Source organism: Pleurodeles waltl, chromosome 12 (assembly GCF_031143425.1).
Source record: "Pleurodeles waltl isolate 20211129_DDA chromosome 12, aPleWal1.hap1.20221129, whole genome shotgun sequence".
NCBI lineage: Eukaryota > Metazoa > Chordata > Amphibia > Caudata > Salamandridae > Pleurodeles > Pleurodeles waltl.
The window spans coordinates 622,070,877-622,359,234 of NC_090451.1; the positions used below are offsets into that span (position 1 = coordinate 622,070,877).

Sequence of the window (288,358 nt, forward strand, 5' to 3'; positions counted from 1 at the left end):
GCTTTAATTAATTAATTTATTTATAAAAGTATACCAGCAGTTTCCATAACAATGCAGCATGGCAGGAAAGTATGAGGTCCCACTGCATTTTCCAACCAACACCATTAATACTTCATTGACCTTTATTCCACCCCTTCACTGTGCTTCAGAATCATCATAGCTTTGCCCCTTCAGTACAAAAAGTTTTTGGTTGGCTTGTCTACCAGGTTTCTCTAACATTATCAACCAACAAAATGCCTAAAGTGATATTTTTGATAGAAGATACTGCTGTCCGAACTGCAGAGATATATTGCAGTTGTATTTTGTTAAAAAATAATAAGGAGAGATGTATCTCGCATTTAAGAATGTGTAATTTTTTCTCTAGCCACACAGACCTCCAGTGCCGGGACCAGTGGCAATTCTGCAGGCACGGAGGCGGCAGCGATGAGCAATGGTAAGTCACATTGCTTGCTTAATGACAATTACTGTTATACTCACTGTAAGGGTGCCCTGATTCGTGACCCCCCACTTCAGCATCTACAGCAGTGATTGTGTTCTTATGGCCTCTTCTATCTGCATCTCAGCAGACAAAAGCTCATAATGAATGCTAAAAATAATGGGTTGATGAAAAAGCAAAAGAAGGATGGAAGGTTAACAAAGGATGGGTGAAATGGTATATGACAAAAAGGGGTGTGTGGGAGGGTAAATTTAGATGGATGGTTGAAAGGGTGGATACTGAATGGACAGATATGGATTGGAAATTTTGATGAAAGACTGCATGAGAGAAAGCAAAGCTTAAATGGTGGGTATCAAAGGGTGAGTAACAGAACAATGAAAGAATGAATGGATAATTGCTCGGATGAAGACACAAGGTTAGCTCATCATGAGAGGGGCATGCTCACCTACTTTGCTTGCTTGGTCTTAAAGGCTATGATTCCAAGTTGGGGGGTATTTTAATCTTTTGTCTATTCTCCCGACTCACTGTATTTGTTAAGCGAGGAAGATATGTATCCCACTCATCATCATTCATCACCTCCCTCCTTGTCTATGGCATTTTGCCACCCGGACCTAGGTGTAGCATCTTTCAATTTGTCACTGAAGTGTTGGCTGTGCTCCAGTTAATGTGGCATTTACAAAGTTTTAAATGCATTTAACCAAAAACAAGGTGTTTACCTTCCCATTTCCACCCAGTACCCACTCAGTCACCTCCTAGTACTTCACTCCTTTATTCTTTCATAAGATCTTTCCCAGCCTACCAACAAATTGAAAAGTTCATTCCTTTCTGTGTACTGCACTGTATATTTTTTCCCCACTGTCTACTTACAGCATACAGAGTATCTGCATTTGATACGTGACGTGTGTGATATAGTATCTTATTTATTATTCATCTGCTGCCTTGGAGACAGGGTAGAATTGAAAGGCATTTGGAGAAGACCGTGGTCATTGGAATTAAAGTAAGATAATTGTCTATTACAGCTGTCGCAGCTGCAGACTGCAGAGAGGAGCAAAGTACATGATGCGCTGGCTAGCATATCTCCATTATTTTAGCACAACTTGCACTCCAAAGTGCATAATGCCTTACTCATTAATGGAAGGTAATTTATTTTTCTTTTTCTACACAAAGTGTCTGTTTATTTTCTTTACAATGAAAGCAGTTAATAGAAAAAAAAATCACTCTTTTTCAATTCAGTCAGGTGTTTATCCGACTTAATTCTTTTCATTGAGTCTTTTTTATGTGAAGCTTGTGTGGCTAAAAATGGCCCTGTGACTCTCCTAATCAAAAAAATTCCAATGGCACGAGGGCTACTTTTTTATTTTAAACAAGTGTTTGCACACAGCATGGTTCTTATGTTTTTTTTTGGTCCACCTCCTTTACCAACACAGCAGGAGTTAGCAGCCCGGCTGCAGTGACAGAGGCTGTAGCCAATTTAACAGGAGTACTATTGGCTGGTGGAGCTGGAGGAGGTTGAAGAAGGTGCCGCTTTCCCCGACCCCAATTCCACCAGCCTACGGCAGCTTCTGGTAAAAAAAAATCACCACTAGCGCCACTGGAAGCTATCAGACACCCGGTTTGCCACCATTGCTGCCCTCCCTTTAGCTCAGACTGCCAGATCCGGCGCAGCGTCCTGTAGCATCTGGCATGGCTTGAAGAATGGGTGTCCCAGATGGAGCAAAAACTGGACCGCCACATGACCTGCATAGGGGCCGCCCTCCTCTAAAGCCCTTTTTTATTTTTTGTTTTGGTGGGAGGGACTTTTGTTGTGGTTGAAGAGGGTGGGAAAGGAAGTTGGGATCAGGGATTGGACTTTGGACAGTTAATTTTTCTTTGGACATTGGTTGGGGACGGCGTGATTTGTTTGGGGGGGCTGTTGTGGGTGGAAAAGGTATGTTTTATAATTGTTATAAAATAAAATAGGAATAATGTACTTCACTTTATTTATGCCTCAAATCTTTATTTTGGTGTTTTACTTTGCAATGCTGCATTTTAGCATAGCCTGTTTTCTAAAATCTGCTTAAAAGAGTACATCAGTTAGTTATACCCTTGTCCTACTACTCTCTGTAACTATATTGACCACTTTGGGGGGGGGGGGGGTTTCCATTTTCTATATTGCCTACCACAACCTAGATAAACAACATCTTCAGTATTAGTTAGTTACTAACTAAACTAGTTCACTTCACTCAATAGTTCTCTTACCTGAATAGATGAAGTGAGGGCTGCTACCTCTTTGTTTTCTTACTGCAGGGTTTCCCAAAGTGCCACTTTATGGTTGTGGTAGTGGTAGCAGGCTCGCACGCCAACAGAGAAGGAAAGGCTTCACAGAGGAGGTCCCACCTAGGTGAACTCCAACAATAGGATTAATCACAGGATTATCTATCACAGGCAACATGATTAAAAAAAAACACAGATTTAGTGGGATATATCATTTATATCATAACTTTAGAAAGACTGAGACCAGACTACCACCATGACACAATAGAGAAGACCTGATATTATAACAAAAATTAGCAATAGTAACTTCTTCTGAGCAATGGAGAGGTAGTATTTAATTAAAACTAAACTTACAAAAACCTTGAGTCAGGAGAAGTGGACTCAGAGTCAAGAGTGGATAAGATTGAGCATTTATGCAACACAGCAACACAAGGCCTGAATAATAATGTTGACGGGTGATGCCTGGGAGTGTAAATAGGGCCAGTGTGGGCTATTGCTCAGGTAATAGAAGATGATGCAGTGCTTTGGTGTTGCTTTCACCACATCCACCCCACCAAGTGTGTGATCCATTTATGGTGTAAAATTCAGTTAAATGCATTACAATTGCAAACAGTACTTCTGCCCCAGAGACTCAAGTTATTGGATATCTAAATCTCCTGTCATCTAGGTTTGAAAAAGTAAATGTATCGAGAAGTGAATTGAACCCAAATATGATTGTTAAAAGAAAAATGACCCGGTATTGCCAAATTTCGTGGTGCACCTGCATTCTTCTCAGAATACCGGTCACTCTTGAGTGCCTGGCTAAACCTGTCCTGAAAATAAGCAGGAGTGTTGAACCTAGCTTTCACCTTTAATTTGTGCAGGAGAAGAGAATGCCTACAGACTGTAAAATAGGAACTGTATTGTAGAATAACAGAAAAGGACAAAAGGAAGGTAAGCTCCTTGAGGAGTGTACCAAGACAATTCAGAGGCAGAGCAAAAACAAGAGGACTTTCACATTTGCCAGTAGTGTAGCCCACACACTCAGCAGCATTTCCCAAATCAACCCACCTTTCTCCATTCCACATAGCTGAGTACTAGGCCTCAGAATCCTCATCATGGTTTCCCTTTGAAGTCAGTAACTTCCTTCTCCTGGCCGTTGAAGTAGTCCCGGACTGAGTCCTTCCATCCTCCTCCTGACACCCAGTAACTCTGTCCCAGTCCTGACCCAAGTGAGATAGACCTGTAGTGCACTGCTGTTAAAAAACAAGTAGAGAAACAGAATTGGAGTATTTTCTATAGATTTGTTTTTATTAACTAAAGTGACTGGTCTGGTCTCTGAAGAACCAGAAAAAAGGAGTAGATCCTGCAGGTAAATTTTCTCAAATTTTGAAAGGGCCAATCACTTTCAGGAAAAATCATAAATGATCACCCATCAGGCCCCAAACATTGCAATAATAGAAATCAAGCTTGCTAATTAGTTGAACTATCTCCCTCACCGTCTGCCACCACATAAATCATGAATCAGCACTCACAATCACTCAATACTATATCATCACTCATTGGTGAAATAGTTATTAGTTACCTCTTCCAATCTAACATACAGTGGTAGGTACACAATTGTATTTCCTCTTTGATGCAAGAAACGCATTGGAATTTGGCACTGCAGTCTTGTAAATCAATGATCTTCTGGGGCAGCCCTGCTAAGTGATGCAAAAAATGATAGGCATGCGAGGGAGGCAGGCATTATCTCCAGTGTCCTAAAGAAATGCGGAGGCTTCTTCACTGCACACTGGCTGACCTCCAATTGGGCCATACTTGTGACTAAAAATGGGGGTGGGGGCATTAATCAGGCACAAACATATTGTTCAACTAGCTATATCTTTTACTTTTTTTTGGCAAAGAAAGAAGTCGATGATAAATAATAAAAAAGTACTATGAAGGCAAAGTTGATCAGCCAACACACTTAATTCTGACCAACCATCCTCCTTCTCCTGTGCTATTTCAGAAACTGTGTAATCATGTGGTATGAAATTTTGGTTCATTTTGATGATGGTCAATCTCTTCAAGTTTTGAGGTGAGAAACTGACCCTTCTCACTGTGGCAACTGTGCTAGGTACTTTACCGCCAGCCTGCTAAGCACTGGCCATTGGCACATCTTCGCATACCAATACATCAATGGGTTTAGAACCACATAGACCTCTTTTGGGTCATCCAGATACTCCTGGAACATCCTCTCAATGGTGATTGGTGCGGACACTTGCTTGACCTCTTTTGCCATCACCTCTGCACTGGACTTAAGACCTTCCAACTGAAACCAAGCCAATATAGAGGTTGGGGACAATTTGTCTGTTCTTATAGTTATGAAAGTTGCAGGTGTTCTTGTTGCTGGTGTTGGTTGCTGTGAGACAAGACTGCCCTCTCTGGAAGTTGAAGGTGGCACCCCAGAACTTCTTCCCAGGAGTGGTACCGTAGTAATTTCCACCCATTCTTCCTCCAGGTCTCAACTTGTTCAACAATCCACCTCTTGTATTTTGAAACATTTCCTTTGGTAAAAATAAAGTAAAGTGGCCAGAAGTTTTTTGTAACATGGATCAAGTAGTACGGCACAGATGTTCCCTTTGGACAATGTGATGTAATTTTGCAGCCTTGCATTAACAGCCAAGCAAAGGATTAAGTTCTCAACTAAAGCATGTGCTTCTTTGTTTTCGTTTGCACCTGCGAATGCAAACATTTTGGACACCTTCTTTAGCTGGTCCTGTAGCAGATGCGACAATGGGATAGCTTGGCCGATCACTCTGTCCTCCTTGCTAACTTTCTGTGTGGAAACCTCAAAGGCAGTAGCATCTGTGTTAGGCATTTGACTAGGCACTATTTGCCTGCAAGGGTGGTCATGTATTTCCTAATTACATCCTCTCTTTGAATGACAGTCATTGATTTGTCTGTACTGCTCAAACAGACGTTGCAATATGTAATAGGTTGAGTCCCAGCATGTTGCCACTTCCTGTATGAGGGCTTTAACTGGTGTTCTATTAGCAAGCTGAATAAACTGCAACTGCTTAGGGGCTTTAAAAGACTGGTTGAAATGAGTGAAGATTCTTCTAAAGGTGTCGGTATGTTGCTGACTATGTCTTCTTTTTTAGGAAATTCCTACACAACTAGATTGATGCAATGTGCCAAACACAGGACCCTGAATTATCCACCATCTTACATGGCCTTCACTAATTCACTGCCATTGTTTGTGGCAAGATATCAAATTCTGAGACTTCTGGGTTGCAGCCATACAAACACCTTGTTGTTAAATTCATCCAAGATGTTTGCAGCTGTATGGAATTTTTCCATGGCGAACATGGTTACTGTTGATGCCATTGAATGCCCTTAAAAATATCCTCAGTGTTGAGACCTGTAGATAGTGGTGGCCTAACCCCAACAAATGAGATCCAGTGTGCAAGTGATACACATGTAATCAGTTGCTGGGCAACTGGTCTACCCACCTGTCTGTCGTCAGGTGGATAGTGTGAACAGCCCTTTGCTGCAAAGCTTGTCCAACCAACTGCAGTACGTTGTAATGCATCGCTGGAACAGCAACTCCGGTGAAATAGATCCGACTTGGATCCTTCTATTTCAAGCAGATGGCCTTTGCAAATTCTAAAAATCCCACTCCTTCCACAAAAGAAAAAGGGAGGAGGTCCAGCGCTAAAATTGTAGCCACTTTCCCATTGTTCAAATGTGCCGTTGAGGGGTTGCAGCCATAGGGTCCCTCCTGCCTAAATAATTCTGTAATAGTAGCCTAGATTTTCTTCTTTCCTAGGGTCACTGACGAAGGCGACCTCCGAGAAGTAGGAAATGATAGACTCAATGTGTGTCTTAGGGCAATCACTGTATGCCGTGGTGTCTCCATCTGACTGAGTCTTGTGCCATTTTGAGGTCACTGAGCTGGGTGATGCTAGCAACCAAACTAGCAACCAAGGGAATGGGGGGCGGACCCTTGCTAGCCAGGTCTGATGCAGCAGATGGATTTTATGTTACTTCCTCTAATAGATTCCTCTCCCCTGTCAAGCCTGGATGGCACAAACTAACGCCCAACTGCAACTATTGATGGCAGCAACTCCTGAGAAGGTGAGGGATGCACCTATTCCTTACTTATTCCACTATTGCTGGGTTGCTTTCCACATCCCTCGTAGTTCAAGACACTGCCCATTCCAGTGATTTTATATCCCTTTCAACTCCCCACACTAAGATTGTCTTTTGGAATCTTGCTGGAATAGTGGCTAAACTTTCCTGCCCCGAATGAGGCCAGTTGTTTTGGCATGTTTGACATCTGTCTGTTCCAGGAGACATGGTCTCTTTCATCACAGTTTCGTTCAAGCTTTGCTAATTTCTCCCCAGCTACAATCTCCTTAGGGAAGGGCAGACCATCTGGGGGTTATCAATTTGGATAAAAAACACTCTGCTTTGTGTGGTCAAATAGACAGACCTGGGCTGTCCAGATGTTCAAGGTGTTAGTCTGATGTTTCCATCTAGAGGTACTTATTTTATATATAACATCTGTTGTAGGCCTGGGGTTAAGGGAGCCGAGCTGTAAGTCATAGAACTGATTGGTTTACAAATAGCAGGCCTACCAGTTGATTACTTTAAAATACTGGCAGGGGACTTTAATTGTAAATTTGTGCTGTTGAGCATGCCCTTTGAGGTCCTTAATGGTGAGGAGGTCCAAGTTTGGTCAATTCCTGGTCTCAAACTTCCCCTGCCAAGAAATGGACTACTGGTGTGTTACAACTGAATGCTTTTACACTCAATAATGGTCTTTGATCTTGTAATGGGAGATCCAATTCCGATGAAGAGGGGAAACACAAGTTTAACTGTTTACACTGCTCCAGTCTTATTGATTATATTCTGCTGGACTTTAGATTGTGGCCTATTATGATCGATATGTCTGTGACTCCCCATCAAGATAGTGACCACAACACACTGGTCTTAACACTGGGGGCACTTGCACCATTCTCTCAAACTGAAACTGAACTATTAGGCAGAAGGCTCCTTCCTATCAACAACCATTGCAGACTTAAATGGAACTCCATGGTATAATCCTCATTAGCTCTGAGAAAGTTATATGAGGCAGTGTCCACTGGTCTTGATGCTGTGCTGGCTGTGAGGGTGTCTCTGGTGCAAATGGATTCCTTGATGATACTTAGCACCATTCATAACTCTATGTTCACCTCCTTAAGAAATCTTTTCTTAGTAGATTCTAAGACCAATCCGAAAAGGAAGAAAGAGGCCCTTAGGTACTCTAAACCCTGTGGAACAGCCAGACACGCTCTCTCAAAAGCCATTAAAGCTGGGAATGGAAATGCAATTCAGGAAGCCAGGTTGTCTTATAAAGCCACAATCCTTAGCGCAAAAAGAGCCTGGGAGTGCACAAAATGGAACTCCATGCTGTGTACCATCAAAGGCAAGGACCATCGCTACTTTTGGTGCATCCTTGCTAGTGGCTGGGCTGGAATGTCCCCAGGATGTTTCTGGTAGTGTTGCCACAGTAGCCTATATTTCTGAATCAGAGGGCACAAGGGCTTGTTTTCTTTCCAGCCCTGAGATTAGCAAAGCTTTGGATTGTGTTATTCCTAATAAAGCTCTGGGGTTGGACAAGGCCTTTGGAGACCTATTTAAGGTACACTGGGATGTATGGTGCCCCTACTTCTTCCTGTTTTTAATGCTATAATGAAAGGCACCCCTATGCTCCCTGCATGGACTGGGGCTGAGATTATTCCAATTTTGAAGAAGGGTTCTAGGTCCTTACCCTCTAATTACAGCCCATCAGTCTCATTGATAGTTCACAAAAATTGTTCAGCCAGATTATTTTGGACAGGTTGTGTGAGTAATGCTGGTGTGCTGACCACCTACAAGCCAGCTTCAAGGATGGTACTGGAACCATCAATCAGGTGTTCTGTCTCCAGCTGCTTTAATGGAAGCATGTTACCCTGGGGGGAGATAGACTTTATGTGATCTTCTTGGACCTTTGGCCTGCTTTTGACCTCGTGTCTAAGGAGTCCATATGGAATGTGCTGGCAGAAATGGGGGTTCCATCATACCTCTTCAGTGTTATAATCAGGTTACACACTAATAATTTTGCTCAGGTCGGTGCGGCTACCAGGGCGAATTGACAAACCCCATCCCAGTCAAACGTGCTGTGAAGCATGGGTGTCTGTTGGCTCCAACACATTTTCTTCTCTATATTAATCACCTGATGTCCCAGCTAGAGAAGTGCAAGAAAAATACCCTGAGTCTAGCTGGGGTCAAGATCCCAACCCTTCTTTTTGTGGAGGACACATTCTTGATTTCTAAATCTCCAATGTAGAGCCAGAAGTTCCTAGATCCCCTTGGGTCTTTTTTAAAACAGAGAGGCCTGGAGATCAACCTCGGCAAAACTAGGTACATGGTCTTTAATCCATGTCCAGTGACTCATCCTAACCCGACTCTCAATTGCGTACCGCTGGAGAAAGTCCATATGTTTGATTACCTTGGGGTTACACTCACAGAGCATTTTGATTGGTCACTCCATTTTCAGAAGTGAAGGCTCAAACTAGAGCAATATTCTGGGGGCATAATGTGATCACAACGTGGATCTTCTTTTTGTCCAGTATCACGAGCCCTTAAAATCTATAAATGGCAAGCCCTTAGGATGTGCTTGCACAGTGGAAACTGTGGGGCAATAATGACATTAGATCCTTGGAGATCATAGAAAATCATTTTATGCTTAACCTTAGTAATGTCCTTGTCAGCACCCAGCTTACTCCCTTATGACTGGACTACGGCCTTAGATCTGTTGTTGACACAGTGGGTCTTAAACCCATTTTATACTGGTGTAGACTTTCAATGGTTCCTGAGCTTCAGCAGTTTGAAGGGCCCTAGACAATGTCTTGGGGGCAGCCGGAGGGGTCCATAAGATCATCTGGCTTTGGTTCATCAGGTTACGACTGCCCCAGATTGGGTATGAGAACCTTTGGTCCACTTCTGAAGAAGCCACTGGGGTTCTGAACGTAATGCTAAGGGGTGGCCGCTAGAGCTACATAGATGGCTTGACTTTAAATTCTGCCAAAGCCAGTACCCTTACAGCCTCTATCTGGAGTACAAAGATGATTATAGTTTGGAAGGCCTCTTGGACGAGATACAATACTGTGTAATATTATCCTGTGACTTGTGAGAAAATAGCACATTTACCTAATGAGAGATGTTTAAGGTACTGGGGATTATGGTACACGCATAAGTCCTTCTAAGACGATTGGCGATGCATTAATATTTAGTGCACATATGCTCATAACAAACCAATTGAAAATGATGAGAGAAAGTGGCATATTTACAAGAAAGTGGCGAATCGATCCCAATGAACCATTTTTCTTGCTTCGCCACTGCCCCATCCGACAACCTCCATGGTTGCACCGTATTTACGGTCGTTAGGACAATAGCGCTTTGCTGCACTAGTATAAAAAATGTTGACGCTAGTGTAGCAAAGTAGAGGGAGGCCCATTGAATAAAATGGGTGCTTCATTTTAACATCTGCTCAGAGCAGGCGTTAAAAATTACGGAAAACATGGTGCAGTGAAATGTTGTAATTTTTAAATGCACCATTTCTTCGGGCCTCTCTGCGTCGGAAGGACCCCTTTGCATACCTCATGCCTGGTGCAGGCATAATGTGGCGCAAGGGTTTACAAAGTGGCGCAATGCTAGCATTGCAACACTTTGTAAAAAATGGGGCGGGAGAAAGTCTCCTTAACGCTGCCTTAGTATTAAAAAAATATGACACAAGGGCCGCACATGGTGGCGGTAAGGGCTTGTAAATATGCCTCAATATATTTAAGCAAGACTATGTAGCAGCAGCTGAAATGCAAAAGGATAACATCATGATTTTAATAATACGAAGGGTACGCAGGTTTGAGCAGAATATGTCAAAGCTAACACGGATATTAGATTTCTAGATCTGCAATACAGGGCAGGCACAACTAGATGGAGTATGCACAAGGTCTATTTAGATTCTGAAGAGGAAGACAATTTTGAAGATGAGTGATACCCTAGGCATGATCAGTCAGAATGTCAGTGCACTAGTAGCGCAAGGCTTAGGTCAGTTAAAATAGCCCCTAAAATGGCTATTAGAGTGAGGGAATTAAACAGAAGATAGAGTAGTTAACTTTTAGTTTTTAAAGTCATATATCATTCCCAAGAGTGTGACAATAGGGAAGTGTCTACCCCCTCAGAGCCAATGGGACTTGTAGAGACCTAAATTTGGGTTAGAAGAATGACTCACTCGCAATATCATTCATATATTCCACTCCCATGGGTATCTTCCACGTGAAAGTCTAAATTTAAGCAACATAAGAGAATCTCCTAGCATGCTGTGTGATGTTTTATAATGGAGATGGGATCACTGTATGGTACACCTGCGTATGCATGGTTTGTTCTTAACACGAGTGAAGTGGAGTGCCCACAACAGTTGTTATACCTCTAAAGGTATGGTTTATATGTAAGAACGTTTTTTCTTACGAGTGCCATACAGGTCTACAAAGGTTACAGGTAGGAGAGTCTTATGCTTCCTAATTCTCATTATTCCCCTACACATAGTTGAGGGCAGGCAGGGAGAGCTAGCTGCTCTGAAGAAGGCCGAGCGACCCACTAGGGAGCATAAAACTGGCCAGATTAAGGATGCCGGAATCAATGCATTTCTAGACGCCATCCAGACTCTTGTTTTTAATTGCGGTGTGGATTCCCACTAATAAACTATTTGGTTATACCTACGACCATTTTGTAACCTTGAACTGGACCTTCGCTTTTTGTCCAGGAGTTACCAACATATAAGAGTCACTAGGAAGTGGTTGTGCCCACCCTAGCAGCAGTTACCTAGTAGGGTGAGAAAAAACGTCAATGATGAAGCATGCCACCATTTGGTGGGTGAGGAGTTTTTTTCTCAAAATGTTTAATATTCCTGTGAGATATGGCATTCAGATATGTATAGAAAATTTTGAGGCCTTTGCACTCCTGGTGTATGTTTGGAGTTAGAGATAAATTAAATAGAATCAATAGACCATTAAAAATAAGCATCTAAAAAGGATTTTGGGGCAGATTTATGAAAAGTGACACTGCACCTAATGAAGCACCACTTTTCTTGCGCCCCTTACCGCCCCCTAATGTCACCATGTGTGCTTCGTATTTAAATTATGGCGCACCATGGCAGTAGTTAGGGGACTAGCGTCATAATTTTTTACGCTAGTCTAGCTGTCTGCATGATTAGCGTAAAACATTTATGCTAATCCTGCAAAGCACCCGGAGGCCCTTTGAAACCAATAGAACCCTCCTTTTAATGCATGCTCTGAGCAGGCGTTAAAAGTGCCGAAAAAAATGGTGCAAGGAAATCTCTTAGATTTCCTTGCCCAATTTTTTTGGCCCCTCTAACAAGGGAATGCCCGCTTTGGCGCAAAGGGTTACAAAGTGCATGAATTGCGCCACTTTGTAAATATGGCTTGGTGTTTTTATAGTGTTTTAGTTAGCAATAGTTAGGTTTTAAGGTATAGTGGAACAGCAGCCAAGTTATTCCCAATTTCGAACTTTATCGCTTGGATGCAGAACCGAACCACGGTTAAGAGTATTTCCCCAGCTGGTTTTCACATCCGTTAAAGTCACTGGACTCAGAATAAAACCCTAAGCAGGTGAATAGACCTAGAGAGTACTATTTCTTCAGCAAAGTCTATCACTCAGTTTGGAGCTACACGATTATGATCATTTGGAGCAGGTCTCAGTGTACTGTTGACACAAGTTTTATGAATTGCTAAGCAACAAAGCACCCCCCTCCTGTCCTTTATCAACTGTTACATGCTTTTTGCAAAATGGAGGTTGTTGGGGATGTTAGTGTTAACACTAAGAAAGAAAAGATAAGTCAATGGCTTTCTGACCCAAGGAGAAAGTGGGAACCAGAGAGAATCACATTTACGATGTGTGATGGAATCAGTCCTCATTTTAGAGGTCTCTTTGAGGCACTGATTTGTGAGGCTGTCCTCGGAGCTCATTCTGTAGACCTAGAAAACATGAACAGGTATGCTTGAACAGCAAGTGTTATCGTTTGAGAGACGCCCTTCTCTCAGGAAAACTCAGGATTACATCACACCTGATTTGATAGTCCTCACTGTATTAATCTCAGAGTGAAAGTCCCAATCAGTCATGCTGGCACGTGTGTGGCTCGTCCTCTGCACTATCAGCCTTTTTGAGGAATCGGCTTATAAGGACATGTCTGCGTTATATTAGCACTGGACGTATAGGCCTTTATGTTCCCATAAACATCAGCATGGGTAAAACCCTTTGACACACCTGGCCCTTAGTGGCATCCACAAAAATAGAACAGATTATTGGTCACCCACCTCAATTGTAAATCGATTGTAATATACAGCTTTACAAACATCTGACTGTCTTTGACCCTCATCACTAAATCACCCAATGTGAGGTGCAGCGCAGAGCAAACATGCAAAGAGAATACTGTATAGACAATGGTAAATAATCATCAGTGTTATCATGGCAGCACTGCTAATAATGATGCTGTGAAAAGACTCTTACTCTTACTATTACTACCACCACTGTTACTACTACTGCGACTACTAATACAAAATATAAAAGAAGGATTAGCCACTCAAACCCAATTTATTTACTCTTTTCAATAGTCTGTTTAGGCTACTGTGTTCTGTAATTTCATCATTTTTGCCAGTTTTTTTAAAAACTTGTGAATAAAGTGATTCTCTTTCTAGTAACTTTTTTAAAACGTGTTTTATTGTAAATAAAAACTTAGAGAGTCATCAGGGACATATTTGAAATGAAGTGATATTTGGCATACAGCGAGCACAAGGTGAACGCGAGTAACAGAATCTGTATAGACACACACTCCATCTCAGACATCGAGACAGTCATTTCTGTAGCCTTTAGATCCCTATTCAGGTGCCTCATACTTCACCTGCTCATGTCTACAACTAATAACTCCCTCCTCCCCCTCGAGCACCAAGATACTCAAGCTCCTAATATGTGCAGTTCATGACAGATGGAAAGTAAGGGGTGTCCACTCCAGGGTGAAGTCAAACTGCCAGTCTTCCTGTGGGGAACAAGTCATGACCCCTCTAGCTATACCACCCGATCTCCCGGAAACTCTGTACTCATCAATCATTGTTTGATCCTTGTTGTCGAATTGTTCCAGCATTGGGTCCCACACCATAGATATTGTTTTTTTTATGCAACCCCCTGTATTCCTCCTTCCGCAGTACTGGGCGTTCTGTCGCTCCCCATCGGCACACTTCCTCCCTCCATCTCAAACCCAAGGGTGGAACTGGTGAATTCCACCATGGCGTTATCTGCTGCTTGGCCAGTAACAATGCTAGGTCTATGAAACACGTCTCAGTGCGGGCACCCTTCAATCTACGGTAAACCCCAATATGCAGTGTTCCAATGTATCTCAAAGTGAGTGTTCTGTCAATGACCTGAGCAAATCTCAGACTCCTTCCCAGTAAGATGACAGGTGATGACATGCCCATATCATGTGCACTAAATCTGCTTCTTCCGTGTGGCACTGGGAACAAGTGGATGCCGCTGTTGGGAAAAGTGAACCTTTGAGGGTGTCAGGTATGCCCTAAGAAAGATCATAAATTGAATAAACTTGAACCGTGAACTAAGGGATATGAGTGTGGCATATACCAAGAGGAATCGCCATTCCTTATCGTGCAATGGGCGAGCAACCTCAGCTTCCCATTTGTCACTTAGGGGGGACAATGACAACTGGAGGTGTGAGTGTTTACCTTTGTAGAACCATCTAACTAAGTGCCTACCCATGCCCATCTCATGTATCGCTCTTACCAGTGCTTGTGTTTTTGATTCCTCTCCTGTCTGTGTCCATTTTTGCCTAATAAATCGTAAGATATTGGCATGGGTAAGGAAAACGGTCCCAGACAGGGTACGCGGCTGTATAAACTCCCGATGTGGGATCAGCAATCCCTCCTAAAAGAGATCCTCCACCTTTGACACACCTTACACTTTTCAATGCCAGATTCTCACTGTTGATAACACACCTGTGGGTGCTGGCATGCCACACAATTGGATATTGGGGGCAAACAGGGTTGTGGCTCGTGTGAGGTAGAGTGCTGTATGCCAGTATGTCATGGCATTATGCAATAACAGTGATAGAGTCTCTTGAGGATACAAACTGCCCCCGGAAACAACATTGTGTATAGATTGCGGTTATGTAGTTGAGCTGACATTTAACCTATTTGTCACAAGTTAATGCCTGCTAGCCAGTAGGAAAGCCACTATAGTTCGGCAGTTAAACAGTAAGATCAGAAATCAGGTGCACCCATTCCCCTTTCTCTGTGGGTAGCTGTAGTTTTTGGAAACCAATGCAGTGGCGGCCACCCGAGGTCCAAATGGGTGTTCGGAGAAAGTTTAATGTTTGAAAACCCGAGGAAGGGTTAATGATGGGGAGGTTAAAGTAGTACAACCGTTTTGGAAGAATCACTATTTTAGCTAAGGCCAGTCAGCCAGCCACCGACAGTGGTAGAGTAATCCAGAACTTCACTTAGAATGTCAGAGTGGCTACCACCTTCAGAAAGTTCCCATCTAGTAGGTCTTTGCGAGACCTGTAAATTTGAATGTTCAGGTAACAAAGGGTAGTTTGGGCCACTGGGATTTGGTGCATACCGAGCCACCAGGGGGCAGAACATTCCGAAAGGAGAATACTTTTATTTTGGCATGATTGACCTGCAGGCTGGATAGATCACCAAATAATTGGAGGGTTTTAGCTATGGTCGTTAGGTCCATTGTCATATCTCAGGTGTATATAAGCATGCTGTCCGAATATAAGGGGACCGTGTGAATTTGGCACTCACGTGTGATGTTCCATCCTGTCTCTTCCTGGTGCAGCCTTTGTGCTTGTAGTCCCAAAGCCAGCACAAATAGCAATGGTGACAGTGGACAACCCTGATGGGTGCTCAGGGATATTGGATTGTCGGAAGACATATATGACCTTGTTATAGCCCTAGCTGTTGGATGTGCATATGGGACTTTAACCCAATTTATACAGGCAGTTGGGATTTTGAACTTCTGTAATACTTGAAAGAGGTATTCCCATTCTAGGGAGTCCAAGGCCTGCTGTACAACAATCTGCCCTGGGGAAGTGTGATCCTGCAACCTCCATAGTTTGATAAATGTGCCTAATATTCAAGGAAGTACTCCTGCAGGGTATGAATCCACATTGGTCAATATTTATCAATTCTGGTAGCAAGGGAAACAGCCTTTGGGCCAATACCTTGCTGAGGATTTTGTAATCTAATTTTAGGAGAGACAATGGACTATAGGAGGACAAGTCCACAGGGTCCCTGCCAGGTTTCAAAATGGCAGTGACAAGGGCTTGACCCAATGTGGGGGTGAATTGACTGGCATCAACCACAGATCAATACAACTTTTCCAACCAAGGTACTAAGCATGTGGCAAACATAGTAGAATTCTAGGAGTAGTCCATCTACTACCTGTGCCTTGTTGCACGCCACATCCCTAATGGGCGCACATAATTCTTCCATCAAGATAGGCACTGCTAGAGTTGTACATGCGTCTCTCGAGATCTGTGGGAGTTGTAAGTTATCTAGGAATTTATCTCAGAATGCTGGTGAAGGTGCAGGGCCAGTTTTGTATAGATTGGCATATGTTTGGAAAGCAATATTAATATCCATCTGAGTAGTGCAGTGTGTCCCTGCGGGTGAGAGAACATGTAGTATCAGAGTGGGTGGTCGGAGGCTGGATCATGCATATTAGTAAGGTACCAGCCCTATCTCTGTCTGAGTGTATCCTATGTGTGTAATTTGTGTAATCAAGAACGCTAAGTTGTTCCAGTGCTTCTGGGTGTTCTATTCTAGTTCTTGTAGTTTTGTTGAGCACGTAGGGTCTGTAGCCTCTTCCTGTTTGAGGGCAGCTATGCGGTTTTCACTTTGAAGCAGGTGTGCTAGTACTTTGCATCGAGTCCCTGATACTGCTGGACTCCCTTCTCATCACTACATTGAATGCTTCCCATTCCCTTAGGGGTGTTGAAGGTGTGCCCCCATTAGTAGTGAAGTAATTGTCTATGGCTGTACCTAGTGTTTTCCTGAATGCTGTGTCCTCTAGTAGGGACAGCTGCATATGCTATGTTGGAACCTGCGATGGGACTCAGCCACACTCCATAGCCATCTCCAATCGGTTGTGGCCTGAGAATGTTTTCCACAGGTAGGACATATCAGTAAAAAGTCCTGTCACGTGCGTCGGGCATAGTATATGGTCCAATTGGGTATGTAGGCTGGGTGGCAGGGAGAAAAAGTAATATTCTCTCATACCCATGTTGTGGACTCTCCAAATATTCACCAGGGACCAATGTAATAGCCAATTCATGAGGACCTGCGTCTGTCTAGCAGGATTGGTATTAGGTAAATGGGGTAGGACCTGTTCATGGAGACCTCTAGCTCTACATTAAAGTCCCCACCTATAAACCAGGAAATATGTGACCAGTCTGCCAGGACAACAGACAACTGTTGTAAGAGCACATCCTGTTCAGTATTAGGGGCATACACACTCCAGTGAACTCCTCAGGCTTGCAAGCCAGCAGTAAGCCACTGCCTCACCTCACACTGAGCAGACAAAGTGAGTACTCACCAACTAGCAGATTCGTGACACAAGTGCCACACCATGGATGCTGGCTACACGTTGTACTTGGCCCCCCCATAATGTGTGAACATGTTTGGACTATTGGTTAGTTTCTCGATGGGTGTTATTATGGCTCACAGATATTTACCACCCGCCTTGCACTTTTTCGAACCACTGCCCTATAAAGTTAACATAGCAATGCCCAGTGTGAACACATCCAGTAGGCAGTGGCGTTTCCCCAAAAATGCCCTACATCATGCAGTCTTCCACTCAGAACTCACAGGTGCCATCATCGAGTACTTTACATTAAATGCTGACTCTGAAACTATGCATGCTGTACTCTGGGAAGCATTTAAGGCATGCATACATGGAGTGTGCATATCCAAACATGCAAGCATCTAGAGATCTCTCTATGGCAATCTCACCAGACTCGAAAACACACTGCTGGCTCTGAACCGCGATGCTACCACATGTGACTTATGCACATCTTACAGACAACTATCTCTTCTGAACCTAGACAAGAAAATACTGGCCAAAGTGCTGGCAATGTGCCTCTGCCTCTTGGTGAAACAGATTATTTCCCCAGTGCAATCCGGATTCGTGCCACACCGACCATCTACTACCTTAAACCTCTGAACCATATTTTCAGTGTTACATGACATCTCCCCAACAATACCAGTGGTTATAGGCCTAGTAGACACAGAAAAGCCATTCAGCTCTTTGGAATGGCCATTTCTACAAGCAACGTTGACTAAATTGGTTCTCACCTGCGGATTCCAGAACCTCATAAAACTCCTACATGCTAACCCTGTGACCAGGGTCCGGATAAATGGTGTTCTCACAGAACCATTTCCGATATGCAGAGGGACATGTCAGGGGTCCCCCTTCCCTAGTTTTCTTCATCATAGACTTAGACCTTATAATTCACCAGTTTCATGAACTACACATACATAGGGGCATAAAGCTACAAACTGGCCCTTTGCTTATTTCAATATATGCGGACAATAGCCTATTGTCTGTCTTGGACCCTGCAGAAAATGTAACCCCCACTCATCGATGAAATCACCAGGTTTGTTGACTTGTCGGTACTTTTAAGTAAACTGGAGCAATTCAGAACTCTTCCCCCTCACAGATGCTGCAACATATGATACCGTAGACTAACCTTTAAAATGGTGCAATGACTCCACTAGATACCTCAGCAACATCCTCCACAGGCAGAAGGAGTTGGTGATATGTCTTAACAATGGCCCAGCTATCAAAAAACAAACTCTCCAAGTAGAGCGCCGTATTAAATTACCATTGTCCATGGTTGGTCGAATTGCCACCATCAAGATGGTGGTCCTCCCGAGGTTCTGTACCTGTTCCTTAACATTCCCATGCCCCTGACCAATTCCTTCTCCGCTACATCATGCAGTCTATTGATCAGGCTGGTATGGGCAGGGGGCCACCCCGAAGTCCGCTGGGAGACACTTGCGCTACCGTATGACCGTGTTGGTGCCGGATTTCCATCTCTATTACCTAGTGGCACAATGCCATTTTGCTTACTATTAGTAACACCCAGAGGTGTGTGTTCCTTAACTCAAACCAGAGCACGACCGAGCAGAACAAACCCCCTACCCACCATCTTACCCCTGTGCATACCCTAGAGATCTCACTGATATAAATACAATAGCCATGACCAGTCGGGCATGGACATGGCTGCAACGATATTTGGGTGGAAACCGCCTGTACTCCCCCTACTTGCCCCTTTGAGGAAACCTATGGCTGCCCCTGAAGCAAGAGAGACTGGCACATTAAACCCTTGCACTATATAAACTGTAATCAGTGGGCAACCTTTTCCTGGGTGACCAGGTGATTCCCCATGACACCCTCGCACAATTAGGAACTCCTTCACCTATTGACCACTTTATTATCCTCAGGTGACTCCAGGGCACACTGCGTGACAGACTACCCACATACCCAAAAGCTCCAGGTGACTTTCCTCCTCTAACTTTGTTAACAGAGTTGACCGATGGCTCACGGGTAGTCTCCCATCTCTATCAATCCTGCTTAATACTACGACCGTCAGGCGGGGCATGTCATAGGAGGCCTGGGAGAGTGACCTTAACCAAACCATATCGGATAAGATCTGAGGTTTATGTTGCACTCAGACCAAACTTGTGTCCTCACATCACCGACTCAAATGACTACATTATAAGTTCCCACTCCACATGTGCACGATGCTGCAACACTTGGTGAAAATAGATCCAACACGATCTCATCACTGCCCCAAATGCAATGCCGCACATTTCACCCATTTCACATGGACCTGGTCTGTCATCCAGACATACTAGTTATGAATTCAGGACATTCTATCCACAATGGTGGAGTTCATGGTGGCCCCAGACCCTATGGGCTATGTTAAGTCTCCGCCTGCGGGCATCAGATGATTCCCTGCAATAGCGTTACTGATGGCCAAATGTCAGATTGGAATATGCTGTAGCAGCGGTAGAGCCCCCACTACAAATGATTGGTTGCACAGCCTGATCTATTGCAGAAACGTATGCAAAACCGCAATTCAGACATCCCGACATAAAGATATCTGGCAAAGAAAGACTACATGCTCAAACTGGAGGACCTACTGCCAACCACACTACAAGACAACACACACTGACTATACATTGACTATGTCTCTCTCTCCCCTATATTGCGGTTCCCCTGTCGATATAAGCTCCCAGTACTTGTCGGTTACATAACACCATTCCACCAACAAATACCCCCAACAGTTCCAACACACATTATCTCCTTCCCCTCTAACCCTTCAAATGCATTGGGTATGATGCATGAACCTTGCTATAATTGTTATTGACAACGACACCTATATTTAATGAAAACATAAATCATAAAAAAAAAAAAAAAAAGATCTGTCACTGGGGAGTCTATTTGGTGTTCAATAGCTGTTTGTAAGTCTCAAATTTTTCTAAGGATCAGATCAAGTTTATCGACAAGGGATTCAGTCCTCTGTTGCAGTCTGGGAGAAGCCCTATTCCCGGCTATGTTGCAGGGGCACCTCGCCCTGTTGTGACTCAGTGCAAGCTAACTTGGCGTGTACTATGTTGGTGTCTCAGTATGTGAATGTAAGTGCCTTAGGAGGAGGACTAAGGCCCACCTCACCCACTCAGCCTCTCCCCAGCATGCAATGGGGTTAACAGTGATGATATCCAATTGCCGGCAAGATCTCAGCTCGTGTCTTTTCGGCTCCGATCCCAGGTATGCCGAGATGATCAAAGGTCAATTGGAAATTAGGGCCCCCAGAAAGTTTCATTTTTTCGTGGTGTGGCGTCACAGTTGGATCTCTCATCCAGATGTGGGGGTGGGGGGGCGGTGTGGCTGAGTGCTGCGAATCCAACAGCACCTGGGTCACTCCCACCACACCAGCAGAGTGCAGTCCCCGGTTCATCCCTCCAGAGTGATTCAGTGCAGCAGCAGTGAGAGAAACTACTGGGGCAATAATTGTGTATATAGCTCATGGGAATTGTAGTCCCTCAGTAGTGCGCCGGACAGGCCCCGGGCAGCATCAACACAAAACGTGTCACTGATTCAGTATGAAGATCCTGTCGCACCATCACAGTTTCTTTGGTATTAGGCACTCAGTCCATAGGATCATTTCTGGGTTCAGACATAATTGTGGGCCCAGATGAGCATGGCCTCTAAAGTAGTTGCCCTATGATTTCTTATTGAAGATTCAATGTCCTAACTCATGTTCAGGCCTTGCCCATATTTTTTGCGCCGTCCCACAGGGGCCTGACTCATCACTTTCGCCGCTCTGGCTCAAGCACTTTATGGTGGTCGACCCCTGGGCACCACCAGCAGGCCCAGCAGTAGTTTCAAAAGATTCAGTCCCCTCCTAGGTGCCCCTGCCAGCATGTGGAAGCTCGTGGCCCCCTTCGGCCCTCCTCACCTCCTCCTCTGATCACCTGGCCTCAGGTGGATTATCAACACCTGCCCCCACTCCCCCTGCTGGTATACTTCTAAGTGACTCTGATTCAAGGGCTGCTGGCAGGGTTCTCTGGCCACGGTCAGAGGTCTCCCATAATTTGTCATCTCTGGGCTGATTGTGTCAGGAATGGCCAACAGGCAAAACACGCATCGGGGGCAGGCGTCAAGCCAGCCTCTGCTGTTCGCCACCCTTTGAACTCGGGGATGGGCCCCTTGGCTAGCTCTTTTTATCCGACCAGTCCGATCAGGTTCGCCCCGTTGACCCAATCCCCTTTCCTCTCCGTCAGCTGACGCTCGTGTCAGGGGCTCACAGGTTGGAGCAGTGCCAGCATCGGAGATCCTGGCTTGTAGTAACATGGTTTTTTTAAGCCCCCATCTAGTTTCTTGGGTGCTGAGCAGGTGTGGCTCCTTCGCAATGGCAAATGAGCATCACCCCTCTGGCTAAGCCAGGAGCTGAAGGATAAAATAATATTTAATTATCATTTTATCTTTCGCCTGCTGGCTCAGCCAGCAGCATGTTCATAGAGGGGCGGGCTGGGCCACAGGAGGGGGGGATGAGGAGAGAGTAAACCTAAGTGCACATGTGTGTTTGGCCAGCCATCCCAGGCTGGCCAAACACACATGCACACCTAGGTTTCTCCAGCCTGGCTGTGTTGAACAGCTGGGCTGGAGAAACTGCACAGACCCGAAGTTGTGTCTGAGCAGCAATCCAAGCTGCTCATACCAGTCCAGACTCTGCTTCCATAATAGGTTTAGCATGAAAGCAGCGCCAGTATTGCTGGGGAGCCTGTGCTGGTGTCTAGTGAATGCTCGGACACCAGAAGAAGAGGAGCGACAAGCGAGGTAGCAGGAGACACCAGCGACGGGCATAGGTAAATCTTTTTTTATTTTATTATTTTTGTATTTACCCCACCCTTGCCTTCCCCCACCCGCCTCTTCACTTGATACTATCGGCGGCCACTGCTGTTGCTGGGAGCAGGAGAAATAACAGATGTTGTCTCCTTTCCAGGCAGTTAGCTACAGCTCTAGCAGAACACGTCCAACATGTTTAGCAGTTGGCCACGCGCCCCTTTCTAGTACGTTTATATCACAAAAATTGAGTAATTAGAGCTGAACTACCTGACTTTCTGTTTGTGCTCATCCCCACATTCCTATTACTCCAAGTCACTTTATTTGTTATAATGTGTTTGCTTGTGGGTCAGGGTACCAACCGAGCAGAAATATTGATATACACCTTCAAAGAAAATCCTGATTATTCATGAGCTCGGAATTCTGCACAACTGTTCAGACTTTCCTTAAATTAAAAGCCCAGGGCTATCCATAATGTGGTAGAATATGCTTACAAACGTGTACTGGATTCTTTTTTTGGCCAAAACAACAGAGCATAGTTCTTATATGAAAAATCAAGACATGTTAAATGGCTTCCACACAAGTGCTTTCTCTTCATCATCATCAATATTTGGGTTTTCATACATTGTCCTTACGTCATTTGCCACTTTTGTAACATGACAAAAAACAAGCACACATAAGTTGAAATAATAAGTTTCATTGCAAATATTTGAAAAAGTTCAAACATTCTATCTCATATGTTGATTACGCATACAGTAGTTATAACATTGGCTGATGTTTTACAGAGTCAAATCATATGACTGATTTTCAGTATATAAATGTCTTGGATTAAAAGAACAATTCTGCCTGAAGTGTTGAATCCTCGCATTAGGTGGGAACAGTGGGTCCTTGAAAGAAAGTATGAATTGATTGATTTGAATGAGCTCGGAGAGAAGGCACGTATGAAGTCACTGTACCATATAAAAATAAACATGTTTTCTTTTCCGAAATAATGGAATTTCTGAATCATAATGCAAAGTGTCCAAATGTAAAACTGGCAACATTATTTCATCATAGACCATTCAACAACTGGAGCTTTTTAAGAGTTGCAGGCAAACAAAATCAAATATTCTTTGTTGGGAAAAATCACAGGGATATCAAGTTCAAATATTATACACAAGTACACCATTGTAAAGCAGGGCTTCATCTGCCTGGCCTTCATAGACCTGTATAGTGCTTTCAACAGAGTGGGTGGGTTTAAATTGTGGGACATGCTAAGTGATATGGGGATAAACCCTGGGTTAGTTCAATTTCTGCGTGTACTCCATTTCAACTTATCAGCATCTGTTAGGTATGGCCCTACTGGCGAGCACACCTCCAGCTTCTCATTGGGGAAGGTTGTCCACCAGGGATGTGTACTGGCTCCTATATTTTTCCTGCTTTACATCAATGGACTTGAGGAAACTCTGTCGGCCTGTGCACTGGATGTTCTAGTGGTGGATGGGAAAAAGCCCCTGTGTTACTCTATGCAGATGATGCTGTCCTAATGGGTAGAACTCACATGAGTCCAAACCCTCTTTCCCAGAGATTTGTGGGCTTCATGGGGTCCTTGGGCAATCGTCACAAAACCTACACTATGTTTTGGGAGCCCAAATCCATTAAACAAAGAAATGTCTATCTCCAAGGTCATCAGGTTGCTTACAACCAGGAATGTTCATATCTGAGGGTGGTTGTTGATGCCGAGGGCAATCGGGCTCCTGTAAGGACAAAACAGCTCAGAGGTTTTCCAGTGCCACTGGTTTTATTAATGGGTTAGCCTCGCACATTGGTAGAAAACCCATGGTGCACTTGCTGGAAGTGTTCAGGAGCAAATGTCTCCATATCCTCACTTATGGGGCTGGTATATAGGGCTATTCTAACTTCTACATCTCTGCCCTTCAGATAAAAGCGAATAGGGCACTGCACCACCTCCTGGGTGTATCTCCATCAAGTGCATCTTACACTGTCCATCAGGAACTTAATGTTTGGTTAGTTGAAGATCTTATCAAACTGGCCCCTCTGGCATTCTGGTGCGTCATCTGGGTGAACCAATGTGCAGGCCTGAAAAGGAAGGTGATCTTGGATTGCCTTGCTTGTGACAGAGGTTTAGATATCCCTTGGTTGTCCTATATAAAACAGGAACTGACTGATATGGGGAGACCCAAGCTTTTGTCTGCCCCTACTCGTATATTCACGGCTGATATATCTTCAGTTAAGAATGTGTTTACAACCAGGAATAGACGGCATAGAGAGGAACTTGAAGTAGCCAAAATTTCCATTAGAAAGTACGATAGTTTACAATCTACCACCCATGTGGGACCCTATTTGTCCTGGATGGACACCACTTGGGACAGAGTCATGTTAACAAGATTTAGGCTGTGCTCAGTAAGGTGTCATATGAATTTCCTGCTTTGTCAATTTAATGATACTACTGTGTTAGTTTGTCCCTGTGATGAGTTGTCTCCCCAGAGTTTGCTTCACGTTGCTTTTTTGTAAATATTATAAGACCCTTTCAAAACGTTTTTAGTCCCATTAATCAGAGCCTGTGGCATTAGAAAAAGTGCGGAGGCCTTGTTGTATTTGCAATCAATGAATTCCACTGCCATCTGCTGCTCATTCTGCTTCTTTTATGAATGATTGATTAGTAGGAGAAAACAAATGTTTTTTGATGGCTTATCTTCGTGTTTTACTGGTATTTTGCACATTTTTTACTCAAAATATTTTAATGGGTATTTATCTTTTTTTTAATTAATGTTTAACTGTGATTGTTATCCGTTTTAGGGATGGTTTGTCTAGCTGTAATGTGCATTTATGAATGTGTCTTACCGTTGAAATAAAGATTTTAAAAGAAAGAAAGATATACACGAGTTTCATTATTCTCACTTATGTTTATGTTAAACCTGAAATAATAAATTACCTAAGCTTAGTATTTAAGAAAGCTTACACTAGCAAATATTTTTCATTCTATATTTCATTGACATTGACATTTGTGGCCATAAAATAAATTCCTGGCAGTAAAAAGGTAGTTTTAAGTATGTAAATTTCAAATTGTTGGTAAATAATTAGGATTTGTTGATAATTGGGATCACTGAAGAAGGTCCACTAGACTGTCATATTTCGATTGTAGTACGTTTTAGGGCTAGAGGTAATTTAAGGAGTGGAGAGTGGCAGCCATTTTAAAAAATGTGAACAACCAGATGGTCATAATTGTGTTGGCATTCACACCCCCCAGTTAGCACATTCAACTTAACCAAAAACAACAGGAGTAAATGTATGAATTGGGTCTGTGAAAGACCCTGGGAACCACCATGTTTACTCCCGGGGTAAGTGAGATTTCTCCAGCACACAAAAATATATATTTGTATAATACTGTGTCTTACAGATTGTCCACACTGCAGACAATACTGAGGGCTAAGAATGAGGCAAAAGAGATACTTCTGTAAATATATGACTTACTTACATTTCCAAATAAACTATTTAGAAATCAGGGCTTTTAATTAAAGTGAAATCCAGTTTTCTTACTGATTTGTGTCCTCCTAGAGTCAAGCCAAGCTTTCACCTATCATCGTGCCCGTCATTCTCTCCCTCTTCAATCTTTCTTTAGATACGGCCAAAATGCCACTAGCCTGGAAAGAAGCATTGGTCTTCCCACAGTGTTCTCCAGATTGCACCAAATCTCCACTACTTAGGAGGTGACATAGAATTGTTATGCCAACTCAAGTGGTTGACTACCACGATACAAAGATTCAGCTATCGTTCTGCCAAAATATCAACTACCAGAACATTGTGAAGGTCAGTATATTTAGGTAAATATACTTTCAATGTACTTAGCTCTACACATACGTACCTTGACCATTTATATATTGTTTGCATATCAGACCCTCCACCACTCAGGCATTTATTTGGCATGCTGCTGCCTACTGTGCTGCTCCTTTCAGAGTAGGATGTGCTACCATGCACCAAACTGGCCCCTTTGGCCAAGATTGCAATAGATGCCTCCTACAGTGTGGGCCCTTTGAACATTTCTGTCAGGGCTGATTTTGGTTTCCAGTCCACCCCTGCTTGAAGGTACATAGGTGTTAAGTGTCGTTAAGAAGCATAGGGGCCGGATTATGACTTCGGCGGAGGGTATTACTCTGTCTCAAATGTGACGGATATCCCGCCCGCCGTATTACGAGTCCATTATATCCTATGGAACTCGTAATACGGCGGGCGGGATATCCGTCACATTTGGGAAGGAGTAATCCTCTCCGCCAAAGTCTTAATCAGGCCCTAAATCTGTACGTACCTATCTATACTTGCCTTCGTGATATTGTGCTTGCTATTCTGACATACAAACCCCTAGGGACACTCTTGGGGGGAGGACAAGTTAGATCCAAGAGACCTCTCTCTCGCCTTTTGTGGTCACAGACTGCACTCCTCCTGACCGTATTCTTGTCCCCTACAAAGGAAGCTTTAGAAGGCAACTGCTGAGGCACTGACAGTGCAGCAGGAGCCACAATATGAAGTTCTCTCCAAGGACACCATGCACCCGGCTCCCTGATGACACTCCTGGAGGCAACATTAAGCTGAATCTATCAGTCCCTGCAAGCAGACTCATGCGGGGGTTCAGTAGCAAGAGTACTGGAGGCAATCTTCACAGAAAGTGGTAAAGCAGCTCATTTGCTTCATGTTCTGCTGTCAGTTGTCATGTACTACAGAGAGGGCTTGTTCTTTGTTAAGCAGGCACATAATCCCAGTCTGCGCCAGATCACCCGCAAAGAGTGCGCACCATGATAAGTCAGCAGAAATCAGGGCCATTCGCGCATCGCGCATATGCAGTGGGTTATCTGAGCAGCTCAGATACACTCCCTGTCTCACACTTGACTGCAATTGTATTCAATTTTTTAATCATCGTCATGTTTCAACCCATTACTTAAAGTTTCAAGCTTGTGCCTTCAGAAGGCTTTTAACAACACCCCGACAGTAAGTCGGTTCATACAGGAAGAGACACAGGAAAATATCACCTTAAGGGTCTCACTGCAAGTGCTTAATGTCCAATTATGTGTTAAATGTCTTTCTTCATAGGATAAGGCATCTCTTACAGTTCAAACAACGTAATCGATAGCTCCATTTCATCAAAAAATGCAACATCTTAAACACATACATATTGTAAGGAAATTCATATAATGTGGGTACAAGTCTCGCCGACAACACAAACGAACGTACAAGGTTGCAAATGCATCTTTTTGCAAAACACTTCCAACTTTTTTGCCATCTATATTTTGTATGTTTGTGCTAATCTGAACCTACACAGTGTATTTGATGATACAAACAATTCGTTAACCACATGATTTCATTTACATATTATTAGGCAAACAGGCTTTGGCCATTATAAATGAAAAAGTCAAAAACATATTTTTCAGTTTCTACAGAGATATTTGCCAAAGTGCTATTAATTTCGCTGTGTCGTAAATGTGCAAACATTTCAGCAAAGTTCGTTTCTATTTGCATGAATAGTGTCTAGGGCAGAGATAGAGACAGTCAACCCTTACATAAAATTACACTGCAATATTACTTAAGGTGCAAAGTTAGTTCAAAAATAATAGTAACAATATATCAAACTTATACAACGGATTAATAGAGAAAAAAAATCAGCTGTGGCCAAATAAGCCATCTCCGGATAAAAATGAATTATTTCCATTATTGAACAACATAATAAAGGTAACATATTGATGTCGTTTTCAAAATCGCTGACTACAGCCATATGTTTTTAATCATCTCAACTCAATGGTGCTCACTTTGCTCGACTTTGAAAGGATTGAAGGCTGTGTGAGCCCTGCTGAGATTCAAACCTAACAACGTTTTACTGAGATGTTACCTACAGGTGCTGAATAAATGTAGTTTTATGTGTTCCAGTCTATGTACAGAAAAAATATATTCCCTGCTCAGGGACCTTAGATCCAGTGCTTAATTTGTGAAAAAAGTAAGTGCCAGGGCCCTCCTTAGGAGGGTGCTGCAGCTTGCATTGCTCATCGCCCCTGCCAGTGCTGCCTTGACAGTACCAACACAACTACTAACCATTGCACCCCTACAAGTGTGACAATTCAGACTGTGAGCCACAGGTATTATTCTTTTTTTAGTGTATATCGACTTTTTAAACCCTTGACCTCATCTCAAAATTAGGCAGACAACTCCACCATGTTGTCGACTGCCGCTGGGGCCAGTACAGACAATTAAGTGCCGGTGCTGAGCACCGGAAACCACAAGCACAACTTAAGCACTGCTTACATCAAGGAAGTGCTTGGAGTTTCTGTCCACATTTCAAAATGGCTTCTGCCAGCATAGTTGTGGCTGACCTGGGAATCTAGTCGTTTCTGTAGGGCCTTATCACATAAATCATGATCCAACAAGAATTCCTAATGCTCTTGTTAATGCTTCTAATGCAGGGCCATAAATTGTAATCTTCGTTACTCTGGCGTCCAGATTTTCCCTGTCCCCCTCTTTACTGCAGGAGGTGATTCCTTGCTTCCAAGACAAGCAGTGCAATTTTTCCTAAATGACACTTCGCACACTTGGCCTTGGTTGTTCTTAAAATAATGGACTTTGTCTTTTTTCCTATTTACGGCCTTGGCTCAGTGCTTAATTTGTGCTTGTTTCCGGTGCAGAGCACCAGCACTTATTTTTGAGGGCTGGCACTTATTTTTCGGCCTGAAGCCTTTATTGCGAGAAAAAGACACATATGGGAAAGATGGAGTAAGAGAAAAACGAAAAAGCGTCACAAAGGGAGAAAGCAGAAAGCTGCAAGAGTGAGCTGAAGGGGTAAATGGATTAAAGAGGGATGAGATGGCTTCAGGATTACGCTGCCTCGGTATTCTGTGCTCGCACATTTTAATGCAGCAGCCACATTTTCTAGAGGGGAGCTTTTGGTACCGGAACGTTTTTATTTACAAATTAAGTGCTGCCTTGGCGCCTCCCACTCAGTACCACAACCCCCTGCAGCACGCGGCGTGCCCCTTGGACCGCCTCAGCCAGCTTCTTGTGTGACTTACCAGGCTAGACCTGCCTCTTTACCACTGAATGCCCGAAGAAAACCAGGAGTAGTTTTGTGAATCAAGTTCCAAGTTATTTGTGGCGGCAGAAGACCTGGGAATGTTTTGCAGCTCATCTCCATCACAGTCCAAGGGGGCCCCGCAAGAACCGTGGCCTGCTTTAGAGCAGTGCAACTGCACCTGGCACTGACCTGGAGGAGGGGCGTGCTTTCAAAATAACTTATTCAAAAAGCTGTGCTTGTTAATTACAAGTCTACCTCTAGAAACGGGCCTAATCAATAGTTCAGTGCAAAGTTGTAACTATGTTTGTTCAAATATATCACTTGGACAATTTCAGAAGAAAATAATTTTGGGGGTTTAAATTCTCTAACAACAGTGTTTAAAGAAACAATTATTTGTCACTGTTTTTCTGTATGAAAACAACAAGATGCTACTTCTAGCACTGTTTTCCATCAACATAAATGGAGAGGTGCTTACTAAATTTATATGTATTTTGCAGGGAGGGACACAATATTAAATTACTCCAGCAGTTGAAAAAACACAATATCATCATAAAGGCCATATCATACATTTCAGCACAGTTTGGTTTGTTGTGCAGGAGGAAATGCTAGCAGTTTTGCACAACTTTAGTTATAATCCTTAACAAGGTATAAATATTTCCAGAAATGCAGGCAATTCACTTTTTATACACATTACAACAGAGACCATTCCCTCTGCGTGTTGTGTGTGTATACTTGCCCACCACCGACTAAAAATGCCTCTTGGACAAAACTTGACAAAAAACGCAGGAAAGACAATTAGCTAACACTGGGCTAGCCTTTCAACCTGTAGGCCAGGTGTATGAAGAGGTGGGAACATGCCAAATATTTCACTGACTCTTTCCAAGCCCTGCTGACCCTTCCGAGGCCTAGTGCATCAGGACTTCCCTTTCAGCTCCAGAGCGGTGTTACACTGCAAGAGGGGGCCATTGTTTTTTTCTGCCCATAGCTATTTCAATCAAACATTTTCTTTGCAATGCTGTCATGTCTCAATATAGACCCTCAAGCCTGTGGACCAGATATTATTTTTAACTGTTTCCACATGCACTGTGGGATATATGGTTCTGTTGTATGTGCATGAAAAGCGGAAAGTGAGAAGTGGAAAGGGACAAATCATTGCTCTTGCTTGAAATTCAGAACGGCAGAAGAATAAGTAACAAACGTAAGGAGCAAACTCTAGAGCAAAAAATACCCAAGACCTTATGGTATGCTTTTGTGTAGGAGACATGCTGTGTAGGTCAGGTGAAATTCAATTAACAGTGTGCTATCTAACAGAGCAGATAGAAAGGAAATATAAAGGGGGAACTGAGTAGCTCTTTTTTCATTGGTGACGTGCAAACTGTTTTCATGATTTTTATGAAAATTATTTGACATTAGGTACATTTTCATTTTGCTGTAACGTTAAAAATAATGGATGCTACGATATAACTCATGTTCAAAAGCCAAATGAGATTCCGGCAATGGGACTGCATCAAGGAGAAAATCTCCACTGAGAACAATTTTCTTTTTTATAGAACCTGCCATAAGACATTTACAGCTCAAACTAATCCACACAGAGAAAAAGTGTTAACATTTTACACCCACCAAAATAATGGAATCATACAAACGTCTCAAATGTCACAGGTAAAAATAAATTTCCCATTTGCTTCTTTCTATGTCCCCATGTGAATGATAACCTAGCTGTGGATCTTAAAAGGCCACATACGCTGAATTCTCAATTAATGTTCACACTTCATTACTTGTGCATTAATGTTCCAGAAGTTAAGAATTCTTCGTGGAATTTGCAGCATGTTAGCACTAGGAGATGATGATTCCTGTCCCATGTGAGGATGTGTATTTGAAAGTCTGGGGCGAATGGTCAACATTGTGAGCTCATTTTTTACACAGAGAAGACTCACAAACTTTAAATTGTAAAAACTTCATTAGGTTGGAATCAACATACACAGTGTGTGTTGGGAGTCATTCAGAGAATATATGTATTTTAATCTCAGTATATTTTGCCGAACCTCCACCTTACTGCAAGCACTCCATCCGCGCCAGGATATCGTTGTGGATGAAAATGCGCTGTATAAATACAGATAACAGCATTACAAAAGTTAGATTTGCTATAGTTTAAGGGTAGATTTTATCTAAAAAATAATTGTGGGAAATGTTTTCCTTTGAAAGGGTTATATACTATCAATTTAACTTTGCCCCTTCATTCGCAAGTTTCTAAACCTTGGCCTTAAACCGTTTCTAAAATCCTATTTTTTTTTAAAGAACCTTAAAACTGAATACTGTGAGTTACCTTTACGCCATCCATAACCTTGTTGCTTGCCAAAGTCCTGAATATGACAATAATCTTGACCATGGCTTCTTCTCTAACCCTAACCATAAATTTGAATTAAACCCTTATGTTAATCCTTAGGTAATGACAATTGTAACCCCAACACTAACTTTGACCCAGCATGTAAAATGACATTATGCCCCATCACAAACCAGATCTTGATACACATGCAAACACCCATCCCACTAAAAAAGAAAACAGTATATGTTTCTGCCTCAGATAACTGATATTCAGTTGGGTACTCTCCTAAACCATACTTTACCTTATTCTAATAATATCTTAATTATCTTGGTGACTTTGCTTTATAAATAATTGTTTCCACAATGGAAAGTTCCTTCATGTAAACACTGACATTGACTGTGGTTTCAGTGAATAATGAGATGATGTGGCAGTGCACCTCTCAATGCATCTTTACGGGGGCCGCAGGTGTGTTGTGGGCACAGCGGCAATAGAGAAGATGCTCAAACTTTCAAACAAAACAAGACTGTCTGGACCTACATGGGGGGGGAAATTTGAGGATAGAAAACGCTGTCCACTAAAATCTCTGTTGAGCCTTTGAAGCAAGGAAACTTGACTGTCAGGTTGTACCGTGGCATCCTGTAGTACGTAGATACTCCAGAGTGACTGAATATCCGTGCAGCGGAGGAAAATATTCAAACATATAATTATTGTTCTTAATCTCCTTATCCTCCCACCATTACCCAGAGTTGGGTCACCAATTAGGGACTTTAGGCACATGTCCCCAGTACTAGTTACCAGGACCCCAAGAGGGAACCATCCCTCTAGGGCTAGCACAGAGGTCAGCAGGCAAAGATATGGATAAGGGCTTCCCTAGATTCTCTTGTGAATAGAAACCTCTGAGCTGATGCCAAGGCCTTTGTTATAATATGGCACAGTCTTGTAAATGTGAATGTAATCAGTTTGAACGTGTGTACTCTTTCAACTGATGGCACAGTGCCACTGGGAGTCCCAAACTCTGAGGATGGAGATAGTTGCTACTCTTAACAGGAAGCCAATGGAGTGATGATAAAACATTTGCCACATGGTCTCTTCTGGACTGAAGCGACACCATCCTGGCAGCCAGGTTTTGAACCCACATTAAAGAACGAGGATCACTATCTTGAAGACCCAGGTTCAGAGACTTGCAGTAGGTCATCCTTGAAGAGATCAAGGTGCTTCTGGTTTGAACTTTATGAGAGAAGGAAAGGACATGCAAGATCCTTAGATCCTTTTCAAAACTTTATGGCAATAAAAGCAAGGGTGAACTACTGCTTTGACTTGGTTGACTAGTGTAAGCCGAGTACAGACTTTTTGGCATGTTGAACTAGCGTATACCTATACCATTTTCCAGGAGCTTTGTGGCCAGAATTGAAAATGCCAGAATGAAGAGAGGCCAAAAGCTTAGTAAGATCTCAGTTTTATTTTAGTTGAGTTTTAGTGGTTTAGGGGTATTCAAAGCTGCGACCTTAGACAGACATAGATGCCAATTATTTGCACTGGTGTTTAGGTCATTGTTTTTTTTTTTTTTAGAACCTGTTGAGGATCAACCGCTGACACCTTGGTGACCTATGTTCCTCTGCACGTGGCTGAGAGCGGCTTTCACAAGGGGGTGAGTTGCGGGGAGGGAAGCGGATTAAAAGAGTGGCTGCATATGTATTTAACTTTCCTGTTTTTTTACCAGCCACAACACTACCATAAATGGGCCCTTGTTAAATCAATAGTTTACAATCAGTAAATCAGTCATTGAAGTCTGTCAAACAACGTTTTGCTTACACAATGCATTATCAAAAAACTAACACCCGACAGACTGTATTGGCTAAACAAAAAAAAAAAGGGAAGAGAAAGAAACACAGGACAGGTGCTATTTCATTGTACAATGATATACTGTACATGGCATCCAGTGATGATGGCAGGTGCACACATATATCGGCAACATCAATGGAGCTTTAGCATGCCCACAATTATTTTTTTTTTTAAAGTCCATATGATACAAATTCATGAACTAAAAAGTCACCAGTTCAATCTGCACCGTCCATCCAGCTGGTATCTTCACATGTTAGTGCATGGGACCTGCTTCATGCCCTCAATTACTGTGGAAGCCGCCTTGAGGGTGGTTTCTTTAAGTAGTAAGTAAAACGTGATTATCAAAGAATCACCATGGGTCTATCACCTTCATTATTGCACTAATTGGCACACCTAAAAATCAATGGGTAGGCACTATTTATCTAGTTTATTTTACAGAAAAGATTAGACTCAGATTAGCAACTACTCCTTCAAATACAGATAAAACTGTCTTAAACGTATAACACAAATGACCATTAAAAACATTGAAAAAAGGAATGTAATCTTATTCCAGTTTCTGCTGTATATTAGCTGCGTGCTGTAAAGTGTGGATATCTTCAGTAAATCTAAATAAACTCCATAACATTCCTTGTCAAGAAGAACATTTTATGTGATAGTCTTTCTCTCCAGACAAGATTGCCCTGTTTAAAACAGCTTGAGAGACTTCCAGTCCAGGCCAGGTACAGTGATGTCATCACATTATGCCACAAGTCTCTTCAGAGATTCCTGCAGTCAGGAGTGTTTACCAACGCTTTCCTGTATGATTCCAAAGAAAATGGAAAATGGAGAGGTGGATCAAAGGAAAACTCAGAAAGAAGTGCGGCTAGCGATCTAAGTTAGAATCAAAAAGGTTTCTACAAGTTCCCTTTCCAGATTCACCATGATCAAACATTACTGATTCGGACATTATGGGGACTTCCATCTTTCTCAGGTTTGTCCCTGAAGGACTCTTCTAATTTAAGTTTCTCAGAATCTCCAAACCGTAGAGTCTCATGAATGCAGCATGGCGGATCCACCTTGACAATGCGGTCAAAGAAACTGAAGTCGGCCACGTACTTTCCACTGGATGAGAGAGAGATGAGCGGGGTGAACTCGTAACCCCAAAGTATTTCCTCTGGTAAGTAGGAGGTTCGCACTTGGCAGGTTGCACTGGTGGATTCCACTGTGCCACTCAGGATCACCACTAATTCAAAGTCCCCCTCTCCGGAGCGGAGGGCAACGTCCCGCAAGGGACTGTCCTCATCAACAACATGGTAAAATGTTAGTGGAAGAATCAGGAAAGGGCTATCGGAAGAGGTATCTACTTGAAAATTCACATTGGTCTGATTCAGCCTAACGTTCTCACCTTCCTTGGTGAGGTAGGTCTGTAGTAGCTTACCAGTCACTTGACAACCAATCAATAGGCTTTTTCTCATGTTAGCAACACGGATCATCAAACATAATTTGCTGTTGTGTTTGGCCACCACTGCATGCTGGCTGAATTTTATAGTCTCAGCCCTTTTCTTAGGCCGAGCTATTTTAGCCAAGAAGGTCCCAGTGATGAAAATTTCCATGATTGTTGTCAGGACTAGTTGGCCGATGAGTAATATTATGGCAAAAGGACATTCTTCGCTGATATATCGGAAACCATATCCAATAGTGGTCTGAGATTCTAGGGAGAAAAGGAAGGCGCCTGTTAAGGTGTGAACTTGCATGACACAGGGTGTGTGATTTGCTGGTGTGTCAAACTCCAAGAGGTCCCCATGCACCAGGGCCACCAAGTACCATATAATGCCAAAAACAAACCAGGTGCCGGCAAATGTTGCTATGAAGAGGAGCAGTTTGTACCTCCATTGCATGTCAATGAAAGTTGTCCACAGGTCCTTCAGGTACAGGAAGCCTTTATCAGTGATGTGGTCCATACGCACATTGCTGCGGCCATCTTTTGTCATCACCCGCCTCTTCCGTAGGCCTGAACCAATCAGAGGCCGACTGTCCGTCTGAGTGGTCTGGCTGTAGTACATCTTGCCTGAGGAAGTCATCTAGAAACCAGGAGAGCAGAAGACAAATTAAAGTGTGGATTACATGATTATATAGATTGCACTTATATTCAGAGCACTGCACTACAGCCAAATGAGAACACACTAAGGCAAAGTTGTGAGATAAGATGGACTACGAAACAAAAAAACAAAAAAACTGAATCTACAAATCAAAGCACAGGATGTATTGACAATAAGATAGGAGAGAAATGTCACTGGGCTTTTAAGTATGATTTTAAGCTCACATGAGCAGCAATACAGTGCATTTAAAATGTAGCGACAAGCAAAAGAAAAATAGTAAGCAGACGTACAGTGATAGATGCCCGACAAAAAAGGTAAAGTGATTAGACCCAACAAAACCAACTAAACTGGCAAAATTATACAAGTTCAAGATTACCGACCCTAAATAATAACACCCTGGGAATAAAAGCAATAATGACAATGATAGTATTAAATTGATTATCAGTGTATCACCCTATTTAAAGACTGTCCAGAAGAGATGAGAAGTAACCCGTCAGTCAAATGAAGGCAGCGGAGCGCGTGCAGGAAATACCCACACTTTACAAGAATGTCCATTAATGTGGTAATACCGTGGAGCTAAGCAATTGTTTGGTAACCTGGTTACAGGACGTTTGACCAGCAATCCAGAAAATTATAAATGAGGCTAATAGGTGGAGATCATAGATTTAAAATCCACAATGAACTTGAGGGTGGAATTATCAAGATTTTGTGAAGCCAGAAAGTCATATGAAGTGTCACAAAACTCTGAAAGGGATTGATATGGTATTTATATTCCAGTGCAACTTTTTTGTGGTGTAAAAGGTCTTCATTCGTAGGGACTGTGTGTTAAAAGCCTCATCCCATGGGTGGTACTTGGGCATTCCTGAGCAGCCACCTATGTATTTGCCCCAAAGCTCATCTACTTTTGTGAGACCGGACTTTGCATAAAAAAGATACTGCCTCCTAAAGGTAGGCACAAGATAAGAGAAATAGTTTAATTTCTCCTTGCGTTTCACACATTGCGTGTGTGCTACACTGTACAGCCCACATCCAGTGTGTGAATAATTGTTTTAATTGGCATAGAAATTTGTACTGAAAGGTTACCCTTCGATCACAGTGCAAAAATGTGTGAGAGGCACTTGGCATCCTTAGAGAGTGCAAACACAGGGGAAGAAATTAGCAGCAAGCAGGCCTCATTTAGTAAATGTGGCTCTTTTCTCCTGGTGCAATGCAGGGCAGAAACTTCCTACACTGTGTTGCACTGTTTTGCAAACCTTCAAGTCTGATATAAATTTCCATAAAGGTGATGAGAACAATCTATTCCACTTGAATGCCCAGGATGGTTATAAGTATGATGGGCTTGTCAATCAGACCGAGTTTGACGTGTTAAAGCCAGCAACTGATGGGCTGCCTTGGTCCACTGCTTCACCTGCAATATGTATAACACCGAAACTCCCATGTCATCATCCTCCGCCTCTGTGAGGGAGGGGCCATGATTGTCAAAAGTTTCAAAAGTCAGATTAAAATCTCCAGCTAGGATCAGGTAAGTGTGCAAATCAAATTCCCCCTGTGGGCCATAAAATGTTCTAAGGTTAAAGTTTCTCCACCACCTCTTACCCCCCTATTATAAATATTATGCATATAAAGCAGGCAGCCCTCACTGGTGGAGATAGCTATCCCCTGACTGTCAGGTGAAGCAATATTGAGGGTGATTAACCTACTATTTAATGATGTTACAACCCAAGTTATTAGACCACCAGAAGGCTGGCCTTTCCAATTGTGCTGGGCAGGGACAAGAACATTCACTTAACCATTCCTATGTATATTGTGAAGACACAAGTTTTCCTGGAGCATGCAAATGGCGAACTGATCTATAAACATACCCCAAGCAGGAACATTTAACTTAGTTTTCATGCCAGCCACGCTCCAGAATAGGATGTTAATATAAAATAAATTCGTAGGTGGTGCTTCTGAGACAGAACTGGGAGTATCCCGAGATGGTAATTTGCACGGGAGGCCCATCACACCAGAATTGGCTTTACGTAGCTTGATCACTGATGGAAGTGACTCCCTGGCTTTAACTAGACTTTCTTGACTGAGTCAGCCCACCATAGAGTGTCTTGACTGAGTCAGTCCACCACACAGGTCACTGACTCTGCCATTAGTCTGAGGAAACCAAATTGAGAAGTTGGAGGTTGGGAAGAAGAACATAGGGAGCATACTTAAAACAAATAGAACTACCAGGCAGGACATTTTCATGCAGATCTAAACCCACAAGGCCATCTACCATATGGGCATGCTTAACTCTTGACCCTATGTAATCCGAAGTCCCCTCTGAAATTTGTCTAGCAAAAACAATGTCTGAGCAAATCATGGAATAGCAATTGTGGGTTGACTTTATCAAGTTGATACATTTGTTACTAGAGAGTCCTTGCCTTGCCTCAAAAGTCAGTTTGGGCACATTAGTCAAGTACACAAGTCCAAGGTGATCACTGCTCACCTCGTGCCCCCTCTTTGTTGCCACTCTTCCCCCAGACTCTCGGGTGGAGGGCCCGGGGGATACTGGTCACAACTATTCAGCACTGGGCACCCTATGGCCCAGTCCAGGTACCCAGGCCCTGCAGGGCCAGGTGAACATGCTGACCGTTGCAGGCTGAGTGTATCAGATTTGGGAACAGGTCTCTTCTGGTACATGTGCCCCAATGTCTGCTGAGTACCAGTTCCAAGGTCAAGGCATAAGATGCAGTTGTCCATGGAGGATGGTTGTATTGTGCATGTGAAATTAACATCAACTAAAAAACACACAATATCTGGTAATCTGCAATTTGTCAACAAACACTGTTAAGGCAACAGGTTTCCCTTTCAGATCACTTCTCATTTTGTAGATCTTGCATAGTCACTGCTAGATTAGATGGTACTGCTTCTTCATCGTTAATCCTCTGTTTTTGTCTTTGGGGAAGGTGGACCCCACTTGGCACATCCCGATTTAACACTTTCTAATGTCTCGGCAGGGCCAGAGCACGGTTGGTTGACTGATAAAACAACAGAGCTGTGTGAAAAAACAATGTGTGGTTCTAAGGGAATGGTGGAACACGGGACAAGATGGTCTCGTTAGCCCTCACTGCGTTGACCACCTGTGACTGGTTAAGGATTGGGGCAGCTGGGAGGAGTAGTTGCATTGATGGTCCAGATGTTCCTTTTCATTTCCCCCCAAATATGGGCACAGTCTTGATGGGGACTTCTCTTTCCTTTTGCCTTAGACTTTTTCACTCCCCAGCAAAGACTCTTCTCCTATTAGAATGTCAATATCCTCAAGAGTAGTAATTCTTGGTGCTGGGGCACTGTGTCTGCGGTTGTCAATTTGGCGCTTTTATGTTTTTTGCCCCCAAGTGACTCCATTGGTTTGCTTTTACCCATTGGAATCGGTCGGTTATAACAGGTGTGGTGCATTTAGTGCTGAGATTATGGATATTGGTGGTATTATAGACACACAAGCAGATAGCAAGGCTCATCTCTGCAGTTGATATTCAGCAGTTGAAGCACTCCTTGTTAGATCGATTTAAGGGGGTTGGCCCAGCCCAGCCTCGATCGGACGCGGACAAGTGCAGACGGACCTGCCCTTGGCTCGGACTTCGCCCAGGTGCGGCCTGTGCGTGTCGCGCGCCGAAAAGTGGACAAAGCACTAAGTACCGCAGAGGAGGGGGGAAGTAACAGGCAGCCTCTCCTCCTCAGTACACAGTTATAGGATTGTGAGTCCTCTTGCAACAATGTTAGCCAGAAGCGTCCTGTGTAAACCTATCTCCCAGTGTCAGAGGCATGAGCAGAATAGAGAACCTCAAGGGTGACATACACAAAAAATTGTCATACTCTTACTTTTATTATAAACAAAACGGTCAAGTTTACTTTGCACATCTGTGAGAAATTCATTCGAGAATTGTGCCAGTGATATTACTAATCTGCTGACTTTGTCCTTCTAGAGATAACTGACATAGGATCTGTTTCACTACTCGGTGGAGGGGTTACTCGTCACAATGGTGACGGATATCCCGTCCCCAAATTCTAAATCCCATTCTATCCTATGGGATTTAGATTTCGGTGGATGGGATATCGTGACTGTTGGGCCCATATTTATACATGTTTAGCGCCGAATTTGCGTCATTTTTTGACGCAAAAGTTGCAATTGTATTTTGCCAGTTTGCGCCATTTTTGCGTCAAAAAATTACGCAAATTCGGCGCTAAAAACGAATAAATATGGGCCTTGGTGTCGTAAATAACTGTGAAAAAAATAACAACACACGGCATCTTTCTAATAAAGTGAAGATATAGCAAGTCATACAGTAAAGTGAACAGGCATCTATATAAGGCAAGTAATTTGAAAACAGCGACAAGTTTAAAATTGTGGAATCAGGTGAATTTGAGAACGTGTGCTATTTTAATGTTGTGAATTCAGTTTTCAAATGCGTAAGAAATTACAAATCAACGAATTAGTAAATTCTGACACGAACCTCTTTCTGACGCTAGATGTCAGCAAATAACTATAAAAGCAAAAAACGAGTACTAAAAAACATAGCTAGTTCTGCTAAGGGAAACAACTCCGTCCACAAGCTTGTCGCACACCAGAGCTGCATCTGTTTCATACCAATGAATAACTAAGTTAACACTGCTCACGTTTACATTTAGCTTGTCAAGGGCTTGCTGTTTATGGCCTAGACTCATGATGCTATATAGCTAACACATACATTTCATGTTGCCTTCGGATTTTGTTTTTGTGCCCGATAAAACTCTATTTATGAAGTTGGCAAGGTATAATCAGGTGGGAAGCCTTTGTCTAGGTTTCTTAGGTATTACTCATTGGCCACACTTCTTTTAAATAACCCTGTTTATTTCATCCACTTGAACGCCCTTGCCCTGCCTACTAAGTCTTTCTTCATCTCTTTATCGCTCTTCACACCCTTAGGTTGTTCACCCCGCTTTTCCTCTACTGTGGTTTTTACCCGACCTCCACTCATACCTTTACCTTTGTACCTCTACTCCTATGTTATATCATAGTTTCTATACCTCCTGCGTATACCTATGACCCCAGACCTATGCTCCAGTACCTCTTCCCTTACCCCTGTGCCTATGTAGCTGCCTGGACCCTGTACCTTTCCGTCTACTTAGTCCATTATCTCCCTACTCCTGCCTTTACCGAGTACCTCACTCCCTAGCTATACCTCAGATTTTCTAACTATTCCCTCCAACTCTTTCCAAGCACTTCTGCCCCTACTCAGCACTTTATCCCTTAACCTCATTCCCCTCCCCTGCTTTTGCCTGACACCTCTACCACTCATTCTACCTAGCATCTCCACCCCAATTTGTTGGCTCTCCCGTCTTGCCTACACCCTGTTATATTTACCCCTACAAATGCCCTCATACCTCTAGTCCTGCCGACATCTTGTATCGGTTTACCTCTGCACCCTTCTATAGCATATTTCTTCCTCTGTCTATATCAACGTTCCTCCGCCAATTCTAATGCCCCAGTGCCACCCCCCACTATACCCTAGCATCTTTACCCATGCCTATTACCTAGTCACTCTGTCACCAGGGGTTTTCTGTAACTGGTCTCCGGAAGAAAAATGCAGCCGTGGCCATCGCAGATGGTAACAGTACGGTGTGAGGTATTTGGGCCTGTGCGAAGTTTTCAATTACACTCATATCATTCTTGTAAATTTGCGCAATTTAGCGTTACACAATTTATGCAAAATGTTAAAAATTGTGCATGCGCAAAATTTCGCACATCTTTTTACTGTAGAGGGCTAGTTCGACTTCGAACACAAAATGTGCCTCGGGAGACACCTACGCAAGCGCAACTCCCGGTAATTACTGAATTGCTGGTCAATGTGTGAAAGTGAAGTTTGCTCAGCAACCAAATTCCTTCTGTTCTCTAGTTACTCTCTTGTTCATATTAATCGGTCTGGTTTTCAGACACACTCCCCACTCACAACATTTGTGAAGCGACCACGAGCTGATAATCCGTTAAAAATAGCTGAACCGGCAGGAGAAACGTCAGCGGATGGAATATGCATTTACCAAATATTCGTAGCACATTTGAAGGCAATAAACCTCTCTTTTGAAAATATCGGAATCTTAGAAAAATGGGTGGGGGGGGGCATGTTTGCCTTTATAGTGCTCAGAAAACTGGACACTGCATACTTATTTCTTGCCACTAGATGTCACTGAAACACGGATAAAGAAAAGGCACGATTCTGTGAGCTATTGCTGGATCAAAAATATGGCGTACGTCTGCCACACAGGGGTTAAAATGATGCAAAAATCAAAACAGGTTACAAAAAAGGCACAAATAATAAAGCGTATTAGACTCCAAAAAGAAATATTTAATCATACGCTCGGCAGAGCAGAAGCTCTGAGCATCAAAATACAAATTTTACATATACGAGACTGCCCCTCGGAACAATTCCTTATCCTCTCAGTATCACTCTAACGAGCCTCAGCAAAATGAGAAAGACGTCTTCGATGTTCTATGGTACATAAAAAATAGCCCTAGCTGGCTGTTAAATGCACGAGTGAGACGAGAATTACAATCTGAGCTTTGAGGATCGTTGGTCCAAGGGTACAGTACGAGCAAAATGACAACCAAATTGATTTAAAAAGAGCACAGTGCTAAGGTAATCAAAAGCATGAAGTAATTCTATACCCATGCTAACTGCATTAGAACTCTGATGGTAGAGACCTTTTAAAAGGACTAAAAGAAGACACTTACCAGCATATTTACGAATGGCTGGCACCGCTGTTGCGTCATTTTCTTTGACGCCCCAGCGGCGGAGTGAGTACTCCATATTTACAAGGCGACACATTTGGGCCAATGCGTCAGTTTTTGTAGGCCTGCAACGGAAAGTACCCGCACCCGAACCATGCAGATCTTAAAATATGCTAATCGGCCGTTTCCACATTCAATCTAACGTAAAACTGATGCAGTGATATCTATGGTTTTCTGATGAAGTGACACATACTCGGAAAGCAGCGCGCAGAACCTGAAATGCGCCAAAATTTATGTGCATCAGCATCCCAGGTACAAGAAACGAAGCCATGGTTCTGGTACATAAAGACAATACACACAAAACAGTTTGGCAAGCTCAACTATGCCAAGAAGGTTCTCATTCTTCAGTGGAAGTTGCGAGGAGACCACCATCACAACCACATAGGTAGCCCAGGAGAAGGGAGCGTGTCTACCACCAGCGGATTACCCTCATTGACCTTGGGGAGGATGAGGTCATAACATATTACAGACTCATGAGGGGGTCTATCATACACTTGCTCAACTAAATTGAACCAAGGCTGCAGACACCAACTGACAGGCCCACCAACATCCCTCCACAGGTCAAGCTGATGGCCGTCCTCTACATGCTGGTATCTGGATCATTCCAGAGCACAACAGTCAGGGTGGCAGGAATATCGCCGCCATCTTTTTCTGCCTTACTACCCTCTGTTCTGGATGCCATCATCTGCCTCACACACCAGTACCCCCTTTTCTCTATGACACAACAACAGCAGCTGGACACCGAGAAAGGTACTATTCCATTGCTGGATTTCCACATGTGCTCGGTATCATGGATTGCACACATGTGCATTTGGTTCCCCCCCTGCAGCAACATCACATCTGTACAGGAACCGGAAGCTCACATACTCTATCAGTGTCCAGCCCTTCGTCGACCATCTGGGGATGTCTACAAATGTGCTAGCAAAATACCCAGGGAGTGTGCGTTATGCCTACATCTTCAGGCACTCCATCATCAATGACCGCTTCCAGAATGGCCAATATAGGAATAGACTACTTGTTGGTAAGCAAAACTGAAATACATTACAGACCTTCTAACACTAACTCAACTCAAGTATACTTTATTCGATCATGCAAAAATAGTTCATAAAAGACACATAGGTAAAAATACATATCACATTAAAGCATAAAAACAAGTATTAATTGATTGGCTCACACAAGAATGCAGTAAAAATGCATTAAAAAATACAATATTTACAGCATACACAGATTTAAAAAAAGCTGTTCTAATTCTAAATATTTAGATTTTTTTAAAAGGGCTACAGATATTAACATTTAAACAGCATCATTTTCTGCAAGTAAAGTGTATTCTTTAGGAAGGAGCCAACTGTGTTACAGGAGAGATGACCTTCAAGTTGTTGGAAAATAAATCAACTGTACTCTGCTCCTACTAAACATATATTTATGGAGTATAGGAAGAAGTAACCGTTTAGGAAGGGGGAGGTAAATCTTACAAAAAAAGACCAAGTGGAACAGGGTCTGAGGAGACGACTCGTCGCACTGCCAAATTAAAATGTTTGAGGAGGCAAATTGGCCTTGGGGGGGGGGAAGCACAGAAGCCATCTAATAGAGCTTACTCTGAAGCGGGTCAATAGCGTCTGCTCCCACGTATTCTGTACAAGGATTACATAGGGAGCCACTGCTTCAGTAGTTTGCAGGGGGCAACAGTCCTTGACCGTAGATTTCATTACTCCCATGGCCTCTCTCTGGAAGCAGGCTTTAACCCACCCTTTATCCCTCTTTGTGATGCTTTCAGGTTTTTCATATAAGCATGAGCAGCCTAAGACGAGAGTTGTCTCCCTAATGTACTAAAGTCATGGAATGTTGGGGCCATAGGAGCATGAAAGGCAATCTGATATAATTGTGTGATTTATGCCAGCCTCTTCATTTAACCAAACTGAGCACCACAACAAAATGGGAAGCCAGGTTTAATAGGTTCTCCACATATTTCTGATGGATCACAAAATGGGGGGGGGGGGGGGGGGTTAGATGGAGGGACTCCCAGTACCCATCTACATAGCATGTTTTCCTCTGCTTAAATCCTGCTTATGTCCTTGTAGCCCCAGACTCCAGAGTTGTAGGTTAGAGTAGGGAATCACTTTGGCCCATAAATCACAAGGATGGGTGCAACTAGTTTCCCCCAATTGAGACAGCCAATGAAAAGATGGAGCTGACTGCTCATGAGAAACAGCTTACCATATTCCCAACACATGGAGACCAGGTACATGCATCTTCAAACATCATACCTAGGTAAGGGAACTTACTAACTTTCCCAATTGATCTTTCCCCCATGCAGACAGAGCGTGTTTAGTGTTCTTGGGGCCACATACCATAATACAAGTTTTTTGAGAAGTTAGTTTCTAGGTCGAGGTTTTTCATGAAGGCCACACAACTGGAAACTAACAGCTTTAGACCATTGGCAGTCCTAGTGAGCATCACAGCATCACCCGCATATAAGAGTGCTGGCATAGTTATTTTGTTGACCAAGGTAACATCAGCCCCACATTCATAAGGACAGGTTCTAAATTATTTAAATATAACAAAAATACTAATCAGGGGAACATACACCCCTGGCACACACCCCGATTGACCTCCCCATTGTCCCCAGACCTTACAGACCAATGCATATCCTGGTAAAATTGATGTAGGTGGATAACCAAGTTTGCCTCAAGGCCCATATAAATTAAAATGTCCCACAACTTGGAACAATTTACACAGTCAAAGGTGCTGGTCAGGTCCATGAACGTCAGCTGTAGTGAACTGCCCTTGGCACACTTGTATTTAGAGATAGATAGGTGGAGGTTCAAACACTGTTCAATGCTGCCAAGGCCTTTCGTATTGGGCTGGCCAAATAATGCTTCTCTCAATAATTCACAAAAGCAAATGATCCAGTATAATGGGACCAGTTATTTTGGTAGTAGAATCAAGGAGCGAAATTGGAATGTAATGCTTCGGATCATACATGTTTCCCTTTTAAAATACTGGGACAATTATAGATTGTCGCCAAGATGGTGGGACACCAGCCTTACACACAGAATTAATGACATTAGCAAGTAGAGGTGACCCTCTCATACCTGTAGCTTGACGACTGCATTAGATGTTGTAACCAATGTGATGACTCAACTGTTCTGCGGAATAAGTAGGCCAAATGTAAAGCACATATATCCCGCAAAGTGAAACTCACTAAGTCAAACACAATTCTTCCACACATGTCATACATCAGTCACCACCTTAGATTACATTTCAGCCTGGACAAGGCACTACAATGTACTCAGGATCCCAATCTCAACATACGTTTGCCACAGTGTGAGGCCAAAATCACGCCATGGAACTACACAATCCCCCATGACTCAGAGTCATACACATGCATGTGAAAAAACAATGGAATGTGTCTAAATGTGGAGTACACAGCTCCTTGCAACATCAGTGTATGAAACATAAAGAAGGTCCACATTTCAGTACATATGTGTGTATCAAAGTGCACTTTGGGAACCTCTCTGGCAAAAAGAAATAGTTGAATGCTGACAATAAATAGCATATCAATGAATGTGCGATGTTTAAACTGCACCTAATTGAGGCCTCAAAACCACATGGCAAATTTAGTGAACTATGAAACAGCTGTGCCAATGTAATGTAGGCCACCAACAAAATCTGTGGTTGAACCTGGACATCTGTATGTTTCAGTGTCAAACATGTTGGCAGTATCACAACCTACCTAGGGAGGAACAACCAGCCACATTTCAGATCAACTATCTGTCACTTCCCACATGTACTGAGTGCACATAACGGAGTGATCAAGACCATTTAAAAAACACATCACAATAAGCTGCTGTGCACACATGAAAATCTGGATGTAGAAGTGTACAATGCATCAGGACATGCTCATAATTTGTTATTACACAACATGGAAATAAATCTGCATCCATTATTTGTGCTGGCGTGTATGTCACAGTCCCAGTAAACGTCAACTCACCCACATCCTGGCAACTAGAAGTCATCCCCAAAATGTAACTATCATGTCATGTGACCTGTTGGCCAACATTGTGCCATGCCTTACATCTATCATTTGCATGCATACAGAACCGATATATGAAGCAGTGTACTGCATTAAAGGGACAGGCTAGCAATGCCACATTTCAAAATCCAAATTTATCATTGCTCTCCCGATGCACTTGAGTGGTGCAGAGCTGCACAGCTAGCAGTTTTCTGTGTTGGGCAACAGCTAGGTGTACAACAGATGGAACTCAGTGAAGTTACGAATACAAACCAAACTCCCAACCTGAGAATAACCTCACATTGCAGTATGTCTCACCATTGTTATTACCACAGTATTATTGGGTTTTAGTCTATTTAAGGGTTTTGGTCGTTTTAAGGGTATGGGTAAGTTTGAGGGGTACTTTACATAGTGGTAAGGGAGTAGAGTGCCGGTATGGACATGTCAGGGAAGAGGAAGCGAAGAACCTGTCGGACGGAGAACTTGGGTCTGCTTTGGCTGCTGGCACATTATGTGCCCAACATGATAGCTATGGGGTGTAGGGTCAGCTGAGGCTAACCCACCAAGGAATGCAAGGAGTGGTGGGAGAAAGTGCAGTGAAACATGAGCAGGGTCTTTGGTGTAGACCGCACTGTACAGCAGCTAAAACACTGATCGGCGGATGTGGTGATCACTTCAGATGTTTGTGGCCTCGTTGGTACGTACATATTTACCACCTGCTTGAGTTGTGTGCGTGTCTAAAGATTATGTAATCTATTTCTCAATAGTAAGAGGACGATATAGTTTGCCATAATACAGGCTAAATCTTTTAAATGGTAACATCATGCCGCAGGGAGCTGTTCACAGTGATGTAACAATAGCCCCTGCAGACCCAGAGGCCTAGGGGCCCCCTCCGGAACTTTGCAGGGAGTGTGGGCCCTGGGTCTGAGAGCTCATGACAGAGGCCAGAGCATGGGGGTCATCCACCATGTACGTTGCTGCAGCCCCCCTTACATTTTGTCATACCACTTGCTGGACATAGCTTTTGGGTCTTTCCAAATAATTTCACATGCATGTATTTATATACATGACCTCAATTCACATACGAGCCTCTACAGAGCAGGAATGCTTTATGATTAAATACCCCGCACAGGTGACATGCATGGAACACAGTTATGAAAACTCACTTATCAAGTTGACCTTCTGATGTGAGTTGCGTTGTTCAGAACATGTATAGACGGAGCATGCCCCTGTCAATGTAGTGACTTCTAGATAGCAGCCCTTCCAAGATTGTATGTTGACATAGCCATCAGAGGCATGTACCCTGTCACCATGTAGCAAGGAAAGATGTTTTGCACCTACTCTGCACTCTCTGCACCAGTGACAAGATTAGTCAGATATTGTCCTTAAAAACTTCCATATGGCATATATCTGTTCATTATTAATCCATATCAGCTTTGCCACCTGACAACGTGCTGAATATACCAGATATTTGTGATGGCATTGCCCTGTGCTTCAAATGTACACAGTGTATATGTTCAATAGACATAAAGCAATGACACATGATTTTGTTTTGTCGGTGGCCCTGCACCATACACCCAGGCTGAGGTGGAGTCCTTCAAGGATCCTAATGCTACCAGTGTCAATATAATGTGTTTGTAGTTCTAGAAGGATTGTGCATGCTCCATGGTATTTGTAACATTGTGACGTGTATGGGGTTTCATCATTTACCTGTAACCAATTTACAACACATGTTAATTTACCAATGAAGTAGCACACAGTAACATGTCAATGGAGAAGAACGAATGTCAATGTGCATGTAGTGGCAATATATGTAGGTCCAGATGCTCATTATCTGCTGTAGTGAAGTTTAGCCAGCGACGGTTGGGATGCTTATGGCACATGTGTCAACACCAGCCACAATATCAACACATGGTCAGAAGTTCAATTGTCTTACACCCTTACCATGGCACAAATGTAACAAAATGTTGTTACAAAATACGTTACAGCAAACTGGCATGAGATAGGCTGAACCTGTCTGGACATGGTAAGCTTGCCTATGTCCATAGTTGCACATAAGACCAGTGAACATGTGGTCTAAAACATATCCCACACAGCATTAACAATTCAACATTACAGTGTCATGGAATACTACAGACAGTGAACATCTTTCCCAAAATACTTCTTCTAATATTATTGTTTTGCATCATGCTATACTCTTAGATGCAAGATACGTTTATCCTCCCCACCAAAATGAGTACATATGCATGGTCAGGCATTCATGCTGCTCAACACCTAAAAAGTTGTGTGATCCATACATGTACCAGTAGCTATGTGTGTAGCCAAACTTCACAATCACAGAAACATGTGTGACCATGTGAGCAGGCTAGGCATCACAAACCAACGTTCCTTCCTATGATAGATGCTGCACATGTAGTTGTGAGAGTGCAAAGAAGGGATTTACACATAAGATCTTGGAGGGTAATACAGAAAATACTGGCTTTTTACATACATCACTCTCTATAAACCAAGTCAGAGAACCGATCTGTAATGTTGGGTGCCGCACAGAGTTTTACTCTTTGACTCCTGGTCATAAACATATTTATTCGCTTCGGTATGTTGAACTTTGCAATGGGCACGATCGGAGTGAGAAGAAATCAGTGCCAGGAATCAGTATTCCACGGCAGTTTGCAGTGGAAACAATATCGGGTATATAACAGCAAGAATAATCAAAGGGTTTATTTACTATTCTGCAGCAGTCTGTGCCGAGTCACCCCTTGCAGTGCGGTTTTGTAGCAATGACAACAGCTGCAGTCAACCAGAAGTCAAATTTGTTTCCGGTTCATGTTAAGGTCACGGACTGACATAGCAGATTCCACTTCTAAATGTTGATTATGATGAAATAGTACAACTATAATAATTCAATGTTCACATTTCACACATTTACTAACTCGTTCAGTGTCAAGGGGTATGAGGGGGATGGATTTTCCACTAACTTTATTGAGGTTCATTAAATGTTCTTTATTCCATAGGACCAAGCCAGGGCTTCTTCACCAGCACCTTTATACCCTCCCAGGTGAGATCTGCGCTTTAAAAGTACACATAAACATTACAACGTAAGTTGACATGGGACGACACACCACGTAACATGATACAACAACATAATATACCATTATGGTATTTTTATGAAAGAAGCAAAGCTAATTGTTTTTGCTCGTGTAATCTCTCACGAAGAGAATATTATCTGCGTCTAAATGCAGAATGCAAATTTGCATACTCCCTAGGCTCTGATTACAAGTTTCACTTATGTAAGTGCGGGGATACTGCAGGGACGCAATCACCAACGTAGGTAAGAGGCTGAAGTCTTGCAGCTTCCTACACTCAGGCCCACACACCATCAGTATACATGCTTTATTCTTGCTACGTTTATAGTGGCATCACACAAAAGCCAGTATTCAGGAAACTTAAAGATTTCTGACAGCAGACAACCCTGAACCAGCTGACTAAAAATACCTTACTGGTGATCAAACCTATTTAAAAATAAAATGGAACCCTTAGAGAGCCTGAAGGTCAAGAGTCACGCTGGAACTAGATGGTTCTAGGTAATTGATGGGGTCATAGTGACCATAGTGAGAGCAACACAATTATGAGGAGGGATTAGAGCCCTCAATGGGAACACTGTGTCCCAAATGAGAAACTGTTGACTGTACGTGCTGTGTGTGTGTTGGTGGGGGTGGGGCAAAAGCTGCTGGTGGTAGCACTAGATTTTTAGCAGAAATAGATCAACACTAAAATATTTACTGAAGTAGAGCAAGAAAATAAAGCGTTTCGAGGGAGGCTTGGGAAAATTCCTTTGCATTAATATTGGATAACAGAATGCTAATGGTTTCCGAAATGTTTCACACTGACAATAAAATGCATGTCGCTATATTATGATGACATCAGCAAGAGCACACAACTATAGAATCAAAGTTTCCACCTTTTTTTAAATAATTTGATTTGACTGAGAGGCATGTGCTTCATCAAAAACACTGCTTGAAAACACATATAGAGGGGAGGGTATGCAGCAACGGCCTATCCATACGGGCTGAGGGGCGCCGACCCCCACATTTTACCAGGCAAGAAGAGGGTCTGTCAGGCTGATCAAAAAGCAGCCTACCAGACATTCGTCTGGTTCAGGTCATGCAGCCAGGAGATAGACATGTGCTAAATGCGCAGACTCCTGGCTGCCTGAGCTGAACTTTGCTGGGCTGAAGTAGTCACAGCCCCTGTGGGCATGACCTCTTCAGCCAGGGAAAGGTGCCTCGAGGCCCTCCAGCCCGTGATATAAGAGGTAGCATCACCTATTGCCTCGGACCAGGGTACTTCAGTTTTAAGCCCTCAAGTGCCCAGGGCAGAGTGTCAATCGATGACACTTCGTCACAGAGTGAGGTGGTGTCAGCAGTCTCACTGACATCATTCCACTCTGTGACTGACTGGGACTGCTGCGTCAGTGAGGGAAGGTAGCAATCCCAACCCTCCTGGAACCTCCGAGGCTTCCTTGTCGGAGCTGCTGCTGTTGAGGAAAGTTTTATTTTATTTATTTGTTTTAGGTTTGGTGAATGCATGTGAATTTTTTAAGTGAGTGTTGTAAATGGGTGTGTCTGTTATTGAATGGGTGTGAGTGAGGTGTATGTGTATGTGTGCCCACCACTCCCCCGTCGTAAAATTACTGGCCACCACAGGAGGTTCATACCTGAAGAGACTCTGCAGTAGTGCTGTGACATTTAGGGAAAGACAGAGGAAACACTCCCCTTTAACTTCTGTTTCTTAATGGAGAGCTATCTGCCGCATGAAACAGGGTAAAGGTCTCATTTTGGCCTTACACTGGATTCTGTCATTCATGTAAAGCTCTTGTTTTTGGCAAAAGGCAGTACCGATAGGATTCAATATTAAGGAGAGCTTTCAATCCAAAGGTCCCCACTTTGACCTAGAAAAGATGGTACTGTCTGGCTTTTATAGACTGGTAGTCCAACACTAGAGCAAGTCACCTGAACTTAACGGTCAGCTATACATGAACAAATGTTCTACCATTAGGTTTCAAGGTGGCAAGCCCGGGCTGCCATTAAGCAGGCCTTTCTTCAGCTCCTAAGACACTCCCTTCTCTAGGTGAGCTCTCCTCCCTCCTGACAGTGGCAAAACTGGGTTTCCCCACCTACTGTGATTGGTGCATTGTCACCTGAAAGGGTTGGGGTATGAAAGGCAGAAACCTTACTTGGCAACATCAAGGGAAAAGAGGTATTGCTAAAATTGCCCGTTGTTCTGCCTGTCCTCTCTCAGATAATTAATCCCATCTAAGTGGTAATCACTTAGTACCCATCCTAGAATCAGAGGCTGGCCATTGTCCTCTGAACCAGTGTTGTTAACTCTACCAGCAAAGGATCTCTATTCCAGCTCTGGAAGTGTGATGACTGACAGAGATAGTTTTAAGACGGCCTAAAAACATTTTTATAAAGTGTGTGTTATTTGATTTCACATGATTGCATGAAATCTTTGAAGAAATTTTGTATAAATAAGCAAAATGCAAATCCTTCATTTAGTGCTATATTAGTGCTTGCGCAAAATTAGTTGTTGTTTCAATTTTTGACGGAAGGTTACATTTTGTGCTGCAAAATAGTTCAAAAACCACAACTGTTCGAGTTCTGACTCTACATTATTCCCATGCTCACGCGATATAATTTTTCTGCCAACAGAGGTGTAGTTATTCAACATAGCACAATGGCATCATTCCAGGAATTTCATGTAATAAGTGTGATGTCCACATACAACAGTAACTTTTAGTGCCACGGGTATCCTTTTGGCACCTAAATGGATGTGTGCCCTGTGGCCGAACCCCTCCACAGGCAGCCATACGAATGGGGAAAACATGTTTTGGGACAATTATTTTTTCTCTGCCCCGGTTAATGGATCACCCCGAAACCTTACATACACAAGCAAGTCAAAAAGCACCACTTTTTTGGAGAGTTTTGTGAAGATTGAGCAAACAGTGATAATATTATTAGTATCACAAAAAATGAATTTCCTATGGAAACACAATCCTAACTATAACTACCCAGTGGCAACTGCTACTCGGATATATATATATATATATATATATATATCTATATATATATATATATACACACACACACACACACACACACACACACACACACACACACACACATATATATATATATACACATACAGATAAGTATAACTATAACTGCTGAATTTCTATGGTTTTGTATGGGTAAAATGTCAACCTAAATATAATATCTGTGTAACCTTTGTATTTTTTTGGAGTGAAATTGTATGTTTTTTTAACATAAAGCAATGGCCTTCAAACTTTTTAATGCCACGTCCCCCCAGTTGAAAAATAAAAATCATTGCCCCCTCAGAAATGTTCACAATAATTTTATAAAGATCACAATATTTGAATTTGTCTAGACTTATTTAAACATTGCAGTTAAGTATTGTCACCCATTTAAAAATGCAGAAACATGTTTCTGCTTAAAGCTTAAAACAAAGCACTGTTATCTGTATAATGCTTCTTTTGGCCAGAGCCTCGCACGCCCCCTGGGATCATTTGAGGCCCTCCTAGGGGGGCCCGCCCTCCAGTTTGAAGACCCCTGACATAAAGTAATGCCTAATTATTGCACGTTAATACAACCACACACCTGTTCACACACCCACTCACAGACCCACAAAACCACTACCACACCCACTCACTCTCCCATACAACCGCTCACACATCCAATCACACATCCATACAGCCCCTCACGCACCCATTCACACACTCACACCCCCTCACACACAGACCCACAAAACCACTACCACACCCACGCATAGACCCACACACCCACTTACACACTTAGTCAAAAACTCACACACCCATTCACGCACTCACTCAGAGACCCATAAAACCACTACCACACTCACTCACAGACCCACACAGCCACTCACATACACTCACACACCAATTTATACACCCAATCACAGACCAACACAGCCAACCACACACCCACTCGCAGACCCATACACACACACACACTAACACACACCCACTCACAGCACCACAAAAACACTACCACATCCCTTCACAGACCCATAAAGCCACCCACATACACACCCATATAGCCACATACACACCCACTCACAGACGTACACAGGCACTTACATACAACTACTCATACCTATTTACAAAGCCACTTTGCTACAAAAATATGGAGTAAGGCAATACAGTGCAAGTGGCTGCGTTGCCTTGGTTTGCCCTGGGAAGGCATTGGATGGGCGTTCCCATGCAACTCCACTTAATTTTGACGCATACCCAGATTTACAAGAACTTATAAACCTCAGAATGCACAAAAAGCCTTACACCTTCCAAGGATAGGAGTAGCGAGGAGAAATAACCCTTATTCTCCTAGTTTCTTCCTCTTTCTATGTGTGCTGCATTTTACAATTGGCCAGGGCATGAGTTGTAGTTAACTTGGGGCACAAGTTATAGTAGCTTGAAAATACTTCAAATAACTGACTATAACAGTTTTGTGAATGTAAATTCGGATTCTAACTATAACGTCCCAGTTTTTAAAAAAAACAGATTGTCATGGCAACGCGTTTCGGCCGTAGCCTTCGACTGGCCATAAATATAACTATATACCGTATGTATAAATATAGCAAAACAATTCCCTTTCAGGCCTATAATACCACATAAATTAAGCAAAAAAGAACCCTGTTTTCCTAGCAAAGATTTTAAGCATAGGATTAGCAAAGTGCCATCCACACTGAGCTAGAAAGGGACCAAGTATTTTGACATTTATATAACAAAGTCTTTTAGCATTGGATTACCTTTGTGCCATCCATGACGAGCTGTAAAATGACAAAACTACTTATCACTCAATGCACAGTATTACAGTGTTGGATTGGTAAAATAGCATCCAAGCCCACCTAGAATAAATAAAAGCAACCACTGACATGGTTTTTGCTATCGTTATAGCTTTTCAGAGAGGTTTATCTTTGTCTAGATACAAGGGAGCACCCAGTATGTCAAAACAATACCCTTTCAGGCTTACAGTGCCACATAAATTATGCAAAAAAGAAGCAAAGAACTATGGGTAGTTCCCAAATTGAGGTGATCTAGTCGTATTACAGCACCCTACAACATCAGCAACACTCTAAAACTGCTCACCTCAAATGTCTGTTTTTTTAATTTTTACAGCCCGACATGGATGGCACTGAGCTAATCTTATGCTTAAAGTCTTTGCTGTACAAATGGCAAAATATGTTTTCCTTTTCCAACTCAGTGTTGATTGCCCTGTGCTAATCCTGTGCTTAAAAACCTTGCTAGAAAAACACCTTTAAGGTGAGCTTGTTTTTCACCAAGCAGATTTGAACCTTCAACATGGAATTTTGTAAGACTGAGGCACAGACCTCAGGATCCCCATCTCTTCCAATGAGATTATGGGCATCATCAGCATACATGAAAGATGCAAACTTGTGTTGCTCTATTAGCGGAGTTAAAGGATATTGTAAATTTTAAATAGGGAAAGAAACAGACCCATGTGGTACAACCCCAAAAAGATTTTTTTATCTGATAGATTTTTCACAAGTTATACATATCGATCAGGGAAAAAACTCTGGCACCAATGTAATGCTTTTCAAGCAATATCACATTCAATCAGTTGCTCCCAGAGTACCGGGTGGTCTTCGGTATCAAATGTTGCAAACAAATTAAGCCATGTCAGTCCTGCTGCTTGTCAGTTTACAGACACAGCTGATCTGATCTACTAAAACTGGAGTTATCACACTTTCAGTGCTGCAACCCCAAAAAAAACTTCGAGTTGGTTGCAGCACTTTTTGGTTTTCCCAAAAAAGTTGAGAGTTGGTTGAGTACAACGTTCTCTAATAATTTTGATGTGTAAGGAAGTTGAAATGCTGGTCTGTATTTCTTGAAACAGCATGCATCTCATGATGGTTTCTTTAAGAGAGGTGAATTTTGGCTTTTTCAGCTTAAGTGGAACTACCGCATTTAGCAAAGAGGAATTTATGATGGTTTTAACTGTAGCTCCTCAGAATATTTTAAATCTGTTTCCTCAAGTGCTTCTCTCACTGGAGCACTATTAGCCACTGGACACAGCATGGACGTGTACGGGTATAACGGTTTTCACATAGGTGCACCTGGGCTTGCTGTTGACACGTCTACTGCTCGGACGCTTTTGTGGCTGCTTCTTGGTAGTGCACAACTAGACTACTGACAAAAAATGGAACCACGTACTGGACAACTAGCAAGGGAAGGAGGGACCAAACATGATCGAGGAATAAAGACGGGTGTAGAGTAGCACCTTGCCTCACGTACAACTTTAGGATCTAGAGAATCTAAACTTCAAATGCATGTATGACTCAAATCAGATCAATCACTATTAAACATCAAGTCAACATCCTGGTCTCCACCCTGGTGGCTGAGGACCACTGACCATAGTTCGAGATCCAAGCCTGGATATCCAGTACTTTTGTGACCCCGCTCGGTTCTTTTCTTTTTCAGTTTCTTTTCTGAAACAAACTCCCAAAGTGAGAGTCAGTTTATGAAAAACAAATGGACGTCATCCATGGGACCTCTCTTCGGGGTCAACAGGCCCATTGTTTGTTTTCCCTGCTCATTTCTGCTTTGAATCGTGGACCTGGGCAAAGAAACCAAATGATGCGTACCCAGCCCTAAACAGCCCCCTCACTTGATGGAAGGAAAAGATGATGGAAAGGACAGAAAACAGGACCACCGGTCAAAGGTTTCTGCTGGCGGACCTGGCGGCAGCTCCACTGGTGGAACTTTTACCTCCACCTCTAAACGGAGCCATGGACCACTAAGTTGTCGGAGTGGCATATGCTTTACATCCGCAAATCTCTGAAGAACCACCATAGAGCCTGAAGAAAACCTTAATCAACCACTGCTAACACAGAAAAAATAATCCTGATTCGTATCTTTTCAATCTAACACATGGGAAACAGTCAAAAGCAGGGAATCCAAGCATCTTGTTTCATAAAAAAAAGATTTAATGAACAAGAGATACTTTCTATGATTGTCTCTTCTGCATGGTTTCTGTTAACACGTTAATGTCAACAATTTGGTTCCTGGAAGGGCGTAGGGAAACTTTTCACAGGACTCACAATAGGGGTTTGGGTGTCACACCTTTCCCCACCCCGCTCATTCTCATACACTGTGCAACACTAAAGCAATTAATAATCGCTCAGAGACTCCCTATTGTGTACATTCATCAAAGAGGTTTCTGCAAAAGAGATTCTCAAGTGATGCTGCTCAAAGAATGAGATTGTAACTCAGTCCGGGCTATCAATTGCCCACTGCCCATGCTATGACGGAATGCGCAAGTCATTTCACGTGGTGGAAGGAAAAGATGAGGGAAAGGACGGAAAACATAGAAAGAAAGCAAGAAACTGGTTTCTTGCTCAGCAAGAAAGAAAATAAAAGAGAGGGGAGGGAAGAAGGGAGGGTATCTATCCTGCTGTCAAATAGGCACTGCGACCCTCTAGGATGGACCCTGTATAACAAATCAATCTCGCTCCCGAGCGCTCTATCTCTCTCACTCACTCACTCACTCACTCTTCCCCTTTGTGCGCCCATCTGTTCCAGCTGGAACACCTCCTGCTTCCTCTTCTGTATCCACAGGTGAGAAAACTGATCTTTTCCTTAACAGAGGTCCTTTGTTGGGAAGATCTTTTCGAGCCAACACAACTGAAATCAGATGCACTCGTCCACCAGGGGTAGTATTGTGTGTTCTCTGTCCAAAATGTATTTTTTTGCCTTGTGGCTCATAAAAAACACATCAGTAGTAAAAGCTTCCTAAATTATGTTCTTTCTGTGGTGTTTGAAACTTGAACAGGAGAAAGAAAATGCTCTTTATATGCAGATGCACATTATCAGCCCCATAGCAGTTTTACAGAACGCATCGTTTTTCTACTTACAACTAGCCTCTTTGTTTTTCTTTGCTTTTCTTGCCTTTTTTCCACTCGGAGGGTCATATGTTATAAAATAAGGCTGCGGAGAGAGTTATTTGTATATCTCAACTCTGATTGGGCGTCTATAGGTTTTCAATCACTAGGGCTTTCAGGAAGATGGCTGGCATTCGGGATTGTCCTTGTCAGTGGCTCTGGAACAATCTTTAGATTAGGGGTGCGGCTATTAATGTAAACACCACAAAACTAATTGAGGGTTTGTGAAAAATCCAATCATCACACAAAGAACAGGTTAAGCAAATAAGCCACACTCATTCAGCAGCAGCAAGAGTGTAATATGTGTCCTGTGTGCATTTTGAAGCACGCTTTCACAAAGATATTAATTAGGCATAGTGTGATAGCGAACCTGTCATTCACAAACAGCTCATTTTCGTTGAAATGCCTAATATATTTGCACAAACATACAGTTTTACTGAAAAAAACTATATAGCCTACAAATGAAAGTGTATGGAAAACGGGTTCCAGCAAATATTTATAATTTTCTTATCTATTAAAATATTTGTTTCCATCCCACTTCAGAATTAAAAATTGTCTCATTTGGGCTTTCCTTGCTGCTGATATATTTTAAAATATTTGCACAGCTCATTTACAGGTATTCAAATGTTGTTGCATGTTATTCAAAAAATGAAATTCTACTTGCTTTCCTTTAACCAGTGCCGTACCCCAGCAAGATTGTCAGATAGTTCTCTTTACAAAATTCTCTCACTTCCCATTCACAGAAAGAAAAGTGAACACTATAATACAGTTTATTAAAACAAAATTTTATTAGTTTTCAGTTTCAACTGTTCCAACATACAGTGGAGTAAGCAAGTGGCATTGCATACAGATCATAATTGAGCATGCAGAATGCACAATAGATCTATAGGTGTGTTCCAGCGATTCTATGTTAATTAATATTGATGTTGATCAACAATCCCCTATCCCAACCACCACCCACCCTACCCCACCCCACTTCCGTCTATTAATTATAAGGGTTAAGACATATGGGTCTCAATTAAAATTGAGCTTCTTGGGGGTACCTCTCCTTGCATGGGAGGCCAACACATATAATCACTTTCAGAACCACACCTTTCCCAGCCAGTCACATGTGAGTGAAGGGCATATTAGTTTAGTTCAAAATATGTGGAAGCCACAAGCTTTCAACTCAGACTCGCCTCCAACATCTCATAAGAGATGCTATTTGCCCACCCACAGTCAGCCCTATGACTCAATCTGTGCCGTAAACGCTTCTACTAGTGAGTCCCACTCTAGAGATATTGGTTTTTTTCCTCAGTCCTCTACATTCTTCTCTTCTGAGGGCTGCACTTTCAGCCTGGCTCCAGAGCAATACCTATTCCCTCCACAAGAGGAGAGATGGGGACCTGGGGGGGGGGGGGGACTTCCAGCGCATCATCAGCTGATGTTTTGCCAAAAACATACATCTAAGGTACTTACGCACTTCATGGACTTGGCAATGTTTCCTAGGGTGCAGTTCCAGGAGGAAGTGGGTGCACAGTGCATAAAATGCATCCTGTTCCTAGTGTGGGGCAATAAACAACCCAGTGCTATCTGCTCTCCATCCAGGAGACCCTAGAGTAGTACATATATTCCTTGTGAGTCAATTTTAGTATCTTGGACTGAAAATGGAATTCCCACCCTTATCCATATGGCTGCAACCCTGGCATACACCGAGAAGGAGGTGCCACTTGTGCTGTAGTTTTAGTGCTTGTGGTGTAGTAAGGTGGGTTTCTTGCAAGAAGGCAAGATGAGTGTGTACTCTGTGCAATAGTGTCCCCAGTCCTCTAATATTCCAATTAATTATACGGTATGATTTAGTAACCAAAGCCATTGTACTTAATTTAGAATGGGTCAAGCAATTTCATCCCCATGGTCCTACTGCATTCCCTCTGTGTATCGGTGACGAACTGTGCTCGACCAATGTAACTAATGTAGCAACTGTGGAAACTGAAAGATAGTAAGGCTTCTGCTCGTGTGTGCCGTGGCTCAAACGTCAAAACATACATTTGCACCTCAGCCATACCACCTCATTATGGACCACACCCAGGTCTTATCAGTAATTAGCTACACATGTAGATATCCCAACATCAAGCTCATAATACAAGGACGGTACACATAGATGGGGAAGTATCAATGTAATGATGGGTGATAATCACAGAATCATCGTAGAGGTATCAGAGCAGCGATCTAGCTGCAGAAACTTTGAAGTGGGGACGAGTAACAATATGGGAAACCATCCCTTTGCACAGATCATGAGTGGTCTACTGTGTGATAGTTGGGAACAATGTCACACTGCCCTCAGTCTCAGTATCGGAGTCCCCAGCAATGGATGATTCCATGCTAAACCTATGGTTGGGGTCCCACAGAGTAGTAAGTGAGCTGGATGGCCTCCAGTTGATTCTTACCCACCTGCCTTGTGGATGGACCTCCCCCTCCTTTGTGTACAGCGTCTTGTTTACGGCAGGTACGCCGATTCCGACGGCCAGGGTTCTGTGACGTAAAGTCCTGTTGTTGGTCATTTTGCGTTCCTTGAAAATTCTGATCTAGCTATTCCCTGGCTGCCGTTGGAGAGTCAAAGAAATGACAACGCCTTTCATGTATCACTTTCAGCTTTGCAGGAAAGATCAATGTGTATACAAGGCTGTGTGCTCTGAGGTGTTTCTTGACTTCTTGGAAGGAATCCCGGCGACGCTGGACCAACATCGTGTAGTCCGGGTAGAGAGATACTCTGGAGCCATCCACTGTGAGCGGCGCATGTTCCCACGCAGCCCGAAGTAACAAGCTTCTGTAGCTATAATTCAGTATTTTTGCCACCATTGGCTGCGGCGGGCCCCGGGGATGGGTCTCTTGGCAGGCACACAGTGTGCCCTTCTGACTGTGAAGACAGCGAGCAGGCCCTCAGGAGCCACCTTCGATTGTAGCCGTGTCTCGATATATTGTGTGGGACAATATCCCTCAGTGCCTTCCAACATTCCCACTATCCGGATGTTATTCCTGCGAGCTCTACCTTCCGCATCCTCAGCTCGGTCTTGAAGTAGTTCCACTAGTTTACGCATTTGTTTCAACATGGAGTCATGGTCGGCCTGCGCCAGAGCCAAGGTGGCCAATGTGTGTTCCACCGATTTGAATCTGTCCACCAATTTGTGCTGGTCATTTTTCAGCAGGTTGTGGTCTGTGGTGATAGCGCCAAGCTTCCGTTCCATGATTTCTCTGGAGTCACGTATCTCACATAAGATAAGATCCAGCTTGTCCCCTGATTTCTCTACTCTCGTAGGGGGAATATATTCAGGTGGCGTGGAGGAAGGCGAGTGTTCGGAGGGCGGGGAGCAGAGCTGTTCATATTCCTCCATCCTTGAGGTCTTAGTTTTGTTGCGCCCCATTTTATCAATAGATTGTCACCACAAGGTCAGAGGGCCACACAAGCTGCTCCAGATGGTTACCCCCTTGAGGTGTGCATGGGATCTGTCACGTCCACCCAGTCTCTGGTGGCACAGAATGGGCCCTAGGGCCCCCACAATTCCCTCAGGGTGGGAATGGACCGGTCATTCAGAGCCAGGACTGGGCCGCCTGAGGCGGGCAGAACTTGTAATTGCTGGCATCTACTACCCGTTGCCGGCTGCCGCCCTGTCCCGCACCTCGCTACCGGGACTAAACTGGGGCCAGCCTCCAGGCCCTTCAGCTCCTTGCACCCCTGGTTGCTGCCTCTGGTCTCCACCACCGGGTCTCCCTGTGAAACACCACCTTAACAATGAATAAAGTTTTCCATAGTAGAGGGTGGCCTCTCAAGTCTCATCACCATAACGCTTCCTGCCAAGCCACACAGCGCGCTCACCTTGCTGTTTCTTTGGGGGCCAGCCTCAGAGTCAGTGCACTATCCGGGCCCTGCTGTTACTACTGTGCTGTATTCAGGCTCCCCAGTGGTTCCCGCCCCGCTCACAGAAGGCCACGTCCACTAGCAGGCCCGACCATGCCTCAGATGTCACTCTTGTCATGCCTCCACATGCGGAACCAAACTACCCTACATGGCTGCTGGTGCAGGAGCAGGCCTCTGCTGACAACTCCAGGGAGCACCAGTAGGCCACAGTCTGACAAGCCCGGGGACTCATGTCAGTCAGCAGGCTTCCCCCGTGCACGGGCCCACAACAATGCACGCCCTCCATGTAGCGCAGCCACCGAGCGCCGCTCTCAGCCCTGTCCAGCCTCTGCCCGGACCGGCCACGCCCGGCCTGCCTTCAGTTTGCTCTCACCATCCACACCCCAGGCCCGGGCCGTTCGGCGGCTGGGAGAAGGAGGTACTGATCAGAAGGGAGCCTCACCGCAGGCTGCTGACGTCAGTCGCTGTCCCCTCACATGAGCCACTGTTCCAATTCCGGGCCACGCAACACTCCGGCACCTCTCTGACTCACCACGGTGAGCTGTGTGGTTTCTTCCCGTTGTTTGGGCAGATCTTGGGTAGATGGTTCAACCCGGGTCCTGGGCCGCTAAATCATGCGTCCGCCATGTTGGGCGCCTAGCCACGCCCCCACACCAATATACAGCGAAACAGCAATTTGTCACTAGGCCACTGAAACTAAGCTACACCTGACTGACGAGCCCTATTCAGGGCGAAATCTGTTCTAGGTTGCTTGTAGACCAGTTCAGGGAGAATGTGGCCCAGCAGTTCAGGCTTTACTGTTCCTATTGGAGCAGGGTAAAGACTAATTTGCATATAGCTGGGACTAAACTGAAATGGGACGGTGAGCAAAAGAGCGATGGGTTCTGATGTGCCAGTTGTTAGACTTATTGCAAGCTTCCTCCCATCACCTTTTGTGTGTTTGATGTAAGCCCTACGTGGCAAGTGTATGCCCAAACGTGGTTCTGTGCTCATAATGCCCCTGAAACTAAGATATAACCAACTGATGAGCCCTAATCATGAAGATACCGGCCTTGGTTGTTTGTGTTCTGGGTCGCGAAGGACCTGGCCTGGCAGTTAGGGTTAGGCTGTTCCTACTGGAACATGGTCAAGACTAATTTCTATTTAGCAGGGTTCAAACTAAAATGGCATGGTGAGCAAAAAAAGAGGGGTTGGGATGCTACCCCGAGTGAATGCCAACGGTTAGACAAATTGCAACCATTCCTCTCATCAACTTTTTGGTGTTTGATGTCTGTGACAAATTCTATGCTAAAACATTTTTGCAGGAATACACTTCACCAAAATAGGCATGATTTTTCTCTTGTAAGATCCACTCTTTTTCTATATTATTTCTGGAATTAGCCAAGACTTGTGGTTGTACTATAATTATATATGTAAATATAATATACAATATCCTTAATCCGTGGCTTTCATTCATCGCTCATTGTCCATTAGTCTGTTATTGCATAGTTCAAATTTTTCTTCTGCCCACTAAATCTTACAGTACAGGGCAATGTGTCATCTTATTTCAGTCTTTTGCTAACTTTACTGTGAGAGGTAGCTTTCTGCCCTTGCACAAAGGGCACATCTTCAAAATAAAGTAGTACCTGCCACTACGGCAATGTAGTTTCTTATAAAAAATATTTTGTCTTTCCCCTAATATTTGTTATATTTTTACTTCCCGTTTGGGCTAGAGGCAGCTTTAGATGTCTCTCCAATCTCATGTTTTCCAAAGGTTATTGATAAAAATATATACATACAAGGTTTTCTGTCAGCCCTCTTCAGCCAGTGATATGTTCAAGTGTCTTTAACATTTTGTGTCCGCACACCACAACACACAGCAAACAGCAGTGATTCATCTCATTTCAGGCGTTGGTTCAACTTACTGTGAGTGATGGTGTCTTCCTAGTTAACCTGTGCATCTTTGTCTAAACAGTAGTCTATGTCAGTGCATTGGGTTGGTGGATCACTCTTTGCTCTAATTTCATGTGTTTTTTATTTTTTTATTTTACTGGTGTGTATTTTTTAAAACTTTTTTATAAAACAAATGCATGCCACCGTTAGATAGTCTTATTTTAATTTTTTTAACTCTGAAAACATTTAGGGCCTGATTATGACCTTGGCGGATGTGATACCCTGTCACAAACGTGATGGATATCCTGCCTGCTGTTTCACAAGTTCAATAGGATATAATAAAACTTATAATACAGCGGACATGATATCCGTCCATTTGAGACAGAGGATCCCATCCGCAAAGGTCGTAATCAGACCCTTAATACCTATTGAATACATTGGAATAAAATACAGAAATATATTTCAAACTACATGATCCCAAACTTAATGTCTTTGCCAATGCTTGTTTTCTTAAATCTCAAACACTTTGTGAAGTTCAAAAAGTCTAAAAAGTTGAGAAAAACACTTATGAAGTTTATAGATGCAAAACTCCACAACTTCGTACCCTTGTAATTAGCAGTATTTCACAGGATTGAGGAAGTACTTACTTTTAAAACATTTCTTTAACCTGCAATACAGCAAGTGGTAGAACAAGGTTACGCTTTTTGGCTTCCTCTTCCGCATTTTAATGAAATGAAATAGCAGAGTGTTTTGATAAATTAGAAGATTATTTTCCATTTGTAGAGTGGCCATCTGGCATCATGTCACACAGAACCACTTTGTCTGGGAGTTGTAAGCCAATTGACTCAATTGTGGACCAAAGTTGAAACTCCCAGAAAGCATTGATGTGTTAATGAAAGCTTGAGTCTTGTGTCCAATCAACATAGGGCTATATAATTCTGCCATAGAATGATCGAACCTCTGAGTGTCACAGGCCTTTTGTCATTAAATATTTTGGGCCATATGTACAAAGCATTTTTGTGGCCGGCAGTGACCCAATTGGGCCGTTTGCAGACGTAAAAATGCTTTTACATATGTTCAAAGCACTAGTTGTGATTCGGTAACACATTACCGAATAGCAATTTGTATTTGCACTTCAGTATTCGGAAGGGGTGTGTTTTGGGCGTCCCTTCCAAAAAAAGAATCTGAATGGAATGTATTAATGTTTTGCGACCTAGTTCCAGTCACAGAACATTAAATACTCTACAGACTCCTTGAAGGAGGTAGTAACCCATACACACATTGGGAGGGGGTCCACATGGAAAAAATATATGTTTTATTAGGAGAAGGCAGTGGTTGGACCTCTGCCTACTCTTAAAAAATTAAACTGCAAAGTGTCTTTTTCTTTTTTTTAAATGCATCTTGTTTTCCTTTGAGGAAAACAGATTGCATAAAAGAAAATGCTTTAATAAAAAGCAGCCACAGACATTGTGACCTGCTGACCCCATCAAGCCTCCATATCCCTGTTATGGCTATCATTCCTAATGAGTTGCAAACTGCTACCTACCTCATGGGTATTTTCGACCATTTAGGAATGTCTGAGCATTAATGCGCAGAAATCACAACTTCCACAATCAAACCATGCTTCATTTTAAAGTGAAAGGAAAATTAAAAAAGGACTTCTAACTATGACTAAACCCACTGCTTCTTTAGTCTTGGTGAACCTTTGCCACAACGAATGCTTAACTCTGGAGTTGTCCCACGCGAACTATAGCTTTCCAAATGCTCGATTTGCACAGAGTACTTTTAAAAGACAACTACGCCAAAACTAGAGTTATTTGAATTTTATGCAAATTGAACATGTACTGTTGTATGTGCACTCACAGTCATAACAAGTGATGTCAGTCAGAACCTTTGAACAGGAGGCCATATTGATGTACTGTTAGCACATCTTTGTCCATACCTCTTGGGATGCAAAAATCTTTGCTACCATTGAACACCGGAAAGTGATACATCAGTCGAAACAGTGTAAAGTACATAACTGTATCTTTTCCCCAACTTTTGTAGCAGTTGTTCATTTTCTAATATTGGTTTTTGCTGTATTCAACTAGTAAAGGCATATTTTCAATAAATATGTATTACTTAATTACTGTATATTTATTTTCTTTTATTCGTCTACATTCTTATAACACTTCTCATTATGTCAATTTAAAGCTGAGGCTACCCGTGTTTTTGTGCACAGAACTATGGTGAGGCTGAAGCTTCTACTTGCATAGACCTTGCATGGAGCCATGGTAAAGTCAAACGTATGAAGCCCAGTGTGATGTATTAAGTGAGGGGGTGGTGGTGAGTGGAGGTTTAAAGTGCAAGTATTGTGTATGGGTCAAATAGGAGCTGTTGGAACTACTCACAGAGGCGAGAATAACTCCCTAAAGATCTTCCTTCAATAATAGGTGATGTTTTGAGAAAATATATTTTGCTTTGGAAAATAATGTGTCTTCAGACCCCCTCCCCGACCGTGGTTAATCTTTAGCTCTGAAAAGGTAAAAGGCAATGGGGACAACTTGGACAAAACAAAAGCAAATGCCACCCTGGGTATCCCCCTGGCACCAATCTTGCCTCTCTTTCAAGCCCTTTTGAAAGTTAGTTGCCCAGACTCAAGTATGGTAATTTCATGTGTGTGTCCAAGCGACGGGGAAGGCGGATGGGGGCCGGAAGGGCTGAGATTTATCTTCACACTAGCAAGCAGCAAACATGACCTGGCTATTTACTGTAGTCCAGCCATTGGAAAGAGGTCACCTGCCAGCACCAGGTTCAGATTCATCACAGCAAGAGCTCTGAGGCCCCCTTTGAGTTGGCCGACAGCTGAGATGGAAGGGAGGAGATTGAGCAAGAGAAATAGCAGGCAACAAAAGCACATGGCGTAGTCCACTGGTCCGCTGCCTGATGATGTAATGCGGCAAGAACACAAAGCCAGTGCTGAGCAGTCTGGTTTCCCAGGACAGCAACTGAGATGTTGAGTGAATGGCTTAATGCGCCAATCCAGCCTCAAAGTAATCGTACTAGCTCCCCAAGAGACCATTTACCCATTATTTGTTTCTTGCAGCAGGATCACTTCCTTCTCCACTTTTGGAAGCGCGCCCAGTGTCTAGGAATCGTTATGGGTTTTGCAGTCTGCAGCAATGGAATGTTTTTTGTGCCTAGAAACCTTGACGAAATTGAAATAGGTTGCAATTGCAAAGGATGGAAACAGAGGCGGATGCCTGTTCATGTAACCTAGATTTAAGGGAGTCAAAAACGTGGTATGAACCCTTCAACACTTTCTCTCCCCCAAATGCTGCCACAAACTTCTTCCAAGTGTCAAAGTGTGCAATTCATATCAGTTAGATAGAAGCAACTACCACCAGAAGTGAAGTTACAGAACTGGCGATAAAAAAAAAACATACAAGTTTGCTGCCTACGCTTGTCCTAAATGACATATAGATGCAAGGCTATTTGACCACTGAGAACAAAAATGAAACAACACAGTACAGCTGCGATTATAGAAAGAGGACAAAATAAAAAAAACACAAATAGCTTGAACAGAATTTAATAAAGTGCATATGATACATCCTTGGTGTTCATGCTTAAGCCAGAATTTCAATGCAAATACAATGAAACTCTGAAAATCTAACTTATCTCGTTGTTTGTCTTCCTGGTAGTCATTTCTTTTTTTGCTACAGATATATATATATGGAGGGAACCTAGCTTCAGTGGCTGTGGAGCACTTTCCAAAGATTTACAAAAGGTCCTCATGATGAAAGAAGGTTGATGTTAATAAAAAAGGGGAGCTGGGGTCCTAAAAAAGAAGATGGGTCCTGAAGAGGTGAGTGTTCAGTGTTTAATTCAAAAGATTGGGTCTGATTCTAAAAAAAATAATCTATGATTAGGTGAGACTGGAACTCGTAATCCAGTGGGCAGCTGATGGATTACAACCGCCGGGACCGCCAGGCTGGAGTCCGTCTCCGGCGTGACGGTGTCAGCGGTATTCCCGCAGCATGTCAGCTGCGGTTGGAATGTGGCAGATCGGACCGCCACTAACGCAGTGGTCTGATGGCCACGCAGGGTCTGGTGGCCTCAAGACCGCCAGACTCAGAATGAGCACCTAAGTCCTTACACAAGGAGGTCATTCAGGGTTTGGCAGAGCGGGAGTCCTGCCCTGCCAAACGTGAAGTTACGCTCCCTTATTCAGAGGTGGAGAACTGGGAGGTTTCTAAAGAGGAAGCCTAAGCTGTATCCTCCGTCGGAAACCTATGAGCCGTTGTAATCCCAGAACATCCACATTCAGGCCTGGATTTCGGAATATCCATGGAAGATAAATGTACTTAGAGCTACTCTAAATTAAATTTATTTACAGAGTTAGTGGTTTTCCTGAAAATCTGGTATGATTCCCCCCGGCCTTCCTGGACCTAGTTCGTACATCCCCATTTTAAATGCTCTGGAAGGAGATAAGAATCTTTAAGTTGCTGCATGCTTCATTGTACCTCCCAGGCTGGGTTTCCGTATGCAAGGGTTCTCAAGGTGTGCAGAAATACCTTGTCCTTATTACATATCTATCCCTTTATATGTGGTATCAAAAGAGTGAGTGTTTGCTAAGTGTTGACCAGTTGTGGCAGCCTACTTGTCATTCTGTTCACTTTCCTTGGTACATACAGCACCAGGTTATTTGGTAATTCTATGTCAGGACCGGAGGCGAGGATTATGCCTTGCTTTCTTCACTTTATTAAATGAGCAGCCAAGTAATTAATACAAACTACAAGTCCCATGAACAGTTGGGAAAATGAGTACAGTGATAACCAATGAACAGTAAGAATTTTGTCCAATTAACAGAAGGCAGTCCATAACGTAGTCCCTTGTTTGTGTTCAGTCTTCCTCTTTCTTCGCTGCTCGCAGCGGAGATAAGTCGTTTTTTCCAGCACTCTACACTTTCTCACAGCTATCTTTCTGTTTATGCTTATTTTCATTGTATTATTATTGTAGTGTATTTATTTAACCTTTTCGGGCTCGCGGGAGCGTTTTTCGCCCCTTCGTGAGCGTTTTTTCATGTGGTGCACATACCTTCCCGACAACCGTCAGAGGGCGCTTGTCGGGAAGGTAACCTTGGCAACGAACGAGGAGACACGCTGAGCTAAGCGCGCGTATTTTCTCCTCAGAGCGCAACGAGGGTGTTTCTCCTTGACGCGCGCTCGTTAGTTTTTGAGCCAATTCAAACAGATTCTTCTCTGCCTGGAGAGCGACGCCCTGCTGGGTCCGTAATTATTTTAAAAAAAAAAAAAGAAAAAAAAAAAAAAAAGAAGAGAAAGGCTTTGACGCCCCTTACAGGGGTCAGTATTTGCACTATATATATATTCTTTTCTTCATACTTAACCATTTGGGTTATTATTATACTGCCTTTTTTTGGGACATTCTCCCAGGCAAGCAACGAAGGTTGCTATCAACCCCCTTTGATTATTTTGGTGCACTGGGTGTAATTGTCCCTGGCTTTAGCCTCTCGCTCTTGAGTGCTCAGACACTCTTTCTCTATCAACTGACGCCCAGTTGTATACAGATATAGGTATATATATATATACTAATTAAAAAAATAAAAATAAAAAAGAAGAAAGAAGGAACTTCTGAAACTATTTTACTGTTTAAATATTATTCTTTATTGTTCCCATATTTTTTCTAAAATGGATATGGATCCTAATGAGGAGGAGGAATTCTTTGATGCGGTGGACGCGTCCATTTATAGGGCCGTCTCAGAAGCAATTGGTCCTCTTGAGGACAGACTATCGCAACAGATAGCGCGCGAATGCGCAAAACTTTCATCCCCTCCTGTTATTCCTTCCGCCCCCCCTGCATCCAATGATACCTTTGCAGACGCGCCTCCAGCTAAGCGTCCTCGTGAATCGGGTTTTGATGTGGACCTCTTCGATAGAGTTAGGAATTCTCTGAGTACTCCTTCTGATTCTTCTTTTCCTCTAATCTCCTCAAGGCCTCTGTCACCAACTCTCCTTCACAGTGATTCGTCGGGGGATCAAGAAGCGGATGCCAGTCCATCCAGATCTTGGCTTCCTTCTGGATCGCAATCTGCTACTCAAATCTCAGACATGTTGGATCCCGATGATATTATCCATCCTAGATCGTCTGAATGGGCGCCATCTGACAAGGTGGCACTTTATGTTGCATCACGTATAAGGAAACCGCTGGAGAAGGATTCTTGTAATTGCCTTCGAGCAGAGTGTCCGCGACCATCTTTGGTGGACAAGGTAGCCATCACTCCAGATTTAGACCCCAAGATGTCTACCTTTCTGCAGAAATTTATAAAAGACCCTAAGAAAGGAATTGATAGGTCCTGGAGAGCATGTCAAGATAAACTTCTGGATGTCTTGGGACCCTTGACAAAATTTTTGGACATGGCAGAAGATGCTAAGTCTTTTGATGCTATAATTTCTCCTGAGGTTCTCTCAGGTTGGGCACAACGCGCTATCATTTTTTTGGGAAATGCTAACTGCGCCCTTTCCACTGAACGCAGACGTTCTTTATTAATTAAAGTGGACCCCAAACTGGGGGATCTGGGTGACTCTGAAGCAGGTCCGATAGCGCAAGGAGGTTTGTTTGGTGAGCCTTTCATAAAGGAGTTAGGGAAGTTTGTTAATACTTTCACGTCCCTGGACAAGGCACACTCTTCAATGAAAAAGGTTTTTCCCACTCAGATTTTCCATGGGGCCGGTCGAGGAAAGGGCCGCTCGTCCAGCTGCCCACAATCAACCAACTCCTTCAGGGGGCAAGGCTCCAGGCAGACTCAGTTCCAAGATCACAACCGATTTGCCAACTTCTACCCGACAAGGGCCAGACGTTTCAGACATCGTGGTGGCAGAGGATCTTCAGCAACAACCTCTTACGGTAAGTGATCTCCCTTCTTCCCTTCTAAAAGTAGGGGGTCGTTTGGCGAGTTTTATCCACGAATGGAATCAAATTACACAAGATGCATGGGTCATACAAACAATTCAAGGTTTCCATATAGAATTTGTGGGAACTCCCACACAAGTTTCGCTTCCAAAACCCCTAGTGTTCTCTTTGCAAGACTCCCTTTTAGTAGACACCGAAATTTCAGATTTACTACAAAAACAAGCCATTTGCCCAACAACCCCACATCCGAGGGGTTTCATAAGCAACATCTTTTTAGTGGACAAGATTGGAGTCAGGAGAAAGCTTATGCTTTCCCTCCCTTTGCGATGATTACTCGAACATCTGCACAGGTGCATCGTCAATCGGCATCCATTGCAATCATAACTCCAATCTGGAGGTCTCAAGTGTGGTTTCCGGTTCTTCTGGAACTTTCTTAGGATTTTCCAATCAGACTCCCCCGGTTTCCCTCGCTTCTTCTCAGTCCGAATGGTACCCCTCATCAGATGGTCCTTGAAGGTTCTCTAACCTTGATGGCGTGGCGGATTTCCGGGGACGCTGGTCGGTGTCGGGACTTTCGCAACAGGCTGAGGAATTATTATCCAAGGCATGGGCCCCCAGCACTTGTAAACGCTACAGATCTGCGTGGGGAAGATGGTCCCGTTGGTGTTTGCGAAGGGGTTTTAATCCCGTGGAGACAAACATAGTTCATATCCTGAACTTCCTTGCTGACCTTGCTTCCAAAGGTTTAGCTTATCGTTCTGTTAATACTTATCGATCCGCGATTTCAGCTGGACACATAGTAGTTGATGGTTTCCCTGTCGGCGAACATAAACTGGTGTGTCGTCTTCTTCGGGGTATAAGACTTTCTTTGCCTCCGGAGCCCCGGTATTCTTTCCTTTGGGATGTTAATCAAGTTCTGAACCTCTTCCTATCTTGGCAACATAATCACTATCTTTCCAGGAAGGAGCTGTCGGCTAAGCTAGCCATGTTACTTTGTCTCGTTTCTTGTAGAAGGGTCTCTGATGTTCGTGCTCTCGACATTTCCCATAGATCCTTTTCTCCTTCAGGAGTCTCGTTTACAGTGGGTAGACGCACAAAAACTAATACCAGGGTTATATCTTATCCGGCTTTTCCTGACGCTCCAAAACTATGTGTGGTTCAATGCCTTAAAGCATACGAGGACATGTCCTCCGAACTCTGTCCTCCTGGTGAAGATCAGCTCCTTATCTCATTACGTAAACCTCATAGAGCTGTTTCTTCTCCTACTATTGCTCGCTGGGTTCGTTGGGTCATGCATGAAGCGGGCACTGATCTTTCCCTTTTTGGTGCACATTCTGCTCGTGGGGCTATGGCTTCTAAAGCATTCCACTTAGGTGCTCGTCTGGAAGACATCATTAATGCAGCAGACTGGTCGTCAGATTCTACCTTCAAAAGGTTTTACTTCAAACCAGTTCTGAACATAGCACAGTTGGTTGTCAACGAGCTTTAAACTAGCATAATCCTCGCCTCCGGTCCTGACATAGAATGAAAAATTTCCTAGCTATCGTAACGGAAAGTTTCAATTCTATTAAGGACTCAGAGGCGAGGATTATCCCACCCTGATCACCTTTATAATACTACAAAGTTTAGGTGAACCCACCCCGTATTTAGTAAGTAAATTCTATCTTATATATTTCAAGTTTTTCTCATACTTATACTGCATTTAAAAAAAAAAAAAAAAATGTATTCATTTAATTTAAATAACAACCTATTTAGTTTCAGAATGAATGTTTTTTTCCTTAATCTATTTTATTTTTCATAGGATCGGATATGACAAAACAGGAGGCTTCATGTCGTTCTTGACTGGCTCGTGCTTCGAAAGAGGAAGACTGAACACAAACAAGGGACTACGTTATGGACTGCCTTCTGTTAATTGGACAAAATTCTTACTGTTCATTGGTTATCACTGTACTCATTTTCCCAACTGTTCATGGGACTTGTAGTTTGTATTAATTACTTGGCTGCTCATTTAATAAAGTGAAGAAAGCAAGGCATAATCCTCGCCTCAGAGTCCTTAATAGAATTGAAACTTTCCGTTACGATAGCTAGGAAATTTTTCATTACATTTCCACACTTTCAGCCCAGAAAGCAGGGCGAGCTGTAATATTTTCTATTTACGGCAGATGGTTCCTAAAAGAGTGGAAAAGTAAATTTAAAAACCTTTTGTATATACTGTAACATATTACTTGTTGCCTTAAATTAGATTTGAAAATCAAAAGCAGATGACTAAATAAAAAAGCAAGTGAAGGTGAGAGACCAGTGATTGGACCTACTGTGAATACCAAACACGAGCGATTTGCATCATCAGAGGAAGACTGGGCTACTTCCCTATTTTTAAACAAAAAAGTTGCCTATTTTTGGGAAAAATTATAGGAACAATTACAGGAGTGGGTGAATGAATGGTAGTGTTTACTGCACAGAAGTACCCAGGCAGTGAAAATTGCAAAATGACCTTCATTTTTCAAAAATAAAAATCCCACTTTGGGATCTCATTTTTGAAAATGAAAAAAACATTGAAAGTTTGCCATACTGCTCCCTCATGTTGACGTAGCTACCAGTCAAACTTTCAGTGCATTGACAGGAACCACCATGACATTGGTTCCTGCCAATTCAAGAGATGCCTGGCACGCAGCTCTAAGCCTTTCAGGCAGATTCTTTCAAGGTGACAGGGTATCCCACCTGCCAAAGTAAAAAATGAGGCCCCCAGTCACTAACTCCTGTTAACGCCTGACTCATGCTTGGCCACCATTTAATTGGGTATTGTTAAGCAATATGGTGAGAACAAGTGCAAGGATAGAGTTGCGTATGACATTTTATGCACACACACTAAGCACCTGGTGGTGCTCTTGGTGGACATATTGCCTGTTGCTAAATCCAGACATGCATTAGGTTCTACTAACCATCTTGAATATTTTTGGTATTTTTTTTTATTACTTTTTTTAACTGTACTTCTAGAGTGCCCAGTGTAATTGGGGGAGATTTGTATAGTTGAGTTAAGTTAGTGAAATCTAAAAACCATGTGTTTGATTTCTCTAAAAGTAAAATCTGCTTTTCCTCTCCTCAGTGAGAGCACAGGGACCTGACTAGGCTGCACAACCCCATCTGTCTTGTGTATAGTGCGTTTTGGGTGTTCCTTAAAATGCAGAAGTTTCTCCACGCACTACATGCACTATCATCCTATGTAGTTGCATTGAAGCTGGCCCTGCACCCAAAGATCTGTGCCCAAGTTATGTGTGAGGATCTGTATTGCGTGAACTTAGCTACAAAACAAAGGATGTCTGTGCAAAGGCGGGGATAGGGAAAGGCTATATAGGAGGTGGAGGATGTAAGGGACGCAGGCAGGACAGGGAGGATTACCCACCACAATTCATCATCTGGGAAGTAATCTGTGGATAAGATGGTACTTGCATAACCCTGAGTTACCTAGAAAGAAATAATCATTCTTGCCAGAATTAGAACCTGCTCCTTTTGCTTTACTCATCCCAAAGGCAATCCAAGAAATAGGCCATTTACACCCACCTTTATAAGTACTGCTTGGGTGTCCATATCCTGCCCCAAATAGTAATCAAAGACCATTGCCACCTTTGCGACTCTCAATCGGTAACAATTTTGATGCGTTAGAGAACTTTAATTTGGCATTAAAAAGGCATCAATTAAAGTTTACATTTTTAGTTAACTCTCTCATTTGTGGTTCAACAAGCTGCTGTCTCACATATTTCATTGTGATTCCAGAGCCTACAGTTTATAGAAATAATTTCTGGAAAAAAAACCTCGTTGGCCAGTGACAATTATTATTACATTAAAGGGGACTCGTATCCCTCACATAGAAATAAAGTTCCTGGCATCCCTGCTGTTATTCCTCATGTACATGATCTAATTGGATGATGTGGGTTAAGCATCTGAGGGAGGCATCCTTCGCACTCATGCGAGGGTTCTGAACTCAACTCATAGACGTAATGCAATTATATATATATATATTTTATTTTATTTTCAAATTTTGGCAGTTTCTAAAGCCAACAAATTTGTTACAGCTGTTTACATTGAGCGATTAATGAAACCATAATATTTGTATTGATCACCTAAAATAAAGGTACAAGTTTTGCACCATTTTATCATTCTATTTTTATGTATGTTTATTTTAAAGCACTACATTGAGATATATATATATATATATATATATATATATACACACACACACACACACACACACACACGTGTGTATTTACACACACAGACACATCCATATATAGTGTTACTTTTGCACTGATCGTCATTAAAAATTGAACTGCATCCGTATAAAATTGTAAGTAATCTGGCACCATATGCCAAAAGTATACAGGCAGTATCAATGAAGAGTAACCTCCTTCCAAGACTCGCCCACTCCCAAATGCTTCAGTACGAAATTAGAATATAAAAAAAAAAAAAAAACTTCAAGTTGACCATCTGGTTTTCTTCGAAATAAACTTTTTCAAACATTTGCATTTGGAAGAAAAACGCATTCGTGATACTTCTGGTTTTTCTTTTTTTTTTTTTAAAGAGGGAAGAATAGAGGACAAGGGGGCGGTCGTGAGAAGAAAGAGCACTGATTTCCTCGGAAGCACATGTCGCTGCCTTTATGCTCCGAGCTGTGGTTTCAATAGGATTTGGGATAAGATTAATGAGGTAAAAAATAACTTTATTGTGTGGAAAGGGGAGGACAGATGGGCTGGTATGGAGATTTGACGTTAACACAGCCCGCTGCTTCTCTCCATGCCCCTTGCCTGACGCTCTTTGTCAGTCCTTCCTTCCTTTCTCTTTCTTCTTACAGCTCCATTTTTAGGAGCGAGCGCAAAGCACTCCGACCCCCAAAGTAATTTCTCTTTGGGCTTCCAACCACGCCCATGTCACGCCAGTCACTTTCATTGGTTTGTGGGCTTGCCTTTTAAAATCCGCTTGCTTAAATTTGTGAAAGGCATGCATACGTCATGCCTTTTCCAGTGTTTAGCCCTCATTGAGCGCACAGGCCAAATACTGAAAACATACGGGGCTCTATGTTTTCAGCCTGGTTTCCAGACTACTTTATCTGTTTATTTTCCAAGCAGCTCAATCGCGCTGGGGTTTACATAGCGCAATCGCGCTAATTTTTCCGTTTTCAATTTCAGCACGATCGTGATACATTTTACATAGTGCGATCACGCTGCATTTTCTTTCTTTTAATTTGTGTGGCAAGAAAAGTCAGGTTAGGAGTTTACAACGCTAATAGCTCTAACTCGACCAAATGCGAGAGCCGTTGCATTGAAAATGCTTGTTAGGCTTGTTTCCCTCCACCGCCATTTCTGACCTATTTTCTTACATCATGTTTTTGCTTAAGAACATTACATGATACAAAAATGAAATGTGAACTGTTACTTTAAAGCAGTGGGAGACGAAAAGTGATGTCTGCGTTAGGGACTGAGGACCTGAATCACAAGGTAAGTTACACTTTTGAGTAAGTTTACACTTTGTAGTAAGTGTACTACTTTCAATATTGACACACTCTGAGTGTAGACTTACTACAAAAGTGCAAGTTACATGTTGCCACCCCAGAGTAATGTAACTGGCTCACTCTTGTGTAAGTGGGTGACGTCATGTTGCCACCTCAGAGTAATGTAACTTGCTCACTCTTGTGTAAGTGGGTGACGTCATTCCATAAACCCTTCCCTGACCCTCTTTAAATCTGCTGCGTCCCTCCCACATTTACTACTACTAAAAAAAAAAAAGTACATGTCCGGAGACTCCGCAGTCGGCAGTCAGGGCAAATATGCAGCATGTATAAGTATAGGCAAAACGTACACTTGGCAGTACATTGGGTAGTACGTTTAGTTTTACTGCAAAACCTAATAGAAACTGCAGTCAATGAATCAGGCCCCAAATGCAATCTCTATTGAAGAAAACTCTGTGGACTCCAGGACAAAGACAGTAGGAGAGATTTAAAATAGGTGGAAATAAATTTCCAGACCATGTTCTGTACAGTGGGCGAGCAAAATGAGGGAGACGCAATGGATCTTCGGGTTATCTCTCAGAGCATTTTTAGAGGCCAAATTGTACATTTCTGATACATACTACTTCCCATAGATTCTTTCCCTTATGAATAACCCCAGACCACAGACTGGATCAAGAAACGTTTTCTTAGCAATAGTTGTAAAGCAATCCTAGAAAGCCACACAAAATCAGTCACAGGATGCAATGATATGCTTTTTGGTTTTCTTGGAATTGTTTAAAGTTCTTATGACACTCATTTATCAGAATAGCTAAGTTCCAACGTGTTGGAAATTTGCCCTTCCTAAAGGGTCACTCTGGGTTGTTCACAATTTTTTTTACTGCACTCTAGTTTTGTTAGTTGAACAACTCAGAGGACATTACCCCTGCTTACCCATGGTGAAGTGCTTATGCTCTCCTTTTCGAAGGTTGGTAAAATTGGCATACACCTAATTGGCACATCTAATTTACTTATGAGTCCCTTCCTATCTGTACTCAGAACCCGCAAATTAAAAGCTACTAGTGGGCTTCAGCACTCATTGTTACAAGCACTGAAGCAGCACCATAAAAGATGTCTCTAGGATAGCCACTCAGCCTACGTTTGCAGTCTTAAACCGTCATTTCACCCCAGGTGCCGAAATCAGCCTAGGGAGGGGGCCGCATGCCCCTCCCCCTCCAATTTTAAAGGAAAAAAAAATGGCCCCTGGGAGGTGGTGGTCCCTGGGGGAGGGAGGTGGGGATGGGGTGTCTGTGATGCTCTGCCAACATTTTTTTTAAAGAGAGCCCCGGGAAGGTGGTGCTCTCCCGCTCCTGGGCCCATGGCTGCCTGCGCAGCTCCCCCCCCCATATATTTATTAAACATAGCCCCAGAGAGGTGGTGGTCATAGGCCAGGGGTGTCTGCACCTCCCCCCTGTACATTTATTAAATATGTATATATTTTTTTTTTTTATATAGCCCCGGGGTGGTGGTCGCCTGGGCTTTTAGAAGCAGTTGGAGGGTGCCCCTGTGCCCCCTTCCTTATTTATTATATTGGCCATACCCCCAGTAGATGGGCCACCTGGGGGCAAAATTAATAAAAACCGCAGGGACAATTGTTTTAAAAATAAAAAATAACTCATGCACTAAGGTAACTATAACTTTCTCCCTCGTCATGTACTTCTAATTAATCCACATATTACAACAAGCATGACATCTTTGATAATGTTATCGATAATATCAATGTAATATATACAGTAAAATTATTGAGGAGAAAACTGTGCATGGTGGGGACGTGAGTTATAGATCAGCTAATTATAACTATTACTTCATAATATGTATGGTTATAACATCCCTCATACCTTTGTTTTTTTAAATGAAAAATACACATACATATATATATATATATATATATATACAAATTCACTCTGTTTCCTGATGAGTTTCCACGATAGTGGTTCGTGTCCAGGTCAGGCTCCCGTAATTATAACTATCCACAGAATATCTTCCAAATAATTGAAGAATTGTACAAACTCAGCAGCGCGTAGCACTGTACTTTTGATTTAATCTCCATAGTAACAGATTAAATAGAAAACACGGTCCTACCCGCTGCCGAGTTCGTGCAATTCTTCAAGTATTTGGAAGAGTTTCTGTGGATAGTTATATATATAGCAACCCACTTGGGGCAAAATTATAAAATTGCAGGACCACCATACCCAGCATGCACTGTTACTCACTTGAGAGGCCCACTGGGGCGGACTGGTATTCAAAGAGACTAATCAGGTGCCTGTAATTCGACAAGCTGAAGCCATGCCGGTCTTTTCAGTAAGAAAGAAATGCCTGGAACACTTCCAGCACTGGCTGCACCTACGAGGGTGAAACACTTTTATATTTTTCTCTGCTGAAGAAAGGATTGACCTAGAAACACGTGTCCAGAGATGATTTTATAACTTAAGGCCTGGAATAATGAAACTGCTTAAAGAATTCACTGTGAGTTGCTGGCTTTGCTTTTTTTTTTTTCCCCGTTTATATAACCTGTTGGGAGTGCGCTTTCACATGAGGACAACTTCGTTTTTGATATATATATATAAATATATATATATGTTTGTGGCGCTATGCACACTTCTCATGTCTTTCCAACCACACTATGTAGGTTATGTAGAAACTCAGTTGTGGAGTTAACAACTTAATTGAGGTATATTATCCAACCTTATGCAGATAGTCTGCTAACCCCAACAACACCCCAAAATCACATCATTCTCAGATAGGCACACACATGCAGCCATAAGAACAAATTGTGAAAACCACAGGCACTACAGAGTTCTACTTTCTAACTGCAAAGTTTAGAAGGAAATGCATCTGCCCGATCTGCTGTGATGTGCGGTTTATTAAATAATCAGATGCTATGAGAGTTTTAAAAAAAACTATGGTTTTAATGCCCACCTTCTTAACAAACTGCATTTTGTGGAAAGGAGGATTGTTGATGAATGCACTTAGTTGAAATCCTTGGATTTTGCACTGAGTGATGTATGAGCTGTTTATATGCCTTTTATGGTTTTTAAACGAAATAAAAGCTACTTGATCTGAACTGAGTGCTCTAGTTACCGTCTGCTCGGAGCCTATGGAAAACAGGCAAAGTTTTAAAGCAATATTTAAAAATTCCATTACATTCATTGCAATTGATTACTCTTGAGTCTGTTTCCCCGTCACAGTTAGCAGTAAGGAAGACGAAGGCCCATGCTAGAGCCTATTATGGGGAATGTTTAGGGTCTACATTTGAGAAGATGCTGATTTTCAGTACTCCAATTTGATTAGATTTCAACCACGGAGTACATAAAACTGCATTTATAATCTGGTAAGAAAAAAATAGAAAAGTATCCTTGTTCATTTCAGGTGGAGCAACAAAATCATACGTGGTACACAGCCATGGCTGCATCTACTCATTTTTTATTAAAACAAAATAATGTTTTTTTTACATGAACCATGGAGATCTTGATATAAAATGTCAATACTCTGATAAGCAGAATAGACTCTTGTGATATGAAGGGGGTCACTATACTTCATCAGATGCCCTGCTCATGTATCTCTACATTTGCAGGGGGTATCCTGCAGTACAACACTAACTGCAGAGGTTCTCATGGTTGGGTTTCGCCCATTGTAGAGAAGCTACCTGGAAACAAATGCTATTCCATTTATGTTCCCTCTGGGCCCAAAAACCATAACAGTCTCAGGTGTCTGCTCCAACACAAAAAGACAACTTAAGTACACCTTCCGCCTTCCCAGAGGCAATCGTTGAGACGGATTTTGTATCAGTATTCTACAACCACAATGGTGTAGCCTATCAACCTTTGAAGAACTGTGTACTGTTTGATCGTGTTACCAATTAACTCAATCATTGTTTGGACTCGCATGTAGTTGTTGTATCCTCGTGAAGGCGGCATTCCACTTTCCCGAGATGTTAGGCCTTTGAATGGTCCTTCTTCATACTGTAGCGCTTTGATGCCTGTCTTTGTCCGAGGGTGACAGCGCAGGCATTAACTTATGCTAGGACGTTCTTTAAATTGTTAAAGGATAATGCAAACTTCATCATATTCTCTTAGATATTTCTTTATTTTCTAATGTTTTTGCAGTTTGGATTACACAAGGAGAGCAGGTTGCATAGTGGTTTCTTGGCCCCGGACACTTGTCTTGCTGTAGGAAGGGGGTGGGGAAAGTTGTGAAACTTCTTTCTTCTATTTTGGATCTTTTTTTTACAGGGATCATGCTAAGACAGTCTTTTCTTAACGTTTGAAAACGTTTGAAAAGTTTACAGAAACACGGACGAAAAAAAAGTTTGTAGAAAAATTCACACCTATTTTTTTATTTTACTGAGAATCCACACCCCGGGCACGGTTGTGAAACCAAACAGATGTCACAACGTCTTTTAGTGCAAAAGTTTTGAAAAAAATAATAATCTCATACAAATTCATAAATGACCTTGTGATCACTTCTATTCACTGTCTTGCTATGTTTTGTAAGTTTACTGTGGGTGAAGGGGCGTTTTTCTGCTGGGCTGAGAATTAGTTTACAACTGATGATTCAATAGCCAGGTTCAGATTTTTTTAACCTGAGTTAGCCACATTCCAAAATAGGAACTGATGAAGGCAATATAACTTTTGTATAACGTACTGTGTCTATATAGGTTGGCAGGTCTGCATATGCTTTTGTGGATGGGTGTGAGTGTGTATGTCAAAATGGAAGCCAAAAAGTATTGTGATGGTGCAGGTGTGCGCTCAAGATATGGTTTGTGAGGTCAGTGATGTTGAAATTCCTTGGGCGTGCAATCCCTTTCATTCTTTCCTTGAAGTCCATGAATGCATTCTAAGTACACTCTGAGATTGAAGTGTGTCTCACGGTACACTGCTTAATGGCCTAAATCCAGTCTCCAAATGTAGGCAACTTAGTTCAGTGCACTTTTCTTCATTTGCAAATACACATACAGTTCCAGTAATCCGAAATGTAAATGTAGACTCAATACATTTCACCGGAGACTCTTTGTCTACACACATGGGACTGCATCTGGGACGCTGCTGTTCCTGCGGCGTGCACTGAGAAGCAGGAATTTCATTCACTGTATCCTAGGCAAGAAGTAGGAGATTCTCCCTAAAATCCATTGGAGCAGCCATGTTGCATAGGCGTGCATACCACCCTATGTCAGGGTACAGCCAATCATGTTTGAAACAATGACCCCAAAATGCATTGGGGCTACATTAAAAATTCAGATTATTGAAACTTTGTGCAAATAAATAAAGTGCAGTGGTACCATTGGTCAAAGATACCCATGAGTGGAGCCAGAGGATCCTGTGCTAGTGGAAACGTGGTGGTTCAATTGAAACAGAGCAGGCTGGTCTTGCGTTTTGATGGGCAAGGTTTTCTGCCACATTTGTGGCAGATTAGCCTCTCCTCCAAACACTAAATAACACCCAAGTCTTCCAAACCACCAACATTGAGACTTGGGTTTTACCTACATTGATTTCATACTATTCATAAAGCCAGGACCCAAAGGACAAAAGGCTTTACAGCTAGAGACAAGAACCTAAAATGAATACCTCTGAAATCAATATCTGCATTAAACTACCATCCACATCAAGCAAATTAAAGATAGAAAAGTGTAAAAGTTTGGGTGCAGTGCTATGACTCCACCTCACGGTAATTGTACACTATTTTGCCAAGCGCAACATGTGTATTAGTACACCTGGAAAGTCATGTCAAGTACAGATTTTCACTCATACTATTGAACCTGTCATGTGAATTTTATAAGGGCTGCCTATTGCCCCTGTGCGGAATTGGGTGCCATGTACCATTCTGCGCAATGGAAAAGGCAGCCGGATGTGCTAAAGCACATTTTTGTCCACGTGGAAAACATTTTTCCAAGGTCAAGACATTTTTCCCATGGAGCAAGCCCTTCTCCTAGGCCCCCTGAAAAATCTGGAGGTGTTTGTCCATCTTTCTTCCATCCTGGAATGCAAGTTAACTTTGTGTACAAAACCCCCATTAATTAGTCATTTTGCCCCAGGGTTTCTGCTACTGAATTCTCAGGGTGAAAATTAACAAAGCCCTGGTGTTCTTGTGCATTTCACAATTCCGAATGACCAACTAACTGCAACTTACCAGCCACATCAAAACCAACTGTCTACTCATAGTGAAGGCCTAATATTCGTGTATTTAGATGGACTTTCATTTCCCAATCATATTGTATCGTGCTTGTTGGATCCTGCATCTCCCAGAACGTCAGCCAATAATATGATTTCAGGTCAGACCAAAATACTTGATAAGGGAGTTATATGTGTTTTAGTGCAACAAATCTTTGGTCCACCTGTCATTAAGGTACTGGAGTTAGGATGCTGCCAAAACTATGTTAGAGTCCATTAAAATCTATTTTCTCTTCCATCTCTATGTTTCTGAATACTTCCAAAAAAAAAACACTTCAACAAACGCTAAGACACGAAGGTTTTATTGTAGCCCCTGAATATTCAATTATTCCCTTTTACCATCTAATGTATATAGCACACACTATGAGGTAAGTTTATTTCAACACTAATGGCTGCTTTTGCCACTAAACGCTATGATTCTCTTATTTTCAAACTCATAACCTCATAAAGGTGAAGTTCTCACATTGGTGTTTAGCGGTGTCGCTGCGTAAGCTTGGTAGGGCCGGTGCCCAGTTTGTAATTGACCTTGCACCACCTTGTACCTGGGATAAGGCGACGGCTGCAGCCTGCAATGACACAAAACAGACACTGGACTCCCAGCTAGGGAAGAGCAATGCTCCTGTTTGGAGTTCACATTTTACTTACTCCTGAATTGCCTAAGAGTATTTTTTTTCAGGATGTGTTTCTGTTGTAATTTTTTGTGCAAAATATAGCTCATATACAATGCATACATTGAAAACATCACCTCTCTATATGTGTGTGTGTGTGTGTGTGTGTGTGTGTGCACGCAGTGCTTATTTAGAGCTGGTGATTTGGCTCCAACACTTAAGTGTCAACACTGGTGCTTATGATAGCGTGCCACATGATAGCGCTGTTTGTCTAATTTAGAGGCAAGCAAAATAACAGTTGATTGTTAATTCAATATACCCTAAAATGCCTAATACCCGTCTTGAAGCCATTGTTCTAGCTTTGGGGGCCTGCTATAATCTGAATTGTCACTCTAAGAGGCGTGTGATAATCAACAGTTGTTTTGGTATTGTCATTGTCAGCACTGGAAGGGGCAGTGGGTGGTACAAGCTGCAGCGATCAGCATGTATCTTTTCACAAATTAAACAGTGTAGGTAACTCAACAGGCAAGGATAGAGAGACGTGGAGTTCAGGTCAGAGGCATTGTGAACTTCTCACAGTGCCCCTCAGTAGGTCATAAACCGGTTCAGAATAAATGTCTATCAAATCCATGGCCCCCAGGCCAAGCACATAGAGCAATGATCTAGTGTGCTAACTGTAAATATGATTCTCTTTAAAGTGTGTGAAGGAGGTAACCACCTGTCACAATACTGCCATGGCGAAAGTGAAAGAAAACAGGTGAGTGGGTGTATTGTGTTTGGGAAGGTGATGCAAGAAAGTATGCACAGGAGAGATTGAAAAGAGGATGCTGAAGAGGAAAGAGAAGAGGTGTGAGAAATGCAGAGGCAGCGTTTCAGAAAGACATCAGTAGAACAAGGGCATCATGGAGGTCATTCAGGGGTTGCGGCTGCAACCCCCAGCTTGCCTCTTGCGACCCCTGGCACTATGTTTGCGACCCCTGGCCTCAAAAGTGGCAAAATCAGTGCCAGGAACACAAGGGTAGCTCATCTTTATGGGTGTCACGTGGGGATCCACTTCCTTGTTTTCAATCATTCACCATAAGGGTGAATGATATTATATTATTCACTAGTAGTGTAATATAAATGGGGTACAGTTAGCTAGACTATGAGTCTATGACCTTCCCTGGTAGCTGAGGTAAGTAAAAAACTTTTTAATGTGTGTTGTGTCCGTGCTTGCAGGTATGTGTGTGGAAGTATAAGCATGTGTGAGTGAGTGAAAGTAAAAATTAAAATAGCGTGTTATGTCACTTTTGCTACCCCTGGCATTTTGGTGAATTGACTTCCATGAAGTGTCTAGCTGAGAGAGTGCAGACCAAACTGGTGTGAAGAGGAGAACTCTAGTGATTGAGACACTCTGGAGACCACTACCCCTTCCACAGTCCTTAGTAATCTTTCATTCAGAGTGTGCTTAAACTGTTTAAATTACTTTGTATGCGTATGTGTGTGTACTGCTATAGTAGTTTGTGAACTGGGACGTTAATGTCCAAAGTAGTAAAGCTAGGGCTGACGCCAGCCAAGTAGAGAGTTGCACTGCAGAGGAAAAGAGCAGTAGAGCCAAAATGCAAAACCTGGTAGGGAGACCTGATTAACTGACTGACTGCAGAATAACAGAGAATTGACTGTAGCATCAAAGAGGGGATGCAAACGAGTCATGCTTTGGGAAACAGTAGAGATGGAACTAGCACGCCAAGGTGCTGACCTAAATGAAGCATACCATAGGCTGACATGGAGGAGGACCCGAGCTCCTCCACTTCCCAAAGCCTAAAAGGACATGGTTTTATTTATACGTGTAAATGCAGAAATGAAGAGAGAAACTGCCAATACTAAAATACATGAGTCAATTTTAAAATTTAACACATGACTTAGTTCCCATTGGTGGGTAGAATGGTTGCAAGTAATGTAACGTTCATGAATTGAAGGAAATTAATATTTGAGAGAATACTTTGGAACATTTTGACGAAATGCCCTATGCTGTTAAAACCAAAAATACAGTTTGGGCAAATCATTGAGAGTATGATGCAATCTATTGATCATTTAAAAGGCAAATGACATCTTGACTCAAAATAGATTATTAATTAATGAATAAATTGTGGCTTTTTCGCAGCATGATAACTGAATGGAATTACGACCTCATCAGCAAAGGCTGTACTTGAATATTCCTGGTCTGAACTATGTAGAATCTATCACACAACAAGTATTTTACTTGGAGAATTATACAGTATTGGAGTATTAGAGAATATCAATTTTACATCTGCCAGCTTGTGGTGGTAATGTTCCAGGCCATTGAAGAGCATTGCCTGCAATGTGACATACAATGAAAGTGGAGTGTCACAAGGCAGGGGCACTGGATTAAATAATGCCATGTGAGTGAGATATTAGTGGTGTACAATATTGTTGTAATTTGCGTTTATGTAATTACACTAAATCTTGGAAAAATTAAGCAAAGTTACCTGTAATTACACCAAATGCAAACTCAGCATTTTAGAATGAAATGCTGCACACATTTGTGCTACAAAAATAGTACAAAAAACACTTGGACCACGAACAGCAGCTGCTCGCATTCTGGCCATTCATAATGTTACGGGGTGCATGTGCTAGACTTTCACACAGAATTACTTGATGTGGTTTAATAGCATCATTTTGGGTATATTGCATAAGAAATGTAATGCAAAATTGCAGAAATTATTCAAGATTATGCCTGCATAAAATGAACTTCTGCTCGGGCGTATTAGATACACAACAGTCTCCAACTCATCGTGGAGTTTGACTATGATGCTCAGTAAATCAAAATGGGAGACACACTGGCTTGATTCTACTGGGTCTGCATTTACCCTTTGAACTTTTCATCTGGACAACTCAATTCTGTAAAACATTTAATAAATCAGGTATACTGAGAGTTTTGTATGTATCGAAAAATAAATGAGATGTAAAATAAATTGTAACTTTGAATGGTTTGAATTGAGTCTCATTAGTCACATTTCTCTCATGTGATTTGATACAGAGGTTTATGTGTGCACAGTCGCATCAGCAGATGCATTTGTAAACTGACCGAGGGTTGATTGTTAAAGTACATTATGTGTAATTTACTATGCGTACTCAATTGATGTGATTCCAGATTATGCTACATCATCTACATTCATGCAGTTTTCTTAGTTTATATTTTTTGTTCTACAAGTTAAATGTATGTAGAGCACCTCTACTATGGCATTTTCAAGAATGTTATGCCCATGATGAGTCACCAGATTTACTGCAACATTAAATTTATTTCTGTGGAATATAGAATCCACCTATGCGCACAGTTGCTTTGGTCTGGATTTTTGAGATATTTTACAATCCCCATTACATTTTCGGCCAAAGGCTTTTTTCTTTCACATTCACAAGGATACTTGTTTATCCCTTGATTGTCCCCTGTATTATGGGCTGTGAAACACCTGAATTCCACAGCACTTGTGTATGCCTTCTTGGAGTCATCTTGTTTCAATCCAGGGAGCCAGTTCTCATGTTTAAGTATGTTCTCACATAGACTCACTGATAAATGTAGCTTTTTCTGTTGGAGAAAATAAGCTTTTTCACCAAACACGTATGTATTGTTTTGCTTTGTGGCTATTTGTTTCACATATGTTTTTGCCTGCTTCACCATGTAGTTGGTTGGTTTTCCCAAAAAAATATAATCTCAAACATAGCATGAAACACAAAATATTCTTAACTCAACAATATTGCAGGGCAGACCACTGAAGAAAATAACTTTTTTAAATTTATAATAATGTTTAATTTTAAATATGGTTGTATATATTAGCATTGGATTTAACAATTGTATAGCATATCATCTTTTAAGTATTTTGATAAATATTAGTTATTGTACTACAATAAGGTTTTATTTTTATAACAATGTTTGCATTTAATACATTCTAATATAGTTTATAATTTTGTAATCAGAATGTTTTTAAACTGAATAGTATGTTTAATTTGATGACAGGTTGCTAGGTTTTAGGGGATTCAAGAGACAGCTATTTAAAATGCATGAATTCCTTTTTAAATTTATAATGAATTTTATTGTAATTTACAATCAATTGTTTTTAATTGTTCATTGGTTAATTATTTTTTCAATTGTTTTATTATTGTGTTTAATATTTTTATTTTAGTTGTATATGATAATACATTCAAATATGACTTTTGATCATTTTGTTTTTATTAGTTTAATTGTTAATTACTTTTTGGATAGGAGAAAAGGATGTGTATTTATTTAAAATATTTATATTTTTTGCGAATAATTTCCAAGTTATTGGAAATATAAAATGTATATGCTTAGTATGTAATTTAATCTCATTTATATTTAATGAATATGTTTTATTTTTGATTTTCAAATAAAATATGTTTTTACATATGTTTCTTTTTTATTTTGTTCTATATTTAAATATTTTTTTTATAGGTTTCAGAAGTTGGAATAAGTAAATTTGACCCCTCCAAAGTCCAAAGCTTTCCCTGTCTTTGCTAAGATTGGAGTGTGAATATTAAACCCACCCTTCCGAAATCCCACACTTTCCCTACTATAACTTCACCAAAGTTTAACACTTTTCATACCTTTATGTCCTGAAGTGGGAATAGTAAATCTGACCTCTTTAAAGTCCAACTCTTTCCCTACTGTTGGTTATAATAAAGTGTGAATAGTAAATATGACGTCATCAAAGTCTGACAGTTTCACTACTTTTATTTAGGTAGAATTGTTAATATTCTTTAATTATTTTAACTACTTCTAAATTATTTGTAAAACAAAAACATTTTTCATTTACATTTTTAACTAAAACTGTGGTTTTCCATTATTTATTTATTTCATATTATTTGATATGGGTTTTATTATCTGTATTTTTTTTGTTTTTTATTATTAGTAATATTAACACAATTTACTTTTTACCTGTCTATATATTGTTTTGACATTATTTTTTTATGTTACTGTAAATATTTCAATTGTAATATATTTAATTCTAATTGTACTATATTAAAGTTTAAAAATTGAAATATAATGCTACATATAAATGTTTCAATAGAATTACCAATTTTCTGATGAAACTTTGGTAACAATATGTTTTCTTCAACATTTTTATAGGTTACATAAGTATGTCATCTCAATATTTTTGCTTTCAATATTTTTGTTGCATCATAAATGTATTACAATATTTTGTGCTTGATATTTTATCATACAGCCAGGTGTTCAGTTGTCCATTACTACCGGCAGTGTTGCTCAATTTATGTGACACGTGCAGTGACTTTTAGTCCTTTCTCTACAACAGCAAAATATGCCTGTTTCCATTTTTTCTTCATTCACAAGATAGGCCAACCCCCATACTGAGATTAACTAGGTTTATTTTCTAAATTCAGTATCTTACAGATGCTTGCATAATGAATACCTCGTCCCGATGCCCAAAGAATTCTACTAATAGGGTTGAAACATCATCAACCACAAACAAGGGAGCCACTAAGTTCCAAGACATATACTGATTTGATTACTGATTACTACTCCTACTACTACTAATAATAATAAATAAATAACATCAACATATTGTAGCATTGGGCAGAAAGCTAAAACTACTATTCGTCTTCTAATGCTCAAGGGAGTCAGACAAAATCATTCATGTATTTCAGTTTTTAGTGAAAGTTAAAATTCACGGCTTTAAAATTACACTGTCTAGTTTCAATCCGACTTACAAAGCATTTGTAAGCTGAACATGCACTCATACAAGTGTATGGCAAAGTCCTTAAGAGTGCCAGGAGTATTCTTATGCTCTATGCTTCCATGTCGGTACACAGGTATACATTTCCCATGTCGATATGTAATGCAAAAGTTAATATTTGCATGGAAATATGTTCACTGCTCGTCAAACAATATTTTTCAACGGTTATAAATCACTTTGCCTCAAACCACAGAATGTTTGAAGCTAGTCCCTCATCATTCTAATACTGAAAATGTGCTGCTGCCTTTGAGTAAAGTAAATTTACACAGATGTTCAGGGTGGGAAACTACCAGCTAAAGGTTACTGAATTTGATAGGCAATATCTTTTGTGTGTGTGGGCGATCACTGATATTCAGGGGTTACACTTCGAGGGACTCGCACACAACCACCCTTAGGGTAAGATTTGCTGATAAGGAAACTGCATCATGCTTGTGGACTAGCTAACTGAGTAAATCCTATTTTGTGAGGGCAAATTCCTGCAATACACTAGTTTTGCAAGCAAGAACGGGCCTTTGTCCTTGTGAATGACACTTCTTGCCCTCCAGGGCGGAATAGGCATTTAGGAAAGAAACAACTAACAATATCAGCAAACCAGTGTTGTGGATGAGAAAAATGACCACATCTAGACGGGGAGTGCTGAAGTCTTTGCGGTTCATAAGACTGTAAATAATCCGCCTTTATTTTATAGGCTTCTCGGCTCATTTGTCTGCTTAGACAAAATGTAATTTATTAGCGCTAACATGCAAGCCAGATTTACTGTGCAGTAAGTGAGAGAAGCGCCTTCTTAAGGTGTTGTACACACAAGATGGAGCCAGCAGAGAAAGAACAACGTTTGTGTACCCTAACCTATCTCGGTTTCTGACTGCCTCTGTGCTGTGTCCCAAATGGGGTGCTGGATTTGTATTTAATTTCAATGTACACTGCAATTCTTATGCACATTTATTCAATATTTTTTTATTTTATTTATGTTTTCTATCTGAAACAAAATACCAGTGAAGGTATAAACGCAATTGTAATGTCACGTAGGGGCAAATTTTTCACGCAGCACAGCGGCCCCCTTGCTGCGCTCCTAGAAAGGGGAAAGACAGGAATGTTCCAGATTCAACATAATGATATGTGTCCTTTCTTTGTGCTGGCACCCTTTTGGCAGCCTAGTGCCAATGCGGGCACACTTGCGTCATGGAGCAAGGGTGCCTATGTCTCCGACAGGATTGTTTTTGTGCAGAAAGGGGCATCTTCTTGACTGGATGGCCATGCTTCTTTTAGATCAGTGGGCATCATATTGCTCTGTGTGCATTATAATACATGATATAGTCCTGGCTCAGTCCTGCTATTTAATAGTAACTCCATGTGTACAACTCAAGTAAATCACACATACTCGTATCCAAATCTTTCAGAATTGGGCCCTTAGGATGTACAGTTTATTAATCAGTCACTGAAGTTATTTTTTTTTTTTTTAATAGTGCCTTGGGAAACGCACTGAGATTGTAGGAAGGGGACCTTGATTTGATTGGTAGCCGGTACCGTGGACAGACATGATTACATTTATGAGCCACAGTAAGAAAACTTTCAGTGACTTTGGGGTTATATATTCAACCAAATAGTAGTGGGTGAGGAAGAATAAATTATCAGGAAATTTCTATTCACCTTTCTCAGGTCCTTTAATTCAGTCTCCCAACTTTGTGCGTGGTGTATATGTTTTACCTATCTCTTACGCAGCTGGCCATTTGGACACCTTGAACAACTGACTCAGAGACGTGAATACAACATGGTTGCAGGCTGGTTAATTTTGATGGTTTTCTACCTGTAATGCTCACTCTCTTGCAGTGAACGGTTTCAAATAAAATTCAATGAATAAAAACAAATTAGGAAGACATAGGTGCAATTGCCCCGTGGCTGAGTATGATTTATATTTACGCTCTTTTTAAGTTTGGATATTCACATCTATTGCTTTCTGCTAGACCTCATGACATCAAAACCTAAAAAACAAAAAGAGGAGCTTTGTGTCGACTCGCTTTATCCATTAGCCTGTGTGTGAGTGGTCCCTGCCAGTTGTTGGTGGAATAAAGCATCATTCCTATTTGGAATATGGACAAAGAAGAATTTCAGTTTCGTCTTTTCTACTGGCTATCAGATGTTTTAGTGTGCCTGCTTAAATAGATTTTCCAATTACAATACACAGATGGGTAAGCAAAGTCTTCATGCCCTGCAATAGAAGCAAATTTGCGCTCATATAAGTATTTCAACACTCCAGTTGATTTGTACCTCTGAAAGGTTTCCACACCCATGCTGATGTGACACCTACTTTGATTTTACACCTCACTGTGATGACAACCTAATGCAAGATCATACTGATGCACACCTTTTACACTCAAGGTGGCATCTTAGTACCACATGTTCACTATGTACTCAGTGCTGCCCTAAGGCTGTACATTGTGGCTCTTCCATATTGAATCTGCTCCTCGTGATAAATAGGTCTATAGCCTACATGTTTCCTTATGATCTTATTAGGATCACAGCACCAAAATAAAAAGAGTTTGTATCATATCAGACACCAGGTTGCATGTAACACTACTATTCCCACATCACCTATCCACACCTACCCTCAAATACAAACAAAGAGCCATAGTTAATGAACAACATGGATACCATAATCAGTGACATCATAGTCTCGAACTGAACTCCATTAAAACGTACCTGCTCATTCTTTACTCAGGTCATAGCCGTCTGTCTTCGATCCAGAATAGACTGGTTTCGTGGTGTAATTTCCCACACCCAGTAAACACCATAATCTGAGTGGTGCGATATATAACAGGTGCAATATATCTACCTTGAGTTTAGGAGGTTAAATTCGGGGACAGTATGCAATTCGGTGATTATGACACCAAAATAAATGATAATCATAATATTAAGAATTCCAAGAACTTGCACCAGTCCGAGTTTGTACAGGATCCAAGTTGGGTCAGAATCACTTACTATCTCACGATACCATAACCAGAAATCTGAGCTTCACCTTACTGTATATGAAAATGGGACATCACAATCACAAACTCTGTAACATCAGTACACATTGTTTGATACCCCGATGGTCCCAAAAGCTTCTACCATGACTTTGAATGCAGATACATATACCATGGAAAAATAGGTCGACTGACTAGAATTATCCCACCTCACCATTCCTCACTCCCCTTATCTTCTCATTACCACTAAACGACTCCTAATAAAATGAAATCAGATATCATACCAGCATAAATCACGGTAGCCAGTACTTTAACCTGGAACAAAGCCACGCCTCAACTGACAGACCAATATACTGTCAGGCATCAACCACTCTACACTACCTTCTCAGTAGTCACCCATTTTTCAATACAGCCTCCTGGGACCAGTTCAGCAACACAAAACAATAGTCACAAGCTTACTTTCCACCGAAGAGCTCAACTCCACATATTCATAATTCACATATAATACCTCATTTAGAGAACATATCCGATATTCACTCCCCACAATTAACTGTTTAATATTGAACTAAAGTTTCATCATCTGCATGGGATGATACAATGTCATTAAATCACACCTATCTCTCGCCCAAAAGCCTCTCCTCCCAGGCACTCCATTCCTTACATCCCAGCCATGTCACAAATCACTAGGCACACCTATTCCTGTACAGCACAATACACAGAACAGCCCCACACTTGGGACCATTCCTACATACAAATTATCTCTAAAATTATCCACAGACCAAAATACTCGATCACAGACACCACAATGTATTACATTCCCAGAATGTCCAGAGCTAGACATCCTGAACACAAACACCATCAATCAGCTCAAGTAGCCCAGAAAGGACACAGTATCTCAACACATTGACCCTTCTCCTACAAACCACAACAGAGCTGCTCATCTGAACTCCAAATGCATCAAAATCCATGGGTGTTGCATGGGAACACCCACCGCAATGCCAATAGAATGCCTCTTGCAGAGCAGGGCAAAGCAGCGACTTGCACTGCGTTGCCTTACTCCATATCTACAGGGCCATGAAAAGCCACGCAAAGCGACTTTGCGTGGCCCTGTAGATATTGGACTGCAGCCTGCATTGCCGGTGCATCACAAAAAGTGACGCATCAGTGGCGCAAGCAGCTTGTGAATATGCCGCTGAGTCCCTTAAATGCAAACTGTTTAACTCAATACATTCTGGCAGCAAAAACAGCAAACAAGTGGGTTTGGTCAAACCACCTATTTATTTAAAATCATGACTTTAATGCATCCTCCCCCTGTACTAAAAAATTCAGACCGTCGTGAAATTGCAAATTTTTGATTCATGAATTGTTCTGGAACTTATATTAATTTACACAAACGTTTGCACAAATAACTTTGTAGTATTTCACACGAAAATTGAACGTGAGGGCTTTTTTTAAGCCTTCTATGTCCTTTTTATTGCCTAAGCTTGCAACGCTGGCACCCTGCAGCATGACGAGGTTGATGAATAAAACAAAGCAAAGGATTCCATTCAGTGGGTTGTTCTTTAGGGGTGTTTAGGGTCTTCATAATGTCCTTCGACCTACCCATGTGTGTTAGGGCACTGTTATCTTTCACTTCACTCCACAGGCCGAGTACACAAGCTGAAGTTGAAAATCCAATCACAGCTGAAAAACCTTAATTGAAAAGCAGCAACTCTTCTCACTTTCAAATTAACCTCTTTGTGCCTCAGTTACCAGTTTTCCCATTTCCCCACCTATTTCTTTCCACACCTGACCAGGTGAGATTGTCCCTTACTTGGGATATTAACTGAGAAAAAACGTATCCCAATAACTCAGGGCCACTGGAATTATACAGCAGAAAAAGGCCAACTCATGTGACAGGGTTGAGTAAATTATGTGGTAAGAGAAGGCAAATTATGTGGCATAATGCAGCACTTTTTATGATAGTATTTCTTCATTATTTCGTCATTTTTGAAAACTTGGTAACACTGCCTGTGCTTTGTTTGCACCTCATTAGTACCAGCTTAATACCCAACTATAGCAATAAGCAACAGAAAGGTGACCAGTCCAGCTTTGCAAAGGGCCTTCCACTGCATTGCAACACGTGTTGCTGCATTTTGAGTAACTTTTGAACCGTTTGAGCTTGAAACCATTTTTTTTGTTAAAATCTGCAAATAGTGCGGAAGATGATGGATTAAGTGGGGAATGCGACAAATCAATAATTATCCAAAATCGCTGCAGCTGCACAATGGCATAGTTCTACTTCCAATTTAAACATTTTTGGACTCCAGCAGACAATTCTATGTCAGGACCGGAGACGAGGATTATGCAGATCTTTCTTCACTTTTTATTAAACAGCAAGTTCAAAGTTAACCAAAGAATACACAAAAAAACTACAAGTTCCATACGTCCGCCACCATGGTAACCAGTGTCCAATGAGGATCCGCTCCCGACGCCGGTATGAATATCCCGAGTGCGTCATTCGTCCTGTTTCTTCACTGCTTCAGTCAGATAAGTGGCTTTCTGCCTCCCAGTTACTTCGCTTAGCATGTTGAATTTTTTCCTGTTCCATTGCTTGCGCACGTTTCTACTGGCTTTTCTGTTGTAGCAACAAGTGTTGCTAAGGGCACGTCTTCATCGCGGTAGGCGTTCCGCCCCAGCGCTTTTGTTTTTTTTCAGGAGACGCGCTGGGCCCGACAGAGGGCGCGCGCATAATTTTAACTGCGCGTCGAGCGCTCTAGTGCTTTAACGCTGGGCGCTCAGTTTGTTCACATTACTTTGCGTATTCTCTTGTGTTTGGCTATTTTCCCTACCCTGTGACACCGCTATTGGTACGGTTTGACCACCTTGGGAAGTCTTGTTTTTTTTTTTCAGCAATTTGCTGTTCTTTATTTTGACAGAGGGGGTAGGGAATACCCTTTGTGTATATTTTTTTGGATGCTCTCTGTCAATTTTTTCTGAGTCTCAGGATGCAGTCCTCTCAGGACCATCAGCCTTTTGCCAACATGTCCCCAAGTGAGGGCCCCTCCCACCGGGTCCTACCCCCTGGGGCGGATGCCCTGTTCTCACAGGCTATTACACACGCCCTTGCCCCTATTAAAGAAAGCGTGGCAAGGCTCACGGAACAGGTGTCCAAAGGGACGGGCATGTTTGGCGTGACGGAAGCGGAAGGTGTAAACTCTACCCTATCGGCCCCCAAGAAATAGCGCAAGCGTGACGCGGGCACATGGAGGATGTTGAGTTTTTGTCCTGTACCTTCTCCAAAAGTGCACGCGCGCATAAGCGCTTACCCTCCCGGGAGGGTTTACTACCCGGTGCAATGGGTGACAAGTTCACCACATGTGGAACCCTGCTATTGGGTCACCTAAAGGCATCACTGGAGACTCAGATGGTGATTCCTCATCTTTGGACGATGAGTCCGGTCGCCCTTGGCGCCCCGGAGCTGCCATCCCAGATTCTTCAGATCTGGGAGATTCTGACTCCGATATGTTCGAACCGGATGGGATTTACCATCCGCGTTCCTCGGAGTGGCGTCCGGACCACAAGGTGGCAGAATATGTTGCAAGTAAAATTAGGCAACCTCTTGACAAAGAGGTGCGAGCCCGTTTAAGGGCAGAATGTCCACGTCCGTCCTTGTCGGATAAGGTGGCGTTCACGCCTGATATCGACCCCAAAATGTGTACCTTTTTTGCCAAGTACGCTAAGGACCCTAAGAAGGGGATTGACCGATGCTGGAGGGCATGCCAGGATAAACTCCTCAAAGTGTTGGGACCCCTCACACAGATAATTCACCTGGCGGAACGTGCCAAGCAGTCAAACACACCCCTTCAGACAGATATTGTAGCGGGTGGGCCCAGAGAGCTGTCTGTCTCCTGGGCAACGCAAACTGTGCCATTTCGGCTGAAGGCGCAGGTCTTTGCTCATCAAAATAGACCCCAAATTAGGGGAGCTTTCTAACTTGGAGGCAGGGGCTATTGCCCAAGGCAATTTATTTGGCGATCCTTTTGTTAAGGAATTGGGAAAATTCATTGCCACTTTTTCTGCTCTTGACAAGGCTCAGTCGTCCATCAAAAAGATCTTCCCGAATAAGGTTTTTGGCGGGGCCGGACGAGGCAGGGGTCGCTCTTCCGGCCGCCAGTACCAACAAGGCCCCGGTTCCTTCCGAAACAACGGTTGGCGGGATGGTCGACAAAGAACGTTCTTCCCCAACAGAGGCAGGGGGAAAGGCAGGGCTAACAGGATTGCACAAGGAGCAAGCAACTAATGCCCCCGAAGGACCTTCTGGTAAGGGTTATCCCTTTTTCCCCTCAAAACTTCGGAGGGAGATTACGTTTTTTCAGGGACAATTGGAGTCACATCACCTCTGACGCTTGGGTGCTGCAGACAGTTTCTGGGTTACAGATCGAATTTTGGGGTACCCCATCCCAAGAGGCGCTACCCACGCCCCTAGTATTTTCAGCAGCGGATTCCGATCTCATAGACCTAGAGGTTCAGGCTCTCCTTCACAAACCATGCCATATCCTTTGCGTCTCTTCATCACAGAGGTTTTGTAAGCAACATTTTCTTGGTAGAAAAGAAGGACACGGGCTTTCGGCCTGTTATCAATCTCCGGTCATTCTACAACTGGGTAGTATACAGGCCCTTCAAAATGGAGGGTATTTATATGCTCCGCGATCTCCTCTTACAGGGAGATTGGATGGTACGTCTAGATCTCAAGGACGCATATCTCACTGTCCCTAATTTTTCCTCCTCACCACAGGTTTCTGCAATTTCTCTGGAATGGTCAGGTATTCGAGTTCACCACTCTCCCCTTCGGTCTTTCTTCAGCACCATGGTGCTTTACCAAACTCCTCTGACCATGGTGGAAGTACTGCGGTTGCAAGGAATTCGTCTTATCATTTATCTGGACGATCTTCTTCTGATGGATCAATCCAGGTCTCAACTCTTATCCAATATGAACACAACTATTGCTCTCTTGCAGGATCTGGGGTTCGTGATCAACCAACAGAAGTCAGAGCTTCTTCCGGCCCAATCAATGGTTTTTCTGGGTTTCCTCATAGACTCCCGGTCAGCATCCCTCAGTCTTCCGACCCCAAAGATATCCAAGATCAAGAAGGAACTAAGGAAGGTCCTTTGGCGCGACAGGATCTCGCTACGTCAGTTAGCCAGAGTGGTGGGCCTGCTTTCCTCCTCAATTCAGGCCATTTTTCCAGGCCCCCTCCACTACAGAGCCCTTCAATGCCTGAAGGACCTTCACCTTTGGCGGGGGTGACGTATTCCGAACTAATCTCGAGGCGAGGACGGAATTACATTGGTGGCTAGACCACATGGAAGCGTGGAATGGCAGAGTCATTTTCGGGGCCTCCCCAGACCTGGTGATAGAATCAGATGTCAGTCACCAGGGATGGGGAGCACGATGTGGGGACGTCTCGTTTGGGGGCGCTGGACTCCGCGGGAGCTCACCATGCATATCAATTGTCTGGAACTCCTGGCGGGTTCTTTTGCGATCAAGTCTCTGACGAAAGACAAAATCTCATGTGTAGTGCTACTGCGGATGGACAATGTGTCCGCTGTGCAGTACATAAATCGTTTGGGGGGGGGACGCGATCGAGGGCTCTAGCGGAACTGGCGAAGGACTTTTGGCACTTTTGCCTCCAGCATCAGATCTCTGTCATGGCAGAGTACCTTCCGGCGTCCCAGAATACCTTGGCAGATTGGAATTCCCGGTTTCTGACGGATTCCAGCAATTGGCAACTGGATCAATCGATATTTTGGGCGATCATGGCTCTTTGGGGTCCTTGTTCGGTGAACCTTTTTGCATCCAGGTGGAATGCCCATCTACCCCTATACTTCAGTTGGCGCCCGGATCCGGGAGCTGCGGCAGTGGATGCGTTTTTCCAGAACTGGGGGCAACTTCAGGGGTATGCTTTTCCCCCTTTCCTTCTTATCCCGAGGGTTGCAGTTCAGGTTCGCCGTCAGGAAACAACAGTGGTCCTGATAAACCACTGGTGGAGGTCCCAAGCGTGGTTTCCGACTCTGCTGGAACTCTCTTGCGAGTTACCAATTCGTCTTCTGGTCTTTCCCTCGATTCTCCGGGACCCTTCAGGCCTTTTTCACCCCCTGGTCCTTCAAGGCCATTTATATCTCATGGCATGGAAGATTTCAGGTCTCGCTGGCAGGACTGCTGACTTTCGCAAGAAGCTAAAAAAGTTCATTGCACAGGCCTGGGCTCCTGGAACAGGCAAACGGTATAGATCTGCATGGAATAGATGGTCTTGTTGGTGTGTGGGCAAATATTGCGATCCCATGGGGGCCCGTATTACCGACATCATCAATTTCCTTGCAGAATTAGCTGAGTCAGGCCTGGCTTATCGTACAATCAATTCTTTTCGATCTGCCATTTCGTCAGGTGATCCTCCTCTTGATAACCACCCGATCGGCAAACATCCTTGGATATGTAAACTTCTCAAGGGTATTAGACTTTCCAAACCTCTTCAACCCAGGTACGCAGAGCTCTGGGACGTAAACCTAGTTCTTAATCTATTATCCTCGTGGCAGGATAATCAGTATCTTTCAAGGAAAGAGTTGTCAGCCAAACTGGCCATGCTTTTGTGCCTCATCTCATGTAAGAGGGTGTCAGATGTCAGAGCCCTGGATGTATCGGCTCGAGTGTTTATCCGGAAGGAGTAACTTTTACTGTATCAAGGAGAACAAAGAATAATACCAGGTCAGTATCCTATCCTGCTTTTCCTAATTCCCCAAAGTTATGTGTGATAAGGTGCCTGAAAGTCTATGAAGAGGTAACAGCAAAGCTTAGTCCTCCAGGTGAAAATCAGTGGTTGATTTCCTTAAAGAAACCGTTTAAGGCAGTTTCCTCTCCTTCCATCGCCAGGTGGATCAGATGGATATTAGCCGAAGCAGGTATTAATGTTCAGGTGTTTGGGACTCACTCTGTTCGGGGGGCCATGGCTTCAAAATCTATTCAAGTGGGGGGTAGATTAGAGGACATTATGAATGCGGCTGATTGGTCTTCTGAATCTACTTTTAAAAAGTTTTATTTTAAACCAATTCACGAAGAAGCCTCCTTGGTGGTGAGTAAGCTTTGAACTTGCATAATCCTCGTGTCCGGTCCTGACAGAGTTCGAAATTTCCTAGCTATCGTGAAGGAAAGTTTCAATTCTATTAAGGACATGGAGGCGAGGATTATCCCACCCTACACTACTCACGAGTTTTTCCCACCCGAAGAGTTTTCGGACTCCGTAATAAGGTGGTATGTTAGATTCCTGTTCTTATTTGTTTGTTTTTACTTTTTAAGTTAACATTAAATTGAGAACATTACTATTTCTTGCTCTGTATTCTTCTCGCTTCAAATATCTAAGATTCGTAAGAACTGTTCAGTTTTTTGTCGCTTGACTTCGAATTTGCCCTGTTATTTTCAGCTTTTTTAATCAGTCATTTTTTCATAGGATCCGAAACTGCAACCAATTGAGACTTCTAGGATTCCTTTCGCAGTGAAGTCGAGGACGAATGATGCACTCAGGGATATTTATACCGGCGTCAGGAGTGGATCCTCATTCGACACTGGTTACCATGGTGGCGGACTCATGGAACTTGTAGTTTTTTTGTGTATTCTTTGTTTAACTTTGAACTTGCTGTTTAATAAAAAGTGAAGAAAGATCTGCATAATCCTCGCCTCCGTGTCCTTAATAGAATTGAAACTTTCCTTCACTATAGCTAGGAAATTTTGCATTCTATTGCGTTTGTCACAGTTTAAAAGCAACAGCTAAACCTATCGGCTTTGACCGTCTTGCTCAATTGCATTGGCAATTTATATAATATATTAAATGCAATTATTATTAAATAAAATACGTTAACAGCCTACCACCCTGGGAGTGGAGAGTAAGGAAAACGAGCTAAAGCTGACCACCTTCATTTATTTTGTGAAATCATTACGCCTGGCTAACTACTTCGTGGCCTGATGATGTCATACGTACCTCAGTAATAAATAGTTCTCCGCACTAACGCACTAGGTGACCCGGAATGGAATTCTCAATTGTGCCACAACACGGGGAAGCGAAGCTTATCACGTCCAGAAAGTGACCTTCAGCTGCCAAATGACACCTGAAGCAAGTTTATTTCCCTCCCACACTGGGTGCTGTCTGACAATCTAAAATATCGCATTCACAAGCCATTACATGGTGAAGCGCAGAGTGGGGGTTCGCCGAGGAGGCAGTTAACAGGGTGGTGGGATTGAACATTAACCAGGCGAATTGCTACATGCATTAATATCAATCAGGCTTGGCTTCCAAAGCATGACCTGGGAGGGCAAGCAGGGAAGCTAAAATAAGGAAAAAACATAAGGACACAAATCCAGCTTCTCTCTTTCCCTGTGCTCAGAACCCATTGATAGAATTCTAGAAAATACTGGGTAAAATGGTTCAAAACGATGATTTAAATTAAAACAACATTATTTAAAAAAAGGATTTAACAGAAGTGAGGTCGTATTTTGACATGGCGTTCCCAGAACACATTAGCATTACTAAGCAAAACAGAAAAGCCAAGCCCTTTAATGTAAGCTCTTCCAACCGCGTCACTCGTGCCCCTGCGTCTATGTATGGTGACCCGGAAGGTCATACTCTTAGTGAGAGTGTGTATGCCCCCGCTTCAAACATCAACAAGCAGCCCATAGTTTGAACACAGGTTTCTGGGACACAAGTGATAATGTTTATTTTAACAGTGGAGATAACATATTCAGGAATTAAGGCAGTTCTCTTCACGGGCATTCTTTCCTTCTCTAAAGCACAGAGGTTGTTGTGACGTGTGAGGACATGGGCCATTTGCATCCTGAGTACAATAAACAGGAAAGAAACATGAGGACAGGATTCCTCTTCCCAAAAGAACATGGTGGGGGCCTGGTCTAGTGGCTTCCTAGATACAACCTGATCCCTTTTGACTAAGTCCTCCTGTGCGCCCCCTTCCAGAACCTTTTTAACTCAGAGGAGTAAATTATGACTGATGCGAAAAGCTTTGTTTTAGGGGTTACCTACTCCCATCCTCTGCAGCGGTACTACTTGCACCGAGTGCACGAGCATAGATCCACTGAAAGAGACACAAACCTGATCCCTTGAGCCTCAGTACTCAGGTTAGAGGATTGTAAGCTCATTGGGCCTCACTTCACTGACCACCGAAAACACAAAAAATATCTCCAGAAGTTAGCAAACCAGTAGGACACCACCCTGTGAGCATATTCTGTTTCTCCTTTTAACAGCCAAGAAAAACAACAAAATGTCCTTCCAAATCTAACTAAGCATGAGTTTTAACATTGAACGAAAGTTGTTGCTCCAGCTCTAGATGGAAGTTCATAAACTTGCCGTTGAGAGTCAACAGCGATTCTATGTCCATCACAAATTCAGTCGATATTCCAAAAATAGTTACCACTTAATGGAATTTGCCAAATCGTGTGATTGTGTACGCTTCCCAGCACATCCCTACGCACCTGGGACCTTCGTTGTCGGGCGAGTGTTAGGGTTTGTAGTCGAGGCCCACCCAATGCCCCTCATACTAAACTTAAAGGGTCAAAATAGAAGCACTTAATCATTGCTTGATGCCATGTTGTATTCTATTCTCCAAGTAATAGTATGTATGGATTTCTTGTATTCATATCCAAATCATTCTCCTGGGCAGAACTGAGTTGCGCTGTCTTTATAGCTATTGAACCCCTGCTATGTCAACTGCACATCTACCAGTCGTTTGCCACTCTGTATTACAAATGAAAATCTAACACACTCAAAAGGAAGGGCTCCCTGCATCCTCTGGTCATTAAGTTCTCCACGGGTCTTTTGTTCCCTGCACAGACCTGGATTGCAGATATATTTAATCTTATTGAAGAGCACCCTTTAAATGCACGTCTGTGGGCAAACACAAGGGCACTGTAGTGATGTGGAGCTCTACCCAGGGCAGGAGCGGAGTATTCATCTCAGGTTCATCAATGGGTTGTCATGCCACAATAAAAAGAATAACAGCTGAGGCAGACAGTGCACTTTCCACCAACTCCAATGGCTAATGCTCACGTCAAATCCATATATATCTATCTATCTACAGACAGACAGACAGACAGACAGACAGACAGACAGATAGACAGACAGATAGATAGATAGATAGCAATGCTGAACACCAAGGCTGACTGTACTTTTTTTAAATACAGCTCTTTATTGACATTTTACAGAATAGATGTTTCAGTGATGCTTGGTCGGTATTCTGTACATTTAAGAATTGGGCAGGAAATCTTGTTTGATACCATAATATAGTGTGTGCTACTGCTCACCGTTGTAATGTGGCACACAAGTCTGTGCTGGTTTTATTTCCAGTCACACATATACTTGTCACCAAACAACAATAATTATAATAAATGCAGATCAGCCGCAGATAATACAGACATGTTGCTGCAGTTTACATTCTTAAATAAAGCCTGATATTATCCTCCTGGAAACATCCGCAGTGCGTCATGTTGGTGGTAGTACCAGCCCTCAGCGCTCAGTTATAACTCAGCAAAGGCCCACTCATCCATATTGTAACTTACTAGACATTTAAATCAATGCATTCTACAGGTATTATTAACACACCATACAATAACCTATGCAAAGGGTACAGGAAGGTCGGTTATCTGACTTTGTGACCCGCATATCAGGTAGGGGTGGGCGGTGAACTCCACTCGGGAGTTTGCAGGCTTTTTCCCAGACCATGATCCGCTTAGAGCGCAAAGTTCCCAAAAACTTTGCGGGAGGACTTTTTTTTCTTGTTCGCGCTCACCAACGTTAAGTTGGCAAGCGAGGAAAATTTTACTCTAGACCACCTCCCAGCGAGATTTCTAAATGCGGGCGGGCGCGGATGGTCGCTACCGCCTGCATTGAGAAATTTTCTGTTCGCGTTGAGGAAGTTGCTGCTTGAGTAGAAAATCTACTGGAGCCTCAAAAAGAAGCAGCGCCCTTTGCGCTGTGCATTGTGCCGTTTGCACTGATTTTTCAGCGCAGGACAAACACCTGGCACTAAAAATCAGCGAGAATGCGTGACCTGGCACACACTGCCATTTGCTGAACTCCACGTATCACAGCAGAGTTTTTGGTCAGTTTGTGGAGTTCTGCATAGTGGAACTCAGCGAACTCCACCCAGGCCTAAAACCAGCATCGAATCCCATCAAATTTACAGCATCTCCCGCCCTTCTCTTTTGCACCTTAACAGCAGATTCTTCTGCAAAGCATCATTTTCGATTCTTAAAACTATTTTCTAAAAATTGGTGCAACCCTAGCCTTCCAGCCAATTGTGATGTTTCTTTTGGCTATAACTAGGTCCAGATCTATAAATTTACAAAACTGTTTAGTGCCTTCCTTCCTGCTCACGCATCCTAATAAGAACATCTGTGGACTATGTTGTAACCTGTACCGAGGCTGCCTGTTATTGGTTCCACCTAGAGCTTCTTTCGCTCACTACCCTATTTCCTGCCTCTTTCTCTCACTCTTCCATAATAATTTTCATCCTTGCTTCCTTAATTTCCTCAGATTTCCTGTCTTTCTATTCCTCCATATTTTCCCCATCTGTCTTTTTCTCTCTTTCTCTGTGCCAAAGTTCAGTTGTATGAAATAAATCCGGTACCCAAAAATGAATGCCCATACCTAGCCCTGCACCAACAGGCACACATTGATCACTATTCATATCCTGCTGTAAACACAATTGGTTCAACTGTACCCAGTAGAGAAGTTTAAGACTCATTCTCCAGGGGTAAATGAGACAGCCCTGCTGTGATAAGTGCAATACTAGCACTTCCTAGCTCAGCTTGAATAATTTACGTAGAAACAGCACAACACCCACATAGGTCTCACACACAAATCACATGCAAGAAGATACCATTGTATTGTCTGGTGTGATGTGCATTCCTAACATCTCTGTGCATTGAATATTAATGTACTGCTGGAGGTTGGGCTTGAATGGACTTATGTGTCTTTTAGTCCTTTCTGATCGCAGAGGTTTTTAAAGCACTTTGGCATTTGATTACTAGTTTGTTTCTTGAATACTGACCCCAAGTTAACCCCCCATCTCTTCCTTAGTTCGTCGTTAGTTAATGCAGTGGGGCAGAAGATATGGAACAACGTCTGCTGAATTGTCTGCACTCATCAGAGATTTACTCTGCCTGACCGCAGAGGACCTCAGGGGAATTGATGTTCTACAACATACAAGGCCACAATAGGCAGGCGCCAGCATCTGACAAAGGCCGGACGAAGTGAGGATGAAGGACATCTTCAATTGTGGAAAAGCTAAGTAGTCATAAATCCAATTAATTAAATCAGGTTCTAAGAGAGGTCACCAAGGTGGACGGCATGATGGGTTTATGTGTGGGAAAGAAATGTGTACCTACTAACTAAAAGAAGCTATGCTGGAAAGAATTTCGAGAAGAAAGGAAAAAAGAGGAATGCGTTTTGGGTACACGCTCTTATTTGTGGACATCAATCCTCCATTTTAGTTCTTAGAATCTTTTACTATTTTCATGTGTCGATAGAAAAGAAGCAGTAACATGTGACTACCTTTTTTCTAACCACACCAACAGCATATCTAGAACTACTTAAGATTAATATACAAACGTAAAGTGCCTGTTCTGAAATGGAGCGCTTTAAAATTTAACATGGTTGGTCAGCCAAGGATGAGTATTTTGTGGTCCATAAAAATCTAACAGACTTTCTTTGTGCATTCTCCTTTAGACAACTTGTCACAGTAAGCTGAGTTCTATGTGTAGTGCATAGTACTCACAAGTATTGTTCTTGTGCTATAACTAATGTTCTGGAGCATTCCATTGTAGTATCTTTTCCATTTCTACTCCTGGCTTATGATAGTCAATTAAGTAGGCTTGTTTCTTAGACACCGGGGTGTAGAAGGGAGCTCAGTTTTGGCCATCCTAATTTCAGAAGTTAGGTTTAATGAAGTTTGTTTTCTGTAGATAATGTTTTTTCTACACATTATATCTGTCAAACCAGTGAAATCTTTCTTGCAGGGGTGATCACCAACAGCCCACTTTCCTAAATAAATGAAGCTACAAAAAAAATATGTCTGCTAATGGTGCATCCTCCTGTATCACGGCATGAACGTGAACTCGCCAAAACGCCAGGGGTAGCAGAAGTGACATCACACGCCATGTCACCTTCACCCACACACCCACACACACACACTTTAGCATATAAAACACATGCACACACACCTTCATATAAATAGACTCTCACCCGCAAGCACGCACACACCACACATTTAATACTATGTTTACTTACCTCAGATGCCAGTGAGGGTCATATTCCAGCTAAATGTTCTTCAGTCTTCATTCCACTAAACGTGAATAATGTCTTTTTCACTATTCGTGTAATAAAACACTGTTAAAAAAAAGAAGGAAAATGGAGCTTCAAGGAGCTGCCATCATGTTTCTGGTACTGATTTTGTCACCTCTGAGGCCAAGCGTTGCAAAGGGAGTGCCAGGGGTCGCAGCTGCGACCGCTAAATGTGTCCATGTATCATGGGTAGCTTTGCTCAACTTAGACTTTCATTATCATGAGCACCTTAGGGACTAGTTCATGAAGGTGAGGGTGCAAACCAATTAGTGCTTTCCTCCCGTTTGCTTCCTCAGCTTAATTTTGCATCCTCTCATTAATACGGCACAATTTCTGACAGGATTACTGCATTATTTTATATTTTTTTACACGGTCTAAGCAAAGGCAATTCAACAGCAACTTTTGTGAAGGCCCTTCCACTGCACTCAACACTTGTTGCAGCGTTTTTAGTAACTTTTGATCTGTTTCAGGTTGAAACCATCATAAAATCTACAAATTATGCAGCAGGTGATGGATTATGTGGCAGATACGGAAAATACATAATTATGCAGAACAAGTCACAGCTTCAGAATTGCAGAGTTTGAGCGGCTTTCATTAGTAGTGAAATGGGCCCCGGTGAGAATTAAATCATTGTTATCTTAACTGAACGCCCTAAAAGTATGTATACAGCACCGTGGGCACCCATACTCCGGAAAACAGACCCCCTTGATCTCCATTCGTGACCCCGCAAACCCTCCTCAAAAATGCCCGCCTCCGGGGTTGAGCTTCACAGAGACAGGGTCACTTGTTCATGCATTGGCGGGAACACGTTAACGCCTCGTAAAACATCTCAACATGTGCTAGGTCACTCTCTGTTCTCCCCCTCTGGAAATTCAGGTTAAACTGTAAGCTTAATTGTTAAAACATGCTGTGTAAAATAATGCGCCCTCCCTGGAGCAATATTTTTTAGAAAAGAACAAGAAAGAACTTGTCAGAACCTGTGTTTAGCTCCAGGAGAACAGGCTACAGCCTGAGAGCGTGATGGCGGCCGTACAGGCCACAAACCTCCCAGTTACACGTAGGTTGTTTGAGTGTAATCAACGCATAGAAATAATGATTGCTGATATCGTATTATTTTATATGTGTTGATGTCTGTGTGATGGTCAGCATCCACAAGCCGAGAAGGAATTTCATCCAAACTCCTATGAGGAGGTGGATGTGTGTAGGAAGGTTGTAAAACAACAGAACTTCAGCCAGGTTGGAACAATAATAGCGTTCCAGAACAAGCCTGCGGTTTCTAAGCACTGTAAATAATAGCGGTTTGTGACATTTTATTTGGTGTGGTACGCATACCTTCCCTGAAAATTATGTGAAATGACGCTTATTATGCGAAATGACATTGAACGATTTCTCGAGTGAAAATTGCACACATGGGCAAACCTTGTGCACGACAGACAAACGAGATATCGGCAAGAGACTGGTTCAGGAGACCATGTCTACTTTAAGGAGAAAATAGCTGCTCAAAAGCTTCCTAAGGGCAAACAGCATGTGACATTTCGTGTTAGGCGACATGATCACAATTGTGCACGTTTTAAGTTGCACAGTTCCTGAATGTTGCAGGATATTGCCACTTTAACATAAGTCTTGCATAGGCTTCGCCACTAACAATTGTTTCTATGAAAAATGGATACCACTCAAACGCTTTCACCTTCTGAGGCTAGCCACAGCTCTTGCTTTTCAGATCTGAAAGCCCCTCACTTTTCAAGATATCTTCTCACCTGCCCACCTACTCTTCTATCTGAGCTCTTCACACCTTTCCCCGCTCTGCCTCCTCTATAGTTCTGGTGTCCATCAAGACCTCATTGACTATTAAAAATAAATCTATAACCTACATACTTATTTGGGATTTCTTCTAGCCTGCCTCATCCATTTGCCGCTTGGTTGTCATTCATATTTTTTCCTGCCCACTACATCTAGGGTGGTCAACCTTCCTTTATCAATTTGTGGTGCACTTTACATGCTCGGAGGCACTTTCTATGCGCTGAGGCCCTTTGCACATGCAGAAGACAGTTGTTGGGTTGCAGGGGGGCCATCAGTCATGTAGTGCGTTTTGGGGGTTTCCTTCTAAATGTCTCATCTCTAAAAGGAGGACAATGCAATATATTGGGCAATATTGAGCCTACAGGATGTACTAGTGTGCTGCAGTCTTGGATCTACTCATTTAAAAAACGGGATGACCCTGTGCTAAACTCTTCCTTTGACTCTCTACACTGATCTGGCAATATGTCAGCACTCTGAAATAGGTTTAATGGAAAAAATAAGCATTAAGCACATACTCGCAGGAGAGGTCCCCAGAATGCTTCTCAATTTAAAAAAACAAAAAAAATCAAGGCTTATTATCAACAGGTGGCTGGATTTGACCTTCAGTGGCTCAACATGTTCCTGAAGCTGTATTGTGTGTGACTCCTCCTGTGCTACAGTTCCCCCTCCCACCCATCAATGGGTAACTCTTTTACAACCTGCACTTTGAGGGTTAAAAGAAGCGTGGACCCAAATTGCGGGACAACTGGCGTCCTGGAGGGTCTCTGTGCAGCTGCGGGACAGGAGCCACAATTTCAGGATGGTTGGCCACCATTACTACAGCATACACCATGGAGCAATTGGTGGGTCCACTTCAGCCACTGGAGGGGGTGGGTGTATGCATTTGTGGACATGTTTATGTGTGAGACTGTGAGTAAGACTGGTCTGGTGTCCCTGCAGATTTTTATCCGTTTCTTATGTCCACCTGACCACTGACATCTTGGGTCATCCATGGCATCTGAAGGCCACCTTTGTCTTATGAGGGCAATCTCTCACAAAACGAGCACCACTCCTGATATAATATTGCTAATGGCCCAATGCTGGTCATTCCGAGCACACTGTGGTGCTGTCCCTGAATTCCCATTTTAATTACAGTAATTTCAGCCTCCTAGTTCTTTCTGTGTTCCAGCCAGACAGACAGAGCCTCTTCACACTAATAATATGAGCAGCATTGTCACGCTTGCAATACAGGCTTCACCAATTGGCTACAGATGCATTCCAGCTGACCATATCCCAGGCCCTTAGTCTCAGTGTGAGAGACTGCAAGACCTGCCATGTGAGCACTTAAGTGCAGAGGCATTCAACAGGCCTTGATTGTGAAATTTGAGAGGGAATGTTGAAGGAGCGGAAGAGACAATCAGCTTCCTGAATTACTGACAAAGACTGTGTGCACTATCATAATCAATAATGTGTGCATTAGAGTGCAGTTCTAGTTTGTGGGTGTGTGCGCCATCAGGTGGTGTTCCACCTGTCTTAGGAGTCACTGTTTCTTATAGCCACTTTATGCACTGGCATCTACCGTCATGCGTGACATCTTTTGGCCACAAAACTTAGGAGTACATCTCTTGCGTGATGGAGCCCATCCTTTGGCATGATGCTATCCACTCCTGGTACACTGATGCTCATTATCAGCATATTTTGGACGTCCTTAGCATGATGAGACTCTGGCATTAAATCATGCAGGGCATTCTTGGGGCCATTCTTGGTACATTCTGGGCATCCTTGGCATGATACAGTCCATCCCTGGTATAATGTCAGCCATGGCATAATGGTGTTCATTCTTGGCATGATATGTGCTTCCCTGACAGTATGCTGCACACACCTTGCATAATGTACCCATGCAAGAGTCAACGGTAGCTATCATTAACACAGCAGGCGCAGTGGCCCAGTGGTTTAGGGGCTAACTCCACTGCAAATATTAATGCATTTCATACCACGATGTGACAGAGGAGATAATTTTCCACACTTGCTTTCGGGCCCTATGCGTTGTTGCTAAGATACTGTGGCCATTCTTACCATATTGCAAGCATCTTTGGCATTATTAAGCCAATCCTGCATGATGCGGAATCTGGGATAAAAGTGGTCATTGTGAAAGCGATATAACCCTGCAGAAGTCTAGCTAACCTGGCTCAATTTGTAAATACATGTTTGATATGATCAGTCCCCAGGGCTCATTGCAGTTCTCTTAGTACTTCAAAACATTTCCATGGCATAAATTATGGCAGCGGCTGACAGGGAATTTTTTCAAAAACAAAAATGAAATAATGCTCAGAATAACCGAGAAAATCGGGCTGCCACACAGACATCAAAATGTATTGTCTTTTATGTTCCTTTTTTACAACATTGATTCCTTTCAGTCACTTGGCAGACGGGTGATGTCCTTCTGCATTGCATTCAACGTACTAGCTGATGTAGTTTACATACTAGCTCATGAGTAAAATGGCCAAATATTGGCAGGTCACTCGAAGCATCGCTGTTATGGTCATATTCTTTGCTAAACAGACTGGGAAAGTAGCCCAGTCGGGGAAAGTAGCCCATTTTATGCCAACCACAGAGCTGCACTTTCCAGATTAAAGAAAAACTCAATGCACAATGAGTTTTCGCTACTTGAAGAGCTGTCAGTTGTTTTGTTCCTTCTAAAGTGCCTGAAAGTGAGGTATAGTTCAATATCTAATATATAAAATTATAACCCAGCAAATCTTCCCAAATCCTAATTTGAGACCGTTCCGAAATACCGCGCTTCAAGAATATTGTAGCAGAACTACTGACAAACAAAATATTGTGGAGATAAGTATATAATGGTAAGTACCTAGTAACTATTCTTAAAATTCACAGCAACCTACATAAAAGATACTTGGACCATTGAAACACCTAAAAGTGGAGCTGAGTGTGGTAAACCTGTAAACCTTGACATACTTCCATTATTAACGTTATGGGGGGGGGGGGGGGTCAATATTGTGCTGCAATATGTTTGCAGCTGAATCTTTAAATTTGATATTCTGATAACAGACTGACTAGATGCACAGGATCAGACTAAAGGAAGAACTTTACATGGATTAGTTGGTGTTGTTTGGAGAGGGGAGGAACTGTCAATTATGTAGCTGGTGGAGTGGCATAAGGCCCCGGGGTTAAAGGTGTCCACTACCGCTCAATTACGATTGTCTTTTTCTACCCAAGTAGAGTGAAAGGCGGCTGTTTTCTCACTTGCACAAGAGCCAATGGCACTCTTTTTTCCCCCACACACCCTCTCGAGTACATCCGCCTCATCTAGCATCACTTTACCTTTCCATCACAAGGCATTTATCAGCCTTTTCCAGATTTTTACCACCATCTCCCTCGGTGGGGGCAGAGGTGCCCTCTCTCTACTCTCATAGAGGCAGCGGACATAGCCCTCAGTGTCCATTGCCGCCCATCCCGCCGTTAGTGATGGCCCTTGTTGGGATGAGAAAGCAAGGGTGGGAGAGGGAGCTGTTCCTGCAGATCAAACTTGAATCTACAGTGCTTTTTAAACATAGAGGGACTGCTCCCTCTTCCAGCCCTGTTGAAAAACCATACACTGTAGACTGATTCCGCTAGCCGAGCATCAGAAGTTATTAATTACAGTAGTAATTCCATGTTACAAGTGTAACATGGAATTACAAAATTCCTTCCGATTCCGCCAGCGGAATTAATTCCACCTAAGCCTAGCTGCCACATACTCCCTTTCACAAGCTGTCAACTTGGCCTCCATCTCTCCCACCTTCCTGTCTCTTTCTCTCTTATTCTGCACCACATGTGCAATTGACTGGCTCCTTGCAACTGCTTTAAATGCCTCCTCGCAGAGTCAGCCGTACCCTTTTTGTTTGTGAAGTACTTAGTTGCAGACTCAGTCACAAGCTTTCAGGTTTTCCAGTCCGTCATTTCTCACAGATCAAGCTTCCATTCTCCCATCGGTCTTGGGGTTGAAATGGTCACATATGTAGCAATAGGGGAGTGGTCGGTTATACCTCTCGGCAAAAACTCCATGTAAGTGAATCGTCCACGCTGAGGGATTGGGACCAGCAGGTAATCCAGCCTGGACAAGGAACACATTGTGTCGTGGCATAGGAGTACTGCCTGGTCTCTGGTTGTTCTTTCCACCACAAATCAACCAGCCCCAACGCTTCTAGGAATTAGGTCAAGCAAAGGCCGGTCTGAAATCTCTCCCATGTACCCTCACATGATCTATTTCACTTCTTGAAGTTAAGTTTAGATCTCCCCCAATGAGCAGGACCATCCCTGTGAGTACCACTATCCAGTCCCCCAGTCTATCTAGTCCGAATAACTGCAGGCCCAGTGAGAGGAACAGATCCCTCTTCCAACTCACTATGACCCTTGTTAAATCACCCAACCTCACTCTGACAACACCAACACCGCAGTACACAACCTCAACTCCTGGATCACGGAATGCGCCAACTCCTTAGCCCCCCTCCGATCAACTTCAGTCAACTGCACCCCAAAAAAAGCCAGCTGGTTCACCACCGAACTCCAAGAATCCAAGCACACCTGCAGGCGCCTAGAGAAGAAATGGACTAACAGCAAAACCAGCAAAGACCTCGCCTCCTTCAGAGCCACCACTCCCACCAACGCATGAAGAATGCAAAAAAAAGCAGCACTCCGTGAACGCATCAACACCTCCCCGCACAGCACAAGAGAATTCTTTATGGTAATCTACAAATTCACCAATCCCCCCTCCAAAACCACCAACATCCCCCCATTGCAAGACCTCTGTGACAAATTGGCCACTTTCTTCCAATGCAAGATTAAGGACATGTATGACGGCTTCCTCTCGCATAATCCGTCCAGCATCAGAACCTACAACCAACCCAGCCCCCCAGAACCCACCCAAACCATCCACAGCAGGTCCACTCTCACCACAGAAGAGACTGAAAGCATCATGAACTGCATTCCCTCCGGAGCTCCAACAGACCCCTGTCCTCACCACTCCGCAAGACACTGAACTGCTCTATCAACACAGCCACCTTCCCCGAAGATTGGAAACACGCCGAAGTCTGCCCCCTCCCGAAGAAACCCACAGCCGACCCATCAGAGCTAAAGAATTTCCAGCCCATCTCGCTACTACCCTACCCGGCCAAAGTCCTGGAAAAAGCCATCAACTCACAGCTGCGACAATTCATCAAAGACAACAACTCTCTGGATACCTCTCAGTCGGGCTTCCTCAGCAACCACAGCACAGAGGCAGCTCTTCTTGCAGCCACAAGTGACATCCGCACACTCCTCGACCGTGGCCACAAAGAAGCACTCATACTCCTCAACCTCTAAGCAGCCTTCAACACAGTCTCCCACAACACCTTATGCACCAGACTCCACGACACAGGAATCCACGGAAAAGCACTGCAATGGATTTACTCCTTCCTCTCTGGAAGAACTGAGAGAGTCAGGCTCCCACCCTTCATACCCAAACCAACAACAATCAGCTGCTGAGTCCCTCAGGGATCCTCCCTGATCCCAACGCTCTCCAACATCTACATGGCCCTGCTTGCAGCCATCGTCGGAGGCCACGGAATGAACATCGGGTCATACGCAGATGACACACAACTCATCATATCCCTCACTGAAGACCCAAACAAAGCTAAGAGGAACTTTCACACTGGAATGGAAACCGTCTCTGCCTGGATGAGCGAGAGCTGCCTTATGCTCAACTCAGACATGACCGAGCTCATCATCTTTGGAAAATCCACTTCAGCCTGGGACGACTCCTGGTGGCCCTCATCGCTCAGCACCCTGCCTACTCCGACTGACCACGCCCACAACTTAGGAATCACCCTCGACTCTTCCCTATCAATGACCCAACAGGTAAAAGCAGTCACCTTTTCCTGCTGGCACACCCTCCGCCAGCTCTGCGAAATCTTCAAATGGATCTCGGTCGACTGACGCCAGACCTTAGTCACAAGCAAGCTCAACTTTGGCAACGCACTCTAGGCCGGCACCACAACAAAGAACATCAGGAAACTATCCAAAGCGCCACTCCCAGACTCGTCCTGAACCTCCCCTGCCAGGAACTTATCTTCCCAACACCTACAGATCCTCCATTGACTCCCCGTGGAGAAGCGAATCAACTTCAAGCTACTCACACACACCCACAAGGCCCTTCACAACATCGGACCGGCCTACCTGAATCATCGCATCTCTTTCCATAACTCCGACAGACCCCTCTGCTCCGCCCAGCAGGCGCTAGCCACCATCCCACGCATCTGGAAAAACCAGCGTCGGAGGAAGATCTTTTGTCTACCTCGCAGCTAAGAGCTGGAACAACCTGCCCATGCATCTCAGACAAAGCCCATCAGTCACTTCAGGAAGAACCTCAAGACATGGCTCTTCGAAAGAGGCCCGGGCCCACCACCAGCTCCTTGAGACCCTCACTGGTAAGTAGTTGCACTTTATAAAAACTGATTGATGGATTGAGGTAACAGGACACCAGGACTAGGTCCTTCTAATTCCACATACCACAGATTGCCACCCAGCATCCCTGGTCATCCGCCCAAGTTTGACTAATCTGTAGTGGAAGGGATCTGCATTCCAGAATTCCCACCGCTCTGGACCTCCTTGAATACAAAGCATAGGCCAGCAGTTCGTACTTTCCCCGATTCATGAACCCGCAACAGTTACCCACCAGGTGGGTTTCTTGTAGGAAAATTATATTCAGTCCTGCCTGGACAAATATTTCTAAACTATACTTCTCTTGAACTTGTTGCCAAGGCCATTCACGTTCCAAGAAAGGCTCTTGAGGGACAACCCCGGGGTCAGTCGTCTGGAAGCCTGTCTCATCTGTCCAGATCTTTTAACTATGTCGGAATGCACTTTTTCCCATAATCATGCTCGCAAACTGAGTCCGTGCACTGCTCATGAACATCCCATCCCCCCCACTAAGTCATACCAAAGCCTCAAAACTGCCTGCCACCCCAAAGCCAGAGGAGTCTGTTGCTTCACAAACATAAACATGCCCTGCTTGTCAGCAAACATTTACAGACAGAAAAGCAATTAGCAATATAGTATCAAAATGTCAAAAACTGGGGGTATTGGGCCCTACAGACGTAATAGTCTACTGTTGGTCAAGCACGTGCCCCGCATCTTTTCTGTTCGAAGTGCTTTACTCATGCTCCCTGGCTGGGACCAGCACAGCCCTCCAGGCCTCAGCCCAAAGTGTCTGCAGTCATTGTGGTAACCAATGGGTGGGCCTTCTCTTCTTCTCCAGTAGACACCTCTGAGTCTTCCTATTGCACCTCTGAATCTTTTTTCAGGGCAGCCCAGTGGTTCCCCAGTTGCTGGAAGTTGAATATTCGCAACCACCTTGGCTCTTTCGCTCTTCTCCGGATCTTGTGTGGATGTGGCCCTCGGCCCCTCCGTTGCCTATGCTGTGCTGTTTGTTTCTGCCATCCCCTGTGATGTCTATTATCTTGCTGCTCTGGGGTTGGGTGCCCATTCTTTTTCAACCAGTACCACACCTCCTTTGCTGAGTTGAAAAAGTGGAACCAGTCCTGGTTAGTTATCCTCAGTTTTGCAGAGAAGAACAGTGCATAGTTCAGGTTCGACATTAATAGGTAATGTTTCACTGCAAGGAAAGTCTCTCTCTGGTGTTGCACTGCATTTGTATTGTCCAGGTATACTCTTACCTTGTCTCCCCCCTAGCCCCCACGAGCAGTGAGCCCATTCCACTGGCTGGGGAGGTGCTTCCAGCACTGGCAGTCATCCCGGCATCCAACATGCCCATTCCACTGTAAATAGGTTGGAGACCCAGCCCCCAAACAGCCTAGCTGTTGTGCCTAGCCTTTCCTCTAGAGATCCATACTGGGGCCATTTGCCCGCTTCGGGAGCCCTGCCAAGAGCATGTTATTCTGTTATGATCATTCCTCTGCATCCTCCACTCATTTTATGAGCTGGCCAATAATTTTTTTTGTATTGTGCACAGCTTGGTATCAGCTTTCGATAACACGGTTATAATTGGGCACTGAATATTCAGTGTCACTAACTCAGCCTGCCAGTTTCTGGTGGTCCGCATACAGGGTCCCAGGTGGATGGCAACTGTATTGATTTTTTTTCCAGCAGTCAATGGCACTCTTGATGCACCACTTCTTAGAAGCGAGGTAAAAGGGATGAGTAAGGTCCCATCGATTGTGTGCCAGGACATTCTACCTCAATTAGGAAAATGTACTGTAGAATTATGATATGATATTGAGATCAATGGAGAAGGGATGAAAAATACACAACAAATTCAATCACAACATAATGTGAGAAATTGGGTTGTTGGTTGACTGAGAAATGAACCACAAGCCCTGTAAGGGCAAGGCTCAAGCAAACCTCAAATTAACCGGTGCTCTACCCCCTGGTAGCCTGGCACAGAGTAGTCAGCCTTAACTTAGAGGAAATGTGGAAAGGATTTGTGCAACACTTCTAACAATAACACAGTGAAAACACCACACAAAAAGGATCACACACTAGGTTAGAAAATCAGAGTTGAATGTAATAAATATAACAAGACAAAAGTGACAAAAATCCAATTAATAGAACAGGAGTTATGAATTTTTGAAGAGTGCCTAAAAGCATAAAGCGCAAACAACCGCCATCTGGTCCTTGCTGATTCTTAGTGTATGCGGCTCAGTCTTGGTGCAAACAGGGCCCATTCGCGGTCACGGAGAGCCTATAAGCTTGATTTAAATTCACTGAGCAACACCAAGGACCTGATGGGCATAGTAGTCATACCTTTTAAATACATTGCACCCTGCCCTCTGGCTGTCCCTGGCTACCATAGAGGTGACATATGTATTAGTAAGGAAGGTTTGGGCCTGGAAAAAGGTTTCATTTGCCAGGTCAACAACGCAGTTTAAAACTGCACTTACACAGGCTGCAATGGCAGGACTGAGGCATGTTTAAAGGGCTACTGAAGTGAGTGGCACAAACAGTGCTTCAGGCCCACTAGTAGTATTTGATTTACAGTCCCTAGGTACATGTACCACCATTTTCCTAGGGATTTAAAAGTAAATTAAATATTCAAGGAGACAGCACAAGCAATTTAGCATTGGCTAACAGTGATAAAGTACACAGAGTACTAAAGCCAATGAAAATGAGGCCAGTGAAAATGGAGGAGGCAAGCAAAAAGTTTGGGGGAAGAACACCCTAAGGCTGACCGGTCTATCACATGAGAATACAATTGCATCTAAATAAAAGGACCAATTATGTATAATAAGAGGGTTAGTTCACTACAACATGAGAGTGAAGGAAATTGACTAATTTGCCATTTCAGATGAGAAAGCTATTAAAAAAGAACTGCATTTAGATGGTGCGAGAGTTGTGCGTAGGTTAGAAGAGTCAAAAAGACATGGATTGCTCCCAGTCTGGCTATGTTTCTTCAGTTTTATAGGCCCTTATGTTTCTTATGCCTTTCTTTTAGCCAGTAACCAATGGCCCCAATGGAGATTTAAAAGGAAGATCTCTCTTTTGCTATCCACCCATGATAGTTCTCTTGTGACTGATCTTTTGTGATAGAATTAGAGCTTCTGAAATTTTTGTTGCACATTGGTCCAGAGGAGCCAAATTTAATAAACTTGCCTAACCCCCTTGTCAACCTTAAAGCGGTCAGTAATTTCGCCATTACGTCCCCAACAAATGTGAGCAACGTTACCACAATGGAGACATATTAAAATAAAAGGGGGCTAGGGAGCTCTCAGTCCCTAAGGATACACCAGAGTTTGTCTCTGGGGGCCATGTCAAATGCTGCTTTTAGGTCAACAAAAGCTACATAGAGACTACCCCTGTCGATATTGACCTCTTTCCACCTGATGAGTTGGAATCTAAAAACCTGGTTAACAGTGCTATTTTTAAAGCAAAATTCTGTCTGGAACTGAGACAGGATCTTATTGTCACCAATCCAGGATAACAAAAGGTCTAAAATTAACTTGCAGAATATGTTTTGACTAGAATCAATGAGGCTTTTTGGGCAATAGTTCGTTGGGTCAGATTTGAGACCTTTTTTGAAGATGAGAATCATCGCTGCACCTTTCCAGGTTGCAGGGATTTCCGAACCCGCCACGATGGCATTGGCGAGGCAGTTTAAGTGGGATGCACAGATAACAGTTTCTGATATGAATAGATCTACAGGAATTCTATCTGGCCCAGGAGCCTTGCTCACCTTCAGTGAATAGATGGCAGCTTTAGTTTCACCCACTGTAAAAAAGCCTGCAGCTTCAGTTAGTTCTCGTTTTTGAGAGATCAAACAAAGTTGTTGTTAATGAAACAGTTCCCAACTCATCTAAATCTAGGGTGTAAGAGTGGGGGAAAAGTCAAATGTTCACTATAAAGTGATTGAAAGTGGTTAACTCAATTAACTAAATTAAAGGATTTTGGACTCTGGTCTCATTCAGGTCGTCTTGGCACCACGAGATGTCATGGTGCCAGAAAGCTATCTGGTTCCCAGATTGAACAATGTTCAGGATATCAGTCCAGACAGCTGTATCCCAGGTTACTTTTGCATTTTTCTGAACAGATTTGTAGGTGGATCTCGTTAACTGGATATTGTGACAAAAGCCACCTTTAAGGACATTAGGTGGCATTTCTCTCCCTACAGTCCCTATCATACTACGTGGGAACAGTGGCTGGAGCAAACTCCTTTTAGGAGGAGACATAGTAAAAGAAAAAATTTTCAATTCCTCAAAACATTTGTCATGAACGGCTTGTATTGTACGGGGTGCAGACAGTCTTTGCTAGGGTGAGCAAGATGGGGAATCCAAGCCCTGATACAATTGGACATGAACACCCTCATTATCCATAACACTCTGCCACCTTCCCTTCCTCCAATTGTTCGCAATTGTTAAATCCCCACAAGGCAAATATTGATACCGACCCATCTTGTCTAAATTGCCCCCAAGGGTAGAAACAGGTGGAAGTGGTCGCTCTCAAACTCTCTTGCTGTTGACGTTAAAGAGAAATAATTTTACCCTCTTCCAAGAAGAAACTTCAAGTCAAAGTAAATCAGGGGAATCAATGGTTAGCTGTTTCACTTGACAGCCCAGTGCAATCTTGAACCATATACCAGCAGGGTGCTTTCGAGCTGGAACATAAAAGGTTTGATAGCCTTGCTTATAAGATGGTACACTTTCCAAGGCTTCTTGAAACATGATAATGTCAAACTTCTCAAAAAAAGCTCCTCAATCCTCTTGATCATTATTACTACCAAATCAGCAATATTCCAAGAGGCCAGTGATAAATTGTTATTAGCGTTGGTCAAAGCAGTAGTTAGATCTCCCCGGGGTGGGATAATAAGGTTGCTGAGTGGGAGGATCTCTGAATTTTCAGCAGGGGATAACCCCGCTTCCAGGCTAATGGGTTGAAAATGAGCAGAAAAGGTGGAGCTAGAGCTGTTAATAGGCTCTTGATATAGAGAAAATTTAGGATATGGCCTGCTGGTCGATGCAAAATTCCCTACAGACTCCAGTCAATCAACTGGAGATAACAATGAAGAAGACAGGGTTTTGAACAGTCCTCTGCAGGGGAGACATATTGGTTTCGACTGAATCATAGAGTTGGAGGCGAGAGGGTTAATGCTTGTAAAGACAATAGACCACGTACAATAGAAGGATGTGAAAATTGCAGTTTGATGCAGCCTAGAGTGTTAACTGAGGATAATAATTGGGTAGCCTGGGTAATGTCAGAATGAATAACACTATAGTACTTCCTGACACCCTTAATCCAGTGGATCACTTTATTGGTCAGGGAAGTCTCATCTTCCCTGGCTTGTGGCCAAAGTTTAGGGACACCTGTCATATAGATTGTCCTAATGTAAAGTATCATGATTAGTAATAAACTGCCTGTGATTATGCAGATGAGGCACAAATGAATATAGAGAGGCAGGATTTTGAGTGTCTGCTAAAGTAGACATTGTGTGTGTGTGGATAGTCTAAGTTGGACTGTAATGCTCTAGTTTTTCCCTCCTTGGTGGTACTTAAATGGGTAGAGTGAAAATCCGTGCTGGACGTAAAAGGTTTATGGCACACAGTTACAGATGCAGAAGATGGAAGCTGCCAGCTAGGAGCCCTTGGACGATATTAGGCGCTTGGGGGAACCTCACTGTGTGATCTATAGTGTAAACTATTAGGTGAAGAATTCGACTGAATGTAACGGCGCTCTCAACCTTCTTTGCAACCTGCTAGCGGGGGCCTGTGGGGATGTGATTCCATCAGTAGCCGTACCTTTCCCCTTAGATCTGTTTTTTATGCCCTCAAAGAGTTGATGACTTCCCAGAGTTCTTTTATGAGTGCGCTGGTCTCTTCAGCCACTACCGGCTGGGAAGTAGAAACTGCGTTCGCATCGGGGTCATTAATGGGCTGTACACTGGGTGCCAAAGTGACATAGGGATTGGTACATATTATTGTGGGTTCTAAAGGGTTTGGCGGGTTGGAATGGGTATAAGATTGAGTAATTGATCCAGAAAAGCTCACCTGCTCTATTTATGTAAGATTGGGAGTTAGAGGTGGCAAAGATTTAGCTTTACTGGCCTTTTTGTTAAATAGAGGAGCTACTTCGGACTTATTTGGTGTGGCGCCAGGTTTTCTTGGAGCACCAGGACCCAAGATATGCTCCACTTCCTCAATGAGATTATCTATATCTTGCAAAGTGCAGTTCTTACAGGAATAATCAGAAGCTTTTTTTTAACTTGGTTCACCAGAATGTTTTTCTATAAACTTTCTTTTTCCCATTTCAATTGGATAAATTCACAACCACCCTTTTAAGGTGTGACCAATTGACAACTGTGTGCCCTATCTGTAAAACAGTAAAGGTAAAACACAAACAGTGGAAGATCTTAGACAGCTGTCAGTATGAGTTTGAGATAGGCACAGTAAAACACTTTACATGATACTGATTGGGCAGCAACTTAAAAAGTGTCACTCAGAGCTTTAAAAAGTCCATTCTGAGGGTAAGGCAACTGTAAAGTTTAGTGGATAAAGCTGCAGACCCATCAACCTACAAGTGCAAACAGGAGTACATACATTAGAGATAAAGCACACTAATATAGCTTATAGTTAATCAACACATGGTCCTAGGTTTTATTAGATTTGTTAGCCCCCCCTTACACAAATTACGAGTAGGAAGGAAAACATTTGACACCCCACCTAACCATATAAAAATTATGAGCACAGTAAGGGAGCAACAACACGTCTGAATCTGCGAGTAGTCAAGCAGACTGGAAGCACACAGAGTTCATTCCTTATAATTCCAGTCACAGCAGGGCCGGTAAATTATCCTTTTCCAGTTACTCAGCCAACGTGATTTTAGATGACCCAATTGCGTCCGTCTGTGCCCAACAACTCCACTGCTTCATTTGGTGTAGATAGTCGAGACACACTCAGCAACAATCATGGAAAGTTGGGTGAAGAGCAGGGCTAAATAGTCATACCACTAAGCTGCAAATGACCAGCCATAGGGCCATAGGGGATGCTTTGCTCCGGCTCCTCCTGGTGCTGACAGGTGCAGGATGGGCCCGCCCTTGGCTTGGGCTTTGCCCGGGTGTGGCCTGCACTGCAGGACCTCCGGTAGCGCTACACAGTGCAGATCACCTGCAGCAGGTGATGGTGGTAAAGTGGAAGCCTCCTCAGCCTGCTACACATAGTCCCTGTCAAGTGTCTCTCCATTGCCACAGGCCTCCGATGGTGCTATATAGCACAGATGACCTGCAGCATGTGTTGGTAGTAAAGTGGGCCGCTTCCTGAGCCCTTGAGCCTGCTGGGACATGTTGACCTTGTCAAGTGTCTATCCCACACTGCAGGACCTATGATGGCACTATATAGTGCAGATATTGGTGGCAGGTGTTGGTGGCAAAGTGGGCCACCTCTTGAGCACCTGAACATCTCAGCCTGTTGGCACATGTAGTCCCCGTCAAGTGTCTCCCATACTGTGGGACCTCCGATGGCACTATATAGCACAGATAACCTGCAGCAGGTGTTGGTGGTAAAGTGGGCCGTCTCCTATGCCCCTGAGCTTGCTGGGACAAGTGATCCCTGACAAGTGTCTCTCCTGAGCCGCAGGACACCTGATGGTGCTCTACGGCACAGATAACCTGCAGCAGGTGTTGATGGCAAAGTGGGCAACCCCCTGAGCCTGCTGGGACATGCAGTACCTGTCAAGTGATCCTTCCGTGACTCAGGACCTCCGATGGCACTATATAGTGCAGATAGCCGGCAGCAGGTGTTGGTGGTAAAGTGGGCTGCCTCCTAAGAGATATGCCCTCAAGCAAGGTTGTGATTTAGCCCCTTTGTTATGTAACACGTTCTTAGCAGATCTCCCCACCCATCAATTTTTAGTGTTATGAATGGAAATCATCCTAAAGTCGATGGTCTTATGATCAGTATTTTATTGTATGCTGATGATTCGGTTTTGGTGGACATCATGGCCACTTGCCCTCAGTGACAATTGGTGGCCTTGGCCCCTTTTGTTAAAAATAAATAAATAAAAAAATGATAATTATTGTCAATAGCACTTACACTATGCAACCTAGTGAAAAGAAGCCAGCTTCTCACTGAAAATAGATGATGAAAGAGAAACTAATTCTAAATGTTAGAAATATTACAGAGTTAAATTTGATTCTTCTTGAAAGTGGAGTGACCATTATACTGTTGTTGCCAAAAATGTTTTGGCAGCTGGTAGTGGTTAATACAGATTCATTCAATTGTTTGGATGGTTAAACCTCCAACTAGCCATGTATACTTTTAGAACATTAGAATGTTGAGAGCTCCATTGAAAACAATGAAGTGTCTGGGGCTAATAATGGCTGGTATAGGGCTCGTGCTCCACCATGTTAATGTCTGTCTTTCTATTTCTCCCTTTTTAATGTAGAACATTCCATCTTCAGAAATTGGAATGTTCTCATACCCTTACAGCTCTTCCTCCTCTGTCTATACCAGTTGTTGAATGCATATTCCTTCGTTATAGGCCCAAACCTGTGGCTTGGGGCTATAACTCGAATTCAAGGCCTTTAAGAACTGGTATAGGCCACAGAGCCGGCTATACGGCCACAATACAAAGTAGTTCATATTATATTATAGGGAGCAGCAGCCTCAATTTAAAAACAGTAATATCCTCATACTATAACAAATGCAAGATATTAAATAGGATGTTGCACAGCCCACCTCATTTTGTGCAGAAACAGAAATATTAGGGTAAACTTGATTAGTAAATGGATTAATAGCTTTATCAGTGGTTTTGTACTGGAAGGATTTGTTTAAATCTGCAAAAACGTGGGATATTATATGTTTAGTTTATTTAATGAATTTATTGGCCCAATATAATGTCTCTATAACACTTCAAGAAAACATCTGCAACCCCTGCATATTCTGTAAAAGAAATTAAGAATATTATTATTATGGTTCACCACAGATAAAACTTTCATATGACTTAAGTTCAAGGCATGTCGCGCGCCATCCCACCGTAACCCACAGAAAAGTAATGCTAGTGAAGTGGAATTCTTAATTCATTGATTTAAAGTTAGAGATAGAAGTGTCCATACATTTCATAAGCCTGTGGATGTAATGAAAAACCAGTTTTTTTTTTTTTTTTTTTTTACTTTGGCCTCATTTTCGATCAAGACCCAAAGCCCACGTGAACTTGTTATTTAATCAAGAGTGTACTATATATAAAAAGCTTTACAGTTATTTTTATGTGAAACATTTCATAAAGATGTGTTGGAAGTGTTATAAACACACACTTTAAGAGAATTAAGTTTTAAAATTCTGTTCATACTTTGACTTTGTAAAGATAATTATATGGACATTTGGGTCCAAATAATGTTCATTTTGCTACTACTAACAATATTGAGGCGCCTGGTGGTGAATTGCCCTATCGCAAACATCACAGTCATATTTGACTGTGAGAAGGCTGCCATCTTGTAATTCTCATCATTCACCTGAACATCCAATGACATCTCCAATTCCCTGTGTCTTCTTATACCGAAAATCAATTTTCTAACTACGCATGGCAATTCCAGTATCTCCCAACAATAGAAGCATAGCAATCTTAATATCAACAACTGGCACCATACATACATAGCTTAAAATACCCGATTGAAGTTTATATACTGGGTGGTTTTACAGATTTACCTTGATTACACTGGGTTCCTGAAAACTGGTATTTGAAGAATTTATTAATCTGGTCTTAAATATACGGAAATGCTCGTTTCTGTTGCAATCTTCCTCGGATGTGACCTTTTAAAATTGGGAATTGTCCGAATTATAAGGAAAGAATATTTAAACTGCAGTAGTTGCATTATTCCTGAGCAATTACTCAGGATGAAGTCTTGGCTGAGATCGTCAGTGGATGAGCTGCGGTTTATCAATGAATGAAGGGCCATCTTTTCATGGTGACCTTCTCCTCAGGTTTGGATAACCATGGTTAAGCAGCTGTTTGAATCGGCTCACTTGACCTTTGACATTATGCTGGTACTTTTAGTCTGGAACACATTTCTTTTGCCTTCATTGGTTCATCAAGACCATGTGTCAGTCGGATTTGTACCCAAGCACTTCTAGATATATCTAGAGGGCTCTTTGCTACATCTTTACGTCTTCAGTATTCAACATCAACACCATCGTATTCTGCAATGCTAACGTTTTTTATCGTAGCTCACAATACAGTGTAGCACAAAGGAGTTTCAGATACAGTGTTGCTGTCTGGCATTGCAAACTGAGAAAAATAGTTTCCCATTCTGAGAAGGGCAGCTGATTGACGGCTGCGGTCAGCTTCTTGCCAACAAGGTTGATGTGCCCCAATTATCACTTGGCAATCGGAGATGCGCGCTTTCTCTCAAGTTAAAGGCCGAAAACAGTATTTTTGTTTTCGTAATCGAGTCTCAAAGTCTATAAAATCGGATCTACGGGGTTAGGGGGCGTGAGAGGAGGGAAAGTTTGGGGCAGAATGGGATCAAAAAATAATCTGCTCGCATGCCACCACTTTGAGGTCTTCGGTGTGAAATTGCAAAGCCATCCTCTGGGACTTCGGGAAGGCGAGAGAGCCTGTGAAAGCATCTCACTGTTATGGGGTGGAAGGGAGTGGACAGTGGTACCATTGTGTATCCTGCAGGAGAAGGTCTGAATGGAGCCCCCAGTCACACAAAGGGGCTTTGACAATAGGAACGTCATTAGTATGCAGGGAGAGGGCCAGGCTACCTCCTCTCTCATTTGCTTTCTCTCGCACACTCTGTTTTACTTATTCGCTGCATCGTGCCATTCGACGTCGAGCATCGTGTGGTAAAAGTGTCGCGAAGAAAAAGTGCGGAGCAAAAATCGATTACAAGGGCAAACAGAAATTGCAAAATGGCTGAAATAAAAGGGAAAAAGATTTGCATGGTGAATTTATTTTAAATTATTCGGCTTGATTTGTGTTCTCGAAATTAATAACTTTCGCTTAACCCCCAAAACAACCGGCACCCTATAAAGGATTAAAGCAGAATGGAAAGAGAGCTTAGTCGTGTGTTCTGAACGAAGAAGGTTTTACTTTTTAGAGCAGTTTCACCTGGCAGCCTACCCGTCCTTGTTGATGTGTTTCTCTGGGGCCAGCAGTGTGTGCAGTGGGCTCCCGAATTCCTTTCACGTCCCAAGCAGGGGACGTCAAACAAACAATCAACATTCCGGTGCCTCCGAGCACAAGCATCCTTTATATGTGGCATAATGCATAGGGAAACATGCAGAGCAAAGCTGTTTTACCCTTTAGAGCTCACACGACAACAGATGATCTAGAGGGAAGCCAGTGTTATTCATGGGGCACAGGCGTATGGTGGAACTCTGCCTCCAAGCACTCCTAATTAAGGGGTCGGCAAATGAGGCGTGATGAGACGGCGCATCTCGGTTAAGATCACTCTCTGGACCTCATTTGGTGGGCCTTTGTGGCACGGCGGAGATGGCATGGCGCCACGTGCCTGCCACTGCTCTGGTACAAATTTAAGGGTACGTGAAAGAATCGCCCCTATACCCCCAGCCCGGTTCGCTTCTTACATAGGGCACGGGGTTGGGTGGCACTTTAGGGCCTGCAACATTTTGGAGAATCTCATTCAGATTCAGAGCGATGGCTTTTCTCATTCTTCCAGCTATCGGCGTCTTTTGAGCCCAGAATGTGAATTTGTCAAAAAAGGAGCAACTTAGTAAATGGAAGTTGAAAGGACACTGTTCTTTATTGCCAAGTAACAACCGATATGGAGGCCTAGGAGAGCCTTTTACTGCCAAAGCCGCTCGGACACACTGTTGACTATGGCACTCCATTGCGTTTATTAGAATTATGTCACATCACTGATCTGTTTGCTTCACACCTGTGAGGTAATGTGTAATTTAAGTGTAAACTAAAGGTCTGTTATACAACCCTATTTCATGGTTGTAACGCCTGCAGTTTTCAAAATCACAGACTTTGCAACTGTGAAATAGGAGTCGCAATGTACAAAAGGTACCTTGCGAACTAGGGGCCAGATGTAGCAACGTTTTGTGAGTCGCAAATGGCCCGAATCGCTATTTGCGACTGTGCAAAATCGGAAATGGGATGCAAAAACCCCATTTCAGACTTGCAAAAAGCGCTGCGAGCCGTTAGCGACTCGCAAAATTTGCGACCCCATTTTGCGACCCGCAAATAGCAAGTCGCAATTTGTGAGTCGCAAACCTTATGCAATTGCAACTCGCAAATTGCGACTAGTCGCCAAAAGCCCAGTTTGCACTTGCAATTTACCACTAACTCAGAGCAGGTGGTAACCATAACCAGAGTATAAAAGGAGACCCAGAAAGCATCTGGGTTACTCAAGATGGCGGAGATATACCTGATAGCAGTGAGGAGGAGAGTCCACGCCGCGCAGCAGATGAGGAGGAGGGGCCACAGACAGGAGAAGATATATAGAACAAGGCAGACTCTTTTTCAGCAAACTGAGGAAGAGATATACGATAAATACCGCCTTAGCAGCGCAGCCATACTAGAATTAATTGATTTACTTAAACCACAGCTAGAACACCAGACTCTGCGCGGCTGCGCCATCCCTACGCATGTGCAAGTGCTATGCTCACTGCACCTCTTGGCCTCAGGGAGCTATCAGGGGGTCATTGCTGTGGCAGGTGGGGTATCTCAAAGTGCAGTGTCAAGGTTCCTCAGGGCCTTCCTAGATGCCTTACTCACACACGTCTCACTTCATATACCTACCAAGGAATGAGGCAGAAATAAACAGCACCAAGCTGGACTTTTACCGCATTGCCAACTTTCCCCATGTCATAGGATATGTAGATGGGACACATATTCAAATATGCCCCCCTACAAACCTGGAACATCTTTTCCGCAACAGAAAGTGTACCCACTCACTGAATATTCAGGTTGTTTGTGACGCCCATTATGTCATCACTGACATTGTAGCTAAGTTTCCAGGCAGTACCCATGACTCCTACATTTTTAGGCACAGTGGGATACACCAACGCCTGGAACGTGGGGAGTTTGGAGACGGATACCTCCTAGGTAGAGCTGCATACACCTTGCAGACATACAGACAGGTCACTGTGCACACCAACCAGGACTTTCTAACAGTGTGATGTTTGTGCCCAACAGGTGACAGTGCATATGCTCTAAGGCCATGGATTATGACTCAGTTTTTGACACCCAGCAATGAATGTGAGAGGCGATACAACAATGCACATAAGAGGACCAGGAACCTTATCGAATGCACCTTTGGACTCCTGAAAGCAAGATTCAGATGCCTCCACCGCAGTGGAGGTGCCCTCCAGTATACCCCCATTACAGCATTCAAAATTGTGGTCGCATGCGCCATCCTTCACAACATAGCCACCCGACGTGGGCTACCTCTCACCCCTGCAGACCCAGATACTGATGATGAAGAGCAAGAGCAACCACATCGCCATCATGGGGATCGGAGTATAGCTAATCAAGGCAGACTATGACGGGAACACATCGCAAGCCAATACTTTGGAAGGTACGTGTCAACTCCAACCATACTCACCTATTGACCAAAAACTCAATTTGTTAAGTGGAACAAAAAAACGATTTAATTTGTGCAGAAATAGAACTATTTACAAATAATAACTGTTCATGGTCATCTAAATGCAAACCATGCATGGGGCACATTGATGTCATGTGCCACATCAACAGGGACAGGGTAATGTCTATGTCCTTCAGCGGCCCCTGCCAGCCTGGCTGGTCACTGGTGCTTCTGCTGTGCTCTGCCTGGTACTGGTACTCCGGAGCACCCTAGTGTCAGTGGCAGAGACACTGCTCACTGTAGAGCCCTCCTCGCTGTCCTGGGGTGTTTCCCCTGTGCCCCTGGACAGATGCCGTGCCTCCATTAAGTCTATCACGTGTGTGATACGTCCCAGGCCCCTAGCCACATCTCCAGCAAAATGGCCCATTTCGACCTGGAGGCCAACTGTCCTCCTCGACAGGCCAGTGGTGTTCACAGCCAGTCTGCCGATGGATGTGGCCATCCTATCTAGTCTTTGTAGGAGCTGACGGTCCCTGCGCCGCCCACCCTCGGCCTGGGCCAGTAGCCCTGCCGCCAGATCCCTCATGGACAGGGCTAGGTCCCCAGTGTTTGTGGCAATAATGTCAATTCTGGAGTTCAGATGCTGCATGCTGGCCTCGTTATTTCGGACAAAGCGGTGCAGCACACCACTAATCCTCCCTAATATGTTATTTTGCAGCCGCTGACCACGCAGCAGCTGTGCCACACTGTTGCTGGGAGGTTGACGGCCGGACGCAGCCTGCAGCCCTGATCTCCTGTACCTGCGTCGCCTGCGCAGCAGTGGCTGCCCTGTGTGTTCAACTGTATCACTCCTGCCTGTTGCTGGCGCAGCCTCCTGGAACACAGTTGCAGCAGGTGTGGACATTTCAGGGATGATGTTGGCCGTGCAGGTGGGAGTGCTGGCGGCTCCTGAGCTGTCCTCATGTGGCTGGCTGCTCTGGGTTGTGGTGGTGTCTTGTGGGAGACCTGTGGGACATGGGGAACAGACTGTCAGTGTCTACTATCTGTTGCACACTTCCTAATAAACAATTGCCTACGAACTGCCTACTTGACTACATTTCCCATAATGCATCATTCTGGTGTTTGCTACCCTGAAATGGAGCTATCTTGGTTGAGCATGCCCCTGTCTACATGGTGGGTGGGGGTATGGCATTGATAGGGGTACAGGCATGTCACATGGTACTCACCGGTTGATGTGGTGGGCTCTGAGGTGTCCAGGTCTCCAAATCCTGACACTGCCTCCTGCTCCAGGGTCTCCTCCACCCTTTCTTCCAGGGGTGTGGGTGCTGGTACTGAAGATGGTCCCCCTCCTGTGCCTCTCATCTCCCGGAGCCTTTCAGCCACCCTCTCCTTGGTCCGTGAGCAGAGGTCATACCACCGTTTTTTTATTTCTTCAACACTCCTGTGGCTCACCCCCAGGGAGTTGATTTTTTCCTGGATCTCCTGCCACAGTTGTCTTTTGGTGGCTTCTGGCACATTGAGGGCTGCCTTCCCAAATAATTTGTCATAGTGCTGACAGCATTCATCTGTCAGCACCTCCAGCTCCTTCTCTGAGAATTTAAGTTTTCTCTTCCTAGGAGTTCCTTCCATTGCAGCTGCTGTTTCTCCTGTGTGCAGTTCAGCAGTTAAAAAGGGTGTGGTCCTCCCTCCTCCCAGGTGTATTTGTAAACTTCCTGACTGTGATGTCATCATCATGTGCCAGGAAGTGTTTCCAGAGTGTTCTGGAGTGGTTTCTGGATTGTTCTGCTGCACCTGTAAGCAATTTACATGGTACACGCAATTTGCGACACCCACTCGCAAATTGCGAGTTCGTTTTTTGCACGGTCGCAAAAAGCGACCTCGCAATCAGCGGACTCGCTCTCTGCGTTGCGACTCCGGGTGCGAGTCGCTATTTCAACAATGACATTGTACCTGCATTTCAATTTGCGACTCGCAATTTGCGAGTCGCACCTACTCGCAAATTGCGAGTCGCAAAATTTTTGTTTCGTACATCTGCCCTAGAAGTCTTTCCGACTCGCAGAGTGCCTTTTGCGGCTAATTATGAGTTGCAGAGCAAAAGGGGTGTGACGGGGTGTCCACCTCTTGAGTGTGATCCGCGGGTGTATCAAAGGTTTGAGCAGACGCCGACGCTTGACGTGGGTGGTACCTGACTCACAGAGTGGAAGCTGCCCGGCGGAAGAGCATCCACTCTATGAATGATGGCTATGTCCTTTGGAGGGGGGGATGGGGGGGCATGTTGCAGCATGCATTCATCCACACAGAGGGAGATTACTTAGGTCCACGAACGCATCTATACAAGGAGAGATTACAGATGTTGCAGCATGCATAAATCCACACAGAGATTACTCAGGTCCATGAACGCATCCGTGCACGGATAGATTACAGATGTTGCAGCATGTATAAAGCCACACAGAGGGAGATTACTCAGGTCCATGAACGCATCCGTACACGGAGAGATCACAGATGTTGCAGCATGCATACTTCCACAAAGAAGAAGATTGCCCAGGTCCATGTACGCAGCAGTACACGGACAGATCACAGATGTTACAGCATGCATACCTTCATACACTGATAGATTACAAAGGTAACATTATGCCCACATCCAAACAGGAGGGTTTACAGAAGTACAAAGAGGGATGACAGGTGTGGTGGCATGTACACAACCATACTAGGATAGATCACACAGCTGGCAGCATCTTCCCATTACTGAGCTGCTACAGCTCAATTGGGACTCCAAAGTGTCCCTGACCCAATGTCCAGTCTTTTCTATTAATAATCTCTGCGTCTCGCTGTGACCCAACCAAAGTAGGTCCCAAATTATGGCACAGTTTTAGATTTTGATGGTCTACCCATGTTCATGAAGTGTGCACTTTGCATAGTGACAAATACAGTACTCTGATGACCAGTTCTGTAACGTGCCTGGATTGCCATATTTACCAACTAGTCGGGCAGCAGGTGCACCTGGCTGAGCCAGTGATGGTTTTTTGGAGAGGGGGATTACCGCCTAGTGAATGGGGCAGAATTTACACTGGGACACCTGCATCAAACACCTTTTGGGCCTATGCTTCGGCAGATATTTTAGATCTTGAACTGACCCTCTCCACTGAATATAATTTGCAACCATGGATCCTAGCCCCAGCAAATATAAGGTGAAGACCCATAAGTGCTTACATCTACCTGGGTGTAGTCAACTGTATATAAAACTCCAAAAATAAAATAGAATAAAAAAATATAATAGAATAAACGCCTCCTTTCACCGTCTTATACTGGAATTATTAAATCACACACCTGCTAACAGACTCAAACTGGGTCATTTAAAAACACATATTCGTGCTCTTGGTCGAGATTTCAGTTTTGCAGTTAAATTTAACATCCTAGCAGGGAGCAATTTTCACATTTTCACGATTGCACACATAAATCTTAATCAAGCTTCTTCTGGATACAATACACAATGAAGATGGTTTAAAATAAACATTAGAGAGGAAGGCTCATGGAACAATGTGCCTCAAAGGATGAGAGCTCCAGGTCCTTAATGTTGGGTGCTGTGAAAAACCTTCCCTCTGCGGCTACCTTGAAAGGAATTGAACAGCTGGAGGAAAAAGCTATTTTCTCTGCTATAGCTTCTTTTGACAAAAAAGTAAGTATGTGTTTGAAAGGGAGGCTCATCCAATCTCTGAACTGCAGATTCGGTATAAGCTCCAACTTCAGCTAGCATTACAGGTTTTCATTCCAAGCGGAGACATCCTCATATGTTGACGTACTGTGATGAGATAAAAAAATAAACCTATCCACTTGAATTTTCAACACATACAACTACAATGTTCAGATTAATATTTTCTTTTCATCTGTGTTGTATCACACTCTCCGACTAATATATTATTAGATTTTCCCCCCAAATCAGGAAGACCGGAGCCCTTAATCAGCAAAACTATAAGTAAGTTAGTGACACATTTGACTTTGTTCGCCCTACACCAAGTTATATGCCCGAGCCTCAGGTGAAGAACTGAAAGATGGGTGATGGCCTTTAACAATTGGTGTAGCCTAAGGCAGGAGGGCTACAGTCTATTATAACGTTCCACCCACCGATCGTAGATTGTACTAGATTCTAAAATTGGAGAAATACAAGGAGAAACCTTAGACTGCATCAGCAGAAGGCCTATGTGAGTCATTATTGACATTGAGCCTCTTCATTGTCTATTCAATGGAGGTCCCAAAATTCAATGCTCTAAAACTTTTAATTTTTAACCCACTTTTAGACCTCTGTAAATACATCTTTCATTAATCATTTGTAAACATTGTTGAGTTTTCTGGTGTTTGTGTGCGTTATTAGCAACATGTAGAATGGATTTTCACATGTACAAACTGATATGTTACTTTTGTCTTTCAAATACATTTTCTGTGGTGTGTACAAATATGTTTTAGGATCCTTGTAAACTAGGTCTAAATTTGGGCCTAGTCACTATCTTTTTCAAAATGGATGTCACCCTTGTCACTCTTGTTTTTCCCTGGGATATCTCACTGCCTTTTGTTTTCTGCAGTACATTTGATAATGGTTTCGACTTTGTAAGAGATTTGCACACTCAATGTACACACGAGGCACCACAGTGTGTAAAGTGTGAGCTAAGTTTTTTTTTATCATGCTCTTAAGGTGACAGTGCATATGCCTTATGGCCTTGGACAATCACACCATACCTCACTCCAAGGACAAGAGGTGAGAGGCACTATAACAGAGCACACAGGACATCACACACCATCCTTGAGTGGACCCTGAAGTCCTGCTTCTGCTGCCTCCACAAAACAGGTGGGGTCCTGTTGTACAGACCACAAACATGCTGCAAAATCATAGCCACCTGTGCCATACTGCACAATATTTCAATGCGAAAGGAACTGCACAACATCCCTCTAGAGCCAGATAGTGACACTGATGAGGAGTTACCACCACTACACGTACAAGAGGAGGGCACACAGGCAGCAGAGGGATGTGCACAGCACACAGAGATCACAAACAACTTTTTCTGAGGAAAGATAATTCAGATTTTCAAATGATGAGACATCACAAATGATGCTAAGGCGTATTGTATAACCGTGACACCACCTTTAATGCAGGTAGCAACAACATTGTAACATATAAGGATTGACTGTATCCTTGTGTAAGTAACAAGTGTAAGTTAGTATATGTGCAACAAAAGGAACAAATGCAAAACAAAACAAAAGTGACTCATTCCTCTGAGTGAACAGTTCTTCACTTCTTTCTGGGTTTTGGGGTTTTGTCAGCAAAATTGGGCTGTGGAACTGGTGATATGTCAGTCCCAGAAATATGTCTGTGTGAATGCCTGGTACTGCGTGCCTCCTGAACGGATGTGGCACTGAGGCTAGAGCCCTCTTCGCTCTCAGGTGGGGGCAGGATGTTGGGGACACAGAGCTTGTAGCACTGGATATTCTCTAGGGCTGTAGTCACTTGCACAAGCCCATGTGCAACATCCTAACAGCAGTGTCCCATGTCAGTCTGAATTTTTACAGTACAGATCGCTAGCGTTGTTGTGGCTACTGCCAGGTGGTTGAGGGAGCAGGTGAAGGAATCAAACCTTCCCAGGTACTGCCTGTGCCTCTGTTTCAGCACACAGTGACCCTCTCTATTGCCGCCAGTCAATGGTCCTGACCTTTCTCGAGCTTCTGCAGTGACGTAGACATACGTTACAGCTGCCTACTAACTGTCCGTATCTGTTTTGTCTGCATGCACTGTTCTGATAGGATGGACCTCTCCACCCCCATACGCAGGAGCACGATCCAACGTGTTGAATGACAAGTTCTCAGTACGGACTGTTGGTCTTTGCCCTAGACACTGTCTGTGAGTCCTGGCCTCTGATGTTGTGGGGTCCCAGCTCTGCGACTGGTCCTCATCACTGTCCCCAAAGTCTGGCAGCGGTGAGATGGTTGCCCTCCTGCCAGTTGGGGTGATGGGTGGTGGGGTTGGTGGTGCAGTGTGCTGCATGACCACATCAGTGTCAGTTAGTCCTTCAGCTGCACTAGGTCCTGGCAAGCCCAGGGTGTGATCAGTGTAAATGGATATAAACAGTTACTGTAAATACATTTCTATATTTTGGCCACAATGATGTTGTAAGTGTAATACGTGTTTGTGGCTTGTTAATGTGGCAGGGATACGTTTGGGGTATTAATCAGCAAACAATGCAGCAAGCAGGTGATGTGGACTACAACTCCCAAGATGCATTGCCAGAGCGCGATAAACATCTCAATGGGCATAATCATGCTATGTGTACGTTACGTGGATTTGCTAATATTTTGTTTTTTTAAGTAAGTGAAGGTAAGTAGGCTCAATGTGGATGGTGCCTGCTGGATTGGAGGTGTTGATGTCACCTACTCCCATCACACTCTAGTTCCAGGGTCCCCTCTATCAGTGTCTCCGTGAGAGATGGAGGGGGTTGCTGTGGAGGTACTCCACCAGTTCCACGTCCTTTTGCCATCCTGCTGGCCAGCTTCTCCTTCGTATGACACCTCAGGTCATACCTCCTTTTGTGTAGCTCAGGGATGGTCCTCTGCATGACTCCTAGGAAGTTCACCTTCTCCAGAATGGTGGTTCATATCCGGGTCTTTTGGCTCTCTGTCACAGAGAAGGAGACCTTTCTAAACAGTTGGTCCATATGGGCCATACTTTTCTCTGTCAGGAGTTCCAACTCCTTCCTAAACTTTACTTTGCGCTTTCTGGAGCCTGAATTCTTGCTCCCATCCTATTGCCAAGGTATTCAACTGGGATTTTGTAATCGGGGCAGTAGTGCTGCAGGGGCATTCCTTCCTTCAAGTGTAGGCCTCTGTGTTCAGGTCCCATCCTATATGTGTACCCTCCCCTCCTGTGACATCATCAGTGTGCACCAGGAGATAGGGTTTCCACAATTGCAATTTCACAAGAAGAAAAACACAGGAAATCACAATTTAGGAAATTACAAACTTGCGATTTCCTAATTGCAATTGCGCTCTATAGGAATCACAATTAGAAAATCGCAATTTTGGTACATTCCTATTTGCGATTTTTGAATTGCGATTTCTTATGATTCACAATTTAGGAATCACAAATGGGAATTTTTGTACATATGAGCCTAAATCTACTTTTTCCTTGTGAATGGAGTTTGGATGGGATAGCAGAAGAAATCTAACATTTCTAAAACACCATTTCTTTATTGCATTCCAGACTGGGAGTAGATCACTGGATGTTACTGAGCCACTAGATGCAAAAGAACTATCTATTGTGTGTACGTCAAAATGGCCAATAAAAGTTTGAGACATATTCCCAAAAAATAACCTGCGGATAAATTGTGCAAATTGCATTCACTAACAGGAATAAGATAGTTTATTTTACCTGTATCACAATAAAAAAACTAGACACTGTTTTTATAGAAACCAGTTTCCTTATCTGAACTGCCACAAGGCATAAGCAAGACAAATGCATGCTGCTTTGAACATATCTGGAACCTGAGCACATTTCTGACATGAAGTGGAAGTGTTAGAATATCTCACCTTAGGCCAGCCGTTGTGTTTGCCTAAGTTCTAAGTCGGTCCGGCCCTTGTTCTGTAAAAATTATGCATGGGCGGAGCTCACTGACTCCGTGGCATTGGGAAGAGTTGAAAAAAAACTCGACGGAGGCGGAGTTCTGTGACCCACGGAATCCTGAAAGCTCCTGATCTCGGAAGTACCCAACCCTGCTTAGCGCTTCCGAGATCGGGTACATTCAGGAGAGGGCCGTAGGCAGTGAAAGTTGCTGTTTCAAGCCTCTTGTGCACTGGCCTGTCCTGTGTACAGTGCACACAGGGCAGGCCGGTTCACAAGAGGCCTGAAAAAGCAGCTTTCTTTCACTGTCTACGGCCCTGGCCTGAATTCAGGCCAGGGCCGTAGGGAGGGAAAGCTGCTGTTTCATTCCTTGTTTGTGCACCAGTTGGCACAAACAACAATAAAATAGACAAGGACTTACCTGGGTCTTTCTGGGCCTCCTCCTCTCCTCCTCGTCTGACTGCGACGAGTCTCTCCCTGCAGCGGCTGCCCCCTCTGTGCTCCGGTGCACGCTGCAGCCCAGCTATGGGCTGCACAGCAGAAGCGCAGACTCCACTCCGCTGGCGGGGCTAGCGGAGTTTTTGGACTTACTCCGCCCTCCAAGGGCGTCCCTTCCTAATACCGAATCGCACTGGCATGTAGGAATGTTTTGCCACCGTGAATGCAGTTGCAAAACATTTACAGTTACCACCAACTTCAAGTCCCACAAACCACTGCCTACTCTGAAAAAATGAAAAGAAAACTTCTCATTTTTTTGTTTGAAATGCATCCAGTTTTCCTTTAATGAAAACTGATACATGTAAAAAACAAAAAAATACTTTATTGAAAAGCAGTCAAGACATGGTGGTCTGCAGTCCCCAGCATGCCCCCATTACTGTGAGTGCGGCCCTTCCCAATGGTGTTGCAAATTGGGACCTACCTCATGAATGTTGATGCGGTTGGTCTTAGCGACCTCATTGTGAATTGCTATATGTGTCTGAGCCAAATTTGTATGTTTCATTTGTGAGTCTCTAATTGCAACTCACAAAAAGTTGCACTTAAAGACTCTCAAAATTAAATGCAGATACATCTGCCCAATGTCTAGTAATTTACTACCGAATCTCATGAACATGCAGGTGAACACTTCGGGGCCAGAAGTAGTCATTTGCTCTGCATCATGTATGGGCACTTTCTCATCAGCTGTCCCCATAATTAGGAACTCTTTCAAATCGAACTTTTGATTGACCTGGTGCCCAGTAATGCTCACACAAAATAAATGATTTAATGGTGTTCTTCCATATAGAAAGAAGTTGAAAGTCCTATAGTAAAATCAAAAGGGTTTGCAAGAGGCCAATGCCTTGGGATGACCAACAAGCTTCCGGTGTACACTGCTTCATTTCAACCTTAGTAGACACTTGGATCATTGGCTGTTGGCAGTATTATAGGTGTAAGAGTGGAAACAAGATAGGAACTTTATTCACAATCATATTTTGTGTTTGGCACTTTGCACTATGCAATAGACACTTTCTGTGAACATTGTTTTTTCATTCTATATTTCATTTTGAAGAGTCTCTTTATTGGCGATAATGGAGTCAGTGACTATAAACACAGGATTAATGAATTGTTAGTGGTCATTTTGGTGTTCTGCAAGACCATGGTTCGTAGTGAGCAGCCCTTTAACCAGATAAACTCCAGTTCAAGCTGGTTCCTATTGTTTGCAAGCACCACACAGTCCTGAAGGAGTTGCAACCCTTTCAAGATATAGGCCCTCATTTCAACCCTGGTGGTAAATGCCACTTACCGCCGTGCAGAAGTCCGCCAACACACCGCTGCAGCGGCGGAATACCGCTACAGCTATTACGACCCACAGCTCGGAATCTGCCAAAATCCAGACACCCACACAAGTCCACCACACCAAAGGTCAGTGATAAACTGGCGATAACAAAACCGACACCGTCACGCCAACAGGAATACGCCCACACTATCACGACCCACGAATCCACGCAGCAGTCTTTCAACCGCGGTATTCCATTGGCGGTACACACTGCCGCACTCAAAATACACACACATTTACAAAACACAACCACATTGGACAAATCGAAACACACACACCTGATACGCATACACACACCACTCCCACACACCCAATCCAATATTAAACACACACCCACATCACCCACAAATGAAACAACACTAGCATCTAAAGGCACACAACATCATTACTCACACAACATCCACTCAACTCAGACAACACACACAAACATCCCCTCACACATCACAACCGACACCACCTCACACATCACCCACACCACATCATGGCACCTCAACGACACCCCAGGTTCTCTGAGGAGGAGCTCAGGGTCATGGTGGAGGAAATTGTCCGGGTAGAGCCACAGCTATTCGGATCACAGGTGCAGCACACCTCCATTGCTAGGAAGATGGAGCTATGGCGCAGAATCGTCAACAGGGTCAACGCAGTGGGACAGCACCCCAGAACACGGGATGACATCAGGAAGAGGTGGAACGACCTACGGGGTAAGGTGCGTTCCGTGGTCTCCAGACACCAGATTGCAGTACAGAGGACCTGCGGTGGACCCCCATCTCCAACCCCACAACGAACATGGGAGGAGCAAGTCTTGGCAAGACTGCATCCTGAGGACCTCGCAGGAGTAGCAGGAGGAATGGACTCTAGTAAGGCAATTCTTAACTATAATATCCCCCACCCTACCTGCATGCTATCACATACCCCCACCCTCACCCTCACCCCTATCACTCCAATACCTCACATATGTCTCACTATCACAGCCCACACATCCCAACACAAAGCCCTGCATGCAACACCAAAGCATGGACACCCATCACCAAAGCATGTCCACCACAGATACCCACACAGATCCCAAACCAAATATCACACAAGGACCTAGACAAGAATGGAAGCACTGAAGTACAGGGTCACTCACCCATTGCACACGATGGCACACACAGATGCAATAATCATGCCTTTACACCCCTGCAGACCCCAACCCAACGTCACCGGACAGGAGGTTCTAGGCATGTCCAGTCCCCCCACAGAAGAGGCCCACAGTGATGACAGCAGCTCTGCACAACTGGATCAAGATGACCAGCACGGCCCATCTGGGACCTCGGGACAGTCGGTTCCCCTGACACTGTCACAAGCCACCACAGAGCCTCCCACCTCAGGAAACACCAGCACAGCACCCACCCAGCGGGCCCATCCCTCTGTCCCCAGGACACGTCAATCAGCAGTGGGTCCACCACTACAGGGAACCCAGGCAAACCCACCACCCCAAGAAAATCAGGGACCTGGGGGCAGTGGGCACACAGTTCAGGGGACAGAGGAACAGGAAAACAGGGGAACTGGGAGGACTGCTGTGCGACAGGGGGAGGACAGACCCAGGGAACCCACTCTCCACAACGCCCTCTCCAACATCATGGGAGCGTACCATCATTCCCAGGAGACTATGGCAATGGTACTGGCCAACTTTCAGGAGACCCAGCGGCTGCAGGAGGAACACTATCTGGGGATCAAGGAGGCACTCAAGTCCATCAACACCACCTTGTTCATCATTGTAGGGGTGCTGCAGGACCTTGTCAACACCAGGAGGGGCACTGTGGCACAACAAGGTGCCCCTTACACTAGGCTGGATGATGAACAGCCTGCCACCTCCACCGGTGCTAGTGGACAGGAGGCACCACCACAGGACCACAACACCAGCACCCCACCCCCTGCAGATGGAGAACCACCCCGCAAACGGTCCCTGAGATCCAGGAACAAGACAGAGAACATTGCCAAGACCCCCACCAGGAAATGAGACCCCCCTGAATGTCATCCTTCTGTCCCACTTTGTCACCCTGTCCATCCTTCAACTGCCATTGCTCCACTTCCTATGCCCCTTTGGACAATGCACATGTGAAACAAATAGACTGGACTCTGCCATGGACATTCCTCCACCATCACCCCTGACCATTTTACAACCCCCTCCACTTATTTGCACAAAAATAAACACACATCAATCACAAAACAATCTGGAGTCAGTCTGTGCTTTCACAAATGTGTAATTGCAATTACTATGGAATATAGCAATGCCAATTTAAATGTCAACATACCGATGTAACACTGCTCTAGTCCATGAGGAAATATAGCAGACGTCACAAAGTGGGACCCACATCTGTTAAATGGAAAGGCAAAGTGACAAGTCAGGGTCCATACACTGGGTGAAAATTACAGACTTATGATAGGTCAAACAATAGTATGAGATGTGGGAGGCAGTGATATCTTCTTACCTGTGTCTCACTGGAAGTATCGTTGGATAACGTTGTTTCTGTTGTCGATATCCTCTTCTTCTGCCTCCTCTTCTTCACTGTCCACAGGCTCCACAGCTGCCACAAGACCTCCAGCTGGACCATCCTCCTGCAGAAAAGGCACCTGTTGTCGCAAAGCCAGGTTGTGCAGCATACAGCAGGCCACGATGATCTGGCACACCTTCTTTGGTGAGTAGTAGAGAGAACCACCTGTCATATGGAGGCACCGGAACCTGGCCTTCAGGAGGCCGAAGGTTCTTTCTATAATCCTCCTAGTTTGCCCATGTGCCTCATTGTAGCGTTCCTCTGCCCTTGTCCTGGGATTTCTCACTGGGGTCAGTAGCCATGACAGGTTTGGGTAACCAGAGTCACCTGAAAATATTTAGGGACAACTGTTAGACACACACTAACCCATAGGGACAACCCCAGACCCAGACAACTATTCACAGGGCGTAGGGTCCTTGTCCTCAACGATTAGCCACACACAGTGCCTCTGGAGTTGCCCCATCACATAAGGGATGCTGCTATTCCTCAGAATGTAAGCGTCATGCACTGAGCCAGGAAAATTGGCATTCACATGGGAGATGTACTGGTCAGCCAAACACACCATCTGCACATTCATCGAATGGTAGCTCTTCTGGTTTCTGTACACCTGTTCACTCCTGCGGGGGGTACCAAGGCCACATGTGTCCCATCAATGGCACCTATGATGTTGGGGATATGTCCCAGGGCATAGAAGTCACCTTTCACTGTAGGCAAATCCTCCGCCTTAGGGAAAACAATGTAGCTGCGCATGTGTTTCAGCAGGGCAGACAACACTCTGGACAACACGCTAGAGAACATTGGCTGGGACATCCCTGATGCAATGGCCACTGTTGTTTGAAAAGACCCACTTGCCAGGAAATGGAGTATTGACAGGACCTGCACTAAAGGGGAGATCCCTGTGGGATGGCGGATAGCTGACATCGGGTCTGGCTCCAACTGGGCACACAGTTCATGGATTGTTGCACGATCAAGTCTGTAGGTGACTATTACGTGTCTCTCTTCCATTGTCGACAGGTCCACCAGCGGTCTGTACACCGGAGGATGCCGCCATCTCATCACCTGCCCCAGCGGATGTACCCTATGAACGAGAACAGCGAGCAGAGAGTCAGCCAACACTGAGGTATTACAAAATGTCATTTGCACACATTTATTAATCCGCAATGTGCATGTTACTGTGTGTATGCAAGGCCTAGATAGGTGTGACGCAGTTATTATTAATGCCATGTGGTCCCCTGAAATGGAGGCTGCCTGACCTGTAAGGTAGGACAAGGGGATATGAGGTAACTGCGCTGGCGTTCAACACCGTTGCGGTAGGCAGTTGAAGACCGCGGCGCAATCCTGCATTAGTTAACATTGGACCCTATAGGTCCCAGGAGCCAATGACAATGTACGCCGGTGGGGACGGTATGCACCGCCTCGGACGTGACCGCCATTCTCTGTCTGTTCACTCACTTGATACCTGACCTTCGACAGGAGAGGACCTACATTGCAAGTGCTGCTGTAACCTGGGTCTGGAAGCGACGATGGTTCATGTGTCTGGGGAAAGGGCCCCTGCCTTCCCTTCGGAGGAGTTGGAGAAGTTAGTGGATGGGGTCCTCCCCAGTACACGCTACTCTACGGTCCTCCAGACAAACAGGTGAGTACACTGTGTGCATGCTGCATGGGCCACGCCTGTTTGGAGTGGTGTGGATGGAAGATCCATGGGGGGGGGACTGAGGCCTGCATGAGCAGACGGTGAATGTATGTGCGTCAGGGCAAGGGTGGGAACGTGGGCCAATGAGTATGACGGCCCGGACGGGTAAACATTTTCCTTTGCCCCTGTACTATTCCTCTAGGTCAGTGCCCACCAGAAGTTAGGATATTTGGCGTGCCATCACCAAGGACGTCCGGACCCAGGGGGTCCACCGCAGACGGAGCACCCACTGCTGGAAAAGATGGGAGGACATTCGCCGCTGGAGCAAGAAGACGGCGGAGGCCCAGCTGGGGATGGCCTCCCAACGTGGGAGGGGTCCCCGTTGCACAATGACCCCCCTGATGTTCCGGATCCTGGCGGTGGCGTATCCGGAGTTGGATGGGCGCTTGGGGGCATCACAGCAGCCACAAGGGGGTGAGTACAGTCACAATCATCTGACTCTGCACGCATTACGAGGTGTCTGGGTAGGGGAGGTGGGCAGTGGGTTCCCCTAGGCCAGGGTGAGCTTGGTAGGCAAGGTCCCTTGTGAGGCAGGCTCAGTGGCACCCTAACCCCACTAGTGGTTAGTGCCATCTACACCTAGTCAGGCTCCTGTGACTTCCATGTGTGCAGCAATCGGGCATAGGCCTTGTACCCCATGGCCCTGTGAATAATCTAGGAACTATAAGTGCATGGCGTAGTGCAGAGGTCTGCTGTGTCTGTAGTGTCCGCCAACGGTAGTGGTGTTGCATGCTCTGAACATGTCTTTCTTCTATCTCCCCCCCGCTTTTTGTGGTCTCCCTGTTCTTGTGTGCAATAGCATCATCAGGCAGAGGAGCAGTGGCACCGGAGCAGGAGGGAGCTGCATCCCACTTGGCCCTGAAGGGTGAAACAATGGAGTGTGAAGCCACCAGTTGGACAGAGGGCGAGGGGAGCTCCACGGCGGGGACAGGAGGTGACAGCAGTGACAGCGACTCCTCCTCTGATGGGAGCTCCCTTGCGGTGGCGGGCCCCTCTGTGCCCACCGCATCAACAGGTACAGCCGCCACCCCCCCCTACCAGCACCGCCCTCCCAGCAGCCCCTCAGCGCGTATCCCGTGCCCGCTCACCCAGGAGGGTGGGCATCTCCTTCGCCCCAGGCACCTCAGGCCCTGCCCCAGTCAGCCCTGCTGCCCTCAGTGAGGAGGCTATTGACCTCCTGAGATCCCTCACTGTTGGGCAGTCTATCATTGTGAATGCCATCCAGGGTGTTGAGAGGCATTTGCAACAAACAAATGCATACCTGGAGGGCATTCATTCTGGCTAGGCAGCCCAACAGAGAGCATTTCAGGCTCTGGCCTCAGCACTGATGGCAGCCATTGTCCCTGTGTCCAGCCTCCCCCCTCCAACTTCCTCCACCCAGACCCAATCCCCTGTACCTCAGCCTACCCCAAGCACACCATCAGACCAGCATGCACACACTTCAACACACAAGGGTGGCTCAGGCAAACATAAGCACCACACATCCCACAGGCACTCACACAATCATCATACCCATGCAGACATACCAACATCCACTGCCTCCACTGTGTCCCCCGCCTCCACTGTGTCCCCCTCCTCCACGTCTCCCTCCTCCCTCCCAGTCTCGTCTCCACTCACACCTGCATACACTACATCTTCAGCCACTACCTCCATCACCAGCACGCCCATCACCACACACCGCTCATGTGCACTCACCACCCCCACTACCATTCACATATCCCCTGTGTCCTCTACCAGTGTGTCTGTGAGCCCTCCTCTCAAACTACACAAAAGCAGGCACCCACCCACCCAACAGCAATCCACCTCACAACAGCCTCCAGCCCATGCACCTTCACCCAAATTCATCAGACGTACACCTCCTACAACCACTACCCCTTCCTCCACTCCCAAACCCCCTCCATCTTCCCATCCCAGTGTGTCTAAAAATCTTTTCCTGGCTAATATTCCCTACACCCCCCCCCCGTCCGTCCCCTAGGGCCAGGCTTTCAAGGTCCCAACCCAGCACCTCAGCCACCACATCCCCAGGCACAATGGTGCCAGCAACTGCGGGTTATTGGAGTGCGCCAACCATCAGGGCTGCCAGTGTGCCACGGAGCGAGGGCAAGGACATTCCGCCACCTGCAAAACTAAAAAAGTTGCCCACATCCTGGAGGGAGAAGCAGAAAACACCTGCCACCAAGGGCTCAGGGAAAACGAAAGGCGATAGTGGCAAGACAGCAAGACCATCCAGGGTGGGGAAGGGCCAGAAACTGAAGGGCAGGTCAGGAGGGCATGGTGGCACCAACTGATGGACGGACCAGTGTCACACTTTCTGTCCACGTTGACGCCAACCTGTACGGCGGAGAAGACCGCCACCTGCACCGCCACAGACCCCGCCGCCAGCACCGCTGTCATTGAGGCCGCCACCAGCACCGCCGCCACAGAGCCCGCAGCCAGCACCACTGTCATTGAGCCCGTCACCAGCACCGCTGCCACAGAGTCCGCAGCCAGCACCACTGTCATTGAGCCCACCACCAGCACTGCCACCACAGAGCCCACAGCCATCACTGCCGCCAAAGAGCCCGCCGCCAGCACTGCTGCCACAGAGCCCGCCGCCAGCATCACTGTCATTGAGCCTGCCACCAGCACCACCGCCTCAGAGCCCGCAGCCAGCACCGCCGCGACTGCCACGACTGACACCGCCGCAAGCACCGCCAGCGGCCCTACAACATCCTGAGCCAGTGGCACCACCGCAGACATGGCTGCCATCCCCAGTGGTCATTCGTCCAATGAAGCACACTGGGCACCAAGCCCCCTCCAGAACCAGTGGAGAAAGGCATCCACTACCTCTGTCCTTGGCAGGATGAAGCACTCTGGGCACCAAGCCCCCTCCAGGACCAGTGGAGAAAAGCATCCACTACCTCTGTCCTTGGCAGGATGAAGAACTCTGGGCACCAAGCCCCCTCCAGAGCCAGTGGAGAAAGGCATCCACTTATAATACTGTGGCTTTGCACTCCCCAGGATAAAGCAGTGGGCAACCCATCCACATAAAAGACTTGAGAGACTGTGGCTTTGCACTCCCCAGGATAAAGCAGTGGGCAAACCACCCACTGAAAAGACTTGAGAGACTGTGGCTTTGCACTCCCCCGGATAAAGCAGTGGGCAAACCACCCACTTGAGAGACTGTGGCTTTGCACTCCCCAGGATAAAGCAGTGGGCAAACCACCCACTGAAAAGACTTGAGAGACTGTGGCTTTGCACTCCCCCGGATAAAGCAGTGGGCAAACCACCCACTTGAGAGACTGTGGCTTTGCACTCCCCAGGATAAAGCAGTGGGCAAACCACCCACTGAAAAGACTTGAGAGACTGTGGCTTTGCACTCCCCAGGATAAAGCACTGGGCAAACCACCCACTTGAGACACTTGAGAGACTGTGGCTTTGCACTCCCCAGGATAAAGCAGTGGGCAAACCACCCACTTGAGAGACTGTGGCTTTGCACTCCCCAGGATAAAGCACTGAAAAGACTTGAGAGACTGTGGCTTTGCACTCCCCAGGATACATCAATGGGCATGGAGCCCCCTCATGGAGCAGTGGCATTGTGCGTTCATCAGGCTGAAGTGCCCCCCCCCCGAGGCGCCTGTTTATTTTCCATCTAAAGCCCCTCCAGTGTTCTCTCTGTTTGGAGTCCGGTATCTAGTGTGGGCCTCGCCCATGCATTTTTGGCCCAGTGGTCCACGGACAATGATTGGTGCACTATCCGGACTTGTGTAGTTGGTGTACATAATTGTATATAGTGTATTTAGAGTTTTGACTACTGGATTTTTATTGATTACAATCGTTACAATCATTTCCTTTTGTCCTTGCGTTATTGAAGGGGCTTTGGGGGGTGTATATGTAATGTTGCAGCATGTATTTGTGTGTATGGTGTTGTGGGTGAGGGTGGGGGTTGGGGTGTTGCGTGTGTGTGTCACTCTCTTTTCCCTCCCACCCCTGTGTTGTAGGTGCATTACTCACGTGGTCGTAGCCGCCGTCTCTGGAGCTACTGATAGAGGAGCAGGAAGACCATCACCGGCAGGATCTGAAGTTCTGGCTCCATGGCGTCCTGGTTCCTCGTTGGGTGTGGAGAGGTGAGTGATTTCCCCTTCTGTGTACTGTTTCCGCCGTGTTTTTGTTTGCGTTGGTTCCGCCACAGAAAAGGTGGCGGATTGGCATCTTGTGATAGGGTGGGCGGTACATTGTCTTCCACCTGTCTGTTGGCGGTTACCGCCGCGCTGTTTGTACCGCTGTGGCGGTCGGAGTGTTAAAGTGGCTGTCTATGTTGGCGGTTTCCGCCATGGTCGTAATTCCATTTTTTTTCCACCGGCCTGTTGCTGGTATTACCACCGCTTTAACACCGACCGCCAGGGTTGTAATGAGGGGCATAGTGCTTAGTAGACTTGCACTCTTTAACCCTAGTAATACATCGGACGGTTATTTTCCTATAATTATTCTGAGATCTGGAACCTAACATTTTCTGTGTTTTTTTTCTTAACAAGCCACGAGCAGCTATTAGCAAAAGCAGCGGCTGGTGCTTGGAGGACAACCATGTTTGGATTTGTTTTTTTATTGTTCAGACCTTTACAGAACATATGTGGTCGAGACAGGGCTCAGGGCATGGCTTTTGCCAAAGTATGTATTTACTATCTCCATGCCTGCAAATTCCTTTCACTGTGGCATTGCGCAACCTTTAGGAGACACACTGTAGATTGTAGGGTCAAGGATCCATTCTATCATTCTGTATATTCAGCTTATACATACAACCTGAACCTCGACACTACATGAGAAAAAACTCTCCTCATCAAGGTCTCTTAGAGATTCCAACTCAACCAACCTATTCACTCTGAAGGATACAGTAACTAATTGGATGAGTACATTCTTCTTAAACCTGAACCTGATCAAAGTTAATTTAAGGAAAATATATCTTTATTGCTTTCTTCAGTTAAATATCCCAAAACAACCTAGGCACAGCATATATATTATCAACAGAATATGCACCGAGCAATAGAATGTTAAAAGCATATTCATATTTTAGAAGTCCACTGATAACAAATAAAAATCACTGCCTTTGCTATGCTTACATTTGTATTAATTAATTACAATTAATCACACAATAAAGGTTCCAAAGAATCCCTGCATCTGACTTCAGGTCAGTGGTTCAAGCTCTGGTACTATCTCACCTGACTGCAGGAAGTAAAGTACATGCCGGTATCGGTAAAGCCTCCACCGCCACCATCACGGCTTCCCTCCAGGCTTCCGCCCGTCTTGTCACGGGACCCAAGAAACCAGAAAATATTACCCTCCTCTTGAAAGACCCACACAGGCTCCCTCTGGAAGCTAAACTTAAGATAGCTTAATTTACATACAAAATGCTTTATACTGGTCTCCATCCTTAGCTAAGAGATTATTTACACTCCTTAGGAGGCCGACGGTCAACAAGGAGTAAGACCTGCCTTCTACCGGGAATACCTTCGGGCAAGAAGAAAAACAAGAATGAAGCATCCTCTTGCTTGGCTTCCTGGTGGTTTTAAGATAATGCCAGAACCCCCCAGCATTCAGAAGGGATTTAAAACAAATTATTTAGACTATCTTTCTTATCCTTGTCTTCCTCATGATACCTTATGTGTACTGTTGGTCAGATGACTCCGGATTGTAAGTTTTCCCATTGTTAAGCCAAATACTGTAACACACTCCTCTGCCACCGTGGCAACACCAGCACCGTGTAAGTTCTGCAAATACATAAACAGCTGCACGTTCATTAACTCATTTTATTCGCCTAGAACGCATGAGGTGACTCGATCAATCAGAACAGGTTAACTGGTGATTTCAATAAAACCGGACAAGACATCAACTGAAAACACTAAGGGCCTGATTCTAACTTTGGAGGACATTGTTAAACCGTCCCAAAAGTGGCGGATATACCACCTACCGTATTACGAGTCCATTATATCCTATGGAACTCGTAATACGGTAGGTGGTATATCCGCCACTTTTGGGACGGTTTAACACCGTCCTCCAAAGTTAGAATCAGGCCCTAAGTTGCATGGCTGACGGTCTGGTTCTTGCCTACGAGAGTGTATGGGCGTTGAGGTATATGATCATAAGTGTGTCTGTATCTTTTGTTGGCTACGGGCATGTGTTGGGTGGGGGTGTTAGGGTCTAAATGCTAGTGCGTGGTGGTTCTGGCCTCTGTGAATTAGTGATGCATCTCTGGACAGGCCCTGAGTAGGCTGCATGGAGATGAAGCTCTGTTAAGTAAATCCATTAATAAGAAATAGCTTAAGCATGTTTTTTGTGCTGGAACTTCTATTACCATTCCGTAGCGTCAGCACGAAAGGGTAAAGAGACAGCAGCAGCTAGTTTCTTGTTTGGGCTTATTTATGGGTAAACCCTCTAGGAAGCAAGAAAATATCGTGTCTGATAAAATCCGATTTTGAGGAGCTCGGATTTTAGGATGTGATAATTATTGCATATTTCACGTAGGCCCGGTGAAATTTAATTTACACCGAGTAACAATTGTCGAGTTAAATGACTTAATTTACTCCATTATGGCGGGCTCATAATTGAGACTTCATTCGGGTAAAAATCCTACTGTGCGAGCAGGAGAGGAACTCGACCGAACTGAATGCGAGTGGTTGTTGTTCATGTCACACTTGATTTTGCTCTAGTCTTAGCATGAAATGCGCCCTTGCCCTAAAAATTAACACTAGCAAGCATTCTGTATCAAAAATACTTCAAAATGCCAAAGCCGTAATAAGTTTTGGATAGTTTGCATGATTTCCGCAAAGAAATTATGCAAATATCACCCAGGTGTAATTTTAAGTTTTTGGGAAATAAGATGCATATTTTGGAATTTGCCACAACAAAATCTGCATGTCCTGGCAAGTTCTGTGCCTTGTCCACTTGTTAAATTCTGGCAGATCGGACCTGCGGAAATGTATCAAAGCGTGCAGTCTTTATTATATCCTGTAATCGCCGGGTGTGATAAACATCGCACAACATGTGGCGTTGGAACACGGATCGCAATTTAACAAGCCATTTGTTATCAGGCTCCATGTTTTTCAAACACAAGTACTGCAGGAAGGTACCGGCGTTCTCTACATCGTCAGCCTTGCCCAGTGACATGCAAGACATTTGAAACATCATGAGATATTTTGTGTGATGCAACCGACTCTTGTGGTAAACATGAGTATTTTGTTGGGACAACTGAAACCAGATCCCTGAGCTATAGGGGAGAGGGCAGACACCCTGCTTTGGAGAAGATTCCCCCTATCAGTCTTGAGCTGAGTCAAATTGTTCAAAATGATCAACCTTCAGAATTGTATACATGCTTTACAAAACACACCTTTATGGAGCCTGATAGGTGAGCTGGGAGATCTCAGCATGATTGACGAGTTCCCGAAATGGGACCCGATAGGTCTATCCAACTTGAGTGTTGTTTTGGGTCATGAACGAATGAAGTGTTTTGAACAACTGCAGACAGACTCTGAGCTCAATGCCCAGCAGAAAAATACCTATGCAAGGGCAGAAACACACAATTACTCACCGCTGGTAACTGCTAGCAAAAGAAGTCAATTTGCTGGCGCATAAAATGATGTCGAAAAACATGCCAGATGTTTTAGATACACAAAAGGGACAAGAAAAACAGTACGTCCCCGGCCCCCGTGGGTGGGCAACTACCTGTAAGAAAAACCGCCCTCACCCACTCGTTGTGGCATGCTTCTTCATTGGGCTTCTGCTAACACACTCCTATGTAAACCCACGTTGGAGTGGAGCAGGAAGGGGAAATAACACTTCGCAACAACACGAACAAACAACAGAACATAAAACTGTCTCAAGGGTGTCCCCTTCCTCAATTGTATCCAAGGACCCCCTGGACAGGATTAACAATCAACCCCTGGTGGTGACTTACAGGATACCATTGCCTAGCATATGTATACAACCGTCTAAAGGTAGTAGTGGCAGAAAACTGCACCTCTTTGTTGTGTCCAATCTGGTATGTGAGTATGTCTACTCAAAGTGGTGCTCAGTGGTCAAATGCCCTACCACCCTAAGGCAAACAATTTAATGTATAAAGGTATACACATTGTACAGAAAAACAGATATGACCACAGCACTCAAAACATATATATAGTTCCAAACACAAATGCGAAGTCTGATGTGAGAGGTCCGATGGTGAGTAGTACAGTACTCTTCTTTGTACTCCAGAAAAGGATTTATTTGGATCAATAGTTGGATTAATCGTAGGCCATGTATAGTGGTAGCCTTTGGAATATATATGTATTTGAACACAGCCAGCACGTGTTTCGTCACACAGTGACTTTTTCAAGGCTAGACTGGAGACGAAATAGAAACATGTCCAGCTAGACATATGGTGTGAGAAAGCTGTATCCAAGTAGGGCCAGCGAGGAAGTATGATGTACGGGTAACTCAGAGCGAAAGTAACCATGGGTATGCATCATCCGTGTGTGAAAGAGAGAGTCATCAAAGAGCGAGGGATTGGGGGAACTTGGTAAGTCCGCTGGATCTGTGCCGAGAGCACCCTTCGGTGTGCGAGACGTACGTGGCAGGAATGACCTTTGCAAGAAATTGTAATGCTATATTTATATATTGTTTAACCACACATTTGATGAATATTATTTCACACATTAGGCACTGGGGAACATATGATTGTGCTTTATGTTATATTGGTATTGAAAATCCCATCAAATATATGTTTAAATACATAGTAGAGTGGGGAAGAAGAGGCTGTTTTAAGGAATTGATTGAAAAGGAACATGCAAAGATTGTAGCGGTTTAGTTGCTCGGCGTGTACTCGAAGGGTGAGACCTCTGAAAGAGCGGCCACCTGCCTTGCTGTATCGGAATTCAGGGCTGGACAACTGTAAGTGTTAGTCAAAATAGTCTTTGCACTCCTGAAATACATATGTTGGCATTTGCTGCCGATGTAATTTAACTTGATACTTTGCACACTGAATATATAGTGAGCCACCTATTGGTAGACGTTTGTCCCACTGATCCAAGTATAAACAGGGGTGGCTCCTCCATTAGGGCATAAGAGCGTTGTGCGTCCCCGCCGCCAGCAGCAGCAGTTGCAAACCTTTTACCAAAAAACAATAATAAACTGTGTTGATTATTGTTTTTTGGTAAAAGGGCGAGGCCACAGGGGTGACGAGCAGTGAGGGGGAGTGCTCAGCACTTCCCCTCAGAGCACATGTGTGTTTGGCCGGCCACCTCAGACCAACCAAACACACATGTGCACTAGGGCTCTCTCCAGGCCAGCAGCACTCTTATCCACTCCAGGGGAGACCAGAAAGAAATTGGACCTTGGGGTGGTGGAGAACATGGGCCCATACCTGCGGGAGCCGCATTCCCCTAAAATATACTGCAGCAATGTAGTCTCTGATGTCTTTTGGGCTTTCTGCCCTCCGGGGAAGGAGGTTTGGTTAATTTCCCCAATCTACCCTTAAAGGGGCAGAAAGACTGTCTATGCCCTTTTGGGACAGGGCCATGGCCCCCTGTTTTATTCGCTGGTGTCTAGTGGGCTTTCTGCCCTGCCAGTGTAGATCGGAGGTAGTCTCCCCATCTGCCCTCCAGTGGGGCAGAAAGACTACCACCATATTTTTTAGGGGTGGTGGCATGGCCAAGCCCATAGAGGGCAGCCCCCACCCATATATTTATATTTGCCCTGGTGTTTAGTCGTGTTTCTGCCCCCACTGGGGGCCAGATCATGGGTAGTTACCCACCAAGACTGTCTATCCTCTTGTTTGTGTGGCTGCATGGTCATGGGCAGCCTCACCCCTATAGTTTCAAAAAGAAAATACATTTCCTGATGGGTAGCAGGCTTTCTTTTCCAGGATGGGGTGGGCACATATTGGGGGTAATCACCCCATCTGCCCTCTGGGATGGAAGAAACACTGTCACCATAATTTTAGGGAAGAGGCCATCTTTCCACCTGTTGGGGTGGGGGCGTGGTGGACTACCCCACCCCTATATTTAGTTTTTTAAAGAAAGACATTCCTTGGTGAATAGTGGGCTTTCTGCCAACCCCAACCCCGACCCTGGATGGGCATATTGGGGGCAATCACCTCATCTGCCCTCAAAGGAAGGGCAAGAAGATAATTGCCATATTTTATTAGGGGTGAGGGCATGGCCATGTCCATAGTGGGAAGCCCCCAATACTGCATTTAGTTTTTTCATTTACCCAAGTGTCTAGGGGACTTTCTGGCATCCTGGAGGGCACATTATAAGTAACTACCCCATCCGCCCCAGGGGCCAGAAAGAGTGAAATAATTAAATTACTAGCGGGAAGCACAACCCCTTGCCTTGGGGGTCACTCTCCTGTGGCGATCCCCAAGATGATATCCACTGAGAAGAGGTTCCATTGGAAAGGAGACTCAACACTCTGGGGGCTAAGATATGCCCTGAGCACTGAATCAGTGAAAGTGAAAAGAGCCCATCGGCTTGTTTTACTTTCACTTTTACTGTAATGACGTCAGTGCGCCCTGCGTGCTGATTGTCATACAGTAAAAAAAAAAACTCAGCCTTCTAGGGAAGCTCTTCTCAAGCAGACCGAGCCAAAAATAATACAAAGGGCTCCCTCTGGTGCAGAGCACCCACACTTAAGAAGTTAAAGTATACTTTAAGGACACTAAAATCATTTGATTTTGCATTTGTTTATTTAGAAGTACTGAAAGCAGGAACGTGGCCACAGGTCCCCAGCAACAAAATAGTAGTGACACTGGCCCTCACCCTGCCAACTCACTGAAATACCTGGTTGTCATTATGGCCCTGACCACTGCTCCTGTGGCCAAGGCCCCCTTCCCTACCTTTCAGCAGCCACGTTGTAACTTAAGGCTCTGACAAATATGAGATATGGGAGTCTCAAAAGCTCCTCACCAGATAGGTGCATGGGAAGGTCATCATTTTGGGTTACACCACAGCATTCCACCACTGGTTGCACTCAAGTAGCACTGAACTCTGAAGAGTGAGTCATGCTCAATTCCATTTCCTGTGCAGTAGTGCTATGGGCCAGGTGAGGGCATTTGCATAGTCTTAGTTAGAATAATTTCCATTACTGACCTCATTTGTGGTGTCAGTGTATGAGTAGTATTCTGTTGTTTCCCCCACTGTACCTCAGGGTGGTTTTAATAACTATTATTTAGCAATCATTTACAGCAGGAATCTTTATCCGATTTTTTAGAACAGCCTTCGGTGGATGGAAAGACAAGACAAGCAAAGGTTTTTTTGTTACTAAATAAATAATTATGTGTACGGTCCTTTCATGGAGAAAATGGTGGCGCACAGGAAGTAATGCCTTTGGGGCTTCTTCCTAGAAGAGGACTGTTCACACCCACATAGCAATTATATTCACATGTTAGCAAACACAAACACAAAAAATAAAAAAGGTTATCCAATTACAGGCAAATGCTACACTTTGAGAATATGGCGTCCCTGTGGAAACTTCTGTTCTTCCAACAAAGCCCATTTTCAAGGCCATGGTTTGTGATCCTGTGAAGGAGGCACATATTATAATCTTGATGATTATCACTGAACAATGACAACTACAAATCACGGAGAAGTAAACAAAGCCAGCAGTCAATAAAATACACTGGCTACAGTTTCGCTGCTTTCAATAATGGATGTCTTAGTCCTTTGCCAAGTATGCCTAAGGGCTTAGATTTTGAAAGGACGCTAATTGTATTGTGTTACTGAACTAAGATTGTACATTGCTTAAGCATATATGAATGTGATAGTTAGGTCTGCTCTTCCATAGGAAAAGCGGTTTTTGTGTTGCTAATAATGTTAGCACCGTTTGACGAATCTCCACAAAACTTTCCAGAAAGGTGCTTCTTTTTTTTAGTTTGTGCATGGCAAGTCTTGGGGTGATCTTTCAGACGAGGTTCGAGAAAAGAAGTGGGAAAGCACAAAATCCCCATGCTATTTCTATGGACGTTTTAAAGATATGGTACAGCACAAACTGCTAAACAGAATTAAACCAAATTTGTTGGGAAACTAGACCTTGGACCGCAGATTGTGCTTTTTGTGAGTTAGTGTAAAACAGTTTAGTAGTTTTTTAAAAAGAAAATAATGGTCAAATGTAATGGTATATTTTGGCAGTTGGACTCGGGAGAGTCTCAGAGTCTATCACAGGGGCACCAATTTAAGAATGGAGTGCAAGGAATAGCCCAGGGAGCTTTATTTCCCTTCGGCCATCTCACTTCTGTGGGAGTCCGACTCCTGTGAGCACTCTGATTGGCTGCCAGCAGCATGTGAAAAATGTTGCTAGCAGCCATTACAGGTTCAGGGACTTAGGACCTCATTACAACTCTGGCGGTCAAAGACCGCCAGGGTTGAAGTGGCGATCATACCGCCAACAGGCTGGCGGTACTATTCGCCATATTTTGACCACGGCGGTAGCGCCGCGGTTACACTGCAGACGGTTTTCCACCATGGTTGTCCCGGCGGTTTTCTGCCATGGTTGTCCCGACAGTTATAATCCGCCAGGGCAGCACTGCTTGCACCACTGCCCTGGGGATTATGACTCCCCATCCCGCCAGCCTGTCCATGGCGGTAGAGACCGCCATGGAAAGGCTGGCGGGAAGAGGAGTCGCGGGCCCCTGGGGGCCCCTGCACTACCCATGCACTTAGCATGGGCAGTGCAGGGGCCCCCAGGCACAGCCCTGTCTCGATTTTCACTGTCTGCCTGGCAGACAGTGAAGAGCGCGATGGGTGCTGCTGCACCCGCCTAACCGCCACATTGCCGCCGGCTCCATTAGGAGCCGGCTGTAATCTTACAGCCAACATCACCGGCCGTCTGGCGGTACAACCTTGGTGGTCGGCCTCATCCGACCGCCAAGGTTGTAATGAGGGCCTTAGTATCCTGTCCTGAAGTTATAAAAAAATAGTATAAGGGGGCAGGGTAGGGATACTCTGGGCCCCCCGGTGCCAAAAAAGAAAAACATTGGCACAAAATGCCATAATCCTTCAGGACTCTTGTGGAATAAAAGAAAATGGCAACTGGGCTGCACTTAATTACATTAGCACGCAGAGCACACCCTGGGCCTGTGTTTATGAATAAGAGGGGAGCTGCGTGGCCCTCCCTCCTCGAGCTTTTAAAGCCCCAGGGAACCCACCGCCAGGGCTAAAGCTTTATAAAGTAGAGAAAATAAAGGGGGCCGCGCAGCCTCCCTCCCTCAGACTCAAAAGGCCCCAGAGAGCCCACCTCCGGGGCCGATCCCTTTAAGGTAGGTGGGCCGCATGGCTCCTGTCCCTGAGCCATCAACATAGTGGTTTCACTGCCTGCATTACTAGCCACTCCCTGGGGGCTGGAGCAATGCCAACTCTTATTGGCTGCGGGGAGCCAGCTGGGGCCAAAGGGAACCCACAACCCCCAACAATACTATGATGAGTGCACTGGTTAGGCACCAGGGCACCCATCTTTTGATCCTTCATGCCCTGGGTGTTGGGGTTTCCAGGGTCAAACATGGCCTGTTGAGGGGGCTGCATGCCTCCCATAAAAATGGCATCAGGGCCCAGGTGGGGATGGGGTCTCCTGGGCTGAAATCAGCCTGGGGAGTGGGGCCATGTGCCCCCTCCCATTACAAATATCACTGAATCTCAGGGGATGGGGGTCCTCTGGAGTGAAATTGGCCCTGGGAGGGGGACCACATGCTCCCCCCTCTCCATACAAATTGTGGCAGACCCTGTGACTGCATGCCTGAGCTGTATTCGGCCCTGGGGACCCCATTACCTTGGACCGAGAGCATTTTTAAAGATGGCGAAAGGGAAGTCATATGGTCCACCCTCCCCAATCCTTTAAAAGGCCAGAGGGACCCCATCCATCAGGGCTGCTACCTTTTTAAGATGGGAAGGGACCTCAGGTCCCCCCATCCTGAGCCTTTATTGGCTCTGCGGACCCCATCACCCAGTTCCGGCTCAGTTGCTGTACTCCGGGGAGACCACTCCCAGGACAGGAAGCTTTCCCTTTCCATTTGAGATGTCATCAGTGATGTCATAAATGATGTCATAGAACATGTCATGAGGCATGCAATTTTTAAGGTCACAAGTAGTGCATGGCAGGGGCACAGGTTGGAGTTAGCTCTGCTAACTATAACTAGTGAATTTCTGTGTTTTGTTTTAGTTCAAAACCTTAATGATGTCACGTACATATTCACCTAAATATAATGTTACTTTAACCTTTGGTTGTGATAGATAGATAGATAGATAGATAGATAGATAGATAGATAGATAGATAGATAGATAGATAGATACACAATGGCTCAATGGTTTATATATATATCACCTGAAACCAGTGCTTAATTTGTAAATAAAAAGGTGCCGGTGCCCAAAGCCGCTCTGCGGCTGCTGCATTTAAATGTGCGAACACGGAATACTCAAGTAGTGTAATCCTGAAGCCACCTCTGGCCTCTTCAATCCATTTAAAGCCACCCCCTGCCCCTCAAGCTCACTTGTGCAGCTTTCTGCTTTCTACCTTTGTGATGCTTTTTCATTTTTCCCTTCCTCCGTCTTTCCATCTGTGTCTACTGCTCGCACCAAATGCTTGAGGCAGAAGTCTAAGCGCCGGCCCTCAAAAATAAGTGCCGTTGCTCAGCACAGGAAACAATAAGCACAAATTAAGCACTGCTTGAAACGCAGGAATTATTTATTTTTTGCTTGCTTTTAGTATTTATTGACTTTAGTGCTTTTTAGAAACATTTGGAGCAGGTATGTCTGTCAATATTTTGAGAATTGTTTTTTGTAGGCGATAATATTCTAAAATGCAAAATGGTTCACCAGACAATTACGTGAGTATCACCAGGAAAGGAGTGGTGGCTTCACCCAGATGTTGGGAGCCAAGAGTACATGTTTTGATTGGGCAGACATTGTCTGCTTAAACAAAAAAGTGCTTGCTCTCCACATTGCTGTGGTCATTTTGTATATTTAACTAGCTGCCTGAGCTTGAACATTTAAGGGCACACACACATGCCATTGCAATGCTATAAAAATGTATTTTCAATAAAGAGATAATTGATAGCATTTCTCTCTGGCAGCAGCACAGATCAGAAGAGGGTGGTTATTAACATACATGGATGTTTAGGTGTGGCTTGACAGTTCATTCATGCCAGAAGTATTGGCATTGCCAATGCTTATTAATAATTAGAAGTGATTCTAGGTTAGGCCTTAAATGCCCTTAGGGCATAGTGCATGCTATTTAAGAAGTAGGGCATATATATTTTATGTTTTATATGTCCTACCAGTAAAAAAACCTCTGTACTTGTTTTTCACTGCAGCAAGGCTGGATCTCTCATAGGAAAGCACTAAATTAGATTACAATGTCTTAAAATGCATAACTTCAGTTTGGTAGTACATGCTAAAGTGATTCAAGGACTCATTTTAATTTAAAATCTCACTTAATGGTCAAGTCGGGTTTTATATAACTATTTTGAAAATTACACTTTTAGAAGGCTGTCATTTTGCTGCCTAAGCCAAATGTGCCTTTCTGCCACTGTTCACTGTCACCGGACTGTTGCTGGCTCCCCTGTGGTGAGAAGTAGATTATTACTCTCAGACAATGGATAAAGGGCCTGGGAGTGAGGAAATGTTTTTCTTCTCTGAGCAGGATGGTCTATAGGCTGTGCTCCCCCCTTTTCCTGAACTTCAAAGGGTGCCTACCCTGTCACTGGCAGATGCAGCTCTCACCTAAGCCTGCCTTTCTTTTGTTTTCATAGCCAGCTTGACTCTTCCAGGGAGATTCTCATGACAACATGGGCTTTTTAAAAAATAGCCTCAGATTCTTTTTTTTTTTTTTTTAAAGTTTTTTCCCAGGTGGGGTTTCTGGGACCCCACCATCAGGCCGTTTGGCTAAGGGTATCCCTACCCAGCCTCATTATGTGTTTGTTAACCTTTTTTTAGGACTCTGAACTGAGTCTGAGTCCTAAGATGGATGCAGTCACATCCTTGTTGATGTGATGGCAGCTAGTGATATCTCACCATGATATCTGTCATCTCTGCGAATCCTCCACGGCAAGAAATATACAATTTTTATTAGCATTAATTGCTCAAAAACTATTGAACAGATTGAACAGATCCCAAAAAGCACTATTTCTAGACCAAGATCTAGCATTCTGCCACATTTTGTGTAAATCCTTTCAGCCGGTTGGGCTGCAGCTATGTCGAAAGTTCCTATGGAAAATGCGGGATATTTGCGAAAACATTTGTGAATTTTAATGACATATTCACGAATATGGAATTTTTTTAAAGAAAAACCACAGACTCATTCATACACTAATTCATTCACTCAGAGATGCACTCAGAGACTCATGCGCCCACTCACATACCCACTCAGACACTAATGCACCCCGTCACATCCACTTAGACTCACACACCCACTTTCAGACCCACTCAAACACTTACGCACCCACTCACAGATCCGCTAACAGAGACAGGCCCTGTGGCCAACTTGCACTAACCGCTGCCAAGAGACATGCGTGGCATTGGGTTGGGGAACTATAAGGGCTTGGCTACAAGGCCTGGCAGCAGGCCAGGCCTTGCGACCAACCCCCCCGTGCACAGCCTAAGGCTGTGTGTGGCAGGGATTGGAATAACATATAGTAATTAAAATTGCTTTACGTTAAAAAACATTGAAATTCACTGAAAAAAACAAAGGTTACATGGAAGTTATAGTTAGGTTCTGGGGGAGTCGACATTCAGCATGGTTGGAGGGAGAAGTGAGATCTCCAAGTCTTTCTGTTTGATAGCATTTTGTAAGGAATACATTTAAATATTTTAGAAATTGGCCATGGGCATCTACCACAGTGAGGTTTGCTGCTTAGAGTGCAATCAAACGGAGCATGCTGCAAATAATGTACACTTCCTTGCCTAGCCATAAATTAAAAATGCAAGTGTTTCTTTATTTGTCATCTTTAAATATATTATATGATGAATAATCCAGCAGAATGTAAGGTCGTCCCTTGTGATAGAGGGAAAGGTAAACTTCCAAAGCAGAGGGACTGTACCGCTGGATTATTCATCATTGTAGGTATAGAACTACATTTGAGGTTTAACAGAAGCACTCTATGAACTGGCCTTCTTCAACCTTAGTTTCTAAGCCTTGAAAAAGTCCGTGAGGACGAAACACGTGTTGGCTGTTTCTGAACTCCCATCTGCCTGTTCTAACATGTGGACTTGAATATCTTCGAGTACTAATTCGTTTTCCCAATACAAAGGATTTAATTATTTCCTTCAATTTTACTCATCTTGGACTTATTATTTTGGAGTGCCCTGGTTGCTCTTTTTTCTTGCATTTTGTACTCTACGGCACGTGACATAGGTGGTTCGGCTTTCTGTCTGTGTTCTGTGCATCTCTGAAACCCTTGGTGGTTGGGTTTCCGTACCAGGCTGGCACCCTGTACAAGACTTTACATATGGTATGCTACTCTGGAGCTCCTTGTTTCAGATGTGCGACGATTAGCATCAACCACCTTTTTTTAGTAACGTTGACTGATTGAAAGAACAAAGCCAGTTGGTCTCGCCTACAAGATCTATTGACTTTGACCTCGGCTTTTAGCCATGCTAAATAGCAGTGCGGCTCCTGTGCAGAATGGTTCAAAATTGGGAGAAAAAAACATTGTGATGTGGCCAACACTGGCCATATCAAGTCACTTTTTATCCCTAGTTTCAGCCGCATTTCTGTATAACGCGGCTAAACAACATTGGCAAAGCCGCTAGCACTCATAGGCAAGAACTATTGCTTTGCCAATAATTGTTCAAGATTACAAAGAAACTCCTAAGGACGAAAACCAGTATCTTTTCATGTCTGAGGATACCTCTGAGATCAGCTTTTCATTCCTATGCTAAGTATGCAATGGTGAGGGGGCGTGGCCAAGATGGCTACTGTGGCGGACGCCTGAGTCAGGAGCTCCGCTCACGGCCCGCCATACGCTAAGAAACCTGTTCCCGGCTGTGTCCTGCGGCGATTGTTGCCTCGTGGGAGGGCTTCTCCCCCGAGCGGCTGAGTTCTGGACGGAGTTCGCGTGCCAGGAGCCCGTTCCCGGGTCGGTCTGCCGGGGATGCAGAAGTAGCGGCGCGGACGCAGCCCGCAGCCGTCTGCTCTTGCTGCCTGGCCCGGGGGTCGTGCGGCCCCCGGACGCCGCCTGACTCTGATCACCCGGGTCCCCACTGAATTCCCTCTGCCCGGGACCTGGCGGTGTTCTCCCTTCCCTACGGGGCTATTGTGATCGCCCCTGCCGATCGGGGTGCCCTGAACGCGTCTCCGCGCCTCGGCTTGCCAGCTCACCGGCTGCTGGAATTCTGCTCCGGTGCGTGGGCGTGAGTCAGGTCGCTTCGGGGCCTGGATCCCGGAGCTGCCCCCTTGGATCCTCTACCGGGGCAGCTCCCTCTTCACGTGCCGCTCGTTTAGCAGGGCGCGCTCGAGCCCCAGATTCCTTCGATCGCCAGGAGGCCCCGGGCGGGGCCGATTGAAACAGGCACCACAGCTGGTCTGCGAATCCCACAATGTTAATGGAGGCACGGGCACAACACAGTGAGGGGAAACACAGCTAAGGAGGTAAAAGGTGGATAATAAAGGAAAAAATTTATAGAAAAGAAAGCTTAATAAAAAATAAAAAAAGAAGGGGGAAAAGAAGGAGTAAAGAACAAAAGTGGGTGAAAATGGAGGAGTAATGCCGTCGGGAACAATAAAAGGCACTAGACAACCTATATAATAAACCATGTGAAACAAGTGCTTACGGCGGTACCCCGGCGCAGGCCCCAGCTGGAACACGTGTGGAAGTGGCCTGTAAAGGGTGGAAGCACACAAAACTGCATAAAGCCCCAAGATAGGCTTTACAAGCCCAACAAGGAATAAGATGTGCCGGACGCAATGGGCGGTCACGCTCTGGAAGGGCCATAGGTAAAACACCCCAGGTGGGTGATCCCTGCACTGGCTGCGCGGCTAACGTAGCTACACCAGACAGCATAACAAGGTTTCCCACTGATCATTTGCCAAATAATTCTCCTGCCTCCACGGCACACAGGATCCTAACAGCTGCCCGTCGGGCGGGATCCCCGCGGCTCTCTCTGGCCCCCTGTCGCCCGCCGTTCGGCCCTGGGCCCCTCGACCAATGTGACTGTGTCCACAAACATCCTCAATCAAGCCAATCTTTGTGCGCAACCCGGAAGGGGCCATAATCGTGCTACACGATGGCCAAGCCGAAACACCCCAAACCGGGGTCTCACATGGACGGCGCCTGCTCCTCCTCCATAGGTCACCCCGAACCGCAAGCAACAGCACTCCTCCAACTAAGCGAAATACTGCGCACACACTCTTTACAGTTCGATAAAATCATGCAAGCAATAATGGACACCAAATCCTCACTAGAAGGCAAAATTGACGCTGCGGTTCTCGAGGTCTCACTGCTCCGCGCTGACCATCGCAAACTCACAGACAGGGTTCATAACACCGAATCGACACTGGAAACTATTGAACCCGAAGTAGCAGGTATGAAGACCAAAATCCTACAAATGGAATCGGATTTGGCGCAATTGCAACGCAGAGCCGAGGAAGCGGAGGGTAACTCAAGACGTAACAACATCAGATTCCTCGGCATCCCCGAACGCACAGTCTCCTAAAGCCGAGGACTTCCTAGAGAATTGGCTAGAGGATATAATGAAAACGCAAGACTCCAACAAAGCGCTAGTGATAGAGAGAGCCCACAGAATCCCTGGTAGACCCCCGCGCCCTGGTGCACCACCTCGCCCATTGATAGCGCGGTTCCTAAACTACAGAGACACAGTGCTCCAACACTTCAGAACCTCGGACTCAATCAAACTGGAAAACAGCAATATCACAGCTTATCCAGATTACACGATGGAGGTGCAACGTAAGAGAGCGTCATACCTTAAGATCAAACAACTTTTGCGTGAACACAGTATCACTTACTCCCTGATGTTTCCTGCCCGCCTCCGTGTAATCTATGACGAAAAAACTCTATTTTTTCCAACACCCGAGGACGCTTGGACATGGATACATGCCAAAGGCCTAGTTGACTCAACTAAAGCAGACGCAACTAGCGAGGAATGGATCTCCTCCAGCTCTAGAAAGAAGACAAAAATCAAAAACAACGGCACGTCCAACCAAGTCTCAAATGGCAGCGGATCAAGCACAAACCCTAAAAATGACTAGCACATTTACTAGATCACCAACAGACACCAGGAGCGAGGCAGACCCCGAGGACGCCGGCTCGCCGGGAAGCGTGACCAGCCCACCCACCTCACCCCTTCTGGTGGGCCCCGAGCTCACCCCACGACTGGCAGACGAACTCTGAGCTCCTGGGGCAGGCGCCCCTCTCGAATTTCCGTTGGCTGCTGCATTGGGGGTTGGGGACCCTCCTTCCAAGGGTCGCACACATCTGGCCCGACTGCTCCACGACGAGGATCGCTCAACTGTAGATCCAGAGGCCTCCAGTTCTGTGCGGCTGAGGAGCACTTCCAACCGCAGGATCACACAGGGAAAGAATCATTCTGAGGTGGGCCAAATGGGTGCCGCGCCTCAATTTATCCACGCCCCCCTCCACCTGAACGGTACCCATATGGAACTGATCGAACTGGACTCCATTTTAGGCACCGGTCTTGCCACTCTGTTCGCAATAGGGCTCTTCCCGAAATATCCTTTATTAGTTTCTCTCCCCTTCCTTTCTTCTCTAACCGGGGGACCTTCCCCCCCTCTCTGGGTCACTGTGGCTTTGTGGCGGGGGTTGGTGCGCTCGCGGGGGCCGGGTGGGGCGGGTGTGGGGCTGCTGGCGGGAGATGGCAATCGTAACTGGAGCACAGTTTCTTGGTCCGAAATATTGGGAGATCATTTATGTCACTTAACACGTCACACAAAGAACAGATATACAACATCATAACCTGGAATGTGAAAGGTATGGTCGGCATAACTAAACGCAATAGGATACACGCCTTTTTAAAACGCCACCACATCCACATAGCTATTCTACAATAGACACATATTACCCCAGCAGATATAACACGAATGGAGAGGAGTTGGGCGGGTCAGGTTTACGGTTCTAGTACGTCATCCTTCACCAGAGGAGTATTGATCTGGATAGCACCAGGGGTCCCCTACACAGTACATCGCAACATAACTGACACCGAGGGCAGATTCAGACAACTAGTCGGCCTGCTCGACGGGGAATCACTAGGGATTAATGGTCTATATGTCCCGAATGTTAGACAGGGCGACTTCCTACAAAAAACAATCGCGCTATTAACAAATGACCTAACTTTACCCAGCACATGGGGCGGGGACATGAACTGCGCCCCACAAATAGATTTGGACAGATCTCACCCCCCCATGGTGGCCGCCCCTGTAACGAAAAATTCACTAATGCTGCAAGCATGGATGTCAGACCGCCACCTTGTAGATATATGGAGACATCTACACCCTCACGCCAGGGAATATTCCTATCACTCCCCAGTACATTTATTGCACACCCGGATTGACCTAATACTCACCTCACAAGACATAACACATGGAATCACGGGCGCGAAATACATTGCCAGGTTAATCTCGGACCATTGCCCACTCATTGTTCATATTAGATGGGGCAGGCCGCGCGCAAGCATCCCTACCTGGCGTCTTCAAACCCAATTACTGCGGGACCTCCCGTTTAGAGGGGAAATAGCTACGCACATCTCCACCTACTTTATCCAGAACACTGGAACGTCGTGCTCCAGAGCAAACGAATGGGATGCTCACAAGGTAGTCATAAGGGGGATATGCATATCAACGACTGTGGGAGTCCGGCAAACACCGACAGGCGAGCTCCGCGATTTGTAACAAGAAGTCCACACCCTAGAGTGCAAATTTGCGAAGGACTTAATCTCACACAAGGAGCTCTCCAGAGTACGCTCTCATTGGGATGTGGTAGATAGACGGCTCAGGCAACTCGATTATCGCCATTCTTTGGCCCGTACACACGCGGAAGGGGACAAATCAGGTAAACTCCTGGCATGGTTATTAAGCAACGAACACCGCAACCCCCCCATAGGAGCTATCCGTCTTGATACAGGGTTAATAGTGAACACTCAAGCAGAAATAAACAGGGCCTTTAGAGAATACTACTGCACATTATACAAGGCACCTCCCCCTCCCTCTGCGGAACAAATACACGAGTTCTTTAATGGCCTTAATTTAAACCGCTTAACTAACACACAGGTAGCGGAACTAGATAGACCGCTCGACTTAACCGAAGTTCAAAGGGCCCTGCAACAATTAACACACGGTAAAGCACCCGGTAGCGACGGCATTCACATTGAATATTACAGCTCATTCACGTCTCAAATTTTAACCCCATACCTAACAATGTTGACTGAGGCTTTAAACCGAGGTCAACTCCCCGACACCTGTCGTGAGGCGCTGATAGTTGTATTGCCCAAAAAGGATCGTGACCTATTAGATGTACGCTCGTACAGACCGTTATCGCTGTTAAATACAGACTGCAAATTACTAGGTAAAATATTAGCCAACCGCTTGCTTCCCTGGATATCGGAACTGATCCACCAAGATCAGGCCGGCTTTATACCAGGCTGTAACACCTTCAGTAATATACGTAACTTATTACGCCTTATGGCAAGCTCCCCAGAGGGCGACTATCTCCAGGTGGCCGTCTCACTCGACATAGAAAAAGCGTTCGATACTCTAGGGTGGTCATTCCTGATAGAAACACTCCGCTGCATGGGCTTCGGTCGCACATACATTGACTGGATAAAGGTACTCTATGCTAGCCCAACGGCTAGGATCAAGACAGGTGATACAATCTCCGATCCAATCAATATAGAAAGAGGGACCAGGCAGGGCTGCCCATTATCACCTCTATTACTCGCCCTAGCTATTGAACCGTTGGCCGCTCGACTTCGGACCTTGGCCCCATTGTGGGGGGTCCGTGATGGCCTCACACACCGGATAGTGTCCCTGTACGCGGACGACGCACTAATCTTTCTTCGTAATCACACAGAGTCTCTGCCTGACCTGCTGAGATTGTTGCATCAGTTCGGCTCAGTAGTCGGGCTTAAGGTGAACTGGTCAAAATCATGCATATTTCCTATGCGCCCGGTCCCGGAAGCACTCCGTCTGCCTTCTTGCCCGGACGATCTGAAATGGTGCTACACCACGTTTAAATACCTGGGAATAAATGTGTTTCACGACGCTCGGGACCTCAGGGACGGAAACCTTGGTCATGTAATTAGATCCATCAGGGGCTCTCTGCCCTTTTGGTGCTCCCTTCCACTCTCGCCCATGGGCAGAGTTGCCATAGCGAAGATGATAATACTTCCACGCCTCCTGTATTTCTTTTTGGCCCTACCGTTGGTACTACCCGTCTCCTTCTTCAAACCACTGAACAGTTTACTAACAGATCTAATCTGGGGTAGCGGCCGGCGGCGTGTTGCGTTATCCAAAACTCAACAACCACTTACACTGGGTGGACTCGGCGCTCCCAGATTCAAATTATATTATGCTGCTGCCCAACTGCACTGGATATCTAACTGGATCGGTAACCCCACCAGCGCAGAAACACAGACAATTCTCTTGGACCTCGGCAATATCGAGGTACTACACTTCCTCATGAATCGTGATCGCCTCAAAAAAATCACAGAATATTCTATTGGACACAGCGCTTGCTGTCTGGGTTCGATATGCACTAGCGGGGGATAAAAACCCACTGTATTCCCCAAAGATCCCACTATTGGCCATACCAGAACTCGCCAAAATAGCAACCACGATTGGCTTACACACATGGCAAGATAAGGGCATACTAGCAGTCGGCGACATATATAACGAGGGTCAGCTCCTAACACTTGAAATGCTCACCGACAAATATAACCTGGGACAAGGGAGTTTTAGAATATATGGAGCTGTAAGCCATGTAATGCGCTCTCACTGGAAATGCGGGAACTCGGAACCAACAGTGTCCCTAATACTCCACGACATTTTAGATAATATAAGCACCCCACTAAAAGTATCAAGATCATACAGTATCCTATACTCTCACTTTGAACACAGACAGGAACACGCCAAAAGCAGATGGGATAGGGTGCTATCGGAATCACTCACGCAAAACGCATGGTCCCAGGCCATGGATATGATCCACGCAGTATCACGTAACCCTCGCTTCCGCTACACCCAGTTCAACTACTTACACCAAACATACCTATCACCTCATCGTATATCACAAATGTTCCCTCACTCTCCCCAGACCTGTCCTAGATGTGGCACTACAGAGGCCACTTTCTTTAATATGGCATGGGACTGTCCACCAATCCGACATGCATGGAACGAAGTAATAAATACTCTAGCCGAGTGGACTGACGTCACACTGTCCCCCACACCTGAATTATGCTTATTGGGAATCTGCGCGCACCCCAAAAAACGGAAACAAACTAACAGATGTATAGCCCTAGCACTGGTGTTGTATAGACGCCTCATAGCCATGCATTGGAAAGCTCCTGGGGCCCCGAGTGTAAGCCAATGGGGAGCTGAGCTGCTGCGCTGGGCCAGGGCTGAGGCGCAGGCGCTGCGGCTCCTCTCCGAAAGAGGGATACTGGTCAAGGGCTTGGACACATGGGACTCCTTCGTGGCGATCCTAGAAAGTAAAGATGGCAAGCGTCCCCCCTGAATACAGCGCCCACCGGTCTACGCCGGGCGCTTGATAAACTGATTGTAGCTCTCCGTCTCCCTTGGACGGCCTGTCAACACAATAATGTTATAAATTAACATAAAGAACGGAGAATTGGTCACTAGTGTCGGCCCAGTTATGCCGCACAAAACCTAAAGGGGTCATCGCTATATAGTTAATTGTGGAGGGTCCATAAGCGGTCACACTGTTTGCCTCGCCTGGGCCCACCTCCTCGTCTCTCTCTCCCCACGGCATATCCTCCCTTCCTTCTTACTCCTCCTCTCCCCTCCTGGGGAGTGCTCCTCCGGCGCGCAGTGGCTCGCTCCTGCCTCGGGATCCGGGACTGCTCGGGTTGGTGCGGGGGCGAGGGCGATGGATCAGGAGAGGCTTACTTCGCCTCTCTGCCCTTCCCCCCCGCTCCCTGCCCCCCACGCGCGCTCGGCCCGGCCCTACCCTTACTCTGGCCCCCTTACTCTTCTTTCACACTTTTCCTGATTAATCGCACTTCACTCCTCTCCTTTTTTTTTTTTTTTCTTAGTTAATTAAGTTTTGTTCCGTTTATTGCATATTATGCTAAACTTGTGCTCCAATGACACCCCCCCCCCTCGATCCAGCACCCTGTGGGCGCGTGAGCTTCTATTTAGCCGCGCGTGCACTGAGGGTGTGGGCACCGCAGGGGCATAGCAAGTGTAGCAAACAAAGAAATTTGTATTACCTCCCTCCCCGGAGCACAATGGAAATCGCAACTGTCTGTACTGTTTTTTTTATTTTTTTTATTGCATCGTTTGTTGGTTGTGATAACAATAAAAATAGATTATAAAAAAAAAAAAAAAAGTATGCAATGGTGAGGAGGTGTTAGGCTTGACCTATCCCAAGTGCAAAGCAGCTTGGGTATTCCACAGGGTCTAGAGGACACTGTTCAATGAGGACAGAAGTATCAGGGAAACCACGGGGATCCAGAAAAGGTCAGAACGTTCCGTCTGATGTTTCCTGCTACATTTGTGCTACAATTTAAGCATTTTTAAACCTGTATATGGTACATGTATGCATGCCTAAAATATAACTGCCAAATGCATTATCTTTAAACCTCTTTAGTGTTTCTTCATCCGCAAAAATATTTTTTTAGATGGAGAAACTATCTCATTTCACCAACTTGATTAAACATTTACTCTTACGGTTGGTAAGAATATGTCTAGAGGGAGTAGATTGATTGACACATAAATATTGTAACAGTATATGTTAGTAAATTAATTGAAAGGCAAATTCACTTTTCTGAACGCTACGAGTGATTTTGCACTACTAACATGCAGAAATACTCACATAAGTCCGACTTGGAGGTGCAAATTACTTTTTTGATTCAGGCTTAAAGACTCCCCAGTGTGGACATTCTATAGAGTAAGACGATCAGTTAATTCACCACAATAATCTGATATGGACAGAAACATAATTTTCTGATTCAACACGTGAAAGGAAGATAAGTTTTGCTGGAAAAAATACTTTGAGTATGGAAAACCGGCAGGAATCTGTGTGCAAACCCTGATTTTCATGGTTATCTCTTGTTCCAAGGGCTGAAAGTCGCAATAGTTTCACACACCCGATAATTTGCTGTAGCGTGGTTATGTGAAATTACAGCAGCATTCCGAGAGATTAAGCAGAATTACGGGAGTAACACAACCCAGCATTTAACTCTATTTTCTTAATGCAAAATGCACCCTCGTATGTATAAAGGACCCGAAGATGCATTTTCTGCTAAGAAAACATCACTAAATGCAACAGAACACGAACAGCAGCAACAAATAACCACTTGCACTCTCTAGGTTTGTTGTTCCTGAGCTCCTGCAGTAGGATTTTTTGTGCAAAATCATAATTATGCAAACAGGCAGAATCACTCTATTTTCAGTAATTTTGCTACAAAAGAGTAACATGACATTGCTGAAATTACTCCAATTACTTGGCATAATTAAAGTTTTACTCATCATGCTCACATAGCATTGACCATATTGTTTTCCATCCATCTAGGAGCACTTTGATACAGGTGAAAATGGGTCAGTGAGTACATGAGGGTGAAGTAGAGAAAATTGTGGAGATTAAAGATAGAGGTAGAACCCTCAGGTGAGGATGGACAGTAGTTGCGTGAGGAGGAAACATTAAGCAACTAATTGGGTATTGTGTAGGGTTCCGGTCTTAATCCTATGGTGGCATTAGTAACTGGTGACGAGAAGGAAACACTTTTTCCCGTGAGTGAAGTACAGCATAGATCAGCCAAGATATGGGATCAGCCACTCACTGCAGATACTAGGTCAAAACCTCTGATTCCAGTTTGTAATCGAAGCAATGAATGAGTGGGTCACTTAGCAAAATTTAGGTTAGGAGCAAATGGTTTGGGTATGCCCTCACAATTACACTGAAAGCATTCTGGAGCTCAGGGTCCATTACTGTTATGCATCTCCCCCCGTTTTTCATCAAGTTTCCCTTTCTTAGTGTATTGCCTGCATAGTACTTTAGCTGAGATATCTGGTTGCCTAAACTAAGCAGGCATTATGGTGTTTTGCCATAGACAGTCTTGAGCACAGTAAATAAAGAGTGTAGATGTTTCTCTGTTTTTACCCAGGAGCTAATAGAGTGCTTTTGAAGACATGGTTCATCGCTTCGTACTTCTAGTTGCCCATTTGGGTTTAGCTGGCTTCTTTGTTTTTTAGCCTTTTTTGATGGGTTTCTGGGGACATGCCAGAATCTGCTGTTTTATTGGAGTCCAGCAATGTCAGAATTATGTCTTTGGTAAAGTCCAAGTTATGATTTTTGATGTGTAAAACTAAGTATAGTTGAAAGGTGGTGGCCTTTGCCTGATGGTGCATTTTTGGGGTGCGGAATATGTCTTTTGCAGAGATTGCATACACCCACCTTCTTTAGTTCTTTGTATTAGGGCTGAGCTTGTACGTAGAGCCCAGCACCTAGTCAGAGCTCCTGTCTCCTTCTCAGTACCATCATTACCTGCAGTTATAGTGGCGTTGAGCCAAAAGTAGTTTCAGGGCCAGATGTACTCCAGAGAGTTTATGTCTTTAGTCTGGCACCTAAAATCATTGCCTGGGTGAAGATCTGAGAATTATCACTGCGCACCCAGACAACGCAGGTCAGTGACCAGGAGAGCTAGAGTCATCCAGACCCATACCAGATTTTAATGACACACACACATATATGGAATTCCCAGTGCCTGGCTATCCATTGCATTTGAAAGGATCAAGTCCTACCGGAAATACCTTAAATACCCACAGTGAATGGAAAATATATCACCATTGAGACATGAGGGACTGTGTGTCTATGAAGGGAGGAAAGAGCACACTGGCATAGCAGCACACAATTCACCCAGGTGCCTAGTAGGAAAAAAACAGCGCATGATAACACTCACTTTAGCTGAAAGTTTTTAGTAGGCGCCATCGTTGGCACACTCAATCCTGTGTATCTCTAGACATGTTTCAGGACATTTGTCCTTCTTCAGTAGAGAGTAACTGCATCCACAATCCACCTTTCTTTCATCAAAAACAACTCTTTTCCAATAGCTTCTCCAGCCAGGCTCTCCCCTGTTTGTATATACTGTCCTGAGGACACTGCAGAAGAGGTTCCAGCAAGAATGTTCATGAGGCAGTGGTCACCACCCTGGAGTACTGTGTCCATTTTAACAGGTCACATTCTTGGACGTAAATAGCTCAGCCGAGACCCAGAGGCGGGAAATCACATGTGTCCTAGGTCAGCATCTGAAACTATGTAAGAGGAGAAATAGCCTTAACACCCAGAGTACACCCGGAGCAGAGTGGCGAGAAGGAACAGGATAGGGGCTTTTCAACAGCTGTGGGGCGTCTCTGATATTCAAGAAGCAAGTGGAAAACATCTTTCAGTGCAAAAGCGAGTCTGGTCCAAAGATAGACTGATGGACAGGCGGTAGACTCGGGAGGAAGTCAATAAAATGCTATTTTTAGTTAAAAGATGTTGTATGTATTGCACACTCTTGTAGGGGAGAGGATATATATATATATATATATATATATATATATATATATATATAGTGTGTGTGTGTGTTGTTTGTGTGCAAAAAGCTATTTAAAAAAAGAACATTAGAAAAGGGGAAAGACAAAGGCAGACAGCGCAGGGATATTGAAGGGAATAAGGCAACTGGACGAATCTCTTAGTCCGGATTTTCTTTCAGTTTAGGTGTGTCCATGCATATTTATTTCCAGTGACGGGAGTCTTCTTCCTTGCAAATAGCCCAGGGTGAACAGGGACATGCTCACTTCACTGGACAAGCAAATGTTTTCTTGTTTAAAAAATAAACACATTTTTTGGCAACGGCTGCAACGTTTCTTCTTCCTTTTGTGTTTTCTGTTGTTAAAGTTATTCTCAATGGTTTTGGTGAGATAACTTAAAAACAAACGTATTGATGAAATAAGATGACCCTCGAAACCTTCCTCTACAAATTGTTTTCTCAAAAAACATACTCTATCTACAAAAAAACCATTTTGAAAAAAATCGGGGAACAAACATTCAAAAGGAAACTGAAAAGCAATTGGAAAAGCAGCCTTTCGAGAATATGAAAAAATAGACCATTCTCAGCTTTGAAGCAGTTCAAGTTGATTTTCCACTTTATGAATGTTGCCATGTAATGGGTAATTTTTATTTTGTTGCCCATACACCAGCTGTAATTGTTCAAAGGTTCTGTGTGAATACATAAGTCTCTGATTAGCCCAATAAAAGAAAACTCAACTGGAGTTTGCTTGAACGCTTGGCTAAGATTAAAGCATATGAGTGCCTGCAGGTATTTTGACAGATAATATCATGGCCACACTAGATTACTTAGAAGTGCACTTCTGTCATGACTTTCTAACTGTCTATAAGAAATTGTTACTTTGGGGTGTTTGAGATTGACTGCAAATGACTCTTTAGGCCTCTGCCTTTATCTCAATTTAAAGTTTTGCATACATATCCAATAAACATGAAAAGTGTAAGTATTATAAATATTTAAAACACAGCCATCTAAATGAAGCGTGCATGTGATTGTAAAAAAGTTAATAAAAAATTGTAGAAAATAAAAATTTGGTAGAAAGCCAGATATAGGACCAGAAAAAGGGTTTTTTTGTGTTTTGGTGTAAATCCGTTCAGTAGTTTTTGAGCAATTAATGCTAAAAAACGTTGTATATCTAGGGATGCTGAGGCTCCACAGATCCTGACAGAACTCAAACGGAGATCGGCTTGGCTGCCACCAGCTCCACCAGAAAGTGGTGGCAACCATCTTAGGACTCTTAACGCGGTCCTTGGGGCTCCACCCGCGGACCTCAATGATAGTGTGGTGGGTGCCCTGGGTGGGCATCAGGACACCCACCTTTAGTTGGCTGCGCCACAGTGGAGGGGGTCCCTGGGACTGCAATCGGCCAGGGGCGGGAGGGTGGCATGCCCCCCTCTCCCATAAATATTGTGCTGGGCCACAGCAAATGGGGCCCATTGGGGCCAAAATCAGCCTGTGGTCGGAGGCACATGCCCGCCTCCCCTAAAAAAACTGTGCTGGGCCCCAGGGGATTGGATACTCCTTCCCTTTTTTTAAAAAAATGGCCCTGGGGATGGGTGCCCTAATGGCCTTACAAGGCTCGGGAGGGGGGCCACGCATCTCCCCTCTTCCTTAATTTTAACAGTGGCCCTGGGGTATGGAGTCTCCAGGGCCTTAGGAGACTCAAGGAGGGGGGCCCATGGCCCCCTACCACTTTAAAATGTATATGGCCCTGGGGGATGGGATCCCCAGGGCCATAATAGGTTTGAGGAGGGGGGCCACACAGCCCCCTCCTCTTAAAAAACACAGACCATGGGGTCCCCAGGGCCAGGCTTTGTGGTCAACTCCCTCTGCACATGGCTGGTCTGGGTTTGGCTGTCTTTAGAGGGGTTGGCCTCGGGGCTTGACCTCAGGTAACTATAACTCACGCCCTCACCATGCACTGCTAATTATCCTACATATTTCATCACTCAAGTCATCTACTTTGACATCATTGATAATATCACTGTGGATGGTGGAGTCATGAGGTATAGTGACCTTAGGGCACGAGCTTTAGTTACTTGAGATACTCTAACCATAACAGGTGAATTTCAATAGTTTTAGGGTTAAAAACTGAACATTTCATCTAACTTCAACATTAGTTTACCCTTTGTTTCATTCAGGGAAAATATATGTGTATATATGTCTGTATGTATATGTTTATGACACACCAACAGATAAAGAGGGAGACCAAAGGACTTTTATATGTTCTTTGTGGAAAACAAGAAGGTGGCATAACACATAAAGGTGTCTCTGGGCCAGACCTAAAAAGCAGACAGTAGATTATAAATGATACTGCGATAAATAGTTGCTTCTTACTGATACACAAACTGTTGACTGGGAGGCATAGGATGAGGTGATATCACCTTAAGGAGTATAACATGGTGCAAGTATGGTCCTACATCAGGCGCTTGTGGAGTAGTGAAGGCAAGTCTCTTGCAACTTTGTACAGTTATTTTAATCTTCATATGCTTCATGAAGTCTGAAGATTGTAGAAGGTTCAAGGATCTGCTGTCAGTTTTTTTTTTAAAGGGTTATTAGTAAGGACCTAAGCAACAATAGGAAAAGGTTCCGGCTGCTGCTCAGGGCTGTGAACAGGCCTCCGCCTCTCAGCATCCAAGCACTGCTGATTCCCCCACCCCAGCAGCATGAGAATTCCCACTCACCAGGGCATGTAGCTGCTGAGCGTATCCTGATAAAGGTCCTCAGTGGTAGTAGGGAAATTGAGCAGGCATCATGGCTGATTCCATGCAGCGGGATGTCAGACAACTCCTTGTGGACATCCAGCTGCAGGCATTTGGTGGAAAACTGATGTGATTTCTCCTTTTGTCACTGTTTCCGTTGCATTCTCTTCCTCCCCTTTCCATACTCTCTTTCTGTGCTCAAAGTATGTTGATGAAAAATAAGTGCTGGTCTGAGACTATGCCTTTTTTTGAGGTAGCACCCAGGGGAAAAGGCAAAAACGTCTCCCTTTGGGATCCTCTGTGCCAAACTGGAGATGGGAGGTAAACTAAGGAACAGGAACAAAAGTGGAAAAAATATGATTAAAAGCAATTTGGTAGGTAAGCTCAGTTTGCCCCTCCCAACCCCAGCACTGGGCCTGCGCTAAGCTCAATGTCTAAACCTAGCCTTCTCTTGTCACTAAAAATAACTGCCGGTGTCCACCACTTGCAAAGGGACTCATTAAGTACTGCATCCAAGGTGCCCTGGTTTCCACTTCCGCTCTTCCTCTGTGCCCTAGGTTCCACTTCTGGGCCCTTGTCTCTGTATCCAGCTTGTGGCAGAGAAAGAACAAGCTCTCATTTTACCCACAAGGCGAGACACCTGTCATTGAATTCCTGCCTCACGCCTACATTTCCCAAGATTCCGATGATGTGTGAGGTGAGAGGAGGGGCCGCAGTCCATAAAAAAGTGCTCCTTTTCCTTGCAGTGTGAAACATGCACAGGATGAGCCCCGGCGAAGTCTGGGCCAACAACGGGCCTGTTGATGTCTGTTTGCGACCGACTGGGCCACCCCTCTTCCACCTCTCCTATGGTGTGTATTCCAGGTATGGGTAAACGCAAGTTCATTGTATCTGCCTCAAACTCTAATGTGTATCAAAATGGGGCTTGTAACAAAAACTCTATAATAATGTTTTGACCTCAACTGTTGAGGCCCTAAATGATGACATTTTAATAGTTGAGCGGGAATTGGGTCTACACACTCGTGGTGCAATCCCTAAAACACCTGTGAGAGTTGTTTGCAGCACAAGTACCTCGACCAACAACTCTAGAAAGGAGGAGTTGCCCCATCCCACCCACAGAAAGCTCTCCTATGAGGGGAGCAAGACATATTGTCACTGTAGAGGTACATCAAGTAGACCCCACCAATGAGGTCTCCTTGTTGGACTCTGAACCCTTTCCCATAATGGAAGAAAAAGGTTGCTCTTGTCAGTGCTGTATCTGTTAATGAGCACAAGACCTCTTGTCGATAAAAATAAAAGTGCCCAACCGGGACATTAAAAAGGTAGAGAACTCAATGTTTTAACTTTCATTGGACAAATTGACAATTTAACTTGAATGTCTGGTGAAGACCTGTTTTGACAGTGTTTTCCAAGGACAGCTAATACTGAAACGTCCTTTCCACTCTGATTGCCCGAGAGAGGGAGCCCCTCGAGCCAGTTGGCTTTTTTTGGCAGTTGGAATGGATGATATGCCAATTCGGATGGGGATACCGTTCAATGTTCAGATTCGGACCCAGGTGATCTAATCCTTCTGATGTTGCAAGGCCCAACCATTGGGCCTTTTCCATCTACTTATCAGACTGCTCCATTGCCTTTGCCTAAAGCCACACCTATTTTATGAGGGATTGTTGTGCTGGCTGCACTGCCTGGTGCTCTTAGTAGTGTGGTCTTGATAGAATAATGCTAAATTTGCCACCTGAAGCTACTCCATATGTTGTTGTCTTGGGTAACTTGTCACATTTATCAGAAGGAGCATGGGAAGGCTATTTCCAATTGAAAAACAAGATTATGCACTGGTTTAGCAGGCATGATGGAGGGGTGGTGTTTACCTTCAGTACATCAATATGGACTGGAGGGTGATCTGGATTGGAGGTGACCGAAAGAGCCTTGAGAGCTGTTGTGTATTGGTTAATTTCAATAGTTTGAGGGTGGCCTCCTGTGTTTTGGCACGGGCTCCTAGATTTCCTAGTGCCTCTTTTTTTCATTGCATCCTTCCCACTGGGGTTCTTTTATCGGTTTATCCCCTGTGCCATGCTCCTTTGATTCAGGCCTGTGTCTCAGATATGGCCCTGTTGAACCATGTGCCGCTAAATTCTCGCATGTTAATGTACACACACATTCAACCAGCTTTAGACATTGAGTTTTTTTAGGAGCATGGTTTTACTGTGCCCATCAAGCTCTATTTAGTAGCCTTTTCGCAATCCATGCTGGGTTTCCCGGCCTCATAGTAATTTGAAACCAGCTTCCCATCTCTATCATAATTTAAGCTTGTCTGTTTGTTCTTGTAGTTATTGTTCCTGAGGTGTGTTTTCTGTGCCAGATACTAGGGTTAATGGCCATATTGATAGTGTTAGCTGGAATATCACATGTCTGAGCAGCGAAAAAATGATACAATTTGGATAAATTATATTAATCAGTCAGAAATAATTTGCCTTCAGAAAACCTGGGACCTTTTGGAATGATTTGAAAATGGTAAATCCACTGGATCTGACTTCAACCAATAGAGATTTATGGGCCATAGTTGTTCTACAACTAAGGATTGTATTTTTGTCTCAGCCTCTTTGAACTGCTCAATCAAAACTTCAAGATTGAGCTGAGTGGGTTTACTGATTGTAACTGTATTCTCTTGTTATTAAAGGGGGGTTACGAGATTGGGTTCTTTAACGGCAGGTTGCAAGTGTCCTAAAGCTACTTGACCAGGGATGAAGCCTGAAATGGTCGAAGGTGGCCCTGGAGTTGTTTACTAAATGCCTTTTCCGGAGTCTTCCTCAAAGATTAAACATATACACTTAATGAACTAGTTAATGGGCTATCTAGTAACATTCCATGTGAGGCAACCACAACCATCCTTTAGTGGTAGTTGTATATAACTTGGGACTCTTTAGTTAGGGTCTTTTCCCCTCGCCATACAAATGGCCAGATACTGTTATCTATCTCGCTTAACATAGCCATGGGAATCAGTAAGGTTACCATTCCAAAGATGTGTTGGAACCTAGCTCCCACATTCATTTTCACTACTCGCACTTTTCCCTATAGTGAAGGCTGAGATGGCCCCACAGTTTGAAATCCAGGTCCGTCTTCTCCACCAGTGGAGTAATGTTGTGTTGTACCATGTCTACCAGACCCCAATTGACTTAGATATCCAGATATGCCATTTAAAGGGTAGCCTGTGTTATCATCACTGTCATCTGCAGAGCTTCAAACTTAGACTGATGGGGTAGTCTGAAAGTTCAAAGAAAAGATCAATCAGATGCGCGAGTGTTCCCACAAGTGCTCCCACTGATTCCCTGGGCTATCAGAATTCTGTTGTCCACATAGATAAAGGACTTATGTTGCGATGCAATTGATGCCACCCCCTTAATCTGGTCATCTTGTCTCATGGCTATGGCTAGGGCCTCAAACACTACAAGAAACAGCAGACACGACAAGGGACAACATGTTAATTACTCAAATGTATCTTAAAGTAGGGTAAGGCGAACCCCCACAACTGACAAGAAGGACCACAATACACCACCTTAATCCAAGCCAGGTGATTACGATCAAAGCTCTTCTGGGTCACTGTATGAACAAGGTATCCTCATTCCATGCTGTTGAACACCTTTTCAGCATCTAATGAAAGGAGGACCACCTCACTCAAATAGTCTTTAACCTGCCATAAATAATATGAGACACAAACCTCCATTGGTTAGTACAGGGGAGTCTCAGAACAAACCCCACCTGGTTAGTGTAGAGATATGCTTTCTCAGTCAGCTCACAAGTATATTTGCCAAACTCTTGACATCTACATCGAGAGCAATATTGGCCATTAATTAGCAAACACTGCCTGATCTGGGCTTTGTTAAAGCCAGAAGGCAGACAGCATACTTCGAGAGACTTTTGAAACACCCTACACAACAATGGACAACCAGGGGTGTAATGATCTTGTAAAACTCTAAAAGATATTGTTTAATTCCCTGGTGAATTCCCTACTTTTATACTGTCAGTTGCTTGTACAATCTCCCTCTCTGCTATATGAGCATCCAGGAATTTGGCTGTAGGGACAGAGAGTTTTGGTGGGATTAGTCTATTCATGCATTTCACTTCTTCTGCATGGGCACTGCTAACTTCAGAGCTATGTAACTGTTTAAAGAAAATACCAAACTCTTGAACAATATCAATTGGATTTGTTAATAAATCCACCCTGCTGTTCCCAATCCAAGGATAGTTCTGCTTGTTTGCCGTGTTTTAGTTAGGTGGCTTGCAGGCAGCCTGCTTCTCACCTCTTTCATAGTGTTTCTGGCATATTCTAAATAACATTTTCTCAGCCTGAGCTGTACGATCATTTAGGTCATATTTTGCCTTGGTGAGCCCCGTAAGTGTTTCTAGGTTAGTGAGGCGGGCATATTGGACTTGAGGTGGCTCAGCTTACCTTACTTATTAATAGTCTCCTGGTCTCCAAAAGCTTCTTGGCTAATGCTGAATCTCTCATCAAATCCTCCCTCATACATGCCTTTCCTGCACCCCAAAGTATAGGAGGAGATTGAAGAAACCCCTAATTTTCACCTACAAATCATTGTAAATAGGAATATAATATGGTGTTTGTTTGTCCTGGAGATCATCCCTATACTTAGACATATTAATGAGCCTAGTGTTTTTGGGTTGGGATACCATATTGAGGTCCAGTTTAATTCCAACCCAAGCGTGATCAGATACCCACTCCTGGCACTATCATGGCATCTAAAATGTGTCAAAGGAAAGTAGATGTAGTTAAAAAATAATTGGTTCTAGAATGTGTTCTGTGTACACAAGAGGTGAAGGTATAATTCATCTCTCTAGAGTGGAGAAACCGCCAGGGTTTCGCCAAGGCAAAGTTAGAAATTAAATCCACCAGAAAGCAGCAATCTTTGTCATATTGTAGATAAGACTTACGTAGTCTGGCTATTTTTGGGCTAGAAGTGACATTCCAATCCCACTCCCCCAGAATATAACCCTGTCTTGCGATTAAGGGTGGGCCACTTAGAGCGACTATGTTAGCTCCTCTGAACAAAGTATCTTAAATCATGGTTGCGGAGCATTGAGAGGTCCGTGTCAAGGATGCATTATTAAGCAGCATTTCTGTGGAGCTCTGGTATGTCATACAAGGGCCTGTGTTGAGGATGCATCATGCAGTGGTGGTTCTGAGGAGCTGCAGGGCTGCAATGAAAGGTCTTGCATCTGAGAAGCATCACGCAGCGGTGATCTGAAGACCTGCTCCACAGTGGTGTGAGGTCCGGTGTCAAGGAAGCTTTGTGCAATGGCACTTCTGAAGAGCTGTGGGGTTCTGCATTAGGGATATGTTGCAAAGTGATGGTTCTGATGTGCAGCTGCGAGGAGATGCATCCTGCTGCATTGATTCTGCCCAAAAGTACACAGCTGGATTGGCAGGGTATCTTCAGGCCCACTGCCAATGGTCCAAGACCAGGGTGGCACCACTGGGGGGGCAAGTCTCACAACAGGCATAGACTAGGTGCAGAGTTCAAGGTGGTTGAAGCCTTTTCTTTCCCAAAGGCTCAGATCAGGCAAGCCAACTAGCCCTTGAAGTCATCTGGTGGTTTTGGGTTCAGGGTGTAGTTCCATCCCCTTCTCACTCAGGCATCAGAGCAGCAGGGTTGCAGATTAGCAGGCCAGAAGAGTAGCAGTTCTTCTTGAAGCACAGCAGTCCTTCCAAGTGTTTCACAAGTCCAGAGTTGTACTGAAGAATTGGGCCTGAGGGTTCACTTTTTGTTCTTGATACAAAATTAGAATCAGGATAAGTTTCTAGAGACTTCCACCCCTAGAGGTGTTTGGAATTTCCTGTCTCCCAAATCTAGCCTCGGCTTGTCTGCGGGCACAATAGACTGGTGTGACACCCTTTGTGAGTGTGCTAAGGCAGAGCATCTTTTATGTAAAAGTGTGGTAGGTGAAAGCCCCCCTTCAAGTAAAAGATCGACCATCCTGCCAACAATTATTTACCCTTTGTTCCACTGTCTGGGAGCAATAGACAAAGACCACCTGACTGCTACATCTAGTCATTTGATACAGGGTGCAGGCAAGAAACAAGAAAAAGCCAACTTTATAGAAGTGCCATTTTCGGACTTATAACTTAAAATCCAACTTTACCATTAAAGAGGGGTTTAAATTACAATTATTTTGAGACCGAACTCGACATTTTACTTTCTCCCAATTGAAAGTTACCCCTTATTAAATGAAAGGTAACCCAATGTTATCCTGTGGGAGAGGTGGGCATTGCAATAGTTAAAAATGAATTTAAGAGGTTTCACACCCAGGAGATTTAAATCTTAAAACAAACGTTTTAAATAAATACACTTCACCCTGACCTTTGGGTTGTTTAGGCCTACCTTAGCAGTGACTTGTATGTATTAAACAGGAAAGTATAGGCCCGCCCTAAGGTTTATTTTGCCAGGTCAAAATGGCAGTTTAAAACTGCATATGATAGTACACAAAGGGAGAGTATAAGGGAGTAAGAAAAGGCACCCATCGTACTCGACTCCCCAAACACAATACTAAGTCACAAAAGAGAGTACGGGGTTTTTTGGAAATATAAATGGATTGGAAGTGTGCTAATTGCGTCACCATGCCAGTCCTAAATCTCAACTAGAGATACAACGCGGGGTGGTTCACGGTCTGTGGAGGGGGATTTCCTTTACGGACTAGGTGGTCTCACACACTATATAGTGTCATGCTTCATCATATGACCACCTAGCCCCACCCAGGTAGGGCAATACCACCTGGGCGGACTCAACCTCGCTGTTAAAGGAACAGGAGGGAGTGCGTAAATTTAGTTAGATTTCTGGAAAAATAGGGATCCAGCTATGCTATGGGAATAAAAACACCTACTCAGATACCAGGGTGAGTTTTAATAGAAGGTTCTGTGTGGTGTGTTTAAAAGAAATGGGAGACCAGTGTGAGAACAATGACTCACAAGGTCACCTATCTAGCCGACATGTTTCTGCCCTTGTGATTGAGCTATGGAGGGTCTCTGGGCATTCATCAGGGCGTTGGATCCCTGTTGCGGATGCTAATAGCGCGCTGCAGTTTAATTCGCAATAGGAAAAAACGTGGGAAGGGAAGGAAGGGCCTACCTTAGCCAAGGGAATACCTGGGGAGAACCCTAACAATAAAGGCTACTAGCCTCTGGTATCCTGGAGAGGGAGCGTCCCCTTATAGTCAGACTTGCATCAAAGGTGGGCGCTCGCTGTGCGCCTATACCGACCTCTCTGTCAGGACCGCTTGTCCTGTATAGGCAGTATAGGCGCACAGCGAGCGCCCACCTTTGATGCAAGTCTGACTATAAGGGGACGCTCCCTCTCCAGGATACCAGAGGCTAGTAGCCTTTATTGTTAGGGTTCTCCCCAGGTATTCCCTTGGCTAAGGTAGGCCCTTCCTTCCCTTCCCACGTTTTTTCCTATTGCGAATTAAACTGCAGCGCGCTATTAGCATCCGCAACAGGGATCCAACGCCCTGATGAATGCCCAGAGACCCTCCATAGCTCAATCACAAGGGCAGAAACATGTCGGCTAGATAGGTGACCTTGTGAGTCATTGTTCTCACACTGGTCTCCCATTTCTTTTAAACACACCACACAGAACCTTCTATTAAAACTCACCCTGGTATCTGAGTAGGTGTTTTTATTCCCATAGCATAGCTGGATCCCTATTTTTCCAGAAATCTAACTAAATTTACGCACTCCCTCCTGTTCCTTTAACAGCGAGGTTGAGTCCGCCCAGGTGGTATTGCCCTACCTGGGTGGGGCTAGGTGGTCATATGATGAAGCATGACACTATATAGTGTGTGAGACCACCTAGTCCGTAAAGGAAATCCCCCTCCACAGACCGTGAACCACCCCGCGTTGTATCTCTAGTTGAGATTTAGGACTGGCATGGTGACGCAATAAGCACACTTCCAATCCATTTATATTTCCAAAAAACCCCGTACTCTCTTTTGTGACTTAGTTTAAAACTGCACACAGAGGGCTACGATAGGTGGGTGGCACAATAAGTGCTGCAGACCCATGTGGTAATGGAGACGCTCAGGAAACAATGTCTTGAATATCTCTAAGGTCAAGCGTGACTTTCCTCTTTGCCAGTTCCTCACAACTGTCCAAGATCGGAACGTCTCTGCCAACCTAACAACAGTAGTGCGCTCAGACTCTGAGCGCTCAATATAGAACAAACGGATTACAACAACCCACTAGTAGCATTTTAACTGCAGGCCTTGGGTATGTGTAGTACCACTTCACTAGGGACTTAAAAGTAAAGATACCAATTGGTGGTAAGCCAATTCCAACTTGTTTAAGGGAGAGGGCACAAGCACCTTAGCATTGGTTAGTAGTGGTAAAGTGCAAAGAGTCCTAAGGTCATAAAAAATAATTTAGAAAAAACAGCAGGAGAAAGGCAAAAAGTTTGGGGGGGAAGACCACCTAAAGCTGACAGATCTAACAACATCCACTCTAGGGGCAGATTTATTATTATTTTGCGCAACACAGCAACCTAAGTTGCTAGGCTGCAAGGTGGAGAAAGCACAGAGCCATTCTTATTAAAATTGGCATGTTTATTGCTCACTAAACCTGTGAAGGTCCACTAACAGGCTGCCTAGCACCACACACAGCATTTTCACCATGGTGCAGAGGTATGTGTGTGTGTGTGAGGTCTGGCATGGTATTTGTACTAGGAGCCTAGGCTTCCAGCATAAAATCCTAAACCTAGTCAAGTTATTGAAAATTCCACACATAGTACATGTGCTGTACAATGCAGCACACAAGAAATGTTTGAAATTTTTAGTGAAGTGAAAATATTGCTTAGAATGATGCTCTACTTCAAAGACGAATATTCATATATTGAGGGTTTGCCCAATTGTACCCCTCTTGAATCTGGGCATTCTAACAACTCATAAGAAAATAAAGGTGACTCTCAAGGGATCAATAAACGCACATCATTGGACCAATAAAGCATAAATTATTATTGTCCTGGTATTATAATTTTCTTTTCATCAATTTCAATATCACACTGTGCGGTATTCACCAATCACCACTCTAAATGCATCGTATGAGCCATTCACTTAAAACCCTTTATAGTCTCTAAAAACAAGATACAGTCTATACATAATCCTTACGTTTTCGTTTCTTGACGGCCATTATCCACAAATGTCTTGCAAAATCCAGGTCCGTCTGTGGAGGTAGTTCATTATATAAACATCATTTAACGCAGTCCACTGATATTAATAATGCTGTACAACAATTGATGGGCTTCTCCACCATACGTCAATCTGTAATCAATAAGGGCTCCTGATATTAAATAGTTGACACGTTTTGGCCCCTTTACTTCTGGCCTCTTCAGGGCCTATAAGGAGCGTGTATCTCTTCACTGAAGAAGCGTCACGGGATCCTGTTGGACCAGAAGAGACGCGAAACATGTCAACCGCATACTAAGGAGTGGTGGATCATTTCCACCCTCCTCTAATTTGATTGTTTCTGTGTGAGTGTCCGAGCATTACCACTGACTTCACTCCCTTTATTCTTTTAATCTTGACCATTTCCCAATAGCAAGTAATAAATTATTGAGTGAGGGATCTGAGCCAATTTTACTTTTCTTCCTTGTATATTTGTTCCTCTCTCGGATCCATATTAGGCTCCGCGGCATCATCAAGTATAAAAAAGATCTCCGGCAAAGAGCCCCCCTTCGGGGGGTGCCCGTCAGACATTGCAGCACCGGTCTGACGAGGAGCTGTCCGATGATGAAGCATGACACCAAATGTGGTGTGTGAGGACTATTGCTCCTGATTTTCAAGCATTCCAGTTCATCATTTTTTCCACCGCACCACCTCAGACAGGGAGCTACCATATGCAAATCAGTCTTGGTCCTGGTCCAAAGAGGAGGAGCCCTGCCCAAATTGCCTGGTACATGCCCTGAAAGCATCTAAGATTCTGGTGCTGTCTTATAGACCTGTCACCTTGAAGACCTCTGCCTAAGCTCTATTGCTATTCCTCAAGGTGCCTCCTTTGCTTCCTATCTAGATACTCAATCATAATGAATGTCAACTGCTGTTTCCAGTCTCTTCGGTCCATCTTTCTAGGCTGATTGCTTTGCTTCCGGGTGGTTGGCCCTTTTGGTATGTTTATTGTATTTTGAGTGATGGAAACTCAATCAGCTCATGGTTACAATTTGGCCCAAACAGATTCTATGTGTGTAGACAGTTACAGCCTATTGTTGTGGCTCTATTCTAGCACCTTATGTACTTTATTTGTTTACTTGCTTATTTTAACATAAACCCTATAGTTGGAGTTTTGACGCAGTGCACCAAAATGAAGCATTGGCAGGACCATTAGAAATAGCGATCATGGAAGAAGGGCGGTGAGTACGAGGAGAGCACTGCAGTGCATCTATTGTAGGGTGACCTCGCCAGAGTCTTGAGGTCCAGGACACCCGGGCTGGTGGCTGGAGGGACATTTCACTACAAGAAGGTGGGAATGTACTTGATGTCTACTTTGTGTGAAACAGGTAGCATTCCATAGGTCAAAGGGTAAGGAACTCCAGTGAAGTGGTGCAGAGAGTGCAATGAGTAAAACGTCATGGATTGGGAGCACCGAGGTTGGGGGTTGTGTGAAGTGGAAGTCTTGGGAGCACAGTTCAGGTAGGCAGGAGAATATAAGGGAAGAACAAGCCGGAGCCGAGACAGGGGTCTGGCTTGCCTCTAAGAGCCACAACAAGAGTGGAGTGAGTGACATTATTGTTTTAATGTGACAGGTAGGGTGGAAGGGACAGGGAGCAGGATGGGTGTGGGCAGGCAGTGATAGAGTAATCCCATTGGTGGATGTCAGCACGATGGAAGAGGCTGATGCACCAGATACTCCGGTATTGGAGGCAGTCACACATCTCACTACTACCTCTGTAACAGCTCTACCTGCTTTTCACCTCAGCCTTTTGCAATGTCACCATTGCTTAATTTGTAGAAAAATAAAAGTGCCAGAGCCCTAAGTATTCCGCTACAGTGGCACGACCCACAGGTCCTGCCACTGCTGGCCGAGGGGCAATGCCAGCAATACCTACTAAGTCTCACCTCTAAACAAGTGTGCCATTTTGGACTATTGCATGTCACCCCAAGCTGTAGGGATTGCCCGGAAGCTCAAGTTTATTATTATTTTTTTACATTGAATTGCTAAACACTCATGCTGTGCTTAGAAAAATAGTCTGAAAGCGCCACCATGTGGTGTACTCTCATAACCATGTGCTGGTGTTTACAGCATAGGTGCCTGTAACAAGCACTGGAAAACACAGGCACAATTTAAGCACTGCCACCCTTTCCACAGCATGTCTTTCCACCGCCTGCTCTTTCTTTCCTATCCCATTTATCACCAGTCCCCGTGGGAGGGAGAGGGAGAGGGAGAAGGAGACAGAGAGCGCGGGAGAGAGAGAGTGAGTGGAAGAAGAGGAAGGAAAGGAAAAGAAAAGAAGGAAGGAAGGGAAGTAAGGAAAAGAAGGCGTGACAGAAAAGAGGGATCGAAGGAAAGATAGAAAAGAAAGCAGGCATAAAGAAAGAAAAGGAAGGATAAAGAAGGATGAAAGAAAGGTAAGGAAGGAAGAAAGGGAAGGAAAGGGGGAAAAGATAGGAAGGAAGAGAGGAGGAGGAAGGAGGAAGGAAAGGAAGACGGAAGGAAGCAATGTTTGATCACATAACAGTAGTAACATCCCTGGCAGTCCCAAGCAACACAGAACTGTATGTGCTGAAACGTAAATATTAGGGGAATGAGTGCAGGGCGGAGCTACTCAGGAGCACCGAGGGCATGTGACTATGTCCTGGAGACGTACAGTGGGGTCTACAGGCCGGGGGTGTTAAAGTAACACCTGTCGCTCACGCTGGAGTTGTTTTACAGGATAAAGCCTAAACAGTGCTGTGCTCACTCCCCCTGCTCAGAAAGGGGATTAACTCTAATCCTACAAATTACACCTCGAAACCGCCAAACGTGACTCCGTGTCGTCCTATGAGAGTGGGAGTTAGATTTTTTTTTGCTTACAGAGTATTGCCGAATAAATCATTGTGCATAGCTGCTGTTCCCCGTGCGGGTGTTTCCGCTTCTCTCCTAAATTGATTTCCAATTTCTTAAGGTTTTTAGGTGTTCAATCAGTAGAGCTTTAACAATCGGAATAGTGCTACTTTAGAACTCAGATCAAAATTTCATAGAAAAAACACCTTCACAAAGTTGTTTTTTTACATTTCACTTTGGGAGTGGACAGTATCTATTTATGAATAGAAGTCTGAAATGTGCAAAAGGCTGATAAGTAATTAAAGTACCAACACAGGGGGTCGGAGTACAAGTCGGGGAGAGGTATCCCCCCTGCACCTGATCACCACCGGCCCAGTTTCCGACAGCTGGTCTTCCTGGGTGCGGGAGCACTGGACTTGAATTTACTGCCAGAAAATGTGTCTGTTAATAGTGCATGGTGCCTTGACTACAACAGGAGCTAAGCGTCTGCCCTGAGTCCCTGTTGTCCTTTTCCTATTACCAAGATCAGTGCCCCTGATTGCCATGACTAGACATCCCTTTCCATCCTCTACCCTCTAACCCCTCTTCCCTCTCCCCCTTGCAGATCAGACCACCCCACACATATTTACCACTTGCTTACAGCAAATTGTAAATGTGTGCATTAATCCGTTCGGAAATGGCAATATCCTGTGGAACCCTGCGTAACAAAACCAGTATGCCTAGTAATTCCCTATTCCCTGGGGATTAGCTCATAATTTAAGGAATTCCAGAAGGAAATTCTGACTAGTAATGGTAAATCCTGCTGCCTGGAATTCACTCATTAAATTTCTCTATAAAGGTAATGTGGGTCACAATGTCAGGCTGGCCTTGTTTCAAAGAAGTTATATTAATAGAGACAAAGAATTGACGTTGAAAGGTGATACTGATCAATGATTTTGTAAAATACATCAATTATCAAGACTGATATTCTATGGTACAGTAAATTCAAGAAAAATGCACAGTAATGGTTTTGACCATTGACCATTTCATCATGGTCACATATATGTGACGCTGACTATATTAAGCCTATACTTATCTACATACACTTAACTTCACAATATTGTAGTTCTTGATATTTAGGCCCCAATAGTTTGGCCGCACTACGTTTCGTATATTCTATATTCTTGCTGAATGCCATGGTTATATTTATTTCTATTGGGAAATGGTGATCATGAAAATAATTGTTTATCCTAAAGAGTAGCATCTCCCAAAATATATTACCTATACGCCAACATTTCACTTCTAGCTCTGACAGTGATCAGTCGTTTTCTGGCCCACACAAAACCCCATGGAGACTTACCAAAACAGCATTGTTGTTTGATTGACTTTAAGCACCCAAGGCGTAAAATACGTTGACAACCAATGTGGATATGGGGCATTCCCTCCCATTCTGCCTCAAAAGGTTCTACATTTCTAGACAAAAAAAATAAAGAAACAGGAAGTCTGACAAACCACAGCCAATCTTGAAGAGGCACAACAGCGTCGCAGTAATGCCTAACTATCCTAGACGACAACGAAAAGGGAGCCGCTCAGAACAGAACTTAGACCTGTAAGCCACCTTGGCACTAGAAGGGCAGTTATAGTAAAATATGCAAAATCCAGATCCAAGTCAGGCATTACTTCAATGACAGACTGAACCCCAAATCTACTTAAAACTTCTTAAACTAAACTTCTCACTGAGAGATTTAAGGTAGGCTCACCGATTGGACCCTTGTCACTGGAGCATGATGCTTTGAGTCATGGGCTTTCGGTTAACAAACCAATATATTCTGGGATGTGTAGCCTTGGTTGACTTCAATCAATTAGACTAGATTGTTAGTTTACAATCCTTTGGACTGGTACCCATAGTTTGAAGAGAAACAACTGGTAGGACACAAACTTCTTCAACCAGTTTCTGACTGAAAAATGTATCACTGCTTCATTGACAAAAATATATGAATGGAGTGAAGAAATTAAATCAACATACTGCAGTGACACAAAAAAACTTCAAGAAAATAAAATGGCCACCAGAGGTAATCACACCCCGAATCACCCTGTCCTGAGACACCCCCCACACACACCTGTTCGGGGATTGCACCTGAGCCACGATGATGGAACCTAAGCATTGGAAGCACCCCTTAACTTGGGATATCCATCCACGCTCAACTTACTTCCTGGTGATGGGAATACTGGAAAAAGATTCTCGAGCCATGAACAGCAAATAAGAGGCCCAAACCAAAAACCTCATCATCGCTTCTGACGGGTCTCAGGCTGAAAGCAAAACCTAGCCAGGGCACAGGGTGACCGAAACAAACCACCTCAGCATGCCCAATGCGTACCCTCTGCCATTGCATACCGCCTCACATGAATCTCAATATACACTTAGGTGCAATTTTCCATGCATGGCAGTTATCCTGTGGCACTTATCGCTGTTTACGAAAACACAGAATTATACATTATGAGGTCATGAAACTAGGGGCGCTGTTAATTGAGGCACTCCGACACAAATGTTACTGTGTCATACAGGGAATTAGTTAACATCCTCAGTGGGTTAATGCTCCTGCTGCAAAAAACTGAGAGTAACCTCGAGCACCGAAGTGAGCAACTCGTGCTCCCCCCCCCCCCGAAAAGCAAGCGCGCGGTATACTGGATGGTGCAAGGCTGGGATCTTTGCACAGTGTGGCGCGTGCGGCTGCAGGACGTGGGATGCACTGAAAAGCCGCTTGTTCAACATGAATGTCACGATTGTCGTGTTCCTAAGAAACACGTGCATAATTGCACAGATAAATTCTTCAGATAACAGTCGGGAATCTCTCCCTCACACCACACCAGTGACGAGCGCTGTGTACTTACTGATTAATTACTACGTTAAGTACGTGCACTTCTTCAAACTAACACAAATGTGTGTATACACAATTATACATAATAGGCATAAGTGCATTCCTACCTTGAGCGTGCAGGGGATGGCTCAACAAACCTGGCGCTAATTCCTGTTCCTCTGTCTTCAATGCGCTGTAGTGGAGCAGGGACCCTTGCACATGCTGGTAGCAGGTTCCAGAGAAGTGCAGAGGGAGGGGCGTCTCTGAGTCTTTTAATGTTCCGTCGACGACCAGAGAATGCCCCCAGGCCGGGGGGCCTGCCACTGTCTGTTGTGATGCCACAACCTTCTATTTTTTGTTGTTGGGCTGTTTTTGTGCTGCTTACAAAACTTTGCTCAAGTTCAGTTGAATGAAAGGAGTTTTTTTTCCTTCAGGGAGGAGGAGCCGCGGGCAGTGGCCGGCAGCACCCTGGACCCTATCCGATCACAAACAGGCAGAGAAGAGAGACTTTGTGATTGGTGGACCAGGCAGAGCAGTGCAGAGAGAGGAGGGAGGGTTGGGGACAATGTAGGAGAAAAGAGGAGCTGGTCAGTGAAAGGGAGAGAGGGGAGGGGCCGCTGGCAGGTGGGTGGGAGTGAAAGTTTTAGTGGAAAGTTAATGAGGTGTAAATAAATCCCTTATTCATAGGGAGGTCAAGTTACAGAGAGAGTTGAAAAACAGAGTCCAATAGAGAACTTGAAAGGACAGAAGTGATTTGAGATAAGGCTACTGTATGAGAGGGGGAGACTTTGAATACCATCTCGGATGGAGAGCTGGATACTGTACCAGGGAGTGGGAAGGGGTGTGAATACACGGCACTGATGGCTGAAGTGCTGCCTGGCTAAAAAATGTTTCATGGTCTAGCGGACTGCTCTCATATTCCCTGCAGTTCAACCCCTTGCGGTGGAAGACCAACAAAGAGGAGCGAACAATGGACTGAGGCAGGTCGATTCACCCCCAGCGTGACTGACCTTTCTCCAGCCCCACACGCTTTTCAGAGACCCCAGATGGAGGGACCACCTCACACCAGGTTATAACCGACTCTGTCTCTTTTTACCTTCAAATCATTGTTTTCAAGTGTGTTTGTCTCATTATTTAAATAGAAGCAAAGAAAGACTGCAACACCCAGAATGCACTATGGGGTCAGACAAAAGTTCAGGAATGGAAACAGTGTCCATGATGACCTGGATGGAGGTGGTACCCTATGATTGCCGGCTGTACCACACACACATCACAGCCCAAGACCTCCACACATATGGTACTCTCGCTGACATCCAATCCCTACTTAGAATCTCGTTCCCAGAAACATTTTCTTTTCATATTCACTACTGCTGGGTGCTCTGGATAAGTGCTTTGCACCTGGATTATAAAATGTTCCTGTTGCTGAGGGCAGTCAGTGTTGACGATATGTTACTCGGACGCTATGGCCTAGACTGAACTTTCCGTGTCCAGCTCATTTTCTGGTACTTATTTTCAATTAGTTCGGTTGAGGAACATCATAACTACAATTCCCAGAATGCACCTTTTGGTTAATGAAAATTATAACAGTGAAAAAAACAGTGGTTGTGACAAGGAGCTATCTGATCGGCCTGTGACACAGGGGCGTAGCTTCCATTGGTGAAGCAGGTGAAGTGCACCGGGGCCCAGAGGTGCGAGGGGGCTACTGAACCCTGATTATGGAGGCATTTTGCAAATCAAAAAGTAGACGTGGAGGCAATTTCCTTCCTTGCACTAGGGCCCATGACGCACTGGCTACGCTACTGCTGTGAAATAAGCCTTAGCACTGTTAACCAGAGAATGTTCAGTGATTCTCATGTGAGCCTCTTGCTGACATGGGCATGGAGTACCAGGTCAGTGGTTTCCATATTTTGGACCTACCATCAAAACACAATGCCTTTCACTAAATGTGTTCTACTTATGGTTCCGGCTTGTTGGTGATAACTCATGCTGCCTACTAACATGGTACCACTGTGTGACACACCACTTCTTTATTCTTCGCACTTCCGCTATAACATGGTGAACTGGAAACCTTTCCACAGAGAAGGCATCCAGCTTAAGTATCAATGCTCAGCACAGTTGGTGTCCTAGTAAAACCTCTTCAAAATCTCTAGTGTTGGCGCCAGATTGTTTTGTTTTTGTTGTGTGGGAGGTAGGTATGATTGTTTGGGCAGTACAAGTGGTCCAGACCTCCACTCTCAATGGCCCTGCCCCTTTCCAAAGTTCTGCCCTTTTTCTCTGTATGATCATAAGTTAAACAAGCATAGGCAAAGCCAATAGGTCAAGCACTGGTCACCAGACATTTGCCTTTGTCAATGGTTTTTGCAAAACTGTTTTTTTGAGAAAGCTGCCAGCCCTCATCAATACAAAAAATAAAAACATTGGCTAAATGTGAAAAATATGTTTTTTGGTCTCAAATAGTGCAGATCACTAATAGTACCTTGCTCTTAAGGGAACTACTTTGTGTGTGACTGTGCTCTTTGTGAAAGGGCTCATCACAGTGGAGTTAGCCAATAGCTGAAGTGGGCTGACCCACTACCCCATGCTGCATGCTTTAGGTGGCAGTGGAAGAAAAACTTGATTGACACAATAATTGGCCACTGGATAAAGAGGACTGGTATGAAGCCCCAATAAATAAGTATATTTTACATTTAATATTAGGAAAAATTGGATACTTTGGCTAATGCCAGATTTATAATACTCTAAGATTGTCCAGGACTATAACACTCTCCAATACAAATAAGTAGCAGACAGTTTCACAGCATGGAGCCCTCTATTCATCGAGGACACTGCAGCAATAATGAAGACAGTCCAGTTAGGAGTGCACACAGACTGCTGCCTCCACCATATGCACAACCTGGGAATATCCATGATCAGTGCTGAACTCACTTCCATCAACACCTCCCTCAAGCAGCTGCCTTCTCCTCAGAAACATGCAGAATTCACTAGCCCTCAAATGCATAGCTTCCTTCATCTCTAGAAGAACACAAGAAGTCAGGTTCATGCTGTTCACATCAAACCCTTAGGACTTCATCTGCAGAGTCCAACATGGACCATCACTCAGCCCACACTTTTCAACATGTATATGACTCCTCTGGCTAACCTCATCAAATCCCATCTTCTAAGCTGATGACACCCAGCTCATTTTTTACCCTCTCACACAACACTGTCACCACCAAAACAAACTTCAAACAATGCATGACCAGTGTGGCCAAACTGGATGAACAAGAACTGCCTCAAGTCAACACCGACAAAACAGGAGTGCTGATCTTCAGGAATAAGAGCTCACTTTGGAACTTCACCTGGTTGCCCACCAACTCGGACCTACCCCAACCGAACACATTAAGAACCCAAGCCTCATCCTGGACACCAACCTCACTATGAAGTCCCAGGTCATCGCCGTCACCTCCTCATGCTTCTACTTCTTCTGCATGTTATATAAAATATTCAAGTGGCTCCCACTTGACACCAGACGCACCACCACACAGGCTCCAATCACAAGCAGATTGGACTTTGGCAATGCACTCTGTGGCGGCATCCCAACGATCTTCTTCACATACTTCAAAGCATCTAAAATGCGGCCATCAGACTCGTCCTCAACCTCCCACACAAATCCCACAACACAACACTCCTCACACAGCTCCACTGGCTCCCCATACAAAAGCACTGCCAGTTTAAACTTCTCACACACACATTCAAGTCACAACACAAATTAGGATCTGCATACATTAATCACCTGCTTCACTTGCACCAATCCACCAGACAACTTCGCTCAGCATCACTCTCACTCCCACACACTCACCTCACATCCACAGAAGCAGACTGGGAGGTCGATAATTCTCCGAATCCTGGAACAATCTCCCCCGAAAAATCAGGGCCTCCTCCTCACTTCTTGAATTCCAGATGAAGCTGAAGACCTAGCCTTACAGTTAGTATTCTTGTGGGATCTTCAAGACTGCCTGTACACAGGCCCAGCCTCGGCACACACCTCCTCTCACCTACTCAGCACCTGGTTATCCTTACGGGTGACAAGCAGCACTCTACAAATCCACCTCACATTACATTACATACACAGCAGATGATTCCACTCCCACTGACAGACAAGCCCAATCATCCTTCCACAGTATTGGGTTATGGGCCAACAGTGTGGCACAACCCTCCACCCTCACAACATATTGGTACATATTCAACCTTACAATAGGTTAAGAACTTTAACAAGAAAGTGAATGGCTACCTTATTATCTAAACAGGGCCCTAGTATGAGAAAAGCGTTACTCCATACATCATTTACTTACCGCAATGATTTGAACAGATTTACTCATTCATGAAATTATGATAATCCAAAGGAGGAGGTTAGAGAGATCTGTGAAACTCTTAGCCTACCAGGCAGTCTCATGTTTCACTGTGTGTACTACAACAACTCGTCCAATTGCCAAACACTCTGCTGGATACTCATAGCACAAACCCTTTAAAGCAAATTTTTTCACTTGAAAAAAGAGAGTGTACCCTCCTGTGTTTTATGTGCAGTGACAGTTTACAATGAGCTTAAGCATGAACTCACATACACCCAGGCTGTACCTTAGTCACGGTCCACATGTTGTCACGTTTTATGGGAGTCCTTGGAATACTAAGAAAATCAGTTTTGTGAAATGTTTTTTTTCATTTCAGTTACTGGTACTGCCAGTTTTAATTAAAAAAAATACTTGCAGCACACAGGCCGAACATTTTCCTTGGGACCCTGCAATCAACACAGTTGAATGCCAGCATCAGGGCTTAATTTGAGCCTGTAGTTTTCGGTGCTCCACACCAATACTTAATTTTCAACAACAGCACTTATGACAGTCGAGCACGTAGTAGTGCTATATGTCTAAATTAGAGATGAACACTTCATCAGTTGTTTATTGATGCAATATATGTTCAAAATGACCAATACTATCCGCCTAAGCCATTCATATAGCTTTTGGAGCCTAGAATAGTCTGAATTGGCTCCTTTATAGGGTGTGATGCTTGGTAGGTATTTTGGTTCTGTCACCGGTGGTGCTGGCAGGGGCAATGGATGGTACAGACTGAGGTGGCCTCTTGACGAGGGCCCTGGCACTTTTTGTTTTTACAAATTAAGCATTAACTAGCATTGCTGATCGTCAAGATTGTCTAGTTTTCATTCCACCTCATGCCTCTTCCACCACTACACGTCTCTTCATGTCACCTTTTTCAGGCTCTTTGTCTTCCGTGCTTTCTCCCATTATGTCAGTCTTTTCCTGCCTTTCACTTTTTCCTTTGTTCAACCTTTTCTGCATTTGGCTCTTTTGCTTTGAGTTAAGGGCTGATGATGATAAAAAAAATTCTGGTTCCCTAAAATGAGTGCCAGTGCCTACCACCAGCAACCACAGTCACAAATTAAGCACCGCATGCAGAGGTGGATTACTTTTATTTACATCAGAGGCTGAACAACTTCCCACACCATCAGTGGATCTGGAGTTTTCAATTAGACAGAACACAGTCTTGCTCTCCTTCCAATCAAGTTCCAGAAACAGTGGCTGTCAATCAGCTAGAGAAGATGGGGAAAGCACCTTTAAGATTTGGAGTATTATTTCAGATAGGTGAGAATCCATCTCAACTAATAATCACAGTCTTGTCAGAATGAATCACAAAAGTCACTAAATAAACCTCCTATCAACCTCCCAGTAGCTTTGACTCAGAGAAGCCAGGCTTGACGTACAGCCATGTGCTACGTGTTTATGCAGTACTCAAACAGTAATAAAGAGAAAACACAAGAAAGATCTCAAACCAATTAAAAAAATTAGAGAAGATGTTAATAAATGAAATGACCGCAAGATAACAAAACTTCAATTAGTAGAACCAGAGTTCTGAATTTTTAAAGTTTGCATTGAAAAATAGCCCTAAAAAAGCACTAAGGGGGCACATGTAAGTACCATTTTTCCTGTCGCAAACGCCCCGATTTGCAGAATCGGACCGTTTGCGACAGGAAAAAAACTTTTTGGTATGTACAGAGCCTATTTTGCGATTTGATAATCTATTTACCAAATCGCCCCTTACTAATTGCGAGTCGCAGCACGATGTAGCATTGTTTTGTGACCGTGAATGAGGTCACAGAACAATCGCAAATGGGACCCCTTCCCCTTTGTATATGGCAGCGAAAATATTTTTTCAGAGCAGGCAGTGGACCAACTGCCTGCTCTGAAAAATTGAAAAGAAAACTTTTCATTTTTGTTTTTGAAATGCATCTCAGTCTCCATTAAGGAAAACTGGCTGCATTAAAAAAAAACTGCTTTAGTTAAAAGCAGTCACAGACATGGTGGTCTGCTGTCTACAGCAAGCCACCATCCCTGTGAGTGCCGCTATTCCTAATGGGGTCGCAAATTGCGACCTACCTCATGAATATTCATGAGGTAGGTCATTTGCGACCCCATTGGGAATCGCAAACAGTGTAAAGTACACTGTTGTACATCCGGTTTTGTGACACACAAATTGCGAGTCGCTAAGATTCGCAGTTTGCGAGTCGCAAAACTGGATCTTTGTACATGTGGCCCTAAGCACCAACCGCTAACTGGTGGCAGTGGGTGGTACAAGAATAAGGGTTAAGGCTGACCACTATGGAGCGCAGGTCGTTTGTCCCGGTCAAAAAGTCACCTTCTTACGTAGAAACTTTAATCAAGGTAGAAAGTATTACGCATGGGCAGGGGAAAGAGCTCAACGAAGAGGGGGAGCCTCTGCATAAGGTCTCAGGCCTTGGTCTCAGATCACAGGCTACTCAACATCAGGCCTGGTGAAGCCATTGATGAAGGTTGTTAGCGTTGAAGCTCGGTGTTGAGTTGGTGAAGCTCCCAGATATACTGTTAGTAATAGAGTTTAATTACAGCCAGGGTTCACGACCTTGGAGACAGTATTTTGGCGTCAAGACTCACTCACACTGAAGCCAGCAGAGGGGACGCGGTCGAGTCCAGTTACGACTGATCAACTAGCAGGCAGGAAAAGGCCTCAGAAGGCTCGTTGTAGCCCAGAAGCAGAAACAGGAAGGAGGTCATCCAACTGACTCTTGGAGTCACTTCTGGGGACCTTGGTTTTACCAAGCAGGTCCTGTATTCCTTCAGTTTGATCAGACAGCAGGGCAGCCATTCTTCTGATTCTTCTCAAGTACAGGAGTGGTTTGGATGTCACATTGATGCCCATTGCCCGCTCATGGGTGTGGTCAACCACTGGCCACAAAAGCCAATTTGGTAAGAGCTGCTGGAGGTGACCATGCCAACTTTTATAGCACTTCCTGCATGATGTCCTGTAAACTGTCCCATAGAGCCCCTCTTGACCTAATTCCAAGATGGCAGACCTTCTCTTCTTTTAGTGATCCCTGGGCACACCCTGAGGTGTGACTTTGGTAAGGGGCAAACCCTCCCATGTCATCCCTCCAAATCAATTCTTCACAACTGCCCCTCCTATTGGGTTTGTAACCAAACCGATTAGAAAGACAATAGAAGGGGGCAGGCCTTGAGTCAAGTTCACCTGCTTCTGACGGTTAAGCCCCTTTGAAATTTAACTAGTCCTTGGGCCCTTTCCTCAGGGTCACCCCAGCAAATGAATGCCAAAACCTATCCACCACCCAAGCCCTCTGTTCTTTGTCTTTGTCACACCACAGGGGAGTCATTAGCAGTCAGGTGAATGTTGAATACTTGCAGATTGTCCCCCAGAGGTTTAGGCAGGGAGAGGTAAGTTTCTTAAAAGTACTTTTCCAACTTAGTTAGTCAGAATTGGATTTCACCAATAAATTGGATTTTAAATAACTATTACAGGGGTGTGTGGCTTCAACGCCAAGCAAGATGGCCGCATAGTTGCTGAGCGCCACACCAATGGTCCTCTAGTCATTCCTGCATGGATAGACAGATGATTTTTTAAAGACTGGGAATGCAGGAATACAAGTCTGGATCATTAAGGTGAGCTCCTGGAATCTTTTAATTGCCAATTCCTTCCTTTTTCTGCAATTTTGGCACAGTACAACATTTTCTTCTGTAATCACTGCCATAATCTGCCAGCGTGCTGTGTGACCACCTCATAACTCTTAACTCTTACCCTAAGGAAACACCTAAACCTTGCATTCTAGTTGTGGTCAAGTAAACTTTCATATATGCAGCATCATGCCTCTTGTTTAAGAGCCACCATTTTGTGAAACCCTTGACACACTGTATAAACACCTCATAAAGCTTGACTCTTGCTTTAAAAGAAACATCTTGAATCTGGATTCTTGAGGTGGGCAAGTGAACTTTCTTACCTTAATACTATGCTGTTTTTGGCAGTTTCAGTGCTATATTTCATTTTTTTCCTGTTAACAGCTGCCAGTTGTTTCTTTGTCAGCACCCCACAGGTGACCTTAACATCTTGAATTCTCTCATAAGGATGCTCTTCACTAAAACATGCTACAACATTTTAGCCTATCCACGACTCTACTCTTAGTCCTTTAAACCACTTCAATTACCTTGTGTAAGAAATTTGCATTTGCCATGTTTTCAGGTTAAGTATGACAACCATTTTATCTTTATTCAGGATGAATTATCTTCCTCACACTGTATTACATATGCTTCATGAAGTACTTTTAGCTATATGGTATACGGTTTTGTAATGTTACAGTAGATAATTTCCTCTCAACATACTGCTACAGACAATGTAATACTGCATACTGCATTTTATGGAAATGTGTTCTACATATCTCCCCTCTGTTTATTATTATACTCACTAGAGCATTTGTACTCAAGTTTACTTGATTACTCATCATTTTATGGGAGACTACAACACTTGAAACCACCACATATCTCTTCTTCTGCCTTCGCACAAGGTCATAAGTTTGTCTAAACTTCAAATAGTAAATCTTCAGTATCAGTGGCGGAGGCACAGGCCCTTCAAGCAGATCCTTCACCTGTGGTAATTTGTAAATCTCAAATGCTGGCCCCATGTTTGCCTACTTCTTCTTCAAATAAGGATCCAAAGAAAAATCCTCCTTCTCCCATATCTATAGAACTAATGCTAGAGGAAATATGAGCCTTGAAACATTTAATGGAGGATACTTCTAAGACACCTTACAACCCTGAAGATAAATGGTAATTCATGGACAAATGTGTCTCTGATTTATAACAACAGTCCAGTGCTATCTAAGATGCTGCATCCACAATTCACACGATTCAATTGAAAATAAAAGACTTAAAAAGACATACCGAAGATCTTGAAAATAGGAACTGTAGAAATAATCTGTGAATTTATGGTTATCTGGAAAATGTGGAATATAATGACATCCTCCAATTTTTTCAAGCATTCACTTAGAACATTCTGGATCTTCTTCTGTTTACCTCTCTTAACATCCAATGTGCATATAGATTGGGTCCCTGAACTACTTCTAAGCCCAGAGATGCCATCATCTTGTTTTTGGAACACACTGACCTCATCACAGTTCTTAATGCAGAAAAAATGAAGAAGCAAATAATATAGTCTATGCATAAATTTTATTTTTCTCAAAACGTTGCAAAGATTACAGCAGACAAATGCATACATTTTTTAAATCTTGGCCCACAGCTCAGAGCTATTAATGCTAGATATGGGCTCGTTCACCCTTGCAGTGTCAAAGTAACCTATAAAGACAACACAGCAACGTACCATGATCCGGCAAAATTAAAATCTTTTCTTCATCAATGTAGAGAAGATTTAGTGGAATAGCTAATAATTTGATTGTTCTTCTCTAACATTATAATGTATTTGATTATATGTAGTTCTTATATCTACTTCTCCTGGTTAATAATGTGTTTTCTTTACCGCATTTCTCCATACCATGACGTATTTTCCAGCTTTTTTGAGCATTTGGAGTTTCTCTGTGTCCGTCTTGTCTTTCGTGTTATCTTCCACACCCTATGCTCTCAAGAATATTCTTCCCCTAAATACATCTCACAGTCGTCATTTTTATGACCTGTAATGTATTTTCTTCATGTTTGTTATCTGTATAGTCGATCCTTTTCTTTTTTCTTAGCTTCTATTTCTCTTAGTACTAATTGTTATCATTCAGAGTAATCTCTTGGTATGTTAAAGGTCTAAATAATCCAATTAAAAACAGCATGTTCTCTCAAACCTTTCAAAATTACATGCAGACATCCCAGTTCTTTAAGAAACTTGTTTAAGTGATGTCGAAGCTATAAACCTAAAAACAAGTTGAGTTGGTCATGTATTTTTCTCTCCTGCTGCACAGAAGAAAAATGCTACTAGAATTCTCATTCAGAAAAAAACTGAATGTTACAACTATATCACAATCCACAGACACAGGGTGCAGATTGAATACAGTTGATCTATTAATCGACAAAAACACTTTTTCAATCGTCAGTGTTTTTTGTCCCCTGAAGATAAATAATTCCTTTTGGTCTGATATTGTAAAAGATATTTTGAATATCACTTGTGAATATTTTACTATGGGAGGTGATTGTAATCAGATTGGTGACCCAAATTTGGATATTTTCAAGATCTTATACAAGTAAAATTTCAATTCAATAAATTATCTACGGGACAGGCTTCTTCATTACTTCTCAGACAAAACGCTAGATTTTAATGAGGTCAGAATAAAACAAGAACATGCCTAGCCAATTATTTAAAGCCCAAACAAGAATGTATACAGATTGATTCCATTAAGAATTCAAATAATCAAATATTTATTAAAGATTAGGATATCCAGAAAGAATTTTTTACCTTTTATAAATCTTTGTATATGCCAGAAACTAACTGTCATACTTCACATATTTCTACTTACTTAAACTCCATTCCAAAACCTAATTTTCAGGACGTGGCTTTTTTCCACTTGGAATGTGACATTATCGTCATAGCATTACAGCAGCTATCAAAAAATTAGAACCCATTAAATCTCCAGGACCAGATGGATTTACATCTGAATTTTACTCTCACTTTTCAACACTTTTATTTTCATGGCTTCTTAAACTCTATCACTATTATGCTCATTCCCAATTTGCTTCTGGTACTTTTGAAGAAGCTCTTATTTGTTTAATTACCAAAGAAAATAGAGACTCCAAACAATGTAAAAATTATCACTACCATCTCCCTAGTTAATGTTGATTATAAAGCCTTCACCAAAGTCCCACTCCTTCGATTGGATACCTTACTTCCCCATATAATTAGCCCAGAACAAGTTGAAATTATAAAAGGAGGTTTTTCTTCTGATAACACTAGCTGTCTTTTTAATGTCCTCAGTAGAGCCTCTAAACTTACTCATGAATCAGCTGCCTTTGCTTTAGACCCTGAAAAAGCTTTTGACAGAGTTAGCTGGTACTTTATGTTTGAATCTTTAAAGTGGTTTGGTTTTGGTTCAAAAATCCTAAACCTAATTTCATTACTCTATTCCACTCCTAAAGCAGCAATTGGGCCAATGGTATAACCTCTGATTATTTTCCCCTACATACAGTAGTATGTCAAGGTTGTCCCCTATCACCTCTTTTATTTATAATAGCATTAGAGCCATTTATATTAAGAATAAAACAAAACAATATCATTTTTTTCATATAGTGATGCCAACTTAAAATCATCAGCAAATGGTGATGATATTTTTCTTTGTATTTCTAATCCATTTAATTCTATTCCTGCTTTTCAATCTGAGGTTCACCAATTTGCTACCATTTCAAGGTATCAATTGAATCTAGATAAATGTGAGATTTTATCTCTTAATACATTTTGTATAAAGTAAGACATTGAAGGTCTGGGATTTATGTGGAGCCCAACAAATGTTAAATACTTTGGTTTGTGGATCACCAGTTCTATTAAATTGACTCAAATTAAATTTTGACGAGCTACTACAAAACTAAGAAAATTATTGCACTAAATGGAACCCTCTTTTTTTTATCATGGTAGATTAGGTTCTAGTTAAATGATGCTCTCTCCCATGTGATTTATCTTCTCTCCATGATCCCTGTTTATATTTTGTTATAATTCTTCAAAAAAATTGATTCCATTCTTTCCCATTTTTTATGGAATATTAAACATAGTTGTATATCCCTTCCATGGTTGAAACCTCCTAAACATAATGGTGGGGTAAAACTTCCCAATTTTTCTAACATTCATGAAGATTTTGTCTTAAACGATCCTCACATTGGCTTCAACACAATAGTGAGTTACCTAAATCTTTATGGTTTTTCATTGAATTTTCATTTATTCCCCCCTTTCTTTTAATGATCTTTTAATTTTTTTCATCTAAGATGAGTTTTCTTTCTCGTCCCTCTATTGCATAATCGTATAAACTCCTGAAACCCCTGCTTTTTTCAAAGTCCCTTTGTCACACCAATTTTATAAATTCCTCCCGTTGGCATTATAAATATCTTAAAATAAATAATGGAACCTTCTTTTGGAAAACTTGGAAAGATAAAGGAATTAACCTAATTATTCAACGAATTCTTAATTATAATCCTCTTCCAGTTACTTCAGCCCAGACAGTTTTTTTCACCTACCCCAATCATTTCTTTGAAAATACACACAATTAACTCAGCACAATCAGGAATCTATGTCAATATTACAGGATGATATTGTATCACCTGAGTACGAACATATTTTACTTACTTTGTTAACATGTAATTTCTTCTCAGTTAAAACCATCTCTAATTTAGAATTTCAATGGGAGAATCAATTACAAGTTGGGTGGTCTACTCAGTGCTGGGATAAGCTCTGGTCTAAATTACAAACAGCTTCCAGAGCAGTGAATGTGAACCAAACAATGCTCTTAATATAGAATAGATTACTCATTACTCCTGCATTATTACATACAATGAAGATCGCTACACATGAAATTTGCGGGTCCTACAATGCACCTAACTGTGATTTGTTGCATATGTTTATCCTTTGTTCTCATACTCATGATTTTTGGTTGCAAGTTTGGGGTCATCTCACTTAGATTTTAAGAATTCCATGTAATGTACATAATATTTTTTGGGGAAGTTTGTCCCCAATTTGGTCTCAACTCATACATTCACCTCACCTGTTAGATACCTTAATAGCAGTAGCTTTTCAAAAAATAACTTCAACTTGGAAAAACAACATACATGTTTCATATCAAGCATGGTGGTATGCTGTGTGTTTTAATCACTGACTGAATAGACCTTTTATACATCCAATTTTTTAAGCTCTTAAAAGAGAACAAATATGTCACTTTTAACATTGTTTATTGATATTTTAAGTTATCATAGTAAATCCATTGATTTTGTTGCTGAAGAGGTTTCCACACCTCCCTGAAACGTTAATTGTTTATACGTTTAAGATTATGCTGTTTCACTATTTGTAATGCTTATCTATAGTGCTCTCTATGTTTAGTATTATAAACTTCTGTTTTAATCTTTGACATTCATATATCATTACTCTCTTTTCTCTCTTTTCTTTCTTTCTTTCACTCACTCTTAATGTTTCATTCAAATGTTATCCCAATTACACTACTTTTCACTCATTTCTTAGTTCTAATACGGATGTAAACTTTCACCTGAATGTAATAGTTTTCATATGTTGAGGAACATTCTGTTACGTTGTTATCATTTACTACTACTATTTCAATGAAGCAAAATTCAAACTAAAAAAACTAGCACAATCAGTCATTGAATTATTTTTTTAGCTGCTTCCATTCTAAAATTATCATTAAAAGGTGTACTCCAATTATTTGGTATGGGGCAGCAATCCTTGCCGCAGTGAAAATGGCTTTTGTGGCCTTTTCACTGTCAGGACATGAGTAACAATTTCTATTTGCCCATAGTAAATACTATGCGCCCTGCCTTATTGGACAATAAGGCCTACTTGATGCCTGACTTAAAATTATTTTAAAAGGAAGGCTTAGGCCTGTCAAAAGGGTGATTTTGACAGGTCGAATTGGAAGTTTAAAAACTGCAGCACAAGGCGGCAGTAAAATGTGCCAATTAGGTGTATGCCAATTTCAGCACATTTTAAGGGAGAGTACAGCACTATACGTCTTATTACCAGGATTAAAATATGCAGAGTTCTGAAGCCAACAAAAACTGTTAAGGCAAATGTCTGGGGTAAATACCATACAAAAAATGGCTGTTTCCAACCGGACAGCTAGTCTTACTAGTGGATCAGACATGTCAGAGGTGTGAATGCAACATGGCTACAACATGCCTACATGGAGAGCTGTAATGATGACCCTCAGCCATAGCGACAAAGGAATAAATCAGCGAGAGTCAGTTCGAATCCACTGTCTACAATTTTGGAACATTTATATTTTTTAGGAGCAAAGGTAGTGGAGTTCTTCTTACGTGTTTCTCTGTCATTCTCTGCATAATTATTTTAACATTTGGCATTTGTCTGGCATCTGAAGTGTTATTCCTTGGAAATAAAGACTTGGGCCTTTTATTATCAAAGGTTCCTGCGACACAAGAGGTGTGAGAGTGTTTTTATGCAATACGGTTCGCCAACACGCTGGTGAGATATTAAGAGGGACAGTCCATTATTTGCAGGGGAGTGTGACTCCATGCAAATGAGGAAACATTCTGGTGGTCATTATGACCCTGGCGGTAAGGGGACTCAGGCGCCCCCAGGCAGAGCCCCGTCGCGCATTTCACTGCCCGAATTTCGGGCAGTGAAATGCGCGACGGGTGCTACTGCACCCGCTGCACATCAGCATTGCCGCCGGCTCAATTACGAGCCAGCGGCAATGTTGATGTGACTTTTCCGCTGGGCCAGCGGACAGTAACTCTGTTACCGTCCGCTGCTGGCCCAGCGGAAAAGTCAAAATAGGGAGCCAGCCATACCGCCAGCAATGGCGGTATTCTGGCTCCCGCAACCTCGGCGGTCTGCCATGCAGACCGCCGAGGTTGTAATGACCCCCTCTGTCTCTTCATCTGTCCCATATTGTAGATAGTGGCACAGAGGCAAAGCGGCCATCAGGAGGCAAGCTTAGAGTGACCACCCATTCATACATTTCAAAGACGTCCCCTAATTTTGCCCTGCTGTCCGTTGTCCGTGGTGAAAGGCTTAACGGACAGCATTTGTCCATAATTTTAGCCTTTCACCTAAAGGAGACAATGTAATTGGGACTGATCAGTTTCCCCAGCTGGACTGAAAGGCAGGGAGTGTCCTGTGTTCTGAGGGAGGGGCACACAGATAAGAAAAGGCCTTCTTGCCAGGGTGTCTCCTTCCCGAAAGAAATGCAAATGCGCCCAACTCGTAAATCTACTAATGTAAAGGGGCTTGGAAACCTGCATTGACTTTATTCTAAGGAGCCACTTGAAGCTTTCTGATGGCAAATATATTTTCTTTTAGAGAGATACTGTAAGGGTGTTCCAAGGGGAGCTGTGGGGTGTGTGTTTTTATTTGACTGTTTAAAAAAAAAAATTGTACTAGGTATAAACTGTATATTATTCAAATCTGTATTTTAGAAGGTCTTTTTTTAGTTAACTGAAATGTATTGGCGCATTTTGTAGCAGCCTATATTATGATGTGTGTAATGAATGTTTAAAATAAGGACTTACAGATTCACAGTTCTTTCAGGGACCTCGGTACCTCACAGTACTAACAAGCATTGGCAAAGCCAATAGGCCTTGTCAACGCAAGAGTTATTGCCTTTGCTAATGTGTTTTAGCCATGTTATACACCAGAGTGGCTGCTGTTCAGCATGGCTAAAAGTTAGTGGCATAGTGGTGTAGAGTGGAGTAGAGTGGCATAGGAGCAGTGACGTAGAGCACAGTGGTGCAGAGTAAAGTGCAGTTGGGTACAGTGCAGTTGTTTAGAGTGCACTGCCATAAAGTGCATGGTTTACAGTGCAGTGGCATGGAGAGGCGTGGGACAGAGTAGAGTGGCTTAGAGTGCAGCGGAGTAGAGTGGCATACACTAGAGTGGCAAGACAGTGCATAGTTTAGAGTAGTGCAGTGGCATAGAGTGCACAGTAGACTCACATGGCATAGAGTGCAGTGGCATAGAGTGGTGCAGAGTGGAGTAGAGTGGATTGCTGTAGAGTGCAGTGCCGTGGAGTGATGCAGAGTAGAGTAGCATAGAGTGCAGTGGCATAAAGTGCAGTGGCGTACAATGCAGTAGTACAGAGTAGAGTGGTGTAGACTACAGTGGCGGAGAGTGCAATGTTGCAGGGTAGAGTGTCAGTGCAGTGGTGCAGAGTGGCACAGAGGGCAGTGGTGTGGAGTACAGTGGCGCAGATAGAGGGCAGTGGCGTAGAGTGCAGTTTAGAGTGCATTGGCATAGAGTGCAGTGGCACAGAGAGTCATAGGGCAGAGTAGAGTGGCATACAGTGCAGTGGAGTAGAGTCGCAATCAATAGAGTGGCAGAGAGTCCAGTAGTGCAAAGTATGCAGTGGTATAGAGTGCAGAGTAGACTCGCTTGGCATAGAGTGCAGTGGCGTACAGTGGTGCAGAGCGGAGTAATGTAAAATGGTGCAGTGCAGAGTAGAGTATAGTGCTGTAGAGTGAAGTGGCAGAGTGCAGTGGTATAGAATGCAGTAGTACAGAGTAGAGTGGTGTAGAGTACAGTGGCGGAGAGTGCAATGTTGCAGAGTAGAGTGTCGGTGCAGAGTGGGGCAGAGTGGTACAGAGTAGTGGTGTAGAGTACAGTGGTGCAGATTAAAGGGCAGTGGAGTACAGTGCAGTTGTTTAGCGTGCATTGGTGTACAGTGCAGTGGCATAGAGTGGAATGGGGCAGAGTAGAGTGGCATAGAGTGGAGTAGAGTGACATACAATAGAGTGGCAGAGAGTGCAGTAGAGTAGAGTGGTGCAGTGGCATAGCGTACAGAGCAGACTCAAGTAGTATAGAGTGCAGTCACGGAGAGTGGTGCAGAGTGGAGTAGTATAGCGTGGTGCAGAGCAGGGTGTAGTGTTATAAAGTGCAGTGATATACAGTTGTGTTATGCAGAGTAGAGTGGCATAGAGTGCAGTGGAATAGAGTGCATTGGTGCAGAATGCAGCAGTACAGAGTAGAGAAGTGTAGAGTATAGTGGCAGCCAGTGCAGTGTTGCAGAGTAGAGTGTCAGAGTGCAGTGGCATATAATGCAGTTGTTTAGAGTGCAATGGCGTAAAGTGCTTTGAAGTAGAGTGCAGTGGTTCAGAGTGCAGTGGGGAAGAGTGGCTTAGAGTGCAGTGACGTGGAATAGATTGTTTCAGAGTAGAGTGCAATGGCATAGAGTGGATAGATATAGGGTAGATTGCAGTGGCATAGAATGCAGTGGCGCAGAGTGCAGTGGTGTAAAGTAGATTGTTTCAGGGTAGAGTGTAGTTGTATAGAGTGGCATAGAGTATTATGGCGTAGAGTAAGATGGTGTAGAGTGCTGTGTCATAGAGTAGATTAGAGTGACATAAAGTGTATTGATGTAGAGTACATGGGCACAGAGTTGAGTGTAACAGAATAAAGTGCACTAGCATAGAGTGTATTAACATAGAGTGCAGTGGCATACAGTGCAATGTTGCAGAGTGGCATAGAGTGGAGTTGTGCGGACTAGATTGGTGTTGCCTAGACTGGAGTGGTATAGCGTGCAGAGACGCAGAGCGCAGTGGTGTAGAGAAGCGTAAAGTGCATTGGCATAGAGTAAAGTGGTACAGAGTAGAGTAGAGAGGCATAGTGTGAAGTACCACAGAGTGCAGTGGCATGGAGTGGAGAAGAGTGCAGTGTCCGACAGTACAGTGGCATTGAGTGGTGTAAAGTGGAGTGATGTAGAGTAGGGTTCAGTGGTGTGAAGTGGTGCAGAGCAGAGTGGCGTATGCATGGTGTGGTAACACACTGCCATTACAGACAACACGTTTTTTATTGAAATGACCATTACATTGCACAGACATACAGTTTTTCAAATAAAACTATACAGTACACAGACGATGATGTGTGGAAATTGCATCACCTAATGCAATTGTTTGTTTTAATCATATAAAGGTATTTGTTTCCAGCACAGTTCAGAATTAACAAAAATGTGCTTCATTTGTACTCCTAATTCTGATATATTTAGAAATTAATTTAAATGTTGTCATGTGATAGAAAAAAACTATTTTCTAACCCCAGTATCCAGCAAAATTGTTGTGTGTATCCTCTCATTTTGAAGTCAGAGAAAGAAAAGTAAACAATAAGTTCCCACCGAAAACAGAGCCTGACATTTGACCTTGTTCTTTGAATGCACAGAAAATGTGATGAGATAAGAACAAGATTTACAGGCCTGTTTACAGAAAGGGAACACTCGGAAGAATACCGTAAATAAAGTTGGGTTAAGGGAAGGGACAAACTCAAGCTACATAGCCTAAAACAAATAAAGCCAGCAAATTGAAAGCAACGAAATGTGAGTTACAAACCACAAAGCCAATGGCAAGCAACAGGTGAAATGCATACCCAAGGAAGCTCTATGAATGTACTTAAAGTGACAGCCATGGGATACTTTGTGGGGAAAGTCAAGTATTTTAGTTGAGTCCATATCTTGCAGAGGTTTTGCCACATCAATCACCCAGGTAGTATGACAAGAAGACCTGGAGTGGTCTCAGTGTTGCAGGAATTGTCTGTACACCCATTCTTTCAGTTTGCCACCAGTCCCTATTGTGTAGAGCTTCTGCAACACCTCATGTAGGGATAGTGCTTGGTGGCAGACATGAAATAGGGCATTTAATGATTGTTTAAGTTGGATGTAAGTAAGGAGTTGACCGGGGTGAAGATGGTCGTCTGCCACAAGGGTTCGGATATTTAGTAGCTCGCCATAGAGAAACAAATCCCCCAATTTTAAGACGCCTGCAGCATGTCACTTATGGAGTTGCTCTGAGCACAGCCATCCTGTGCGACTGGGAAGACATAGCAAAGGTAGTGCAGGAGCACAGGGTTTCTTCGTATCAGTGAGTTTACAGATTCTACCAAAGCAAGAGAAAGCTGTGCATGATAACCCCGGATGGTGATCCATAGAATGGTCAGTAGGAAACAATGAGCAGTGCAGTAAGCCCTCCTTAAAAGTCTTTACAGATAAACCCCATCTCAAGCAGGGGGATAGGCAGAAAGCCAGCAAGCCACCCATTGGTCCTGTGCAGCTGAATAACAGCGTTCTAAGTCCAGAAGGCCTAATCCACCCGCAGTCATGGGTAGCTTTAGAATGGGAAGAACTACCCGATGGCGCCTGAGCAACCAAATCAGATATGTGGCATGTTTGAAGACGAAAAGGATGAGCAGGGGAAGGTTTGCAAAATAATACTATCATCAGGGTAGCACACCATCTTCACTAGTGCCACATGGCACACTACAGAAAGCAGAAGAGAAGACAGAGAAGACAGAATAGAAAACTGGGCTCGGAGGGACCGTGACACTCTGCCGAGATTTTCCATCCTGCAAATCAGTGGGAGAATGGTAGATATTAATCACTAGGTATCGAAAGGTAACTGGTTCCCAGTTCAATCCGAGGCCTAATTGTATATAAAGGGGAAAAGAGTGCCATATGTTAAAGATACACTTATTACATTTAAACATTTTTACATTTTGTTTGTGCAATTTACATCCCAAATATTTTGAAGATTCTATGTGCACTTGACACTTAGGGATAATCCAGATCACTAGTTTGGCTTTTGCTCAATTTCAAAACTATTTTAAGACATGGACAAAGCGGGCAATTGCCTTGCACAACTTTGCAAGGGGTCTGGACACTGCTCACCCTTGAAAAGCACGAACAGCGGACCATTATCAGAAGAGTTTGCTAAGGTGGGTGGGTGCTGCTTGTTCAGTCACTTGACAGTGCCTCTTCTGTTTCTCTCCTGTATGCAGAGACAACTCCTCAGGTACCCAATACCTTCCGATAGTCTTGTCTGATTTTAGGAATTGTCCCACCTTGTTCCTCTCTTCCTTATTTATCCGGTTCTTAGCAACAACCTCCCATTTGATCTCAATTTCATTCTCCTCTTTTTATTATCTTTGATTGCTGTCCGGGCTCCCAGTTATGAGGTAAATGTAAAGTCCCAGACGTACACTTTAGTGCTGTAAGACTACAGACAAGGGCACCTCACATCCTGATATTAGGTGTGAGACTGCCACGCACACCATCTGCCCTGCCTCATTACATTTTTTTTAGGTTGAAAGTCCATGGGCGGTTGGGGTGAGCCAGATGTTTTTGTTCAATTTGTTTAAACCAGCACAAGATTAACTACCTTAATGTTTACCAAACTGTTTGCCAGAGGTTTTAAAATGTTCAGAAACGTAATCAAAATGTTGTTACTTTCTCTTCAAGAAACATTAGGTAGATTTGGGTAGGGGTGATGGCCTTGATACAGTGCTGAAGGGCATTAATTTACTACTGAACAAGGACGTAATGTGACACCTGAATGTAGCACATCAGGAGGCAATCAAAAAGACCACAGTGAATAAATAGTGCTATGTTAAAAAAGAGTAAATGAATGCACTGCTAACATAGTAAAACTGATGTTTGTTCTTGAATTTTTGTCCTGAAGTTTGACCCTTCATCCTGAATTTTTGTCCTGAATTTTGACCCTTTGTCTTGAATTTTTTACACTCCTGTCCACAATTTAGGCACACTTATTGTGTGCCACACCACATAAAGGTGGCACACAGTCACTGCGCCCCAAAATCATTCCTTGAAAAAAGGAAATGGAGTCCCGTGAACACTCCCGACATCCATTGGCAGGCAGCTGCAGTCGTTCAGTGTACCCGCAGCCCACATGCTGCCAGCACAGAATAAGGTGGAACAGTGCCGTGAAACTGCTGGTTCTCCTTTCACTAATGTGCTGCGTCAAGGGCAGGTGTAATCCATGGCTGCACTCAGGGTACCACATTCATTGTGGTAAGGTGCACTAACTCACTCAGCGAGATGACATGCCATCGCACAGACCTGGGCAGTGTGTCCTGTCTTTAGTGTGAGCCGTTGCAATCTGGACAGATGCCTTCTTTTCTGGTGCCATCTCAAAATTGTCCTTGTGCACAAATTTTCACAAATTTTAAAACCATTACATCTTCCGACACAAACTCAGACACAATGGGCCTAATTCATGAACTTGCATTTAGTAGTCCATAAATTAGTACTGCTAATACTACAAAATGCGGTTCACAAACCTACGGCTGGTAAGGTTAGCCTAGGTCCACTGCACTTTTACCTTTCGCCAGCAGACTAACCAATACTTGGTTATGTAATCAAGACTTAAAAGACGCCACCATCACCCTATTTATAAAGAAATCCTAGGCAGACCTAGAAAATCTTCCAAACTATCAACCAATCACAGGCTTATTCTCAGTAGAAAGGGGCACTTAAACTGTAGACACCCATCAACTTTAATGACAACAGGAATTAATTGGCCTTTTAAGTGGCTTTCAAAAAAGCAACAGCTCAACACTGCTACAGAGCAGAGAAGAACTACTCAGTAAACTGTACAGGCTGACTTTATCCAACCTCTCTGAGACATTTTGACACCATGAAACACAATGTGCTCCTAGACTGTCTTATTTTGTTGGCAAAAGCGTTATCACACTATTTTAGTTTACCTCCATTCAGTGTAGTTGTTTAAGCACTCCATAAAAGAGCAGTAGCCTCAATGTGCCATGAACCAGCAACACAGAAGTTTGAAAAAGGATAAAGTTTTGCTTAATATCAGAAGAGCCCCTGGCATGTTAGCTCATGGAAACCATCAACCAGGTATGCGGACATAGAGGTAATACAGTGTTGGTGAAGAGTCCGTTGGGTGAAGGGGCATTAAATGTTTTAGGTATCTGATTGGCAGGACTGAGGAAAGAAGGAGAATAGAGGTAGGTATAGGGAGGGCTAGCCAGAGGTCTATTTGAAGTAATAGATTGTTAGAAATGTTTTCAATTTGAAAAACTCAGATTCTCTGTGCAGAGCCATGGAAAAAGGCTTCCGCAGTTCCCCAGGCTTGCACATGAAACAGCGTGTGTCTACATTTCTGGTATTAAGTTAGGGAGATAGGCAGTAAGTATAGATTGGAACACATTAGACATCTGCTGGGAACAAAAGGAACAAATTACTTTGATAGGTAATTTGGTCATGTAGCCCTTTGCGGACAAAATTCAACTTGAATTTGAACTATCATCCTTCTTCTTTTATAGGAAGTCAGTGGAGGACCTTCAGCACATGCCTGATGTGGTCACGTTGTTTAAATCCAAATGGAGACGAGCACAAAGAGTCTGAACTCTTTGAAGTTTGCTTATGAGTCCGATGTAGCGGTTACTACAATAGCGAAGGATGGAAATGCTTGAAGTCACATACATGGTGGTCTTCTGGGCCTTGCAGGCCACCATTCAATTGTATCTAATCGAAGTGACTCTCAATTTGTGATCTACCCAGTGAATATTAAATAGGTAGGCTGAATTCTGAATTTTATGAGCCAACCTATAAATACATAGGTCAGTTCTCAAAATTCAGTACTGCTCACAAACATACCGGTTTCAGTTTTTATTATTAGCATATTTTGATACATCTGGACATACAATTTAACGTGAGCGAGTGCCATAATGATGACAGCAGGCTTACTCTTAATCTCCTCCTAAATACAGTTGCGACTGCAACGATCAGGGAGAAAGCTTGCGGAGGGCACCGTAAAATACTTGCAAGTCAGAAGCAGATCCTGGTCTTGCAACGTCAGTCAATCACTAAGGCTGGACCAGTGTGGGCAGAGGGGAGGGGCTTACTTCTCACAACAGGTTCACAGTCCTTGCCACAGAACACCTCTTGTATTCTAGAGTTTGGTTTGCACCCACGCCATTCTGGGTTTTTTCAATCGTGAATGCCCGTCTCTGACCTGCTTGCCTCCCATCCTCTCTCATCCTTCATGAAAATCTAGGGAAACTGAGAGGGGTTTGTTTATTTTAATCTAGGATTTGAAAGTGGGCAGTAAACCACCCACTTCAGTGTTTCAACCAAGCAGCCATCAACAATTTGTGCTCGGCCAGATAAAAGGTCCATATTAATCGCGACAGATGCGTCGCCCGAAATTTCCTTTTTAAAAGACTAGTTGCTGACTCGCCGTTTATCTTGAGCGTTTAAGTATCTCTTAACGTCCGTTCTCTTCTACTGTTATAACATTTAGCGATGAAAGGAGCCAAGTGTGTTCAAACAACTCATTAGAATATTCTTTTGAAGCAAAGCGCCCCAGTTAATGACATACATATTTTCAATTATCTCAATTCCACACACAAAAAACATTTCCTGTGATTTTTCCAAACGATGTGGCTCATGGGAAATAAATAATACTTGATGTATGCATAGAAGGCAGGGTGCCTGGATACCAGAACTCATATCTCTGGAGATGTGAACAGAAAGAGTTCTTAATTCGAACAGTTTTTTTTTTATTTGGGGAACTTAGTTTTTGAGGGAGCAGATTCCCCAGGTCACTTTGTAAGTATACTGGGAGCTAGCTGCATGGCCACAATGTTGCAACTTATTAAAGGCAGTAGAAAATCTTAAAAGGAGTCAGTAATTAAAAGTTTTCTTGGACTACATGATGCTATTTGTAAGTGAGTACCTTTGGCCCTACTATTGAACCACTGCACTTTTCAACAAGCATTGCAAAGCCAATAGGTCTCACCTACGTGAGAGTTATTGCTTTTTCAATGTCTTCTCGCTATGATGCACAGCAGTGCAGCTGTTGTGCAGCATGGCTGATAGCAACCAAAATGCGGGCAGAGTTTTTGTATATTGCTGTCGTGATGGGAGCAACGATTAATTTGAGCTGGTGGTTTCCGGTGCGGTCACAGGCAATTATTTTTGAGGGCTGGCACTTTTTCTTCTGCCTCAAGCATTTCCTGCGAGAAAAATACACATATGGGAACGATGGAGGAAGAGAAAAACGAAAAAGCGGCACAAAGGGAGAAAGCAGAAAGCTGCAAGAGTGAGTGGAAGAGGCAGGGAGTGGCTGTAAATGAATTGAAGAGGACCGAGATGGCGTTCTGATTATGTTGTCTCAGTATTCCATGCTAGCACATTTAATTGCAGCAGCCACAAGTTTCAGAGGAGAGCTTTGGGTACCGGCACGTTTTTATTTACAAATTAAGCACTGGATGGTAGGCAACACAGACAGACTGAGGGTGAGCAAGTGAGGTATAACAAAAATCACAGAGAGTGTGGGAAAAAGGGAGCAACATGGCAGAGGAGCAACATGGTGAGAGGGAGGCAACATGGCAGGAGGGAGGGCAAGTTGGGGACAACACAGACAATGGCGGTGGGAGCAAGTACAAGGACAACATAGGGCAGGACGTGCAAGCTGATGCACAACAGAGGGTGGGATGGGGCTTGGTCAAGCAGTAACAAAGACAACAAGAGAAGGAGGCAGGTTGGGGCACGCAGCAGTAACAACAGAAGGAGGAAAGGTGGATAAGGCTAATTGCAACAACTGAAGGAAAGACAGAGGGGATGGGAGCTAGCAGCAACATAGCCAACAACAGAGGCTGGGCAGATGGGGACAAACAAAAAAAACGAGGGAGGGCATGGGGGGCAAACAACACAGACAAGGGAAGGCAGGTGGAGGCAAGAAACACGGACAAATGCGTGCGGATGTGGACAAGCTACACGGACAGAGGGAGGCGGGTGTAGCCAAGCAACATGGAGGAGGCAGACAGGTGGGGACAAGCAACATGGACAACGTAGGGAGGGAGGAATGTGTGGTGAGGAGATGTACACAGGGAGCCAGCTCAAAAGGACACACTCTGGTAGAGTGCTTACACATAAATTTAAAGGTAGTGCCTAAAAAAATGAGAAGTGGAAGGGCACAAGTAATGTGTCCATGCTCCACAGGAGGGACAAACATATGAAGAGGATGGAAGCTTACACAGCTGATCAATAGGAAGCAAGCCAATGAGAGTGACAACGAACCAACAAATGGCAAGCAACTGGTAGACTTTAAGCCCACTTTTAGAAAACAAAAGATCTCGAAAAGACAGCGCGTGCGCTGTCTAGGTAAGGCCTAATAATGAAATACGAAACCTTTTTGACATGTGCAGATGGCTTCAAGTCCCAATGGTACCTCATAACCACACTTGGGCATTTATTTTAGAACCTATTGGCCTTTTGTAAAATGTTGCAATGTATTGTATTATGTTGTATCATTTGCATAGCACCTCATAACAGTGACATAGTTCCACAGACAAATTGTTTTCACTAAATGGGAGTAAGACTACAGCTCCCAGAAAGTAGCCATTTGCCCCCTGACAGCTCAGGACTCAAAACATGGGCCCAGGTCCTCAATGCTTGTAAGAAATGTACTGGACAATGGAAAATGTCAGATGTTACACACTCATAAAATGATCATGATTAACAAAGACAGACACATTTAAGATACAAGGTGTACTTAATATATTTAAGAATTCAGTACTAATGCATGACGCACACTTCAGTTCATAGTCGTACAACATGTTTAGGTTGCAGGAAAGTTAGCGGAAATGCAAAGGACACACAATGTGTGTAATGGAATGATCATTTCTAGTGTTTAGAATAGGGTTAAGAACACAATGAAAATCACTTTTCCTAATAACTTGCCTACCCCATGTTTATAAATGAAGAATAGTCCGATCTGGTATAGTGGGATCAACCTAAATGGGACCATGGATAAACGGAATAATGTACAATTGATCAATAGGCTGAATTTGTGTCAGTACCCATGGGCCATGTGAGTCTGCAGCAGTTTTAGTTAGTTCACAAGTGCCAGACCTGTATAGAATTGCAGCATGGCATAGAGAAATCATCTCGGTTGAGAATACCACAGCTTGAGAGCAGAGTTGCCTACATCATGACCTTTTTTAAATGCAGTTTATATTTCCTGTAAGCAATTTAAGTCATGTTTCTATTCACATGGTTTTCTGTGAAGAGCCTTTATTTAGAATAACTGTTCAAACATTTAATGTTCCCACTAAGAATAAGTTACCCATACTCGCAAAATAGTTACAGGATTAAGTGTAAGTACCCAGAAATTCATACACAGAAGTTTGTAACCTATGTTCTGCTGTCACAATATGTTTTTTTCTTTTTCTCCATGCTTACCCCTCTCTCTCTTGCATTCCCCTACCCCCTGCTACCTCCCATGTACTCTACACCCTCCACAAAATAAATGCCCTCTTGGGCATTCAGATGATTCAGAAGATGTGTGGTTCTGGCTCAAGGGAAGTGCATATCCATAGCTACACCCAACAGAAAATAATATTTCATAAATTTATAAAAACGAAAAGATTGAGCACCTATACTAAGAGATCAACTTAGTGATAATAATCAAACAATATATTGACCTCTGTCAAAAGACCCTATATATCTACCCCTAAAGTCAGAAATAACTACACACCTGTGACCACTGCAAAGAGTACTCACAACACAAAGCGATCAAGGATATCAGTTAAAAAAAGAGTTAAATCAATCTACTGCTACAAAAGGAGATATTACATTTGCTATGGCTGTAACCCTATCTTATTTTCTACAGCATGGCAACTACCTCATCAGCTTTGTACAGATTTTAAAGTCACCACCCCATACACCTTTGGGATGAGATTGTTGAACTATTTGCTGTTGAGATTTGGATGGACCATCTGTAATTGATGTGTGGATGAGAAACTAATGGTCTCTAGTAATTTTTAGGTGTTCATTTCGGCTGCTCTTGTTGACATCTGGAATGGAAATCTGAATCTGATTGCTCAAAAAAGTACTTGACTCTTTCTGGAATGCCAACCAAGCTATTGTTTGATCATCTCAAATGATTTTCTAAATCTTAATTTTTGCCTGAAACCTTTTTTTAAATGCATTTTTAGATTTCACACATCTCGATTGACAAGTATTCACCAGCTTGACCATTCTTTCTGCCATTCCTGAGATTCAGTCAGTCATACTTTCCATCCAAAGGGCAATATCCTCTAAATTACTTTTCTGTCATACTTTCCTTCCAAAGGGCAATATCCTCTAAATTACTTTTAATGTTGGATATTTCTTCACTTATTTTCTTCTGTAGATAATTAATATACTGAACTGTGCATACGATTAGGTGCCTTGTCACCACCTCATCCTAAAGTTATTTATTCTTTCGTTTCTTTGAGAAGGTTGCAATGTAGATACTTTTATGATCCTTCTATTATTATAACATTGAAGATGAGATCACTTGAAGAGTTCTAGCAGAGTAAATCTCTTGAAGAAGGCAGCTGACATGTGTGCCTTTATCTTCATTTAACTCACTCAATTTACTCAATTCAACATCAGATAGCATTTGTTATTGGGGTGTCTTCTTTCCATTGTCAGTGTATTAGTATGACCGCTGCAAAGTCTTGATTCTTGCTTATTCGTGATGTGCTCTCTCTGGACAACCAGCTGGACCTATTAATGTATGTACTGCCTGACAAAATCTGTTACTTTCGTTCTACCCCTACTGATGGCAGCTTTTGTAATCTTTTTGAACGTACTACAATGGACACTGGACTCTCACACCTGCCACTTTTTTAGTTAGAGTAATGGGAGTAATGGGAGACACTGTACGCAATCATCCTCTTAATGTAGTCTGAGCTGAAAATGGCCCAATCAAAACCTGTATTAGCAATACACGTCACTCCCTCAGAGCATTCTCTTGATATTTTCTCAGAGTTTTCCAACAGCACAAACTCTTTGGATTGTCACCCATCTATTGAGTAAGATTAAAATAAGTATTTCCACGATCTTGTACATCTTCATCCCTTCTATTTGCTACAGGCCCTTTATGCCTTCTACTGTCCAAAGTCATTTTAGCTTTAAAAGGAACTTGGTATTTCGGAAATTTGTACCCTTTCCCTCCTTTTCTGACAAGATAAAGGTGTCTTGCACAGATCCACAGACAGATAGTATGGGTAGTTGGGCTCTTGGTATGCTTCCTACAGGATTTGTCCTTGGAGCTCCCTAATTCTATTGCCAATTCTTCTGCAGTTGTTGATCAACCAAGAAGGACGATATCACAATATAGTCCTCCTTGCCCTGTGGCCTGGATCCAGTCAGGACACTTACAGAAATCCCAGGAATTTCGCAGTTTGGCTTCAGAGTGGGCATCCTGAGCAGAGGGAACACAAAGAAGGATACAAATAAGCTTCAGGCATGTGTTATGGGTAGTGTACAGAATGAAATATGAATCCCATTTTTGTCCGATAGCTGCTGAAGTTCTGAATTACATAGCATCTAAGGCATTTCATTAAAAAAATTACATTGTACCAGAGATGAGTACAGGGCATCTGAAAGTGGCTCATATGCTGATAAATGAACATCCTGTAGTCTGTAAATTGCTAAAGGAAATTTAGTATTTGAATCCACCAAAGTTGAATTACACTTTACTGTGGAATGTTGTGAATCAATTGTTTGTAAAAGACTCTTGTAATACAGTTGCAGATTTTCCTAGCCATGTTGTGAAATAATATACTACCCCTTGAGATTCAACACACCCTAACTGGGGGTCTCATGTTGGATTATTTTTATTCCCTTGTTCGATGTCAACACTACCCGGTGACACCATAAAGCACTGAAAGCAACCCCTTCAGAAGCGGGAAATCCGCTGGCCCAGGATAACGTTTCTTTGCCTGAGGAAAATGAGAAAGATGAGTCCCTAGAGTTCATTTTAGAATTTCTGCTATATTTTCCATACTTGTTGCCTCCTCAACTGCCTTTTATCAGGTGCATCAGGAAAAGAAGAAGTACAATGATTTTAGCTGGCATATCCCTTATGTTGTCCTCTCTTTGTGTTTCTACTTGCTGCGCAGACTTCACGCTACAATTTTGCCCTTGAGCGTTCACAAAAACTGTTGATAATTATGATTAAATCGTGGAGTGCACTCTAACCCATTTATGTTATATTGATATTTCTGCCTCGCTTGTAGTTTGCACCCCTTGATTGAAGATTGCAAAATGAACAGCAGTGGAGGCCATTCTGCACTACTGAGTTTAACATCTGAGCTATTTGAATGCTAATGTACTAAGGACGGTTATTTCATAGAGCATCGCCCTCCAGTTAATTAATGCAGGGGTTAATGTTTATGTTTCAATGACTGTTATCGTTCGCATTATTTACATATGTTTTTACGATTGTTGGCCAGATGGCTGTATTTTTGCACTTAACAATTTTGATTTATTTTTACACATGGTTTGTGTGCATTTATTGGGTGTCGTGGTTGTATCTCCTGGCAAGCCACAAAAAGATTGGTTTTACATTCAGAGTTCAAGGAGTGTTGGTTTGGACCAACTCGTTTGGAGTTTCTGGTTTCATTCTTTTCACTTCGTTTTGTTCAACTGGTGGGTCCGACGTTTATCAGATATTTGCACACACCAGCCGGTATGAATATTTTGTAGTATGCCATGAGGATTCATTTTCGGTAAATGCTTGATTTTTGAGGCATGTACACTATTTTATTTTAGCACCAGATTATGATTGAGGTATGTGGAAATCTGTTTATTTGGGGTTAAATATGTAGGCACAGCATGATCACTATTGTTTCAATTCACTCACATTTGTTGGTGGTTTATTCTTTTTACTTTGGCATTGTTCCTAATGAAGAATCAGTTAATATATTTTTTTAAGTTGAATCATGTGTAACGAGACAGGGATATTCGTGGCTACTCATGGGCTTGCTTTTGTAGTTACAGCTGAATAAGGGCTTGCAGCCAGAAGTGCACTGGGTTCATACCAGCTGGGTCATACAGAATGTTTCGATTCTGGCAGAGTGGGAAGTAAGCTTCGATGGGCATTCCCATACATTTAAAGATTGGATACATGTTGCCTCCGTATTTTAATAGAGAATTTTGGAGAAAAAAAACAAAAGATTGGATTACCTGAATTAAACTGGATTTTGCATGGATAGTGTTTTCAGTTGTGTGTCTTGTCTTGGTGTCTGGGTGCGATGTGCACACCAGCCTTTTGTGGAAACGCACCATCATTGCCACATTCATCACTAGAACAACCTAAGGAGCATCTCACCACAAGAGTGGAGCCTTACGCCTGTGAAACATCAACACTAATGGAATGACAAGGGACTGGTGCAGTGGGAGCCCAATCACCCAGACACCATCTGTTAGGCCCCACGTGCACCTGAGTCCTGGCAAGAGCATACAGACTAAGAAACACCCACCCTTTGTGGTTGCACGAGTGACTTGGCTGTGACCCCTTTGCTCGGCCTATGAGAGGCCTGCACAGCATGCGCTGACTTGTGCCAACCCATTGAAAAATGGCCTCAAGGAAATTCCGGTGTGAGGGAATCCTGGCACGAGAGTTGAGTCTGAAGCTGCTCCACCGACAAGTATCGAGAGGAACCGAGACCTCAGTGTAAGGCATCCAAACATCATCCATGTCTTCCCAATTTTCATGAAATTGACCTTCATGGATTCAAGATGCCTTACTGGAAGCCTTTGCAGTGGACTCCACCACCACACCCGATGCACCACGTTTGAACTGTTTGAAACAAACTGCATCACTGCAAGAGTACACAGGGCTGACCAGCAGTGCGTGAGTAGACCTTCACCCTACCAACCGGCTGTTAAAGAATCCGGACTCCATCTGCCCAGTGTTCGTGCGCAGCAGTAGCTAGTTAGATCATGGATACGTTTAGTGATGCCTGGGTGCTCCCAGCTGCACTTGTTCACTCCCGTCTTGCGGACTGTCTCTCAAGGCTGAAAGACTTAGTTGGCGTTTTGTGCGACTTTGTTTTATTCTTACAGGTTGGACTTGTTTTATTTTTAATAAAGTTTGGGAGGAATGTAGTGTCCTGCTGGACAGACATGTGTCTTTCTGTACGTAGTACTTTACCAGCCACTCCCCTAGGGCAGGACCTTAACACCCACCCACACCCATCCAATACAGGCGTCACCAGTCAGGTGACCCTGCAAATAAAAGAAACCGCGTGTACGTGGGTAGTTGAACACTGTGTCTTCATTATCCACCACCTGGACCTAAGGCCCACGGCATAACATCTACCATCCCTGTTGTAGTCACCTATTGGAGTGAATAGCAATTTGAAACCTACTTCATGAATATCAGTGAGGTAGGCGAATGGTGACCAACTTCAAATGGTGATTTTAGTCCATAAGTCGGTTCAGAAAATCAGAACTGATCCGTAAAAACAATTGGTAACTACTTCCTACCCCTATAATAGGTGTTTAACCTCTCAGTTATCTGAAGTCTACTTCTGAGACAACGCTGCCCTCTGGTGCTCACGCTTATAAAAAACTGCATCCACAAATGAGATCTGTCTTTAGGGATTTACAATCTCTTTATAACTTTTCTTCTGCGCTATTCGTTTTAGGCTTTTGTGTTTATCGTGGGCACGTTTCTCTGTACGCAAAATCCAAATCGAAAGGGGAGTAGAATGATACTGTAATATCTGACGGGAATTTCGAACGGACAAAAAATGTCACTTCCGCTCATGGGAGTACAAAGGAATGACCCAGATAAGTCACTTTCTGCTGCAAGTTCATTGTCAAAAAGGTCCACCTAAATAGCATCCTTGGAGGAGGGCATACCTGAGAGAAGCGGATATGGTGACAGAAGATGGGGGTGGACATGAAGGAGAAAGAGAAGAGCGATACATGTAAACAGACAGAGAGAAGAGGAGCCGGCGAGGTGGAAAGGGAGAAAAATAGAGGGGAAACATTTAAAAATCCGACAGTTCATAATATGGATAGGATAAAGAAACGAGTGCTAGTGTGACAGAGATTTGGAAACAGGAGAGACAAAAGTAGTAGAGGGAGGGTGAGGAAGAGAAATAATGAGAGTAGAAAGACAAAGAGATGAAACACATGAAACAGAACAGAAATAAATGAAGGAAACGAGAAGGGGGGGCTAATAAGGAACAAACACACCGAGAAGATACAGAGACCAGATTTTCCCACCAATCGTGGGCTCAGATGCACTTGTGGCAGGCTTGCATTGCTTTAGTAAATCAAATCTTGCACAAAGCGTTATGGTGGTATGTGCTTTCAGAATTTGAAATGGAAAGTTGGCCCTAGTAAAACAAAATAGCGCTGTGTGCTGTTTTGCGCTACTTTGTGTCAAGGAATGAGGTCCCATGAGTGGGCACATTAGCGTTCCTGTGCAACCCGCAAAAGTTTTTGCTGCAAATCCCTATCTACTAACAAATACGGACAGGGATTTGCACCAAAACTTTACGTCAATTTAAGGCAGGCGTAATGGAGAAGAAATATTTCAATTTCTCCATACTTTTCTAACTTTGCATGTGTGCTACAGTGTACACAACACATGCAAAGAGGGAAAATCATAGTTTTTACCGCATGGGTTCCCTTCTAGAAAAAAAAACTATTCTTGACAGAACAGACGTGCTCTTGCAATATAATGCAAGTGTGTGTGCGTTGGCGCATGGCAGACAAGTGTACCAGCACTAGGTGAAACAGAGTGCCATGTCTTAGTAGATATGCTGCTGTTTTTTTACTCTTCCTTTAATGCAAAGTGGCACAGCAACTTTGAATGCTGTGCTAAGTCGCATCACATTTAAGTAAATAGTACATTTCCCCCTCACTTCTCTGACAGCTTAGAGTGCAAGACAGACAGTACAGCGAGAGTAGCAGCATTTCACTGAAAACATTCTTCAGACATCCACTGTAGTGGGAGGAGTTCAAATATATAATTTTTTTCCATCAAGCGTTGAGTAATGCAGGAAAACTAAAGTCACTTTACTTGACGGAAGTAGTGACAGATGGTATACATGGTGTCGTCACGATGAGCTATCATAACCTTAGTTATTTTTTCTGAGATTTAATCGTTTTACATTCTACCTGAGTTATGTCAAACACTCCTCCTTTTCTCCATCCTATCACGATTCCATTGGCTCAACATCCATTAGACATATTAATACATCTGTATGCGTTCATAATCTTTCCTAAATATCTCATCATGGAAATCCATGCACAGTTAATCCTAAAACAGCCAAGAACAAGTTCATTTTGCGGTGTGAAGAGGGAGAAAACACCTTCACATTGTAGAGATTGGGGTTTCAAAAATTAAATTGAAAACAATGTACTGATAAAAATTTGCTTTACATGTGGGCAACCCTTTCAAATATGCGCGAACAGTCTAGAATCTTTGCCCTTCACAAAGGTGGGCTGTTTCTTGTCTTCTCTTGAGGTAAAGTTTTAAATGCCTGGTGCCCTGTTACAATCCACGGGTCTATTTAGTGAATGTCTTTAGCTGTGCCCTAAATTATTTCGGGCAACCAGGTGTCCTGATGGGGAAAGGCAATATGCCTAGCATCATGATATCAGGCAGCACTAGGCTACAACTGTGTACAGACGTTCTGCTGCTAAGTGGTGTAATTAATACTAACACACAGGTATCACATACTCCACAGGTGACAGTGGGTAAATAGCTGTGATCTGCCAATTTCACAATGCATTAAGCCCACCCTATAGAGTAGGAGGATATTTATGAGCATAGTGAGCCCTGGTTTATTTTACATGATAAAACTAGGAGGACAATTTCAGCGCACTAATCCTCATTTGCTGACTGCCGCTGATGGAAAAGGATTGGAGCTAGGCAGGGGCAGATCCAGATATCCCAATCAATCCAACTTGATGGATCCAATTGAGGACCTACATTAAATAGGGATCAGTGACATAATACAGAGTCCACAAATATTGTGATACACAAATATCAAGTCAAAAATATAACTGACACATTTTGTTTCCCTAAATGCTTAATGGTAAGTACAAACATATTTAAAAAAAATATCGTATCACCCTAATATCATTACAAATAAGACAAAAAAACATTTTTAAATATAGAGACAGCTTGAATGCTAAATATTTTAATACATAACCCTAATATAATGTATATTAAATACATTTAAGTAACATCTAGTATTAAAAATAAATATATATACCTATATAAACATACACATATAAATACATATGTGTGTATGTTTATACATACATATATATGAGATACCACTATTATTAAAAATATATTTAACATTATATTATTTGTTTTGTTTATTTTCAAATTTACTACCCTGAAAAATCATATATATGTATTCTTACATATAAATAAATATACAAAGGCCCTCATTCTGACCTTGGCGGGCGGCGGAGGCCGCCCGCCAAAGTCCCGCCGTCAGCTTACCGTTCCGCGGTCGAAAGACCGCGGCGGTAATTCTGACTTTCCCGCTGGGCTGGCGGGCGGTCGCCTTCAGGCCGCCCACCAGCCCAGCGGGAAAGAGGCTTCCACGATGAAGCCGGCTCGGAATCGAGCCGGCGGAGTGGAAGCTGTGCGACGGGTGCAGTTGCACCCGTCGCGTATTTCACTGTCTGCGCAGCAGACAGTGAAATACATTTAGGGGCCCCCTTACGGGGGCCCCTGCAATGCCCATGCCAGTGGCATGGGCACTGCAGGGGCCCCCAGGGGCCCCGCGACCCCCCCTACCGCCATCCGGATCCCGGCGGTCGGACCGCCGGGATCTGGATGGCGGTAGGGGGGGTCGGAATCCCCTCGGCGGCGCAGCAAGCTGCGCCGCCGTGGAGGATTCAATGGGGCGGCGGTACACTGGCGGGAGCCCGCCAGTGGTGCCGGTCCGACCGCGGCTTTACCGCCGCGGTCGGAATCCCCATTGGAGCACCGCCGGCCTGTCGGCGGTGCTCCCGCGGTCCTCCGCCCTGGCGGTCTTTGACCGCCAGGGTCAGAATGACCGCCAAAGTTTAAAAAAGCCAAATCAAATGCAGAACATTAAAAATAACTTGTTACCAAAATATTTAAAATAAAAACACATTTACTAAAGTTATATATATATTATGTTTTTACAAAAATAATCAAATAGTTTTACATATATATTCACAATATTAATACATCTATTAAAGTATGGTAATAATAGCATTATACTTCTTAGGGGTAAAATTTAGCATTCCCATTCTAATCTGTGTAACAGTAGGGAAAGCGTTAGACCCAGGACAGGTAAAATCTATGATTCCCACTCCAATCTGTGCAACAATAGGGAAAGCGTGGGACTCCGGAGGGGTAAAATTTACTATTTCCATTCCAGTCTACGCAACAGTATGGAACGCATTGGATTCAGAAGGGGTACAATTACTATTTTCTTTCCATTCTGTACAGCAGTAAAGAAAGTAGTTCACTTAAAACACATAACATAATTTCATAATGCTATTAATTCACCACAAATATATAAATGATAATATAAAATTAAATATATTAATTTGAAAAACAATTAAACATTGTATAAAATAATTAAATTGTTTAATAATTAATATGAACTAAAAATGTTAATTGATTACGTAATTAAGTTCACACCGTATACTCCCACAAACCTAGAAGCCCACATTAAAATATAGCTAAAAGAGTTAACATATTAGGTAATAAAAAAATAATGATTATAAGTGAATAATTAATTGATAATTAATTATTACTTAAATAACTTCCTATTACACAACAAACACAATCTACAAATAATATGTAACATTAAAATATAATTATTAAACAATTTACATAATTGTAATGCAATTAAATATTTTTATTAAAATGTATATTTAATTGATAATTATTATTACTTATTTAACTTTCTACCCTGTACCCCTAGAAATCCGACAAACCACACCCAAAATATGATTTAAAAATATAATATTTACACAAGTTACATATTTAAATATCAATTATTAATTAACTGATAATTCATAATTATTACTTAATTAACATCCAACCACATACCCCTGCAAACCTAACAACCCATAACTAATATAAAACATACAATTGTCATTATTAAACAATTTACATAATTATACATCAATTAAATATTTTAATAAAAACATAATAATTGGTAATTAGATATTACTTAATTACCTTTCCACCCCAAATTAGTACTAACCCAACAACATACACCTAAAATATAACTTAAAAAATATGATTACAGTTTACATAATTAATAATCAATTAAACAATTAATACAAATTATTAAATAATTATTATTTAAACATAATTAACTTCCTACCCTATACCCCTACAAACCCACCAACCCACAACTAATAATTTAACATAAACAATGTAATTAATTAATAATTTACCTAATTAAAATTCAATTAATTATTTTAAACAATTGTCATAAATTGGTACTTATCACTTAATCTCCCACTTTATATTCCTACAAGCCCAACAACCTGCTCCTAAAATATAATTACACCATTTACATGATTAACTATCACTTAAATATTTAATAATTACAATTTCATTAACAATTAATTATACTTAATTAACTTCCCACCCTGTACCCCTGCATACCTCACAACCCTCAACACTACAAATTACTATTAAAAATTATAAATAACATAAAATTGCAAACTATATTTAAAAATATTAACAATTGTACAAACAATATGAAACATACCTTTTCAATTGCATTATTGAAAAAGATATTAACAATCCAGATATTATTGAAAACAATATTAATGACCTAAAATCGATATTTATGTCAACAATAGTTCTGTATTACGATATTTATGTATTACAATATTAATAACTTGATATTTCAGTAACTCAATATTTTTAATCTAAAATTTTGCCCAAATCCTTGCATAGTCCGCTCAGGTCCTCCAGTGTGGACTGGGAGGTGTCTCCTGTCTACCCGTCACTACCAGCACTATCTGACTCATTACAAGTTTGGCTGTCCCAATCCCTCAAACACCCTTGCCTTATTAAAATGTTCCTGCCGGGCTGACCAGGAGGAACATTGCTACGAGATAGCACTCTGCTCCCTTAAAGGAGCCGAGCGCTATTTCGTAGCACAGAGGTAGCCGACCAGCACCCTCGGAAGTTGAACTGCCTGCAAAGCAGACAGTGCTCATAACGAGAGTGCTGGGCAAGGGGGCCCTGCACTGCCCATGCAATGGGCATGGGTAATGCAGTGTAGGGGCCCCCAGCACACCCTCACCGCCAGCCTTTCCATGCCGGTGAAACCACCATGGAAAGGCTGCCGGTGAGGGGAGCTGTAATCAGCCAGGCGGCACTGAGTACAAATTAGACTGCCGTCACCAAGACAGGAATCATTTTCCCAGCGGGGGAGCAGTCTTCTAGTGGGTCCACCCACCAGGGTTGTAATTAGGCGTTCGGATCAACCGGAGTACGGCAGTGTGCCCATCAACGCGAGTGTGGTGGTCCTCCGACTGCCTCACTCCTTGTGAGTCCCCATGTGTTCACTTTTTTACACTCTGCCTGTTCATGAAAATTATTTTTAATGTTTTCCGTTAATGCTCTTTTTCATTTTTTTAAATTATATAACTATGTTCCAACACGTGTTGATCTCATGGCCACTGCTACCATGTCTCTCCTTTGATGTCATTTGATGATTTTATTTCATATATCACATGATTACATTTTATTGAATTGATCCCCTCCATGGGAATTGTTGCTAGTGATACATACTAGGTTCCATAGGGGTCTACAAGCTGCTCCTGTGCTTCACATTATACAGCTTTTTAAAGAATGGGATAATGGCTGTAGTTGTACAAGTACAGTTCATGAGCAGGGAAAGGAGTTAAAGAACAATCAAAGTGGACAACCTGAGCAGACATTACACAATCCGTAAAGGCTCAGATTTCACCTACTCTTGCTAGGCCAGAATTTTAATCAAGGGTTAAGGCCCTAGTCTACTCCTATGCACCCGAAGGCTCCTAAAGTCATATGAGTCGCAGACGGGAGGAGAAGAGGGGATGGGCGCCATGGTCAGGTGTGAACTTAAACAGTAGCCAGACGAACACCCTGCACATGTGAGTGTAAGAGGCAAACCACTCTGTTTAAAAAAAATGAATCACCCTACCCCATTTTATCATTCCATCTTAATCCATCAATGTGAACACCATGGCCCTCATTCGGACCTTGGCGGGCGGCGGAGGCCGCCCGCCAAAGTCCCGCCGTCAGGTTACCGTTCCGCGGTCGAAAGACCGCAGCGGTAATTCTGACTTTCCCGCTGGGCTGGCGGGCGGCCGCCTTCAGGCCGCCCGCCAGCCCAGCGGGAAAGAGGCTTCCACGATGAAGCTGGCTCGGAATCGAGCCGGCGGAGTGGAAGCTGTGCGACGGGTGCAGTTGCACCCGTCGCGTATTTCACTGTCTGCGCAGCAGACAGTGAAATACATTTAGGGGCCCTCTTACGGGGGCCCCTGCAGTGCCCATGCCAGTGGCATGGGCACTGCAGGGGCCCCCAGGGGCCCCGCGACCCCCCCCTACCGCCATCCGGTTCCCGGCGGGAGAACCGCCGGGAACTGGATGGCGGTAGGGGGGGGTCGGAATCCCCTCGGCGGCGCAGCTAGCTGCGCCGCCTTGGAGGATTCCAATGGGCGGCGGTACACTGGCGGGAGCCCGCCAGTGTTGCCGGTCCGACCGCGGCTTTACCGCCGCAGTCGGAATGCCCATTGGAGCACCGCCGGCCTGTCGGCGGTGCTCCCGCGGTCCTCCAACCCGGCGGTCATGGACCGCCAGGGTTGGAATGACCACCCATATGTTTGTAAATCCCACAGACCATTGTTTTTTTTGTTTTACAAGAGAGGCTTCCTGACACCTTTTAGAATGTTCTATAAGTCAACGTCTACTTTCATTCTTAGTAGGTAATGTAATTTTGGGGTATAAAACAGACAATGTGGTGTAAGGAAACATATATGTTGCTTCCTCTTTTTAGTAGGGCATCATCACTGCATAGATTTGGTCTCATTTTGTTCAGCTGTAGGGCTTCTTTCTTTGACTTATGAAGCCTTCCAGAAAGCTGCTTTTATAAATAGCTCCAAAAGATAACTTTCATTCTTCTGACATCCGCCTTCACCCTTCCTGTCACTGCCTCCACCATTACCTTTGCTCTTGCCTGTAGCAACAGTTCTTTGATCCAAACAACAGTAGCCAATAGGTGCCATTTTCTGTTCTAGACAACTACTGATTCTGCCTTTATGAATGCCAGTAAAACATAATTAAGCAACATGTGTTGAATGAATCTGTTGAACATTGTACCTCACATCTGCCCTCTTAAATAGGAGTCTTTGACCGCCTTGTTCATCCAAAAACTCTGACCTTTGGAACTTTTCATGGAAAAATCATACTGCTTCACAGTGCTTCAAATCTGACTGTAACACCTTTGGATAGTTTTCCTGTTACCCACCTCATTACTATTCATGTTGAAGGCTGGATTGTGACCCTCTATAATTTGATTTTTAAGAACTGACCTATTAGTACTTACATAGCTTCTTAAAACGCTTTCCTGGTTACACAAGTATTGGCCACAATTTGTAAACAGTGAAAGATGCTTAAAGCCAGGTCTTGCCTGATACATGAATGATTCTGTGTCAGCCTTTCCAAACAGTCACTACCTCTATCTTGTCAGTAGGTCTCAGAATTTCTTAAATCCTGCCTTTCTCTGATGCAGTGGAGGGTCCATGTTGTATAAACATCTAGAAACCAGTTGAGTGGGTTGCAACATGTCAACACTTTGGGTTCAAAAGGGTAGCTGCAAGGTTTATTGGTATAAGTAACAGAGCACAATAATGCCCCACTGGAAGAAGGATAACTGCCCACTCTCCCCCATACTCCTTCAAGGAATCATTCCATGAAGAAAAATAAAGCAGTCCTGTTTATCAAACCCTGTATTATTAGCAATGACTAACAATAAGCATTTATGAATGTTCCCTTGTTTGATGATGTCTGGTTGCACTCTTAAACCTTTAGCAACAACATTTACTGAATGACCCCTTAAATGTGATCACCCAGTCATCGTGTGACACATTCATCATTCCTTGTGGACATAAACAATATTCTCACCATTCTATATTCCTTCTCTCACTTCAGACGGGCAAGGCAGACATTTAAGGTATCAAATGAAGAAGTGTTACAAAACATCTTCATCTTTAAAGGGAAACAAAAAATGAAAACAAAGGATGACAACTATAGTCACTACTGTTTTCCTACAAAATGCACATAAAACTACCCCTAGCATGGATACAGTAGTGCCTCCCTAGTATGAATACAGTAGTGCCCGGAATTCATTCGAATGCATCAAGTATGACATTACTTGGTCTGTTTTCCTAATTTAAATACTGGGCTATTTGGGCAATCAAGCAATCAACCAATCTTTATTCAGAACAAGCATTACTCCATAAAAGATGCATAGATAGGTTTAAGATAAAACATACTAAATAAAAAATTCATGAGATATATAAAATATATCAAAGAGAAATATAGTTAAAAAAGAGTTATGTTAGAGCGTTTGTCACCAAGGAAGGAAAGAAAACAGCAAAGTTTGTGCACTGTCTAGATGGGCTTCCTTAACCCCACCACCAATGATAAAATGTTTGCCACACATATACATATAAAGTGTGTTTGTAATTGCTGTAGGTATGATAAAGCTGGTCTACATTGAACAAATTCTAAACACTTCAGCAACTGCAGAATGTACTTTTTTCTTGTCCATGGTGAAAGCCACAAAATAAGACAAGATGTAAAACTGATTGTTCAGACAAATGGTCCCAAGTACAAGGTTAAAGATTGAACAAATCCCTTGCCACATCTAAAATAGCAAAGTACATATGAATTGTACTTAGTAGAAATCCAGTTAACAAAAGGCGGTAAAACCTATAGTTCACCCAGCACAAATATGGGTGAATACCAGTTTTAAATAATAAGGTTGTATACTTATGAACAAATAAAGCAAGGAGGTCCTAAGGTCTTTCTTCCTAACCCTATATAGACCTTGTGGATCTGTAAAGTAGTTTTGTTTACTCAATTTAATACAAAGTGAATAAACATGCTCAAACCAGGGAGTTCTTTTAAACCCATCCAGAGATAGGAAATCTCTCATCAAGTCCCGATTTAATTCAGATTCAGATTTTGACCAAACTTCATGCTTTAATAGAAGGGGGAAATTAAAACAGAATCCTCAATAAAGAGCATACCTAGCTTCTTATGACAGATATAGTTTGTGCTCCAAGACGGAAAAGCGAAAAAGCTTCTTCAAATATTTATTTTCCACACCCTGGAGCGGAGCTGTACAGGTGTGACCACAACCTCCTCTCCCATAGCAAACACCTGAATCTCCTTTGCCTTCTTGACAGGCTACCTTCCTAGTCTAGTTGCAAATCCATCCACAGCATTTAATGTTTTCTCAAGATACATTTTCTTATTATCCACATAAGCGATATATATTTCCCCTTGGATAAAAATGGCCTAACATTTTTCATGCCTGGCACCACCATCATAACATATGATTTGCCACTATTAACAAAGACCTAAACCCTCCACAAGAGACACAAAAAGTATCCAAAAGACACAGTCATGCAGTACCAGTGTGGGTCATTAATGAAACATTATCTGCATATAGTAATATAGGGGTTGGGCCGGAACCAATATATGGCACTTCTAATGCTTTAGCAGACAGACAATTGTCTATGCCATTAATGTATAAGGTTAAAAGACAGGAGATTAATATACATCCTTGTCTTATGCCCCTGCCCACTAATCAGTAGATTTCCCATTATAAGAATAGCATAGCGCTGCTGTAGTATCGATATCAAACTGTAAAATAAAAATGGATGGTACACGTGTCAACCTCCAGAGCAACTAAAAAGGTCTCAAACAAGGAGCAGTTAACTAGCTCAAAAGTGGATGAAAGGTAAATAACTGAAAGGTACAGAGTCTCCTAATTGGCAACTGTATATATATATCAATAATAAGTGCTAAACTGGGGCATTTTTCGGTGGTGCCCTTTCTAAAACCATATTGAATAGAGGAGATAGCTTTATGGTCCTGTGCCTACTCTTCAAGTTTATCCAGAAGTATCCTCCCTGTCACCTTCATCGAGGAAAGCAGGAGCAAAATAGGGACCAGCTTTGTGACCTTTTTTGAAGATCAGGACTATAGCAGGCTTCCCCCATGAAGCAGGAGGACCGACCTTAATGAAAACATGCAGAATGTTGGTAGCACATGGAGCCCACACCTCAATACATCCTATAAATAAGTCCAATGGGACACCATCTTGGGCCTCTGGCCTTTCCCTTCCCACATCCCTTGAGAGTTGCAGTAACATCCCTAACTTCAATGACAAGATAGTCCTGGCTCAATGTCCCTATTGAGGTTACATAAAACCACTAAAGAAGGACCTGTCTCCCCTGCAAACATACCCAAGAAATTTGAAGTCCAATCATTTGGAGAGATGCTGGACTCTAATTCTGGTCCTTTGTCCTCTCTTAAAATGGATTATTAACTCTTCTCCAGAAACCCAAATTATCACCTTGCCTACTCACTTTCATGAGATCCTCTCAAGCTTCATTCTCAAGCCTTTGCTCTGTATCCAAACAAAGTTCTCTTATAGAGTGATCTACACTTGATGACGACCTCTTTGTCCCCTGGGACAAACTTTAGGGGTGACATGAGGGCCTTATGCACCTTTCCACATTCATTATCAAACCAGCCCTTTTGTTTCAGATACTGCTAGAGTTCATGTTAACTGAGGTTTAATATGCAAACACAAACAGCCATACAGCTGTACCATTAATTCCCTCGGAGTAGGCTCATTTATGCAGAACTCTATTTATGCTCCAAATTAGTTGACCGCCTCACTTACAAGTGTATCTTTATTGGTTGAACTCTCATTTCAATGCAAACCCATTACATCTGGTAAATGTCAAATCCTTTCCTAGAGCAGTTGTACCATCCTTCGCGAAAGAGATATCAAACAACACAATTAGAGGATTATGATCACTAAAACAAGTAGGAGAAATGTAGAAATCCCCAATAAAGAGGATAATATTACCCAACACTAGAGTGAAGTCAATAGTGATACAAGTACCATGGCCTACATAAGATGGCCATCTCATCATGAGCCTGCAAATCCTAGGCAAACAATAAATTATAATTGGATAAACTATTTTTTACGGTCTGCTAATATCTAGAATGTACAAAGTGCATAATTTGCTCTTAATTTGCTAATCCTCATTCCTTGACAGACTACAAGACCTGCCAGAAGTGAGACCACAGCACTGGATATTACAATGCCCCACCCACACAATATGCAAATCACCCCAGCAAAAATTCAAAAACATTTCCAGAACCGAGGTCCACCACAGAGTTATCAAAAACATTACTGTAAAAATTGATTAACAGAAGTTTCCTCCCACCTTCCATTTGTAACACAATAAATAACAATAAGGAGAACTCAAAACATGTGTGTCCCACACTACCTTGCATATTGTTGGCTAGGAGAATGGCCAAACCCCCTTTCGTCCTATCCTTATTAGATGACAGGGTGATGCAACAAGTGTACAAAAGCTTTCCATAAGAAGTACAGTTGTTTGCCAAGTTTCTTAGTCAATAGGAAAGTTTTAAATAAGTGTACGTCATTAATTATTCTCAAGTTTGCTATTAACCCCCCCCCCACATTCCAGCTCAGGATACTCAGATTACCCTAACTGCAGTGCATACTACTTATCCCCGTCTCTAATCCCTGCTTGGAATTAGTATCCCTGAATAAGTCATCAAGGACCTCCGAATTTCAACCCATATATATCCTCTCTCACTAGAAACTGGGAGGGTCAGTCCTGTTCCATCAAGTTACACAGGAGAAGAAAACGATTATGTATAAGATAGAATCAATTTAGCCTTCAGGTGAACCTTAGGGGATCTATTCTGAGGGTGAGTAAACAGAACCTAAAGAAGGGTATTTGAAGGTTGGCAGGGTCGATAAGAAATACAATGGGGGCAACACAGAAATGCTGCTGTCCTCCCACCATAATCTGATGGAATAGTAAGAGTCCTCTTGGCAGTAAAGGCAGACTTAAATTTTAGCACAACAGTTATTTTGTCTGTTTTGGGCACAGAAGATTTTGTTCTCCTCACCACAATTATTACATTTGCTATGTATCCTGATCTCCCAGCTCTATTATCTAACCAGTGTTAAACTTTACTGGATAATTCCACCCAACCTTCATACTAGCATCTAGCCAGGGGAGGAATCCCAATTAGTACAATCAAAAATCATGTACATCCTGGAGGTAAGTATAAAAATTATCCGCATTGTCCACCTGTTTAGGTATAACTGAACCTCTACCTAAACCCAACCCATCCCTCATGATTGTCATTTTCATCACACATAGATGTAGCATAAGTACAAATGTCATCAGAGTTGGGACAACAGACTTTCATGTGCCTGTGGAAGGGCTGTTGGGACAGGTCACCACAGTAATTCCTAACTCTTTAGACTATTGTGGGTCCACCATGTTGGTTAGCAGTTTAAGAGAGGTTTTGTTAGAGTCTAGTCTGGTAGTAATAGGTTTTAACAAGGTTTTTATAATATCCTTAAGAAAGCTCAAAGAATTGCTCAAAATGTTCTGCAACTGAAGCCGTAAGCCCAGCACTTCCTCCTCCAAAACAGGCAATAAGTAATTTTCATATAGGGATCTGTCCTTAATCGCTGAGGTTACCCCCTCTTTCCCTTAGGCCAGGGAGGCTGATGGCATAGTTTGCCGTTTATGCCTGGTAGATGTCCCTTTCGATTTTTTAGCAAAAAGTGAAAGCTCCCTGTTATCTGATCAGAATATTCAAACACCAAAGAGGCTTCCATCACACATTGATTAATAACCGCCTGTTTGTTGCCAGAGTTGTGTGCAGAAGAGACCTCTCCTATGTCCCCCCTTAGGAAGCTTAGGCCAGAGTCACTTTGTTCCCCACCACTCCTATTACTTTGTCTGTTGTATAATCTCTCCTCAAAAGTGTTTATTTCCTTATTAGGAACACTAAAAGCATTGGAAAGAAAGGTAGCAATAGTAGGAACTCTTGGGGTTACCTTGTGAAGGGTCTGGGCTGACACCTTCCTCTTTGCCCTGACAGGGAGAGACAGAAACAAACAGATGAAGGAGGGTGGGCCAAGGGCAGCCTCAGTAAGATACGGATAGGCACAGACAGGTCCACTCTTGGTCCAGTCTTCACCCGAGCACGTGCCCAGGCATGTTAGTTGCTGTGGGTCTCCAAAGCGCTTAAGAGCATATTTCTCCCATTGGAGTCCTTCCTCCTGGATTCAGCGGTAGCTGCTTAGTATGAAGTCCCCCAGGAACAGCAAAAACAGTGGCAAAGTAAGCATCCCACACTGCGGCTCTCCAAAGAGGGCTCTGGGATGGCTGCTGGGGTACAGAGTCCCCTAGCAGCAGCAACAAAGTGGCAAAGAAGGTGTTCCACGCCACGCGTCACCAAAGCACTTAGGATCGCTTTTCTCCCACTGAAGCGACACTTCTTGGGCTCACTGCTGGATGCTGTGGTATGGAGTCCACCAGCAGCAGCAACAAAGTGGCAAATAAGGCATAATTATCAATTGCAGTAATACCTGTGTTAAGCATACAGATGTACCTTCCAATTCTACACTTAGCACCAAGAAGCCTTGTGGTGTATGTGCGCCTAATAAATTATACTTAACATGACATAACATTCATAGAGCCAAAATTAGTAATGCAACAAAAGGCAGGCAAGTTAACGGATGGGTTATAACCAGCCAAGGAAAGTCTGATCAGGAATGTGTTACACTGACATTTAGGTCTTTCAAAACGGACAACTGATTTACTGCATGTTCTCTAGTTACCCACATCCCTCAGTTGCCATATTTTAATCTTCAAGATATGGAGATTAACCAAGGATAAGTAGGGTGACAGTTACTCACCAAACTTTAAAATCAAGCCAAGACGCATAACACCAACAGCCTTAAACAGAATAACTCTGAGGGCTAAGATTTACTCAAAGGACCACACACTTTCTAAAAAATCTACAATTTTTTTCCAGTTTCACCAGTTTCAAACTGGACCAATTTTTGATGGCGAAGTCAAAAATGTCTTTGGGCCAAATCGAATAAGAGAGTTTGTGTCCAGTTTGGTGCAGTTTCCAATCAAAATTCACAGACTTTATGAATTTTCACGGGAACTGGTTGGGGGTATTTTAGAATGTAGCTATACATCTGGTTTTGTAACTTATCAAAACATGATCATATCTCCACTCTAAGATAGTTCCTTCGCAGAACATCTGTGTGAGACATTGCATTGTTGGTTGACTAGGTTGTGGGCCCTGGTTAAGCAGCAACCACAATTCTTATCAGGGTAAGGCACAAGCAAACCCTAAATTAACCTGTGCTCACTCTCTGGTGGCTTGGCACAGAGCAGTCAGGCCTAACCTGGAGCCAATGTGTAAAGTATTTGTATTTATACATGGTATTTGTGCAACACTTCAAACAGTGAAACAGTGAGAATAGCACACAAAAGGATCCCAGACCAGGTTAAAAAATAGAACTTAATATAATATATAAAACAATACCAAAATGACAAAAAGTCAATAAGTAGATCTTGAGTTATGAATTTTTAAAGATAAAACTGCAAAATAGCGCTTAGAAGCAAAAAGCGCCAAGCGGGAATATCTGGTCGCACAGGAGCAGTACAAAGTCAAAAGTTCAGGCAGACCGCAATGGTGTGCGGGACAGCTACAGAGATCTCGTTGGACCAGCTGGAATAAAGTACCCTTAATCTGGGTTGCAGAGTGATGTGTTGGTTTTCACAAAGCAACAGTGGTGATGCGTTGGTTCTGAGATGTGGCAAGGCAGTAGTGTTAGTTCCCGAAGTGCTGACATCGAGGATGCGTCAGGAGGTCAAGGAGATGGGTCGGTTTGGATAAGCGCAGGAGCGGCGTTGCAGAATTTCAGCCCCATCATTGAGGGGGCGGTCATCATGGATGTGAGGACCTTGTGCCTCAAAAAACACTGCAGTGTTGCACTGGTTTCGAGATGTGAGGTACATCAGCAATGCAATTCAGGTTATGCCAGTTCTGACCCACACAGTAGAGGTGATATTCTCTGCGCACTAGCAGCGATGCAGCGATTCTGCTTCTCAACAGAGGATGCGTCAGTTTTGTTGGAGTAAGCACCTTAAGCCCACTTCCAAGGATCCAGGACTTGGATGGCACCACTTTCCAGGACAGACTCACAGATGGCAGAGTCCAGGTGTAAGAGCAGGGTGTTTGTACGTCTGTTATGGCCTTGAGGCTTCAGAGCAGGAGGCCAGCCAGCTAGCCTTGAAGCCACTCTGGGTTCTGGGTCAGAGAAATGCAGGTCCAGTCCTTTTCACTCCCAGGCAGGAGGGCAACAGACACAGGTCAGCACAGCAAAGTAGGAGTCCAGCAAACAGCAGTCCAGCAGAGTGACAGGTCTTCAGCAGCAGAGCAGTCCTTCTTCCTGGCAGAGTATCCACAGTTCCAGACATTTACTGAAGATGGTGGTGTTAGAGGCTCAGTACTTATACCCAGTTGGGCGATTGAAATGTGGGAGACTTCAAAGGCAAGCCTCTGAAGTACACAGATTCCCTGTCCTTCCTACCCTGGCTACAGACTCACTATACGGCAATATGCAGCCCTTTGTGTGTGGACAGGACACAGCCTATTCAGGTGTAAGTGAGGCTGTGCCCTGCTCCTCCCTCCCATCTTGTCCAGGATGGCCCATCAAAGCCCATCAGGTCCCCCCCCTAAGCTCTCATTGTGTGTGGCTGTCCAGGAGGAATACACAAAGCCCAGCTGTCATCCCATGCCAGATGTGAGCAGAGTCAGTCAGTAGGCAACAAATGGCTAAAGTAAGAAAATGCCAACTTAAATAATTGCATTTTTTAGAATTGCAATTTGAAATCCGAGTTCACCAAAGGTTTTGGGTTTAAGTTGTGGTTCCAAAGACACCAAACTCAAAAAGTCTATCCCTTCCAGACAATGAATAACACTTATAAGATGTAATAAGGTAATCCTAATGTTGACCTTTGAGAAAGATAGGTCTTGCAATAGTTAAAAACGAATTTAAGAGTTTTTAGCTATTCAGACATGTAAAGCTTAAAAGCACATGTCCAACTTTTTAAATACACTGCACCCTACCCTTAGGGCTTTCTAGGACCTACCTTGGGGGTGACATCTATGTATTAAAAAGGAAGGTTTGGACCTGGCAAAATTTGAATTTGCCATGTCAACATTAAAGTTTGTTTAAAAGTGCACACATAGGCTCTGCAGTGAAAGGCATGAGACAGGTTAAAAGGGCTACTTAAGTGAGTGGCCCAGTCAGTGCTGCAGGCCAACCCATAGCATTCAATGTATGGGCCCTGGGCCCTTGTAGTGCACTCTACTAGGGACCCACAAGTAAATTAAATATGCCAATTAGCGATAAGCCAATGTTACCACATTTTAGGGTTGAGCACAAGCATTTAAGCAGTGATTGGCAGTGGTAAAGTGTGCAGAATTCTAAGGCCAGCAAAAATGAAGTCAGCAAAACAGGAGGTTTGAAGGTGAAAAGTTAGGGAAAATTCAGCCAAGGATTCCAGGCCTAACAACTTCTATGACAGAAGATTATTGTTAGCGTCAAGCATATGAAATACAGATGCAACCACCCCAGTATCAAAAAGTTGTTGCATTATGTGCCATATAGCACCCTGCTCCAAGGGACAATGTCTGGCTCTTCAATCTGTGCCCTCTTAAGAGATGTAGCAATAGAGTATTTGAGATAGACATCCACCAGCTGTTAAACAATCTTCCTCAAAATGTTCTGTCAATCCTTGTTTTCAGAACATCCATTCAAACTCAATACATCTAATCAATCCTGCCTCTGTCTGGGCTGCAACCATTTTCCAGCATGCAGGAGAAAATATTGAAATGCACTCAAAAGTACTCATGATAGACCCGATAAACGTATATGTAGGTTCTAAAGATCTGATGTCACTTCTCGTGACGTCACATCCTGTGAGGTCATGTGTTGTAATGCCACTTCCTGTGATGCCACATGCGTTGTTGCGTGTTCAGATTTCACCCGCCACAATGTCACGCACTGTGATTTCACGCACAGTGATGTCACTTGCATTCTGCCTAACTTGGTTAGCCCCCCAACTTCCTTTTTCTGGACTTATTCTCCAAGGGAAAGCAATGTACTCAGCAGAGATGGGGTCATGCACAGGGGGTCCATCTGCTATGGTGGAGGAGCATCACCCCGCTGCTGAAAACAGAAAAATAAAGTGATACTAAAAGTACTACTGGGACCAGCATCCTCAGTGTCAGCAGGTGGAGGAGGAGTGGTATGTGCACTTCTAAGTGTGCAGGTCAGTTTGGCCGGCCATCTGAGGCCGGCCAAGCTCACATGCGCACTTAGAACTCTCCACCTGGCTGTATTACACATCCAGGTGGATACCAAGCGCAGTCTCTCACTCTCTCCCTGAGCAGCATTTCAGCCCTCTCAGGTCAATACCGACGCTTCTCTCATGCTGGGAACAACATGAGAGAAGCATCAGGATTAGGTGGGCAGGTGCAAAAGATGAGAAGAACCGAGGCGGTGGGAGCAGTGGAACACCAAGGCAGCAGATACGTTTTTTGCCCCCCGCCCTCCACCACTTCCTGGCAGCAACCGCTACTGGTCGTGCAGAAGGCATTCATTAAAAAATACATAATTTTAGCAGTAAGTTTCAAGAAAGGAAGAAACCATTTAATCCTCCCTGTCCTTAAGAAAGTTCAGCAGGTGATGAACAGCAACTACAAATGAAACATAGGGGTTGCGCTCAGTTCCTTTGGCATAATGGTCAACATGGATACCTTAATCAGCTATAAGATCTCCTAGTCCAATGGTTCCCAACCTTTTGATTTCTGTTGACCCCCACTTTAACATTAATGGAACCCAGGGACCCCCACTAAATCATCATTGGAATCCGGGGACCCCTGCCGGATTCATTACTGGAAGCTGGGGACCTAATTTGTCAATATTTGCTAATATTTTTTAATGTTCTAAGCAGTCGCGGACCCCCTGAGAAGGCTTTGTGGACCCCCAGGGGTCCCCGGACCACAGGCTGGGAACCACTGTGACCTAGTCTATTTAGTCATCAAACAACATGTGAACTAAGGTTGACCCTGGGGAACCCCTCATCATGGGAACGGTGGGTGCCTGGAGGTTTGTTCAAGAGGGAACTGAGTGCACTCATTTAGGGATATATATTCAGTAACTCGGGAACCATCCCTTTGTGATTTGATGGTGGGTCAAGCCTAATCACAAGTAATTGAGAAATTGAGGAGAACAGCAGTTAGAGAGTCAATGGCATTGTCAGCCGACTTAAGAGTAGCAGTGTAGGTGCTAGAAAGGGGAAAGGTTTCTCAGTGAAGTGTTTTTAAAGTTATAATGCTACGTAGTACCTAAGACAGAAATTGGTGACACCTGAAACAAAAATTGCCCTTTGTTAATTAAAGTGAGGACCTTTCCAGCTTATGCTAGCAGACTGTCCTAAAGAAAAGATGCATCAACAATAGGGAGGAAGTGCTTAAATGTTCGAGGAAGGAAGAGATGTTTCAAAAGTGACATAGGAGTCACATTAAATGAATACGCAACAGCCTTCATCAATAATCGATGCATGAATCGTCAGTACCAAAGAGTGGAAAACACATCCCAGCGAGACATTTATCCGTGGAGCAAAAATCTGAAGAAAATGAGGAACAATCAGAAAATGTGGCAGAAAGATTCAGTCGAATAGTTTTCATTAAATCCCGAGAAACAAAATGTAGGTTATTGAGCTTTTTGTAAAACTTATTGCTATCGGACCTATGCAAGAAATACCAATCTTAGTGATAACATTCAGGAGTAGATGCACAAAGTGCACTTAGAATAATTTATATGTATCTTTCTTTTTCAGGTTGAGAGGTCGATTAAAAAAAGCTTTAAAAGCTTTCTAGGCTGCTGCTTCATCCAGGAAACCGATCAACTTCCCAGGTTCGACTGTCAGAAAATGACACAAAAGGTGCTGGAAAAAATATTTTAATTATATTTTTTGAATTCATATTCTAAGGAAACCATCATTCTGCCAGCACAAGAAATGCAAATGATGCAGGGATGTTCCAAACCAGACCAGATAATTACCCAGTATGACGCACGAGCTAAGTCGAAATGCATTACGTTATTTATAACAGACATAACCAAAGGCAGGTATTTTTCAAAAGCTTGAGGCATGGTCCTGAGCTTTGCAATGCTGTTTTTTTTCTTCCCACGACTCTCTGTTTTACTTGCAGAAACCCCCTCAGACGTTGTCCTACATCGCTGTTGTACCTGCATAGCTGTTTCTACTAAAACAGTAAAAGGCCTCCATAACCCCTGCCTCTGTTTCATCTAACATTTTTTTTTTCTAATCTGTATGATCCCTAGTCTATCACGGTGTGTGCCTGGTGACGAAATAATGTATTAATCTCGGCAAAACGTAATCCCCCAGTTCTCGTAAAATAAACCCCAAACCGTGGGAAACTGGGCCATGAAGAAAAGAGGTGTAATTATACTCCACACACTTAAATAGAATACAATTAAATAGAACTACAGTTCAAATGTAATTTCAGAAGGCCACCCGTTAAGGCGCCATCTAGCAAATGTCAGCTATATTGGCCACTGGATAAAGACATACTGACCAATGGCACCGCTCTTAATCTCACGCACAATGCGTAGCATTTCCATCGATCTCTGGCATGTCACAATAAAACCACCACTACCACCCGCTTAATTTCTCATCTATCCACTGCCACAGCAACAACTGACTTGCATCCGCGGCTCTTTAGGGCCTATATCAGTTTGGACGGTAATGGCGGGGTAGTAGAACTACATCAGTAATTACCAGATCTATGGCGTACAGACTGCCATTACAATGTAATTGCAGGTTAATAACGCAGTTATGGGGAATAACAGACAGCATGCAATATTACTGCACGTGTCTCTGCATGTTTCCCCCATTAACGGGACTTTTAGTGGGCAGGTGGAATTCTGCTTGCTTTGAATCATGGCACTGTGCCCAGGTTTTATGGCATGCGGTAATTCCGGGTTCTGTAAAACCTAGAAACGTGTAACCCTGTTTTGACCAGAAACTGGAGTTTACACCCGGAACTAAAGTAACAGTCCACTTGCGATGGGGCCCTAGATTGTCAAGGAACACATTGGAAAGAAAAACAAGACATCCTGCTAACAGCTCTCTCTCCACTAAAGAAAGTGGGAGTTTCCTTCCAGATAGTATCTTCAGAAGTGCAATTCAAGCCCTCATACCCCTGCATCTGGACGGAAGCAATGCCCTGTTTCACAGCCTGACAGACTGTACACTGGACCCCTTAGGGGAAATCTACCTGCAGTAGCACACCTCGTCAAGCCTCTAAAGACAATTAACTACATCACACCAGTCAGTGTACAGACCACATATAACCCCGCACGGAACGAGGATACCTTACATGGAAGTAACATGCATATTTGGTGCATACATACACAAATAGTTGCACTCCGGTCTGGGCCCCGACTCACCTGCAAATAGGATCTAAAAAACAGGATGGTGTACACCAGCTGCTAAGTATGATACTAGATATAACATGTGATTTAACTGCGAGATGCAAAACATGAACAATGGAATGAGATTAGACCTGAGTTGTTATTGTTATTTACGTTTTATGTTATGTTAGATCAACTAAATTCTACCATGACAAACTGTAATTGCTGTCGTTTGATGTGCAGAAAACAATAAAAAGATGTTTAAAAAAAAAAAAAACTATATCACACCAATGGAACTCCTCTGACTGTCATTACCAGCCTAAAACATCTTCAAAACTAAATGTACCTTCAAAGCCATCAAGACGGTCACCTCATCCTATCTGTCTGGCAAGCTCACCATCTTCAGTGATTCTCAGCACACCTGCCGCCTGCACACAGACTGTAGACGAAGAAGTAAAAAACAAATAAGACAGCAACACAGCTTCTCTATCTATGCACTAGGATCTAGTGGAACACCCCCATGCCAATCTCTAGTTCAGTGTGTGAAACAGCAAAAGACACAGCTCTTTAAAGACCACTACATCATGATGCCTCAACAGCCCACTTTTACTCTCAGAAACCAACTACGCATCCAATCACACAATGACTGTGTCCGTGCCTTGGACCTTGTACAACACCTTTGCTGCATTTTTAGATAGGTTTGTGCTATATAAATAGCACAAACATACAGATGTACATACTATAGGAGTGGTAATGTGTTCCCAGTTCCATTCATTGCCCAGGAGTCGGATGTGGACCTGTAAATAGACCAAAAGACAGTCTCCAAGATCAATAATTCTATATTGTGCCGAATATTGATTTGAAAAGCCTGAGTAGCTCTTTAAAGTGTGGCAAAAGAAGAGAGGAATGTGGTGTATACTTGCCATCGTCATACCATACCACTCATTCTAATCTATTATTTTAGGCATCCTATCTTACTACATGTTTTTCCAACATCCTAATAGTTCTGCTTCTGCAATGTAGTTCCAATATTCTAATAGTTCTGCTTCTACCTGAAGCAGAAGCTGCAAGAGCCAGACAGAGGGGATACTTATGAGCAGAGACCAATGCTACTTGAGCGTAGAGAAAAATAGCATATACCATCAGGGAAGACACACTGTTCTCAATGAACAGAAGATGTCTCTTCCCCAATGTAGAAGTAGAGGTTTATAAGTATAACGTAAATATCTGAGTAGGCTCAATCCTTGATGCAAACTCTCATCCACAGACTTGTGAGAGGCTCTTACGAGGCACTGATCGAAACCCTCATGTGGAATCCACTGGACGCTTCTATCATTTATTAAGATCCATGAGCATACCGTTTTTAATATATATAGTATGACCTCCAGGGAAAGCGAAAGAACAGTAGCTGCAGCCTCTAGCACTATCTTGTGGTAGGCTGCCATAGACCGCTTCTTCACCAAAAATCAGAGCTGGCAAGCTTTTTAATTGTATGAATACATTTTGCACCAGGATTGCGGGGCCCTGAAAAGTGTCAGGCTTGGGGCCAATAACCTCCTCACCCACCTTGTGTCGTCCCTCTTCATTCAAAGGCTGCTATTCCACTGCTTCAAGCACAGCCTCACACTTTACTTCTAAGACTCAATTTCTTGATCACAGCCTCACATAGTTTGTCCCATACCATGTTGTACAAGCTCTCTGTGATTTGGTGTGCATCTTACACCTTGCAACTCAGTGTTTCTCGTGGCATGAGAGACACACAACATAGAGCACAATCTCTCCCACTGGATGCAAGTTTGATTTCTTGGAGATTAATGTCACTCCTTGAATGTGTGCCCTACATCTTGGAGTACAGTATCATTCACATATGGATGAGTCCCCCATCTTGGCAAACAATCTTTCTGGTTCCACGCATGTCTTACACATTGAGGCTCAGTCTCACACAGTGGATGAGAATTTCATATTTTGGTCTCACTTGTAGCACCACAAAGCTGGGTGCCTAATTTAAAAAAGGAAATTGTATACTATATACTTACAAAGTGTGCACTCACAATGACAGAACGCCTAAAAGCTATTTCAGTGTGCATGTCCTAAGTTTTAACAAAATAGTTATTTTACATCTCTGCCTGGGAAAAGACTGGCAATATCCTTTAAAGTTATTCCTACTTAATTTTCAAAATCTGGTTGTAAGAAGTTGGGTTACTGGTTGAGGGGGGGCAAAACCATTCTCCAGCGGCAACCACAATCGTCTAAGGTGAAGTCACAAGCAAATCCTAAATTAACTTGTGCTCAACCCTCGGGTAGCTTGGCACAGAGCAGTTAGGCTTCACTCAGAGGCAATGTGTCAAGTATCTGTGCAACACTTCAAACAGCAACACAGCGACAACATACCACAAAAGGATCCCACACTGGGTTAGAAAAAGAGAGTAATTTGTAATAAATGAAACAAGACCAAAATGACAAAAATACGATCAGTAGAACCGGAGATATTTGATTTAAATTATTTTAGTAAAAATAGCACCAAAAAAGTAAAAAGAGCCAACTGTGGTCATCTGGTTGCGTCGGACCAGGACAAAGTCACAAGTTCAGGCCAATTGTGATGGAGCGTGGGCCAGCTACAGCACATTGTTAGACATGCGGAACAGATAACCTTAAATGCTGGTAGGCGCAGCATTGCAATGACCCGCATAAAAGATGTGTCAGTTCTGAGATGCAGCAAGGCTGCATAGCTAGGTTTCACTGCTTACAATGCAAACTCCAGCATCAAGTATATGCCTAACAATCAGGGCAATGCCACGGTTCTGAGGAGCTGCGGGGCTGCGATGCAGAGTCTGATGTCATTGTTGACAAAGGATGCGAGAGCATGCGCTGAGGATGCTTCGAGCAGCGGTGGTTCTGATGAGGTGACAGCCTATTATGCGATGCAGGTCTTTGAGGTAGTACCTATCCTCACAGCTGCTGCGATGAGTTGGTTCTGCTTAGGGTTGCACTGAGCAGCAAAGGAGAGGTATCAGTTCCACTGGATCCACAGACGCTGGCAGAGCACCCTAGGCTCACTTCCAAGGGTCCAGTAATGGGGTTTCACCACTAGGCAGGGTTTAGCCACAGATGGCAGAGTACTGGTACAGGGCTGTTGGAAGCCTGTTATGTCACTGAGGGTTCAGATCAGGAGGTCAGACAACTATCCCTTGGATTCCCTCTGGGGTTCTGGGTTCCAGAGATGCAGGTTCTGTCCTTTTCACCTAGGCAAGAGGGCAGCAGGCAGCAGTTCATTCAGTTCAGCATTCCAGTAGAGTGGCAGTCTTTTTAGCAGCGCAGCAGTCCTTCCTCCTGGCAGAGCATTCCAACTCCAGAAGTGTACTGAAGTGTTAGTGTCTGAGGTCCAGTATTTATACCCAGTTGGGCGTTTGAAGTGGGGCAGAAGCTTCTAGTGTTTTCCCTTTGAAGTCCCTAAGCATCCTGTCTTCCCTGTCCTGCCTCAGGATTAACAACAGGAGGTATGCAGCCTTTGTGTGGAGGCAGGAATTGGTCTATTTGAGTATTTAAGTGTAAGTAGGGCTTCCATCCTGCCAGTGATGACTCATCAAGGCACACCTAAGCTCTATATTGTTTGTGGCTGTCTAGAAGGAATACACAAAGCCCAGTTGTTGGCAACTCCCAGTCATATGACCCAGAGACAGGCTACAAACACTAAATGGCAAAGGCTGGAACGTGCCACCTTCCTAATAATGGTATTTTCATAATTGTACTTTAAAATCCAACTTCACCATAAGTTAGGGTTTTCTATTACAATCACAAAGACACCAAACATGAATTGGTTACCTAGTCCCATTTGGAAATTACAACTTATTAAATGTAATAATGTAACTTCAATGTTATCCTATGGGAGATATAGGCTCATAGAAGTGAAAACAAATGTGAGTGTTTTTCGCTAGCAGGACGTATAAAACCTAAAGGTACGTGTTCAACATCTTAAAAACACTGCATCCCGCCCTCTGGGGTGTCCAGGGTCTGACATAGGGGTGACATACGTATTAAAAGGGGGATGGGGTTGGGCTTGGAAGAAAGACTATTGTACCATTTCGGAATGGCAGTTTAGAAACTGCACACAGCCTGCAGTGACAGGCCTGAAACATGCTTAAAGGGCTACTTAAGTGAGGGGCAAAATAAGTGCTGAAGGCCCACTTGTAGCATTTAACTTACAAGCCCTGGGTACCCATACTACCACTTTGCTAGGGATGTAAGGGGACTTATAAGTAAATTCAATAGGTAAATTAAATGTGCCAACTAGGGATAAGCTGATGTTACCATTTTTTAAGGAGGGAGCACATGCACTTTAGCACTGGTTAGCAGTGGTACACTGTGCTGAGTCCTAAGGCCAAAAAAAATGAGATCAGCAAAAATGGAGAAGGAAGACACATTTTAGTGGGAAGACCATACTAAGGCTGACAGGTCTAAAACTGGTTTAATGGTGAAATCAGTGTTTTGATACCTTAAGTGGAAAGGTAACTTTAGAAAAATTTACTTTGGGCTGCTTGAATCAAAACCGGCTTAAAATAATTCTGTCACTCATTACACTTCCTGAGCTGGACTACACATCTTGGCAGAGAGTTCATTTCCATGGCTCAAAAGACAATATCTTTGCTCTGAGCCCAGAAAGGACGGGATAGTATTAACTGCCGGCCACTTAGCTGGCAATAGCTATCTAGAAGGGGGCAGAAACATCTGGAAGAACAAAAGACAGCCTTAGCACTACTTGTTTTGACTTGGGGATGCTACTGATGGGCCCTCGAAAGTCAGGACAGCCAGGCTCCAGTCACAGTCAATAGAGAACCAGTTGGGACCCTGTCAAGTGGGAGGAGAGCTCATCTAAATAGGGGAGTGGCTATAGCGTTGAAGTCCGTCTAGTGGCAGAAGGGTTCTACCATATTGAAACAGGGACTCCTTGGGCCCTGAGTAATTTTAAGGTATGCAAAAAGGAAATGCTGCATAATGAGTTGGGGGAACTGAGAGAAAATGGTCTTGGATGTCAGATTACCTCTAATCATTGGCTAGTTTATATGATAAATATGATACCTCGCCCACCACTTGCTCAGATTATTCCCAGACCTGGGAAGGATTCACCTAAAGAAGGTTCTGCTGGAAGACAAATTCTTATTCCTGAATCCTGCTGGAAAAAGAGGACTCACTTACAACTCCTAAATCCTGTTGGCAGCCAGGGATTAGGACTGCTCTCCAAGGGTCATATGGTTGGCCCCCTGTTTGCCTACTTCAGAAACACAAAGGCAGAAAGGTTCTTGACTCCAAGAGGGTCCTCTGGACCACTGAAAACTGGACTCTGCAGGAAGCCTAGCTGGAGGCAGACATGGTGCCTAGAAGGCTGCCATGACGAGGCAGGGCTGCAGGACTGACCAAGCAGCTGGACAAAGAGGGACCTGGTCATTTTTCAACCTCAGGAGGTCAGGGACACAGTCATGAGCTTATCTAGGGAGGTCACACACAAGACAGGCAAGAAAACCACATTCATCTCGTTTGAAGCCTTTGCTACAATTAAGAAAGTATCACCTAGATCTTGCAGTAAATGTCCCCAGTACTGTGGAGCACTCCATGCCTACAGCTTCAAACGTTGCCATGCTGGATGATTCTATGAATAAGATAGCTATCTCTGAATGTAAAACCTTGTCCACCGCTCAGCCACCTGCAACCATCAGCTCAGTTCACTGAACTGGATATTTGTGCGGTTTAATATGGAGTTAGGTGCCTTGTGATTAGTGTTTTGCAAAATTGGGCAACCTTTTTCCAACCCTCTTAGTTATGTTTTTAAAGTAGGTTGACCAGATTGTAAGCTTCACAAAGGTGAAGAGGTTTTACAAAGTTTTGGAATTCGTTTTTTAAAAAATGGCATAAAAAACGCTGCAAAATCAGAAATGAGTGAGATAAATTCTTCATAAACAACTTTAGGTCTTCAGCTGGAAAATTCTCTTGAAATAGATTTTTATTTTTGTAGGAACATTTTCCCACTGGCAAAAGTGCAAAATTCACAAATTATACAATTTCACAAAAGTTGTAGAGGTATGTACTTTGCAAAGCTTTAATTTTCAGTAAAACAGTATTTATGTCATAGTTAATTAGATAGTTTGAGAACTGACAGAAGCATGTATATGACATGGCAATTGTGACCTAACTAGTCCCTCTCTATCCATTGATTTGTTGTGTGACACATATACTTTGTTTAGAGAAGCCTAGTCAACTTATACATTATTGGGTAGCACCACTTGGGAAGTCATTCTGAGCTTTGCAGCAATACCACATCAATAATTTTGCCCCTCAAACTATTAATTATACATGACTTCGTACGCTAGAGAAGGAAAATTAGCACAACATTACAAGATATCGCCTCTGGAGTGGAAACTACTGTGAAAATCAAGTTACTATATTAATTCCAAAGGAAATTACAGATTTCTAGGCCAGTTCCTGGACCTAGTATGTCAGGTTATAACTGGCATATATGACTTCAGAAAACCAGTATGGCCCGGGTGGAATTTTTATTATGTGTGCGGAACTGGAGAACTTTGGGGACTCTATATTAATCTTGTAACACAGAGTTCCCGCCAAAATCCGCCAATCATCGTGTGGCACGATTTTTCCCGTTCGAGCAATGCAATGACATTGAGAAAATCAAGAGGTTCAGAATACGAGCAGGCGAGCATGAGTGAGATTTGGCGTCACCTGGCATGATTTCCAGATGATTGCAGGACTTCCTGCATGATTTTCGAACACAGGTGTTCCGGAGCGATCATCATCATAGAGTTGCTCACAGAGTAGATTATTCACTCTAGCAAAAGCAAAATCAACTTAAAAATAATGTGGTTCTGTTTGTGCTGATTTTGCAGTGTGGAACATAGTACCAGTACTAAAATCAGAGCGTGAGCTGTGCAACATGCATTTTCCACCCACTGATTGAACTCCACCGATTCTCGCTGAGTCTTTAAGTAACTCCACATGATTCTGCAGAGTGAAATTCCACGAGTCCACGAGCTCTGCCCAGTCCTAATAACCATGAGGAATTGCAAAACCACTCAACATGCAGATTTGGTGGTAACCCTTAAAGGCTGAATGCAGATTGTAAAAAACTCTTGACAGGTCCTGAGAATTCTAACCCCTGCGTAAACTCATGTTGAGTGGTGCGGACATTATTGAACGTAATTACAGGGCATGATAAAGTCAGTACTCTCGTAAATTATGGCAGGTAGTAAAACCTTATGAAATTCAACGGAGGAAAAAAGGTATGGTAATTAATGGGACAAGAAAATGTTGATGCAGTGTACACCATAATCTGCAAATAATTCCCCTTTATTGAGTAAAATTCGGAATGGATGGTAGGTATCACACCCAACAAATTTTGAACCCGAGGGGAGGGGGGTCAGATTTTTTGTGATAAATATTGACTCCCACCCCTGGAATGTTCTTAATCAAACCCTAAGTAGGGGCAGTGTATGGATGAAATCCTACACCAGAAGTCACCATGATGTAGTAGTGCACTGGCTTGACATAAATGTAAAAATTATTCAAGAAATAATATATAGATTTTTTAACAGGTGATCAGAACTAAAAAGTCTTATTCGTGTCCTTTTCATACTAAATAGTGAAACTGAATATATGTAAAAGAATATTTATACATTGTATATATTCTTTCTGACATTGTATGTTCATGTATTAAAAGCAGTTCTAAAAGAAGAAAGCTAGGGACAATCTAGAAGGATGCACAAATACAGGGAGTGCAGAATTATTAGGCAAGTAGTATTTTTGAGGATTAATTTTATTATTGAACAACAACCATGTTCTCAATGAACCCAAAAAACTCATTAATATCAAAGCTGAATATTTTTGGAAGTAGTTTGTAGTTTGTTTTTAGTTTTAGCTATGTTAGGGGGATATCTGTGTGTGCAGGTGACTATTACTGTGCATAATTATTAGGCAACTTAACAAAAAAAATTATATACCCATTTCAATTATTTATTATTACCAGTGAAACCAATATAACATCTCAACATTCACAAATATACATTTCTGACATTCAAAAACAAAACAAAAACAAATCAGTGACCAATATAGCCACCTTTCTTTGCAAGGACACTCAAAAGCCTGCCATCCATGGATTCTGTCAGTGTTTTGATCTGTTCACCATCAACATTGCGTGCAGCAGCAACCACAGCCTCCCAGACACTGTTCAGAGAGGTGTACTGTTTTCCCTCCTTGTAAATCTCACATTTGATGATGGACCACAGGTTCTCAATGCGGTTCAGATCAGGTGAACAAGGAGGCCATGTCATTAGATTTCCTTCTTTTATACCCTTTCTTGCCAGCCACGCTGTGGAGTACTTGGACGCGTGTGATGGAGCATTGTCCTGCATGAAAATCATGTTTTTCTTGAAGGATGCAGACTTCTTCCTGTACCACTGCTTGAAGAAGGTGTCTTCCAGGAACTGGCAGTAGGACTGGGAGTTGAGCTTGACTCCATCCTCAACCCGAAAAGGCCCCACAAGCTCATCTTTGATGATACCAGCCCAAACCAGTACTCCACCTCCACCTTGCTGGCGTCTGAGTCGGACTGGAGCTCTCTGCCCTTTACCAATCCAGCCACAGGCCCATCCATCTGGCCCATCAAGACTCACTCTCATTTCATCAGTCCATAAAACCTTAGAAAAATCAGTCTTGAGATATTTCTTGGCCCAGTCTTGACGTTTCAGCTTGTGTGTCTTGTTCAGTGGTGGTCGTCTTTCAGCCTTTCTTACCTTGGCCATGTCTCTGAGTATTGCACACCTTGTGCTTTTGGGCACTCCAGTGATGTTGCAGCTCTGAAATATGGCCAAACTGGTGGCAAGTGGCATCGTGGCAGCTGCACGCTTGACTTTTCTCAGTTCATGGGCAGTTATTTTGCGCCTTGGTTTCTCCACACGCTTCTTGCGACCCTGTTGACTATTTTGAATGAAACGCTTGATTGTTCGATGATCACGCTTCAGAAGCTTTGCAATTTTAAGAGTGCTGCATCCCTCTGCAAGATATCTCACTATTTTTGACTTTTCTGAGCCTGTCAAGTCCTTCTTTTGACCCATTTTGCCAAAGGAAAGGAAGTTGCCTAATAATTATGCACACCTGATATAGGGTGTTGATGTCATTAGACCACACCCCTTCTCATTACAGAGATGCACATCACCTAATATGCTTAATTGGTAGTAGGCTTTCGAGCCTATACAGCTTGGAGTAAGACAACATGCATAAAGAGGATGATGTGGTCAAAATACTCATTTGCCTAATAATTCTGCACTCCCTGTATGAAAAGAGAACACAGCGTTTTAGGGAAAACTAAACTAAACAAATATACATTTGATACGTTTCTACCCATGACATACTGGTGTGGCCATGAAACACTTGATGGCTATAAACAATTGTGAATATCGATGACAAATGGTGTATCTGTTACAACATTGGAAATTACAGTTTTTTTTAACGTCAAGCCAAATAAAGTATTATTTTTGTTATGAAAATGGCATAACTAAGACGTTTCAGTCCTGATTTCCCCTAAAAAATCCACGTATAATCTGATGAAATACGTATAAATTAATTGGTGAGTAATCACTGATATTGGGGGGTTTAGTGCTGGGCGCTCTTGGTTACCTATATATATGTATTTATTTAAAAAATAAATAAAGTAGGCTTCAGTTGTTTCAATTCACCCATAAAAAACGCTGTCACGCCGAAAGGTTATACTGCATTTGACTTGTGTTGGAAAGTTTTATAGACCGACAACTGCCTAGACTCTTGGTCAATCTTACCACTGAATGATAAACCCTGCCATTCCATTTTTGTTTATTTATGAAAAATGTATTACATTGTGTTAGCTTGATAAGAACTGGCTGATTCTGACGTAGGTAGTAGGTAATTGTGTGTGGTCAGAAGTTGATAGTAGACAGTTTTGTGTGACCAGCAGATGACTGTGCTAACAGCTCCAAGAGAACACCATGATGGAAATTGTACCTTTGTGAGGATATAGCACAATATGTGTTTTCTGCCTTTCATCCAAAAGAGCAGTGTTGTAATTCAACGGGGAACCTAGCGCTTAATTTGTGCTGCTGGGTGCAGGTGATAACAGCGCGCATATTTCGAAACCGGTAATTCCTTTTTAGAATTAGAGTTTGACCTAAAACAAGAGATACAAAGGCAGAAAAGTGAGAAAGAAGAAAGAGAAAAATAGGAAAACAGAGACAAAGAGAGAAAGCAGGGATGAAAAAGAACGACACAAGTTAGAGCGTGGGGATGGAAGAAATTGTCACAAAGGTAAAACAAGGCGGCCTTGTTATTCACAATCCCCACTCCCAGACCCAGAGTAGAGTTTCTAACAAATATCTTTGGCCTTCTTCATTTATGATTTTTACAAATTAAACATGAGCCCATTTCAAATTTTCCCATTGAAGAGCAGATTCCCAAGTGTTTTCCTGCAGCTAGATATAAGATAATGATCACAACCCCAGCATTACAGCAATGGGACTGGTCACAAAAACATAAAGACCCAAATTCAACATAATAGGTGCTACAAAAGACCTTTTTTATAGTTTAATCAAATCCCTTGCTTCTGATCTAGCCCGTTATCCTGCCATCAAGTTCAACATGTTGCCTCTTCATTCGCAGCTCCCACTCCTATGCTCTCTGGCCTCCCTTTTGTGCGCCTCTGTTCCGCCTTCATGCCTTCACTAGAGTCCCGAGCATTATGGGAGGCCACATATTTCAATGCATTCATAAATAATAGGGAGATTATTTAATCAGACTCAGAACAAGAGACGCTTTTACCATCATGACATTTGGAAATGCTGGGCAGATTTAATCTCGGTGCCTGGAGTTTTTTTTATTTCCTCTTGGTTCCCACCTTTGTTGAATGTTGGCATTTGAAAAAGAATTCACTGCCAGTGAGGGAGAAGATGTGGCCTAACAGCCAGACCAGCCGACCTTAAACTAGGGGAAATATTGACTATTCTTTCATGCATCGCGGTGCAGCAAGCAACGTTGCAGTGCTGTGTTGTGTGTAACGAGAGAGCAGAAATATACCATATCCACTAAGATATGGCGCACCTCTGCTCCCTTGTAGCGCTGGCACACTGTGTGATGCCTAGCACCAAGCAGGCACCTTTGTGTCATGCTGCAAGGGTGCCTACGTTATGGACAGGAATGTTTTTGTGCAGGAAGGGACGCCTTCCTGTACAAAAACAATAGTTAGAGGCAATTTCCTCTTTCTATGTGGGCTACAGAATGCATCACTCAAGGAAACAGGCAATAAGGAGAAGAAATAAGATATTTCTCCTTGTTACACCTCTCTGTGGTAGGCCCACCATTTTGACGCAATCTCAGTTTAATTACTTTTTTTACACATGGTTCTTCATTGACTTTTTCCATATCACACATAAAATTGTGTTAATTGTGTAATTATTAAAATAATTCATTAACAAGTTGGCTAGGGTATGCACTAAGCCAGGCAGAATCCACCACTTTAGTCAGGGCAAGTAAGTTACACGCCAAAGTTAACCTGTGCTCACACCCTTGGTAGCTTGGCACAGAGCAGTCAGGCTTATCCCCAGAGGCAATGTGTTAAGTACAGCAAACTCACACCAGTGACACACTGAATACACCACAAAAGAGACTCCACACAGTAATATATGAACATATATAGTGTATATTGTACATAAAACGTACAACCAAAACAACATGAATCATCAAAACTGTGCATGGTATGTAAAACCTGAAGTAGTACTCACTATCCTGGCACTACAAGGTACAAAGCTGTATATTAGAACTTCAGGGCATGAAATACAGCAGTTTGTTAAGGAGAAAAAGTACAAAGGTCACCAAACATCACCAATGGTACATGGATCACGAGAAAACGTTTAAGTACATGGACCATGAAATAATGCAATAAAAATATAGGGAACAACGCCCCTGCCCTTCGTTAAACTTAATATGGCTATTATATATCCCTGTAGGCCACAGGAGCACCTATGTGCCTACTAGGGATATTACAGAAATTTAGGGGAATCCCGTGTGATGTGGCATTCAGTACGCCAGTCCAGCTGGCGGTTCCGTGGATGGGGGTTCTCGCAATGAGGCTGGCGATGGCAGCCCCATCGTCACATGCTAAGGAACAAAGATGCAGTGCTCACCACGCGCTATATTGTGCCCACACCTCTAGGTCTGCACAGAGCAACGCGCTCACCACGCGCCACTCTGCTCAAGGGACAAATCACTCCACATGCTCTTCTCCCTGCGGGAAGTAGATCACTCATCACACTGTCCTTGGCCTATGTCCCACGGCCAGTACAGCCAAAGATAAAGCACTTAGCATGCAATACTTTATGGTGAGAGGGTTAATAAGAGAGCAATGCTCACCACAAGCTGGATAGGAGAAGCCAGGAGTAGTACACAGTGCTCCCAATGCCCTGGGCTTCTGGGAAAACACTTGGGTGGGTGCCAGGCAAACAGCAGTGGGTTAGCAGACCAGCATAGAAAATTCACCAATTCCAATGGCAATCACTCCTGGCAGTCCCACAGTGCCTTGGCAAAACACAGTCAGGGAGAAGCTGCCAGCAGGGCAACAAGCAGAAAAGCAATCCAGTGAGTCCTTTATGCCACCCAGCAAGTAGCAGGCAAAAAGGCTACAGCAGACAAGCAGTCCAGATGAGTCATTTAAGCAGCTCAGCAGTCCTTCTGACAGAGGTTCACTCCTGGTTCCAAAAATGCTCCAAAACATGGGGCCAGAGCCCCTGTACTTATACTCAAAAATGCCTTTGATGTAAGAGGTGACGTAAAAGAAACCCTTTCAAGTGTAGCACAAACCCCTTTCAACCCAGCCCTGGCTCTAGAAATCAGTAGGGAGTAAATCAGACCTTTGTGTGAGAGCAGGACACAACCTATTGATGTGTAAGGAGTGAACTACCTCTCCCTCTCCCAACCCAGGAAGACTATCAGTATGCAGATTTATGCAGATGTATCTCCTGTCAAACCAAGCCTCTCCTGAGTTGTGGCTGTCTGGAAAGTATGCACAAAGTGTGACTGTCACTCTGCCCTAGATGTAGATTGGAGTCAGGCTGCAAACCACTGGAGTCATTAGCACAGAGAAATTCCCACTTTCTAAAAAAGGCATTTCTAACATAGCAATGCAAAATCCAACAACAGTAAGCAGGATTTTTCACTGCCATTCCAAACATTAGCAGGATTTTTCACTGCCATTCCAAACATACCAAACATGCTGATGCTACTCCTTTCAGAACAGAAATTACAACTTAAAAGTATATTTGGGAATTCACAATGGTAACCAGGAAAGGAGCAGACCTCACAGTAGTGAAAAATTAAATAGGCTGTTTGTCACTACTAGGACATGCAAAATGTAAGAGTACATGTTCTACCTTTTACATACACAGCACAGTGCCCATAGGGCTACCTAGGGGGCGACTTAGGTGTAAAAAGAGGGGAGGTTAGCCCTTAGCAAGTCAATATGCCCGTAAACTGTGCATGCAGGCCCTGCACTGGCATGCCTGAAACAGGTTTGAAAGGATACTTCTGAGAGCAGTAGAATCAACGCTGTAGACCCACTAGTAGCATTTAATTTACAGGCACAGGGTATATAGTATACCACTTTGCAAGTGTCTTAGAGGTAAATTAAATATGCCAAACAGGTGTAAGCCAACCATACCATGTAGTAGGGGGGACAGAACAGGCACTTTAGCACTGATTACCAGTGATAAGGTGCCCAGAGTCCTAAGGCCAACAAAAAAAGTTCAGAAAAATAGGAGGAGGAAGGCAAAAAGTATGGGGATAACACTGCAGAAAGGACAATTTCCAACAGCAACCCAGGTACTTAGTGGCCACGACCTGGTGTGCCAAATGGGAATCAAACAGGAAGTGGTCTATTCTGGAGTGGGGAGATAAATGAGTATTCTCTCGTGTCTGGGTGCATAGAGGACCAAATGTCTAGCATTTGTCCATGTGCAATCCCGCCTTTCAGGGTGTGTGCTGTCATGGTTGCTTGTGTTCCTCTTAGAAGGATTGACCTGTCTAATGTGGTACCTTATACCGGGTTAAAATCTTCACCCCATATAATAGGCGCTGTGAGATCTTGGATCACTGTGGGACTGAGACCCAGAGGACAGACACATGGTGGCAAAGGGAACACTGGATGGGGCCTCAATTACTTTACTAGTGCTTTATGCACCTAACAACAACCAGCAACATTCCTAGTGAGCCTATCACTGTGCCACTCACCGTCACCGGTACCCATGACACCAGCCAAATAAGGACCCCTGCTGGGTAGTCAGAAAAAAGTGGTGCCAACTAACTTGTCTCTCCATCTCCTCCATACTTTTTGGAATGCTGTGTTGGTCATGTATTTCTCCTGCATGTAAGAGATGTGGGCCTGTCTACGCCTTAAATAAGAATATATCAGGTGACACAGTCTAGGGGTAGCCATCTCCCGGGCATTTCAAGTGACGAAAATATATGCTGGCGGATGCGTGTGCAGGTGTGCTATCATGTTGCATCTCTGAGCCAACTCATGCCATCCTCATGTGCCAATCCTCCCCATTGCCTGAGTAGCCACAACCCCCAGAAGATTCACTTAATTTGGTGCTGGTGCTCCATGGAACTAAACCTCAACACAAAATCCCCAACTTCTGCACCCAGGTCAGGGCAATAACAAACCAGCTACCAGTTGTGAACCATATCTGAAGTACAAACAGCATGTTCCTACTGAATTCAAGTGGGCGCATTTGCGGTGTTGAAGAACTAGGTAGCAGTCCATAAAGTCCAAGCCCATATTTTTCCTCCCTTTTGTTAGGTAATACAGGCCAGTGCTCCCCATCCCTGCATGCCAGCGAAATCATGTGCCAAGAAGCCTAATGCAATACCAGTGTTCACATCAAATGCTCCACTGTCAGCAGAGTGAGGTCAGGGCCTGATCGCAACTCTACCAGCATACTCTCCATGATGGGGGCCAGTTCATGCCCTGAGCAGGCAACCCAGAGGCGGTCCACAATGAGGACATGCTGCTCTGCAATCTCACCTCCGCCACAGCCCTGGCACGCTTGTTCACTCATAGGATTTACTTCTGGGTGATCAATGTGAATGTCTTCTTGCACACTGACGACTCCTACCATCTCCCCGTCACACTTCCCCAGGAGCCGGTGGCACCCTCTTCGACTCCAGCCACTACCAGGCATCCGTGGGTGACCCATAAAAATATTTGATAGTCCTACCTGCAATTTTTCCAGGAATATCAATGAGTATTTCAGGTCTAGGTGTCTTGGTTTTTGTTTAACCTGCATAAACAAACTTATAAACCTTTGGACTTCCACAGAGTAATCCAGGTATGTGTTCACTGACCCTCCCTCGACCCATCAGGGGCCCTTTGACCTTGTGATTTGCAGAATGTGGTCATTATCCTGATAGTTCATGAGGTGCATCACCACAGGCCTGGGCGATGAGCCCGGAGGGGCCCAGCGCCTTACCCTGTGGGCCTTTTCCACCAAAAAGAAAGTGGTGCCTTTGCTACCCAGCACCACCTGCAGGAGGAGCCGGTCTTCAAGGAACAGTTCTATATTGGACCCCTCGCCCCACTTGGGGAGACCCACCACTCGGATGTTGTTTCTTTACGATCAGCACTCCACGTCTTTGGCCCTCTCAAGCAAATGTGAACCAATGCCTGAAGCAAATTTATGTGGGATTGCACTTCTACCAGAGAGGGTCACAGTCCAGCCAGGGTTGATTTGTTTGCCTCCGCCTTATATCCGGACCTGATCGGCACGCAGTAACCCTACCTACCACAAATGCATCCAATTTGGGATCCAGTTTGCTTTCCATGTCTCAATTGCCCTTAGGAGTTCATCAAAGTGTTTCCCCTGTGGCAGGGGTCAGATAGGGAGGCATCCTGCCCTGGTCTTGCACTGGATGGAGGCAGGAGGGGACGCCCCCCTCCTGACCCCTACCCGAAAGGCCACTTTTTCACCATCCTGGCAAAATAATAGACAGATGAGAGAAGGGGTGCTAGTGCTATGCTTAAAGGGAGCACCATTGCTACCACCAGAGTCTGATCCCACCTTCGAACAGCACTGGGGGCAGCTTACTTCTGGTCTTCCATCTGAAGCCACCAGTCAACTAGAGGCCCTTGGGAAGGCTCCCCCCTGGTCCCACCAAACACACTGACAGTCTGTCTGGCCCATGGAGATCTCTGTGTGGGGCTTCTCACAGCACCCGGGCTGAGCAGGCAGCCACTGGATTCCTTCAGTGAAGCTCCCTGAGTACAGTGCTCCCCATTCAGCGTCTTCCGTCCAGGGGACTCAAGTACCTCAATCCAAATGGCATTGAGTGGCCACAGCCAGGGCCCCCATTCCTCACTCTGCACCGTCCCTCAGTTGCAACAGACTATGGGTCTGCCACTGAGGCAATCCCCTGCTGCACCCACCAGCTGCAGGCACAATCTGTGGTGTGGAATGGCCGGCACAGTGTCAGGGGCTTGAGTCGTTGCTGATGGCAGGCCCTGAATTCCATTGGCAGGGGACTTGCAAATTCACTTTGTGTTGAGCATGGCTCCTGGTCTCCCAAAATTAGAGGAGCAGGGTTAGGGCAATGAAGCCGCTAGTGGGTGCCATGCCTCAGTTGGGAATGTGCACTACCCGTGCAGGCCTCACATCACCCGGGGACACATGGCAAGATAGGTCGTCACAGCAGGCCTGGACAGGTCGTGGTATCCAAGCAGTGGTTGAATGAGCAGAGACTCCTAAACTGGTCCCATGCAGGCAGACTCAATTCCAGGAAGTCCAAAGGCCCCACTGTCACGCACTGCTTGGGCCAGAAGCCATCTGGATGGTATTGGGCTGTCTTGTGGTGAGGAACATCTCTACTTCACGTCCCCTCTAGTCGCCCTCTTGGCCACACATACCCAGATTTACTACTTTTAGTAAATCTGGTTTTGCATTAAATTCCATTGGTGGATGCACGGGGACACCCGTACTCTGCCCATGAAATGCCTACCACTATGAAATGTAATGCTACGCAGTAGAAGCCCCTGCGTGGTATTACATTCCTTTACAAAGTCATCCAAGGCAGCATAAATAGCCTCTCACGTGGCATCGTAAACACCATTTAGGAACTTGCCTTCTCTTGCAACGACTTGCATAAAGCAAAGACAATGGAACCTCTTAGTAAATCTGGTCCCAGGTGTGATTCCTGGCCTCCAGTCAACATCGTCTTATTCTGCAAATCACCGCACACCTAAAAATACATATGGCAATCCGATTCTTAAGTAACGCTTTCTAGTGTGCTGGGCCCAAGATTGCACTGCAAAAAAATGACTGAATAAATAAATAAAGTGAGCATTAGTGCAGGTTGTAGGTACCCTGCTTACTCTTCCAAAACACATACACAAGTTTCAGCTGTAGCCTTTTGTGTGCAGTTGAGACAGTGAGTGCCAACTGGGGTTTGATGGTATAGAAAGAATCTTTTACATACAGGTTGAAGCGGCTTAGTGGAAGTAAAAGAGTGAGGAGAGAGTCAAGCACAAAAAGCAGCGTAACTAGCGGCATGAGGCAGTTACATAGAAGCAAAAAGAAGGAAAAAATGAAGCTGCTGTGGCATGTGCCAGAGTCAACTGTCTACAATGTCTTCCCCACTGCTTACCATACACGGGTGACGGGACATAAAATTCCAATCTCTACCCCAAACCTGACAAACAAGCAGCCACATGGCATAACACAAAGGGTCTCCTCATAACACACTTTTAATTCATAACAGTTATTTTTAACAAAATAAAAAAGAAATAATACATCCTCTTTAAAAGTAAACTCATTAATGTACTCGTCAAGCAACAAGTGAGGAGTTAGGACCAGAGTTATCAGTACTTTGCCCCGTGCAAAGAAACCATAGGTGATGCCAATCCATGTAAAGAGTTGCACTAGGATTTACTTTCCACAGTAAAAGTTGTTTTGCTCTGGAAAGTTGCCTAAAGCAACTATGTGCTTCTTTAAGGTTCTATGTGCCAAGCAGCAGTCTCATGGGTGGCGTATTGGCATTCCCACGCTACCACATGGTTTCTGACACAACGTCCCCTCTATTAACATTTGTAGACAGGGTAATGCACCAAAAATATATGCCTTCTTGAGGTAAGCACATACTAGGAGAAACGTTTTCTTTTCTCCAAACATTTCTAACTGCGCATGTATGTTGTACTGTACAGCACACAAACAAAGTGGGAAAAGTTTAAAAGTCAGGGGCTGATTTAAAGTGTGGTGGGTGGACGTTACTCTGTCGGGATGGTGGAGGGCAGAGCCCCTTACATCCCAAAGGGCTTTCATTCAACCAATTCTAGAGTTGTCCACTAGACCTCCAACTCTTAACATTAAAAGGACGGTTGTGACAATGGTTCTTGCCATTGTTTTTACTGTCCCTCACTGATATAAAAAAAGTACAACCCAATTGCTCACCCAAAATTGGGTAGGTGGTCAGATGGCTAATCTCTGGTGACACATACTCTATGTGGCTGTTGGAGGAATATGTCAGAGACGAAGCCAGAATAGTATCTATCACTGACATACTTTCGGTCCACGCCTAATAATCAGGTGGGCAGACCATGAGTTTGATGGAGAGAGTGGTCCTTTACCATTGCAGCAGCGGTGTGTGTCTTGTGCTAGTCAGTCAGAGAGCGCGCCAGTGCAATACCTTAGTAGATATGGTCTTGTCCTGCTGTCTTCCCAACAGCCCAACAATTTAGGTGGCTGAGTTAGGTGATTCTTTGATTCTTTGTTAAGACAAAATCATTCCTCCTGGTAAGGAAGTTTTATTGTGGAACAACCACCGACTGAAATAAATTCCATCCCCTCTAAACTAGTGGGTCAGTCAAAGTTATCCAGTCCAGTTCTACTACAGAATTAGTTCAGACATACAGCCGAACAATTTGGGTAAGGAACACCAATCTTACCGTTTCCTCTTTAATCACATAGTGGGAGAGAATCAAATTCAAAATTCATTGCCTTGGGGTGGCATGTTTTTATTATAAGCTCCTCTGTGCTGAATTACAATTTTGTCAATGTTACATCCGCAATGAACACTAAATTCTAAAGTAAGTTTATAATGTATTTTACCAGTACTTTAATACAACTACATCGACTGTTCCCCGCCTCCACATCAAAGCAGATTTTTTAAACCTACAAAATATATTTTTTAATTATTCCTATATTTTGCGTTCATTACTTTTAATGAAGTGGGCTACCCCTTCGGAGGAGTGTTAAACACAGCATTTGCTTAAATATTTAATCATAATTTTTATTAGGAACCTGTTGCTGCTGCTGTCAAATGGTCAAATGCCTCCACTGCATGTCTCTTTCTTCCACCACCCTACAAGTCCTGACTCTGTATCCCACTCTTGTAGGTTCTTTTTCATCCCAATGTCTCCCCTTTGTTACTATTTCCTATTCTTTCCACCCTCATGCTCCCTTTCTTGCCTTTCTCTGTTCAATGATAAACAATACTCCTCAATTCTGAGTGCCGGTGCCCTCCACCTGCATCCGTGGTACAATTTACACAGTTCATGGAATGCTGGCAATAAAAATATATCACTATTAGATGATGCATTGCGGCTTCCCCTTATGTTGTGGCAATTGGAGAAATTTTTATGCATCCAAGATTTGTAACCATGATCCATATGAAGGGGTTGGTGGGCTGATATCAAAGGCCATAATAAAGCACCATATGAAAACACACATATTTGATGCTTGGTTAGTGAGATTATTTTCCCAATAATTCTCAAAACCTGACGACGATTATAGATTCAATTTAGAAAAGGACCCCTAGGCTCACGGAACAGTTGGAGTGATGGATCCAATTTATGAAATATGCAGTGAAACTCGAATACGTATTGATCTCAGGTCAGACGACAAAGGAGTCAAAAGAGATCATATGCCAAAAGGCACATTATTTATTGTTTGAGGTTTTGGCGTAGCATTTAATAGGCAATTGACAGCCCCTGAGGGAGATTAATGAGGACTGGGAGGCGCGCGCTGGGGCTTGTAGCAACATGCACGATCTCCGGCCTCGTCCTTCCTATTAAATATCCAGTCGCTGCTATTTTCGGGTGTTATTTGCATATTCGATTACCGGCAGGTAGGTGGCTCAGTCATCGATCGCTTACCCACGCCTTCTGCACTAGTGTGAAGCGATGGCGTCCTGCACGTGACGAGGCCCTGCAAAGGCCTGCTTTGGTTATTCATGGCACAAAAATAGATGGCTCCTGCAGACTTCACAGCGCACGATTCCTTGTTGCCAGTGGAGCCGGCCGCCTTTTTTCTTTGGCCCTTTGATGATTAAAGCCACTTTGTAGAGTAGCACTACCCCTCCCTGTATCCGCGCTCTTTGACGTCCAGATCTGAGCCTCTCGGCTCTTTCCTCGAATGCATTTCCAGCCCAGGGTATGGCTTATCGAAGCAGTAAAAATAATGTCAGTTTCGCAGAGGTTAGCCTAGCGCAAATCGATGGCTTTGAATCGGCTGCTCTGATTGGTGCTGCAGGTAGGTTCTTTTGTTCACACTGTCTCTGGGGCTTACCATCCTCTGACGTTATTTCTGCCAATAACCGAAGACGAAGAGCGTTCTTGTTCCCAGAGCATGGAGACCTTTGGCCTCCGTCACCTCCGGTGTGCTCCAGGGCTCATTAAAGAAAATGTTTCTTCACGGGCACCTGCACACGTCGCCCTAATTGCTGGAGAAAATAAACAACACTGCACGGTTAACTGAAAAACTCAAGAAAGTAGGTATTGTTTCATTAGTCCACTACTGGGGTCGTCACACCCACTCTGTTGCCCATCTCCCTTGTTTCTGGAAACTCGGGTAGGAAATTCATGGAAAGTCTGACTGGCCTATAGCACAATCTGGCAGTTCCAGATGGGCCAATCTGACAGGTCAATATGTGGGCCAGTTTTGTGGCTGTGTGGTGGATGGTTTTGTGGAGAGCTGTTATTGTGCCTATATGTGCCCAGCTGACCCCTCCCCCCCTCCCCCCCTCCTCCCTCTTATGGCGGCCGCTGCGCGACCGCGCAGCTGGCGCACCAGAGGCAAGCCCGTCTGCGCCCGTCCGCACCTGGCCCGCGCCCTGCGCCACGACCCCTGGTACCCAGCCCTCCCCTACCCGCTGACCCGCTACGACCCCACCACCCTCCACGCCCTCAACCCCGGGCGCTCCAACACCTGCTTCCAAGCCCACCCCAAGCGCACCCATGGACCCTTCGCCTGTAACTCCTGCAAACGCATCCTCCACCACGCAACTACCACGACCACCAGCCCACGCGCCATCAACCACCTCAAGTGCATCCTGGTCAACGCTCGCTCTGTCCACAAGCATGCCGTTGAACTCTGGGACCTCCTGGACTCCACAGCTCCGGACGTCGCCTTCATCACGGAAACCTGGATGAACGCCTCATCAGCTCCAGACATCGCCACTGCCATCCCCGAAGCCTACAAGATCTCCATAAAAGACCGCACCAACCAAGTAGGAGGAGGCATCGCCATCGTCTTCAAAGACTCCATCAGTGTCACCACCTCCACCGAAGACACCCCTCTCGCCGCTGAACATCTGCATTTTCAAATTCGCACCGACCCCAGGACCACCCTCAGAGGATCCCTCGTCTACCGTCCCCCCGGACTGCGCGCCCCTTTCAGCGACGCCATCGCCGACTTCATCTCCCCGCACTCAACCCATCCCTCGTCGACAGTGGAACAAGATCCCCGAAGAGCAACTCCTCTCCGCACTCGCCGCCAACCAACCCACCCTCACCACCGACCCCAACGACGCAGCCCTCAGCCTCACAAACTGGATCTCCAACTGCGCAGACAACCTTGCTCCCCTCAAACGCACGCATTGACAGACCAACACCAAAAAACCTCTCTGGTTCTCTGACACCCTCAAAGAATCAAAGAAAACTTGTCGCACCCTCGAGAAGGCCTGGCGCAAGGACCACACCGCTGACAACATGACCGCCCTCAAGAACGCTACCCGCGAACACCACCACCTGATCCGCGCGGCCAAAAGGAACTTTTTCACCGACAGACTGGACAAAAACAGCCACAACAGCAGAGAACTTTTCAGCATCGTCAAGGAGTTCTCCAACCCGAACGCCAACGCAAACGCCGTCACGCCCTCACAGGATTTGTGCGAATCCCTCGCCACCTTCTTCCACCGCAAGATCAGCGACCTCCACGACAGCTTCGGACACCAGACCCAACCTAACATCACCGAACCCGCACCCCCGGCCTTCACCCTCAACAACTGGACCCACATCAACACTGAAGAAACCAAATCCATCATGAACTCTATCCACTCCGGTGCCCCTTCGGACCCCTGCCCTCACTTCATCTTTAATAAAGCCGAAGACTTCATCGCCCCGCACCTCCAGGCCATCATCAACTCTTCTTTTTCTTCTGCTACCTTCCCCGAATGCTGGAAACACGCCGAAGTCAACGCCCTCCTAAAGAAGCCTACGGCTGACCCGAGCGACCTGAAAAACTTCGGCCCCATCTCTCTCCTGCCTTTCCCAGCCAAGGTAATAGAGAAGACCGTCAACAAACAGCTGACCAGCTTCCTGGAAAACAACAACCTGCTCGACCCTTCACAAACCGGATTCCGAACCAACCACAGCACGGAAACCGCCCTCATCTCAGTCACAGACGACATCAGAACCCTGATGGACAACGGTGAAACAGTCGCCCTCATCCTCCTCGACCTCTCGGCGGCCTTCGACACCGTCTGTCACCGCACCCTAATCACCTGCCTCCGCTCCACCGGGATCCAAGGCCAGGCCCTGGACTGGATCGCCTCCTTCCTCTCAAACCGTTCCCAAAGAGTTTACCTCCCACCGTTTCGCTCAGACCCCACCAAGGTCATCTGCGGCGTACCTCAAGGCTCATCGCTCAGCCCGACACTCTTCAATGTCTACATGAGCCCCCTCGCCAACATCGTACGCAAGCACGACATCATCATCACCTCCTACGCCGACAACACCCAACTTATACTCTCCCTCACCAAGGACCCCGCCAGCGCCAAGACCAACCTACAAGAGGGTATGAAGGACGTCGCAGATTGGATAAGGCTCAGCCGCCTAAAGCTGAACTCTGACAAAACTGAAGTCCTCATCCTCGGCAACACCCCGTCCGCCTGGGACGACTCCTGGTGGCCCACGGCCCTCGGCACCGCACCGACCCCCACAGACCACGCCTGCAACCTCGGCTTCATCTTGGACCCCCTTCTCACCATGACCAAGCAAATCAACGCCGTGTCCTCCGCCTGCTTCCTCACCCTCCGCATGCTCCTCAAGATCTTCGGCTGGATCCCCGCCGACACTAGAAAAACCGTGGCCCACGCCCTCGTCACGAGCCGCCTAGACTACGGCAACACCCTCTACGCTGGGACCACCACCAAACTCCAAAATCGCCTGCAACGCATTCAAAACGCCTCGGCCCGCCTCATCCTCGACGTACCCCGCAACAGCCACATCTCCGCACACCTGAGACACCTGCATTGGCTCCCAGTCAGCAAAAGGATCACCTTTCGACTTCTCACCCACGCACATAAAGCCCTCCACAACAAGGGACCGGAATACCTCAACCGACGCCTCAGCTTCTACGTCCCCACCCCCCTCCTACGTTCCTCTGGCCTCGCGCTCGCTGCCGTCCCTCGCATCCGCCGCTCCACGGCGGGTGGGAGGTCTTTCTCCTTCCTGGCAGCCAAGACCTGCAACTCCCTCCCCACCAGCCTCAGGACCACCCAGGACCACTCCGCATTCCGGAGACTCCTAAAAACCTGGCTTTTCGAGCAGCAGTAACCCCCCCCCTTTCCCCTAGCACCTTGAGACCCGCACGGGTGAGTAACGCGCTTTATAAATGTTAATGATTTATATGTGGGCTGTTATCTGTTATCCGCAAGTTTGAATAATTTTAAAACATCTTTGGAGTGTTAATCTGCCTGCTGCAAAACCGGATGCAGTTTCTCTCCTTGGGGGCCGGGATGCATTGCCCCCACGCCCGCTGCAAGCCGCGCTAAATGTGAACAATAAAATGGCAATTAAATTACTTAATTGTCATTTTATTATTCACAAGGCATGCCTCTGCCATCTGCCTGCCCCAGAGCCAGGAGAAATTAGTTGCATGTCCTCTGCTGAATGAAGGACTAGAGCAGTTATGGTCAGACACTGCAAAATGCACGTAAGGTTGGTCAGCAGACTTGTGCCGGCCAAACTGACATGCACACTTTGAAGCTCTCCACCCAGCTGTCTGTACAGCTGGGTGGAGACCAACCACAGGCGTAAAGGGCTTGCAAGAGTGTCTAGCCAGCCCGCTCAATCCAATCCTGGTGCAGCTTTCATGCTGATTATCAGCAAGAGAGCAGCACCTGGATTGCTTAGGGAAGTTTCCTCTTCCAATCATGCTGTTCAGAGACACAGATTGTGAAGGACACAGAGGACGCAGCCCAGTAAGTACATTTATTTTATTTTTAATTTTAACATAATGCATGCAAGTTTTTTATTGTGCACAATTGTGTTATGTTTGCGTTTTCAATGTTTTGGAATGAGGTGGGGCACATCATTCGTCCCACCACTTTCATATATCACCAGCCGCCGCTGTGAAAAACACTACCTGTAATCTTTTGACCAAATTTTTGAACCAAGAATAAGATGACACACTCATGACGCATGCCTAGGGAAATGTTAGAAAAGAAAAAGAGGGAGAAGAAAGGAGGGGGCAATCCTGAGGGAAATAGGAAGGTGCATTGTGGCTAGTATAATCTCATAAAAGTGGGCGCCATAGGACCCATAGCACTCTGTGGATAAAAGAGCAAAAAGTGTCAATGTTTTTATCTTTTGATGAGGAAGGAACATAGCAAATTTCACTGCTGCATTTCTCTAACATGACCATACACTTAGTCTGTAGGAAACACAAACTTCTGAGGTTTTCCACCCCTCAGAGACCACTCATGTAGGTAGCTCAATTTACAAATTTCGGCTAACTTTTTACTTGCCACTTTTTTAGAATGGGTAGCACATTAATTTTGGTGCGTGGGCTTGTTTTCTGCCCCAGTCCGACCCATAAAACATGGCCTGGAAAATTCCAGTATAGGTGCTAAGCTCAAAGTCTGATCCCGCACAGCGAAGGTCAGGATGTGGACAGAGTCAGGCTGGCAAGCGGCAGATGTCAGATGGAGTCTTCTCCTTGGCACCCTCACATCGCAGCAGTCTGAGAAAATTCCTGGTGTCAGGGGAGAGCAGTTCTGAAGCTGATGCCTCCACCAGGATTTTCTCAGAATCATGTACCCCCGATAAATGTTCTTTCATAATGCACTTCTGCAGAATGAAGTCCAAATAAGGGTGGGATGAATTGTAATTTTAACGAAATATGCATATTAAATGAAATACCTAAACGGTTGTCTGACTGAAAATTGCATTTGAGGTATGTCCTGATATCCAAATGTCTGTTAATGATACATGCCCAATGTGTTATGCATACATTTTCTAAAGTCACATGATGAACGTCGCTAACACGGGCCATGTAGCCCTGGGCCACTTATAGTTTCACTGTTCCAGTGAGACATTTTCTTATTGGCACAGTGTCGCGTATCGATCACATCAGCATGGAACTCACCATCATCCTCAAGACCTCCATCACCACTGCAGCCTTCCTGGACAAATGGAAACACGCAGAGATCAGACCCCTTCTAATAAAACCATCCACTGACCCTAGCAAACTAAAAAAGTATCGCCCAATGTTGCTGCTCCTCTACCATGTCAAAGTACTTGAGAAGTCCATCAATCAACAGGTCACCGAATGCTTGGAGCAAAACAACCTGCTTGACATCTCCCAGTCAGGATTCATAGCCAACCACAGAACTGAGACCACACTCATTGCAGCCACAGACGATATCAGAACACTCCTCAATCGCAAGGAAACCGCAGACCTGATCCTCCTCATCCTCTCAACAGCATTCAACACTGTATCCTTCCACACCCTCATCAACAGACTCCACAACATCAGCATGCAAGAGAATGCCGTCAAATGGATCGCCTGCTTCCTGACAGGACGTACCCAGACCATCCCGCTGCCACCCTTCACCGCCGAACCCAAGAACGTCATATGCAGCCTACCACAAGGATCGTCACTCAGCCTCACATTTTTCAACACCTACATAACCCCCTTGGCGCACATCATCAGGTCCCAGGATCTCAACATCATAGCCTATGTGGATGATATACAGCTCATCCTCTCGCTTACCGAAGACCCCCACCACCACTTCTGCAATGCCATGGCCCACTGAGCTAACTGGATGAAAGGAAACTGCCTTAAACTCAACTCCGACAAAATAGAAGTTCTAATCTTTGTGAGAAACACATTCATATGGGACCACAGCTGGTGGTCAGCTGAACTCTGACACACATTCTCACATCTTCAGAACACGCAGGCAACCTCAGCATCATCCTCAACAGTGAACCAACCATGCAGCAACAAATCTACAAAGTCACCTTCTCCTGCTTCCACACCCTCTGCATGCCCTGCAGGATCTTCAGGTGGATCTCAGTTAACACCAGGAAAACCGTCACCTAGTCCCTCATCACCAGCCATCTCGATTACGGCAACAAACTCTACTCCAGCATCTCTACCCAACTCCTCAAAGGACTCCAGACCATGCAGAACACAGCAGCTCAATTCATTCTGGACCTCCCCAAATGTGTCCACATCACCCCCTACCTCAGAGACCTCCATTGGCTTCCCATCCAGAAGAGATGCCCCTTGAAGATGCTGATGCACGCCTACATGGCCTTACATGATCAAGGACCGGTTAACAACAACCACTGACTGAACTTCCATCAACCTGCCAAACACCTGCTCCTCTTCACTAGCCTGGCACAACCCCCTTGAACCTCAAGACCTGTCTTTTTGACAGAGACCTTGCACCCCAGCTCCCGGATACCCCCAGGGGTGACAGCGCTGCACTGTACAAATGATCGATCGATTGATTGACTAATTGTGATTTAAACAAGATTATGCTGGTGAATGTGTGTGTGAGTGCATCATTACACATGCATTCTAATGCCAAAAGCCTTGAAAAAAGCATTTTTAAATCATGTAGCTCAGCCTTTTAGAGAGCCAAAAGAATATTGGAATTGCAATACTTGTTTCTTAAGGAATATAAAGACTTTCAAAGAGTCTTGGGTTCCCTGCCTTAGATTACGGAGCAGGATATGTTGGAGCCCACCTTAGAAGGGTGTTGGTTACTCTAACTGTAAGCAACAGCACAAACCAAGCTTCCCTGGATCTTCATGTAGCTACAGACTTTCCTAAGAAGTTGACTCTGGAGGCCTCTGAGCTGTCACCACTTGCTAAAAGCCTTGTGGTTTATCTTTCCCTGCTTTCCCTGTCATTCCTCAGGTTTGCAAGTGTCATTCATAGCTCAGAAGCTGGATGACTCATTCACTGGCCCAAATGGTTACAATCACAGACAAACAGAAAGTTGTGTTTATATACATTATTTCCATGAACATGGAGCCTGAATCCTTTTGCTTACTTACCAGGTCATATGTACAAGCATATTACTCTGGGGATATTTCCATGCGGAGAGATTTTTTCACGTAATGCAGCAGGTATATTTTTTTACTTTATTTTTTCCCTCACAGGTGGTTATACAGGGTAGTTAAACTAACACCAGGAAAGGTTGACGATTTTGGACTTGATTTAAAGTATGGCAGTCTTTGTGCTGACTATCAGTGGAGTGCCTTAATAGCCTGATTTAGAACTCGGCGGATGGGTTACTTCATCACAACGGTGACAGATATAATGGGATTTAGATTTTGGTGGACGGGATATCCGTCACCATTGTGATGGAGTAGCCTGTCCGCTAAGTTCTAAATCTGACCCTAAGTCCGCTATACTGACGGACAGAAGATCTCCATATTGAGAGACCACAACCAGGCCAGAGGTGATTTCTGGACCTTCAGACGAACTGCTATCACTGTGGTTCCTCAAAAGGTGTCAAAAGTTTGGTGCAGGCTGCAATCAGTTTTGACAGCTGCCCACCAATTTATTTAAAAAAAACCTCACAGAATGGGAGTATGTTTTGAAAAAGCTAATAACCCTCACACTCAGGGAGGTATTTTTCCTGGGTGTGGGGGTCATTATATTGTTTCCTATTTGTGACTACCAGGCTTTATCTGCTGGTAAGGGACAGAAAAAAAGGATAGCCAACTGCTTGCTCTAAATAGGGCAGGCAGTCTGATGCACTTACTCCGGCAGCCAGCGCTCCATCAGGACAGTGAAGTAACGTTTCCAATGATGAACCCAACTAGGGGCTCCTCCAACAGAAAGCTGGCAGTACATCCAAATAAGGTGAGCAGGAGCAAAGAGAGTTTGACAGGCGGGGTACTTTCTAATGTTTGTGACGAACTTCCCTGTTCACCGAACTCTAAATCAGGCCCATGGACCTTTTGAAGATGTCCATTGTATAACACCAGCATCAGTAACCAATACTCCTGGATTAAAGACATTGAGTTTTCAGTGTGGTAAACAAGTTCCAAGCCACAGAATAAAATCTCTTGAAACAGTAGTTTATCCAATTCTCATAGGGTGACCGAACCTTAGGATGTGTGCATGTAAACTTCTCACTGTGGGCTTGATTCATAGAGGTAACCTACATTTTTGAGTAAGTTTACTCTTTTGAGTAAATTTACTACTTTAAAATGGTTAATAATATAAATAAATAGACACTAATATTAAAAATGTATACAAAAATAGTACTTATTTATTATCTGATTATAAAATAATATGATGATCTATTTTGAACCTTAAAAAGAATGTAACAATACATTTCAATTTAAACATCAGCAAAATCATTTTATTGAATGCATTTCCAGTGTTTAAAGTTTTAATTCAAATTAATTGATTAGTGTTGTAGCATTTTTATATTTTGTTAAGCATTTAAAGTAAAAAATAAAACAAATGTACATTACTATTTAGCATAAGAATATTTTAATTATTTACTCCTGTTTAACTGATTTAAATTTTTTAATTAATTTAATGTTATTCCACATGGGATTTTAAGTTAAGTCCCTACTGCCCTCATTTTCTATGGGAGGGTGTTGCTGTACCAGTGGTGGGCCATACTTAGTGCTGGATGGACTATAAAAGTGTAAGTTACTACAAAAGTGCAGCTTGTGAATACTGAGAAGTAGTAAAGGTAATGAAAGTGTAAACATAGTTAAAAGTGCAGTTTGTGAATCAGGGGGTTAGTATTAGACAGTTGAGATTCTCGAGTAAATGGTGTTACTATGCCTCTCAGAAGACTTACCTTTGCAGGCTCTGGAAGTGAAATCACATCTAGATCATTGATGTAGGCATATGAGGAAAAGATATCATGGCCTGGCTTCCATGCTTTAACCTACACAGTAACATTTGGCTGGTCTGTTTGGGCTTCCATGGCTGTACAGAATGTGTTCATTGTAAGCTTTGGCAGTTTAGATCATTCTGGCCCAGGATCAAGAAGGTATGAACACCCGAAGAGACAATTTGAATCAGTAGAGTCACCACCCAGCAACAGTAGTTGATGTGAAAGTTGCAATTGGTGAAGTAAGATGGCTATTGTTCTGCCACTGCACTCCACCGAGCTGATTTGAACTTTTCAAAGGCTGCAAACTTCAAAGAAAGAAATTCTAATTTGTGTACTGCAAAATTATTTTCTGATGCAGGCAGGCTTTGGCTCTGGTAAGTGAAATGTAGTGAGCTCGGCTTTTTCCTGAAGTCCTTGCTAAAGTTCTGCTTGTGCACCTGCTTAGAGTTCATTTACTTTTTTGTATAAAGGCTCAGCCAGCACCCATCATCCTCAACTGCAGGCTCAGTAATCACAAGCTCTCGCTGCAGTTCACTAGAGCGTTGAGAAGCGCTGTACAGTGAAGCTGGGTGATGACTCTGGTGCCTAGGTCAAGCACCCATTTGGCTTATATGTTAGCTGGACTGAGGAGACACAGAGAAGTACCTGAATAGTGCCAGTGTGTTCCCTTTTCCTTATGGTGGTCACACAACCTTTATTTTTTTGGGGCAGGCAGCAGTCTGCCTAAGGCTATCCCTTTGTCAGTGTTGACCTCAAGGTCACAAGATAGGCAAATTATCAAGGTTTTACAAAGCCTAACCGGAATCAGGTGATACATTTATGTTACAAAGGCTTGCACTTTGAGAGTATAATAGTGTTTTATATTGTGAAGTCCATAAAGGGAGATTTTAATTGTGTACACATAAAAACCCTGTCCCTTTATTGGTGTGAAGGGTACCTCTCTTATTTGTTGGAGTGTTGTACTTTGAGAGATACATACCTTACAGCTGCTACTGGGTTCCCTTTGCTTCATGCCATTTGTAGTATCTGTGAGATCACAAATGGTAGAGGTTTGCAAAAATATAACAACGTTTTGGCAGGAGGTTCCAACTCTCCATTTTAGCACAGTGTTTGCCACTGGAAAGCGATTGTGAATAGCATTAATAATAGTTGTTTAGGACCATTTCATGTTTTATATAGGTACTCAATAGAACTGCCTGTTTCCAGTAGTGCTTCAGCATTTGATAGAATTTTGTGATTGCAAATGGTGGATCATGTTTACAGCCAAATGCCCTGAATGACAACTTCATTTACTGTAAAGCTATTTTTATATCTAGCTGCAGAGAGTTTTGATATCTTGATGACCTCCTGTCTTTCAGATGTTAAAAATGTTTATCGATTTTTGGGTGGAAGTGCTTGGCTGTGAGAGTGCAGCAATGATTGTACTATGAGGTTAAAAAAGAGGAGAATTTAAGGTCTGAGGCTGCAAATTAGGATGTGGATGAAGAGAACAGATTAGGTTTATGACGTTTATAACACTCTTTCATCTGGAGTAATGTTTTCTTTTTGGGGGGGGCAGCTGTTAATAGCCTTCGGTATCCTTTAGGGAAAGTAACTTTTTCCAATTGGGGTTTTAAGATCACATGCTGTTTTTAGGGAGCAGAAATGAAGAAACAACCAAGGCAGAGTTCAGGGTATCAGAGGCTGACAGACATGAGTTGGAAATGTGTGTCAATCTTTAAAAGCAGAGTGGTGTTTGGATAATCAAATGAGATGAGTTTGGTGAAATGAGGGGGTTATTGACTACTGGGTTCAGATAGGCTTGGATTTTGTGTTTGGGTTCACTTTGCCGCTGTGGATTGGTGCTTTTGCTGGGAAAGGATAATACAGTAAGGGTCTGTGGATGAGAGCATGGTCAAAGGGATTGGTTATAAAAAATGTGGTATAGTGTGTAGCTCTATAACTGAGTGGGAACTGTGTGGTTTGATAGTACAGCTGTCAGGGCCTGTTGTCTATGCTCACTTGGAGATATTGAGCAAGTGTAGAGAGGTAATGCTCTGTACCCCACTGGTCAGAAAAGACCATAGGTATGTGCAGGTCATAGGCACAGTTTGATCAGACCTTTGGAGATTGTGATGCCCATGCTATATATTGCAGGGAACAGAACTCATGTGATTTTCATTTCCTAAGATGCCGCAGAAATCCCTTTAGGCCTGCATGGCGGTTACCATCTTTATTCTCTGGGTAGACCTTCCTGGTACTGTTTGTCATTCATTGGTAGGCAGTTGATCTTTGTACTGCTGCAGCCGGAAGCCTTGTTGCCAAGTGTTGGATTTCTTTGTGTCTTTAAGTGAGAATGATTCAGGATCTTGTACACAGTGAAATAAGCCAGAACATACTGTAGATAAGATATATTTACTAGAGTACGTGGTTTTGTTCTATGAACTAAAGTCACCTCGTTTTGCGCTTTGAATGCTATACTGGAGTCATCTGGTGTTGTGCTATGAACTTTATTCCTGATTCATTTGGTGTTCTTGCTATAAAGTCAATAGTGGAGTCAATTGGTTTTGTTTTATGAACTTTATACTGGGGTTGTCTTGTCAAAGTCTAGGGACTGACTATTGTAAACATTCTTAGGGCTAAGACCTCCATTGCACAGACTTTGTTACTTCACTTGACTCATATGTGGTAGTGAAGTATGGTGGAAAAATTATTACGTTTGATTAGGAGTCAAATGAATAATACTAAATGTATATTCAATATGTTGTAGATAGAGGCCTATGTGAACTTAGTCATTCAAATCAAAGATTTAATTTTGAATTTACTAAAGGTAGTGATACTTACTAGAACACATATTGTAGTCTAGGTTAGTCGTTAATGCAGACATTGTTACAAGGTACATCATGTGCCATAGTAGAATCACTGGCTGATTGTCATGCTAACTATGATATAAAAGAGTATTCTCTTGTGCATAACCATACCTCCACAGTGCAGTATGAGACCGGCAGGAAAATCAGGTGAGGTAACTGTTTCTCGCTCCCATGGCCTATTCCCATTTCTTCTGACCTACTGGTGACCAACATATTGTGAAAACATATTAATCCTTTGCATGATCACTAGTGGGTTGAGTGGAGAGAGAATATAGCATCACTCCTGGTGGATGTGAATTCTAAGTTAGTTACCTCATTGCCAGTATCTAAGAAATAAGTATGTATTTTCTGTGATTCTTTCTATAAAAATGTATATCCATGTAATAATTCATAGGATACATGTGCCTGGCTGAATTTACATGGTGTTGAGCTCTTTAGAGAAGGATGTAGCTGAAATAAATTGTAATAGGTGGCAGCAATGTTTGCTTGGCATGAGGGGTTATGTTATTTTATGTTATTGGGTTTTAATAGTGCACAGCTACTCAGAAGAGTGTCCTGGTGCTAGCAAATTGGTAATCACTGATCAGAAGGAAAACATTTCAGAAAGAAAGTGTGAACAGCCGTTTTGAGGCTACAGTTGAAGGAACCTTCATCTTTGGTGGCCCTCAGCTCCAGAGGAAGAGCATTCCAGCTTGAAGCGGTCATCGCCGATAAAGAGCATCCACCCCATTTCTTTATTTTAGTTTTTGGTAGTACCACCAACAGATCATCAGAAGATACAGAGTTTTGGCTAGAAGATATTATGCATCTCTATTAGCCAGGTAGCTACGGCCATACTGGTAAAAAGCTCAATGTGCAGGTACCACAACCTTGAAATGGACATGCTCCTGGATCCGCAACCTTAATATGATCCTGTCCTAACAGCAGATGAGCTGCTGCGTTCTGCACCAACTGGAGTCTCTTACGTTGGTATGCTGGGAGACCCCAATATACGGCATTGGCATAGTCCAAGCATGAAGTGATGACAGTATAGAATACTGTCTTTGGCAATCTGAGGGAAGCAAAAATAGAAACGTTTTTTAAAGAACATAGCAGGCCAAAGCATTTTCCCACCAGACTGTCCGCTTGAAGAACAAAAGATAACTTATTATCAAATTTTACTCCTAGGTTACGTACAACAATGGCAGGAGTAGGCGGACAAGGAACGAAACTGGGCTAGAAATTGCTTGCCACATAGGAGTGGTGGAACCAAAAAGTAGTATTTCAGTTTTGCTAGTGTTACATTGAAGATTGCTCTCACATATCCATTGAAACACCGCTGAGACACACGCAACAAATCTGTTCTGCATATTGGGGGTGTTACTTTACCAAATGAGGAGCATCTGTGTCTCGTCAGCATACGACACAACTTGCACACGAAAAGATTCCACCAGGGCAGCTAAAGGAATCAAATACACATTGAACAGTGTAGGGCTCAATGCAGAGCCCATGGGAACGGCATATCTCAGAGGTTTGGGATCAGAGGCAAAAGGTGGCATCCGAACAGTCTGGTTGCTGTCAGAGAGAAAAGATTTAAACCACTCCAAGGAGAACCCCCCCATCCCGATATTGCTTAGTCTTTGTAAGAGGATAGGGTAAGAAACAGTATCCAATGCCACAGGTAAATCTAACAGTAGGAGGGTGTTATGTTAAATTATTTAGTGCTTGTTATGGAAGGTTGCCGGGTCTCATGTTCTATGAGAATACCGGCGATGAAGGAGCGTTGTAGGATGAGACAGCTGTCTGTCTTTACCAGGAGCGGCTGCTGGGGACATCGGTGTTGACTGTATGGAAATAAACTTGTATTTTTGCCTGCTGTTCATCTGTTTCGGGATACAACAGAGGGCCACCTGCTTCCCTTGATCCACAGTGGGTTTAATAATATCAGAGACTTCCACCAACGTAGTTTCAGTGCTGTGTCCAGGGCGGAAGCCCAATTGAGAAGGATGCAGCAACAGGTTAGAGTCCAAATACTGCCTGAACCACAGAAAATGTAGAAGGATGTAGAGTGCTGTTAGCTGAGATATGCATGGTGTTCTTGGGTGAATATAGCCCCAGTAGCTTTAACAAATAGGAAAAGTAGACTGGGGGAAACAGGAAGAATTGAAAGATCACATCGACCTGAGCAGGGAAGGCCATAGTTTATGGCACGAATCTCAGCGGAGGAATGGTTCTGGTCAGGAGGGAATTGGGCAGAATGACTGGTGCTGAACGCAGGCCGATTGCAGACGGGCGTGGATGGGCTTGCCTTAGACGCTCCAAAGACACACCAGCAGTGTGGCAACTGTGCAACCGTGCATCAGCTGTCTTCACACAGGGTGGGGACATCCTATGCCAGCACCTAGACTGCTGACCTAAAAATGGCGGCGAAAAAGAGAGGAGAAACTAGGCTAGCACAGGTAAACAGAGATATGCGTAAAAGTCCCCAACAACCCCCTGAAACTTAAAGAGCACCTATCAAGCCAGGTGCCCCCCAAATACCAGTAAGAAGAATGTAACCCCACAAAAGAGCAGAGAATAATCGGGGAGTAGTAATACTTTGAACACAGCTTTTACATGCCTAAGCGGCCCGAAAAAGTACTATCAGTTAAAATAAATAAAAGTTAAAAAACACCAGTTGAGATCGAACAAACACATAATATAATGCCTTTAAAACTGATAACAATCACCCCAAATGAATGGTGGTTACCAGTGTTGCAGTGACTGTAATCACAATGAGTGACTGTAATTATTAGGTGCTCCACTGACCTGATCTATGTAAGCAATGTTCATGAAATATAGTGGGGTATGCTGTTATTTTCCTATTTAGGAGGAGGCCTGCGTTTTCTTTTTTGTGGAAAGAGTGTGAAGAGTGGACAGACAGTGTGATGGGTGAATGGCATGGCAGAGTCTTCAAGGTCAATACAAGATTTGATTATTACAATAAAGTGAAGTTGGAGTGTATGAACTTAAAGTGTTTAGTAATGAAGTGTGCTTTCTCACAGAGTAATACAGCAGGTGAATGGTTTTAACATTAGCCAGAAGCTTGTAGAGATCCCATATTTCTGAAGCAATAAGCTCATGGTGAAATGAAAATTCAAGAATGAGTTTTGTTTAGCTGATGGTGACGAATGGGAGGTTTTAAAGTTGACAGGTAAGAGATGAGGAATACATGGGCCTAGTTAGGAAGCAGAGAGATCATGAAGCCTAATAGACCTGGTACCCTAGGTATGGAGGCACAAAGGAGAGGCAAAACAGGAGCACTGTTGGATGAGGAGTAGTTTTCTTCAGGTCACTTGCTGGATCTCAGTAAATCATATAGAAAGGTACTGATGATACAAAGTAGTCATGCGGGTGTAGTTTAGATTGTAGAGTACACATCAACTAAGAAGAGTGTCTAGGCCAGTGTTACTCAAAGTACGGCCTGGGGGCCGCATGCGGCCCTTTTGACCTTTACATGTGGCCCTCAGGACACCAGTAGGGCCAGGTTGCTGTTTACTGGACTGAGCACTAATGTTAAGAGGATGTTAAATTAACAGGCAATCCTTTATTCAAACATTATTTGGAGATTAAGTAAGGAAGTTGCCCTGCACTGCTTAAATGCAGGAACTTTTTCATTCTTTAAGAAATCTTGCAGCAAACGTCTACAACTACGATAAGGGTTCTTAAAAATTCAAAAAGTGCATTTCATTAACACGCAGAACCATTTCATCATAGAACATCAGATAATATTAGTGCACGGAGAAGTTTTTTTTTTTTTTTTTTAAGTGATAGATTTCAAGCATAAATTCAGAAACATTCATTCTTCCCCCACCTTCATAACAATGCCAATAGTGAAATAAGAGGCAAGTCAGTTGTTATCTGCACTCTTTGATTGGCCTGATTTCCTATTATACATTAACAACTTCATCATTTATTAAATTAAACACAGGAGAAAGGTTTGCTCGGCGACCGTCCTGAAGCCATGCATTGTGAGGTCCTCTTGCATACAATAAAAAAGAAAAAGAAGGGAACGTGAACTAAAACAGCTGCCTAAGATCACACAAGAAGGTAAAGAGGGGAAGCTGGGATTAATGCCAGGTTTTCTGGTTTCACATTGTGCGATTCAGCTACTAGATCTATATGCTTTCCTGTCTCCTACACACACCATAACCTCTCCCCTCCCAGAGCCCCCTCCTCCCTTTGATCGCCACTCTGCTAGCATCAATCCGGCCCTCGTCACACAACAGACCAAACTTTGTGGCCCCTGGGAAAATGTTTGCGACTACCCATGGTCTAGGCACTAATCTTACAATTTAAAGTGCAACTGTATTTTGATAGCCCAGAGGGTACTGGGCTACCAATAATAACAAATAGTACAGGTTGCAACACTTTTGTAGTGAAAAGCAAAAGGGAAGGAGGGCATAAAACAGTAGCAGCAAGGACTGCAGTCATATAGATGAAAGAGGGTAAATGCTAAACAAAACTATCATAATGGTGATCAATAAAGAAAAGTTTAACTGTCTATCGAAGAAACTTGGGTATAATGTTTTACAGAATTGGGTGAAAGGATCAGCCAGGATTTAAAGAGAATGCCGAACCAAGTCTTAAAAGTCCTGGACTTGCATGTCCAAAGCCAAATGGCTTAATGTCACACTCACAGGTGAGTGAGTCAGACTTCACTGACAAACGTTTTGGAGATCGTAGTTCACATGGTGACTGATTTTCCTTTGAACATGCGGATGGCATTTACAGGTTAAGGTTTGCTTTACATCCCTTCGAAGCATGGCATAAAGTCATAGGGACCCTCCATGCTCCTGATTCAGGCTAAGGTTGGCATCTTCAAATGATTGCCTCATCACCAGATGGACAGTCTTGCAGGCACTCATCACCATTAGGTTGGACTACAGCAACAATCTCTATGCCAGAATCTCAAAACAACTCCCACACAGACTCCAGACCATCCAGAACACAGCTGCATGACTCATACTCGACCTCCCACACCACACCCACATCACACCACACCTTAAGAAGATTCACTGGTTCTCCATTCACAAAGGCAGCCAAGTTCAAACTTCTCATGCACACATACAAAGCCCTACACAACACAGGAGCAGAATACCTGAACAGCCACATATAATTTCACCACCCCACAAAACACATATGCTCTGCCTCACTCTCATTTGCACACATTACTGCATCCACAAAAGCAGAACTGGATGTTGCTCATTCTAGTACATTACACCCATGACATGGAACACATTTTCTAAGTAGTCACGGACCCCCCCTGAGGAGTCTTTGAGGGCCCCCAGTGGTCCCCGGACCACAGATTGGGAACCTCTGCCATAGAGCAGTGGCAGCTAGTTCTGGTACTTGCAATAGAGTAGCCTCTGAGGACGGTGTTGAGGGGTCCACTGTTCTAAGTGCCTAGGTCTGACCGACTCTATTTGCAGACCTAAATTCATAAGGCTTTTTGTTTTTCATGAAACTTTTTAGTGTCTTATATTTGATTCCTATTCCATGTTCAGTTTGCCAGTTTTCACGAAGGTGGTATCGGTCAGATGCCTTGAGCACTACCCTTCCAGACCTGCCCATTATTTTCCAATGCAAAATATATATTGAATTTCCCAGCCATGTGCAGCAGACTCACTGGGTTAGAACAATTCACAGGGTACACCATCTTTCTGCTACACTTAGTTGCCCTTCCATTGTTTATCTATCTTTGGGATTTTTTAGGCTGTCTGGGGTGGTGGGGCGGGGGGGGCATAATGGGGGTTGTGTGTGTGTGTCTTTACCGTTCAATCATCCTCATTGTCCACTGGACTCTTGTTTCAATGCAAGCTCATCTGCTCTCAAGATTTTGGAAAAGTCAGGCTTGTTCTCACGAACTGCAGACTTTCTTGATGCCCTCATTCTTGTGGTGCTTCTTTTTTAGCCATAATCATTGACTTCACTGAGTACTCACCTTCGTTTCTTGATTGCACTGTCCGGGCCTGCTGCGTGGGAGTTGTGGTACCACCTCAACTCCTCTTTTCTCGCAGCTTTTCATGTACCTCTGAAGAACTACATATTTGTACCTCTTAGCATTTTCTTGGACACGATTTAATGTGTTCTCTTGCCCGACCAACAGCTTTCATGAGATCACTGTGCAGGTATTGAAAACAATCCCTTCTGATAATAAATCTAGTAGGTCAAAATAGGTTATTATTAACCCTCTTAGCCTGTATTCGTTCAGAGTTGTTGGTTTGCTCTCTAACTCTATTGTCAACAATTTCTAGCGTTTGCTTTGTCAAAGCTTTCCAGTGTTCTCGTTTTCTCTATAATACCTGTTAAACTCTCAAATCTGACTTTGATCTCCGATGCTCTTGATCTCTGCTCTACTTTTATCTAGCAAAACCACCAGGCCCAGTCCAAAGAACAGTAAATGTTGTCTCAAAGTCGAGTTTTATACATATAACAAATACCATACCAATAATATGTTGTTAGGTGAATCTAAAACCTCTGTGATTTTCCATTACTCATACCCGGCAAATCTTATGTGAATGAACAATCCCTCATTTCGTCCTTTAAATGCTTCTTGTATATTGATAGTTGATGGCCCGCAAGAACAGAAAGAATTTCAAAAGTTACGTTTGCCCAGAATTACAAATGCTTTCCGTCAAGTTTCCGTCACTTTTCTCATTCAAACCCGATGCAAAGTGTCCACTTGGGATATACAATCCAACCCAAATCATAATTTGAGGTGGATTTTAACCCAAAGTAACACAATGAACTGCCTTGCGTAACGTTGTGCCAGTGGGCATTCCATGGTGGTGCGTGGGTGTTCCCATGGATTTTGACGCAAATCCCAATCTAAAGAGAACAGTAGAAATGGATAACCTTAAAGTCTTATTCTAGATCCCCACCACACAGTGAAGCCTGACCTACCTGAATAAATATATGTTTTTTATACTTGACTACTATATCTAGTTTTGTAATTTTCAAAGCGCCTCGTTGTCTCTGTGGCTAGGTCCCTGCAGCAAGAATAACTTGAATAAACAAAATACATTGTTATTTTTTTTTGCCCTCCTCTACAGCAATTAAACCTATTCTGAAGTATTAGGGCTAACGTGACGAAGGCAATAACTTTCTATTACTCAGTATTCCCAGCACACTACTTAAAGATTAACAAAAACACATGGATGAGTAGATGTTTTACTTTGCATCTGGTTCGAGTGTGATGTGTGCAGCCAGGGGGCAGCAAGTGACCAAGGGGACAGCCCGGAGCACAATGTAAACGCATGAGAGATGATAGGAATCACACAGAACATGAAGTCTGGCGATTTTGAAGGACTTTGTGTTTTGGATTGAAAGTGCTGCGTTCTTATCACCTTAATTAACGCAGCACTACCATTAAAAAGTCAATACACCTTGAATTATTAAAATTTTAATGATGTGTGGCAGTACTTAAAGGTTGCACAATGTAAGCTGCCACCTTGTTCTAATTTGGGAAACTGGAGAACAAAGTCTTACAGCAGCAAGGGAGCTTTGTGAAGCAGAGACCATGACTGTCTTATTGTGAACTGAAATTGGCTGCAGTAAAACATCTCCCTGGGTGTTAAAATGCCCATAGATCGGAACCATTGATTTGTTCAAATACAGCAGCATCACGCCCTTGGGGATTGGGTTGTACTTAGAACCAGAGATGTTAGATTAGAGGAACCACGACTTGAGTGATCGGGTATCATTAAGAATTATGTCCAGGGTGTTAGGCTGATAGACCTATCATGTTCGTTATTAGGACAGTTTAAGCACAACCTGGGCGTCAGGGTGTCAGCTGAAACATACCACAGAGTGGTAGAATATAAGTAGCACCATTCCTGGGAGCGGGGATGTTTGGAGGATCAGGCTCTTAGTTGTGAGTTAAACATGCCCCAGGAGATGGATAGCAGTAGGATCATCTCCCTGGCTGTTGCTGTATCAGTAGACACAAGTGTTAGTAAATCACGTGACAAGTATTACGTTTTTCTTGAGAAGTACAGGTGCTCTCCCTCTAAAAATTAAGTAGTGCCGGTACTCCGTACCGGACAGTTCCGGCCCATTTAAAGCACTGGTCGTTGTGGTATCAGTAGGCATGGGAGTTAGGGAATCATGCTCCTTGATGCTAGGGTATCAGTGGGATCATCTCCCTGGGTGTTGCTGTACAGTGGCAGCCAGTAATTTTAGGAGGGAGAGGGGCTGACAGGACACACAGGCATACACATGCAAACTCACACTCATTCATTCACACACATGCAAACCCATTCACAGCCATTCACAACACTCATTATCAAATATTCCAACACACACACCAAACATTAATTAAAAAACACAGACACACCCACTTACCTTCAGCTCTGCCTCTGAGGTCCCAGGAGGGTTGGGACTGCTGCCTTCCCTCACTGGCTAACCTAAGGTCAGCCAATGAGGGAAGGCAGCAGTCCCAACTCATCACATAGTAGGATGGGGTCAGCGAGACTGCTGACCCCACCCCACTCCGTGACGAGGTGTCACTGATTGACATTCGGCCAGGGGCGCTTCAGGGCTTAAACCTGAAGCGCCCAGGTCCGAAGCAACCAGTGACCTTCCCCCTCGTCATGAGACATAGGGCCTTTCGAGGCACCTTTGCTAGGCTGCCTGGCCTGAAAATTAAGAGAGTCTGTCAGGCTGACCTCTGCTCAGCCTAACAGACACTCTTTTTGATGGGAAAAAGGTGGTGGGCATGGCCCTCAGCCCCAAAGGATGACGCACCCACTTACCTTCAGCTCTGCCTCTGAGGTCCCAGGAGGGTTGGGACTGCTGCCTTCCCTCACTGGCTAACCTAAGGTGAGCCAATGAGGGAAGGCAGCAGTCCCAACTCATCACATAGTAGGATGGGGTCAGCGAGACTGCTGACCCCACCCACTCCGTGACGAGGTGTCACTGATTGACATTCGGCCAGGGGCTCTTCAGGGCTTAAACCTGAAGCGCCCAGGTCCGAAGCAACCAGTGACCTTCCCCCTCGTCATGAGACATACGGCCTTTCGAGGCACCTTTGCTAGGCTGCCTGGCCTGAAAATTAAGAGAGTCTGTCAGGCTGACCTCTGCTCAGCCTAACAGACACTCTTTTTGATGGGAAAAAGGTGGTTGGCATGGCCCCTCAGCCCCAAAGGATGACAGACAATCTTCTTGAGGGGCAAAAGGTAGGGGGGCATGGCCCCTCAGCCCCAAAGGATGGACCGCGGATACACCCGATGCTGAAAAGCACCTCTGCACCAGGCCGCAGCAGTGCCACACAAGCAACCTGTTGGTGCTGCCTTGGACCTTGCCCCATTCGTACCTTAAGTCCAGGAGATTGGTCCTGTAAGTCACTGTGACGTGCCCAAATGCAGTAAATGCTTTTCCTCATAGGATAACATTGAGGACCTGATGCTGAAAAGCCCCTCTGCACCTGGCCACCCCAGTGACGTCTGAGGTGACCCAGCGGATTCCAGTCACCAAAACATGACCCGTCCAGGAGACAGAACGCACGCCTCGTAGCACAAACACCAGGGAAAAAAGGGCAAGTACCATCCAAAACCGGGATGAACTGCAAAGGCAAAGCAATCAGCTGCCGAAAATTAGCTTGGGAGATTGCAAATTAATAGGCCTATGTGGAAGCATTCTTTTCAAATGAATTATCTCTGATGAGGAATGTTTCTGATGATGGAATTTCTAAAAGTCAACATAGCTTATATACTTGTCAATAAAGTATATAATGTTTAGGCAGATGTATAAGTGCCCTTGTATGTGTTGTGCAGTTTGTCGTTCTAAATGCTGAAAATGTACTTTTTGAATTAAATTAATCCGGAAAAAAGGTTATTCCACTGGAAGAGGTTAGATTCTATCTCATTCTCATTCTCCCTCTCTGCCCGCCCCCCCCCCTGCGCTGAGCACCCACTTCATACAGTAAAAATACTGTATGATTGTCATTTACTGCACTCAACGAGCTGAGCAGTGTTTCAAAGTTGTCTCCCCCAGGAGCTGGCAGGCTTTATATCTGCCCCCCTTCTACAAAGAGAAATTCCTCATTTCCAAAAGCTCGTTATCACTAACACAAACACAGCTTACTGCACAGGGGACCCGTGACAAAATGCGATTGCTATCATACACTCCTGGCATGCATAATGCCGTCACTGGCGATGTGCAGGAGGAGAAGGCATCACACCTCTCTTAAAGAAACATAAATAATCACTGTGTGGCTTGATTGTAAAGCTACACTGTGATTGGTTGTGTTCTTTAACCATCCAGCCCCCTCCTCGTTTGTAGCTTCATTTAGCGTTACATCTTCTGGCGAGGAGGGTGTGCTGAAGTTCTTTGAACAATGAAACTGTTTAAATTTAGGGAGGGTAAAATCTAATTACAGTGAGCGAAGGCAACTGCTGCAATATTCTGTCTTTAGCATGCACATGTGTACCCAGCAGTGCCCGCTTATATTTAACCAAAATCTATAGAATGAGTCCCATTCAGCTGGATTAAAGGGACTGTCGCAGTCCCAAACAGTACAGACACTCAGTAGAGGCAGCTGGGGTTATTCAGGTAAGTATTTATTTGTTATTTCGAATCAGTAATGTATATGGTTCGGTACAGTGATTTAAAGATTATTTCTTCATTGGGTGAAGTTCGTTTTCCTAACGTGTTTCTCTCCCTCTTCTCCTTTTAGGTGGCGTTTGACATCTTCCTCATGGGCTCCCGGGTTGCATACAGGGGAAAGAAAAGGATAAATATCGATGGTGAGTAGAATGAAGGCTGTTACATACGTCCTTTACTTAGCTGCTATACTGGGGAATGGGTTTGGGAAGGGGGGTGTGCCAGTGAGGACGGTGGGCTGTGTCTTTGTTTCCTTATTTTCCTGAATGTGCTTACTTTTGGTCGTGCTTGTTACGTGCCCCTTTTTGGTGCCCTCTGACTCCCTCCCTGTCCTCCCCTCACCCTGCCTCCCTCCCTTCCCCAGCTCGTTCCCCTTTAAGGTGCCCCTCTGCTTGTCCACAAGGACCGTACCTTCCAGAGCCACGACCCTCCGGGGCCGTGGCTGGCTCTATGGTGGTCCCCTCGTTGCTCTCTGGTCCCCTCGGGCTCCGGCACCACTCCGCTTCTCCTGGCGTCGTCGTCACAAGTTCCTGGACAGCGGGGCCGCCCTCCGTCCTCGGGGTTGTCTTCCGGATTGTGTGGCTCTCCTCTCTGACCGTTGCCGCCGCCTTTCTCCTCGCTCACCGCTCCTCCGTACTAGATCGCCGCTCCTTCCTCCTCGTTCGCCGCCTCCTCGTTCGCCGCCTCCTCGTTCGCCGCCTCCTCGTTCGCCGCCTCCTCGTTCTCCTGGGGAATCCCTGGTCTTTGACCACCCGCCGGCCAATCCGCTTTGACCTTGTCATCGGAGGTTGTCGAGGCAACCTCCGAATGCCGGCCTCGTGGTGAAAGCGTTCCCATGGCAACATGGGAACGCAACAACTCTTGTCCTGCTGGTGCCGTGCCTACGATCGGGCTGACCCGGTCACACACCCTTCCCCAAGGACTGTCCTGCTCTAGGACAGTGGTAGACAGGGGAAAGCGAGACAGATAATCTGCGGGGGCTTGGCGAGATCCGGGCACGTGGCGCACCTGAAAAGAGAAGGGTTGGAGTTCAAGGAACCAGCGGAGTATTCTGGAGTTCGAGTCCTTATGTGCAGCTAACCATGTAAGGGGAGCATGATCCGTGAATAAAATAAAAGGTCGGCCCAGGAGGTAGTATTGTAGACAGTCTATGGCCCATTTGATAGCCAAACATTCCCTCTCAATAATCGGGTAATTACGCTCCCGAGGACATAACTTCCTGCTGATGTAGACTACGGGGAGGTCAAGGCCTTCCGCATCAGGTTGCGCTAGAACCCCTCCAAGCCCAACATCCGAGGCATCGGTGTAAAGGTGGAAGGGTTTTGTAAAATCCGGGCAGCGTAGGATGGGGTTGGAGGTTAAGGAGTCCCTAAGTTGTTCAAAACTCGCATTCTGCGTCTCCGAAAAAGGCAAAAGCCGATTGGGATGGTGTTTAGCGAGGAGGTCCGTAAGGGGGGCTGCTATGGAGGAATAATGCGGAATGAAACGTCGATAATAGCCCACTAATCCTAAAAATGAACGTAACTCCTTTTTAGTGTGTGGAAGAGGGGCATGCAAGATAGCCTCCACTTTTGGGTTTTGAGGTTGTAGAGTACCCTGATTAATCCGATAACCCAGGTATGAGATGTCTGTCTTACCTATGATACACTTCTTGGGATTGGCTGTTAAGCCGGCTGATTTGAGGGCGTGGAATATCTTCTGTAGGTGTACCAAATGTTCCTCCCACGATTCGCTAAAAACGACTACATCGTCTAGGTATGCGGCAGAGAATGTAGGAAAGGGTTTTAAAATCCTATCCATCAACCTCTGAAAGGTTGCGGGTGCCCCGTGAAGTCCAAAAGGCAGTACAGTGAACTGATACAACCCTGATTGGGTGGAAAAAGCTGTTTTCTCCTTATCCTGAGCGGCTAGGGGAATCTGCCAGTATCCTTTGGTTAAGTCGATAGTGGACATGTATTTTGCTCTTCCTAGTTTTTCGAGAACGTCGTCTACTCGCGGGATGGGGTAAGTGTCAAAGAGGGAGTTTGTGTTAAGTTTGCGGAAATCGATACAAAACCGGACACTACCGTCAGGTTTTGGTACTAGAACTACCGGTGAACACCAGGGACTCTTGGAGGGTTCGATGACTCCTAAGAATAACATCTTTTTGATTTCTTCCTCAATTATTTGTTTTCTAGCTTGTGGAATGCGATATGGACGCTCTCTAGTGATTGTACCGGGATTTGTTCGTATGTTGTGGTAGATTAGGGAAGTTTTTCCTGGCTTCTCGGAAAACAGCGGTTGCCACTGTTTCAACATTGTATGTGCTTGTTGTTTTTGCCCTCCAGATAAGTTATCGTTCACCGAGGGTAAACTAACCTCTGGGGATGGGGTGGTGGGGTAGAACTCGATATCTAGTCTCTTGTTGGGACACATGAAGTGACCCATTTCTATGGTTTGGTTAGGCTGTTCGGGTGTTTCCCATTTTTTTAGCAAGTTTACATGATATATTTGTGTTTTCCTCGGATGGGAGGATATTTCAATAAGGTAGGTGACGGGGGAAACCGCTTTGATAATGCGATATGGCCCTTGCCATTTGGCGAGGAGTTTGTGTTCGGAGGTGGGCCTCATTATTAGGACCGGGTCTTCGGGTTGGAAAACCCGTAGTTTGCTTCCTTTGTCATATTGGAGTTTCTGAGTTCGTTGGGCCTCTTCCATGTTTGCATGCACGTCAGCCCATAAACTGTGTAGGTGTTTTCTCAAGTTTTTTGCATATTCTAATAAAGGAGTCCCCCCTTCCTCCGCCTCAGCCTCCCAGGCTTCTACCGCCATGTCTAGTAGGGAGCGAGGTTGGCGTCCAAACACCAACTCAAATGGGCTATGCCCCGTGGATGCTTGTTCGTGGGTTCGTAGGGCGTACAGAACCAGTGGGAGCTTTTGATCCCAATCTTTCCCTGTCTCATTGATAATTTTTCTAAGTAACGTTTTAATGGTTCGGTTATATCGTTCTACCAGTCCATCTGTTTGAGGATGGTAAACGGATGTTCTGATCTGAGCTATCCCCAACGTTTTGCACACTTGTTTCATTAGGGTGGACATAAAAGGGGTACCCTGGTCTGTAAGAATTTCATGGGGAAAACCAAGTCGAGCAAATATATTAATCATGGCTTGGGCAACTGTTTTGGTCGTCATACTCGTCAGGGGAATAGCCTCTGGGTATCGGGTGGCGTAGTCTACAATGACCAGGATGTAGGTGTGTCCTTTTGATGAAGGAATTAAGGGCCCGACCAAGTCCATCCCTACTCTTTTAAAGGGAATATCTATAATGGGAAGGGGTAACAGAGGTGCCTTCCTGGGCCTACCAGGTTCGGTTAACTGACATCGGGGACATTGGGCGCATTACCTTCGTATATGAGCGTATACCCCAGGCCAGTAAAATTTTCTGAGTAAATACTCTTCGGTTTTCTCTCTTCCCAAGTGTCCCCCCCCGGATGACTATGTGCTAGTGCAAGAACATGATCGCGATAATCGGTAGGTACTAGAAGTTGGTGTTTACGTATACCCAACCGTGTGGTAGTTACTCAATACAATAAGTTTTTTTGTACTACAAAGTAGGGACCCACCTCCTCAGTCTCTTCTGATACGGCTGACCTCCAAGCGTGGGTAAGGGAGGGGTCCTCTCTCTGCTGTTGGCTAAAACTACTAGGAGCTTCTTGAAGTTCTGCCACTATTTCCCCGCACAATTTTTCCCCTGCAGTCTTCCGATATTCCTCCCTCTCATGTCGTTTTTCCTTTCGTGATAATCTTCTACGATCAGCTGGACACTCAATACAACTCTCTGCGAAAGGAGCCTCTCTCCACCAATCTTTGACCACCTTGTTATCTCTAACGTGATCCAACAACTCTTGGAAGTGGATATAATCTGTCCCAATGATACACTCCTCGATTAATTGGGGCATTATTCCTACCGGTAGGAAATCCTGATAGGGTCCCCACACGATTGGGAGCACCTTTATAGGATACTGGACCTTGTCTCCGTGTATACAACATATGGTTACCCATTCTTTCTCCTCTGTGTCGTCCTGTGTCAAGTCTTTTCTAATCACCGATTGGCTACAACCAGAATCAACCAGGGCATACACCCTTTTCCCATTAACGGTTATCATTAGCTTAAATTTGAGAGCACCCTTTCCTGTACATAGTACCCTCCTCCTTGTCATTCCTATCTCCATTGGTTCCCCGGTATCCTGTTTTTGTGGACACATACGTGCGATGTGTCCCCATTCGCCACAATTATAACATTGGGGTCCCATTGTAGGTGGGCCTTCCGGAAATCTTCGTGGTACTAGGTGGTCGGGTGGGCTTTTTACCAAGGTCTTTGGGTTCGGAAGGATTGGTTTAAGGATGTTTCGTGTCGGAGGGTTCCTAACATCAGTAGACCGGTGAAAAGCACAGGCGAGATCAATGGCCGTCTCAGTGTCCACTTTTGGGTGTTGCCTGATCCAGTGTTTTGTAGACGGTGGCAGACCGTCTAGGTATTGTTCTAGTATGATGGTCTTGAGAACCTCCTCCCGACTATTTCCTACATGGCCTAACCACTTCAATGCCAAATCTTTCACTTGAAAATAAAAGGTTCTAGGATCTTCATTGACTCCCCATTTGATTTTACGAAATTTAACTCGGTAATATTCTGCATCATGGCCTACCCTTTCCAGTATACTAGTTTTTATGTCTTGATAAGGGGTGTCACCACCCGGGTTGGCGGCTTGATATGCTGATTGTAGAATACCTGTGAGCAAGGGAGCAACGTACTGTCCCCACTTATCTTCCGGCCACAGGGCGGAGGAAGCCACTCTTTCAAAATTGGTAAAAAAGGACTCTGGATCCTCTCCCTCCTGATATTTCTGTAGTACCGAACTAGGTACGTTCGGATGTACCTTGCTAGCGGCAATAGTCTCAGTTAGTTTTTTCATCGCGCTTTCATGGACTAGCTGATTATTAGCCAATATGGTCGCCTGACTCTTCAGAGCAGATTGTAGGGCCTCCCGATCCTCTTTAGCTTCCCGCTGTTGGGCTTCCCAGACCAGCTGCAAATGCCGTTGCCCCTCCGCTAGCTGCTTGACCATGGTGTCTAAGGACGGACTTTCGCTCATAGTGTGTACTGTTTGGACTGCCAGGAAGGGGTTGTATCCCACTTCTGACACCACTGTCGCAGTCCCAAACAGTACAGACACTCAGTAGAGGCAGCTGGGGTTATTCAGGTAAGTATTTATTTGTTATTTCGAATCAGTAATGTATATGGTTCGGTACAGTGATTTAAAGATTATTTCTTCATTGGGTGAAGTTCGTTTTCCTAACGTGTTTCTCTCCCTCTTCTCCTTTTAGGTGGCGTTTGACATCTTCCTCATGGGCTCCCGGGTTGCATACAGGGGAAAGAAAAGGATAAATATCGATGGTGAGTGGAATGAAGGCCGTTACATACGTCCTTTACTTAGCTGCTATACTGGGGAATGGGTTCGGGAAGGGGGGGTGTGCCAGTGAGGACGGTGGGCTGTGTCTTTGTTTCCTTATTTTCCTGAATGTGCTTACTTTTGGTCGTGCTTGTTACGTGCCCCTTTTTGGTGCCCTCTGACTCCCTCCCTGTCCTCCCCTCACCCTGCCTCCCTCCCTTCCCCAGCTCGTTCCCCTTTAAGGTGCCCCTCTGCTTGTCCACAAGGACCGTACCTTCCAGAGCCACGACCCTCCGGGGCCGTGGCTGGCTCTATGGTGGTCCCCTCGTTGCACTCTGGTCCCCTCGGGCTCCGGCACCACTCCGCTTCTCCTGGCGTCGTCGTCACAAGTTCCTGGACAGCGGGGCCGCCCTCCGTCCTCGGGGTTGTCTTCCGGATTGTGTGGCTCTCCTCTCTGACCGTTGCCGCCACCTTTCTCCTCGCTCGCCGCTCCTCCGTACTCGATCGCCGCTCCTTCCTCCTCGTTCGCCGCCTCCTCGTTCGCCGCCTCCTCGTTCGCCGCCTCCTCGTTCGCCGCCTCCTCGTTCTCCTGGGGAATCCCTGGTCTTTGACCTCCCGCCGGCCAATCCGCTTTGACCTCGTCATCGGAGGTTGTCGAGGCAACCTCCGAATGCCGGCCTCGTGGTGAAAGCGTTCCCATGGCAACATGGGAACGCAACAACTCTTGTCCTGCTGGTGCCGTGCCTACGATCGGGCTGACCCGGTCACAGGGACACTTGCTAATTTGTAGCATTGAAAAACCCTCAATAATATGGCATCTGATATATGTCTCCACACATTTTTCCATAGGGATTTTGATGACGACTGCAGTCTGAACCTCTGGAGGGAATTACACCAAATTTGACAGAAAGCTAGCTCTTGGTCCGGAAAGCATGCATTTTGTGATCTTGTGTAAATCCATTCAGTGGTTTAGGAGATATTAAAGGGCAAAAAAGATGACATCTAGGGATGGGATCCTCTGTGGATCCAACTGTCCCCGTGCTATCTAATTGGCTGCCAACACTTCAAAAAGAAAGTGATGGCAGTCATCTTGGGACGTGGCTTCAGCCAAGTCCCACAAAAAAAAGTTTAAGAAAAGAAAGGGGCCAGGGTAAGGACAGCCTGACCCCTTAGCTCTGGTGCTGGGGTCCCAGAGGGACCAGGGCTGAAAAGCATACACTGCTAATTACCCCCAAAATTACAGCATTCATGACATCTTTAATAACATAATTGATAATGTCACTGTAACATCTGCAGTAAAATTATTGATCAGAGAACTCTGCAGTGCGGAGGAGCGAGTTACAGTTACTTTATGGCGCAAGTTTTAGTTACTTGAAATAACTCTATAACTGCTGAATTTCTCTGGGTTTGTGCGAGTAAATTCAGAACCTAACCATAACCTTTGTGTTTTTTAGTGACTTTCTAAGATTTTAACAATTTTATTTAATAACTATAATGTCTCAGTAATCTTTGTTTTTTTCAGTGTGTATATGTATATATATATATATATATATATATATATATACACATGTACACACGCACACATAAATAAAAGCATTAACTCACT

General features: G+C 43.9%; 1 protein-coding gene across 1 annotated transcript; it reads right to left on the reverse strand.

The window, feature by feature from the left end:
- Positions 1–33,454: 33,454 nt before the first annotated feature.
- Positions 33,455–186,685, reverse strand: KCNJ10 (potassium inwardly rectifying channel subfamily J member 10). The gene is made up of 2 exons (XM_069217968.1): positions 186,275–186,685; positions 33,455–35,453 (listed from the first exon to the last, which is right to left on the reverse strand). Exon 2 carries the CDS (start codon positions 35,451–35,453, stop codon positions 34,317–34,319), a length of 1,137 nt encoding a protein of 378 aa, XP_069074069.1. The 5' UTR covers positions 186,275–186,685; the 3' UTR covers positions 33,455–34,316.
- Between the last annotated feature and the right edge of the window lie 101,673 nt (positions 186,686–288,358).

Bases quoted from the DNA above. Each gene is read 5' to 3' on its own strand.
- KCNJ10 (XM_069217968.1), bottom strand. From the start codon at position 35,453: ATGACTTCCTCAGGCAAGATGTACTACAGCCAGACCACTCAGACGGAC.